The 282,436-nt window shown below is 44.8% G+C and overlaps 7 protein-coding genes across 8 annotated transcripts; 2 read left to right on the top strand and 5 right to left on the bottom strand.

Annotated features, from left to right (window-relative positions):
* Positions 1–45,979: 45,979 nt before the first annotated feature.
* Positions 45,980–100,984, bottom strand: SPPL2A (signal peptide peptidase like 2A). The gene is made up of 16 exons (XM_066592642.1): positions 100,702–100,984; positions 87,101–87,220; positions 80,673–80,855; positions 79,309–79,398; positions 78,012–78,145; positions 72,494–72,645; positions 69,826–69,922; positions 69,640–69,741; positions 69,352–69,433; positions 67,130–67,204; positions 65,927–65,983; positions 64,237–64,290; positions 62,584–62,683; positions 54,311–54,388; positions 53,800–53,960; positions 45,980–50,296 (listed from the first exon to the last, which is right to left on the bottom strand). The coding sequence occupies exons 1-16, from the start codon at positions 100,750–100,752 to the stop codon at positions 50,225–50,227; spliced, it is 1,608 nt and encodes a 535-aa protein (XP_066448739.1). The 5' UTR covers positions 100,753–100,984; the 3' UTR covers positions 45,980–50,224.
* An 8,201-nt stretch (positions 100,985–109,185) lies between these two features.
* Positions 109,186–128,986, bottom strand: LOC136612353 (CDC42 small effector protein 2-B). The gene is made up of 5 exons (XM_066592640.1): positions 128,940–128,986; positions 125,955–126,080; positions 119,212–119,310; positions 114,579–114,655; positions 109,186–111,363 (listed from the first exon to the last, which is right to left on the bottom strand). The coding sequence occupies exons 2-4, from the start codon at positions 126,009–126,011 to the stop codon at positions 114,584–114,586; spliced, it is 228 nt and encodes a 75-aa protein (XP_066448737.1). The 5' UTR covers positions 126,012–126,080; positions 128,940–128,986; the 3' UTR covers positions 109,186–111,363; positions 114,579–114,583.
* Positions 128,987–142,102: 13,116 nt separating this feature from the next.
* LOC136612352 (nicotinamide riboside kinase 2-like) lies at positions 142,103–151,322 on the top strand. Its single transcript, XM_066592639.1, has 8 exons — positions 142,103–142,315; positions 145,885–145,975; positions 146,547–146,592; positions 146,724–146,907; positions 147,754–147,825; positions 149,874–149,980; positions 150,060–150,139; positions 151,119–151,322. The coding sequence occupies exons 1-8, from the start codon at positions 142,275–142,277 to the stop codon at positions 151,122–151,124; spliced, it is 627 nt and encodes a 208-aa protein (XP_066448736.1). The 5' UTR covers positions 142,103–142,274; the 3' UTR covers positions 151,125–151,322.
* A 13,177-nt stretch (positions 151,323–164,499) lies between these two features.
* SQOR (sulfide quinone oxidoreductase) lies at positions 164,500–208,741 on the bottom strand. The gene is made up of 10 exons (XM_066592638.1): positions 208,645–208,741; positions 193,902–194,154; positions 193,438–193,608; positions 190,337–190,390; positions 179,987–180,181; positions 174,857–175,066; positions 173,366–173,549; positions 167,610–167,677; positions 167,239–167,417; positions 164,500–165,244 (listed from the first exon to the last, which is right to left on the bottom strand). The coding sequence occupies exons 2-10, from the start codon at positions 194,133–194,135 to the stop codon at positions 165,187–165,189; spliced, it is 1,353 nt and encodes a 450-aa protein (XP_066448735.1). The 5' UTR covers positions 194,136–194,154; positions 208,645–208,741; the 3' UTR covers positions 164,500–165,186.
* An 8,353-nt stretch (positions 208,742–217,094) lies between these two features.
* Positions 217,095–237,604, bottom strand: BLOC1S6 (biogenesis of lysosomal organelles complex 1 subunit 6). Of its 2 annotated transcripts, none has more exons than XM_066592637.1 (5): positions 237,396–237,604; positions 228,391–228,544; positions 227,146–227,233; positions 223,603–223,689; positions 217,095–218,266 (listed from the first exon to the last, which is right to left on the bottom strand). In XM_066592637.1, the coding sequence occupies exons 1-5, from the start codon at positions 237,409–237,411 to the stop codon at positions 218,147–218,149; spliced, it is 465 nt and encodes a 154-aa protein (XP_066448734.1). In that variant the 5' UTR covers positions 237,412–237,604; the 3' UTR covers positions 217,095–218,146. The 2 variants fall into 2 exon arrangements, with proteins under 2 accessions (XP_066448734.1, XP_066448733.1); XM_066592636.1 differs by having other exon boundaries at positions 237,400–237,598.
* A 277-nt stretch (positions 237,605–237,881) lies between these two features.
* Positions 237,882–259,592, top strand: SLC30A4 (solute carrier family 30 member 4). Its single transcript, XM_066592635.1, has 7 exons — positions 237,882–238,334; positions 243,994–244,140; positions 247,923–248,076; positions 248,711–248,906; positions 251,006–251,111; positions 254,023–254,157; positions 256,559–259,592. The coding sequence occupies exons 1-7, from the start codon at positions 237,971–237,973 to the stop codon at positions 256,705–256,707; spliced, it is 1,251 nt and encodes a 416-aa protein (XP_066448732.1). The 5' UTR covers positions 237,882–237,970; the 3' UTR covers positions 256,708–259,592.
* On the bottom strand, positions 259,579–281,744 carry AFG2B (AFG2 AAA ATPase homolog B). The gene is made up of 9 exons (XM_066592634.1): positions 281,632–281,744; positions 275,230–276,294; positions 270,812–270,997; positions 267,776–267,934; positions 263,174–263,383; positions 262,814–263,035; positions 260,864–260,998; positions 259,955–260,080; positions 259,579–259,795 (listed from the first exon to the last, which is right to left on the bottom strand). Exons 2-9 carry the CDS (start codon positions 276,292–276,294, stop codon positions 259,643–259,645), a joined length of 2,256 nt encoding a protein of 751 aa, XP_066448731.1. The 5' UTR covers positions 281,632–281,744; the 3' UTR covers positions 259,579–259,642.
* Positions 281,745–282,436: the final 692 nt, after the last annotated feature.

Genomic DNA, 282,436 nt, shown 5'->3' with positions numbered 1-282,436 from the left:
ATCAGGAGTTCGGCCTGTGCCCACACCCTGACTTGGGCCTCCGCGTCCTCGCCCGCATCCACGTCCTCTAGGCCTACCCCTACCCCTCAGCATGGTGTATTACCAGTAGTGCAGAAACAGAACGCTGTAATTAAATGTGCCGCTTATTGGCCTGTGGTTGGAGGCTGACTTCCCTTACGGAACGCACAGCAGATCCAGGAAACAATTTTGCGCAAGGCTGCTGTAACACTTAGCTGCGTATTAATTAGGACCACTACCCCCAGCAGATAGATACTGTAGGCAGCGTATAATATTATGTATACTGTTTCCCTCTGGCAAGATGACGGCGCTGATGTAACAGAGACAGCAGATCCAGGAAACAATTTTGCGCAAGCCTGCTGTAACGCTTAGCTGCGTATTAATTAGGTCTACTACCCCCAGCAGATAGATACTATAGGCAGCGTATAATATTATGTATACTGTTTCCCTCTGGCGGGATGACAGCGCTGATGTAACAGAGACAGCAGATCCAGGAAACAATTTTGCGCAAGCCTGCTGTAACGCTTAGCTGCGTATTAATTAGGACTACTACCCCCAGCAGACACGCAGTAAACTGAAGATGGTCACAGGCAGCCCAAATATAGTATTTTTCCCCAATTTTTTGGAAAAAGCCCACTGCCTATATAGCCTGAATATCTCTTTCCCTGCCTCACCAGTACTGGCCCTATACTCTGTACAATGACTGCAGACTGCGGACGCAATGCTCTGCACGGCCGATATACAAAAAAAAATTGTGCAACACTGCTAAAAGCAGCCTCAACAGTACTGCACACGGTCAGATGTGGCCCTAAGAAGGACCGTTGGGGTTCTTGAAGCCTAAAATCACTCCTAACGCTCTCCCTATAGCAGCTCCGGCACCAGCAGCAATTTCCCTGATCTCTGTCAGAATGCATCTGTGGCGAGCCGCGGGAGGGGCCGATTTATATACTCGGGTGACATCTGATCTCGCCAGCCACTCACTGCAGGGGGGTGGTATAGGGCTTGAACGTCGCAGGGGGAAGTTGTAATGCCTTCCCTGTCTTTCTATTGGCCAGAAAAGCACGCTAATGTCTCAGAGATGAAAGTGAAAGTAACTCGAACATCGCGTGGTGCTCGCCTCTAGTAACGAGCATCTCGAACACGCTAATACTCGAACGAGTATCAAGCTCGGACGAGTTCGTTCGCTCATCTCTAGTAAACATGCTATACAAATTTTTACTGAGGTATATATTTCCATCTGTTTACTTTATTCTGGAAGCACATTGGAAAAACCTTTAGTTTTTTTTAACCATTCAGGAGATGTACAAATGTAACATTAATTAACATTTTGAGAAACACTTTGTTTTCCTACACCAAGCAAAGGCTCATAGGTGTCAGAATGATAGATACCCCCATAAATGATCCCATTTAAAAAAATATATACATCTTAATGTACTCGCTGAAGAGGGTCAGGAGTATTTTGACCCCACAGTTTCTTTTCGGGAGCTAATGCAATATAGAGGAGAAAAAATACAAATTTCATTTTTTTTTCTATAGTGCACATAAAAATGAGGATTCATACCCCAAAATGGATACCCTGTTTGTCCTGTGTTCAGAAACATACCCGTTGTGGCCCTAATCTTCTGTCCGTATGCACAACAGGGCCCAAACCGAAAGGGGCAGCCGATAGCTTTCAGAACAGACATTTTCCTTGAAGGTGATTTAGGCCCCATTGCACACTTGTAGAGCCCTTGAGCGGCCAAAACGATACAGAACACCCTCCCCCCCCCCCCCCCACTGATGACCCCATTTTGGAAACAAGACCCCTTTAACAAATTCATCTAGGGGTGTACTGCGTATTTTTACCCCACAGTTTTTGAATGAATCTAAGCAAAGCAGAAGGAAAAAATTTCATTTTTTTGTCAATTGTGTCATTTTAAAAACAGGGGTTTTTTTGCACAGCACACATATGAATGATGGACTTGCACCCCAAAATGGATCCCCCTGTTTGTCCTGTGTTTAGAAACATACTCATTGTGGTTCTAATCTTATGTCCGTTTGCACAATGGGGCCGAAATCGAAAGGAGCATTAAACGTCAACGTTTCTATTCACTTTTACGTGATTGCCGTTGTCTATTGGATAACGTTGAACATGTGACTGCAGACCGCTCGCTGCGGCCCTCAATGACTGCTCCAGGCTCTCGGCTACCTTTAGGAGCAAGGAGATTTTAAATTTCCTGGGCCTTCCCCGGCTTCTGCACTTGTGTCCACCATTTTGCCGACGGGCGCATACGCTGAAGCTGGGGAAAGGTTCGTGGATAAGGATCCCGTCGGGGGACATCGCTGGAGGCGTTAGGTAAGTAATTTCCCACCCACTAATGGATCGGATCCGTGACGGTAGGTGAAACTTCAACTTTTTTTACTTTTATGTGATCGCCATTATCCATTGCATAACAGTGATCACATGACCAGGGACCGCGGTTCCCAGTGATATCTCCAGGCTCTCGGCTACGTTTGCTAGCCAGGATAAGGTAGATTTTTAATTACCCTGGCAATCTTTGTCATTTGTGCATGCATCCGCCATTCTGGCGACGGGTGCATGCGCAGAAGCCGGGGTAAGGCCCGTGGATAAATCCGGGGGCCTTAGGTACATAATTTCATCTCACCTCACAGATATGATTCGCGAGGGGAGATGAAACTTAAGTTTTTTTCTTACTTTACACGATCGCCATTATCCATTGGATAATGGCGATAATATGACCTGGGACCACATACAGCGGTTCTCAGTGACATCTCCCTGCTATTGGCTACTCATGCTAGCAGGGAGATTTTAAATCCCCTGGGCTTACAGGCTTTCTGCTCATGCGCCCGACATTTTACGTCTGGAATGCGTGTAGCAAAGTTAATCCGCAGCACTCCTTAAGGCATAAGTACAGGTGAGTAACCCTTCAGGTCTCTAATGCACGTCACTTAAAAGAGTCCGAGCCCATGACTGGTATGTACAGTCCACCAAACATAAAGAGAGTGACAGCACAACATTTATGTCTGGCGTGCATGCGCTGAAGACTTTGCAGGACCTGGAAGGACCAGAACACCGCTGGACATCATGGAGGATGGAGGTGAGTAGTTTTAACTCCCCTCATAGATCTAAAACTTTAGCTTTCACATTTTGTTTACTTTTATACGATCGCCGGTATCCATTGGATAACGGCGATCGCGTGACAGGGTGTTGTATATCGTAGCCCCCCCCCCCATGACAGCTTCATGTTCTCGGCTACCTCCAGCAGCCGATAGCAGGGAGCTGTCACGTACACAGCCCCCAGGTTTTAATCCCCAGGGAAAGTGTATTTTCACGGCCCTGGAAATTAGAGCCCAGCAAGCCAGGATGTAAAAACACTATAGGCTGGTCACTAAGGGGTTAATTATGTGGCAATGAGATCTTATCCTTACTTTAAAGGGGCACTCTGGTGATTTAAAGTGAGAGTTATGCGCTTCATACGGTGATAATGTTTAATTTTACAGTATAATGTTATAACTTGTTTTACAAATCGGTAGAGATATTACTTTTCCTGCAGTCCGTTCCCCGCTTAGTTCTCGGCTAGTCTCCATTAGTCCTGTATGCTCCATTTTTTTACTGGTCAGGCATGCTCAGTGCCTCCATATTCTGTAATGACGACAGTTTGTACAGTTGTGAATGTGCACTTGGCAGTAACTAGTAATGGGAATTGTGGGAAATGTAGTTTTTGCACTCCTGGCAGCCACTTCTGAAGCTAGCTGTTAAAAAGCGGTGGTACAGGTTGACAAAAAAAAAGTGCAGAAGTTGATTTATATAGACGTTTGGTAGTAAGTGGAAACAGTAGGGAAATTTTGCCCAGTCTCCGGAATATAACTTTACCCCCTACATCCAATCTGTGGCCCGAACATGTCAGCTGCAGCTCAAGAACATCGCAAGAATCCACCCTTTTCTCACCGTGGACATGCTAAAAACGCTCACTGTTGCCCTCATTCTCTCTTGCCTCAATTATTGCAACTCGCTGCTGATCGGCCTCCCTGCTCCAGGCTCTACCCCCTCCAATCCATCCTGAATGCGGCAGCCAGGCTCATCTTCTATCTGCCCTATATCAGTCACTGGCTGCCCGTCAAATACAGAATTCAGTTTAAACTTGCTACCTTTATCCATAAAGCTCTCCACAGCACAGCGCCACCCTACATTGCCTCCCTCATCTCAATCCACCACCCACTCTGCTAACGACATGAGACTGAGTGCCACTTTAATTCAAATCTCTCATTCCCGCCTCCAAGACTTCTCTAGAGTAGCACCAGTCCTCTGGAACGCACTACCCCAAACTATTCATGCAATCCCCTATTCAAAAAACTGTAGGCGTGCTCTAAAAACGCACCTCTTCAGGGAGGCATACCATATCCTCTAAACCAAACCCCTCTGTACTCCGCCTGATAACACGATCCCTGTCCTAGTGACTGCAACCCCTGCTAGCCGCCATCAACCGCCCTCCTGCAGTCACACAGATTCAACCACTATACAGCTTAATGTCTGACCGTTGTTTATGTGTATATCACCCCTCACTCTCCACCCCACCATAGTGTGCACATCTCCAGCCCCTTTACCTTCTGTATCACCCTATTACTTGTAGTATGTAAGCTCGTTGGAGCAGGACCCTCACCCCTATTGTTTCCCTCAACTGCTTACTACATGTAACCGTGGTTTTTGTATTTCTGTACTTTTGTCTTTCTGTATCCCCCTGTTTTTGTAAGCGTTGCGGAATATGTTTGGCGCTATATAAATAAAAATTATTATATTAAGTGTTTGTCCCGTTTCTACAATATAAAGACCCTAGTTGGACATTTAGTGCTCAGAATCGGGTACATAACATCAGACGTGGAACACGTGGATGTCGCAGGGATCTTATTGTCCTGTTGTGTGTTGAGGATTTGTATCCTGACAATCCAAGGAGGCCGATCCTCTCGGGTGTAGCTACCTGGAAATTCATGGTAGCCAATCATTTCTGGAACCCTTATTGAAAGAATCTCAGGATAGTGGGTAATAATAATAATATAATAATAATCTTTATTTGTATAGCGCCAACTTATTCCGCAGCGCTTTCAGGCATGGATAAATGCAAAACAATACAACAATTGCAAAATATACAATGTGAGGTACATTGGGTTAGACACAAATGGGTTGGGGTGGTACAGGAGGTGCAGGGGTTGGGGAACACAGGCAATCGGAAATTTTATGTACAGATCATTTATCAGAAGGCAAACAGGGTGGAGCACCATAGGGAGGGGTGAGGGACTAGGTCAGGAGATTTGGTATGCTTCCCTGAAGAGGTGCATTTTTAAGGCACGTCTGAAATTTCGTGCATCGGGAATTGTCCGGATGCCTTGGGGTAGAGCATTCCAGAGGATGGGTGCTGCTCTAGTGAAGTCCTGTAGGCGAGCATGGGAGGTTCGTATTACAGGGGTGTTTAGTCTGAGTGTGTTAGCCGATCGGAGTGAGCAAGCTGGGTGGTGTACTGATAGTAGGGAGGCAATGTATGGTGGCGCAGCGCCATGCAGAGCTTTGTGAGTGAGGTAGAGGAGTTTAAATTTAGTTCTGCAGTGGATGGGCAGCCAATGCAGCGACTGGCATAATGCAGAGGCGTCTGAATAACGACTGGATAGAAAAATGAGTCTAGCTGCTGCATTTAGTATGGATTGGAGTGGAGCGAGTCTAGTGCGGGGGAGGCCAATGAGTAGCGAGTTGCAGTAGTCAAGCCGGGAGTGGATGAGGGCAACCACGAGCGTCTTTAGCGTGTCCGTGGTTAGGAACGGACGTATTTTAGCAATATTTCTGAGGTGCATGTGGCATGTTTGGACCAGAGATTGGATATGGGGGGCAAAGGAGAGGTCAGAGTCCAGTGTGACCCCAAGGCATCGGGCATGCCGTCTGGGGGTTATGATGGTGCCAGACACTGGAATGGAGATGTTGAGGGGAGGTCGGTTAGAAGGTGGAAAGACAAGGAGGTCAGTTTTAGAGAGGTTTAGTTTGAGAAAAAGGGAGGACATAGTGTTAGAGACAGCGGACAGACAGTCGGTGATATTTTGGAGGAATGGTCCAGAGATCTCACTAGAGGAGGTGTATGGTTGGGTGTCATCAGCGTAGAGATGGTATTGGAGGCCAAATTTGTGGATGGTTTGTCCAATTGGGGCAGTATAGATAGAGAAAAGAAGGGGACCAAGGACCGAGCCCTGGGGTACCCCGACAGCGAGAGGAAGTGGAGCAGAGATAGAACCAGCAAAGGAAACACTGAATGAGCGGTCAGAGAGGTAGGAAGAGAACCAGGAGAGAGCAGTATCCTTTAGACCAATAGAGTGGAGCATAGTGAGAAGGAGATTATGGTCGACAGTGTCAAATGCAGCAGACAGGTCAAGGAGGATTAGTAGGGAGTAATCACCTCTCGACTTTGCAGTCATCAGGTCATTTGTTACTTTTGTAAGGGCAGTTTCGGTCGAGTGTAGAGAGCGGAAACCAGACTGGAGGGGGTCGAGGAGCGAGTTGTCAGAGAGAAAGCGAGTAAGGTGGGAGTACACCAGGCGTTCCAGTAATTTGGAGATAAAGGGGAGGTTTGAGACGGGTCGGTAGTTGGCAGCATTAGTCGGGTCCAGGGTTGGTTTTTTAAGCAGAGGGGATATAATGGAGTGTTTGAATGAGGATGGAAAAGTGCCATAGGTTAGGGAGAGGTTGCAGATTGTGGTGAGGTGAGTAATGAGAGCTGGGGAAAGGGAGCGGAGGAGGTGAGAGGGGAGAGGGTCGCTAGCGCAGGTGGTGGGGCGAGCAGCGGAAAGGAGCCTGGAGACTTCTTCCTCTGTCGTTGGTTCTAGCGTAGATAGTGAATAGGTGCTGGGTGCAGTGCTGATGAAACTGGGATCAGGACTAACCATGCAGCTTTCAGAGATTTCTTTTCGAATATGGTCGATTTTTTCTTTGAAATAGGCAGCTAGTTCTCCAGCAGTCAGGTCTGTCGCAGGGGCCTGTTCTTTGGGGCTGAGGAGGGAGTGAAAGGTCTCAAAGAGTTGTTTGGGGTTGTGGGATAGTGAGGAGACAAGGGAGGTGAAATAAACTTGTTTGGCATGGTGAAGGGCTAGGTTATACATTTTAAGCATGAATTTGAAGTGGAGGAAGTCTGTTGGCAGCTTTGACTTTCTCCACAGCCACTCGGCGCACCTAGAGCACCGCCAGATGAAGCGCGTATGGGACGTGAGCCAGGGTTGCCGTGGTCTGCGTTTGACGGCTCGCGTCACGGGCGGTGCCACTTCATCCAGGGCACGGCTGAGGGTGGTGTGGTAGTATTCGGCTGCCAGGTTAGGGCAGGGGAGGCGAGAAATAGGCGATAGGGAGGACTGAATAGTTTCGGCAAACTGTTTAGTGCGGACAGACTGGAGGTTCCTAGAGGTGCGATAGATAGGAGGGTCAGGAGAGATGCTAGGGTGCCTGATGGAGAAAGAGAGAAGGTTATGATCTGAGAGTGGAAGTGGGGAGTTAGTAAAGTGAGAAGCAGAGCAGAGACGGAGGAAAACTAAATCGAGAGTGTTACCATCTCTATGAGTGGGGGAGTCAGAGATTAGCGATAAGCCAAGGGAGGAGGTAAGTGTTAAAAGCCGGGAGGCAGATGAGGAGCTGGGGTCGTTAGTAGGGATGTTGAAATCACCAAGGATGAGGGTTGGGATTTCACAGGATAGGAAGTGGGGGAGCCAGGCAGCAAAGTGGTCTAGGAACAGGCGGGTAGGACCTGGGGGGCGGTAAATAACTGCGACACGCAGAGGCAGTGGGCGGAAGAGTCGCAGGGTGTGGACTTCGAAGGAGTGGAAGGTAAGCGAGGGAGCTGAGGGAATGACCTGGAAGGTACAGTTTGGGGAGAGGATGATGCCTACTCCTCTGCCGCGTCTGTCATCCGATCTGGGGGTGTGGGAGAACTGCAGGCCATCATAGGACAATGCAGCGGGGGAGGTAGAATCGGACTGCTGTATCCAGGTTTCCATGAGGGCGAGCAAGTTCAAGTGTTTACTGGTGAAAAGGTCATGGATAGTTGGGAGTTTGTTACACGCAGATTGGGAGTTCCATAGGGCGCATTTGAATGGGGCAGGGGGGGAGGCATTTTGGTAGAGAACAGTACGGGGTGGGCCTGGGTTGGGGGAGATGTCCCCTGCAGCTAGGAGTAGCAGGGTAGCAAGGGTGAGCACATGGCTAGGGGATTTGTGTGGGTGTCTGAGGTGTTTCTTTGCAGTATTGGGGGTTGAAGGCGTCTTAGGAAGTTGAACAGTGCATGGGAGCCATACATAGGTGAGGAGAGGAGGGAGTGGCTGATGTGGATGGAGTGTGTTGGGGCTGGGCGTTGAAAGAAAGTGTTAAGGCTTGGATAGTGAAGGAGATTAGTGCAAAGAGGAGAGTAGTTTCCTCCAGACTTTGGACAGTTGTGGATGTTACCTGTCTTCTGATCTATCGAACTGCGCTGTATAACTGCATCATTCGACAGCATAAAACACTTGGTGCTGGAGACATCTGGTGAGGCATGGAGGATAGAACTGACGTTAAAGTTCTGGCTACAGGACTTCAGCTGGGAGTGGCTTGTTACATTTCACTAGTCAACCAGCTGACCCACCTTTAGATGGCTAATGAACAAGATTGGGGGGGGGACTTTATTGCCCTCTTACAAAAACAAACTGTGTCCAGCAACACTAAGATGAGACAGGGAGAAAACTATTTGGGGGAGGTGATGAGGAAAATACATATAGTACAAATAGTCAATTCAATTTATATGAAGCAATGGGACAAACCATTGCGCACAGATTATGATGAATTTAAAGGTTTCACAGCAGATTCAGTGGAAGGAAGGCGGAGCAATCAAATTCAGATGGAGTGGAGCAATGGATGAGTGAAACATACCATTGCGCACAGATTATGACAAATTTAAAGGTTTCACAGCAGATTCAGTGGAAGGAAGGCGGAGCAATCAAATTCAGATGGAGTGGAGCAATGGATGAGTGAAACATACCTGTTGGTAAAAGAGAGAAGGTAGATGATTATTTGTAACTGCGCTGTATAACTGCATCATTCGACAGCATAAAACACTTGTTGCTGGACACTTAGTGCTGGAGACATCAGGTGAGGCAGCCTCTGGTGAGGCATGGAGGATAGAACTCAAACCACTGGTAAGAAATACAACCAGCTACTTGCAAGACACCACTGACTTACTTAAACTATCCTCTGCTGTATGGCGCCATCCTGGCCACCATGGAAGTGACATTTTTATATTCCAACATTTCACATAAGGCTGGACCAACCGCCTGTAGGTGTACCTTGCTTCTTATGGGATTGCTTCCGAATCTGTGCTACAAGTCACAAGATTTATCCTCAAGCACAACAATTTCTTTTTTGCCGAAGAGCTATATCTTCAACGCCAAACTGCAGCCGCTGATTGCCTGCTCTCCCTCTAGGCACAATAATAGGCAGACAGCTGTCAATTATTGGCAGTGGTGGGCAGGGCTAGCTGCAGCACATGGCTATCCAGGACTAGTCCTCTGTGTCTGGCTACTACTAATAAAATGCAAGTTTCTACCAAACTACTGCATAGATACACACAGCAGAGATATCACTGTAATCAGTGTGCCGGTCACTACCTTAAAGGACTGTGAAAAGATGGTGACCTCTTTAAACGAGTGTAATTATTAAAAATATATATTTCTACTTTATAAGTTGCTGTAGACAACTTGAACTTACAGTTACTTTTACAGCATACTGTAGTACTTCATTAAGGTTCTGACGTGGAAAATAGGAGAAAAAAATCCTGATTTTATGTGTTTAGAACCCAAAAAACTTCATAGGGAGCAGTCAAAAGTAATTTATTTTGTTACTGCCCCTCAGTAATACTTCTCAGCACCATTCAAAGGACTTTTTACATTTTTCCTGCCCAGGTCAAGCTTAGGCTGTATTTTAAAGGGGTTGTCTTGCGGCAGCAAGTGGGGTTATACACTTCTGTATGGCCATATTAATGCACTTTGTAATATACATCGTGCATTAATTATGAGCCATACAGAAGTTATTCACTTACCTGCTCCGTTGCTAGCGTTCCCATCGCCATGGATCCGTCTAATTCTGATGTCTTCTTGCTTTTTTAGACGCGCTTGCGCTGTGCTGTCTTCTTCCTGGTGAATGGGGCCGCTCGTGCCGGAGAACTGGTCCTCGTAGCTCCGCCCCATCATGTGTGCCGATTCCAGCCAATCAGGAGGCTGGAATCGGCAATGGACCGCACAGAGCCCGCGGTGCACCATGGGAGAAGACCCGCGGTGCATCGTGGGTGAAGATCCCGGCGGCCATCTTGGTGAAGGAAGAAGAAGGAGGAAGGAAGACGTCGCAGAGTGGGGATTCGGGTAAGTAATAAATTTTTTTTTTTAATACATCCTTTGGGGTTGTCCTGCGCCAAACGGGGGGCCTATGGGAAAAAAAAACCCGTTTCGGCGCGAGACAACCCCTTTAATCAATTCTTTGCCGTATGTTTAATGTTTTCTTCAGGAAAGCTCCTGAGGGACACTAAACATGTCCATAGAGCTCTATTAGACAGAGACCAACAAAGTCCTCCATCTGACTGGTATACAATAGTATACCACAAAAATAGTATGGAATAGCATAGTAGATGTAGACGAGACTGTCCTGTAAGAAAATGTATCCATTTAATGGAATAATTTATGTGTTACTGCATGATAACCATCACTGGCTTTCATTAAGCTGATCACTGGAGCGCACACTTCTCTGGGGAAGCACCAATGATGTAACTGTCCATATATGGAGAATTATATAGCTGGAGCTCTCCCGGGAAAGCGAAGTAAGTTGCACCTTCATGCTCACCCCTGTAGATACTCGGGTTCTTGTCCAGCTGGGGGGGTGGAGGGGTCTATATAGGTAATGTATCCCCCTGTATGCCAATGCAGTGTGATATGTTGCAGCTTTCCTTTAGAGTTATGTCTTGGGAGTTCTCCTAGCATATACCTGCAATGGAAGGCTCCAAACATGGTGTAAACATAGCCTTATTATAATGGAGGGTTACATAAGTGTTGATGATACGTAATACAGACAAAAATAACTTGAGCCATGGCTCTGTTCAATCTCCTCAATACAGGGGGGTGCAGTGAGCACATAGTGAGGAGGACAGGGGAATCATGACCCATGAACTCACTGCTAAGAACCTCACTGGTCATACTTTTGTCGCCTACCCTATAGATATGTGATAAGTTTATTCTGGTACAACCCATTTAATGACATCCTGACCACAAGTTTTGCCTTACCAGGCATGGGCCAGACGTTTTGAGTCAATATAATTTTTTTTTTTTTTTTTTAATTCCTGCTCTCCACATATAAAAATAATAATCTTATACTCGCCTCTCTTGGCTCCACTGCAGCTTTAGCACCACATCCTCAGGTCCTCGCTACGTTGTTCACAGGCTGCAGTCAGCCCGTTTACAGCACGTCACAGGCTGCTGCAAATTATCACAGACCACAGCACTAAAACCTTAAAAACCGTGAAAAACAAACAAAGCTATATCTGCTTTGCCTTCCTTTTAGTTCAGTTATGCTCAGTTTGGTCTCTTGTTTCTGGGTCTTAGCACCCTTTAAATTTTTGTCAGGAACAGAGTTTTAGATTGAGTTTTCATTGGGAATATCTTAAAGTTACTCGGGGACAGTGGTGTCTGGTGTTAGGATCAGTGAAGAGTAGCTTAGGGAAAGATTTAGTGGAAGCTACTGTTAGTTATTGTCAGGTTGCTATTTCTGTTTTCATCACCCATTTGACTACCATCATTATCTTACATTTGTGCTATCTTCCGATTACTGTCACCACCGAGTTCTTATCTATTGGCGAGTTCCTATTTTTGCATTACCTAGTAGTGTAGATACGTGCTTCATACATGTTCATTCTGGTAATTAGTTAATTAGGCCTGACTGTAGGTCCTGAGAGTATCTAACTAATAATACCCAGGAAAGGTAACTGCTATAGGTAAAGTCAAGTTCTGCTGTCTTACCGTATGTCCAGCTGGTGTTACACCGATATGTTTTCTTGTGCACTGGTGACCAAAACTGTACACGATATTCTATGTGCAGTCTAACCAGTGCTTTATAAAGTTGTAGTTGAGACAAAATTTGTCTACCTGTGTTGGCATTCTTCAACAGAAAGTTTGAGTCTATCCACCTGCCTAGGTTTGTCTTGTGAAATCTTTACAAGGTTTTGAAGAGGGCTTTGAAAATGGAAGGAAATCTTGGCAGTCTACAGAATTGTTTATACTCACCAAGTCTCTTGTGGAACCTAATGTCAATTCAATTAACCAGAGGATTAAGATCATCCATGAAGTTTCTTGATGTATATGAGGCATAGAAGAAGTTTCTAAGGAGGCACTGTCTAGTTCCTCAAATACCCTTGTGAATGTAGTCAGTTAAATATTAAACATCACCAGGTCATTGCGTTCTCAGAAAGGGGAGGCCAAAGCCGGGGCTTCACCAGACAGCAGAGAGATGATAAATGCAAGTTCAGCTCTATGAAACAAGAAAAGGTGCGCCTGCACTTCACAATGGGTGGTGCATTGATTTAGAAAACCTCTGCAGGTCCTCGAATTGCCATCATATTGTGGGAGTGTCTGCAAATGGAGTCCTGGACTATGGTGATTTGGTTGAGGAACTAGTGGAAATGGAGTTGCTGTAGCTGCAGGAGAAGATAATCTGTGATGTTTTGCAAGACCAGGAAAATCAGCTCTAAGGGCTTCTGCACACTGGCGAGGGCGATATTGGGCTGTGATTCAAAGCCCGCTATTGCCTCGCAATCCTGAAAACCCCTGGATGCGAGGCATTTTCACATGGAGATTGTGGTGTCCTCCCATTGTCTAAAATGGGGCCGTCGCTGCTGCTGCCAGCCCCATTGAAAACATGTGTAAGCTCCTGGATGCGACAGCCTCGCATCCCTACAGGGCTGAAGAAATCCTCCACCACAGCTGTCACAGCCGCATCAGGGGATCTCGGTGTCCTCCCATTGTTTTCAGTGGGGTCGGTACTGCTGACACCAGCCTATTGAAAACAATGGGCAATATTGCAAAAAGAAAGGAAATGCAATTTTTTTTCAAGCAGCATCGTAGGAGTTAAAACATCGCTAATGAGAATGAAACCATTAAGAATCATTGGTTTCATAATCATGCGTTTTCACTCACTCTCACATTGCAAGAAAATCGCCAGTGTGAAGGCCTCCTTACTGCATTAACTAACAAGAAAGTTCATTATCCGGTTTATAGACTTCTGGCAGCAGGGGCATGTGAAGGGAATCTATAAGTAAGCAAGCAGTCAACCCACTGGGTTGCTATGTTTTTGGAGTTGGGCTAAACCAGGGAGCGAAGTCTAAGTGATTGTGAGTACTTCACTCTAGAACCCTGCAAGGAAATATGGTTAATCGAATTGACATTAGGTTACACAAGAGATTTCCGACAAGGAATCCCTAGGTCACCACCACTAGAGTAGGTTCTGTTAGCAGTCACTGACGTGTAGATAGACAGGTGACACCAATGAAATAATTCAGAACAGAAGAACACCTTGCACTTCACCTAAAGGACCTTTTTGCTCAGACTCTGAGGGTTAAGGGAAGGACTTTTTTAAAGCTTGTGGTAACTAGGCATTGGCTGGAGTGCAGGCGCATTGGCATATGCTGGCTCTTTAGGAAGCCAGATGTCGGCGTGAGAGGTGGACCAGGCAGGAGAGCTGTGGCAGTGAGCCTGGAATCTAGCAAGTAACAGTACAGTAATAGCATTTACAATTACCGTATGTCAATGTACAAGTACCATAAATCTTGAAAGGTACAGAGGACAATGGCAGAATGAAGACTCAAAGTAAAGGCTCACCTACGTGCAAAGAAAATCTTTCATACCAAGGTTGATAGTTGTAGCGATAGTTTTGCATTAAGTACTAATGGGCAATTTGCGTTTAAATGAGCCACCACCAGCTGTTTGCAAATCCCAGCATGTGGTCTGGACTTTGCACTCAGCTGCATTGTCTTTGCATGGGCTGTCAGCTGAATACAATGTAATCAGTTTCTCCCCTGAACAACACAGCATGCAGTCCCTGCTATCTCTCTCCAGCTGAATGATGGATTTTATGCTCACCTAAAAATCATCATTCTTCAGCTGAAAAGTGAAAGATGGAAGCATTTACATGCAATAATTATCACTCAAAAGCCATCGTTTGAACGAATTTTGAGTGATAATCGTATGTAAATGGGGCTTTAGTTTTGCCTTCAAACACAATTTCCCCCAATAGTGGACACAGGATTACTGTGTGTGTATAAGGCTAAATTTACACTTCTGTATACTAGTGGTGCCTGAGATTATTGAGCACAACTCACATCAGACAGCACACAGACAAATGTCCATGTGCTCCTATGATAGGAGTAAAGAGGTCCAGCCGGGTCGGTAAGAAGAGTCCATCAGAGAAAAAAAAGAAACACAAAGAAAATGACATCATTTGTAGAGCAGAACAGAGTCCATGAGGAAAGCCTCACTTAAAACTTGGCACATTTTTCACACATGACCTTTCACAAGACTGTCTGCAGCCAAGCTTTCATCCATGGCTCAGATGAGGCAAGAATGAAGGGATATAAGTACTGTCTTCCTCTATCCTAAATTCTTCCAGGACACTAAATATTTTTTGTTCCTTTATTCTTCAAGGAATCCAGACTTCTCTCTAATTCTTATTCCTGCTACTAGATCAAAATGATTCTGCCACCATCTTTTTGCAGCCCAAACGGAGATTACCATAAGGTAGTGTCTGTCACACTGATCACGGTGATATGTCTGCTGTATATATCTGTGCAGTAGTTTTGGAGAAACTTCCATTTTATTAGTAGCAGACAGACACAGAACTAGTCCTGCATATTCATGAGCTGCAGGAAGGCCACACACATACACTCCCAATGATTAGCAGCTCTTTCTATACACAGTAATAGGCAGACAGTATTCATTCATTGACTGGAGTGCAGGTCAAGAAGCCAACGAGGGATTTTAAGCGGACTGAACAATCAACTTAAACAACTGCGAAAGACAAGCGAGCAATTTTTTTCACATTCACCCTGAACGATTATAACCTAAGGCCTCCTTCCCACGAGCGTGACGGGGTCCGCCGCGTAATATTACGCAGTGAAGCCCGTCACGGCGCCCCCCAGAGCCCCTATACTTACCTGCGGGAGATAGCGTGAAATCGCTTCCCCGCCCACCACCGCCGCGTCACCGCTCGTCACCGCCCACCACCGCCGCGTCACCGAGCGTGTCACGTGACGCGGCTGGCCGTGTCACGTGACGCGGCCGGCCGCGTCATTTGGCGTCAGATGACGCGCGGCGGTGGGCGGGAAAGCGTTTTTTCACGCTATCTCCCGCTGGTTACAGCGGGAGATAGCGTGAACGGACGGCTTCCATTGACTGCAATGGAAGCCGTCAGTGCGTACAGCCCGTCCTCACCCGCAGAAAATAGAGCATGCTGCGGGTGAGGACGGGAGAAATCGCGGTACGTAATTCCGCGCTGGAATTACGCATCGTGAGCATTGTGCTATTAGGTTCAATAGAACCTAATAGCTGCGGGCAACGCAGCGGATTTTCGCCGCGAATTACGCGGCGGAAATCCGTTCGTGGGAAGGAGGCCTAAATTCGTTCATGTGAACGGATTTTGAGCAATAATCGTTACATGTAAATGGGCCTTTATGTGGATCCACACAGTAGACGTATGACTGCAATCAGGTTTACTTTCAGTACCTTGTGCTGCCCTCAGAGAAGGGTGCAAAAAGATGGGGACAGAGTAAATTTAAAATTGTAGGGTTTCAATCTGAAAAAATGTTACAAGTAAGATTTTGAAAAAGGAAGAGATTAAATGAATAGTTATTAGTTGTATGTATCCCAAAGTGGTACTAATGAAAATCACTGGTGGTCCCTGCTTCGTTGATGCAAATCACGATTTTAATCCCACGAGCAGAGAATGGCTATGATTCTCCGCTTGTGGGCTGCGCTTTCCATAGTTAGCCTATGGATAGCTTTTCATAGTTTGATCCCCTGGCGATTTATCACCGTGTATCATGCTATAACTATCTCCCGTGGTCAGTCAGCCTAAGCATTTTTGCAAAAGCTTTTATTAGGCTATTCTGTCCACTTTTCTTACAAACCCCCTTTCTCGTTTCTTAGCCCTGCCATTGTAGATTTCCTAGCAAACCTGTGGCGTGGCTTGATAGATTGACTGTCAGATCAAGGTACGGTGTAATATTATGGTATAAGATCATTCTGCAGGTGCAATCAAACCATCGCAAGTTCATGTCCCCATGGGGATTAAAAAAATGTTTTAAAAAAAAGTGTATTCAGTATCCCTGCATTCATAAAAGCCCGATCTGTTGAAGTAGCGCATTATTTACCCTGAACGTGAACTTTTATGGTGAACAACAAAAAAAGAAACCTCCGAATTGTGCTTTTTTTAGTCACCTTATCTCCAAGAAAAAATGTAATAAAAAACTACCAGAAAGTCATTTGTACTCTAAAATGGTACCAATAGAAACTACAGCATGTCCCACAAAAAACACAACTATGTCAACAAAAAAATTAAAGTGTTATGGCTGTAAAAGATGGAGGCAGAATATTATCTTACTTTTTTCCAAAGATATTTTATTTTTTGAAAGTAGTACAAAAAAATAACTAGAAATTTTGCATCTTAGTAATTGTACCGACCCACAGAATAATGCAACTCGTCCCGCAAGAAACAAGCCTTCAAACAGCTACGTTGATGCATAAAAGAGTTATGATTTTTTTAAAAATGGGGAAGAAAAGCTAAAAATGCAAAAAAGAGTAATAAAGGGCATCCTTAGAGGGCTAATGTGTTTAAATGCTGATGTGTGCTACTTATCTGTAGCCTGTATGCTTTACTGGCTTCATATATAAAATTAATTTTATTACAATAATATTGCCATGGTTACAGAAATTTCCACAAGTATGCATAAGGCCGTGTTCATACGGCCGTAAGCATAAAAGGCTGCATGGGTCACGCAGCATTTTACAGCTTTGGAGCCGGTGGTTTTATGACCAAGGGTGTTTTAGGTCCTTATACCTGGAGCAGAGTATTATACTTTGAAATGCTGTATTCTTCTTTTTTCCCATTGCAAACAGCCAGAGGGAAGGAGAAAGGAGGTGAGCCGGCGAGGGGGAGGGAAAGTGAGCAATCGCACCCTCTGCATACCTTATAGTTATGCCCCTGCATAGTATGTTACTGCACAGGCTGTGGTCCTTTCCTGACAATTGTGAAGGAAACAATTTGTATAGATTGCTGTTCAGTGAACAGAGATTTCAAATGCTAACAATAAGAATAAAAAACACAAAAAATGGGACATAAGCAGACAATTTTTTTTAAATGGCCCTATAATTAATAATGCACAATGCACTAATACAAGAGGGCAGGTATAAACACCACATCCCTCAACATGCAGATAGCCAAACTGCTACATGGAGGAGCAATTGCACAGGCGGAGGTACTGAATAAGAATCCAACAGTGAAAAGTGTGCTTGAGCAATGTCTGTCCCCCAGAACTCAGCTCAGGAGGTGGATGTACACATTGATATGCACTGTGTAACTAGGTGGTGACATCCTGTGTATGTAATAACTCTTCAATTAATCATTTTTTAATGCATGTTAACCCCTTAGTGACCAAGCCTGTTTGTGCTTTAATGACCACATTTTGGAAATCTGACATGTGTCACTTTAACATAGAGTAACCCCGTAAAGGTTTTGCATATCCAGGTGATTCTGACAGTTTTTTCCCCACATGTTGTACTTCATTTAGGTGGTAAAAATAGACCCGTAGAATCTGTGGATATTTAACAAAAGTGCCAAAGTTGGAAAAATTATGAAACAATTGTCATTTTTTCACATTTTCAACTGTAATATGTCAAATATGTGCAAACATACTGTACACGTTTTTGATGATACATATTTTTCCATCTGTTTACTTTATTCTGGATGCCCATTTGAAAAACTTCAGTTTTTTTGTAACCATTTAGGACACATACAAATTTAATAATAGTTCAAATTTTGAGGAACATTTTATTTTTCTACACCGGCAGCGGATAGCAGGAAGCTGTCACACACACAGACCCCCAAGCTTCAGTCTACAGGATCGGCATGTTTTTATGGCCCTGTAGATTAAAGCCCAGACACCCAGGACATTAAAACACGTATGGGTGGTCCCTAAGGGGTTGATATAAAAATATAATAAATACAGTATAATTTTTTACTGGTAAAACAACCCCTTTAAGGGTAGCTTTACAGGAGTGTAATTCGCTGCATGCCGCCTGCGAGGTGGCACACAGCAAGTACGCAATGACATTGCATACTTGTGTAATGCCAAGCGCCATGCAGTATCTTGGCATGTATGTTCAGCTAATTTGCACCAAGATAGAACATGCTGTGATGCTTATTGAGCATGTATTTCGCACAATATGTGTAAGTGGCAACATGGGAGCCTATGGCGGAGGCAGCAGCGTTTGAGCAGAGGCAGCAGCGTGTGAGCGGTTGAGCGGAGGCAGCAGCGTGTGAGCGGTTGCAGCAGCGTGAGCGGTTGAGCGGAGGCAGCAGCGGTTGAGCGGTTGCAGCAGCGTGTGAGCGGTTGCAGCAGCGTGTGAGCGGTTGAGCGGAGGCGGCAGCGTGTGAGCGGAGTGTGAACAAGTCTATCTTCACTACTTCCACAAGTAAATTGTAGATCCCCATTAGGATAAGCTCCATGCCTGGCAATGCCAACCAGTGTGCTACTTGTGCAATGTATGCGGTCCTTGATCAGCCGATCGAGGGTGCATACTGTTGCGCAAGATGCGTGCACGTCGCACATTTAGAAGCCCAAATTCTGGATCTAAATCAGCAACTGGCAACACTGAGAGCCATTGACATCATGGAAAGGAGTTTGGTGCTCACTGAGCTGACACTCGCTGGGGTAGAGGTTGGGGCGGATGGTAGTACGGAAGAGCAGGGGGAGCAGGCAAGAAGCTGGGTGACAGATAGAAGGAGGTATAGAGGGAATAGATCCAGGGAGGCTGGTCCTGAACTGGCACAACCCAACATGTCTGCAACGTTGGCAGATGAGGGCGATGCCATTACAGAGCCAGCACCACTGCAGCACGACATGCCCTCTGAACGCCAGGGGGATGACTGCTCCAGTGAGACAGGGACGGGGAGTGCAGGGCAGGCTAGACAGGTCATAGTGGTGGGGGACTCAATTATTAGGGGGACAGAGAGGGCAATCTGCCATAAAGACCGGGATCGTCGAACAGTGTGTTGTCTTCCTGGCGCTCGAGTTCGACACATCGTGGATCGGATTGACAGATTACTGGGAGGGGCTGGTGAGGATCCAGCGGTCATGGTGCACGTTGGCACCAATGAACAAGTTAGAGGTCAATGGAGGGCCCTCAAAAATGATTTCAGGGACCTAGGGTCCAAGCTTAGGGCGCGGACCTCCAGGGTAGTTTTCTCGGAAATACTACCTGTACCTAAAGCCACACTAGAAAGGCAGCAGGATCTTAGGGAGGTAAACAAGTGGCTCCGGAGTTCGTGTAAGAAGGAGGGATTTGGGTTCCTGGAGAACTAGGCTGACTTTGCGGTCGGCTACAGGCTCTACCGTAGGGACGGGTTGCATCTTAATGGGGAAGGTGCAGCTGTGCTGGGGGATAAGATGGCTAAAAGGCTGGAGGAGTGTTTAAACTAGGGACTGGGGGGGAGGGTAAAATGAGAAATAGTGGGGTAGCCAGTGTAATTAGCGACCCGGGTCCAAGCAAAGGGAATGGGGGTCGAGCAGGGGGTGGGGTTAGCACAGTTAGAAATTAAAAGATCAGCCATTAGTACGAATAGCAACAAAACAAATTTAAAAAACAAAAAAAAACATAAATTGTATGACCACGAATGCAAGAAGTCTGATCGGTAAAGTGGGTGAGCTTGAAGCGAGAATGACTGATGAAAATTATGATATAGTCAGAATTACGGAAACATGGCTTGATGATAAGTGCGATTGGGCGGTGAATTTGCAGGGGTACAATCTCTTCAGAAGGGACCGAAGGAACCAGAAAGGGGGAGGGGTATGTCTGTACGTCAATTCGAACTTGAAGCCGAGGCTACGGGAGGATATAGGGGTAGGAGAAGAACAGGTGAAATCTCTGTGGGTAGAAATACAGGGAGGAAAAAATAACAAAATCCTGATAGGGGTCTTCTATAGACCACCAAAAGCAACAGAAGAAACTGATAGCTTACTATTAAGGCAGATAGAAGAGGTGTCAAACCGCAACGAAGTAATTATCATGGGGGACTTTAATTATCTAGATATAATATGGGAAAACGAAACCTGCAAATCTCACAGGGGTGATAAGTTCTTGAGAGTAATTAAAGACAATTACCTGAACCAACTGGTACAGGAACCAACAAGAGGGAGGGCCATTCTGGACCTAGTACTAACTAACAAACCGGAACGTATAAAGGGGGTGCAGGTTGAGGGCCACTTGGGGAACAGTGACCACAATATAATCAACTTCCAGTTGTCATTCAGTAAGAAGCCTTATCAGGGAGCGACAAAGAAACTAAACTTTAGTAAAGCAAAATTTGATCAGCTTAGAACTACTATCGGTAACATTAATTGGGACAACATCCTCAAAAATAACGGTACAGAGGACAAATGGGAAAAGTTTAAAAGGATCCTAATCACCTCATGTGAGCAGTTCATTCCCTTTAAAAATAAAAGAAACTCAACTAAAAGGAAACCAATGTGGCTCGACAAGACGGTAAGAGGGGCAATAAACGAAAAGAAGAAAGCGTTCAAACTACTAAAGCAACAAGGCAGCGAAGAAGCGCTAAAATCATACAGGGAAAAAAACAAAATATGCAAAGATAAGATCAAAACTGCCAAGGAGGAGGCGGAAAGACTGATCGCCAAAGAGAGCAAAAACAACCCGAAGCTATTTTTCAACTATATTAACAGCAAAAGGATTTGCAGGGAGAGCACTGGCCCTTTAAAAAATAATGCAGGAGAGATCATTGATGATGACGGAGGGAAAGCAAATCTACTAAACAGTTTCTTCTGCAGGGGAATAAAATGAACCCCTCACAAAATATCTCATACCTAACACAGGAGGAGGTGCGGAAGCGACTAAAGAAGACTAAAATTGATAAATCGCCAGCCCCAGATGGATTACACCCAAGGATACTAAGGGAATTAAAGGGGTTGTCCCGCGCCGAAACGGGTTTGGTTTTTTTTCAACCCCCCCCCTGTTCGGCGCGAGACAACCCCGATGCAGGGGTTAAAAAAGAACACCGGACAGCGCTTACCTGAATCCCCGCACTCCGGTGACTTCTTACTTACCCGGTGAAGATGGCCGCCGGCATCTTCTCCCTCCGTGGACCGCAGGGCTTCTGTGCGGTCCACTGCCGATTCCAGCCTCCTGATTGGCTGGAATCGGCACGTGACGGGGCGGAGCTACACGGAGCCCCATTGAGAAGATAAGAAGACCCGGACTGCGCAAGCGCGTCTAATTTGGCCATTAGACGGCGAAAATTAGACGGCAACCATGGAGACGAGGACGCTAGCAACGGAACAGGTAAGTGAATAACTTTTTATAACTTCTGTATGGCTCATAATTAATGCACAATGTACATTACAAAGTGCATTAATATGGCCATACAGAAGTGTATAACCCCACTTGCTGCCGCTGGACAACCCCTTTAAGTGAAGAGATAGCTAGGCCGCTATATCTAATATTTCTAGACACTATCAAGACCGGTGTAGTACCATTGGATTGGCGCATTGCCAACGTGGTTCCAATTTACAAAAAAGGAAGCAAAAGTGAGCCTGGTAACTACAGGCCAGTAAGTCTCACTTCAGTAACGGGAAAAATTTTAGAGGGGATTCTGAGAGACGCCATCGATGAGTACCTCAAGGAGAACAAGGGAATAACTCCTCACCAGCATGGATTCACGAAGGGTCGCTCATGTCAGACAAATCTGATCAGTTTCTACGATGAAGTAAGCTCTAAGCTGGACCAGGGAGAATCTATTGATCTCGTATATCTGGACTTCTCTAAAGCCTTTGACACCGTGCCACATAATAGGCTAATATACAAAATGATGCAGCTCGGACTGGGCGAAAACGTGTGTAAGGCCGCCTGCAGACGGGCGGGTCGGATCCGGCGGCGAGAATTCTTGCCGCGGGACCCGACCCCAGTGCCTGCAGGGAGGAGCGCGTACTCACCCGCGCCTGGCAGACCCGGCTCTTTCATGTGCCGGCTGCCGATCAGCCGGCGCATGCGCAGACCGGAGCCGGCGGCCGGGTGAGTGCGAGCCCCGTACAAAAATAGGACATGCCGCGGTTTGTTTGCCGCGCGACATTTCGCGCAGCCAAACCGCGGCCGTCTGCATAGGAGTGCGTATTGTAATGCACTCCTATGCAGGCTTTTAGTGGCGGAAATCCCGCGGATAATCCCGCCGCGGGATTTCCGCCCGTGTGCAGGCAGCCTAAGTGGGTAAAAAATTGGCTCAGAGATAGAAAGCAGAGGGTGGTAATAAATGGTTCGTACTCTGATTGGACCACAGTCGCTAGCGGGGTGCCACAGGGTTCAGTATTAGGCCCCACTCTGTTCAACATATTTATCAATGACCTGATAGAGGGGCTGCACAGCAAAATATCAATATTTGCAGATGACACAAAATTATACAATTTAATTAATGCAACGGAGGACAATGTGCGGCTACAAACGGACCTGGATAAGCTGGGGGCTTGGGCAGGAAAATGGCAAATGAAGTTCAATGTTGAAAAATGTAAGACTATGCACATGGGCAGGAGAAACGGATGTCACCAATATTCACTTAATGGGGTACCACTAGGGAAAAGTGATATGGAAAAGGATCTGGGGGTATTAGTGGATAGTAGACTAAACTGGAGTAACCAATGCCAGTCAGCTGCTGCAAAGGCAAATAAAGTCTTGGGGTGCATTAAAAGAGGTATAGGGGCGAAGGACGAGAACATTATCCTCCCACTATATAAGGCACTTGTCAGGCCTCACATGGAATACTGCGTACAATTCTGGTCACCGGTGCTCAGGAAAGATGTCACAGTGCTTGAGGGGATTCAAAGAAGGGCAACTAAACTAATACATGGAAAGAAGGGACTGGGATTATTCACCCTGGAAAAAAGACGGCTAAGGGGTGATCAAATAACCATGTATAAGTACATGAGGGGACAATACAAGGATCTCTCCCAAGATCTGTTTACACCCAGGACCGCGATGGTAACAAGAGGACATCCGCTACGATTAGAGGAAAGTAGGTTTCATCACCAACATAGAAGGGAGGTCTTTACTGTAAGAGCAGTTAGACTGTGGAACTCTCTGCCGGAGGAAGTGGTGATGGCAAAATCCATAGAGGGGTTTAAAAGGGGACTTGATGTCTTTCTGGAGAGGAAGGACATTATAAGATACAAGTCTTAGGTTAATTGTCAATCCGGGTATACAGGCAGGTAGGAACTATTAGGGGTTGATCCAGGGAACAGTCTGATTGCCATTAGTGAGTCGGAAAGGAAGTTTTTCCCCAGAGAGGCTAAATTGGCTTCTGCCCTTGGGGTTTTTTTTGCCTTCCTCTGGATCAACACAGGAGGATAGACAGGCTGGACTAGATGGACATTGTCTTCATTCAGCCTTACATACTATGTTACTATGGCAGATTGGTACAGCGTATTACGTGCACAAAACTGTTCGTGTGATGCAGCCCCAACTGTGATTGCTGTTTCTAAGCCACATGATCAGCACTATTCAAGTGTATGATTAGTTCCTTATTACTTCAGTACGTAGCATGAAGATACATTGACTGGCATTAGGCAGATCTCTTATTTAGTCATTTGCTGCTTGTATAGGGATACCATAACAAAGTGATTTTATGCCAATCCTGTGCTGATCTTCATACTATTTGGAGGTCTTAGATGCTGTAACTATGGCAATTCTTGAACATATGACCAAATGTTTGGGCACTTGTATAGGATAATAAGTTACTGAGGCCTAACCTGACATCATCTGCCATGTAGGTTCTAAACCAGAAAGAATGAATTAATAATACAATTCATTGCAATGGAATGTCATCTTCTTTGTAATTTTATATATATATACCCTGCGTTGCACGGTGATTTTATGGCTTGCAGTCCTGGAATATTCAAAGTGAGCCACAACAATGAGCCCCGCATCGCACTCTTATGGAATTCGTCCAAAATAAACAGCTGTTTCCCATAACAACCAATCACAGCGCAGCTTTTATTTTACTCCAGAAGTATAAGAAACAAATGCTGAACTGTGATAAGTTGCTGTTGGCAATAAAAATTACAGGGGAAGACGGTGAGTTTTCGATTTTTAATTACGCCAGTATTCGTCGCCTGGTGTTGAAGAATGCTCATGCAAAATTTCACTCAAATCGGACCAGAACTGCGGATTTGTATACGACACACACAAACATTGGGCGTTTTATATACATATAGCCCGGGTACCAGATACAGAACGCGCACAATACAAAACGGGACATTTTATGTAAGAAAAGAGGATATCAGAACGTACACATAAATACGTGGAAGCACATTAATGCTGATTAATGCTATTAGCCATATATTATACTGCTGAGGTAAAATAAAAGCTGTGCTGTGATTGGTTGCTCTGGGCAACAGCTTGTCAGGTTGTGCTGCTGGGATCTGTTGTTCTACAGAGTTCCAGGAGCACACCTTCACAGGTGTGGGATAATTGAGCTGGCTGGGGGTGGAGTTCCTCCTGCCAGCCAATCCCCACATATGTGCTGTATATCTATAAACCAGCCCCTCTGCAAAAGGAAGTTGGTATCCCTTCTCTTTAGGGTTTGTAGTCGTGCATGCCTGTATATGTATTATATGTGAACAGTATCTTGTACAGTGTCTGTGCAGGTGGCTAGACATCAGGCATGGACAGTCCTGTTCTGTGTTTGTTCTGTCTTGCATGCTAGCCCTGGTGTGTTGGAGTGTGAACTGTGTCCTGTCCTGCTGGATCATGTATCATTTCTAGGTTAGTGTGGCCCTTAGGTTCCAGCGCAGAGCCGCCTTTATCGAGGTGATTGCTTTGCTTGCAGGCAGGGTTCTGGTTCATGTTGTCTCGTTGGAGTAGGGACCACGAGACATGAGGACCCTTGAAGCTGGGCTTGCGGCTTAAGTGACTTGGCCAATTCACGAACTAATTCCTCATATTTATTACAGCAATTCCATCTGCTTATGCGTTCGGGGATGTTTGGTGACTGTGTTGGCCCTTTTTCAGTTCCATAGAGGAGTAGTTGGAGAGTGGTGTTCCTCTGTGCTGGGTGAATTGCTCTTTATCCAGATAAGTGCTGCGGTTTCCTTTTCAGTTGTATTTCTGTTTTCATTTTTGTATTGCTTTGCTCTGTCAGTTCATCTCTCCAGGGGCTCCTAAAGGGACAATCATGGCCCGGAAAGAAGACTGTGGGGCCGTCTTTATCGAGGCGATGACTCTGCTTTCAGGCAGGGACTGTTCACCTCCCCACTAGGTTAGGGCCAGGCTTCTTTCTCTCTGGAGTGTTTCTTCTGATCCTCATAATATGGTGTTCTACTACGGTATTTCCAGCAGTGTGTACATTATCCTACGTCGTGCTGTGCATGGGGCTCTTGTGCCACACGGGCTTTACATACTGGCTTACGTATTCCTGGTGTGGTGTGTTAATGACTGCAGTAAGTGTGAATGTTACCCTGCGCCCGTGCTGAGCGTGGTGCTCGTGTGCCGCACGGACGTGACACAACTTTTAATCCTCTTAGTGCTGAGGTAAAATAAAAGCTGTGCTGTGATTTGTTGCTATGGGCAACAGTTTTCAATCCTCGATTGCTTCATGTATTCTTGTCTGGGGACAGATCATTTCCTGAAACAGATATTGTCAGCGCTCAGTCTGACTCTTCTAGAGGGAATTACTTGTTGGAAATCACCAGAAATACTAAATCGAGTATGTCGAATCCATAGGTGAAAGCAAATTTGGGGGTTGTTGCATTAAAATTCAAGGAAAGGTAAAAATATGCAAATAAGGTTGCAGAGACAACAACATTTCAGATTTTTTTTAAGCCTATAACCTTCTCCGGGTCGAGATTATATTGTGTGCAAAATTTCATGTCAATCGGTCGTACGTTTGTGCGTGATGCTCCAACAAACAAACAGACATTGACAAATATATAGAAGATATATATATATTTGCTGAGAATTATTATAGTTAGACCTACTCTTCCATTCATCAGCACATTTCTGTGACTCATCTATATCAACCATTTACTCTGTTCCAGCTAAGTGAAAGGATGTGATCGCCAGAAAAGTAATTTCTTTTTTCCGGTATCAGACAACTAGTTGAGATGAGCCAATAGGAAAATCGGTGCAGTAATGCCTCCACGTGTTTATTTAGGATGTGCTCCAGTGCAAGTTCTGGCTTTCTGCTCTATGACCTTACTTTTCAAGGACAATGACATTTTGCAGGATGTAACATATATTAAAGTTGAAAGTGAGGAAACTCCACTTGATGGGACAAAGTATAATTAACACAATAGGGTGAAAAGAAAGTGTTGCTAGATGGCTCTTATTGTGTAACTTATTTTATTAACTAATCCACAGTAATTTCCTCAGTTGACATCATTGTGAATTTTATAACCACAGAACATTGAACTCCTAAATTAGATTCATTTACTTTCCATTATTCACAGAAGTGAATGGGAATTACAAAAACCGTTGCGTAAACAGCGTTGCTTGCTGTGCTACACTGTTTCTATGCATGTTTCAGTCACGTCTATAGTAGTTACAGAAACAGTGTAGAAAAAGCCATTTTGCCTGTTTCCGTATTCTCAGCCAATGGTAGCTATGGGATACAAATGGGTATTCTCATCTCAGCAATGATTGGCTTTGAATAAAATACCCTTTTATGTTTACCTATTAAACAATGTTTACTATGTCAAATTAACTTTATGATACTTTATGACTTAGGGTGATTTCACATCTGCGGCAGGGATTCCACATTCCTGCTCTGTTCGGGGAGCAAGAAAAGAAAATCCCCTGGCCGAATGGTTCCGCCTCTGGACGGAACCGAACAGCGGCGGGCAGTTTCCATTGATTATAATGGTGGCACCCGCTTTCCGCCCAGCTGCCTGGCTTTTTCTTCTAGTAAAACCGGCCTTAGTCTGGCACTTCTCATGCCTGACTGATTTATTTCATGCCATGGTTACACCTATCCTCTTCCTTTTGTTTTATAGCGTATGTAAGTTTATGCTAAAACATTTTAATTATACATCAAAATACAGGATTTAACCACTTTTCTAGGTATGTACACATGGTGGATGCCACATTTTAAACTGCAGCAGTAATCCGCATCTAAGCCACAGATCCACCTGTGAATGGGCAAAATCAATGTGCGGTATTTCTGATGCAATTCTGTAAAGGGGTTGTCCCGAGGCAAACATCAAAATTTTACATTACCCCATTCCCCCTGTCACCCCCCTGGCATAAAATAGCAATTTAAAGCGGTTTTTAAACCGCTTGCTACTCACCGATCTGACGAAATATGAAGTTATAAAAATCTTCTCCCTAAGATGGCCCCCGGTCCTTTCCCAGGGATGCACCGCGGTTTTCTCCCATGGTGCACCGCGGGTCTTCTTCCATGGTGCACCATGGGCTCTGTGCGGTCCATTGCCGATTCCAGCCTCCTGATTGGCTGGAATCGGCACACGTGACGGGGCGGAGCTACGATGACGACGCGGTGACCAGCTCTCCGGCATGAGCGGCCCCATTCACCAGGCAGAAGCACGGACTGCGCAAGCGCGTCTAAAAACGCCAGAGGACATCAGAATTAGACGGAGCCATGGCGACGGGGACGCTAGCAACGGAGCAGGTAAGTGAATAACTTCTGTATGGCTCATATTTAATGCACGATGTACATTACAAAGTGCATTAATATGGCCATACAGAAGTGCTGAACCCCACTTGCTGCCGCGAGACAACCCCTTTAAGGATTTGCACCTCTTGATGTGGATTTGCATGGAATTGCATCAGACATTCTACATGTAGATTTTACCCATTCACAGGGCCACATCTGTGTGTGGATCCGTGGCAGAAATCCGTGGCTTATGCTTGGCTTGTTTTTGAGAGCATCTCTTTTATGAGTACCAAGCCTATTTTGGTGCTACAACCTGAAGGAATTTTTTTATTATTGTGTCACCGCAGTCAAAGAGCCATAACGTTTTTATTTTGCCTTCAGTGTGGTCATATGTAGGTTTATCTTTTGTGGAACAAACTGTGTTTTTTAATGGCATCATTTTGGGGTATTTCCTTTTTTTGTTGAAGGAAAGGGGTAAAAATAGCAATTCCACAATCTTTTTTTTGCTTTCGGTTTTGCAGCAATCATTGACCTTTTAAACTAGCATCACAGTGGCTTAATGGGTTAAATAAACATCAATGTCAGTTTGTTCTGTGGATACCCTCACCAATCAAGTATTAACATTGTGCTCTTCTTTCTTAAAACGGTTATGGTGCATTTACATGTGCTTTTTTTTTTTCAAACATTGCATTTCTTCATCAACTTTGCATTCATATATAATCTTTGTGTCGATTTATGCAAAGTGTTTATACCCCAGTGATTGGAGGGGCTTTCAGCAGCAAGAACACCAGAAATCACTTCTGGCACGAGACCCTGAAATATGAGAGGTGGATGTCCAAACCTAAAGAAAGCTTGTAGACAACCTTCCACTTTGTTTCAATTAGATTCCTAAGATTACTGAAGTATATAATTACCAAGCAAAAAGAACATCTTTCATACCCAAGGCACACGATTTCCAGTCTAACCTGCTCAATACAAGAAAATACATTATCGTAAAGACAATAGTTTTATTTCAGCCTCAGGAATAAATCTAACAATCACCAGGATTGTACTTCAGAAAGTAAAAGTGTTTCCTTATTTCCCAGGAAAGATGTTGAAACACAATTGCAATAAACAATGGAATAAGAAATGTTTCAAGTTCCCATCAGAATCTCATTCGAACGAAACGTTATGTTATGATTGTAGGTATAAAAGAATCAAACGCTGAGTTATCAAATACTTTGGTGCTCATATTGTAGCTGGTCGGTGGACCCCAATATATTCATTTTGGCATTATTCAATGTAGGGTTCTTTATTAATTAAAGGGGTTGTCCCGCGCCGAAACGGGTTTTTTTTTTTCAACACCCCCCCCCCCCCCCCTGTTCGGCGCGAGACAACCCCGATGCAGGGACCTAAAGAAAAATCCGGTGACTTCTTACTTACCGGCTGAAGATGGCCGCCGGCATCTTCTCCCTCCGTGGACCGCAGGGCTTCTGTGCGGTTCATTGCCGATTCCCGCCTCCTGATTGGCTGGAATCGGCACGTGACGGGGCGGAGCTACACGGAGCCCCATTGAGAACAGAAGAAGACCCGGACTGCGCAAGCGCGGCTAATTTGGCCATTAGACGGCGAAAATTAGTCGGCTCCATGGGAACGAGGACGCTAGCAACGGAGCAGGTAAGTGAAAAACTTCTTATAACTTCTGTATGGCTCATAATTAATGCACAATGTACATTACAAAGTGCATTAATATGGCCATACAGAAGTGTATAGACCCACTTGCTGCCGCGGGACAACCCCTTTAATTAAATTATAGACCTAGGTTGGATTAGTGGTTCACTTTAATATTCCTAGCAATCTAGAGCTCTTTAGGAGATAAGGATATCCCTGGTGGTAAAAAAAAGGTTTAGAGGTTAATTATAATATTCTTAGTGTTCTGGAGTTGTTTATTGCAAACTCATCAGAAATAAACTACCTTGCAGGAACTCAAGATGATCTGTTAAAGGATAATGCCCGCGAACGGATTTTTGCCGTGTTCCCCGGCAGCAGAAAAATGCAGCTATTATGTTCTATTAAACCTAATAGCTTTTCTGCCTGTCAGTGCTCACATGCGTGATTCTGCCGTGGCTTTCTGCTGCGGGAAAAAAAATAGTGGCATGTTCTATTTCACCATGTTTTTCCGCAGCGGAGGTCTCCATTAATATAGTATTGATGGAGACCGCGGGAAAATGTGCGTTTTTCCGCGACCACCAGCGGAGACTTTTTTTTTTACCACCACGGTGCTCCTGTGGCTTAAATCCGTGGACGTATTCCGCTCCATCCATGGGCATGAGCCCTAAAGGGATACAGACTCCTGTGATTGATGAATAATACACCTTTTTAACTTTCGTTTGTGGATTGCACAGCGAACTGTGTTCACAGAATGATTTACAGCTTATTGCCTATTTTTAATGCAGTGACGCTGTAGATCTTGAGCATCCAATCTTTACTGTGGGCCTTGTCCCTTGTGTGCATGAATTACTCCAGACCTTCTGAATCTTTTGATGATACGTACTATAAGGCTGGGTTCACACAGGGCGGATTTGCCGCGGAATTTTGCAGCGGCAAGTCCGCCTGCGGCCGCTAATCTCTGGATTAGCCAGCCATGTGAACGAGATTTCTCAGACGGTCAATCCTCTGTGGTAAGTCAGGCTGCAACCGGGGCTGCGGCGGCCGTAGCCGCGGTTTCGGAATAGGCAGCATGTCCATTCTTTTTTTTTTCCGCTGCGGACGCGATCTCCTCTATGGGAGCGCCGGCCGCAGTGGAAGAGCGAGCGGCCGGGCCGCTTTAAAGCCGCCGCGGGTTTTTCCGCGGCGGTTCTCCCGGCGGAAATCTCACGGTTTTTGCTGCGGCCAAACCGCGGTATTTCCAGTGGGAATATGCCCCGTGTGAACCCAGCCTAAATAGTGGGATATTTAAAGTCCTCACAATTTAAGATTCAACATTTTTCTGAAATTGTTTCACAATTTTAGATGCACTTTTTCATTGATTGGTGAACCTCTGATCATCTTTGCTTCTGAGAGACTCTGCCTCTCTAACATGCTCTTTTAATATACAGTCATGTAACGTAGTAGAAAATTGACCATCCAACTGTTTTTTTATTAAGTATAGTTTACACAAGCTGCACTCACTTATTCCAAATATGGCAGGAGCTAATGGTGCAAAACCAAATGGAAGAAGGAATCCAGACCCTAATTCCACAGGCTATACATTGTAGCAGGGTGAGAGGAGAAGTCAGGGATGGGAGGTATGTGTTGCAGAGGTTGCTCAACCTGGTGAGGTAGGCCTCGCATCCTGTCTCCAGTACAGGTTTTCACCTGAGCTCCATCTAACAGGTGGATCTCAGGCACCTGTTAGATATAAAAGGAGTCAGTCTGCAGAGCAGGGGTGGTGTCTGTGAGCTTCAGACGTGCACTGTGGAAGACTAAAACAGGAGTTTGTCTTCCCAGGAGGCTGATGAGATACCTGTCCCTGCTACTACTGACTAGAGGAAGCTACTCACAAATCTACTAAGAGCTTGCTACCCAGGAGGCTCCACTTCAAGCTGGTAAAAGCTGCCTGAAACAGAACTACCACTGTGATACTGTTTATTGCTATGGATAAAAAGGACATTCAGATGTTCATACTACTTACTGCATTGAACTTGAAGGACTTTTGATTTCTTCCACTTTTACTGGGCTACCAGCTATTTATGTTATAACCTCTCGTGTGAATAAACAAACACGAACGGACTTTTGTTGTTTGCCTGGTGTTTAAACCCCCTGGACCGTCACAACATATATAGAAAAGATCCACGGCAGCATTATGATGCAGACATCATTAAAATAGTTGTATTCCTCCATCAGAAGTATGGTTGCGACGTTTCGACCTCTAACATTAGTAGGTCTTTGTTAAGCATGGTATCAGCCTTTGTCAAGCGTGCTTGACAAAGACCTACTAATGTTACAGGTCGAAACGTCGCAACCATACCAGGGAGGAATAGTACTGCCGTGGATCTTTCCTACAATTGTTTTTTATTGGTACCACTTACTTTTCCAGCTTTTTGTTAACCCTGTGTCAACTTTTGTGAGATGTGTTGCTGCCATCAATTACTAAATTAGTTAATTTTTTTAATGAAATGGAAAAATGTCTCACTTTCACCTTCTGATATCTATTCTGTGTTCTATTGTTAATAAAATATGGTTATATGAGATTTCCAAATCATTGCATTCTTTTTTCTTTACTTTTTACACAGCGCCCCACCTATTTTGGAATTGGGGTTATAATATTCTATTGCATGTAATGTCCAACATTTTGAAATAGTTACGAGGACACATTGTCAGTACACCCGCATGAATGTTAAATGTGGGTCTTTGTAAGTGGAGTTTGGGACATTACAGTCTCTTCCATGTTTCCTGAGACTGTAGTTATCTAGTTTCTTAGCATTTTTAATGCTCATCAAATTGCAAAGTCCAAGTAATGAAGCAAATAGTGTGTGCTGCATTTCAGAGATATAAATTGGGAATGCAAGAAGAATCATAAAAAGAAAACTCCCCTTTTGAACAAAAGTTCACTGTTAAATTTGCATACATGGCGAGTTTGTAAAAATGTTTGTCATTTATACTGATTCTAATCTGTGTTTACTTTGCTACCAGCACCCAATGTAAAAGTACAAATTTTGGTTCCTTCTTGGAATTTGCGTATGTTTCACTGATTAATTGTATCTACTATCCTCTTTTAATATTCTTTGTGGTCTTGGAGTAGCCTATCTGGTAACAACAAGTACACGTTAATGATGGTTTTTAAAGTGGCCTAGGACAGTTTATAGGTTAATGTTTAATATTCCTTGTGGTTGAGGAATGTCATGAGCTTAATGCAGCTTGTCCTATACACACCATCCCAGCACTTGACAAGGGTACGGCAGTAGGGAGTTAATCTATTTCTTCTTGCTTAATCTTGAGCTCACCTTCCACTCAGGTTGTAAATTGAGCATAGATTGCTCCCCAATACAGTTAACAAAACCAGATACTAAAGCTCATGCCGCCACCCACCAGGTTTGGGCCAATAGGTACTCAACAGACACATCTTAGATAGCTGTAGACCAACAGCTATTGCTCCAGATCCTCCATATAAACACACACACTCGCCTTGGCCAAGCATGCATGTATTCCCTATTTGGAGAGGGGAGTGAACACCTCTGACACCTCTTACAGCAGCTTACCTCCTGTGAGAACAAATGATTGGACTTAATGAAATCCAACATGCCTGATCTTTCTTTCCACCATCTGGGAAGAGTGAGAACACTCCCATATATATATTAGATGGTTGGCAGGTCTTACCAAAATTGGTGGGTTTGGTTGACATTAATTTAAAGAATATTGGCATCTTAAAAGCTATGGGCACATTAGAGCAATCAAAGAACACACTTATTAAGCTTTTAAGCCTTAATATAAAAAAGTAAATACAAAAACAGACAATTAAAATGGCATATAAAATAAAACAGACACATAAAGTCCTCACCACTTACAATAGGTAGGCGTTTTTCATATCTACACTATTCCCATTGTTGGCTCAGTCCCAGGAATCGAACAAAAAATGTAATGGAAGTGCCAGATTCAGCACCTGCTAGGCGGTAAACATACCTTATTGTCTATAATAGGGTCGACTGACTTTCATTCATTTCGTCTGGCATTTTCACAAACAAAATAGCACTATATGCTGCACTATGTTGTCCAGGATTTTTTCCAGGAGTTCTGACATGGATGTGAACAAAATCTTAGGGTATGGCCACATGGGGCGGTCTGATTTTTCCATGCACAATTCCCACACAGCAAATCTCAGGCGTTTATAATAGCAGCAAAGTGCATGATATAATTATGTCCTATGAAGAACGGTTAAAGGATCTGGGAATGTTCAGCTTGCAGAAGAGAAGGCTGAGAGGAGACTTAATAGCTGTCTACAAATATCTGAAGGGCGGTCACAGTGCTGAAAAGACCAGAAGCAATGGGATGAAACTAAAAGGGAGGAGGCACAAATTAGATATTAGAAAAAAAATTTCTGACAGTTAGGCCTCCTTCCCACGAACGGATTTCCGCCGCGTAATTCGCGGCGAAAATCCGCTGCGTTGCCCGCAGCTATTAGGTTCTATTGAACCTAATAGCACAATGCTCACGATGCGTAATTCCACCGCGGAATTACGCACCGCGATTTCTCCCGTCCTCACCCGCAGCATGCTCTATTTTCTGCGGGTGAGGACGGGCTGTACGCACTGACGGCTTCCATTGCAGTCAATGGAAGCCGTCTGTTCACGCTATCTCCCGCTGTAACCAGCGGGAGATAGCGTGAAAAAACGCTTTCCCGCCCACCGCCGCGCGTCATATGACGCCATATGACGCGGCCGGCCGCGTCACGTGACACGGCCGGCCGCGTCACGTGACACGCTCGGTGACGCGGTGGGCGGTGACGGGCGGTGACGCGGCGGCGGTGGGCGGGGAAGCGATTTCACGCTATCTCCCGCAGGTAAGTATAGGGGCTCTGGGGGGCGCCGTGACAGGCTTCACAGCGTAATATTACGCGGCGGAGCCCGTCACGCTCGTGGGAAGGAGGCCTAAGGGTGATCAATGAGTGGAACAGGTTACCACGGAAGGTGGTGAGTTCTCTCCTTCAATGGAAGTGTTCAAACAGAGGCTGGACAAATATCTGTCTGGGATGATTTAGTGAATCCTGCAATGAGCAGGGGGTTGGACCCGATGACCATGGAGGTCTGTTCCAACTCTACCATTCTATGACTCTATGATATTTAAACAAACCTCACCCAACACCCATGTGCTGTTCAAAACATTAGAACAAAATTTGTGTGGAAATTGACATGCATTGTGGATTTTAAATCTGCAACATGCCAATTCATGCTGTATTTTTTTTTTCACTGTAGATTTCACTTTTTGCAAGACACCCACAATAACTGCTGAAATCTCACTCATGCTTAGTCCGGCGCCCTGGTAGCAAAATAGTTTAGTGCGAAAATCCATATTCCGAAAGGTTCTTGTGCATGCATAATGCGCTGGTCAATTCGAGGTGTATACACAGTGGTTCATTGCACATAGAACGCAGTAGACAAAGCACTGCCCCGTGCTGCATAGAGCATCGGAGCTGTGAGATCTCACAGCTTTGCCTAAAACAGGGCTGACTACAGTACCACTAATATAGCAGTCATCATCAACATCCATACTGATAATAATGACTGTTCTATTAATTTAAAGCAGGGAGTTGTATATATGAGAACAGGTGTTTAAATACATTACAGGGTAAGAGTGCTCATGTTGTGGTGGGACAGAGCTGCTGTTTGTTATTAAAGGGGTTATAAATAGAGATGAGCGAGCATACTCGCTAAGGACAATTGCTCGATCGAGCATTGTCCTTAGCGAGTATCTCCCCGCTCGGGAGCAAAGGTTCGGCTGCTGACGCGGGTGACAGGTGAGTTGCAGCCATGAGCAGGGGGGAGAGAGGGAGAGAGAGATCTCCCCACTCTCCCCCGCCGCTCCCCGCAGCCGAATCTTTGCTCCCGAGCGGGCAGGTACTCGCTAAGGGCAATGCTCGATCGAGCAATGGCCCTTAGCGAGTATGCTCGCTCATCTCTAGTTATAAACATTTTTTAATGGTGGGGCATACTAATAAAAAAAGTATAGATATTTATTTTTGTTCTCCTCCTGGGAAGTAGTAGTGTCACTCCAGTGAATCTCCTGCTGTCAGCTCTGGCCAGAAGTCAGGTGATTGCTGCAGCCAATCGGCAGCAGCGGCAACCTTTTGTTCCAAACTCCTGACATCATTGCACTTCTGACCAGAGCTGATAGTGGGAGGTTTACTGAAGTAGCTCTGCTTCTTCACAGAGATAGAAAAGATGTTAAGTATCATTTTATTTTATTTTTTCTTAATTTATAGCATACCCAGTGTAGGCAGTTAAAGGGTGAAGTTGTGGATGGAGTATATTTCCCTCCCATGCTCCTAGTCTGGACAGGGTGGCAGTCCAGTCCACAACTTCACCCTGATTCTTAGGAAGCTCAGCTGTAGGCACTGACCATTACTGGGGCATAAAAGGCTGCAGGTCTTTGGGAGTCAGTGCCTGACAGCCTGAGGAAGCCTCTGAGCACCCTGCGTGGTGCAGCATTTTCATTTGTTATACAGCATGGACTTTGTGTTGCTGTTTGTGTGGCCTGGAGCATACATCAAAATAAAGACGAAAGTGAGTTTTTACTAAACTTTTGAGTCCAGTGTGTCGTTACTGCCCCCACTCCCTGGAGAACATTCTTACACCGGCCATGCAAAAATTGCTTTTTTTATACTGACAACACCTTTAATGACAATGCAGTTGTCACTGAGTGCATATCAGGCTATGCCTAGTTATACAATTCATTATATGTAACCTGGCCCTTTATACCTGGCTTCTAGCGGCAAGAACCTGATCGGAAAACTGGAGAATAAGTCTTTTTCAGCAGATTAAAAAAAAAAGAATAGACTACTGAAGTTTAATTCTTTATACTTTTTCTTCAGAAAGTATAACTACTGTAACAAAAAATTCGTGTTTGAACGAGTGACACCATCACCAGCTCGATCACTCTTGTGCAGCCTGTTTAGACAGGCGGATCATTGTTGACTCATTCAACGAGAATCGTTCCTTATCATTAAAGTGTTCCACATTAGTAAATGTGAAAGACTGAATGGGTGCTGTTTAAATGGAACAAGAAGTTGGCGTTATACAAGTAAAGATTATTATAATAAGTGAACAAGCCAACCATGATTTTTATGCCTGCAAAAAATAAACGAGCAAAAAGCAAATGCTTCTCGTTTGTCATTGGCTTGCATTTAGACTGAACAATTATAATTTTTCACTGGAAATGAGCCAAAAATGCAATACCTGATAAGGTGCAGAGCAGGCACCAATAGATGGGTGCGTCCCACAATATTGGCTGACTTCTGTGGTATCGTTCACATTGCAGATTTAGTTGCATGCAGTCGCTCCTCCCCAATCTGGGCTGGGTTGAGTGGGTGGCTGCATATAAGTCTGCAGTGGACAGTTTAGACCCTCTGATTTATAGTCTGGCTTGCTGCATATTGTTAGCTTCTACGGCCATTGTTGGTCTTATGGCGATTGTGCCTGCTTAGCGGCTATCGTGCCTGCTCTGCACCTTATCAGGTGTTGCATTTTTGGCTCTTTTCCAGTAAAATATGTTTTTGTGTTCCCCCTCACCTCTGTGATTTGAACAATTATCATTTACTCGTGCAAGGCTGATCTTTTTTTTAAACTATATCGTTCCGTCTAAAAGAATTGCTGGCATTTAGAACAAAGTGACATTTATGTATTGGCAGAGGGATGGTGTTAGCAAACAGTGCAGGGTACAAATAGCAAACTTCCCATGCATTACCTTTATGACTCATTATTGTATAATGTAAACAGAATTTGCTTGTGTTGAAAGGCATGTACAGATATGAAGTGTTCAGCACATATCAATGGGAAGAAAGAAAAGATTACACAAACTGGGATACTTCATTCTAGGCAAACGCTCTGATGGCATATTGATAGATAAAAAACTGAGGCATAATCATCATTGCACACAACAGTCTTGCAAGCTTAACAGGTGAGGAGTTGTTAATCCACATACCATAGCTGATCATTGGCAGGAACACACTTAATATAATAAAAACATATTAAGCACCATAGTAGAACATTGCAACATTGCTTGTTTCCTTTGCTGGGAATCAATCCTTCATGTAGCAAAGATAACATAGACTAGTCTAGTATACGAGCCCTGTCTGTAAGGTGCACTCCTGCAAGTCAAAGGTGAAGCTTTAGGCCCCCTTAAAAATGAATGGTGCTGAAGTTTCTAATAAACACAATGATTTGGGCAGGTGCACGAATATTCCTGAGCGCAAACACTACATTATATTGCTGACAAATAAAGAACATTCCTATAATAATCCACTGCTACTTCAAATTCTTCCACCATATTCAGCTATCTAATTTTGACCTATGTAATTTTACTATAGGTCAGGGCTGTCAAACTCATTTTCACCTAGAGCCACATCTGCATTATGGGTCAATACACCCATGTGAAAGGCTCATTCACATGGGTGTATTATGGACAGCTTAAACCCCACAGATTTTTTGTGAGATATTCAGATATGTTTTTCATGTGAATAAAAACAAAATCACAGCATGTCTTCGTTTGGGCCATATTATGGACTGAAATTATCCATTAAAGTCAATGGGATCATGTAAATCCGCATTAATATGCATGCTACATGCATATTTACTGCACATTTACACATGAAGGCAGGAGAAATCTATGGGATCTTCTTTAAGTTTTCTTTTTTGCGCACATGAAAAGCGCAGTGAATACCCATGCAAAATAGCACAATAAGGGCTTATTTACTTGAGCGTTTATAGGCCAGCGTTTTCTCGGTTGGCCGATATACACTTCCATTTGAGCAGTTTCCCACTTCCCTCCCCCTCAGCGGCTCTCTGCCTCTCTCCTCCCCTCCGTCTCTTTGCAATGGGAGTGGGCGGAGCAGGTGGAGCTAAACTCCCGCCCCCTCCCCGCCCCTTGCCTGCAGCCAGCAATGGGAGTGGGCAGGACAGAGCGTAGCTTAGCTCTGCCCCTGTCCCGCCCCCTTCCATTGCAAACGCCAGAGTGGAGGAGAGAAGCAGAGAGACAGTGAGGTGGAGAGAAGGGGGGGAACTGCTTAGATGGAAGCGTATATCAGGCGGCCGTGAAAACAGCAGCTGATATATACGCTTGTGTAAATAAGCTCTAAGGTCCAAAGATGCAGTGCACACACCTATGTGAATGACCCGGAGATGTAAGTACTCAACATGCTTATGAAGCTCTATGCAGCATGATGGGATTTTTCCTCTCCCACCATTGAGATTCCTACCTTGGAGGGTGACTAGGGTGCCTGGGTAGGGTTGTCAGAGCTGTGCCATCACCTGCGGGTTGCCGAGAGGGGTTTGAAGATGCATACCGGAATTCAGAATCAAAGATAGCAGCCGCCCTCACAGACCTCATGGCCAACATAAAATGACATGGCGGGCTGGATTTGGCCCATGGGCCTTGATCATTCAATGTAGGTTTAGTGCAGTTTTGCATTTGTCTTGTAGGCAATAAGAGAGACTGCATGCAAATCAAGACATATAAGTCATTTTTACATTTCTCTCCTGTTTTAGGATCCACATTTGATTTTATAAAGAACTTAGGGTAGGGAGGCATGTACTATATACAGCTGAAAGAGATAATCGTTATTTGTATAGGGCCAACTTATTCCGCAGCGCTTTCGAGGCACATGAGGAACACCAACAATATGAAAATGATAGAAATTACATTTTACATACAAGTTACATTTGGTATTCAATTATTTGGAAACAAAGGGGGTGGCAGTGATACAGAAGGTACAGAGGCAGGAGGTGGAGCAAGGGGCAACATAGCAATGTGATAACGTGATATACAGTTTTTTTTTAAAGAAAACAAACGGGGTGGGGGTAGTACAGGAGGTGTGGGGCAGGAAGTGTACATGATAGGCGAAAGTGGAAAGTCATAGGGAGGGGCAGGAGACATATTGTGGGGATGGGGGACTAGATTAGGAGGTTTGGTATGCTTCTATGTAGAGGTGCATCTTAAAATTGTGTCTGAAGTTCCGCACGTTAGAGATTATCCAGATGTTTTGGGGTAGAGTGTTCCAGAGGAACAATGCTGCTCTAGAGAGGTCCTGGAGGCGAGCATATGAGGTTCATATTAGAGGGATGTTTATAATCTGAGTGTGTTAGCAGAGCAGAGCGCACAGGCTGGGTGATGTGTGGCCAGAGAGCTTAGTGGGTAAGAGTGAGGAGTTTAAATTGAGTTATGTAGTGGATGGGCAGTCAGGAATAGTGCAGGGGTGTCTGAGAAGCGGTTGGATAAGATGGTTCTAGCTGCCGCATTTAGGAAGGCCAGTGAGCAACAAGCTGCAGTAGTTGAGTCGGGAATGGATTAGGGCGACAAGGAGTGTCTTTAGCGTGTCAGTGGTGAAGAAAGGATGAATTTTAGCAATATTCCTGAGGTGCAGGTGGCATGATCGGGCCAGAGATTGGATATGGGGGTAAAGGAGAGGTCAGAATCCAGTGTGACCCCGAGGCAGCGGGTATGCTGTCTGGGGGTTATAATGGTGCCAAATACTGATATGGAGATGTTGGGGGGAGGTTGGCTGATTGAGGGCGGAAAGACCAGGTCGTCCGTTTTTGAGAGGTTAAGTTTGAGAAAAAGGGAGGGCATGGTGTTAGAGACAGCAGACAGACAGTTGGTGATGTTTTAGAGGAATGGTGCTGGGATATCGCGGGAAGAGGTGTATAGCTAGGTGTCGTCAGCGTAGAGGTGATATTAGAGGCCAAATTTGCGGATGGTTTGTCCGACTGGGGCTGTGAAGAGAAGGGGGCCAAGTACCAACCCTTGGGGGACCGCAACAGCGAGGGGGAGTGAAGATTAGATAGTTAGCATAGGAGACACTGAAAGAGCGGTCAGAGAGGTAGGAGAAGAACCGGGAGAGAACAGTGTCCTTTAGGCGAATGGAGCGAAGCATAGCAAGGAGGAGGTCATGGTCGACACTGTCAAACACAGCAGAGAGGTCAAGAAGGATTAGTAGGGAGTAGTCACTGTTGATTTGGCTGTCATCAGGTCATTTGATACTTTTGTAAGGGTGGCTTTGATCGAATGAAAGGGGCGGAAGCCGACTGGAGGGGGTCGAGGAGAGAGTTATCAGAGAGAAAACGTGTAAGGCAGAAATAGAGACCAGGTGTTCAAGTAGTTTAGAGATGAAGGCTGAGGTCATGGGTTGGTAGTTGGCAGCGTCAGTTGGGTCAAAAATTGGTTTCTTAGCAGAGGTGATAAGATGGAGTGTTAGAATGAGGGGAAAATACCGGAAGTCAGGGAGAGGTTAAAGATGGTGGTGAAGTGGTTAATGACAGCTGGGGAAAGGGACCAGGGGAGGTTTGAGGGAAGAGGGTCGCTAGTGCAGGTGGTGGGGCGAGCAGTCTGGAGACTTCTTCCTCTGTCGTTGGTTCCTAGTGTAGATAGTGAATGAGTGGTGAATGAGTGGTGAATGCAGTGTTGAAGAGGCAGGAATTGGGGCTAGCCGTGTAGTGTTTGGAGATTTCTTTGCGGATGCTTTTCCTTTTTTTCTTTGAAGTGGGTAACTAGCTCACCAGCACTGAGATCCATCCTGAGGGCCTGTTCTTTGGGGCTGAGGAGGGAGTGGAAGGTGTCGAAGAGTCGTTTGGGTTTGTAGGATAGTGAGGAGACAAGGGAGGTGAAATAAACTTGTTTAGCATGGCGAAGAGCGAGGTTGTAGGCTTTGAGCATAAACTTGAAGTGGGTGAAGTCTGCGGGCTGTTTTGAATTGCGCCACAGACGTTCAGTACACCTAGAGCATCGCCAGATTAAGTGCGTTTAGGGCGTGAGCCAAGGTTATTGTGGTCTGCATTGGACAACTCAGGTCACGGGGGTGCGGCTTCATCCAGGGTGCGTCTAATAGTGGTGGAGTAGTGTTCGGCAGCCAGGTTGGGGCATGAGAGGAGAGAGATGGGGGACGGGGAAGACTGTAAGGTCTTGGTAAACTGCTGGGTGTGGATGGTCCGGAGGTTCCTTGAGTTGTGATAGGGTCTTGGCAGATACTAGGGTGCCTAATGGAGGAGAGGAGGTTGTGTTCAGAGATTGGGAGGGGGAACTAAGTGAAGTGGGAGGCAGTGCAGAGGAAAATTAGGTTGAGAGTGTTGCCATCTCTGTGAGTGGGGGAGTCAGAGTTGTGATAGGCCGAGGGAGGAGGTGAGCGTTAAAAGCTGGGAGGCAGATGGGGTTGATAATGGGAATGTTGAAGTCACCGAGGAGAAGGGTTGGGAGTTAGCAGGATAGGAAATGGGGGAGCCAGGTGGCAAAATGGCCCAGGAACAGGTGGGTGGGACCCAGGAGCCGGTAGATGACTGCAACGTGCAGGAACAGTGGATGGAATAGTCGTAGGTTATGGACTTCAAATGACAAGAAGGTGAGGGAGGGAGCTGGGGATGTGACCTGGAAGGTGCAATTTGCGAGAGGAGAACACCTACTCCCCCACCATGCCTGTCGTCAGATCTGGGAGTGTAGGAGAACTGCAGGCCATCAAAGGACAATGTAGTGGGGAAGGCAGAGTCGGACTGCTGTATACATGTCTCGGTAAGGGTGAGCAGCTTGAGACGCTTGGTAAAGAAGAGGTCGTGGATGGTTGGAAGTTAGCTGCACATGGATTGGGAAATCCAAATGAGAAGTGTGTGAGAGCTGTGCATAGCTGAGGAGAGCAGGGAGGGGCTGATGTGGATGGAGTGTGTTGGAGCTGGGCATTGAGAAAAAGTGAGGATAGTGGTGGAAGTTAATGTGCAGAGTGTGGGTGAATGTGGAGTTTACTTGTCCCCTGAGCTGTTAAACTGGGCTGTTTAACTGCATCATTCGACTGCATAAGACACTTGATCCCAGACACTTCATACAGGACATCCATGTGTTCCAATAAGGCTATCACAAAATGTATAGATCAAGCTACGAGACTACAGCTGGGAGTGGCTAGTTAATTACATTAACAGTTAACCAGCTTTGACCATCCTTGAAAGGCTTAAATCACATGAGCGCATAAACAGCAACGTTTTTACGTCTGAGTGATACACGCGACAATCTGAAGCATATGTTTCCACTGCATTCGTCCACACAGGTGAATATACGGCACGTTAATACATCGGACAGTCAAAATTGGATCATACGTGGCTGAAATATAGCCAGGCGTATATACGGTGGCTAAAAAGATAGTTCAGGGACTATCTTTTGCCCGATATATGGTGGTGGGCCCCTATAGACTCCTATGGAAGCTGAGGGGGGAAAAGGGAGGGGGGAGGCATTTTAGCAGCGTCCAATTTTGCGAAAAGCTTACAGGTGCCTCTATATAGACATTGGAAGGCATCCCGAGGATTTTTGCAGAGCGAGGGTTTTCCGGAGTGCAACATATTTTCTCGCTAAAAACGTTACTCACGGTCGTGTGAATGGGCGAGAAAAGGCTGGCCTTGATCGCGGAAAAACAGACGTTCATGCTATTTTACGGTGCAGCCGAGAGAACGCAAAAATGCATACGCTCAGGTGAAAGAGCCCTAAGGCTAGTAGACAGGATGGGAGAGGTTAGTTAATTGCTCTTTTGTGTAAATATATAAGCTAACAGCTGTTCTATACAGCCACTATTTTTGTAACCTTCTAACGACATATTTTTGTTGCTCTGGTAATAAGGATGTTCTGATTTGGAAACATTTTTGTTTTGTTGGAAGGGTTCTTCGATAATAAACGGATGACAATCTGTCTTGCTACAGGGATCCAAAGCGATGAGCTGTAATCTACAGGGAGATCCAAGCAACAAGTGTTCAACTTCCCTGTAGGATTAGAGATGATCGCTTTGCATCTCTCATCTTTACAGGGCCATCGAAATGAATGGGCGATCTGTGTAATGTGTACATTCAGGGTCCCACTGTGTAGCAGCTCTCGGACGTGGTTAATAGATGAAGATACTAAACCGGAACTTCTCCCAAATAGGGATTTAAAATGAGTTTTCAAAATAAGAACCACAACCTGAAAAGGGTTATTACAGTGTACTTCCATGGCCGAATACAGCTCAGCTTATCTTTGAATCTTATTTTATTGGAAAGTCATAAAAGTGTACCTATCCCATCATCCTTTGAGAGAGTTTGAATTGCTTCATTATAGTGATTTATACAAGAATTAAAAACACAGGTAAGATCCTAAAGAGAATGTCCTCAGACTATGCAACACTGTTTGAAGGGCAGTATAATGTGTGGATAAGGCTGCTCTACCATTATCCCAAAAATAATGCACTATTTCACGAATAGGAGCTGTCAAATAAATAAGGCATATTCATAATTCTATGCTACCAAAAGTAATTGGACACCCGAACATGACTCAAAAAGTGTTTATTTCCATATATTAATACTTAGTGGGGCCTCCTTTGGCCTAAACAACATTAGATACTTGCTGTGGCATAATTTCTACTAATGTCTGATATTCTGCAGCTGATATTATCCACCATTCATCCTGCAGTCTTCTGAGAAGTTCTCTTACAGAACATGCATCGGACTGTATACAGTGGCGCAAGGAGCATCATCATTGGACAATTGAGCAATGGAAGAACATTCTATGGAATGACTACTTACCTAGGTTGGGTGTAGAGGATGCCTCGGGAACACTTTTTGGCTGTATGTGTTATGCCAACAGTTAAGCGCGGCAGAGGCTCCGATATAGTCTGGGGGTGTTTAGCATGGCATTGCATTGGTCTATGAACACGGAGGTGTACCTTGAGATTCTAAACAATATTGTGCTGCTGACAATGTGGCAATCCTCTGGAAATGGTCGGCGATACTTCCAAAAAGACAGCACACCTTGTCACAAGTCCAACGCCTTTTAAGTTTGGTTTGCGAATATGAATGTTCCCAACCTGAGATCTACTGAACATTTTTGGGATGGACTGGAATGTTGAATAAAGACTAATTAAAGGGGTTGTCCCGCGCCGAAACAGGTTTTTTTTTTTTTCAACCCCCCCCCCCCCCGGTCGGCGCGAGACAACCCCAATGCAGGGACCTAAAGAAAGCTTACTGGAGCGCTTACCTGAATCCCCGCGCTCCGGTGACTTCTATACTTACCGGTGAAGATGGCCGCCGGGATCCTCTTCCTCCGTGGACCGCAGCTCTTCTGTGCGGTCCATTGCCGATTCCAGCCTCCTGATTGGCTGGAATCGGCACGTGACGGGGCGGAGCTACACGGAGCCGGCATTCTGCACGAGCGGCTCCATTGAAGAGAGCAGAAGACCCGGACTGCGCAAGCGCGGCTAATTTGGCCATCGGAGGGCGAAAATTAGTCGGCTCCATGGGAACGAGGACGCTAGCAACGGAGCAGGTAAGTAAAAAACTTTTTATAACTTCTGTATGGCTCATAATTAATGCACAATGTACATTACAAAGTGCATTAATATGGCCATACAGAAGTGTATAGACCCACTTGCTGCCGCGGGACAACCCCTTTAACAATGGCTAATATCATGTATCCTTAATGACACAGAAGACAACAGATAACCACAAACCTTTGTGATTGTGTCCCTTTATAAAGTCTATCTTTTGGAAGTGAACTAAGGGCAGACTTAATTTAGGCTTGTGTCATTCCACTTGTTTCTTTGTATTCTCATCATGAATGTCTTTAGCATTATCTGCAATAAGGCCACTTTCACACAGGTGCAACTTTCTACTATGGCAGGGCTGCTTTGTACAGTGTTTAGTGTGAGTTTTTCCTTGCGTTGTTACCGCACTTTTAGCGCGGTAACAACATAGGCAGAAAAAGAAAAAAAAAAAGCCACTAGCACCACCATTTTCACTTTCCCTCCTGGTGACATAGAATGCTGCGTTCAAAATGCAGTAAAACGCTCTACATCGCGTTCTAGAGCGTTTTTTTGACAGCGTTGAAATTGCTCCCCATTGATTACAATAGCCAATGCATAGCATTAAAAAAAACACCAAAAATAGAACAGACGCGTTGTTTCAAACCCTAATCTGCGAAGCCCCATTGAAATCAATGGAGGAGTTTTACAGCATTTAGCGCAGCGTTTGAAACACCAAAACGCTAAGTGCTGTGAAAAGCGGGCTGTGCGAAAGCAGCCTAATTCTTGGCTTTGTGAAAAAGTTGCCACATGATTTTATGACCGCATTCTTGACAAATTAAAATGTTAAAATTTTAACTGCGGCAATTCACAGTTCCGGGAGAACAATACATTTAGAGGACAACCTACTTTATAGAAGAGGGGTGGCAATTTCCTTAAAGGTTTAGTGAAGCGTGATAATTCTTTGAAGCAACCATTATAGATAGAGACAGAATAACCCATTTCTAAAGATACACAATTCACACAGTGGATTATCTAAATTATGTTTTTATTAAATCACAACGGTTTTAGTTCAAAAATATTCCAAATTTCAGTTTAGTTAACTTGGCTAGTTAGTACTCAAGTCAGAAACAGTTATAAAACACAAAAAACAATTGATTAGATTATCAAAATTATCTTTAAGTCATATCTGTACCAAAAGGTATAAAATGTAGACATGTTCTACAAAAGCTTCACTTCTCTTCGGAGCGTGTCGGAGTTTTGTATTTACACTATACTGTGCTAACATGTACATATATATATAACTACAGAGGAACCAAACAGGTTGAATGGCTTGTAGACAGATTGCAACGGTCATCTTTTGATGCTTGACATACTGTTCTATTTTGTACATCTGCAAATGAGATGGTTTGTTCGTGCTACAAGATGTATCCTAATTAAAATTCACAAAATCTGATGTACTTCAACGCTGCAGAACATGGAGGGATGAAAGCTTGCTGACTAATATATGCAAATGTCTAGTGCTTATGCCAAAAATGAAAACTGGGACATTACAATGAAAGGAAAAAAATATATGTATACACTGCAGAGGAGAAGAAAAGGTTTGACACCTGTTTCAAGTTATAACTAATCTATTTGCATGAAGCTCCTTTCGTTATCCTTCATGAATGTAAAACTAGATTTAGCTTTCAGAAAGCTTCAAACTTAAAGGGGTATTCCCAAAGGAGACTTTCCTTGCATATCCACAGGACATTGCATTAAAAGAGTAATAAATGCAGACCCACCTTCAGGGCCCACACCCACCTATGATTCTGGCCCCCAATGAACGAGGTAATTAGTACTTACAAAAACAGTGGAATGGGCAGCGTTATGCCATTTCCTTAACTCACAGAAGTTAATGGAAGCTATGAAACAGCATAGTACAGTAATCTGGAAGATGGGAGCTGCGGAAATAGTATAGCTTGCTGTGTTATGCTTTTTCCATAACTCCCATTGAAGTGCATGGGAGTTATGGAACAGCGTAATAAAGCCAGTTCTGCGGTTTCTATAAGTCCCGACCACCAGCTTTGGGGGCTGGAACCAGAAATAGGTATGGGTCCCAGAGGTGCAACCTGCATCTTTCAGATTTTCATGACATATCCTGTAAATATGCGATTAAAGGGGTTTTCAAGGCAGCGGTCACTGCATGTGCCGGATTCACCAGGGTCGGAGCGGAAGCCGCTGTACCGACCCCTGTGTAGTGGCCAGCGCAGCTCCTACTTACTTCAATGAGAGCTGTGCCTGCAATTACAAGCACCAGCCACTACAAAGGGGTCGGAGCAGCGGCTTCCACTCCAACCCCGGTATATGCCAGCCTGAGAGCAGACGCTGCTTGAAAAACCCCTTTAAAGTCTCAGATGGCAATGCCCCAAAGGAACTTCACTCAGTTGCTTTATAAAGGACTTTAATAAGCTATTTCAGCAAAGAAAAACAGCTACATGTTAGTGTCAGACTAGATAACAACTACTGTACAAAGGATTCTCTGTAGACTGTTAACTGCAAGGTTGGATAACCCAGATGAACAGGTGAGTTATCCGCTGCTGCAGGTCTTTGCTACTGGTGAAATGTTATACAGAACATGCATATTTCCGAATTTCTCTAACACCTAAGTAGTCAATTTGAATTCTCCACATTCAAGCATAGTGCATGGAGCAGGATTTAGTCAGCCAGTGACTGTAGCCCTTGTTGCGCATCCAGAAATTTTGGTCAAAAGTAATCCAAAACTGAGCTGTACTAGAATTGTATAACTAAAAATTAAAATATATTGGACTTTGATGGTCATGAACCATAATCCAAGTCAGTGAACAAAATGTGTTTCCCTACTTCACTAAGACAAGAGGTTTTGATGAGTTCTATATATTGGGCACAATGGAGTTTAGGGAAAAATGAAGATAATATGGAAGCCAGGCAGATCAGGTAAGCGGTCATGAATGATGCTCTTACATTGACAAACAAAAAATTAATTGCTGAAGTGATGTGCTCACAGGGTGCCCTTCTCCTGAGTCTTGTCCAACCCTGTTTAAGTGGTTGTGTGAAATACAACCATTTTCAGTAATGACCAGGACAAATATAGTTTACATAGGAGACCCATAGTAAACACAACAGCTGACGAAAGGTGAATAATCAGATTACCCTGAAGACGACATGATGCTCACTAAAGCTCTACACACCTGGATGAAGGATGACATTTTATCTTCAGTTATCAGTGCAAAGTTATTGGCCTGTAAGCAAACCGACATCTTAATAAGCATCTCTAGTCCTAAATCCTCCAGCCATGTTTCCCAATCCCATACAACCCCTTTAATATGGTTTCTTCCAAAAACACAGTCGCACATGTCCATTGGTTGGGTATGGCATTGCAGCTCGGCCTCAATCACTTTAACAGAGCTGTGCTGCTATACCACATGACCCATGGACAGGAGTAGGACCGTTTCTGGAAGAAAGCAGACATGTTTTTATAATCCTATACTACCCTTTTAACTAAGAGGAGTCACAACTAAAGGGTTTCCGCCAATCCTTCAATGCAGACATCTACGGACTGTTCCAGCCTTCATTACCATGGTCCCTTAGCTATAATGGGACCATGATCGCATACCTGTATACCTAGTACAATAGCCCCAAATAATATCTTGTAAACCAGTGACAGCATCCATAGGCCAACTGCCCTGGAGGTAGGTAGGTCTAATGAGATTTTGTCATAACTCACTTTCTCTATATATGTTGCCATTTATCAAAATAAAAAAAGAAGCGCTAACTTTGACAACTTTTTTGGAAATACCCCAGTGGGGTATAACGAATGTGACACTGAGGAGAGATTCCCTACTTGAGAGTCGCCATTAGCAGCTGAAAGGTGCCATGTCATGCTTCGAAAAATTAGCAAATAGTAAGCAGTTTTACCCCACTTTGGGGACAGCAGGTAACTGCCAGCAGGGGTGCAACCACCAACCTGAGAAGTGGTTTGAACAAAACTGATAGCTCAGCGAAGTATAGTAAACAAGATTCATTAAATACAACATTTCCAACTCATAATGGCAACATTAAAAGGGAGAGATCACATATAGCAGAATTTCAGATGCAGAATGTGAGTGGAAATTCCGCAGAAATGTAAAAATACAATGAAGGTGAATTGGGTTTTATCAAACCCCATACAATTACAGTGGAAAAAACCTGCAATGCAAGATAGTCATACTGCGGATTGGAAAATCCTCAGCATGCTCTATTTTTTGGGAAAATGCTGCAGATTTCACAGTGGAATTCATCGAATGCAATGCAATGAGCGAATTCTGTGGTGAAATTCAAGATTACTGCACAATGTGTGATCATACCCTAACGAGCCTTTCATCATACAAATGTAAAGGTGCTTAGTAATCTGTCAAGGCTAGGGTGCTGAACTATAGACTATAATACCAGCAAGAGTAATGTAAGAGCTGTAGACTTGATGAAAGGAAACTGATCATGGCACGACTACATACATAGAAGTAGATTATAGTGCAGAATTAGAGCATGTTGCTGTGTACAATAAAATGAGACAGGACTCACAATAGGTTTATTTCTTATGTAACCACATTTAATACATACTGCTGTTTAATGATACTACATCACTGATGTCCTGTAATTTGTGAAACATACAGTGCAGAAATCTGGACACGGCATGAGCTCTACCGCCAAGGTGCCCCTTCAGGTGGAGTCAGATATGGGGTAAACATTATGCCACGTATAAATCCACCCAGCATTGCGGCAAGGTTCATATACCGAGCGGGCACACGCCGTCTAGAGTCCTACAGGTAATGCACAACATGCAGCACAGATCACACTCGCTTGTGTCACAATATCTTTAAAAGGCAGCAGAATAAGACACCTAAGGATATATAAGATGTTACACTGAGTCAGTCCTGTCTAATTTTATGGCTTTTTTGATACTACCCAGGAGCCACGCTTTAAAGAACTACAGGTGCGACACTATAGTTGAAGAGGCAGAAATATAGTTTTCTTTCATAGTGCATAGATCTTATAAAAGACCTTTCCCAAGTCAAATAAGGCACAATCAAATGGAAAGAAAACATTGTACAGTATTATAATCTTCCTTCAGATTTATATATATATATAAAAAAAAAAAAATCTAGAAAACACTTTAGATTACAATTTGCAATGGGAAAATATGAAAAAAAATTCCTAAAACCAAGCAGAAACATTTGATCTCATTATAAAATATGACCGGACACAGTGTACAGGTTACATCATGGCGCTCCTTGTGCGTCGCCTCGTATAATGTTTTCTTCACTGACGGCGTTGTCCGTTTGCTCCATTATCTAGATTACGCAGAAGAAAAAGGAAATTATTGTTGTAAGGTGAATTCGTAAAACACAAAAACAGCAGGTTAAAAAAAGAGACCGTTACTCACTTGTAGCAGTCCGAGCACGATCCACTAATGTATCATCTGTGTACCTTATGTTCAAAAGGACACTTTTTATGCCATTTAACTACTAGGTACAGTTAACTAGCACCAATGTGTCCAGTACAACCAGAAACCCCTTATATTGTCTATTACCACAGTTAGGGCAAAGAGTGGGTTAATACTGAGCGTAAACTGTTTTGGTATAGTTATTCAACATTTTTTCCTATTTATTAATTTTGGAATTCTGTAGATTATTCACAGATGGATTTACCCTCTATGTAACGTGTACTAATTCTTTCTTCACATTGAAAGTTTAGATTTATGCTGCCATCCTGAAGCCAGAGAGCAGCAGTGCATTGTGGGAGCTTAGATGACAATTACACAGTAAATGAGGGCTAATGTCCATGGACAGATTTCTGCAGCGCTTCACGCGGCTATTAGGTTCTATTGAACCTAAGGCATCATGTCCATGGGGTAATTTGGGCCCACACGGATTCCCCGTGCAGAATCCCACAGCAGGTCCCTCGTCGCCCGCAGACATGAGGCCGCATCTTCTTTGTTCGGCCCAGCGGATGTGCTCGGCGTGCCGGCAGCATGCCGCTCCGTACACTTTTTCTTTTAACTCCTGCTTTCCTGTGGCGCAGCACAATAACAGCTGCGGGTGTGCCACGGGACTGGACGGATTCCATAGGTTTCAATGGAAGATACGGAAGCCGTCCATGCGGGAAAACCACACGAAATGGAGCATGCTGCGGGTGGTTTCCTGCGCGTGTGATCTGCGCGCCAGGGAAAAAGGACATCTGCAGGTATTTACCTCCGGGTGTCCAATGATTTCCCATGGGCGCGGATCAAGCGTGCGGGAGACCCGCAGGGTTTTATTAATTCTATTTTGCATGTGGACATTGGGCCTAATAGCTCAATGTTCACGCTACGGAATTCTGCAGAGTGAAAGAAGCACGGCATGTTCTAATTGCAGTGGAGAAACGTGCAGCCGGCTTGCATTGTAGTCAGTGGAAGCCGTCTGTCACAAGATACTTCCGCTGTGAGCAAAGCTGAAGTATCGCGCGATTATGTGACATCGCCCACTGCCCGAGCGTCATGCACTGTACTGCGCATGTGCGGTGGATCCGGAGAGGTGAGTAGGGGTCTTTGGAGTGCCGTGTCGTACTCCGCTGTGATATCCCGCTGGCGGAGTCCGACACGGCCATGGGCATGAGGCCTTAGGGCACATGTCAAATGAGTAGAATGGAAATACGTTGCTATCCGCTTATAAAAACCAGCAGAATATTAACACAAGCAGAGAAAATAACAGATAATCAAATATCAGACAAACACGTTATGTAGACTGAAAATACAATATGCCATAATCAATGCTAATAAATGTGTACACGTCTCTCCGTTATCCTCTTTAGATAATAGACTTCATAGAATAGATGAAACCTTCTATTAATAATGTATATCTAGACATATTTGAGATGTGTGGAAAAACTATAATGGATGTAAACCAGAATACGCATCATGATAAGTCAACAGAAAAATACGGTCTGTGAATCCTTTATACTGAATATCGGAGGAGTGTGCTGCCACCTGATGGTTTCAAGTCATAGGACTTCTATGTAGGAATCAATCTGAATGGAGATGTGTAACAGGAAAGAGCAGACTCTGTGAGAAGTGTCTGAGAAGACAAAATCATCAATAAGAGATAGGTGAGGGTCTGCTACTCTGGACTCCCACTGATCACTTGTTTGAAGTGGCCACGGTGCTCACCTCAGCATCACAGATGCTTCAGTGTATACCCAGCACAGCCCCACACATTGTATAGCAGATCGATCCCCTTCACTTGAAAAGGATTGATTTGCACTCGGGTCATGTGACCAATGAACTGGATATCATATGCCTGAGAAGAGGCCATGCTGCTCACAGGAGTGCTACTGCTTCATCAATCAACTGATTGGCGGAGGTCCACCCCTCATGATCTAATCTTGAGAACAAGAAAAAATGATGCCCAAAGGGGAGTCTTTTAAAGCTAGGTACCCATCCAACGTGGTCTTGGTGGCGGGCAGCAAAGTATAGTGACAGACAAGCTGATTCCAGCAGTCTGACTTATACTGATCAGTGCAGGAGTTTTGTAAAGCTGGATTCACACGGGTAAGTGGGATATCGGTCAAAGAAACTCTGACCAAGATTGTACTCCTAAACCTGCGATTTTTACCTGCTGTTGCCATACGTTTTGCAAGAAAAATGCATTGCATCTGTATACATGCGATTTTCATGAGCGTGAAAAAAAATGCCATACGAGTGCCATATGATTTACTTTGAAGATCCCATTAAAAATAATGGGTGATTTTTTTTTTTTTGCGAGAAACCGGCCAAATAGGACATTTTTATCTCTCGGACCATCAAGACTTATGTGAATATACAGGTTGAAATAAATAGCTACCTTTCACATACGAGTTTCATCCATATTGCTAGCAGACAGAATTTGAACATGAAAATTGCCCATGTGAATCCAGCCTAATACTTATTTGTAAGTTTGTTTCACTCAGTAGAGAGGAGTCCAATGTGTCTCATTAATATTCATCTAGTCACTGCTCCCCCTCCCTGTCAGCTATTGATTGACATATCTCTGTATTACTGTGCATACAGAGAGACCTGTTCATCAGCGTAGGGAGCAGCGAGTACATTAGTATTAATGAGCCTCATCAGACTCATCTCTACTGTATGCTGCCAAGCCAGAAACCTACTGATGGGGGGGCAAAACCCCTGAAACAGCTGTCTGTGTATGGTATTCTGGCTTACTTTTCAACTCCCAATCATTGTTTTAACGGCTTCTTTAAAGGGTGGTGCAGTCATTTGCAGAAATTAGGTGGCACTGCAGCGGTCTTGTTCCATCTCCCTTATTTGCAAATTTACAAACATATTACAAAACCTAGATTGGTGCAGGGTAATACCACATGATCACTCTAGACCAGTGGTTACCCGCCTTGTGATCTCCAACTGCTGTGAAACTACAATTCTCCATGCCCACAGACTGTCAGAGCATGTTGGCAGCTGCACCTTTGCAGGAACTGGAGTCATAAGTTGGAGACCACTGCTCTAGGTGAAACCTGCTAGTAGAGGGAACTTACAGATGGCCCACTTTAAAAAGATCTTGTAATGTGATAGATTGTCTTCTATTTACAATTATTGAAAAGCCAACTTCATATTTATCCTCTAAACACCTTAAAGACCATGATACATAGGGGTGTTTTTAAATACCTTTTTCACTAAAATGTTGTTTCTATTTTTTGTGGCAATGTGTGCAACAATCTAAAAATTAAAATGAGTACAAAGGGAACCCAGATTGCAGGAGCTTTAATCCTGTGCCAACATGAATAATGCACGACTAAGACCGCGCTGAACTTTAGTGGCCAATACCTCATAGCAGCCGCCATTCCAGAACTTTTTCATTTCCTTTCTTCTCCAGGCAACGACAGAACTGGCGAGAAGTGTACAAGGCACTAAATACAGCAGGGCTGGCTGGCCCATAGTGAGTACAATCAGGATAATTAAAGTCAAAATCATCCCCACAGCATAACCTAGAAGAGAACAGTAACATTAGCAGCAGGCAAATGCATCCAGCCTGGGGAGGCGCTCTAAATGATCGAAATACTGCATTCTGTATCGCAAGAAAGTAGCAAGTTGTTTCAGTTACTGCTTAAACAAATGCCAACCAAATTAATAAAACTATAACTATAATTACTATAATCTACCAAAAACCCATTATGTGTATCCACCCACAAATTACATTGGCTTACAAATCAGAAGTTCCCAATATAGCGGTCATATTGTACACTACATAGTTATAGTAGTAGATATAAGCCATATAACTATAGCAGCTATAAGGTCCTTCAAAGCAAAGCATTAGATATTTAAATATTACACGTACCTATAGTGCAGGATATGTAATATGTACTAGAAGAGGTAAATCGCACATCAAATCTTCTGCAATATGCTACTAGCAGTCCTAGAATGCAAACACAAAGCTGGGGTTTAATGACAGAGGACATCAGCCACATAACTGTACATCACATCCTTCAACAAACACTCAGTGACATGACAGCTCTGAAGGACGAGGAACAAATGTATTGTAGCCGCAGCCATTCCTACTTACTAGTGACCGCTTCCCAGCTGCTTTCCAGCAATTCAAAGACTATGTACACTTTTAAAACCATTTTATTTCCCCAATGCAGCTAAAAAAAATGAAGCAAATAGTCCTGACTAAATTTCCTACCGTCTTGTGTCCACAGCTCCTATGCAAGCCTGTGTGTCTTCATGGTAACAGACAAATTCTGTGTATACTGATCCGACCATCACACTGCATCAGTCAGACATGGATGATCCAACATCCAGAGTAATAAAAACTGTGAAGTTTTATCAGAACATGGTCCAGGAATGGGTAGAGGCTTACGCGTTTCAGAAGTGCAAGACGCCCTTCATCACTGTTTTTATTAGGGATCATTTGCATCGATGTTTACGAGTTCCGTTTTCCTATTCCGTTCTGGAGCAGGAAAATGGCATGCAGTGCCGGAAAGGAACGGTCATATGATGGAATGCCTCCCTGACCTATCATCTTATGGAATAAAGAATCTCTAAACTAACCACCTGCGTTATGGGCGCCTAATTAAGGTTTATCACAAGGAAACAGACAATGGACACAGAGGAGTTCTGCCTCCTCACAGAAGGAAGCACTCCAGGTTTCTTCCTGTTACCACTATATTAATCTCTTCACGTTTACCTAGAGGCGCAGCTTTTCTTTACACATTTTTGTATTTAACTTCCATTTGATAGTCAAGTATAGTAACATATGGAAAAGGGTGGGACTGTAGGTTTAGGAAACACACAGAGTTCAATTGTAGTCTGTCACCAAAAGGTAGACAGATCGGCTTTGGAACCGTGAAACAAAACTTTGGAAGACTTTTTTTTAATCAAGACAGTTTGCCAGAACATCCATCCATGGCAGCAGTATTCCCTAATGTCAGCGGCCTCTTTTAGCAGGATGATGCACCTGCCAGACTGCAAAAATGTTTTTTAAGGTGCACATATTATTTTAGCAATCAGTTTAACATGCTAGAAGGCAGATTCACAGGTTAAGCATTGCCATGCTACCGAAAATATCCAGACAGTCACATTTATCAGGGACGGATTCGGGAAAGAAACTTTAAATTGAACAATAACCCTTACTTTTTACCAGGACGTGGGCAGCATTAGTAGATGGTTTGGTATATGAATGGCACAACCTTCTGCTTCTCCTGTAAGGGCACTTATTGCTAAAACTTTTTTTTTACATAAATCAGAAGTGTTTGTAAAAAATAGATTATACCTACCCGATAATCGGGTTTCCAGGAGTCTCCACGACAGCACCAATTGAGATTGCCTCCTCCTGATAGGACAGGAACACACTGAGAGGTTAAAAGCTCCCCCCCCCCCTTTCCTCAGTGGATTCTAACGAATTGCCGGGGTAGGAGCTCAACTTAAATTTTTTCCCTTAACCGGGGTTTTTTGTTTTTTTTAAATAAAATTATATATAGGGGTTTTTTTTTATATCATATTATATAGTTTCTTTTCTACAATTTAGGGGGGGGGGGGGGGGGGAAGGTACAGGTGCTGTCGTGGAGACTCCTGGAAACCCGATTATCGGGTAGGTATAATCCATTTTTTCCCCAGTCGTCTCCACGACAGCACCAATTGAGGCGTACCAGCTAAAGTTTCCCTAGGGTGGGATTGCTGCCGAGAGGACTTTGCGGTCGAAGGCCATGTCCTCGTCCTGCTGCACTTTTACCCTATAGTGTTTAACGAACGTGTGGGGTTTCTTCCAGACTGCGGCTTTGCATATCTGCTCGACCGAAGCTGAGCTATGTTTGGCCCATGAGGATGCTACTGCCCTTGTAGAATGGGCTTTAAGAGCTAAAGGGATTTCCTTCCCGAGGGCCTTATAGGACTCTATGATGCCCAGGCGGATCCACCTGGCTATGGAGCTTTTCACTGCTTTGTTCCCTTTATTTGGGCCACTGAACTGGACGAACAAGTTGTCGTCCCGCCTCCAGTGGCTTGTCGCCTCTATGTAGCCTAGGACTGCTCTCCTAACGTCCAGGCAGCTTAGGGTTTTTTCTTCCTCGTTTTTAGGTTTACTAAAAAATGAGGGGATTATTATGTCTTGGGACCTATGAAAATGTGATACTACTTTTGGCATAAACGCCGGGTCCGTTTTAAATACTAATTTGGTGTCCGAGATTTTCAGGAACGGGTGGCGAATGGACAAGGCCTGCAGCTCGCTAACCCGTCTTGCGGAGGTGATGCCTACTAGGAAAATAGTCTTGATAGTAAGCATTTTTAATCGGTAGTGCTTCAATCGGCTCGAATGGTACCGTTGTCATGGCCCTTAGGGCCCAATTAAGGTTCCAGTCTGGAAAAAGATATATGGGCCTAGGCCGTAATCTAGTTGCTGCTGCTAGGAACCTGTTGACCCATCTGTTGTCTGCGAACTTTGTGTCACATATGGCGCTAAGGGCTGCGACCTGGACCTTCAGGGTGCTTAGAGAGAGGCCCATCTCTAGGCCCTCCTGCAAGAACTCTAAGATTAGAGGGATGTCCGGGATAGAATCCCCGCGATCCCTTCCCCGTCTTCATGAGGAAAACCTTCTCCAAACTTTCTGGTAGATAAGGTGGGTAGTCTTTTTTCTGCTGGACATTAACGTTTCTACTACTCTCTCTGAGAATCCCTTCTCTTTTAGTGAGGATTCCTCAAGAGCCATGCTGTTAAGTGGAGCTTGTCTAGGCTCGGATGGTTCAGTGGCCCCTGCGATAGAAGATCTGTCCAGGTAGGGAAGGTGACTGGGTCCTGGACGCTCAATGTTGCTAGAAGACCAAACCAGCTTCTTTTGGGCCAGAAGGGGGTCACCAGGATTAGTGTGCATACCTGGGTTCTGAAATGTTGTAAGACTCTGGGGATCAACGGTATAGGAGGAAAGGCGTACACCAGCCCCTCTCCCCAGTCTTGGCCTAGGGCGTCTACTGCTGTCGGACGATCTCCTGGCCGGAGGGAGAAGAAATTGCTTACTTTGACATTTTCCCTGGTTGCGAACAGGTCCAATTGTGGGGTCCCCCACTGGTTGATCAGGATTCTGAATGCTTTCAGGGAGAGAGACCATTCTCCTGGGTCTATTTGCCTCCTGCTGAGAAAGCCCGCTTTTTGGTTTAGCGTCCCCTTCAAATGGGTTGCCGTGATTGAGAGGATCCGGCCCTCTGCCCAGTGGAAAATTTTCTGTGTGATGTTTTGCAGGGCGGGAGATCTTGTGCCCCCTTGTCTGACAGTATCTTTATATGCTGGTCCCGTAGCGAGTTCCCTAACTGCTATAGGACCTGCCATACGGCCTGTAGTTCCCTGTAATTTGAGGACTGTTCTTTTGTCCTTTGAGGCCATGGGCCCTGAAAGAACTGGTTCCCCAGATGCGCTCCCCATCCCCAGGCACTTGCGTCCGTTGTGATGTGAGTGGCTGGGTTTTGCAGCCAATGAACCCCTCTCCGCAGGTTCTCTGGGGATGTCCACCAACGCAGGGATGTTTTCACCGCGCTTGGGATGTACCTTCTTGTCCCTAGAGAGGACTGCCTTTTGTCCCACGTGGATAGGACTGAGGCTTGCAGGGCTCTGGTGTGAGCCTGGGCCTATGCCACTCCTGGAATGCATGACGTCAAGCTTCCCAGGAGAGACATGGCTTCCCGAATTGTGCATAATCATCTCCGTAAAAAGGTTTTGACTAGCCGTCGGATTTTTTGTATTTTCTCCTCGGATAGGCAGGAGCATTGCGATTCTGAGTCGAGCGTTATACCCAGAAACGTTTTCTGTTTGTCGGGATCTAGGCTGGATTTTTCCCAGTTTATGATCCATCCTAAGGATTGGAGAAGTTCTAGCACTATCCTCAGGTGTTTCGTTAGGAGTTCTCTGGACTCTGCTATTATTAAAATATCGTCCAGGTAGGGTACTATTAGGACAGACTTCTTCCTCAGGTAGGCGGCTACCTCTGCCATAATTTTGGTGAAGATTCTGGGTACTGAGGAGATCCTGAAGGGCAGGCATCTGAATTGATGGTGCTCTATTCCTTTGCCCATATCCACTGCGAACCTTAGATATTTCTGGGACCCCTCGTGGATCGGTACATGGAAATAAGCATCCTTTAAATCGATGGATGCCATGTAGGCTCCTTTGGGAATCAACTTTATCGTTGAGGAGATGGACTCCATCTTGAATTTTCTGTATCTGATGCAGGTGTTCAGAGGTTTCAGGTTCACTATCATCCGCTGTTTCCCACAGGGTTTCCTTACTAGGAAGAGCCTGGAATAATGGCCCTGGGTTTCCTCGTTTTGCGGTACGGGGGATATTGCATTTAGTTGTTGCAGGTCCTGAACGCTTTGCCTTAGTAGGTGTAACTGTTGTTTGGAGCCTCCCGTGATAATGAATTTTCTTCTGGGGAGGGACACCAGCTCTATCCGGCATCCCTGCTGTAAGATCTTTAGGTTCCATGGGCCTTCGGAAATCGCGGCCCATTGATCCACAAAGCTCCCCAGCCTTGCCCCTACGGGGATGGCGTCAGGGTCTCTGCTTTGGCTCCCCCTGGTGGGGGTTAAAGAAGGTGTTCCTTCCTCTGCCCCCCTTGGGGTAACTCCAGCGGCCTGTCTTGCCCTTGCCTCGGTAGGCCTCTGGCTCTTGCACTGGGGCCCGGAAGAAGGTCTTCCCTCTCTGTGGCTTTTCTTCCAGGAATCCCTTCTTTTTGTCGGCCGCCTTCTCTAGAATCTTGTCAAGGTCCGGTCCGGTCAAAAACTGGCCGTAGAACGGGAGGGCGCATAGCTTATTTTTTGAGGCTAGGTCGCCTGACCACGATTTCAGCCATAACACTCTTCTGGCTGAGTTAGACCGGGCTGTAGCTTTCGCCGAGAGTTTGACAGTTTCGGCCGCGGCGTCCGCTAGGAAATTTGTTGCCATACGCAGGATCGGAAGGGAATTTAGGATCTGTTCCCTCTGCGTCTTATTGGTTAGGTGTAGCTGTTCTAGCCATACCCCCAGAGTTCGCGCCACACAAGTGGCTGCGATCCCTGGCCTAAGTATGTTTGCCGCTGCCTCCCATGATTTCTTTAGAAGGCCCTCAGCTTTGCGATCCATGGGAACTTTTAACTGTGCGGCATCCTCAAAGGGCAGGGTCGTTTTCCTGGCTACTTTGGCCACTGGGACGTCTACCTTAGGTACCTCCTCCCAGCTTGCGCAAACTTCCTCCTCGAATGGGTACCTTCTTTTTACCCCTCTAGTGGAGAAGGAGCTTGCGTCTAGTTTCCTCCACTCTTTCTGGATTATTTTGGTGATATTCTTGTGGACAGGGAAGGTATGCTTGCGCCTCTCCCCTAGTCCCCCAAATATCTCATCTTGTAGGGTATGTGGTTCTCTGGGCTCTTCCATTTTTAGTGTAGCCCTGACTGACTTAATCAATTCCGTTAAGTCGTCCTGATGGAATAAGTATTTTTTGTAGTCCTCCTCATCTGAGGACTCCTCGGCCGCCTATTCCTCTTGCTCCGACCCGATAGAACTCTCGGAGTCGGAAGGCTCGTCAGGAACATACGCCCTTTTCCGGCGTTTCGCTGGCGGCGCCAGCTGTGACGTTAGGGCTGATCTAACCTCTTCTTTCACCAGCTTCCTAATGTCCTCCCGATTCCTCTTTAACTAGCCTAGCTACGCATGCCTTGCATAGAGGCCTCTGGTACGTAGCTGGCAGTTTTATCCTGCATTCCACGCATTTTCTGAGTTTTGTTCTGGGGGGGGGGGGGGGATGTCTTTTTTATCCCCCTAACAAAGCATTTTTGCGGGTAAATATGCAATTTTTCCATACACAATACACTGGATATTTGCATTGTATTTTTTGCCGCACTGGCTACTTACGGCCGCTGAGGCTGAGGTTTCAGCTGTCTCTGGGGCTGGAGCACTCATTACTATACCGATGCTGCAGACACCCTGCGACCTGTAGTGCTGGTTTGTTCTGGCTTCTCTCAGGTTCCTATTTTTTTTAATTTTCGCGCTCCTGCGCTAAGCCCCGCCCCCTCTGCTCCTGAAGCAGACGCGATGACGTCAGGGAGGACGAGGGGGACTGAGGCTCCCGCTTTGTACCCCCCATGGGCCACCGCGGGAGGAACCTGGCCCAGGAGTTACCACCCCATGTGGCGTCCCGGGAGTCGTCTGGCTTGGAAGGGAGGACAGGCTGACCCACTGCCCTCCGATCCGCCTGTAAGTAATCCTGGCTGGCTTCTCCACCAGCTCCTCTCAGAGATCCTGCCTCCTGGCAGGACAGGAAGACACTGAGGAAAGGGGGGGGGGGGGAGCTTTTAACCTCTCAGTGTGTTCCTGTCCTATCAGGAGGAGGCAATCTCAATTGGTGCTGTCGTGGAGATGACTGGGGAAATATATATTATTTTATTAGGGCAGAGGCATCTTTGTCACCGTCCAGCAGCCCCTTCGCTGCCTACAGGATCTCTGTATATACACACACGTTTACTTTTTGCTACAAGTAAAGCCACTTTTCAATTCACTTCCAGCACTGATATGTCCTCTGAACCTTTGTTCCAGTCGTGGTGATATGAGCGTGCAGGCACTATGTATTTTCTGTGATGGTGATGTCACAGTCATCCATCATGTGTCCTTGCTCTATAAACTCTTTCCCCAAATTAGGGTATGTCGCAAGACATTCATGGAGATGGATGGGGAGCTACAGAAATGAAGCAATAATGTGGGATACACAAAACTGACCAGGGCAATCACGGAATACGTAGTTTACAGCTGAAACTACTGACATACCCGCGTCACAAAGAGGAGAAAAACTGCATGCTTGGAACACAGATGCTGGTAAATAGAGTTTTGCACTACTAATATGATTATATAATGGGATGATTTAGTGATTTCTGCACTGAGCAGGGGGTTGGACCAGATGACCCTGGAGGTCCCTTCCAACTCTACCAATCTATGATATACATCTACAATCACTGTGTATACTAGATATAAAATTTGGGGCTTTTATGAGAGGCTGGAAAACCCCTAAAAGGAAACCTTTCATCACATTTGAGCCCCATAAACTACATTATGGGACTGAAAGGTGAGGGAACGAGGAATTTGGGGAGCTGTGTTTCATATTCATTGGGTGTCCAGTTCCCCGTGAAGCAGGCACGCGCACATATCATGACTCTTCAGACAGCTCTGTGCGTGCGCTCCCTCATTGCCATGATCACGAGTCATGTATGTGTGAATGGAACAGCTCTGAAGAAACAAGTGCAGCATAGTCTTATCAAGAAAAATGCTCCAAAATATTTATATGCAGCTGGTTTCTTGCAACAATTTAAAGAGGGAACCTGTCACCACATTTTTACTACCAAAAATAGCAATACTTCTGTATTAAGCGTGAAACGGACAGGTTGGCAAACTGACTTTTTTTTTTTCTTTTTAATAGTCTAGTACCTTTCCATTTTCATGTAATCCCCATCCAGAGATTTCCCATTGGCATGCTAATTGGCAGATGACATCAGTATTGAGGTTTTTCAACATGCAACCACCCCCCCTCTGGGCTGCTCCCTCTGCATTTTGTACCTCCCCAGTTTTCTAGAGCTATTGCTTGATATCTCTCCACTGTGTGCGAGAGTGGCACAGAAACAACTGTGGATACCCGTATACTTCTCCTGTATATGGCTCATGTGCCGGTCAGCACAACGCCTCAGCTTCATAGCATGACGTCCGTGAAGTCGCACTACCCAGACTTGGTGTTCTCCAACATCTGCACAGTAGAACGATGAAGTCCTCCCAGGCCCACCGCTGCTCCTGCGCCACAGCTCAAGGGTTTGCACAGGAGATGAGTGCCATCAGTGAAGCTGTTGGGGAGCAGTTATCTGTGGATTACTCCAACCAGACCGACACACTGGACTCAAATATGCCTGATTTACATACCCGATGAGAAATATTCAGACGGTGCTTACCTGAAAACTGAAGAGTACTGGACTATAGAAAAAGTTTGTCAACATGTCCTTTATACAAATACAGCAGTATTGCTATTTGTATTAGTAAAATCATGGTGACAAGTTCCCTTTAACAATAATATTATGTAATAACGAAGCTAAAAAGGGACTTTGTTTACTTACCAGGTACAATTATATCTCCAAAGCCCAACAAGGAGAAAGGCATCACACATAACTTTACAGCAGAATACTCCAGCCTAGGCACCCTAATAACTACTGGTAACTGGAAGACAAGAAAATGACAGGCATACTTAAAGTGCAACATTACGGTTCGCGACAAAGATCTCCGCACAACAACATGCATTACAATTTGTTTTGCAATCAAAACTCTTGCTGGAAAAAAGCATAAATAAAAAAATCAGTATGGAGGGGGGAGGGCAGAATATTGTGCGTTAGTATCTCCTCTATACACAAACATGAAGAGAGCTGTCACTTCAGGTGATCCCGGCGGGGAGCGGCTGGCACAGTGCTGCCCCCATGACCTGGAGCTACTTGGACAGCATCTTCGAAGTAGGTTTATTCTGAAACGCCACAGTATTTCAATATAACACACGCGTGTGCACACTGTATGTACCAGTCCTGGGATCATGCTGCCTAAATTGTGTGCTACCAATGACCCACAGGAGATAGATGGTGGCTGCAATCATTTACTTGTTTGACAGTTCTATCTAATAAATAACAGTATTTTACATAAGGGAGAATGGCAAATCACAAAAAGGGTAGTCAAATTACAAACGCTTTAGAGCTCATTCACATGACTGATTTTGGCAGGTATTACATGCGGAATGCAAGTCCGCGTGGCACGCGGTGAATGCAGTCAATGAAAATACACGGATTTTCATTGATCCATTTACATCAGTGTGTAAACCCTGCGCGATAGATATCATTGTGTAACACATAGCGTGAGCCCTATTCTTTTCTATGGGCAGTGTATGCAACTCTGTCCACATGTAACACATTGTTTATGGGCAATGATACATATGCAACCCTGTTATGAAACAGAGCAGGGGAAAAAAAATACAAAAGTCACACTGCGCATGACAGCGAAGGGGAGATACGCCATCATGAGCAGTGCACTCGCTGCCATACACGGCGATGGCTGGCTCACGAGCCGTCACACAGACCGGTCATGTGAATGAGCCCTTAGTCAAGGCATAAAGGTATAAAACTGTGCAACACAAAGTCCATGCACAGTGGACATAATGTCAGTGAGCCTGTGCGTCCAGGACCCCACACTTCTAGAACACCAGGTAAGTTTTTATTTTCTTTTTCTATTTTCTGCTGTCTATATCTAAAGTAGGTGTGTTTTATAGCCCGAAAAATATAGTCATATTTATAAATGTATGCCCATACAAAGGAGACATTTCTGCTGTATGGATGGCTTTATCTCAAGGACAAAAATGTCAGTTTTGAACAATTACAGTTCTTAGTTATGTGAACACTATTTGCTAAAATTTGGTAAAATGCTTTGAACTGATTTGGTCCATGTGTGGATTTTACATACTTCTATCTTGAATGTTGTATACCTCTGTGGACTGGATTAAGATGCCTTGTATACTGACAGGGTACTTATAATTATAGGTGTACAATTAGGATCCTCTTTATATTCCATAAAAAAAGGAATGGTAACCAAAACCACTTAGTATGAGAGCAATGGATTTTATGAAAAGACCATGAAATAAACGCGCTAGACATAAGGTACACGGATATACAGTAATATCTTCGAGAGAGTACGCTAAAAGAATCCATGCAAGTTATCTGAAAGACAATCCTTACTTTCTCGTAGGTGGCTTGAGAGTCAGCAGGGACTTCCACATAGTTCTCACCATTCTAGGATCAAATCCAAGTCACAGACATTTAATATTCAAATGGATCAGCCATAGGCCAGACTACGTTATATTTAGCGTATTTGTATGTCACATCTAAACCTTACAATATAAAGGCAATTACAGGATTGGCCACAGGGCTCTTCACATCAAGCCTTTGGGGTTTATGTATTGCAACCAAATGGTATATATAGATTTGGATAGGAAAGGATTTTCTCCCTTGTAATCAAAAGGTTATATGTATAATACAGGTCAAATCAGAGCGTAAAGTGATGCCTTGCTAAACTTATTTCTGGCAGCGATCACTGTTCTGTAGTGTTCTATTGCTCCGAGCAGCAAATGCCTAAGCTATGGCAGTATCTGCTGGTGCAGGAAGTTTATGCACATGGTGATCTACATCCGTGTGGTATCTATTTCACTGGGCATGCAAATGGATCAAGCGTCTATTTACTCTGCAGAGGAGAGGAGGATTTTTAGGTCTACTTCCATAGAGGTTGTATTTCAGCATGTAATCATGCTATGCAGTCAAGTTAAATAACATGGATAAAAAACACCTATGAATAATCCAGGAATTTAAAAAATTACACCATTAATTGCCCGAAATGCGTACAACTTAAAGGGGGTATTCCTTGTAAAAAAAAAAATATATTGATGACCTATCCTTCTGGAAAGTTCATCAATAGTTGATCGGTCAGGGTCCACCACTTGGCATCCCGGTTGATCAGTTGACTTCTACATAGGATGCAATCTATCGGTCTTTAGTCTAACTATACTTAAGCTGTGATATATAGGTCTACTCTCCTCGTGAATAATTATGGACAGGGGTAGGGCAAGCAACCGTCAGGTGGGTCCTTTACTTCATTGAGTTATGTAGGCGTGCTCTCTTGCATGATCTAACGTTATGGAGTAATGCAACTGTATGCGTGGCTATACAGTTACCAGGGCAAGCATCCAACACCCCGTAAATATTGTGCATAGGTCCCATTAATTAGAATGGGAACTGTGAATGATGCTTGCTGGACGTTGTATGGTTGCCTTGGCAAGTGTACCTCCCAATGTACAATTGTACATCTGCCTGCCAGATATTATATTGAGCGGGAGAGTATGCCTGAACAAACCTTTTGAAATGGAGGATTTTCAACCAGTTATATTAGTAAACTACTTTTGAATAGAGATGAGCGAACGTGCTCGGCCACGCCCCTTTTTCGCCCGAATACCGCGATTTTCGAGTACTTCCGTACTCGGGCGAAAAAATTCGGGGGTCGCCGTGGCGGCGCGGGGGTTGCAGCGGGGAGTGGGGGGGAGAGGGAGAGAGAGAGGGCTCCCCCCTGTTCCCCGCTGCTACCCCCCACGCCGCCACGCCTCTCCCCGCCCCCCAGCGCACCCGAGTACTTTTCACCCGAGTAGTGAAGTACTCGAAAATCGCGGTATTCGGGCGAAAAAGGGGCGTGGCCGAGCACGTTCGCTCATCTCTACTTTTGAACCAATACTCAACAAGCTAAGGCCAAGCATTGCTCAAAAATTGAATAAGCCCCAGCAGTTAATGATAATTACTCTTCAAAAATAATAAACTAGCGTTTATGTACAGAATAAATTTTAAAATTCTATATAATATGCATTTCAGTATTCAAAGTACGTACCTTTTCTGGATTTCCTGATGGTCCAGCTGCCACCTCAATCATGATGCTCTGGCCATTCTGTAAATATCCATTACGGCAAAATTAAATATTAATCAGCTGAATAAATTACTTATATATAGGAATAGTTACCATTTCGTATTAATAATAATAATAATAATAATAATAATAATAATAATAATCTTTATTTGTATAGAGCCAACGTATTCTGCAGCTCTTTCAAAATACAGCGGAACATAGACGATACAACAATTACAAGCAGTATGTGATTATTAAGAAAAAAACCTCCACATGTTCAATTCTCATAGAAGGGATTTGTTATTTGTATAGCGCCAACTTATTCCGCAGCATTTTCAGGTAATTTATTTATTACTCCCCAGAGCAAACTGGGTACTCATTTTACCGACCTCGGAAGGATGGAAGGCTGAGTCAACTTTGAGCCGGCTACCTGAACCATGCAGGAATTGAACTCGCAACCTTCAGGTCGTGAGCAAGAGCTTAGGACTGCATACTGCTGCCGTAAACACTTTTGGTTTCCACCATTTGTCACCGATTTTTTTTATGTATATTAAAGTTACATTGATTTCAACGCAAGATCCAACATCATACATCTTAGAGGCACAGTTTTTGGTACATCTATCTCAGTGTCTCAGCTGTATCATAAGAAATAAAAGTTTCCGTACAAATATTAAAAAAGGTGTATTACAAAGTATCAGTGCATAAAGCACAAACACTTTACAGAGAAAGGGGTGCGACTAAGACTATAAAATGTGCCGAATTATTAAAGACGTGAAGCATTTCTAGTTGCAAATTATTAGTGTTAAATGGTGTTAATGGCGTAAGGAAGAGAAAGGTCTCTAATAGAGAGCAGCGAGCATACTCGTTAAGGGACAATGCTCGAGCGAGTATCGTCCTTTTCGAGTACCTGCCTGCTCGGCAGAAAAGATTCGGGGGGTGGCAGGGGAGATCTCTCCGTCTCTTTTTTCTCCCCCGGCTCACTCCCACAACCCACCACTCACCCCCGCCGGGACCTGACTCTTTTCTGACGAGCAGGCAGGTACTCGAGTATTGTCCCTTAACGAGTATGCTCGCTCATCTCTGGTCTCTAACCAACTACAAAATATATTGCGCAACTTGAAAAGCAAAAAAGAAAAAAGAATCCAACACGAACTGATTCTAGATGAAGTGAAATTCTCTCTTACATACCTTTGTGATGAACGGAGTTATAAAGACAAAAAATACATCATACAGAAGCAAGAGGCCTAGGAGAATGACACACGCCTGCAAGTCAGGTAAAAAGGGGCATAAGTGATATGGAACAAACCGCTCTTTAAAAATATATAAGTAATATTCAGAGACAGAAGTGCAGAAATCAATGCAATTCATATCCTCATAAACACAGTAGATGAGATTTATTAATACAATTATGCTAAATAGTGTTCAAACTACCCTCAACACAAGACCGTCATCCCTAGTGTTGGTAAAAGGAGACGAGCCCTCCTTCTAGTGCCCCTGCAAAACACCACACGCACATTGTGGTCTCAGGTGAAGTTTTGACCTGTTCACCATTATTTTGTCTTTAACCCCTTCATAAAACAGCCCCCCCCCCCATTTTTTACTCCCACCCTTAAAAAAAATCATAACTCCTTTATTTATCCATCAACGTCGCTGTATGAGGGCTTGTTTTTTGCTGGATGAGTTGTATTTTTCAATGGTGCTATTTAATGTACCATATAATGGACTGAAAAACTTTTTTTTTTTTATTATTTTCTGCAGTCATCTTGTGCGCGCAATAACTTTATTTTTCCGCTTACATAGTTCAGCAATGGCTCATTTTTTGCGGGACGTCCTGTAGTTTCTGATACTACTAATTCACAATACGTACGACTTTTTGATTGCTTTTTATTGCGTTTTTACTGGGAGCCAGGGTGACTGAAAAAGTGCATTTCTGGCGTTCTTTATTTATTTTTTTTCCGGACGACGTTCACCATGCGGGGTAAATAGTGTGCTACTTTGATAGATCGGAATTTTACGGACGCGGCGATACCAAATACATATTTTTATTTTATTATTTAGACTTAATTATAGATATGGCAAAAGGAGGGTGATTTAAACTTTTATTACAGTTTTTTTTTACAATTAAAAAAACTTTATTGCTCTTTTCTTCATTGGGGACTACACTATGCGATACTTTGATCGCTCCTGCAGTATGACGTAATGCTATTGCATTACGTCATACTGCATTCTCACAGGCAACCCATCAAGCCACCCCACGGGGATGGGTTGATAGGCAGTCTCTCAAGGCAGCCCTGGGGCCTTTCAGAAGGCTCCTGGCAGCCATGACACCTGCACGGCTTCCCCAATCTCACCGTGGGGGAACTGTGCGGGACCCCCGAACAGCGTTCGGGGGCTTTGAATGCCGCTGTCAGAATTGACAGCGGCATTTAAAGGGTTAATAGCCGCGATCGGCCGAACAGCCGATCGCGGCTATTGCCCGCGGTTGTCAGCTGTAGTAAACAGTTGACGCCCACGCTGTATGCAGAGAGGTCACCCCGCGACCTCTCTGCATACATACCCTGACATTCCAGGATGTAAATATAAGTCCTGGAGCGGGAAGGGGTACTAGTTACTGGATAATACTTAGAAATCACTTTAGAAATCACTGAATAAGGGCTAATGCCCACGGATGGATTTATGCCGCGTTTCCCACAACGTAAATCCGCAGCAGAATAATGCAGCTATTAGGTTCTATTGAACCTGTTGGCTCAGTCCTCACATGCAGGATTCTGCCGCGGATTTACGCCGCGAGAAAAAAAAAAAAATCACGATATGTTCTATTTTACGCGTTTTTCTGCGATCGCCAGCGGGGACTCTTGTTAACTCCACGGGATTCCCGCGGCGTAAAACCGCGGGCGTATCCCGCTCCATCCGTGGGCAGGAGGCCTAAAGGTTTTCAATATTTAATGAGAAAGTGCGCAAACATATAAAATAAAATATAACTTATTTAAATACTTTAAAAAGAACCCGTGCCCTAGGCACTATACACATATGGACATGCAATGAATAATAGCGTTATCCCCTGGATATTTACGACCCGTATCGTATCAACAATAATCTGAGGTGAGAGAGGGTACTCTATGCAGGTGGAAAAAACAGGCAGTGTAGCGTGACTTTGGGTACAAAAAGCCCCGTAGATAGATATCACACTGTAAATATACCCAGAGAATGGACCCAACGCATTTCAGCTGTACTAAGTCTCATCAGGCGTCTAGGCTTAGAAAAAAAGGGTTTGGTATTTAGTGAATATCGGACATATTATTTATGATGTTCATAGCAGGTAGACATGTATGGGTTTCTCGATGTCTCAAAGAGATTGCACTATCCCCATCATGTGACAAGAATAAAATGTAGTCAGGTACTCTTCTTACCTTAAAATTTGGCACTCTTAAAGTTTTGATAAAGTTAAGGCAGAAAGCAATTCCCAGAATATCCTGAAGTATCCAAATCCACCTAAACAAAATGGAATTTTAGTTTAATGGGAATAAAAGTAACAAGCATATGAAATCTGGACTGTAGCGTTACGATGCACACTATGTGCCCACTTCAAAACTCATGTTTATCTCCACTAACAGCTGAACCAACGGGACGTACAGGCTATTAATAGGGCAGGGAGAAATGTACCCCAGGCATCCAAAACATCGTTCATCACACAGTACCTGTCTTCATTCCGGAATACTGCCCAAGTCACAGACACCGCTACACAAAAGGCAGCCAGGAAGACGAGCCGCACTTCTGCACTCTTATGGAAGCAGGAAACTCTGTTGGAGGGAAATAAAGAAATGAATACATTTTACATGATGGAAGTAAGGCCTGGGTAACAATAAAACACCATGAAGCCGCACCTGCATCTTCCATACGGGATGTACTGGATCAGCGCAGAGAGACAGTTGAACATGCTCAAGGCAGATGCCAGGCAAAACACGCAAATGATAACATACACTAAAACAAAAGAGAAACTTGTGTCAATTCATACATAGGCTATTTAAAGTCTAATATACAATCATTAAAGGGCCAGTCCAGTGAACTTTTTTTCCATTCATTATATAACGAGTTCCCCGGTATTTTTGTCAGCCAGTATTACTGTGTTTTGTCATTTCTATCTGAAAATTCCTGGAGTCCTTTCTCTTCATCAGAGTCATGTGATCACATGGGAATAATTTCTTTCTGCTCTCAAGAAATCACTTTTTAGTCACTTCTTGTATGATAAACTGCATGGACTGTAGCACACAGGCACTTGACAGGGGGAATAGAAGCTCCTACAACAGCTACTGCTGATGATCAGAGGCTCCTGCCACACAGTTATGATGACAGTTCATCCTCTGTTCATCCTCTTTGACTGTATACTTATGGTCTTTAACTTATTTAGAAGGTAATGATCATTACAGTGTCCTCCCAGTAGGCAGAGAGGGTACAGGCTCTAGCTGCTCATATACGTGTTTTGCTGATGCATAATGAGATTGCTAACACAGCATAGAAGAAGAGAAAGCAAAGAAATCTAAAAATCAAGACGTGTCCAACATGTAGAAGAGTGCAGTATACAGAGGAGGTGTCCAGAGTGTTGTAGGGGACAGATAGTAAAATACTGTCTTCATTGGAGTAGCCCTTTAAAGATTTTTAAAGTAGAATGCTACTTTGTGATTGCAAAAAATCTAAAATTAATAGACCAGATGACAAGTTGCACGTCTCCTGATGACAGCTGCAATTCTATCCGTTTAGTTTTTGTAACATTCAACATTGTAGCTATTACAAGCAATAAGGCATTGCAGTACAGACGCCCTGCAATGCCTTATAATAGCGATCATAGCTGCTATGGATCAGGTCCCCTTCAAGGACATAAACAGTGTAAAAAAAACATAAGAAATCGTGTAAAAAAAAATAAATTAAAAAACACACCTTTTTTGCTGATTTTCCCCCATTTGTATAAAAAAAAATTAAAATTTAAGAACCACCCCACATATGTGTTATCATAGTGTTCGTAGTGACCTGTACTATAATTTGAGCACACTAAATTATCCCACGCAGCAAAAACTGTTAAAAAAAAAAAAAAAAAAAAAAAAAAGGAAAATGCTTATTTTTATTCATTTCATCTCCCAAAAAGCGCAATATAAGTAATCATAAAAGCCATATGCACCCCAAAATGGTACAAATAAAAACTACAGCTTGTGACCCAAAAAACAAGCCCTTACAGAGCTCCATTGATTGAAAATTTAAAAAGTTATGTAACTTTGAATGCAACAATGCAAAATTAATTATTTCAAAAAAAAAAAAAAAAAAAAAGAAAGGCCAGAAAAAAATCAAAAAAGGTTACAATACATTATATGCACTGAAAAATAGTAGCAATAAAAACTATAGTTCACCACGCAAAAAACAAGCTCTTATACACCCGTGTCGACAGAAAAATAAAAAGGTAATGGCTCTTGAAAAATGGAAATGAAAATCCCCCCCAAAAATTGTTGCATCCTCAAGCCCAAAATAGGCCATGTCCTTAAGGGGTTAATTTTCAATACCTATATATTCCAAGTATATACTTTCAGTAATGTCTACAGGGGTTTTCCATTACCATATTTTCTAATGAAAAAAAAAATCAGATGAAACTCTATGGAGAGTGATTTGAATATGTATGTGTCCACATTACATCTGTATCGCACCCACTTTCATAGTGGCTGTCTCACGTTCAATAGCCCAATTTTCTTCCTATATTAGTGACCGGTAGTACTGATACAACATTGGTAATGCATCTGCATTGTGGATCTGTATTATAGACGTACACCTATACAATTGTGTGTAACGGGCCTAATACCAGGTGGTCACTCTGTAATCCACTAAGTCACGCACTAAGGGCTAACTCACACAATCATATGAAAAAAGGCTGAATCACACCCAGAAAAAGGCAAGTATATGGTCATCCGCATAGGCTTCTGTAAGCATGTCTGTATTACACTTATATATCTGTATTTGGTGTATTGGATCCATTTTTTCTAAGGGCTAATTCAAAAGGCCATATGAAAAAAAGGCTGTATCGCATCCAGAAAAGGCAAGTATATGGTCATCAGCATAGACTTCTGTAAGCATGTCCGTATTACACTTATATATCTGTATTTGGTTATGGGATTTGTTTTGTCCCGCACATCTGTATTAAGGATTTAAATCCCTTTAAATCACACGGTTGTTCTTCACCCTACAATGAAAGCAATTATTTTGAGTCTCAATTGACGTCTGCGGCCAATCTCCATCCAACAATGCATGCTACGTTTTTATTTCTACATTTTTCGACTAAGGCCCCCTGTCCACGGGCGTGATTTCGCCGGCGGAGATCCACTACCGGATACCGCAACGCCCGTGGACAGGGGGCCTAAGAGTCTCTCCATGCAGTAAAACATTTATCTATCATGGGGCTAGTGTGCAGATGATATTGCGGTCGATGTAGACTAGGACCCCACATGGAAATACAAAATGGCAATATGAATAGGCCCTTACACAGAGAACAAGACTGAGCTAACTGATACTTACCCAACCACTTATAGAAGAAGTAGAGCAGAAGCAACATGACGCAACATATAACAACAAACAGGATCACTGTAAAGAGGGTGAACGTCACATTTTCATCTTTCTTCTTCCCTCCTTCATTTTCCCCTGCATTTTGGGATGGTCTTAAGTCTTCCCTGTAATAAGAAGGCAATACATATATATTTTTAATTATATTCCTGACTACATGGAACCATCGTCTATTAAATATCAACCATGGAATAGTTACTACCTATATGGTGGCCTGTGAGGCAGTCTTGTGGTAAGCCGGATGCACGATGGCATGGGTTTATGTAAAAGGTACATTAGCTATATTTCTGATATTATATGGAGGTGTATGAGGTTCTATAGAAGTATCCTGGCTGCATGGTTTTCATGAATTCATGTTGCGGTGTACTGGCTGTATACGGCAGTCTATGAAGTTTGAGCATACAGGTTGTATGGTGGTGCATGAAACCAAGTAGTGATATGTTGGATGTAGCGTACTAGATATACAAAACACACTGGACATTTAGTGGCATGCAGGACATATGGCAGTATGCAAAGATATATAGAGATACTTTGAGCCTACAGTGTTGTGAAAGGCCATCTAGAAATAGTATGAATATTCAGCTTGTCTTACCAAGAACTTTCCTATCTCTACCAATATGATTTATGTAACTGGACAAATATGATTTGTTTATGGAACTGGACAAATATTTGTAGGACTACTTATATCATTATCATCATCGGGTTTATTTTCTGTCTTTGTGCCGTCTGTGCATTCCATAAACAGCATGCGGATCCATTATTGCCTAAGAGGCTATACACAAGGACAGACCGTCCATTTGGGGGAAGGGAGGGAATCGCTGTATGTCCATGACATATGAGAACAGAACATGCAATATGCACTATCCAATGCAAGTTGTGCCAAAGATTCATAGGCGCAATTCCCATACGTAGTTGTCAGAATAAAGCCCAAGATGTAGAAAGAAAAAAAAAGAGAAAACCCTAGCAGTCACACTCCAGATGAGGTGAAAAAAAGGAGTAGGACTTTATTCACCTGTGCATAAACAGCAATTTATCAGCTGTCATATTGGAACCTTTCTCTTGTAATATGGATGCCTGCAGGGAAATTTCACTATAAAGGCAATGTTCCCTAACCAGTGTTTTGGGAGCCACATGCGATTTCCGGTCCCCTGCTGTATGGCTCGCCATAGGAGCCCAAAGTTATGCCCAAATATTTCTTGAATGATCTCCCAGCAGAACATACATATGTTGGCACTTCCATTGAAGGAGAACTCCCCACCTCCCGTGGTAACCTGTTCCACTCCCTGATCACCCCCCTCATTGTCAGAAAGTTTTTTCTAATATCTAATCTGTCTCTCCTCCCTTTCAGTTTCTTCCCATTGCTTCTGGTCTTTCCTTGTGCAAATGAGAATAGGGCTGATCCCTCTGCACTGTGACAGCCCTTCAGATATTTGTAGACCGCTATTAAGTCTCCTCTCAGCCTTCTTTTTGGCAAGCTAAACATTCCCAGATCCTTTAACCGTTCCTCATAGGACATGATTTGCAGACGGCTCACCATTTTGGTAACTCTTCTCTGAACTTGCTTCAGTTTGTCTATCTCTTTTTTTTAAGTGGGATGCCTAGAATAAGTGAATTCTTATAGAGGCACAGGGAAGCCCTCCCCCTCTCTAAGAGAACACCTTACTTTCTGACCCTACTACTATCCCGGTGAGAAACAGATTGTTTTTTTTTCTCATTAATAGCAAATTTCCACAAATTTAAGAATTGTGGGACATGGGTACATATTAGATTTTCATTCAAGACCCATAGACAGATTCATCACCATGGGCTTACCTTTTGCCTCAGATAGGAGACTGGCCATGTTACAGGCTGTAGCAGAGTTTCATCTTATGGCCCAATGTTCACATGCAAATTTGAGTTGCAGAAACCGCGCAGGGCACCCACGCGGACAATGCGCAGTTTAAGCTGCCCACAGGACACATGGGCATCCGCAGCTGAATTAGAGCATGCGGATTGGTTTTGTGGACCTTTTGGTCCTAAAAAAAATTTTTTAAAATCCCAGCATGCTCAATTTCACTGCGGTTCCTACACGGACAGTTTCCATTGAAGTCAATGGAAGCCGTCCGATCCAACCAGTGCTTCCACACACATCTGCAGTGAAGACCCGGACAGGTAAGCACTGTCCTCGGCAGCGGGCAGGGTCAGATTCCACTGCAGGCTTCTGCATGATAGATCTAACCCAACCGTAGCCACGAGGCCCTAGAGAGCCATAGAAGAGGACCCAGTAAACCACTTCTATCAAGGGGAATGCTTAACAAATGTTTTTGATACTAATGCCATACAGAAGATTTAAGACTTCTAGACCATCGATATCTGAATTTCTTCATTGAATAGGAGCGATTCATAATGGAGACCATCCAATCAGTAGCAGTAGTCTTAGTGTTAGGCCTGGCTCACACGGGAAGATTTGATGCGCGGGAGATCCGCAAATCAAGCCGCCCATAGGGATACATGGGCACTCGCATAGCAGCTTTTTAGCATGCGAATTTGATTTTTTTCCTGGCGTGCGGGTCACACGCGCAGGAAGAAATTGCAGCATGCTCCATTTACCTGCGGATCCCACAGGGACAGCTTCCATTGAAGCCAAATCTGTGCGTGCCCATGTAAGCCAGGCCTCAGACCCAGGAGACTACATGTTGACACTAGACCTTAAGGATACATGCCTCCATGTGCCAGTGGCAGATACTCACAGGAGGTTCTTGCGCATCACAATCAAGGAAGGCCAAAACACAATCATCATCATAGTTCCATACTTAAAGGATAGGTTGATCAAAGCAGTCTCCATTATCCCCCTACAGAAACTGGTGAAGTGGGTCATTTCAGTTTTAACTGCCCTCAGTTTGGTTCTCAACCTAGAAAGATCCACAAGAACTCTTTTGGTCGTTCTGTTTTACGTGCTGGGATTTCCCACCCTAGGGAATCTTGCTACATCTCCACATGCATGTGCTGCTTTGAGGACTTCCAAGAATGGCGGAATTTACTTATGCATTTCATGTAGCCAAATAGCAGCTCAAGTTTTGAATCCCACCCTTCATGAATTTCTTTTTCTGGTGTTGTTCTGTTATCTTGCCGTAAACACATTAGAGGGAAGAGACTTAAGGCCCCTTTACACGCAACGAATATCGCTCAAAATTTGTCTGAGCATTGTGTCCTTTTCGTTTAACTAAAATCTATAGTTCAAACTTAAAATCCATCATTCAACGCTGAAAGACTGAGCAAATGTATTGCATTCTAATGCATTTTGCTCATCTTTCAACAGACTGCAAAATGTTCTCCACGCGGCATGTTAACACTAGTCGGGAGGAAAATAATGCAATCTATCGGCAGCCACAAGGAGAATAAAAGAATGTTTCGGCAGCTGTTTACATAGCTGGGAGTGTATTTAAACACATGCTGGGCTCTGCAAACAGCTCCTGGAGGTCATTTTACATGCAAATGAAGATGAGAAAGTGTTAATGGCTATTAACACTTTATACAAATAGTTCACTAAATCTTTCAGTCGTTTGAAAGATTACCTTTGCGTGTTAACCCCTTAGTGACGGAGCTTTTTTGCTTTTTTCCATTTTTGTTTTTTCCTACTCCCTTTTAAAAAAATCGTACCTCCTTTATTTATCCATCGACGTCGCTGTATGTGGGCTTGTTTTTTGCGGGATGAGTTGTATTTTTCAATGGCACTATTTATTGTACCATATAATTTACAGAAAAACTTTTAAAAAATTCTTAGCGGAAGAAATGGAAAAAAAAACGACATTCCACCATCTTTCGGTGCGTCCTGTTTCTACAGCACACAAATTGCAACAAAAATGACCTGATATTTTTATTCTATGGCTCAGTACGATTACTACGATACCAAACTTATATAATATTTTTTTTGCTGTAGTACTTTTATTTTTTTTTAAAGATATTTAATTTTTTTCAATTATTTTCTGCGGTCATTTTGTGCGCGCAATACCTTTTTTATTTTTTCGTCGATGTAGTTGAGCAAGGGCTCATTTTTTGCGGGATGTCCTGAAGTTTCCGATAGTATCAATTTGGAATACATACGACTTTTTGATCACTTTTTATTGCGTTTTTTCTGGGAGACAGGGTAACTAAAAAAGCGTATTTCTGGCGTTCTTTATTTTTTTTTTTTCACACGACGTTCACCGTGCGGGAAAAAAAATGCACTACTTTGATAGATCAGACTTTTACGGACGCAGCGATACCAAATACATATTTTTATTTTATGATTTAGATTTTTTAATAATGGATATGGCAAAAGGGGGGTGATTTAAACTTTTATAACTTTTTTTTTTTTTTAACAATTAAAAAAACTTTACTGATCTTTTTTTTTACTTTACTTTGAAGTCCCCCTGGGGGACTTTAACATGCGATACTTTGATCGCTCCTACAGTATTACGTAATGCTATAGCATTACGTCATACTGCTTTTTTACAGGCAGTCTATGAAGCCACCCTGTGTGGATGGCTTGATAGGCAGTCTGCTAAGGCAGCCCTGGGGCCATTCATTAGGCCCCCGGCTGCCGTGACACCTGCACGGCTCCCCCGATCTCACCACGGGGGGGCCGTGCGGGACCCCCGAACAGCGTTCGGGGGATTTAAATGCCGCTGTCAGACTTGACAGCGGCATTTAAAGGGTTAGCGCAGCTATTGTCCGCGGGTGTCCGCTGTAATAAACAGCTGATGCCCGCGCTGTATGGAGGGAGATAACGGCACTACTTCCCTCCATACACGTCCTGCAACAGCAGGACGTAGTTTCCCGATGGGGCGGTCGTTAAGGGGTTAAACAGCCTTTAGAGTTTTTATTCAATTGTTTACACTTTGTGAAATAGTACTTTTACATGGGACGACTGCCGAGTGATTAAGTGGCCAACAGTTATCCCAACAATTATCACTCCAGTGCTTTTACACAGGAGCAATAATCGCTCACTGAATGGAGGTGAAACATGTCAGATTGCTTCAAGCCGCCTGCTTCCATTTAGAGTAAACAGGCATTTTAGATAAACAACTGCCTGTTCACACAGGCCGCACAGCTATTATGCACTATTTGTTTGAAGTTCATTGGCCGCTCACTTTCAACCAGCATAAAAATCGCGGGATTGCTGGCTTCTCGCTGAGTGTAAACGCTCCCCGCTCAGCACTACACATAGAATGTGAAACACTAAGTGAGAAGCCAGTGAGGATCCGCCTGTCTATACGCACTGCAAGAGGGCCAACAATCTAGCAGTGACATCAGCACTCATGCGGTCGTTTAGCAGACGGTCATCCTGTCTAAATGGGACATTACTTTTTCCAAAGGTGAAAGTGCAGTTTCATTAGAAAGAGCATGGCCAGTGTGCAAATATTATACAGAGAAGCATTTAACACAAGGGCATGCATTTCTGTCTTCCTATGTGCCATGGCATTTAAAAAGAATAATCTCTCTTATCACTTACAGCTCCGATACTCCACTCCAGTAGCCACCAAGTGCCACGGTGAACACAGAGATAAGGAATATGACCAACATACTGTAATCAAACAGTGGGGGTGATGGGGAGTACATTGCCACCTCAATATTCCTTCCAACATCCTAAAAAGTTAAAGAAAAAAAAAAACAACAACTTACTTTATACTATAATATAACAACATTCTTGTTTCAATTTTCATTACATGAGAACATGGAAAGACCTTAAAAAGGGGAAACGGTGCCATCCTACAAGCACCATAAACTAAGTTAGGCCACCTGCACACGGGCATGTTTGCATTATGAGATCCAGGGTGGGCGTCCGCCTCCGGGTTCCGCAGCAAATACCTTCCATAGCATGCTATAGCAAAGCGCTTTTTCCTGCACACAAGTGGAAATTGCGATTTTCCGCTTGCAGAGGAAAAAAAATGTAAACATCACAGCATGCTCTACTTTAGCGCGGTGTCCGCACGGACAGCTACTATTGAATTCAATGGAAACCGTCCAATCCGCAACCTGTCTGCAATTAAAATTGTGGACAGGTCGCGATTCCACGTCATCGCCTAGCAGCGGTGTAGGAAAATGTGTACTGCACGTCAGACGGTGAGCCGCCCGGTCCATATGCTGCACAGATAAAGAAGACGACAGGTACGTGGGGTCACCGGCTGGGCACAGGGTCGGATTCTTCTGCAGGACCTTGCATCCGGAATCTGACCCAGTTGGTGCAGCAACTGGCCTCATGGTGCTTATAGGACAGGGAACGTGCAATTCAGAGGTGTAACGTTTTAGATTTACCCAGTTTCCTATTCCCGCACGGTCACCCTTGGAAAGTCGACACTAAAAGCATGGCCCTTTTCTTCAGGCATTGAGCAGCCTGGTAAGCAGTTGATATGAAAGTTGTTTAGCAGTGCTTGACTCTCCCTAGCGGCGCTGTTGGCTGAAGCACAACAGCGCCGCTAGACTTAACAAGAAGAGCAGGCAAATAAAGAAGACAGGGGGAAAAAAAAGTTAAAAAGAACGAAAATTGAAGAACAACAGGAGGCGGCAACATTGTAGAAAGAAATTTGGAACAGACGCCCCTCGTCAAGAGCATTCTGTATTCTGGTGAACATGTATATTGTAGCTAATGGCATCACGTTCTAGTAAAGGCTGAAGTAGTACTCTATAGTCCTGAGGTCGAACTTAATACTCAACGATGGGGGAGTAGGGTTTCTCCAGAAAAGTGGAATACGTGTTCTAACTATTTAGTGAGCATGTTTTCTATGCCAGCATGTACAAGTAACACATACCTGCTCCATGTTAAGGATATCTCCATACTTCATATAAGCAATAGGTATCGTAAGACTTTCGTATCCACTTCTGTTGTCTTTTGGAGGAGGCTGTAATAAAAACAGTCTTGTATTAATAACGTTACACATGTCAAATTCTATTAATTCATAAGGCCTATATTAAAGGGTATGATCAGATGGATTCATATTTTGCAGTGTGGATTTCAGTGCAACTCCGCACTAAAAACTGCTTCAAAATCCATACTGTTTGTGCAGAATGACTTCTAAAAATGTGATAACTAGTAAAAGCGCAAATCACTCATTTACCTAAAATAACGTTTTTGTGCTAGAAAATCCCTCCAAAGGCCGCTAGGGGTTCAGCTTCCTTCTAATTTGCTATCCATTGACTGTTGTCAAGTGATCCCCTCTCTAGTAACAGAAATAACAAGACAGAACAGGAAATGGAGGAAGGGGGTGACTTATGCTGTTCATAGAAGTCCATTAGAAGGCAGAGCTCTACTGGAGGGAAACTCACACAGATGTGCCACTGCTAATTGTAACTGATTTACTGTATTACGTCTACTGAAATCACATCTACACTGCTCAGTACTTCTCTAGTGACCTCCCTGGTGTAGTTATTTCTTTGTGTGTTATATAGAGGAGAATCTGAAGTCTTCTCCATGTGCATCACATAGTAGACAGCAGACAGCATAACCCACCTGCTCAGAGACAACTGAAAAGCAGATCTACAACGTACAGAGGGAAAAAAATTGCCAAATACAAGTCATATAATGGCCAGAAAGAGTGTTATTCCTTGTGTACACCCAAGTCATGTTATTCTGAAGAGTCATCTGAAAAGTTAGGTACACTCTGATTTAACTTTTTATTTTAGTCCCAATAGGAAACTTGAACCACCATGCCATAAGGAAAGATGCTTGGTAGCAGCAGTCAGCACTGATCACGGCACCTAAACATTTAAACAGCCACGATTAAAGCTAGCAAGAGAAGTATGAAGCAGGGTCATTTAATTGGAAAAAAAAGCTAAAGTTTTAACAGTCCAGTGGAATTTCCCATTAAAAAGAACCCCACTCCTTTGGTAGATACTTGCATGACATTTCTGAAACATCTTTTGTCATAACTCTGCATTGTGCTGCTTGTTTGTTATTCCTCCTGAATATTTAGAAATAGTCAACTGGGTGTTACCAGTTAGGGGCGTGTCCCTACACATACCAACACCATCATCACTGATTGGACAGTATCAGACAAGTTCTAAGACAAGACGCTCCAGAATCCCTCATGGGGATTGTTCCACACACAGATATGCCAGGTGTAGTGACGAGTCCTCTTTAAAGCCATAAGCTCTGCATTATAATCCAGACACCTACCAGACCATCCTTACTTGCTACAAGCAACATTTTTGCATTTCTGTTTTGAGCGATCATAGCTTTGTCCAAAATGGAGCAATTTCCCACCATCACCACCACAGCTTTATCCTTCAGACCCATGGTGGGTACTTCAGACTCACTGCACAGCCAGACTGAACTTAGATTTTGTAGCTTGTGGTAAACCTAAAAGAAAAGAAAAAGGTTTAGACATGGTTAAAGAGGAATTGTCCACATATCCGGGCCCTCTCACCCCAACATTGGATAACCTACTGCCCCCTGCAGGAACAAAGACAAAGTGTGTTTAAAGTATTGTCCTCACAGACTTTCTCTAAGGAGATTCTGTAAAACTTCTATCCTCCCTCTCTGAATGTTTGTCCACAGGTGCGTGGCTCTAATAAACCCAATTAGCTAGCTTTATTGCTGGACTCTCTGACCTCCACATAGCACAGGGATCTCACAAGCTTTCCCCATCATGTCAAACCGTGTCATTGCTTTACATGCAACTCCTGGACTCTGTCGCCTCCATTCTTCAGAGAATAGGAATGGGAACTGCGAAGGCCTGGTCAACGGCTTTCATGCTCACACAAGTTGTCCATCTCCACTAGGCTTCCAGACAAGAATTATAAGCCTCAGTCCTGCTGCTACGGGACACCTGTGGTTTTACATGACCGCTATCCTCAGTGCTCCATGGTGTAAGTGAAGGGCACCTTGTCCCACATGCGGTGGGGATGTCAAAGACTCATCTATTTTAGGTCTCCTACCCACTTGCATTTTTTTTACGCGAATGTCAATGGGACTTTCTAATGTTAAAAATGTTTGTGCTTTGTGATTTTAGTGTGCTGCGCTTTTAACATTAGAAAGTCCCACTGACATTCACGTTAAAAAAACGCAAGGTGTGGGAGGCCTTAGCAGGTGTTTTATAAGGTATGTGCTACGCAGCGGACCTCAGCCATGGTCCTCCTCTCTGTATACCCCAGATTCATCTCCTCACTAAAGAGAGGCATCCTTTGATTTTTTTTCTTATCTAAGCAGCTCAGCAGGGTATTCCTGGGCACCGGTGGTCTCACTGCGCCCCATTTTGGCAGGGTATTCCTGGGCATGGGTGGTCTCACTGCGCCCCATTTTGACAGGGTATTCCTGGGCACCGGTGGTCTCACTGCGCCCCATTTTGGCAGGGTATTCCTGGGCACCGGTAGTCTCACTATGCCCTATTTTGGCAGGGTATTCCTGGGCACCAGTAGTCTCACTATGCCCTATTTTGGCAGGGTAGTCATGGGCACGAGTGGTCTGACTGCGCCCCATTTTGGCAGGGTATTCCTGGGTACCGGTCTCACTGTGCCCCATTTTGGCAGGGTATTCCTGGGCACCGGTAGTCTCACTATGCCCTATTTTGGCAGGGTATTCCTGGGCACCAGTAGTCTCACTATGCCCTATTTTGGCAGGGTATTCCTGGGCACGAGTGGTCTGACTGCGCCCCATTTTGGCAGGGTATTCCTGGGCACCGGTCTCACTGCGCCCCATTTTGGCAGGATATTTCTGGGCACCGGTGGTCTCACTGGGCCCCATTTTTGAAAATACAAGAGATTTGTCAGGATGTGCAGGATGGAGAAGCTGGTGGCTGCTAAATAAACCAATTTTAGAGTATTGCTCCGATATGGTGGGCACTTTTTGGTACATCTATATGCTTCATTATACTTCTTGGCTTAGAATTCAATACAAGTGGTTGAGCCATAAAAACTTGTGCTGTCACTTCTAGCTGAGGTTCTGCGTCCTACATGGCTATGTTAAACGTTAATAAAAAAAAAAACTTTCACTTTATTCATGTTGCATTTCAATGGTAAAAAAAATAGTTACAAGTTGGAGGTTTTATATTTGTATTGTATATTTCAAATGTTCACTGGCACCGGCTATCCACTGCATGCATGTATATATTGGCGTGTATGTATTTATGTTATATATCTATAGCTAGAAATGTGTGTGTTTTATATATCTATCACACACTTAATTATATATAAATGTCTATCACACACAATGAATGCATAATTATACATATGATAAATATGTGAGTGTATGGTAGATAGAGCTATCACACACACAATTATAATATATTACACATGCATGCAATGTGATACTGTAACCCTGGACCGCAAGTCACTCACCTGGATTTTCAAGTTCACTAAATTATTAGGTGATCAATGTTTTTATTATGAAACACTGTTAGCTGTACGCCGACAGAATAGGTCAATATTTATGTCCTGTGTGGTTCAGTATATGCAAAGCAAGGCAATGTCTGGGTTTGACAGTGTGTGGTCCCTATATGGCCCCGAGTCACCATCCAGTGTGTGGTCCCTATATGGCCCCGAGTCACCATCCAGTGTGTGGTCCCTATATGGCCCCGAGTCACCATCCAGTGTGTGGTCCCTATATGGCCCCGAGTCACCATCCAGTGTGTGGTCCCTATATGGCCCCGAGTCACCATCCAGTGTGTGGTCCCTATATGGCCCCGAGTCACCATCCAGTGTGTGGTCCCTATATGGCCCCGAGTCACCATCCAGTGTGTGGTCCCTATATGGCCCCGAGTCACCATCCAGTGTGTGGTCCCTATATGGCCCCGAGTCACCATCCAGTGTGTGGTCCCTATATGGCCCCGAGTCACCATCCAGTGTGTGGTCCCTATATGGCCCCGAGTCACCATCCAGTGTGTGGTCCCTATATGGCCCCGAGTCACCATCCAGTGTGTGGTCCCTATATGGCCCCGAGTCACCATCCAGTGTGTGGTCCCTATATGGCCCCGAGTCACCATCCAGTGTGTGGTCCCTATATGGCCCCGAGTCACCATCCAGTGTGTGGTCCCTATATGGCCCCGAGTCACCATCCAGTGTGTGGTCACTATATGGCCCCGAGTCACCATCCAGTGTGTGGTCACTATATGGCCCCGAGTCACCATCCAGTGTGTGGTCACTATATGGCCCCGAGTCACCATCTAGTGTGTGGTCACTATATGGCCCCGAGTCACCACCTAGTGTGTGGTCACTATATGGCCCCGAGTCACCACCTAGTGTGTGGTCACTATATGGCCCCGAGTCACCACCTAGTGTGTGGTCACTATATGGCCCCGAGTCACCACCTAGTGTGTGGTCACTATATGGCCCCGAGCCACCACCTAGTGTGTGGTCACTATATGGCCCCGAGCCACCACCTAGTGTGTGGTCACTATATGGCCCCGAGTCACCACCTAGTGTGTGGTCACTATATGGCCCCGAGTCACCACCTAGTGTGTGGTCACTATATGGCCCCGAGTCACCACCTAGTGTGTGGTCACTATATGGCCCCGAGTCACCACCTAGTGTGTGGTCACTATATGGCCCCGAGTCACCACCTAGTGTGTGGTCACTATATGGCCCCGAGTCACCACCTAGTGTGTGGTCACTATATGGCCCCGAGTCACCACCTAGTGTGTGGTCACTATATGGCCCCAAATTCACTGAGGCAGAGGGAACTAAATTATTAAGCCCTATTCACAGAGAGTCTCTAAAAACAATTTTTATTGTCAATATACTAAAAACATTGGGCCTTTGGACAAAGAAGCAGTGATTAAAGAAGGACAAGACAACACCAATAGTAATTGTGGTTGGGGTATTCTGACAACTGGTCTTGGATATCTGACACAGTTACTGTCTCTATAATGCTCAGATCAGAAAGTCCCCTCAGTGAACAAAAGAAGAAAGAAGTAGTAAGCTTCTATGTTCGGCCCAAGTTATACAATATTCGTTTTACTTGGAGCAGACTATGAAGAAGCGTAGGGAGATAGTCTTGAAAACTTATTTATTAAATGCAAGACTTATAACTTGTTAGCCTAAATGTGGATATTCTATTCTGATGTTTGAAGTCTTAGTGGACTCAAATGGCTGGGGGTCCACTGGTTCCTATATGATGGTTCACATATAATTCAGATTTAACCCCTTCCCGCTGCAGGGCGTAAGTTTACGTCCTGGCAGCCTGGTACTTCCCGCAACAGGGCGTAAACTTACGTCCTGGAGATAGCACGGGATCACATATGATCTCGTGCTATCCCGCAGAAGGAGCCGGCTGTCAGTCACAGCCGGCGTCCCGCTGCTACAGCGGGGGGGCATCGGAGTTGTGCCCCTGCTGTTAACCCCTTCCCTGCCGCGATCTAAGTAGATCGCGGCAGGGAAAGAGTTCACAGAGGGAGCGCGGCTCCCTCTGTGTCTCCGGCCGGAACTCGCGATGTCATCGCGAGAGCCTGGCCTGTCACCATGGCAACAGGACGCCAGACACTGGCGTCCTGTATTGCCTATGCCTAGGATCGCTGTATAAGCGATAAGGCATGGGAGAGCAGTAGCTCTGCCATGCCTTATAACAGCGATCATCAGGGCAGTGATTAAAGTCCCTCAGAGGGACTCAAATAGTGTAAAAAAAACAAAGATTAAAAAAATGAATTAAAAAAAATGTAAAAAAAAAAGAGTAAAAAAAAACCACATTTTTTTATGCTTTTTCTCAGATTAGCATAAAAAAAGGGTAAAAAAAAAAAATTAAAATCCCACATATTTGGTATTGTCGCGTCCGTAACGATGCGTACAATAAGTTGCACGTGCTTTTGACTGTGCACGGAAAAAAAAAAAAACCCCTAAAAAAAAAAACAATAAAAAACAATAAATAAATAAAAGCAATAAAAGTGATCAAAAAAGCCATATGTACCCCAAAATGGTACCAATAAAATCTACAGCTTGTCTCGCAAAAATAAGCCCTCATAGAGTGCCGTACATCAAAAAATAAGAAAGTTACAGGACTTTGAATGCAGCGCTTTAGAAAAAAAAAAAAAGATTTCCAAGAAAAAGGGTTTTTATTGCAGAAAAGTGGGAAAACCTAAAAAAAAGTAAGAATTTTGGTATCGTTGTAACCGTACCGACCCGCAGAAAAAATGGAATGTCTCATTTATGCTGCATGATTAACGCTGTAAAAAAAAAAATTTAAAAAATCTATGGCAGAATTGATGCGTTTTCTCTCCCTGCTATCAAAAAAAAAAAATAAAAAGTTTTACAATATAGTCTATGTACCGAAAAGTGGCACCGATAAAAACTACAGTTCGCCACGCAAAAAACAAGCCCTCATACGGCTGCGTCGACGGAAAAATAAAAAAGTTATGACTTTTGATATACGGAGAAGAAAATCCGCCAAAAATTGTTGCGTCCTTAAGCTCAAAATAGGCCATGTCATGAAGGGGTTAATAAAGCGTGATTTGTGTAGTTCTTCAAATTTAGTAAGATGTGATTTGTATAGTTCGATGCATTTCGGTTGGACCCACAACCTCTTCAGGAACTGGTTGGTCAAAGATACGAAAATATTATTAGATATTATTAGGGACTTGGTGATCTCCCTATGGAATTTCAGAGGCCAATTTATGGTTTGAGATGCAAATGACTTCCAATGAAAATAAACTACCAAGCACTGAGGTGGTTTGCTTGGTCAGTATAGATTCGGGACTTAAGTCCAAACAAGGGTAATGGAGATCTTAATCCAGGGGACCAGATGGTAATGTCCCCAGGAATGATCGTGTCCTTTGTTGGTAGTCTACTCCCATACTCTGAGTTTTTTGAGAGAGGGCAAAACCATTATACCCTAGCCTGGACTGTAATAAACATAATCATAGTCCTGATCTAAAACTGCTCCACAGAAAGCTAGCTAAATCCCTGGTCGTCGATAGTGACCAAATTACTAGTCTATCTGTAATAAGAGCAGTAACAAAGGCAGTGGACAATACTCACTCCACCATCAGGGCTGGAGGCCTTGCTGCTCTTTTCTTTGTTTTCTTAGCCTAATGGGGTCCACCCACTTTTTGCCTAGCTTTTGGCCAGAAGAAAAAACGCTGCATGTAGTGCTTTTTCTTCTGGTATTTTCCCCGCATCTGAAACGGAACCTCCAACCAGAGGTCCTGATGCAGATGTGAAACTGGCCTAAGCGCTAGATTTCTGTAAGTTGACACAGTTTAGCTTTCTGGGGAATGTACAACACACTCCCAGCTCAATATGTTGCTCATTGTATATACACTCTAGGTTGGTGCTATTTGGCTTTATGGGAAAACAGTAAGACACTATCTGGGCAAGATATAACACATGGGCAAGTAGTACGCACAACTGCTTTGGGACAAAGTACATCCTTTTATTTTATTGTGTACACTGGTAAAGCATCCAGTTTTACAATGCCATGAAATATGCTCCCTGAGATGAGGTTATCTAATCATAATCCACGTTGTGCAAGAAATATGATGTGTCAGTTCTGCTGAACCGTGCAGCGGAAACTCCTCAAAAGGAATCATTCCTACCATACCGTGTGGAAATAGAGGCGACATTTTCTGAGTAATGTGATTTCCCGGGATAGACAAACATACATGTAGTGCAATTACTCACAGCACCGGTGTAAGATGTTGGGAGTGTTGTCCATGAAGAATTGTACGTGATGCAATAATCTTTAGCAGAATTGGACACTCCATCGCCAACTGCATGCAGAATTCCTTGCGTTGCATGTGCCTGTAAGATAAATACAGCTTGGTTTGATATTAAGCAAATATACAGTAGATTTCCCTAATGTTCTCACGCTGGCAATGCAAATACAAATCCTGAGACTTTCGGTGAAGTATTTTCATAGCAAAACAAACAAAAGGGAGAAGCAGCAGCAGACTACTTACATTGCGTATGTAGTTATTAGTACAGGGGGAGAAGTGACATGTTTCCCATATGAAGTAAACAGGCAAGTGTACAGATCTAGGAAATGTATAGGGAAGATGTGAGGCCTAAGGTGCCGGACTAAGTGACTAAGCCCTTAGGATGCCTTCACGCTTTGCTGCAGAGTTTGGTGCAGATTTCACTCCTTCAATTTGCATTCAATTGGAAGGGACCCCCACACTTCGCCAGAATGAGGGGCCGTTAGAAACCCAACTATAGTGTTCAACTGACAATATAATTATTAACGAACTTACACAATAAAAGGTAGCAATGCAAGTTCCATACCTGGGACTATACCACCTGCTATAAAGGGTGTGATTTGTACAGCCGAGCTCTGTTATATATTGTATCATATAGTGTATATAAAACATTCATTACTTCACATATTGTATTATAAGGTTATTATGCTGCATGCAAATCCATTGCGAAAAAAAACACTGCAAAATTGAAGGGTATATGAATACAGCTCCGGGCTCATTCACACTGACAGTTCCATTGTTCAGCTCTGTGCTGGAGCCAAACAATGGCAATTGTGGACCTGGCACATGCCAAACCCAAATGAAGCTCATTGACTACAATACATTGGGTTTGGCACAACTCTGTATTCTAAGAGCATGCAGGGCTATTTTGTCCGTGATTTTTACAGAAATCAGTAATGGAGGCTCCAGACATCCTCTGACACCGATGTGAATGAGCGATAACCGTTGCGTCTAAAACGCGCGGCCATCATACAGTTTTCGTGCACTATTCGTTCAACAGTGATTTCTAGCAAGCTAGAAATCACCAGTGACTATTAGGGCTGCACACTGATTTTCTCATGGGCGGTGCTGATAGTATTCTTTCAGTTGGTATCCCGCTGGCAGTTCTCAGCTGGACACCAGCTGAAAGCTCCAAGAACAATGCAGCTGTTTGCATATACAAAACAGCTGCTTTGTTCTCGAAGTTCTCATAGCGGTATCCCGCTCCGCCTGCATTAACTCTTAAGTAGCTAATTAGCTACTTACAGTTATGCAAAGATGATCGCTCAAAACTGTCGTTTGATCAATTATCTTTCAGTGTAACTGAGCCTTTAGTTGTGTGTACAGACCATCACAGCAGCACAGAGTATTTTACACCTGCAGGCACCCATTTGTTGCCTCCCCCTATAAACCCCTGTATATTCCCCCTATAAACTATATCGCATGAAGTGAATAAAAATATCTATTTAAGGCCCCCGGCACACGGGCGGAAATTGCGCGGGGGGATTTCCCGCAGAATTTCCACCCGTGAAAGCTGCCATAGGATTGCGTTAGAAAACGCAATTCTATGCAGACGGAAGCGATTTGTCCATGCGGAATCTTGTGCGGAAAACAAATCGCGGCATGCTCTATTTCTGTGCGGGGCTCGCAGAGCCTCGCACAGAAATGTCACTCCCTGGTTGCTGGCTCCGCTCTGCGCCTGTGCTGGCTGGGTGGCAGCCGGCACATCACAGAGCTGGAGAGCAGGCGAGTGCCGCGCTGGTCCCTGCAGGGGCTCGGTTCGGGTCCCGTCTGCAGGCGGCCTAAAACCTGAGACACACAGTAGTCCAGTATAAGCCTATAGCAGCCTTTGAGCACCTTATAAGAAATCTGTACAAAATACCCCATCTTACCAGAAGCAACTGGAAACCTGAGCAAGACTCAATAGTAGTATTTATTTCCATATGCTAATACTTAGTGTGGCCTCCTTAGGCCCTAATGACATTGGATACTCTCCATAGTATGCCTCCTACTAACGTCTGATACGTATTTCCTTCCATTCATCCTGCAAACAATTAGCGTGTCCTTTCAAAGAAGGAATTCTGTTGATATCTCCTAACATGACATTCCAGTTTGTGCCAAAGATGTTCAGTCGGGTTCAGGTTGGGATTCTGTGTAGTCCAGTCCAATCGTGGAATATCCATAACCTCAAACCAACTTAAATAGGCACTAGATTTGTGACAAGGTGCGTTGTCTTGTTGGAAGCATTGCTGACCATTCCCAGAGTATTGCCAAGCATTTGCCAGCACTTTATTGTCTAGAATGCCAGGGTACAACTCCAGGTTCATGGTTTTCGCCAATACAACCAGCAGACTGAGACCATGCCATGTAAAACATCCCCAAACCATAACAGAACCTCCGCCGTACCGTACTAAACAGTTGGCACAACATACACCGGTAAGGTTTCCCAGGTATCCTTCACACCCAAGTACGTCCATCCGATTTACGTATGAAGTAGTGTGATTAGTCATTCTATAGAACGTTCTTTCATTGCTCAACTGTCCAACAACATCGATGCATTGGGCTTTATGATGGACAGTCCATATGCAGCGGCATAACCCATATATCCCGTTCACTGTGCCAACAGCGACTTGGTTTCCACTCGCTTACAGATTCTCAGTATGCTCCTAGATAGTGGATAGCTGTTTGTCTGGTTAACATTTTGGGTCGTCCAATTCTTGGTTTAGGCATGGTATGTCCCTCTCACCTCCACTTTGTGATCACGTAACTCACAGTTGACCTGGCAACCTGAATTTTAGTGGAACTTCACAAACCAATAGTCGGCTAATGTGACAACGAACAATGATTATATAATTGCATTATATCAGTTGCATTCCGACCTTTGCTCACTCCATGGATCAAGGTTCTCCACGCATTTCTGTCTTTCATGGCTTCTTTCAATTCCACGATTGACATGTTCGTGGTGGCCTTGATTGTATATAGCCATCTTTGTTGTCCTGATCTTCTCTTTCCACAGACTTTGCCAAGTATCAGTACTGTTTCCAGTGAGTCAGCGTGCATCACGTGGCCAAAAAAAAAAAAAAGTCGCTGTTTGACGATTTTGCCCTCTAGTGATATTTTCAGTTTGACGTGATCTAACACCATCTTGTTCGTTGTCATGGCGGTCCAAGGTATCTGTAGCATTCTCCTGCAGCACCATAGTTCAAATGCAGCAATTTTCCTTTTCTCTGTTTTTCTGAGCGTTCAACATACGTCATTATGGGAAAGATGATTGCATCGACCAGTCTGGTTTTTGTTGTAATGCTAAACATCTTGCTTCTCCAGATCTTTTCCATTCCTTGCATTGCATTCCTACCAAGTGTAATCCGTCTCTTGATCTCAGGTCCAGATTGCCCGCTGCAATCCATTTTGGATCCAAGGAAGAGGAAATCTTGGGCCGACTCGACTTCTTTGTTGTTAATTTTTATGTTTACTGTACCGTTGCCTACCGTGGTCATGACTTTCGTTTTCTTGCTGTTGAGATACAGTCACATGCGTTCACTTTCCTTTGGCACTCGTTGGATAAGGTATTCCAGGTCCCTTTCACTTTCTGTGAGCAGGGTGTTGTCATCTGCATATCAGAGGTTGTTGACATGTTACTACATGTAAACTCTAAAAATTCCTAGAATTAAGGCATGCTGAGCGAAACAAAGCAAAAGAAACTATGGCTAATACCTCTAAGGGTCTGCATCTTATGCCCCATTTAGATTGGACGAGCTGTCGGGCAAACAATGCCCAACACTCATCCCAGTGATGCTCGCTGCGGTGTTGTTATACATGAGCGAGTATCGCTAACAACACTGTCGGCATCTACAGTAAACAGACTTAAAGATGCCTTCCCATCTTCATGGGCAAGAGATCATATTCACTACTTAGGCATTAACCTTACACCAAACGTCGAAAAACTTATATTCCACCAATTTCCCCATACTTCTAAATAAGATTAGACAGGACCTAAATGCCTGAAACAAAGGTACTTTCTCATGGTTCGGTAGAGGAGCCATCATGAAAATAAATATACTCCCTAGAGTGTTATACTTGTTCCAGGCCCTACCCATCCAGGTTCTGAGACAATTCTTCCAACAATTACACTCTCTCATGATTACATTTATTTGGGCACATAAGCCATCCCGAGTAGCGAGGAACACCCCGTCCAAGCCAAAAAAGGAGGGGGTCATGGGGCTCCCGAACTTTTTGAGATACTAGCAGGCGGCACATTTAGTACGGATAGTAGATTGGCATAGACACGCCGACCTCAAGCTGTGGGTCGCTATAGAACAAACATTCGTACCAATGCCACTGGCAGCCCTCCAGTGGACAGAGGGTCAAGCATCAGCGGATTTTATGAAACACCCTACAATCAGCCCGACGCTGCGTACGGTTAACAAAGTAAGCACTAGGGCAGATATTTCCCCTAAGCCATCCCCCATTTTTCTAATCCTGGGCAATACGGCATTCCCACCGGGTAATGAGAACAGAGCTTTCCGTAACTGGACTTTAGGTGGTAGATTTCGAGCAGAACACTTTCTTCAAGAGGGCCAATTGCTATCAGTAGACATGCTAAGGGAACTGACCAAACCAAACCCGATCTCACTGTGGCAAATAATCCAACTAAGGCCCTTTCTCTTGTCACTTCTTAGACCCAGCACATTTGCAAGACCAAAAAAGCAATTTGAATCTATACGTGGTGGAGAGGGTCCTTCCAGGCATACCCTATCCAGAGTGTATAACATACTCAACACACAACCCGAAAACTCAGTGCCAGGATACATACAGAGATGGGAAGAAGATCTCGGGATCACATTGACTCCTGAGGAAAGGGAGAAAATATTCACTATCACACACTTCTCTTTCACATCCAGCAAAATACAGAAATCGGGATATAAGGTCCTTTCTAGATGGTACAGGGTGCCCTACCGTTTACACAAGATATTCCCCTCGGTCTCCTCCTCTGTGCTGGAGATGCGGAGCAGAATCTGGGGACCTTGCTGCACATTTTCCGGGAGTGTCCAGAGCTGACCAGTTTTTGGTCGAAGGTTTGGCGGATTGCTTCTAAGTTTACGCATCACCCATTACCAAAAACACCAGCTTTCTTGCTCCTGCATCTCGGTGATATTCCCTTATCTTCATACAAAAAAAATTTTAAAAAAATCAGCGGTGGGCTTCTTGGTGGGTACGGCGAGATCTTGCATCCCTAGACTTTGGAGACAAACGGCCCCACCCATGGTGGCTATGTGGCTTAAAACAGTTAGGCCACCTGCAGACAGGTGGAAATTCCGCGGAAGGATTTCCCGCGGAATTTCCGCCCCTGGAAGCTGCCCTGGAAGCGTTAACAAACGCAACCCTATGCAGACGGCTGCAATTTGGCCGCGCGACATCTCGGGCGGCAAACAAATCGCGGTGTGCTCCAATTCTGTGCGGGGCTCTGCAACGTCACTCACCGGCTGCCAGCCCCGCTCTGCACATGCGCCGGCTGCCCGGCAGCTGGCACATGAAAGGGCCAGGGCCGCAGGAGAGGTGAGTGCCCGCGCTGCTCTCTGCAGACGCTCGGGTCGGGTCCCGCTGCGAGAATTCTTGCAGCCGGATCCGACCCGGCCGTCTGCAGGCAGCCTTAACTGGATTATGGAGATGGAGGACCTTATAGCTTCATTGAGAGGTACACAGGAGAAGTTTTGGAGAACTTGGTACCATTGGATACTGTTCCAGGATTCGGAGGAATACAGATCCCTGCTCAATCCCTAAGGCTTGATTCCCCCCCCCCCCCTTCCTTTTTTTTTTTAACCTTCTATCTAGGTTTGTTTCCCTAGTGTGTCTCGTCTGTTAGGAAGAGGATTATATACTGCAAAGTTGGGACACCAGGTCCACAGTTGATTAAATGGGGGTGTTATTCTTTTCCCCATTTTGTAGTGTTATGCAGAAGGTAATATAGATTAAGCACAGGATACAAGAAAAGTTAGGACAGTTGTACGTTCAATTGAATGTTGTGGGTATCGTTGTGATATAAGAAAATCTTATCACTGTTATGTGGTTTTAGTCAATATTCTGTAAAATGCTAAATCCAGAAGATAACTCATTGGCTTATATGTGAAATGATGGTGATATATAAAGAATTTTTTAAAAAGTACATTGATTTTCATTGATCCATTCACAATTGCGAATATTCATTGTGTGTCATACGTGTACGAAAAAGAACACAGCATGTTCTATTTCGCTGCGTATTACGTGCAAGAAAGCCCATTGTTCTCTATGGGTGTGTATGGGCGGCGTTTTAATTTAAACAAATGAACCAGGAAGACCAGCATGACTGCGTCTGTGAAATACACGCAAACGCTTTATGCATACGGTCCTGTGAGCCTGACCCAAGACGGACTCGCTCTGACAAATTCAATGACCATGTATTAAATCAAGCAGTATGGCTACATTTGGAAAGAGCGGACATCTTCACTGGAAAATCCCTAGAAAATCAAATACCTCTTCAAGCATCTACATACAAAAGATGATAATAGCTATGAGATTCAGATGCCGAGTTCCCGTTGTTGGACACAACTCTCCCCGACCCTCACACTCATCACTAGCGTTGGGGGCGCACAACTGGCCGCTGATCTGGGAAATATTACCATTTCTTTAAAAGTGAAAACCAACGAATCCCCGACACTAAGGTTCCTTCCTGTGAATCGGATGCTGCGGTCCAGCAGGACGCGAACGTTTCCTGCAATCTTGATAGAAAAAAAATGGACGACACTTGAAAAAGCAATTTAAATAGAGGATTACGAGGGAAAGTAGCGCCAGTATATAATCTGGGGACTGATGACTCCTGACACCCGGACTTGTTAATTCTGACACTGCATTAATTACAACCCTCCCTCCCCCTCTGTCCTTCCATTAGTTTGTTGTCAAGAGAAAAGCTTCTTAGTGTAATACAGATGGTGCACTTGTAATAACCCCAAGTGATTAACCAGGGGATCTGCTAAGATACCTCCCTAATCGCTACAAGCCGGCACACGGGAGATACATAGATGACGTCCTGCAACTACTGCAGCACTTACAAATGATTGTAGTGTTATTTGCAGGTTTCCCACGGCTCCTGTAACCTTCTCAGCAGTCCGGCCGCTTATGTACTCAGCACTTTCCTGCCAGCAGGGAGCGCTCTAGTAGAGGGGCACTTTAGGGTGTGTTGACATGAAGCACAAACACAGGGGATTCTCTACAGCAAACCATCTACAGCATAAAGTTATGTTCACACAGTGGAATTTTAGCATGGAGCCCACACCACTTCTGCGTTCTGTAACTTACAATGGGCACCGGCGCCTATACAATGCAGATTATTTTTGCACATGGATTTCAAATTCGGATGTATGTTGGGAATTGGATATGAGGATTTGCCTACGGAATCGCGGGGTTCTGGGCACATCACGGTGCAATAGGCTGAAGGAGAAATACGCCAACACGTTGCACAGTGCTACACGCAGAATCCCCTGGTACAAGTCCCTTGGGGGTCCACAATCTAGCTTCTCATCAGACTTGGCGTCAGCAACTCTCTACGCCGGCTTCACATTGCCTTCTGTAAAACCTGCGCTGTTCCATCCAGATGGCACATGGACAGAAACCGGCGGCACCACAAAACTGCCTTCAGGCGAGTGGAATATTTCCGCAAGATGCACTGAAAGACGTGGAAAATTCTGCACCAAAAATCCTCATGTGAGCAGTGCGGCGGAATACCACAGCAACCTAAGGGCGCTTTCACACAGACGAGAAAATTGCGTGGGATGTGTGTTGTGAGACGCACAAATACTAACCCCAACATTTTGAATGGGGTCATATACGAGCTATTTTTTCGCTCATCATGGGACTGGCACAACGTTGCCATTGAAAACAATGGGAGAAGCTCCGTGATCCCCGGCCGCCGGAGGATTGCTTCTTCTCTGAAGTGATGTGAGGCGATTTTGGCACAAAAAAGCCTAGCATCCTCAGGGATATAACATGTTGGCTAGCGTGATATCAGCCATGAATCCCGCCCCCATATCGCGCCGCCCACCATGTGAAATCCCTGAAGATCCGAGGCATTTGCATGTCAAAACAGCCTTGAATCACTTCAGGAAAGAAGCAATCCTCCACGGCGGCTGAGGATCACGGAGCTTCTCCCATTGTTTTCAATGGCTACCCCTCTCAATCGCACTCGCGTGCACCTCACACACCGGCCCATGGAAAACAATGGCGCTGTGAGACCCTGCAGCTAGATAGAACGGTGCGATGTGGGAAAACATCACTCATGTGCACGACCCCCTCCAAATGAATGGGGTTCATATTGCTGTGAGATTTGTGCATCTCAAAACACACAAATCTCACGTGATTTTAGCGCCCGTGTGAAGGCGGCCCAAGGGAGAAGAGGAGATGAAGACCTCTTTAGTCTCCGTCTCACAAAGTTTCCATCCCTTTAAGTCTTGGACACCGGATGGTTTGCCGCCCATAAAAGTGTTTACACTTGGCAATCTGTGGCACTGCCATTTAAATGGCACATGTTGGTCCCCCGCTCCATTCATGTGGGGATCGCCGGGACCCCTGTTCTCAGGATAATGGGGCCTACAATATTCAGACCCGCACTGATCATAAAGTTACCCCCTAACCTATGGAAAGGGGATACATTTAGAGTCTAATACAAGTCCTTTTATATAAACCAAACCCAAGGCCCCCCCCCCAACCCCCTGACGGCAGATTCATATCAGCTCTTGCGTCTGTGCCACGCGCCCCCTTCCTCCTCACCCCTAAGGGACTGTGCCACGCGCCCCCTTCCTTCTTCTCCTAAGGGACTGTGCCATGCGCCCCCCTCCTCCTGAACCTATTGGGACTGTGCCACACACGCTCCTCCTCCTGACCCTCTAGGAACTGTGCCACGCACTCCCCTCCTCCTGACCCTCTAGGGACTGTGCCCCGCAGCCCCCTCCTCCTGACCCTCTAGGGGACTGTGCCACGCACCCCCCTCCTCCTGACCCTCTAGGGGACTGTGCCACGCACCCCCCTCCTCCTGACCCTCTAGGGGACTGTGCCACGCACCCCCCGCTCCTCCTCACCCGCCAGGGGACTGTGCCACGCACCCCCCCGCTCCTCCTCACCCGCCAGGGGACTGTGCCACGCACCCCCCCGCTCCTCCTCACCCGCCAGGGGACTGTGCCACGCACCCCCCCGCTCCTCCTCACCCGCCAGGGGACTGTGCCACGCACCCCCCCGCTCCTCCACACCCGCCAGGGGACTGTGCCACCGCACCCCCCTGCTCCTCCTCACCCGCCAGGGGACTGTGCCACCCCCCCCCCCGGCTCCTCCTCACCCGCCAGGGGACTGTGCCACCCCCCCCCCCCGCTCCTCCTCACCCGCCAAGGGACTGTGCCACGCACCCCCCCCCCCCGCTCCTCCTCACCCGCCAGGGGACTGTGCCACGCACCCCCCCCCTCCCGCTCCCCCTCACCCGCCAGGGGACTGTGCCACGCCCCCCCCCCCTCCCGCTCCTCCTCACCCACCAGGGGACTGTGCCACGCCCCCCCCCCCGCTCCTCCTCACCCACCAGGGGACTGTGCCACGCACCGCCCCCCCCCCCGCTCCTCCTCACCCACCAGGGGACTGTGCCACGCACCGCCCCCCCCGCTCCTCCTCACCCACCAGGGGACTGTGCCACGCACCGCCCCCCCCCCCCCGCTCCTCCTCACCCACCAGGGGACTGTGCCACGCACCGCCCCCCCCCCCCCCGCTCCTCCTCACCCACCAGGGGACTGTGCCACGCACCGCCCCCCCCGCTCCTCCTCACCCACCAGGGGACTGTGCCACGCACCGCCCCCCCCGCCCCTCCTCACCCACCAGGGGACTGTGCCACGCACCGCCCCCCCCGCTCCTCCTCACCCACCAGGGGACTGTGCCACGCACCGCCCCCCCTGCTCCTCCTCACCCACCAGGGGACTGTGCCACGCACCCCCCCCCCCCGCTCCTCCTCACCCACCAGGGGACTGTGCCACGCACCGCACCCCCCCGCTCCTCCTCACCCACCAGGGGACTGTGCCACGCACCGCCCCCCCCCCCGCTCCTCCTCACCCACCAGGGGACTGTGCCACGCACCGCCCCCCCCGCTCCTCCTCACCCACCAGGGGACTGTGCCACGCACCGCCCCCCCCCCGTTCCTCCTCACCCACCAGGGGACTGTGCCACGCACCGCCCCCCCCCCCCCGTTCCTCCTCACCCACCAGGGGACTGTGCCACGCACCGCCCCCCCCCCGCTCCTCCTCACCCACCAGGGGACTGTGCCACGCACCGCCCCCCCCCCGCTCCTCCTCACCCACCAGGGGACTGTGCCACGCACCGCCCCCCCCCCCCGCTCCTCCTCACCCACCAGGGGACTGTGCCACGCACCGCCCCCCCCCCCCGCTCCTCCTCACCCACCAGGGGACTGTGCCACGCACCGCCCCCCCCGCTCCTCCTCACCCGCCAGGGGACTGTGCCACGCACCGCCCCCCCCCCCGCTCCTCCTCACCCGCCAGGGGACTGTGCCACGCACCGCCCCCCCCCGCTCCTCCTCACCCGCCAGGGGACTGTGCCATGCACCGCCCCCCCCCCCGCTCCTCCTCACCCGCCAGGGGACTGTGCCACGCACCGCCCCCCCCCGCTCCTCCTCACCCGCCAGGGGACTGTGCCATGCACCGCCCCCCCCCCCGCTCCTCCTCACCCGCCAGGGGACTGTGCCACGCACCGCCCCCCCCCCCCCGCCAGGGGACTGTGCCACGCACCGCCCCCCCCCCCGCCAGGGGACTGTGCCACGCACCGCCCCCCCCCGCTCCTCCTCACCCACCAGGGGACTGTGCCACGCACCGCCCCCCCCGCTCCTCCTCACCCGCCAGGGGACTGTGCCACGCACCGCCCCCCCCCCCCGCTCCTCCTCACCCGCCAGGGGACTGTGCCATGCACCGCCCCCCCCCCCCGCTCCTCCTCACCCGCCAGGGGACTGTGCCATGCACCGCCCCCCCCCCCCGCTCCTCCTCACCCGCCAGGGGACTGTGCCACGCACCGCCCCCCCCCCCCCCGCCAGGGGACTGTGCCACGCACCGCCCCCCCCCCCCCCCGCCAGGGGACTGTGCCACGCACCGCCCCCCCCCCCCGCTCCTCCTCACCCACCAGGGGACTGTGCCACGCACCGCCCCCCCCCCGCTCCTCCTCACCCACCAGGGGACTGTGCCACGCACCGCCCCCCCCCGCTCCTCCTCACCCACCAGGGGACTGTGCCACGCACCGCCCCCCCGCTCCTCCTCACCCACCAGGGGACTGTGCCACGCACCGCCCCCCCCGCTCCTCCTCACCCACCAGGGGACTGTGCCACGCACCGCCCCCCCCGCTCCTCCTCACCCACCAGGGGACTGTGCCACGCACCGCCCCCCCCGCTCCTCCTCACCCACCAGGGGACTGTGCCACGCACCGCCCCCCCCGCTCCTCCTCACCCACCAGGGGACTGTGCCACGCACCGCCCCCCCGCTCCTCCTCACCCGCCAGGGGACTGTGCCACGCACCGCCCCCCCCCCGCTCCTCCTCACCCGCCAGGGGACTGTGCCACGCACCGCCCCCCCCCCGCTCCTCCTCACCCGCCAGGGGACTGTGCCACGCACCGCCCCCCCCCCCGCTCCTCCTCACCCGCCAGGGGACTGTGCCACGCACCGCCCCCCCCCCGCTCCTCCTCACCCGCCAGGGGACTGTGCCACGCACCGCCCCCCCCCCCCCCGCTCCTCCTCACCCGCCAGGGGACTGTGCCACGCACCGCCCCCCCCCCCCCGCTCCTCCTCACCCGCCAGGGGACTGTGCCACGCACCGCCCCCCCCCCCCGCTCCTCCTCACCCGCCAGGGGACTGTGCCACGCCCCCCCCCCCCCGCTCCTCCTCACCCGCCAGGGGACTGTGCCACGCACCGCCCCCCCCCCCCCCCGCCAGGGGACTGTGCCACGCACCGCCCCCCCCCCGCTCCTCCTCACCCGCCAGGGGACTGTGCCACGCACCGCCCCCCCCCCGCTCCTCCTCACCCGCCAGGGGACTGTGCCACGCACCGCCCCCCCCCCCCGCTCCTCCTCACCCGCCAGGGGACTGTGCCACGCACCGCCCCCCCCCCCGCTCCTCCTCACCCGCCAGGGGACTGTGCCACGCACCGCCCCCCCCCCCTCCTCACCCGCCAGGGGACTGTGCCACGCACCGCCCCCCCCCCCCTCCTCACCCGCCAGGGGACTGTGCCACGCACCGCCCCCCCCCCCCCCCCCCGCTCCTCCTCACCCGCCAGGGGACTGTGCCACGCACCGCCCCCCCCCCCCGCTCCTCCTCACCCGCCAGGGGACTGTGCCACGCGCCGCCCCCCCCCCCCCCCGCCAGGGGACTGTGCCACGCACCGCCCCCCCCCCCCGCTCCTCCTCACCCGCCAGGGGACTGTGCCACGCACCGCCCCCCCCCCGCTCCTCCTCACCCGCCAGGGGACTGTGCCACGCACCGCCCCCCCCCCCGCTCCTCCTCACCCGCCAGGGGACTGTGCCACGCACCGCCCCCCCCCCCCCCGCTCCTCCTCACCCGCCAGGGGACTGTGCCACGCACCGCCCCCCCCCCCCCCTCCTCACCCGCCAGGGGACTGTGCCACGCACCGCCCCCCCCCCCCCCTCCTCACCCGCCAGGGGACTGTGCCACGCACCGCCCCCCCCCCCCCCCCCCCCGCTCCTCCTCACCCGCCAGGGGACTGTGCCACGCACCGCCCCCCCCCCCCCCGCTCCTCCTCACCCGCCAGGGGACTGTGCCACGCGCCGCCCCCCCCCCCCCCCCCCGCTCCTCCTCACCCGCCAGGGGGACTGTGCCATGCACCCCCCGCTCCTCCTCACCCGCCAGGGGGACTGTGCCATGCACCCCCCGCTCCTCCTCACCCTCTAGGCACTGTGCCACGCACTCCCTGCACCTCCTCACCCGCCTGTGACTGCACCCCCCCACCCCCACCCTCACCCTCCAAAGGATACCCTTCCCCAGTTCTGGGTAAAGAGGAGTTCTTCTCAGTTGGGTCTTGTTGGTCGCTAGGAAGCACTTGGGGAACCAAAACAACAGTTTTGCTTTCAATTTAGCCTAATTTCTGAGGAGGAATAACTGCCTGGCATTGTATTCTACGGACTGACACGCAGCGGGGCCACGGCCGCTCTCCAGTGCCGCCGCTGCGGGGGCCACGGCCACTCTCCAGTCGCGCCGCTGCAGTCATCTTTGTGCCTGATAGTTTGGGTTTTTTTTAGTTTTTTCGGTAAAACAGGATTTTTTGCCCCATACAATTACCCAACGATTGCAGGTATTAATTACTTTACTACTAGCGACGTCGTTTGTAATCATCTGTCATCGTGGAAAGATCTTATTGTGGAACTACAAATTCCAGCACACCTCCCATAGGGGATGACACATGCCAGCAGGGATCCAGAACTCCCCCTCCTTCCTGCCACCCGGTAGTCCCAGCCCTCCTCTGCCGGTAAGTTACCTGCGGTAGGTACAGCAGTACTACGAGGCCCAGCAGAGCGGGCAGCATCATCTCAGCTGTCAGTCAGGACGGGCGGCCGGGATCATGTAGGCACAGCCGCACCACTAATGTGTCAGCAGGCAATGGCTTCTTTTCGGTCTTCACTTCCTGTGGCCGCTGTACACAAGCCTAGCGGAGGCCGGGCTGCTGCTCGCCGTGTGACTCCACTCTGCCCGGGGCAGGGACAGCTGTGACCGGAGGTGTCGGTTCTTTCCCCGGATCCTCCTACCGGGATTTGCATAGCAACAAGTGACGCGTCGCAGTGGACGCTGTGTGTTTTGTCTTCTGCGCATGCGTGCCTTTCCCCCATGAAATCCCCGTCTTTGTCAGCTGATTTCGATTATGACTTATAATTTCCGCCTGAGTGCTACACTTTGCATGCGAGTGTGATGTACGTTTTACCATTAAAATCTATTGGAATCATTATGCAATATTTTTATGCGCGGGAAAAATCACAAGTACGGAGATGTGAGGCGCTGCGGTTTATAAGCATATTGTGATCACATCCAGAATCCCAAGTTTACAACCTCAATATCAGCCCCAGGTTCTCAGACCGATATCGCGTTCGTCCATGGAAATGTACCCGCACGCCGATTGCGGCTGTTAACCCTGAAAAAGCTGCAATAGCTTTTGCAGGGTCCTGAACGCCCCCCTCTACCCACAATAAGATCATTTGGCTGTCATGGCCTTCTGAAGACCTGCAGCGCTGCCATGGCTGATTTCCAATCGAGCCATGTCTGGAGTGGCTGGATAGAATGGCTGTCGTATTACGGTATAATGTAATACTATGGTCAGGGGCGTAAGTAATGGCTCAGGGGCCCTGATGCAAAAGGTGAGCTGGGGCCCCACCTCTATCTCTATCTGTATCTGTACCCATACCTAAACCATGCTGCACAGAGACATAACTTGAAGCTTCTGGGCTCCAATGCAAAACTTGTAACAGGGCCCCCAACTATAATGCTTTATTCATAGTACTGGACTCCCTATATGGAGAAGAGAGGCCTTATGGGCCCCCTAAGGCTCCTGGGCCCGGGTGCAACCGCATCCCCTGCATCCTCTATAGTATATTACATTATACAGCAGGAGCCAACCATCCCAAGTTTAAGTCCCCAATAGGGACTTAAGAAAAAAAAAAAAGTATTAAAAGTTTTTTTAAAAAAAAGCATAATTATAATAAAAAATGTTGTGTCGCTGGGCCTTAAAAGTTTGATGTATCAAAGTAACGCCTTATTTATACCACACAGTGAACAATGTCTGGAAAAAAAAGAAATATCCAAAGCTAGAATTGCTCTTTTTTGATCCGCCCATCTCCAAGAAACAATTTAATAAAAAGCTATCAAATACTCAGGTTTACTCCAAAAGAGTACCAAAAGGACGTCCCGCAAAAAACGAGCCCTCACACAACTATGGCAGTAGTTATGGTGGTCACAAGATGGCAGCAGAAAATAATTTTATGTTTTTTAAAGTGGTACAGCAAAAATAAAAAAAAACCTCTATAAATTCAGTATCATCGTATTTATACTGACCCATAGAATAAAGTTATGTTATTTTTGCAATCGTATGTACACCATATAAATAAGACCCCCTCAAACATGGCAGAATTTGTTTTTTTTCCCATTTCACTTATGATTTTTGGAGAGTGAGGAGGAGAAAATTTTTTTTTTTTAAAAGGGCCGCGTCATTAAGGGTTTAAAATTAATTATTTTTAAAAAGAAGGTAGTAAAACAAAAATATTTTTTAAAAACTACCCCCCTGAAACACTAAATACACTTCAGGGGAATTTCCCCTTTCAATGGGCAACAGGCTTCTTGGGCTACCTGGGCATTCAATTAACAAATGACTATGCATCTCTGTATGGCCAAAACTACATCCCTCTCCTCCGTAAGATGAGAGTACTTCTGGAAAGCTGGAGTCGCCATCACATATCTTAAATAGGAAGAGTTAACACCTTAAAAATGACACTCCTTCCTAAACTACTATATTTCTTTCGAGCACTCCCGATCCGAGTACCCGGACCCTTACTAAAGACTCTCCAACAAATATCCCTCCGAATTGTGTGGAGTGGAACGATCCCACGAGTATCTCGATCCACCCTATATAGACACAGACGGAGAGGAGGTCTGGAAGTCCCAAACTATCTTAAATATTATCAGGCTGCTCAGGTGGCCCAAATGGCTCTTCTACACTCTTCTCATAACACCCCACTTTGGGTATCCTTAGAAGCCACAGAAATACATCCCCATACAATAGACTCCTTACTATGGACCCCTCCCAAACATAGACCCACAATCAATAACCCGATTGTTAACCACTCCCTCCACATATGGGACTCCATAAAATACTCAGGGAAATTGATGTCTCCTCATTTACCCCTTGCGCCTTTACTACGCAACTCTATGTTTCTACCAGGTAGGGAGTCGCCACAATCATTCGCGAACTGGACAAAGTCAGGTCTTACTAAGTTATATCAGTTATACACAATAAATGGACCAATTTCTTTCCCCACGCTGCAAGAAAGATACAACTTGCCATCTTCAGAAATTTTCCAATATTTGCAAATAAAACATTTTATATCCACCCTCCTCAAAAATACAAGCGCCCCACTAACCCTAACACCATTTGAAAGACACTGTTATAAAAATCCACATGCAAAAGGTCTTATATCACAGATCTACTCAGACCTAGTACATTCCTCCTTCCGAACACAACTCCCATACGTAACTCGCTGGGAAAGAGACCTTGGTAAAACCCTTCCAGAAGAAGACTGAACTCAGATATGGGATGCTACTAATCGCAGCGCCAGAAATATATTAATGGTGGAAACATCCTTTAAAGTCCTGCTCCGCTGGTATCTAACCCCAGACCGTGTAGCCCATGCAGTCCCCGGACGAACTCCCAATTGTTTTCACGGATCTTCAGCCTCAGGAGACATGCTTCACATCTGGTGGACCTGCCCTCGGGTCAAGAGACTCTGGATTAGAGTCTACTCTTTAATATATTCAGTCACAAACCACAATATCCGTAAAGATCCTTGGGAGGCTCTCCTAAATAAACGTGTAAACAACATCGCTTCTGATTCTAGAAAACTAATATCCTTTTTCTTCCTAGCCACGAAGCAAGTAATTGCTCACTCATGGCGCAAAGCCTCACTATATTTCACCGAAGTTAAACGTAGACTTGACTGGTACCTAACAAACGAAAAATTAACCTCCATCTTAGCTGACAAACACGAAAAATTTCTAAAAATATGGTCACCATGGCTGGACTATTCGTTCCCCTCACAAAACAACAGGTTTTTGACCTCCCTATAGGGAACAGAAGAAAGCATCAAATGAAAGTTACTCTATAGCAACTACACAAATCGAGGCCGTCTCCGGCGGCATCCACCCCATGGGAAACTCCCAAGCTGTCTCGGACACACACCCCTCCACCACCTCCCCTCTTCACCTATCCCCCATACACCTTCAACCCCTCCTATAAAACCAAGTTAGGCCCTGGCCAGGCCGATTATTTCATATGCTGTTTCTCTTATCTAACAGTTCAAAGTTAAGACTGAGCCGGGATACTACGGGAGAGCACCACGTTATAGGCTCTTTGGAACATATCCCCTCAGTCTACTTTATTTCTTTGTAGACTATGCTTATAGTACACCCACATGACACTACCATTTTTCAGTAAAATGTCTACCACTTTGTTGTAAAATTTGAAAATTTCAAATAAAATATAAGTGTTAAAAATATATATATAAAAAAAAACAACTATAAAAGTGTAATATTAGCCCATAAAATTAAGTTAACATGTCATTAAACTGCACCACAAATGCCACAAAAGAAAACGGCCCAAAAATTGGTGCAATTGCTATTTTATATCACCAGATTTAATTTTTTTACGGTTTTCAATAAATTGTATGATAGATTAAGTGGAACCATTAAAAAAAATACAACTCGTTATGCAAAACCAAGCCCGTATATGGCTATGTCAACTAAAAAAGTTATAGCTCCAAAAGGGAGAAGATTAAAAAAAAAAATAAAGAAAATGAAAGGGTTAAATACTGATCTGATTAGGGCTCACCCTTTGTGCCAGTTAGTGGCATGGAAATAAGAGCCTTGCCATAATTAGGAGTGACAGTGCCAGTCTATGACTGGATTGAAAGGACGCAGAAGCAGCTTGTTGGAACAGATGACTTTTGTCTTTGTCACAAAGATGTGCTGACAGCGTAAAATGTCATTTAATCGTGTCACCAGTGTAACATGTACTTAATTGGCACAGCGCTGCCCGAATGCTGCCATACAGCACCAAAAAGTGCAAATGGTGTTGCCATACAGCGTACAAATGGACTGTGCTGAGGCACAACTCAGACCAGGTTTAGAAGAAGCATCACTGAGGTCACCGTGTGCTACCTGCTAGGACTTCAGTAGTTTACACTTGTGTAATAACTCCATATCCCCCCCCCCCTCCGCATTTCATTCCCAAGAAAGGATTGCATCCCGAAAGGGAAAAATCAGAGCCACATGGAGGGAAGTACAGTACATGGATGGGTACAGCTAATCTGCAAATCCATCAGATCCTTTGTGTAAAGGACTGATCATGGACAGTCTGTCAACATTTAGATCAGGTTAGATTTTTTTTTTTCCCCGTCATAACCAGACGCTTAGGCTAGTTTCACTTTCACACAGATGTATATATACACCCACAATACGGACAGTCTGTGCTCGGGCGACGACACTCATCCATATTAAGGGAACATTCAACCAGTTTGACATCATAAAAGGTTGGGGCGGGGGTCACTTTGTCCTCTCTCTGATGAACCTGGCAAGCTTTGTGGTCATACATGTTTGGCATGGGATAGCCAATAGCTTCAGGTCCCTTATACATGGCCGGATCTATAGTCAGTGTTCCCCTTTGGTTCAAAGCTTTACTAAATCTACACCAAAAAAAAGAAGAAAAAAAAACTTACTTCATATTCAATCCTCTTACTCAGAATACAGAACTGTTATGTCAGTGTGTCATGCGCTATCCTCTTCCTGTTTTGTTCTTGAGAATTCACTGGCACACCTCCAGTTTAATATTACATTCTTCACATGACTAACACCTTCCATTGGTCACCTCGCTCGGTTAGTGCAGTCATTACCACAATCCAATGTTGGAGCAAATGCTCTATCTTTTTCTCTGACCACTTATAAAAGTCAGAAACAATTTGGACCTATGGCTTTTAGTAACTGGTGTAGTTCCCGAAGCACCAATGACTTGCCACAAATACAGTAACTACTAGTCAGCCCCTCACATTGGCCCAGAGACATGTAAGAATATTTATTTAGGTAATGTCTAAATGCAAGCAGTTGCAAACTAGAATAGTGATCTCAAGATCTTCAGTTGGAAGAAAATTATATTTGGTGCAGCGTAGTACACTCGAGTGAACTGTCTGTAGACTTTTTTTCTCAAAGTAGTGCAGCGGAGAACAAGGGAGGCAAAGGGGAGGATTTGAAGTTGTCCAGAAACCCCACGCAGGCCTGGATAAAAGGCAGGGCCATGTTTTTTTTTACCCTAGCCGCACAAACAAGCTCAGATTGAGCACATAGTAGACCCCTGCCTTTGCACTGCGAGTTCACGACAGCCGCTTCCCATGGCCTGGTTGCATCACCAATGGATGCACCGATTCCCTCTGCTGCCAAACCCTGCGTACTGTATTGAAGAGCACATGGTAAGATGACATCTTACCACTTGCACAACATGAATACATAGGTGGTCATTTATCTCTTATTTCTAGACTGTGTATTCTCATTCCGATCTGTTCAGCTGTCTTCAGACTGCGCTTCCACCCTTGGTCTCAATCTTGGGATTTGATCACACATGCTGAAAGTGGCACGGAGACATTATCTGCAAGTAGAAGTAATGAATACAACAGCGTTCACCATAGAAAAACCTTTAGAAAACAGAAGTTAGGGTGTGTTCACACATAGCAGAAATAGAGTTTCTGCATCAAAAACCCTGTCAAAAGCAGCTGCAGATTCACAGCCGATTTCAGCCTGCGCTTCGCTCCTCTCACCTCCCAATACTGCACACTGCAGTAACCAGACTGCAGTGCATATCGGCAACTGCTACTGAGTGCTGCAGCCATCGTTCATGTGATGCACTTCCGCTACATGTGAACATAAGCCAGGCTCACATGGTCGTATGCAGATTCCAGCTGTGAGCCCGGCCATGACCCTATGTACAGCTGCATAATTGTACTGCGCATGACAGTGTAGTCACGCAGGCGGTTCTACGCCTTCCTTTTGTTTATATTTCCCCATACCATCACTTAGCAGTTACACAAATGCCCATATGCAGTGTAGTTGCGTATGGGCTGCGGGTATATCCGTGACCATAGACAACACTGGGCTCTATGCCGTAGATATTTGCAGTAAAATAGAACATGCTGTGTTCTATTTTCCACACGTGGATTACAAAATTCCGACTTGCTAACGTGAGCGGAACTGTGTAAGACAATGCATTTGATTCATCTGCGTATTACCACGGATCAAATGCTCATGCAATCCACAATTCCTAGCCGGTCATGTGAGACTGGCCATCCCCTTACTTCATGTGCAAGAAAATGCACACATGGGGAGGAAGGACCATTGGAGACAAATGCTTCCTCTTGCCTTACACTAGACATAGCCTTTAGGCCTCGTGTCCACGGGATTAAAATCTGCAGCGTTTTTCCCGCACACGGATCCGCGTGCCCATAGGGATGCATTGGACACCCGCAGGTAGTTAAATACCTGCGGATGTCATTTTTCCCTTCAGGCGCGGATCCGCGTGGGGGGGGGGGGGGGGGGGGGAAACGTGACATGCTCCATTTTAGTGCGGGTCTCCCGCGGGGACGGCTCCTGCAGGCTTCTATTGAGGCCTATGGAAGCCGTCCGGATCCGCGGAACACCCGTACCAGAATTAAAACTCACCTGTCCGGACGCTGCGGATCTTCCCTCTGTCGCGGACGGATCTTCTTTCTTCGGCCCGGTGCATATGCGCGGCACGCTCCTGGCGTGCCGAGCACATCCGCCGGGCTGAAGAAAGAAGATCTGGCCGCAACGCAGAGAAGATCCGCAGTGTCCGGACAGGTGAGTTTATTATTTTTAGCCTCATGTCCGTGGGGCAGGAGGGACCCGCTGCGGGACTCTCCATGAAGAATCTGCGGCGGGCCCGATTTTCCCTGTGGACATGAGGCCTTAATGTGTGAAATGGAGACAACTTCAATCTGTTTCACAAGGTTTCTGTCCCGCTGAAGCTGTTTAGAAGGCTAAAAATGCAACGTGCCACACTTTTCTATTTTAAAAAAATTAAAAAAAAAAAAGCAGGAAAGGGAATGACATAGAATGGCTGCGATTGGCTCAGGACTGCAGCCTGAGCCAATTACAGCGTTCGCTTGCTGGAGGTGGGCTATTCAACCCACGTTACAAGGAAGAGAAAGCTCCTTTAGGCGCGCCGACATTCTTCCTTGTCGTCCTCAGCGCTAGAGAGCAGTGAGAGGGACAGCGCCTGCGAGGTATTTTTTTTCCTTTGTAGTGTAGGAAGGGATTATTTTCCGGGGAGAGTTTATATTTCAAGGCCCCCTTTGAAAATCAGAGTAGGTCTTATTTTCAGGGAAACTGTATAACTGATCGACTATACAAGCATGTCAAGCCTTGATTTACTCCACTTTCACATGGCCCGGAAAACACATCAAACATGCGTGCGAGTTTGATGTAAGGTTTCCAGTTGGAAACACTTGACTCCATCACTTCTGGAAGGTAGCTTTCAGATGCATCGGAGGGTTAGTATTTTTGACATTTCTATTTTATACTGACTGTATAGAGCCAACAGCACAAAGACACTGGGCCTACAAATTCTATATCCTTAGAGGGGTTTTCCAGGGAGAATACTTTTGATGATATATCCTTAGGATAGGTCATCAATAGTTGATCAGCTGAGGTCTGTCGCTCGGGACCCCGACTGATCAGCTGAGTGGGCGCATGCTATCAGCACCACAAATACACAGAGGTTGGAGCCGAAGCAGCGGAAGTCTCCAAGCTGATCTTTGTAGTGCCCAGCGCTTCTAACTGCAGGCACAGCTCCCATTGAAAATAAATACAAGTTGTGCCTGCAGTTACAAGTGCCGGCCACTACACAGAGGCCGGCGCAGAGATTTCCCCTGCTTCAGCTCAGACCTCTGTATTTGCAGCGCTGATGGCATGCGCCTGCGCAGCTGATCAGTTGGGTCCAAAGCGATGGACCCCAGCCGATCAACTATTGATCAGCTATCCTGATGATAGGTCATCAATAGTGCTCTCCCTGGAAAACCCCTTTAAGAATAAGGTTAGAAGTAACTGTATATTTTCAGATTGCAAAACAGATGAACTGTGACTGGTTTTGGACTGGAGTCATTTCCCCATTTTATATGAAGTCAATAGAACACAATAGACAAACTGAATAAAATAATTTTATTTGCATTAGCCATCAATCTAGACTCTCAATTAATGCACACATGGTGTACATATTAAAAAAACACTTAGTTTTAAATGGTGTTATCGGTTCACAACCCCTTACAACAAAGCATTACTTATTTCTACTTTGCTGCTGGTATCTAGTGCTGCGACCCAGCTGTGGTCATCATAACATTTGTTTTGACAGTGGCCATGAGAGACTGCAGAGTCATCTTCCCAAACTTCTGGCATAGTAGAACTCCGGATGCGAGCGCTGATGCCAGGAGAATGGGAGGAGACGCTGCAGCAGTCACCTGACACACGATGTCAAAACAAACGTCGGGACCACAGCAGAAGTGCAGCACTGGAGAGGCAAGTTCAACTCCTATTGTAATACAGAAAGTCTTCTTAAAAGGAAAGTTGTCATGTAACCAGACAACCCCTTTAAAAAGGAGATTAAAGAAAACCAAGTGAAACATGCTACAGGCTATAAAAATGCAGACATTCAGAGGGCAAGGTTCCAAAAAAAAAAAAAAAAAAAAAGAGCAACACAACCAAACTTAGCAAGTCAAAAGTAACAAGGCTACAGCTAATGAACATATTGTTCAAATTATCCTATTCTTTCAGTACCCTAGTGATTTGTGTGAATGTTTCTGTAAACAAAAAGAAGAATGTGTAAAAATGGAGGTGCAAGGGGGAAGTCATAAAACAATTACTCAACACAGTGCAAGGCACAACTCTCTTCGAGGATATGGACACTTTCTGATGCTTTGTTTGACCCATCATTTCTTTCCACAACCATGTTATGTCTAAGAATCCAGGCCGGTGGTCGATCAGATTAGTGACCGCACACATCCAGAAAGGAAATCCCAATCCCATTCTATACTAACCAAACAAATCTATATAAAATTTATGAAAAAAAAATTATCTCAAAATAATGGTTTTAATCACACATGAAAAAAATGTGTCTTAAATAAACATGATACCATAAACATAAGAACAGCAAACATCCACAACAAAAACACTAACAGCACAGTATTACACCGGATTAGGAAGCAGGATAAAAGACAAATGAACATAGGGTGAAATGGAGGGGCAATTACTAGAGCCATGCATAATCTTGTGTGCCAGAAGAGGTAAAAGCTAAAGAATTAAAAGGGGTTATCTGAGTTTTTAAAATCGATCACCTATCCTCAGGATAGACCATCGATATCGAATTAGTAGATCAGAGTCCAACTCTGAGGACCCCCTCTAATCAGCTGTTTGAAGGGACGATAGAAGTTGTGCGAATGCTGAAGCCGCTTCAAGTTTTACATCTCCCCGGCGAGCTGCTATTATTCAGCACGCTGTACTTGGTAGCAGCCATTCTGCATATTACACAGTTGTCTCAGTGAAATGAATGGGACAACACTGCAATACTCCGAAGATCTGCTACTTAAAGTGCAGCGTCCAAAACAGCAGCAGCTCAGACAGATGCAAATAAGGATGGAATAATATCTCTGCAGCACCACCTATTGGAAGGCAGCATTCCTGCAAGTCAGTGTTAGACTCTTTATACAAGCCTTGTAACCATGACTGGGAACTGAGAGCCAACCCAGAATCCATACACAGACAGCTGTTACGGGGTGTTTTCCCCACATCAGTGTGCAGTAGGTTTCTGGCTTGGCTGGTTAGAGGCATGTGATGTGGATCAGGAACGCTATCTTTTCTCCTTAGGGAGAACATCTAGAAGGTGAGTGAGGAGACTTATAAGGCCAGTCAGGCTCCTCTGGGTAATATGCAAATAAGGGAAAAGGGATATTACCCAGAAGAGCATGAATGGCCTTACAAGTCTCCCTAAGGAGAAAATATAGCGCGCCTGACCAGACAGAAACAGTGAAGAGCACCGCAGCTCTTTCAGACAGCTGATCAGTGGGGGTCTCAAGAGCCAGGTTTCCCCCACAAATCAGAGACTGATGGCCTGAGGATAGGGCAACCAACCAAAAAAACAAACCCACGATAACCTCTTTAAATAAACTTGGTAGGACACCACATTTTCAGTAGTATGTGGCACTTTCAGAAGCCTAAATGATTTCCAACAGTACTTGATAACATCCATCTCATCCACTTATTTTTCAGAGTAGCATTCAGTGAAGATTCTCTGTGCAACATGCAGAACACTCTTCTGGACAAATCGGTTCTGAAATATATCAAATGACATCGTGAATATGTTGTACAAATACATTTATTTGTGATACACAGATTCGCTTTTACTTATATGGCGTTATGTAATGCTCAGACACTGAAACTTAACGGAAGATGACATGCACAATATGAAGTCCTCTGTAACACACATTAACACATGTGGACATGGTGAAGATTTACACAGTAACAGAAGTAACTCAGTGGTCCATGGTCAGAGCGTAAAGGGCGTCTTTTTTTTTTTTTTTTTTAAACAGAGCAACGACAAGCATTCCAAGTCTTGGTAAAGAAGCCTCGTCAACTTTTTACTAAAATAACGAGCCCCTAATCTCTGTAAATTAGCAGAAAGGAACAAGGTTTTAAATTGCAACTTTATTCTAGCCTGAAAATGTCTAAACTCTTGGAGTCCCTCTAGCCAACATATACCGTGCTGTATTTAGTACTACACTCTCCCTTAGAGTATGTTCACATGCTGCAGATCCGCAGTGGATTTTCTATGGTGGCAAATCTACGTAGAATTTTGCTGCAGATTTCACAATTTACTTTGCAAAGAGCGTTTTCCACACTGAAAATCCACAGCCCAAGTTCATATGTGAAAGGTCTACCCCACAGGTCAATTTACACTTGTATTTTTTCAGCAGCGTATGGATGAGATTTAGTAAATCTGAACCACATTGCCGTTGCTAAAACTGCAGATGTTTCCATATGTGAAAATTAACTGCAAATCCATCCCGTGTGAACACAACATGGTCCAATAGCACTGAATTGCATCTAGAGAGGATATTTTTTTTTTTTTACACTAGGGACTAGTGCATTAAAAGAAACTGGGAGTGAGCATGTGCAGGGACGAGTGTCAGGCATAGTTTGCCCAACATTCGTCCAGTCTAAATGGGCCTTTAGTCTACCAGGGCAGTCTGAAATGAGTTTTGTGTTATCTAAACTGAAAAGGGATAGCCACAAGAAAAAAAAAAGTGCACACTGTGCACCAAATTCAAATAAAGTAGGTTGATTGTTAAACAGCTGATCAATGTTCAACAATCTAGTGTCCAGACAGACACATTCTAGTCTATGTTGGCCGTTACAGCGATCCAAACTGGCCATACATGTTCAATGACACTAGATGAGAGATCTTTCTGGGAATATTTTCAAGGACAGTGCATTCATGGATAAAAGATAGTCTACTCAAATAAAAGCTCTTTTGTTGGATTATCAAATATCTTAAAAAAAAAGATATAAGGGGGGGGGGGTGTCTGGAGGTATCCAGACTCTGGTCACAGGTATATAGTCTATTGCATACCCTGTTTCTCCTGAATAAGGCCTACCCCAAAATAAGCCCTAACATGATTTTTGAGGAGGCTTGAAATATAAGCCCTACCCTGAAAATAAGCCCTAGTTACAAGTTCATTTAAAAAAAAGTCAATAGGAATGCTTTAGGTGTGTAAAAATAGCTATAAAAGCACAATTGCTGCAGATCCAGATCCTTCCCGCTACTCTCTAGAGCCCTGGTGTGGTTTCCACAGGACTGTCTGCATTTTTACTGCTCAGAATATGCAGTAAAAATGCCAACAACAATAACGGTCTGAGCACTTGTGCGAGAGACCATAAGGGTTGGAAGTGTCGGGCTCTCACACACAGATCAGGTAGTCCTACTGTTGTCAAGATATCCCCTGAAAAGGAGCCCTAGCGCATCTTTTGGAGTGCAAATTAATATAAGACTGTCTTATTTTCAGGGAAACCAGGTAGATTTATAGGCCCATTCCAAAAGTCCCCAACGGTGTTCCTGCTGGGAGAACGCCCGCCTAGAGTTAAGCACCAAGTACACCAACCATCTGTATGGTGACCAGAATCCACATTGCAGCTAGATGGAAACAGCCCCACCTGTCCTTTAGGGAGGTACCGAGTTGGATTTCACAAATTGCTCTGTTTGAAAGGATACATGCCATACAGTCCGATACACTAAAAAGGTTTAGAGTGATGTGGGGGCCACGGATTGACCTGGTTGATAGTCCAGTATTCCGACAACCCGCTTTCGACCTAAAGCTATCCTGTTGTCTACATACTGATGAATATCTTTCCTCAAGTCTGCTGAGGTTGTACAGCGAGTGAGAAGCAGGATGACCTAATGTTAAAGTTGGATAAGTTTTACGGTTTTAGTTCGTAATTCAGGTTCAAATGGGCAAATTGTGTAGCTTCCGATAACCTATGAGAAAATTTATGACAAGATTATTATAACTATAAAAATGTTATTTACTTATTTGCCCCCTGTGTGGGGAAAGTGGTTGCATATGTATCAGACTTTGCTACTTTAATAAAAACCCTTTGAAACAAAAAAAAAAAAAAAGAAGAAACTTGGTTGGTCAACCTCTTTCCGGGCCATAGATGAATTACCTAAAAACTGAAAATGACCGTCATTACATTTCGCTTAAATTACCAATTTGGTTGAGGATATCTAGTTTCACCTAATGTGTATGGACACCTTTACTCTGAAATCAATTATTTAGAAAATCAAGAAATTAAGGTTTTATATAATAGCTGATAAACTAAAAGACTGCAGAAAGACTCTGAACAAATACTTTCACTGCGATACCCATAAGACTATTTTTTTTGTACCAAAGCCAAGACAAGAAATGACTGATGCTCCTCCTCCCTTTAACATCTACTACTGCATTTGGCTCATGATATTGCATTAAATTACTACTACTTGATGTTTTTAGTTAATAACCTCTTAGCTAGGGTTAACACAATGCATAAACATTACCCCTGTGCAACCAGCCTAAAAATCCATACCAAAGTACGCAATTAAAATGCAAAATGTGCTAAATGCGACTTTTATTCCTCATTTTGGCGCAGAGCTTATTGCACTTCTTGAATTAATAAGATCTAGGTCATCTCTGCAACAGATACGGTATTCTGCGGCTTTCATAATGTGCATCATGCTGTGCCCACAGACCACAGTTTCTTGTGGAATGCACATGGACATTCCACATCAAGTACATGATGTGCCAATCCACTCTTAAAGATTACAGCTGGGCATCAACTTCACTGATAAGTACAGCTCTGGATGGATTTCTGGACAGCTTTCAAGTAGTTTGTATCTTCACAAAATAAGTTACTATTACTGACCCAACATTAGGAGTCAGATTGTAGGCTATATTATATTTCAAATGTTTGCCATAAATGAATGAATGATAAATACTTTTGTGTCATACTTACAAATGCTAAAGTGCCACATCTGAAATTTCTTGAGCATAGCCGCCTTTTGATTTCATCTGATCCTGAAATGATCCAGCCTAAAGTAAAAACATTCTGAACATTACACGCCACGCCATAAGACAGTCTAGGTTTTCTTTGCCATCACGCAGATAGCTATAGAAGGAACGTCCATCACATGGATCTTGTGTTAAGTAATGCATTTCAATGAGGCTTTGCATATTACTGTATTTTCTACAGAATCTCAGTATTTTTTTTTTCTTCTAAAGAGCCACTCCCCCCCCCCCCCCCCCACATATACACAAGTCAACTTGTATTAACCTTAGTTATTCCTTTCTAAAGTTATTCCTTTATATTCACTGAAGTCTTTCTAGTCTGCATGATTCCTGTGTGTTGGACCCTACCACACAAGCTTTTTAGAGACGCAAACTCCTATCACAATTGTTGGTGTCCGATACGAGTTGCACCAAACCCACTTGAGCACACGGAAATGAGCAGCAGCTGACAAGGTCAGCTTCTGAAGGCTGGGTAAACATGACGGTGGAAGGATTGGAGTATCATACGTATGTTGACAAGACTTGGAAAATGACATAGCAGGGGGGAGAACCAGCCCCGCTGGAGGGCAGAGGAACTACAAAGTGGGAAGGAGAAAGAGGAATATGTATGCGTTATATGAATTAGTATAAATGAGGGCAGTTTGGCTAAATTCAGCGAGTGGAGGAGAGAAGGGCACGGCAATAGTGTTGGAAGAAAAGAAAAAAGAAAACCGGAAGGAACCATGAGAGTAGTATACTGTACATTCACACAAATGTATAAATATTTTTTGGAGTGATCGGACAACTCCTTTAATAGCATATGCTGTGGGAAGTGTTGAAGGAGCAATATTAGGGCATATTGCTTGGGTAGGCCACAACAATGCTACTGTCCAACATTCCCAACCATTCAAATGCAGGGAGTTACAACACATTTCCATTTCAGTGAAGGAGGTTGTGGCAAGTAGATCCAAGTGCTGCTGCATTGGAAAAATTGTGAAAGACCATTCATTCTGAGGGCCTCGTCCACACATTGTGCAAAGAATTGTATACCGGTCTATTCACTTATAGGGGTTGTTTAAGTTCTAATTTAAACTGGCTCTCACTGCGTTAAACCATCTTATACTCTCCTCTCCTGTCTCCCTGCTGTATCCAGCACCGCTGGCTCAGGGTGTCACCCATGACATGTTTGCAGGCTGCAGCAGCTCATTTATGGGCAGTTACAGGCTGGCTGCAGCAGGTTAAACAAAAAAACAGGCATGGAGGACTGAGCAGTGTTGTGGGAAAAGCAGGGAGCCCAGAGGGATGTGCAGGACGATTTATTCTTTTAAGCCATGGAGAGCCTGTTTACATTACAACTGTATAACTCAGACAAGTCCTGTAAAGGGGAATGTATGGTCATAGGAGTCAGTGACCTCCAGACACCAGCTTTTTATGTCCATGTGGTTGAAATAAGGCCTATTCCTGAACTGCTGGTCACAAAGCAGAACAGCAGCAAGGCAAGATGGATGCACCCATAACAGCTATGCTGTTTCTGTAACTCGCATTCACTCCATTAGAAGACATGGAAAAGTCGTAGGGTTGCCGCCTCGGCTATTTCCATAACACCTGGTGAGATGCTTGGGAAACAGCTTTGGGTTTCTGAGCACAGCCATAGAATGCAGAGATGGGAATATACCTTTAAATTGAGTATTTGGGGAGGTTGCAAGTGTGGGAAACCATATATAAAAATCATAGCCGGGAGCGCATTTTTAAATTTTTTTTTTTTAAGTTCACCTGCGTTTATATTTTTCCTGGTGTATGCAGTTAGGGGTGCACCCATCTTGCCTTAAGCCATGGCCGTGGCTCTGCGACCAGCAGTTAAGGCATAGGCTTTAGAACAGCCACAGCAACATAGTAAGTTGGAATTTGGAGTGAACCAACTCTTATGGAAGACTATAGTGGGCATGCTCTGTGACCTGTGCAGGACTGAGATGTCCACATCACCTACTGACTATGTTACCCTGGATTATAGGGGGGGGGGGGAGGGGGCTGTGTTTTTTTTTTTTTTAAAGAAACGTTTATTAGGTATTCTCACATAATACAATACAAATATGCAAAGGAAGAAACCTCAGAAATATTTGTGAATTACAATAATCAAAATTTTTGAACTCTTTCTGTCCTTTATAATTACATATATCCTTTTATTCCCCCCCCCCAAAACAAAAAAACAAAGCCCAAAATTCCGAACCTGGGGAATAACTACTAAAACCAAAAAAGTTTTTACCCACGACACGACTGTCATCACAGCAAGTATCCAGTATCCTTGCACATAGCGAGGAGATGGAGAGATCTCCAACATTTCCCCCTGGCCAAGATGTTAGTCAGATGCGCCTGATGCAGTATTAGGGCAGTCAACCCATCGGCCCCATATCTCAGCAAATTTGGCGGGGCAGCCTTGGCCATATATGTTAATTTATATAGAGGGATGAACCCATTTAATTCACGCTGCTAAGCAGCCCCAGTAGGTTTTTGGGGCTGTTTCTAGTTAAGAAATATAACTTTTTTTGGCATAAAAGAACAGCAATTTATAAAAAGTGCGTGTTACTGTTTCAACCGGAATGTCCTCCACAAGGCCAAAGAGACAAATTTTAGGATGAGCGGGGCCCTTAGGTGCATCTCTATAAACTCAAGGAGAACTCTCCAATAGGTCTGCAAAACATGTGCACGATAGTGCCGGCACTCATCAAGCATCTTGGCAGTCTGCATTGGGAATTAGGCCGATGGTACACAAGCAGGTGAGAGTATAGTAGATTCTGCGCAGGAACTTGACTTGGAATTAGCAGTCTCTTGCACTGATCAAGGGCAGCCCCAAACTGTCTAAAAGGCCGTCTTGGTGATCCAAGCCTAGGGCTGGTATGTCTAAGCCCCACTTTTCAAGAGCCCCATCTCAGTGAAGCAAGACTCCTTGTCAGTTGTCTATAGAAAACAGAAGTGCATCTTTGGAGTATTGGCCATCTGTGCCAGCTCCTCTAGTCGGGCACAGATGGCTAATACTCAGGCCTCCAAATTGGGCTCCGAGTGCATGACGGAGTTGGAGATATCTAAAGAGGGAGTTATTAGGAAAGCCCGATCGTATCTGTAGTTGTGAGAAGGTACCAAGAACACTATTCTTAACCACATCTGAGATTAGTTATCACATGACATCTCTTGCAAGTGCAAAGGTTAGGATTTCTCCACAGGAAAGCATGAGGGGACCATTTTGCTGTTTTGTCCTGTATCAAGTGCCATACCCCGCCCCTTAAGGGTCACCCATATAGGTATAGGCAGGGCATTTATGCGTGAAGTCAGGCCCTTTGGCAATAGTCCTCTTAAACTTTGTTCAGGACTTACTATTCTGTGCTTAAACCCCACCACTGGGTTATAGTCAGTAGAAGACAGCCACCACCCCGTGCATACAAGCTGACTAGCCAGGTAGTAGTGTTAGTGTGTGTGTGTGTGGGGGGGGGGGGGGGGGGGCAGTCCCCCTGCCTGCATGGGCAGAGAGTTTTTTTAATTTAATTCTTGGGGTGATCCTCGCCACAGTATACAGAAGCTGTATAGCTTCATTTTCATTAGGTTTATGTGACCTTCTAGCATCAGTGGGAGTGAAGCTCATCGGATTTCCATAACTCCTGCCCACTCCAAAAGTGGGGCAAGGTTACCCAAATGTATCAGAAATAGAGAGTACTGCCACCAAGGAGGATTCTGGGTCCTGCAAGAAAAAGAGTATCATCCACGTATAGTGCCATCCGTTCTTCATATGCTCTCAGTCGATGCTCGGATTTGGATCACTAGTGGTTCGATTGCACTCGCAAAAAAAAAAAAAAAACTACTTGGGAGAGAATACAGCATCTGCACTCATTTTATGAGGCTCGCTCCAAAATGAACCAAGTCATCACCTCCCACAGACATCTTCGCTCCACTAAATCAAAGGCCTTAACTCGGTCGATGAAGGTGGTTAGGGAAAAGTCATGTAACATTCATGGTCGCACTCTTGCCCGGTAGAATCCCGATTGGTCAGCGTGTAGGATATGGCTTGGGTGCTATTAATGCATATTGCTAGTATTTTTGCTAGGATTTTAATATTGCTGTATAGGACGGAGATAGGTCTGTATGAGCCGCAGGCCCCTGGGTCTTTTCCGGGTTTGGGAATTAAAACCATCAGGGCCTCACGCATGGTTGCTGGCCAGATCCTTTCCCGAAGGATATTATTATATAGCTCAAGGTGTTTCAGGGCTATGAATTCTGTGTTTCTTTTATACCACTTTATAGGGAGTCCGTCTGGGTAGGATTGGATAGCCTCTACTGCCTCCTCTAGCTCTAAGTTATGGATTATCGTTTTTAACTTTCATTATAACACTGTATGTAATAGAGATGACTGCTAAGGTAAGGAAATAGCTGTGAGTTTCTAAGCTTAGCTAACACCGAGATGAGACAACTCCTTTAACAAACATCACTGTGAAATAACAATAAAAGTGCAACAAAATACTCATTGTCTGAATATGAACCACAAATGTAGCAATCAGCCAAGAACTCAGTTGCCCTTGTTAGGCGCACTTACTGAATTCCTGTATTTTACTTACCATCGCAAAACCTGCATTGGAATCTCCAGATCCTACATGAGCCGTGTGTACAAAATGCATTGGTTCACCAATCATGCTTCTATCAATACGCCTGCGCCTCTGAGGGAAAAAAATTAAAAAAATAAATTTTTAAAAAAGTTATATCAAGGCAGTCATACAGATACAAACATCATTTAAAATTATGACCTTTCCGGGGGCGTGACTTACCTATGCAGGAGTAAGCCGCGCTTCTGCTGAGCTCCCGGCTCCCCCGTAACGCTGGGGAAGAGGAGAACCTCCAGCAAGCCCAGGACAGCGGGAGAGGACGAGCCGCCGATGATCCAGCGATACTTCGGGACACGCAGCGGCTCCCTCTCCCAAGATGGCGCCGGACCATGTGCGCTCACTCTCCACACCCCGCGGCAGCATGGAGCCCTGAGGATGAGTCCCCCGGCACGGACGGATCAGGGCGCCAAGGAAAAGATAAGTGCCCACACACACAAAGAGGACACTCACCGAGGGCAGATAGCATGGGTCTCTCCCCCAGCCTCCATGATCCCTATAAGGAGGACAATCAGCCAGAGTGGCACAGGAACCCTGAGACTGCAGCAGCCCATACAGTTAGCCCGCCATCTTACAGTGACTCCTAATCAGACAAGGAATGGGACAGGAAGGCACATTTAAGATCTCTCCTGACAAAAAAAAAAAAAAAAGCACGACTTTCAGCGTCTAGAAAGTACACAAAAAGAAGCGCTGTCCCTCATACAACAAGAACTTAAACACATGGGGAAATCGCATTAGCGCCATAGAGAAGATGGAAGACGAGGTTTTCACAACACTTGAGACTCATAGCCAAATCATAAACGCACAAGCCCAGCAAATGGCGGATAAGATGTCTCATCTTGACGACCTTGAAAAACGTCAGACGTAACAACCTGCGTCTGAAGGGTCTGTCAGAGGAAATTGCCCCCTCTCAGCTGGGGGACTGGGCCCTCAACTTTTTCAGCTCTTTACTACAACGTCCACCCGATCGACCAATAGAAATTGATCGTATCCACAGAACCCTTGGCCGGATGACCCAGAGAAACCATATATACTTCTTTAAGGACAAAGAAGCCATTTTGAAAAGCGCTAATGAGAGGAAGGACCCCCTCACCCACAACGGCACCCCTATAGCGATCTACCCAGGCGCACCCTTCAGCTCCGTCAGACTGCTCCTTGAACTTCTCCGAACCAACAAGATTCTTTACAGCTGGGGGTACCCCTTCCAACTCTCCGCCTCAAGGAACGGGAGGTCGGCGGTCTTCAGATCCCCTGCCAATCTTCCTAAATTTCTCGGCACCCTGGAACTACCGATGGTTACGATCTCAGACTGGGCACATACCCCTGCTCTGCCTATCACAGCGCCTAGAACACCCTGGCAGGAGGCCAGACCAAGACGTCCGAAGAACAGAAACCATCGCGCGCGCCACCATGAATAGCCCTATGGGGACACCATCTACCGTAGTGCGAACGGCACACCGCGCTGACTAACTCCGCGGCTTGATGTTATTGTTGGACTACACCAGTCTAGCCTTATTGTTCCATATGTTTTGCACGTGTCATTTTACTCTGGTATTCACACTACCACAAACACTGAGTTTTTCAGTACTTCACAAGATCGCCCTCAACCCCTTCCCTATAACACGCCATCGGTGGCGGTTAATTCGCCACACGTATAGCATCTTATTGAACGCAGGTCTTTTAAGTTTAGACAGCCTTAACTAGCATATCACCCTAGAAGGGGGGTGCCGCTTCGGCATCCTCGAGTCTCTCCCTCCTAACGGGTGGACGCCACCATGGTGCCATCCGATTCTGACCATAGGTCTGAAACCCACCTCACAAGATTGGGACACTGCTTCCCAATCAACTGAAATCTTATTTTCTGTCACCCTCTACTCCTGCTCTTTCTCCCCCCTTTCTTTTTTTTCCCTTCTCTCCCTTCCCTTTACTTAGCGTCTTGGTCGCCCTAGGGACACCTCCCTCCACCACCAAACAACCCCCATGACAGGCCTCTCGTTTTGCACATATAACGCCAGAGGCTTGAATAATCCCGCTAAGAGAGGCCAGATTCTGTCGCATATACACAAAAAAACGTATCCTAATTGCTTTCCTACAGGAAACACACTTCAAGATTGGCCATACACCTAAATGCACTAACAAATTCTACCCCGCGTGGTACCATAGCTCCCACCCTGAAAAAAAAAAAGAAGTGTGGTGTCTCGATAGCAATCCACAAAAACCTTCCCCACAGCGTATTGGCGTCAAAAGCAGATCCTGAAGGCAGATACCTATTCCTTAAGTTAGACTTAGGACACCATGTTGCGACGATGGCTAACATCCATTTTCCCAACACAGGGCAAGTCACCTTTGAGCTCAGCACTCTGGTGAAACTGGAACAATTCACAGAGGGGTCCGGCATCGTTCTCGGAGGGGACTTCAATGTGATGATTGAGCCTGGCCTGGACACGTCTTTGGGTAAGTCCGGGGTTCCCCTGGTGGCCTTGCGTAGATTGCGGAGACGCTTATTAGAACTGAGACTCATCGACCTTTGGGGGACACTCCATCTGAAGGTCAGGGACTATAGCCACCACTCCATTGCACACAATAGTTATGGGAGATTGGACTATTTGTTTATATCACATGGTTTCTTGGACCTATCTCCCAGAAGCTTAATAGGGGGCATCCTATGGTCGGACCACGCACCCGTCTACGGAGACCTCCTGGGGCAAGTCCACAGGAGCAGCTATAACACCTGGCGTCTTAATGACAATCTGTTGAGCGACACTTGCTGCCGGGAAGATATACGTAGAACCATTGAGACGTTTGTCGAGACCTACCAAGGCGACACCACCTCCCCACCCATACAGTGGGAAGCATTCAAAATGCGTACTATGGGGAATTTTCATATCCCACGGGGCGAGACTTAAAAAGGATAGAGTAGGCAAACTGAAAGACCTTATCACTTATTTAGAACGTGCAGAACAGGCCAACAAAACAAATGCCTCCCCATCCCTAAACGCAGAGATTGCTTCCCTCCGCCAACAGATTCTGGCCGTACTAGACCAGGCCCACTTGTGCATGAGGGACAGGCTAAGAGGTAGGTTCTACGAATATGGTAATAAATGTAGTAGGTGGCTAGCAAGGGCCCCAAACCCCCGCAGGTACCAGTCTTACACATTTGCACTTAATTCCCCAAGGAATGGGAGGGTACACGCAACCGAGGACTTACTTGATTGCTTTAGGCAGTATTATGAAGAGCTTTACAATATCACAGACTCTTCAGAAATGGCCCAAAGTAATGCCCCAGATAACGTAGAGTTCTACCTACGCGAATTTGCCCCTAAACCAGTCCCTTCGACGAATTCTGAGGCCCTAGGTCACGACCTCACGGAACAAGAGGTGTTGGAAGAGATACGAAACTTAAAAATAGGCAAAAGCACCGGCCCAGACGGCTTTATGCCTCGATTTTATAGAACATTCGGAGACCTCATAATACCAATACTTTGTAAGACCTTTAACGCCATCTCCGACAATTGTCCATTCCCACAAGCAGCTCTACAGGCCATTATCACAGTTATCCCAAAACAAGGAAGAGACCCCCTTTCCTAGGGGAACTACAGACCCATTTCCCTACTAAACGTGGACACCAAAGTCTTTGCAAGAACCCTAGCTACACGCCTTGGACCACTTGTTCCTAAACTTGTACATAGGGATCAGACTTGCTTTGTCCTTGGCCGAGAGGCAAGGGACAAGACCATTAGAACCCTTTCCCTGATGAGTAGGGCACGCAATGCGAAAAGCCCTTTATGCCTCCTATCGGTTGACTCCGAGAAAGCATTTGACCGCGTCAGCTGGAAATTCCTTGAGGCCACCCTACAAAAGATAGGTCTGGGAAGTAGGCTGAGAAGCTGGATAATGGCCCTATATAACAACAAGTCCACAGCCCAGATACGAGTAAATGGGAAACTTTCCTGCCCGATCAATATCAGGAACGGCACACGCCAGGGGTGCCTACTCTCCCCAACCCTGTATGTTCTAGTAATGGAGTCATTCGCCAACGCAATCAGATTGAACCCAGAAGTCCAAGGTTACAGAACGACCCAAGCTGAGCACAAAGTGGCCGCATTTGCGGACGATCTCCTGGTCTACATAACGAACCCCAACCGGGCCCTACCCGCTCTCTTGCGAGAATTTGACAAATATAGTAAAGTCAGCAACTTTAAAATTAAAATACGAAAATCCGAAATCTTAAATATAACGCTCCAGCCCGCGGAACAAGCCCAGCTTAAACCCTTATTCTCATTGTCGTGGAGCGAAGACTACATGAAATACTTAGGAATCAAGTTATCCTCAGACCCGGGTCAATTATACGACAAACTACCAGCCCATATACTTCTCCTTAGTGAAAGACACGGAAAAATGGCACCCGCTAACACTCTCCTGGTTCGGCAGAATAAATGCTATTAAGATGAACTTCCTCCCGAAGCTCCTGTATCTTTTTCAGACTCTACCAATACAGTTACCACGTAGCTTTTTCATTAAATTGCGAAAGATAGTGGCGCATTTCGTATGAGGGGGAACCAGAGCCCGCCTGAGCTACAAACTCCTCACTCAGGAAAAAAAAGAGAGAGTGGAGGGGTGGGTCTGCCCGATCTGTTGCTTTACTATATGGCTGCAATAGGCAGGACCGTCCTGGACCTTATGCACAGGGGACAAACCAAACTATGGATCAAATTAGAGCAGAGCTCTACTCCATTCCGGGCTCAAGGTCTTTTCTGGCTTAAAGGGGGTTTGGGTAGAAGGGGGATCAGGGTATCATCATTTCTGAGCTCACTTTTACAAATCTGGGATAACTTCGCGAGCAGAAGTGGGCTGGTCTCCATTCCGGGTCCCTGGACCTCTCTGATGGGAAACCCAGACTTCCCTCTAGGGGCCAGGGGACTGGCACTCCTGGACAGTTTGGGAGTTTATCTTCCAAGAATCCACGATCCCCTAGGGGAGGATGGAGTCAGACCCCTGGGCTTGCTTGTGGGGAAGCCGTGGTTCCAGTACCTACAGCCGTGCCACTATATCAGAGCGCAGGGCACAGTTTTAGAGCTGTCCATCCCTCCTACACCTTTGTGCAAAAACTATGTGCAAATTCCCGCAAGTCGAGAGGAGAAATCTCTGCGGTCTATGGCATGCTGGTGGCCGGGGAGGCCCGGGACTTAGAGGGAGGTTACCATAGAGCGTGGGAGAGGGAACTGGGACAGCCCCTATCTGATGAGGACTGGGCCAAAGGTGTCAACCTGACCCATAGAATGTCGGTCTCGGGCAGACATCACGAGTTGAACTACAAGCTCATTATGAGATGGTATCGCACCCCGGCGTCATTGGCCAAAATATATCCCGGTTCTTCGGCCACTTGTTGGAGATGCTCGGGAGAAATAGGATCGCTCACACACACATTTGGTGGTCCTGCCCTGGGATTAGGGGTCTGTGGTCAGAGATACTAGCCCTATATAATGTCTTGAAAAGAAGCTCATTAACTCTCTCCCCGGAGATGGCTCTCCTCTCGGTCCTGCCGGGCTCCATCGCTGCCAGTAAAAAGGACATCCTGAGATATTTTCTTCTAGCTATGAGAACAGTGATCCCTCGACTCTGGAAATCCCAGACTATGCTGACACGCCTGAACTGGACAGTGGCCCTAGATGACATTAGGTACATGGAAGAGCTGAGAGCCAAGGATGACGACAAATGGTCAAAGTATTACGCTGGGAGGTATTGATGACGTTTCGAAGTTTCACCAAGTTTGAACAGTGGCTCGAGCACGGGGTTCTGCCCATTTAATGGACGGTAGGTATCCCACTAGGGGCTCTTCTCTGAGACACTACTTCTCTTTCCCTTCCTTCTTCTCTATTCCTTTACTATCTCTCACTACTCTAGCCCATTTATGTCCTTCCCAGCTACTATCTTTCTTATTCTTTTTCACATCCCGCTTTTCTACATCCTATTTTTCTTTCCCTTAATACACCACACTCATTTTGAGTCGAGGATCATCTTGAATTGACCTGACTCATTAATTCTTCAAGATTTAACTTTACCATAAGTAACTTACACGGTTTAACAAACTGAAATAGGTTTTCTTCCCCCCCCCCCCCCCCGGTACTACTTAGCTGTTGAAGCTAAGCCCTGAAATCTAGAGACATTAAAAAACACATGGCATCGACCGATGAGACACTACTGCTTAAGGCATAGTCAGCCTTCTACACTGATCTCAGTGTGGTCTTAGATGTTTCCGTCGTAACTGCCACCCGTACTCTTTCCAATGAACACGTCAATCTGACTTCGGGGGTTTGTCAATCTATATGTCAATCTGTATGTTCTATGTAATACTTTGAATAAACATATTTTGACAGTAAAATTATGACCATTTCCTACCACCCATTCACTTTACTGCCATTTTATAGTACTTCGTACATTACCCCACTATATGACTAGCAAGAGGAGAGATAATCCATTTATGGTCTCAAGATCAACTCTTCCCGACACTTATTGAAAAGTTTGATGTGAATTTCCTAAGGACAATACTAGTGACAGGACAGGGTCACCAAGGACAGCAAAAGACATTAAAGCTCCATGGTTTACCTTCACCAGTTTACCCAACATTTTTCCTATCAGAAACTATTCATTGTTCTGACTATTGAATTCATATGAAGTAAAAGAAAAAGTTTCAAACCTACCGGCGGCTGTGGCTGCTCTCCAATGCAGCAACTGAAGCAGAACAGAAATTCAGTCATTGTTAGAAGAGGTTAATGGAAGCCGTTTGTTTTCCTTCCTGCCAGTGTCTGATGCTACGACCACAAAACCTATACGGAAGACACACTCCGGAAAGTAAGTGAAGACACTTGTCACCTTTTATACATAACACATACAAAGACTAGATGCCATCTTGCAAGAGTTAAAAAGTTTGCACAGCAAATATAAGTCTTATAATAGAGCTTTCTGGTGTTTTACTCTTCTATTTCTCAAATTAAGGGTATATGTAGGAGCTGCTTATATCATTCACGATTGTGTGAAAAGGTCTCTGAAAGATCTCAAGTTTGGAGTCCTCCCCCTCTCCTCAAGTAGTGGGCAGTTTTCTGGGGTTGTTTTGTATTGATGAATTGTATACAATAGGTTAAAAAGGCTCAATATTTGTCCTGTAGACTTAGGTACAGCCACAGCGGAAAAATCAGCCATACATACATGGAAAGTGTGCGTTACAGTAAACGTGGATTGCACCACTCGTATGAAGAGGTGATATCCACAGCCTAAAGTAGCATGCTACAGATTTAACTCCTTCATGACGCGGCCCCCCCTCATTTTCGTTTCATCCTCCCCCCTTTAAAAAAATCATAACTCCTTTATTTATCCATCAATGTCGCTGTATGAAGGCTTGTTTTTTGCAGGACGAGTTGTAGTTTTTAATGGTGCTGTTTAAAGTACCATATAATGTACTGAAAAACTTTTAAACAATTATAAGTGGAGTAGAATGAAAAAAAAAAACGACATTCCGCCATTTTTAAGTGAGCCTTGTTTCTACTGCGCACAAACTGCAACAAAAACGACATCATAACTTTATTTTATGGGTCAGTACGATTGCTACGATACCAAACTTGTATAGTTTTTTTTTTTTCAAAGACATTTAATTTTTTCAATTATTTTCTGCCGTCATCTTGTGCGCGCAATATCTTTTTTATTTTTTTGGCGACGGAGTTGAGCGAGGGCCCATTTTTTTGCGGGATGTTCTGTAGTTTGGGGGCGGAGGGGGGGGGGGGGGGGGGGAGCGCCCTGAACATTGTTCGGGGTATTTAAATGCCGCTGTCAGGATTGCCTGCAGCATTTAAAGGGTCAATAGCCGCGATCGGCGGGTGTCAGGCCACTCTCATACATGCTCATTTGACGGCGATGTTTTTAATGCAACAGTAATATGCAGTACAATGCTTCTATTGATTTCAATGGGACCTGCGCTCAAACAGCATTTTCTAGTGCCATCATTTTCAAGCGCTGTCTGCTCTACTTTGACATGTTTTTTGCGCTTTTTAATGCACCTCATAATTCATCATAATAATGGAGTGCGTTAAAAAGCGCTGTTATATGCAATAACCTGCATTTGAAAACGCTGATAAAAATCAAGGCAAAACGTTTTGCAGTAATCAAAATAATGTTTTGCAGATGCCGTGTGTGGAATGGGCCTTTTAAAAAATAAAATAAATAATGGGGTTACACAGGCAGGACATACATAGATGAATGCATCCAACAAACACCAATAATAACAATGTGCTGGAGTGTAGAAAACATCTAACTAGAGACTCAAAGAATCAAGAGAGTCACATCTAGATACTTTGTTTATCCTAGGTTGCATTCAAAAACACCAATATTTCAAACAACACGTTCATTTAATAGAAATAAAACCTCAGCTACCAGGGTGCTTTCTGAGGCCGCCAGGGCTGGCGGTCTGTTTATTTTGGATATCGCTCCTGGCCTGATTAGTGGCTGCTTTACATCTTGCCGACTCTTTTTTGCAACACCCTGGCTGCTTTTATTAGCAGTTTTGCCGCTGTCGGTTTAATTTTGCACTCAGCGGCTAGTCTTGTCTCTGCATTTAAATGCTGCCTCTTTCAAGTGTACATTTTATGTGCTGAGACATTACATTTTGGTGTTACTGGGTTTAGGTTGTTCACACCCCAGAAAAGCAAAACAGACAAAAAAAAAAAAAAACATATTGGGGATCTTTCAGACATTCAAAAGAGATTTTATGGCAGTTTTTGGCATAAAAGAGTCAAAGTGTTGCACAAGAGAGGATTTGCACAGAAGTTTGCAACCTTTTGTTTTTTGCGCCACTATCTTCCATAGCTCGTTGGGAGGGGGAATGACCCACCCCCAGACTGTCACATTTATGTATAAATTTATACTAAAATTTAGTATAAATTTATACTAAAAACTAGAGTAAAATTATACTAGATTGGATCACAGGATAGGGGGACAACTTAATATTCTGTGGTGACCCCACTGTGGAGCCCCCAACAATCTCAAGGATGGGGGTCCCGTGCCACCCATCCTTCTCACTGCACCCCGTGCAATGAGGAGACTGAATGAAGCGCAAGTCATGCAAGCGCACCTGCCCTCCATTCACTTTCAATGGGACTGAAGAGATACCTGAGCAGCAGCCCTATTGAAATTAATTGAACGCTGACTGCGAATGTTTGACCAACGCTCCATTCAGAGTGACATCACTGCAAGGGGTGAAGTGACCCCTGTAGCGACAGGAGAGCGGGAAATAGGGATCCTGTTCTGGAGATCAGCGGATGTCTCAGCTGCAAGACCCCCATCAATGAGCAAGTTACCCCTTATCCGCAGGATAAGAGATAACTTGAAATCCAGGTACAACCCCTTTAAAGGAAACCTTCATACAGTCACAGCTGATGTACAATAAAAAAACCCTAATCAGATAGGATTCATTGCAGTAACAAACAAACAATCACATGCACTAAACGCAATACATATCACACACTCATGTGATAAGGAAGATGCTTGATACAGTGCACATTAATATGGAAGATTTGGGGAATTACTAGGCCCCCACTGCACTGGAGGCCGTTGTATACAGGAGGCTAATATGAACCAGTCAATCAAATACAACCTCCCCATAATCTTAGTGCCGTCCATCCTTTCTGGATACTCACATAGGACTGCCAGCAGCTCATCAGCCTCACTGCACTGCCGGAGCTTCTGCAGCAATCTCCATAACCACGCCTCCTAGGGGGCGGAGCCAACATGAGTGTCCTCAGCCGGCTGCTGGCAGCTAATTACTAATAGCAGGTGCAGACCGTGTGCGGAATAATGTGCGGGTACACTGTCTGTAGCTTTACTATTGCAGTCAGTGCAGAGCAAATACTTACAACTGAATTGTGTCCAGTTATTGGGCTGATTGTTTTTATACAGTGGTAATTGGACCATACATTCTCAGCATATACACTCATGTATGGACAAATATAACACGACCAAACCACAGAAAAAAATTGTGCAGCTCGTCTTCTGCTGCTTCTTGTAATCATGTAAAAAAACGTAACAATTTGGAATACAATGTAAGGGCTTATTCACACGGGCATATTTTTTGTGAGCCAAAACCAGAAGCGGGTCCACAATATGGAAGAAATGCAAATCTTTCCATTATACTTTTTTTTTAATATTCCACACCTGGTTTTGGCTCACAAAATACTGAGGAAAAATACACCCGTGTGAATAAGCCTCCACACTGGGGTCACATGTTGTTGTGGTGAGTAGCACATCTTTTCAACATACTTACCATATAAGAAAAGCACACAGCTAACAACATTGCAAAACTGCCTCAATTCACAGGCCGGCGTACACAGGCGGATTTGGATTGCGGATTCCCCGATCGCCATCCCCGAAGAGGACGCGGACATTGAAAGGCATGCATTTTCGCTTTTTTCCCACCTGGATACGAATTGAGTATTATGCGAGCAGAAGAAAAATCGCAGCATGCTTTATTTTGCTGCGCAATCTGCAAAAAAATAGAACATGCTGTGATCAATTTCTCGTGCTCCTATGGGAGCTGGAAGAAGAGGGAAGTTAGCAGCATCCAATGCTGGGAAGACAGGTGCCTCTATTTAGGTATTAAAAGTCATTCTGAGTATTTATGCCAAGCGAGGGATTTCTAGGATGTGCCATTTTTTTCGCTAATACGTTGCAGATGGCCCTGTGAATGGACAAGAAAACTCTAGTTAAGCTCGGGACTTGATCGCTTCCTTTCTTCATTTTTTTCGTGATTTTACGGCGCCTGCGGGCGACTGTAAAATGCACACGCTTATGTGAATGATGCCTAAGAAATGCATTTCACACATGAAAGCAGCATGGCAAATAACAAAATTACAAACCTACAGCAATTGAGGGCTCACATCAGTGTTTTGTTTTCCATTCTTAGGGTGCCCACCCACTAGCGTTTTTTTTCACTGCGAAATTCGCAGCGTTTTTTTTTCTGCAGGGGGTCTATGGGACTTGTAATGTTAAAATCGCGATCGCGCGAAATCGCGATTTACGGCGAGATCGCGAATTTAGCTTTACAAGTCCCATAGCCCAAAGACCCCTGCAGAAAAAAAAAAAAAACACTGCGAATTTCGCAGTAAAAAAAACGCTACTGGGTAGTCACCCTAAGGGCGAGAATTAGCCCCGCCTTGTTCCGCCTCCTTTCATTGCAAATAGTGCAGAGGGGCGGAGAGGAGGCAGAGAGGGGGCGGGAGCTCAGTTCCTGCTCCTCACTCTTCCATCCTCCCCCCCCCCTGCACATGAGGACGACGTATATCGGCTCGGCGTGAAAACCAAGCCGATATACGTTCGTGGGAATGTACTCTTAAGGGCTTATTTAGACGACCGTATATCGGCTCGGTTTTCACGCCGAGCTGATATATGGTGTCCTTGTCTGCAGGGGAGGAGGATGGAAGAGCCAGGAGCAGGAACTGAGCCCCCGCCCCTTCCCCGCCCCTCGCTACTATTTGCAATGGGAGGGGAGAGGCTAAGCACTGGGACTTAGCTCCTCCCCATCTCGCCCCCTCCTTTTGCAAATAGTGGCAAGGGGCGGAGAGGGGGCGGGAGCTCAGTTCCTGCTCCTAGCTCTTCCATCCTCCCCCTCTGCAGACAAGGACACCGTATATTGGCTCGGCGTGAAAACCGAGCCGATATACGGTCGTCTAAATAAGCCCTAACTAATGCATTTTTTCAATTGTTATTTAATGGAAAAATGGATTTAAAATTGAATCAAATAAAAAACATAGTTTTCGTGTTTTTTTTATGGATCCAGTAGATGGCTCTATAAAAGAAAAAAACAGACCACTTCTGTCAATTTGTTTTCTTTGCATTCCGTTTGCATCACTTTGGATTCTTTTGCCTTTGTCTCTTTCCACATGCTTATTTAAAAAAGGATGCATTAGGCCTGTGTCACATGGGCATATATGTGCGCCACTTTGCACACACAATACACATTGAATTTAATGGGTTCGTTTACATGAGTGTATTTTGTCACGCGCATTTCATTTGCGCAAAAACTGCGCAGTATGCATATTTGCACAGGAAAATTGCAGATATTAAATTAATTTCATTAACCATTGCTATCATTGGGAGCGTGCTTGCATGTTTTTTTGCAGGCAAATATGCACAGTTTACGCACACAAAAAAATAGTAAAACATGTACAGGTATGTGCAAAAACATCATGTAAATACACAGTGCAAACGTGTGCTTAAATGTGCTTACGCCTATGTGACACCAGCTTTACGTTGGATTCACATGGCGTATGCCTTTTTTTTTCACCCGCCCGCGACGTAAACACATGCGAACGGGCGCACAAATCTAACATTTCTACGCCCGTCCAGATGGCATTGAGTCAGCACATATACACTAAGCCCATAATGCCCTTGGGTGGGAGGAGACAGTTTAACTCTGCTAAGCTATTCTCCCCATTCCCTCCACCTCGCCGGCTCTCTGCAAGAGGAGGAGGTGGAACGGGGCGGGGGCTAGTGTGCTAAGCTCCCACCCCTTCTCTGCCCCTTGTCGTAGCCAGCAATGGAAGGTGGTTGGAGGGGGCTGATCTTAGCTCCACCCTCGTCCTACCCCCTCCTATTGCAAACAGCCAGGAAGGCGTGGAAAGGAGCAGGGACGGAAGGGGGGTGGGGAGTTTAGCAGTCATGCTGCTGATCTCCCTCCCACCTTCCTTCTCTTGCAACTGTTATAGGCTCCCATAGAAGTCTATGCAGCCTCCACCGGCGTAAAAGTGTCCAGCCGAAATGCACTTAGCTGGCCGGGTGCTTTTATGCCGCGGAAATACTCCCATGTGCACTGATGCATTGTAAACCAATTCATTTGAGAGGCAGCGTATATTGACCGGGCGTAAAAACCTAACGAAAATACACCCATGTGAATCCAGCCTGGGGCTGCATTCCCACGAATGTATATCGGCTTGGTTTTCATGCTGAGCCGATATACGTCGTCCTCATGTGCAGGGGGAGGGGGAGGATGGAAGAGCAAGGAGCAGGAACTGAGCTCCCGCCCCCTCTCTGCCTCCTCTCCACCCCTCTGCACTATTTGCAATGAAAGGAGGCAGGACGGGGCGGGGCTAAATTCCAAGAATTAGCCCCATCCCCATTCCGCCTCTCCCCATTGCAAATAGTGCAGAGCGGTGGAGAGGAGGCAGAAGGGGGCGGGAGCTCAGTTCCTGCTCCTGGCTCTTCCATCCTCCCCCCCCCCCCCCGCACACGAGGACAATGTATATCGGCTCGGCGTGAAAACTGAGCCGATATACGCTCGTGGGAATGCAGCCTTAGGGCGAGCACCCACTGGCGTTTGCGTTCTCCGCGGGGAAAAAACGCAGCGTTTTCTCCGCGCGTTTTTCGCGGCGTTTTTTGCGGCGTTTTCGCGGCGTTTTCCGTTAATTTCCATTGACATTCATGGGTGCATTAGGAGAAAAATAGGGACACATATGCAACTGACAGTTCCTATGTTAAAAACGCAAACGCAACGCAAAAAAAACGCCAGTGGACAGGAACACATGTTATCTCTATGCCTGTGCAGGAAAAACGCAAAACGCAAAACGCAGGTAAAAAAACGCCAGTGGGTGCTCGCCCTTAAACAGACAACAAAAATAGAATAATTAATAGTTAATTCTACGTGCCGGTATTCTAGGGCAGGACCAATCTTCCTATGTGGAGCAGAGTTTGAACAGCCGTAGGAAAAAGGGAAACCCTGTTCATACGCAACTATGTTCTGTAGTGGAAAGCGTACTTGTGCATACGGCCATCTGAAACCACCCATATTTCGATATTTAAACCAGCTCCAGTAGAGGATGCAAGTTCTACAATTGTGTTTTTCATTATCTCTGGTCAAGTAAGCTGTGGAGTTTAGTGTCTTCTGTCTGATCAGTTTACTGTTCTGTATCAAGTTCTGTGTCAGTTTGCCCCCTTGTCTTCCCTGTCTGTGTATTGGGTCTATTCCATTTGGTACACTTCTGTAGGTCTCTCAATTTAGGACTTTTCCAGGGAAGCTCCAGGTTCCTGTCAGAGGGTTGGCCTTTTCAAGGTGGGTGATCCACTTTTTAGGCAATTTCAGTGATTTTTAGGTTGTGGATAGGCCCTGAACACTCCTCGTTCTTTTCCTTGGTGTGTTTCTTGTCTCCCTGTCCCAATTAGTCCTTGTGATTTCTGTTTGGTCCCTATTAGACGTGAGAACTATAATGTAAAAAAAATGGAATGGTCTCGTGTGTTAACTTTCCAGTTTTTAGCAGAAAAAAAGCGCTGCAGCCTGTACTATTTTTTCCATTAAACTGGGCATAACTAGGGCTACTTTAACACGGCCGAGAAGAAACGCACAAATATCGCATGAACATGAACCCTTTTCTTTTGAATGTGGTCATATACACAATCAATTTTTTCCCCACATCACAGCGCGGTGCTGGAAAAAAAATCGCAGCATGACCTATCTTTGGGCATTCCCTCAGAACGTCTTGCCCATTGTTTTCAATGAGGCTGGAAAACACATCACAGATCTTGCGAGGTGCACACGAGTGCGATGCGAGATTTCACATCGAAAACAATGGTAAACACTTGACGAACCTCCGGTGTGGTTGAAAGCTGTGCCAGAGGATTGCTACTGTACTGAATTAATCGGAGGCATTTTAAGCACAAAAACGCCTTGCATTCTCAGGGACATCGCACAAGCATGATATAGGCCTGAGTTTTATGTCCTCATATTGCACTTGCCTGTGTGAAATTAGCCTAAGACTTCTTTCCCACAAACGCTGGCTCCAGTTTGTCTATGTCTTTTTTAAAGTGTGGTGCCCAGAACTGGACACAGTATTCCAGATGAAGTCTGACTCAGGCTTCTTTCACACGAGTGCATATCGTGTGAAAGAATATGCGCTGTGATCTGATGCATTAGATTTCAATGCATCAGATCACATGGGCGTATTTGCGAGACGTAAAAATGCCTGGCCGGCCAATATAGCGCTGGGCGTTTTTACATCGGGCTCAAAACATAGTTCTGGAACTATGTTTGGGCCGGAATACGTCGGCCGCTGCCATGGGCTCCTATGGGAGCCCATGGCAGCGGCCATAGGTGGGAGGAAGTTTAGCAGCGTGGCTGCTAAACTCCCTCCCTCTATTTTCCTCCCCTTCCCCGTGCAGGCTTACCTGTCTTCCTCCCCGCTCATTCGGTGCAATGGGATGGGGTGGAGCTTAGCGCCGATCTGCTCCACCTCCTCCCATTGATGGCTATAGACAAGGGGCAGGACATGGGTGGAGCTAAGTGCCCGACCTCTCCTGCCCCTTGTCCATAGCCATCAATGGGAGAAGCGGAGTTGACCAGCACTTATCTCCGCCCCCCCTGTCCTGCCCCCTCCCATTGTACAGACCGAGCGCGGAGGAAGACAGGTAAGCCTGCACGGGGAAGGGGAGGAAAATAGAGGGAGGGAGTTTAGCCAGCCGATATGCGCTCGTGTGGAAAAAGACTAAGGAAGAGTAGAGGGGGATAATTACCTCACGTGATCTAGACTCTATGCTTCTCTCAATGCATCTTTGCCTTTGTGTTTGCCTTTTTGGCTGCTGCATCATGACTCATGTTCAGTCTATGATCTATTAGTATTAGTTACTTTAGTATTTAGGACCCAAAGAATGGTCGTACCAAATTTCATGTTTGTACGACACCAGTTAGAGAATTAGACTAGGCACAGTACGTAGGGGTGCACTTACTTTTGCAATTAGCATTGAATAATCAAGTTGTGACCCCTTTACTTTACTATTAAGGACCTAAAGTATGGTCATGCAAATTTTCATGCTTGTACGACACTGGAAAGTTAGAGAATTAGATTAGATACATTACATAGGGATGCCAATACTTGTGCAATTAGCATTGAATTTTCGAGTTGTGACTCCTTTACTTTTCCTATTTAGGACCTAAGGAATGCTCCTGCCGATTTTCATGTTTGCACGACAGCGGGAAGTTAGAGAATAAGTGGCGAATAAGGAAGAAGTAGGAAGAAGGAAGACGTCGCAGAGCGGGGATTCGGGTAAGTAATATAAATTTTTTTTTTAACACATCCATTGGGGTTGTCCTGCGCTGAACGGGGGGCCTATGGAAAAAAAACAACAACCCGTTTCAGCGCGAGACAACCCCTTTAAGGCACGAAATAGACTGGTCATGAAAAGGTTAAAATACAATTTGTCTTGGTAAACTCTACTCCGTAAATGAAGCCTAAGTGTGACTACCCACTAGCGGTTTTTTTTACTGCGAAATTCGCAGCGGTTTTTTTTCTGCAGGGGTCTTTGGGCTATGGGACATGTAAAGCTAAAATCGCAATTTTGCGCGATCGCGATTTTAACATTACAAGTCCCATAGACCCCTGCAGGAAAAAAAACCGCTGCGAATTTCGCTGTGAAAAAAAACCGCTAGTGGGTAGTCACCCTTAGGCCGCTCTCACACTCACTAGTTTTTATCGCGATTAGTGCGGCTTCCCGAATGCAGGCATTGATTTCAGCTCGCGGCTGGCAAATCACAGCAAGCGATAGGCTGGCAGTGGAGATCCGTCTGCCGGCTCCTGCTCCCGGGCGGCGGCTCCCACAGCGAAGATCTGCCGCGGGATATCGCAAAGCCCGTGGACAGGCAGCCTAAAGGTGAACTTCTATTTGTAATAGCAATTCATTTCTGTACCACTAGATGTCATCAATCAGCAGTATGAATTTACTTGACCTTCCACGTAAGGAGAACTGATACATAATATATATGGATATATTACACATGTAGTGAGTTGCCAAATGTGGTACAGGCATAAAGCCAAAATGCAATATGAATTTGTGCTGCAGGGAATACCAGTATAAAGGGGAAATGGTTACAAATTATATATGATATATATATACATATATATATATATATATATATATATATATATATATATAGATTTATAAACTATATATTTATGTGACATCTCTCTGAGCTACACTGAGGGAAATTGTTAAAGAGACTCTGTCCCCATCTTTTTGCACCCCTGCCTGAGGGCAGCACAAGGTAGTGACAGTCACACTGATTACTGTGATATATCTGCTGTGTGGATCTGTGCAGCAGTTTTTGAGAAACTTGCCTTTTATCAGTTGTGCCCTATGCACAGAGGACTACTTAAAGCCCTGGATGTGCATGAGCTGCAGGCTAGCTACAACCCCCATAGTCCAGCCATTGATTAACAGCTGTCTGACTATTAGGGCTCCTTTCCACTGGCAAGGTAATCGCACGTTTTCAGTGCGATGCGAAAGTGCGAGCTCTCGGAAGAAAGTCCCACACATGTTGTTCTATGACAACCTTTCCACTAGCGATGTTTAGGCCTCGTTCACACGGGCGACAAAGTCGCGCGATTTTGTAGCATTGCTACAATGCTACAAATCGCATGTATGAGAAGCCCATGCTTTCCCATGAGCTACTTCACACATGCGATGTTTTGTAGCAAAAACCTCACGGGTCTTGCTATATGCACGCGACTCATGAGGTTTTGTAGCTCATGTTTCACTATGGAGCCTTCCTCCCTATTGCATCGCGAGTAGAGTAGAGCTTTTCCGAGTACGCTCGCTCATCTCTAGTTAACACCCATTAAAAAGTATTAGACATTAGAAACTGTATGGAGCAGACTCAAAGCAAGTGAATCCTTCGGTGGGTTTCTGAGCCAAAAGTGGGTCCCCAGCTGACCCCTACCCCTCCCCACACACATAAGTGACACCTGGCACAATACAGTCACTGCACTACATACAGGTAGGCTAGCTGAGATGCTACACTAAGGCCTAATGTCCACTTGCACGCACGGATTTCACGAATGAATCCCGCAGCGGTATCCGTGCATGTCCACGGACATGGAGAGGAAAAGACAGTTTCTTGCCTCTCCGGATTCAGCACGGGTCTCCTTCCTGCCACACAGAACGTCTTTCTTCAGCACGGCAGATGCCAACGCGCCGGACGCATGCGCAGTGCTAGCTTTTTGTTTTTTAACCTCTTGCTTTCCCGCGGATCCGAGGCACGTACACAGTGACAGCTACGGGTGTGCTGCGGTTCGGACGACTTTCATTGACTTCAATGGAAGCCGCCCCTGCGGGATCTGCAGGAAAATAGAGAATGCTGTGAATCACATCTGCATGCTTTTTACTGTCCTGCAGACGCTAATACATCCCTATGGGCGGCTTGCTTTGCGGTGCCCCTGCGTGGGTTCTGCAAATGTAATCCGTCCGTTGACATTGGGCCTAAGGCCTCATGTCCACTAGGAAATTCGGGCCAGCGCAGATTCTCTATGCAGAATCCCACAGCGGGTCCCTCCTTTCCCGCGGACATGAGGCCTGAAAATTGATTTTTCTTACCTGTCCGGACGCAGAGGATCTTCCCTCCGTCGCGGACGGATCTTCTCTCCTCGGCCCGGCGTATGTGCTCGGCACGCCGGAAGCATGCCGCGCGCATGCGCCGTGCACTCTTTTTTTTAAACTCCTGCTCTCCCGCATTCCTGCGCCGGAGAGCAGAAATTCTGCTGCGGGTGTGCCGCGGATACAGACTGCTTCCATAGGCTTCTATAGAAGCCTGCGGGAGCCGTCCGTGCGGGAGACCCATAGAAAATGTAGCATGCTGCGGGTGATTTCCGCGCGGCAGGGAAAAAAGACATACGCAGGTGTTTTCTTACCTGCGGGTGTCTAATGCATCCCTATGGCCGCAGAAAACGCATGCGGGACACCCGCACGGATTTTGTAATTATAACTGTCCAGTGGACATGAGGCCTAACAGTTTGAAACACACTTTTTAATGGTCTCTTTAGATGCAATTTTTGTGCCTTTTTTTACAGAAATGTTTGAAGTTCTATCGAGAAGCCTATGGAGAAAAATAACAGAAAAAGGCCTACTTACAGCATGTTGTGTTTTACCACTGATCCCCAAAAAGCTACAAAATGGCACAAAGCAAAAAACTTTAACAGTAAACATTCCCATATTTACACCATAGCCACAATTTTAAAAATCGCCATTGAGAACATTGCCAAAAGCTGAGTGTGAACAGCCTAAGTCCTTCACCCAAGACTATATTTTTGCATTTTTAAATGCTTGTAAAGACATGCCATGCATTACAAGCATTTTTACTGGCATTTTTACTGACATTTTTGGCGTTTCAACCCTTTCCACTGTCTGACGTCTGAAGACGTTATGATTTAAGGCTGTACAGCTCCGATGTTGGAAGACGTCGGTCGGGGTTCTCTTACTGTATGTTGCCAGCCTCTCTGCTGTCGGAGTCTATCCAACGTGTCACCTCATACAGTACCGGCTTTAGCCAGCATATAGCGCCGTTGTATAATGGCAGAAAAAGAGTAAGCCCCCTAGGAAAACCAGGATACAAATTGGATTGGAAAGGGTTAATATATTTTAAGGCTGATTTTCCAGCCAACGTGCGATGTCCCTGTGGATGCGGGGCGTTTTTGTGTTAAAGACACTTCTCATCACTTCAGGAAAGCAGCCGCAGCAGACTATCGCGGAGTGTTTCCCTTTGCTTTCAATGGGAAATCTTGCATCGCACTTGTGTACACCTTGCATGCCGTACGCTGCTTTTCCAGTCCCATTGAAAACAATGGGCGATGTGTTCCGAGGGAACGCCAAAAGATAGGAGATGCTGTGATTTTTTTTCCTGCAATGCAATACGATACGGGAAAAGAATCGCTCATGTGTATGACCCCATTCAAAAGAATAGGGTTCATATTCATGCAAGATTTGTGTGTCTCGCAACGCACAAATCTCGTGTGATTCTCTCAGCCATGTAAAAACGGACTAAGATTTAAAATCTGCAGTTTTTTTTATTCACTTTTCAACTCCTATAGTGGAACCTGTGGGAAAAAAGCCAGAGACAAACATCAAATTCAGAGGATGCTGTGTTTTTAAAAAAATAAGCCACTAAGGGCAAAAACACCACCAAACACTAATAACCAAAACACTTTTGTTTTTTTTTATTTCCCCATAGACTTCAAAGTAACAGCTGATCGAAGCATTACAAAAAAAAAGCCTTAAAAGCCTGGGGTTCTCCAGGTTAAACCCTTTTTTAAATCTGTCATCCCCATGGCAAGACATAATAAAGCAGCTTGTACTCAACTCTCCCAGTTCCTCACATCTCCCCCACTGGCAAGAACATGGGCATTGTCACTGGATTCGTTACTAAAGACAACCCGGCTCCACTCCTTAAGGGCTAATGCCCACGAACAGATTTGTACCGTGGTTCCCGCAGTAAATCCACGGCAGAATTCCTGCGGGCGTATCCTAACAGTCCAGTTTCATCATTCATGACACCACTGCAAGCAGGGAAGATGGTGGGTGGGTCAAGGGCAGTACACATAATGGGCACCATGAGACCATTATCCATTATCCACAGCATAGGGAATAACTTTATGATCAACGGGGATTGCACTGCTGCGACACCCACCAATCCTGAGAACAGGGGTCCCATGTCCCCCTCTTCTGGTCACTGCAGGGTCATGTCTCCAACCCGCAGTGACGTCAAATAGAATGGAGAGCAGGTTGTGCCTGAGCAGCTACCGCTCCATTCCTTCCAATGGGGCTGATGAAAATTGCCGAGCACATGTACTCAGCTATCTCTGGCTGTCCCATTAAAGCGAATGCATTGGCACTGCGCCTGCATGACCGCTGCTCTATTCAATCTCCTCCCCACTACAGTACAGTATGCCCACAGTCAGGAGGGCTGGGGCACAGGATCCTCGTTCTCAGCCATGAGACACCCACTTATCATAAACGTATTCCCAATCCTGTGGGTATAGCCCCTTTTAATATCACATATATTTAACCCATCGAACTCTATGGATTGAAAAATGTTAGCTATATGAAAAAAAAACTTTAACTGTAAATAAAACCATTTTAATGTATTGGCCACATTTCTTCAATGGAAGGAAAACTAAACTGATACAGATGCATAATACACACAGGAGAATAAGCGCTACACCGCTGAGTTGTGTTTTATAGGGGCATTTTTGTTGCAAGAATAGCGCTCTAGACTGCTCTGCGGATGTAAAAAACCATAGGAATCATGTGTCGAAATCTTGCCCCCACCAATGTTAATAAACAAATTAGAAGACAACAGCTGTATGCAGAAGATAGCGGTCGCGCTTGTCTTCTGCATACAGTGTGAGCCTTCATTTACACACTTATGCAAAGTGAACGCTCAAAACTGTCAGGCCTCATGTCCACGGGGAAAATCAGATCCGCTGCAGATTCTACATGGAGAATCTGCAGCGGGTCCCTCCTGCCCCGCGGACATGAGCGCTGAAAATAGGAATAAATCAGAATTAACTTACCTCTCGCCCGCTCCGGATACTTCCTTCGCTGTGGCGTCATCTTCTCTCGTCGCGGCCGGATCTTCTTTCTTCGGCTCGGCGGATGTGCATGATGACGTCGGTGACGTGCCCCGCGCATGCGCCGGGCCGAAGCAAAATGATCCGGCCGCGACTGAGAGAAGATGGCGCCGCGGCGAAGAGAAGAACCGGAGCGTGTGAGTAAAATCTGATTTTTGTCTCCCGCGGATCCGGACGGCTTCCATAGGCTTCAATAGAAGCCCGCTCGAGACCCGCACGAAAATGGAGCATGGTCCAGATTTTTTCATGCTCCATTTTTTTAAAAATCACTTTTATTGACGATCCGCGGGTATTTATCTACCCGCGGGTGGTCAATGCATCCCTATGGGGTGCGGATCCGCGGGCGGGAGAAGAGTTAAAATCCGCTGTGGATTTTAATTCTTATTTTGCCCGTGGACATGAGCCCTCAATCAAACTGCTGTGTGAGTGAATTGTGAGTGATCGATCATCTTGCCGTGTAAATACACACGATTATCGCTCAAAAGAGGTCTTTTGAGAGACTTTTGAGCAATAATCAATGGGCCTTTACAAATTGCATTGTTTTCGTATGCCAATCGCATGGCATATGAGTGCCATAAAATGTTTTTAAAGATCCCATAGGCAACAGTACATACAGCGATTTTTCAATTGTGCAGCATTACTGCGAACGAAAAATCGTATATCGAATAAACACATTGAAATCGTTGCATTCCTAACACGTGCGAGTTCCATCCAGACCACTATCTGACGGAACTCATCCATGTGAGTGCACCCAGGGGGACGTTACATTCATATTGTACTCTCTATATATTTTTCAATATAAGGGCGCCCACCCACTGGCGTTTTTTTTCCCTGCGAAATTCGCAGCATTTTTTTCTCTGCAGGGGTCTATGGGACTTGTAATATTAAAATCGCGATCGCGCAAAATCGCGATTTTGCGCGATCGCGATTTTAACATTACAAGTCCCATAGACCCCTACAGAAAAATAAAATGCTGCGAATTTCGCAGGGGAAAAAAACGCCAGTGGGTGGGCGCCCTAAAGTTGTTGTTTTTTTCAAACAATTTAAGAAAGCTCCACTGTAGTTTCTTTCAAGAACAAATCAATATTATTTGGGTCCTTTTGTTGCGGAGCCCATAAGTCGCTGCCGGTTTGCTCATCCGGTAAAGTGAACAGAAGACACGCTTCAGCACGAGCAGCGCAGCACCGAGAAGGGACTGTCTGCCTTCAGTCTGCCGTTCCTGACAATGTAGCACGCTGCCCGCCGCCATCACATCCCGAGCAGCCACATAGAACGACGCCCCGTTACTGCCCCGTCCGGCAATAGCCGAGCATCGCCACCAGCGCCGCAGTGACAGGCAGGGTGACGTCACGTAGCTCCTCCCTCATCCCCTAAGTGACCAATAGCAGCACAGAAGCACCTGACGCACTCCTGCATCAGCGCCGGCTCGCTCTTTCTCCCCCAGCCCTTCTGTGTGACCGGACGAGCACCGCGCTGCTGTATTCACCATGGAGGCCTCTATAAGTAGTTGACGTTGACCTTCTCCTTCTGCTCTGTGCGTTTCTCTAGGGTTTTACCTTCCATCTTCTATATTTTTATTCTCGCGTGTGGCTTTTGATGAACAGAGACAACATGCAACTCATCGTGGGCATTGGCGGGTGAGTCACTGCGCATGCGCGAAAGGCACCACGCTCTGCTGCTTCATAATAGTGTGTGTTGGCGGACTACAAAGCCCAGCAGTGCAGTGATTGCCGAAAATAGGAAGATCTCCTTGTGCAGGGCAGGATGTAACAGTCTGGAGCAATAATGAATATGATGAGTTGTCACCTTTTAGTTCTGCATTGTGACTTTCACTCCACATGTGCCTTTTTTGTCGTATTGCTTGTGATTGCATCACATGGGGAAGATTAGAGATGTTTAACATGATGTGCGGAATATTTTTGTGATATGCACTGTAAAATACAGCTTAATCTGATGCTGCAGATTTTGGCGCAGAAATTTCGGAATTTTTAGTTGCATGTTGCATCTATTTCTGAATAGTTTGGCAGCAAACAAGAACTTTTGGATCCGTCAAGGAATATGTGAAATTACAAATCAGAGTATTTTCCAATGTTCCCGTTTGTATATAAACCCATGTAGTATAAATAGATATACAAAGCCCCATCTCATAATATTGCTGGCTTTTCTCTTCCCTCCATGTTTTGCATTGCTGACTTTGTCTTCCCTCCATATGTTTGCTGCTTTATCCACACATCCAGTAATCTGTGTGCCCGCTGGGGGGGGGCAGCCTTGGCACACCCTCACCATGGTGCCTCTTCCCGCCTTTCTCTGGACTTGTATGGATTTGTTGCATAGGAATAATTTCTAGTTCCTGTTTAGTAACTTTCCATCGGATAAGCTGCAGCGTTCTGGATCACTTCCACAATGCAGCCTTTACAAGGGCAGAACGATGTATCAGACATTGTATCAAATACGCCTGGCGACGTGTTGACTCTGTAACCAGGTTGCAGTGAGTCATTGTAGGAGGACAATAGCTGCAGAGGTCCTCAATGTCATGCCAGCCTGCCCTTCATGGGCATTGGCCGTGCCATTCTAGCACCTCTGTGGTCGGTGTGCCCTTACTGGGAATCTTTAAAATACCTGATGGTAAATTCTGAAACTGCCTTGCTTGTATCTGATTGTGGCGCTCGTTAATCATCGTCGCCAGGTTCCTTCTTCCGTATTTACAGTAATCATAATACTTGCTAGACCAAGTTATGTGGGAAGATCCCTGTATTGAATTATGACTTCATCCTAGTTTCAAGGCTAAAAATGTTTTTATTTTTTATTTTTTTTTTCCATCCTTCACTTTTGTCTATAAATTGTCGATCTCTAGATTTTTATATTTCTTTGTAAAAGTCACATAAGTACTACTGAGGTGTACGGTCTTGGAAATAGAGCATACTGTGGTTCCCCGCCTCCGTGAGCGAAAAATTGCAGTTGATTTCTGCTTGACAAAGACTCATTCTTTAGAGTCGAAACGTCGCCATCTTGTGTGTTGAGGAGGCATTACTATCTGTGTATTCTCATGAATGCATAAAATACAACCGCACCAAACCTGCTGCCTGACGTCTTTCTTACTATATGATTTCTGCTTGTTGGCAGGAAAACCTGCTTTTCCATAGCATGCTATGACAGGTGTTTGTTGCGGAATCTGGAGGTGAACGCCCGCTCCAGGTTCTGCAATGCAAATCTGTGTGTGTGCAGGCGGCTTATGGTAGCTTTAAAATGTCATGATTTTATTTATTTTTTTTAAGCATAAAGGACCATGCCCAGATGGCTGTAAGTTATTAGGTAATAGACTATGTGTTTTTTGTTGTTTTTTAAAAAAAAAAAATTTCTGTCTGTGGCAGGGTTTTTTTTGTTTTCTTTTTTTGTTTTCAAAATGCAGCATGCACCAGGGTTGGCATTTTTATTTATTTATTTTTAATGTATTTTGTCATAGACTTCTTCTCTATAGCCGGCTACAAGGACCTTATTTGTATTGCGGAATTTGGAGCAGGTGTCCGCCTCCAGGTTCCGCAGCAAATGCCTTCCATAGCATGCTCAACTGCGATTTTCCGCTCGCGGAGGAAAAAATCGCAGCATGCTCTATTTTTGAGTGGATTCCGTGCGGACAACTTCCATTGAAGTCAATAGGAGCCGTCCGACCTGCGGCCCTTCCACAATTGACATTGCAGAAAGGTTGCGGGTTCTGTGCCATCACTAGGCAATGACGCGGGAAAAGCAAGAGTTTAAAAAAAAAAAAAAAAAAAGGTGCTGCACATGCCCAACAGCTCGCCAGGCCGCCTGCACATGGCTAAAAAAAAATGCTAGGTACGCGGGGGTCACCGGTTGGGCACAGGGTCAGATTTCGGTGAGGGATCCCGCACCTAGAATCCGTCCCGCTCGTGTGCAGCCGGCCTAAGACAGAAAATGCCTGAAATAAAATGCCAGCACAACATTTTATTGAATATGGAGTCGGCCATTTTTTAAATTTTTTTTTTTTTCCCTCTCTGGACGTTAATAAATTAATATGATGTCTTTGTTATTATAGACAGGGGTTTCCTTTCATCAATAATTAAATCTAATATACAGTATAAAATAAATCTCTTCTAAATAATAAAGTCTTGTTACGTCTGCCACAACTGGCCTTTTTTGATCACAATAGAGCCCTACGTTTAGAATGACCACTCCTCGACGTGTATTCTGCCCATGTGAACAAACTCTGAGGGCCGCCTCATTAAGGGCTCATGTCCACGGGGAAAAGAAGAATTAAAATCCGCAGCGGATTTTTAACTCTTCTCCCGCGCGCGGATCCGCACCCCATAGGGATGCATTGACCACCCGCGGGGTAGATAAATACCCGCGGATCGTCAATAAAAGTGATTTAAAAAAAAATGGAGCATGAAAAAATCCGGACCATGCTCCATTTTCATGCGGGTCTCCCGCGGGGACGGCTCCCGCGGGCTTCTATTGAAGCCTATGGAAGCCGTCCGGATCCGCGGGACACAAAAATCACATTTTACTTACCCGCTCCGGTTTTTCTCTTCGGCGCCGCGCCATCCTCTCTCAGCCGCGGCCGGATCATTTTGCTTCGGCCCGGCGCATGCGCGGGGCACGTCACCGACGTCATCATGCACATCCGCCGAGCCGAAGAATGAAGATCCGGCCGCGACGAGAGAAGATGACGCCGCCGCGAAGAGAAGAAACGGAGCGGATCGGAGGTAAGTTTATTCTCATTTATTTGTATTTTCAGCGCTCATGTCCGCGGGGCAAGAGGGACCCGCTGCAGATTCTACATGTAGAATCCGTAGCGGGCCCGATTTTCCCCGTGGACATGAGGCCTAAGGCTGAATGAACGGAGCAGTGTTTGCTTAAAATTTGCATTCTCTTGTGCGTCATTAACAACTGAGAGCTGTTTTTCCAGGTCTTGTGTTCTCTTCCATGGATACAGCGGATGCAAATATGTACATGATATCCATTCCCCGTCTATAAACGCTCTGCAAATAAACAGGCGCAGCAGCCTCTGTAGTCTTGTTTCCTGAAATCGGAGATACACAACGTATTACAATCTGTTAGCATGTCCTGTGCTCTATTAAAAAGCACTTTATTTACCTGGTCTCGCTGTAACCTTGAAGAGCTCAGAATACATTGTAAATGACCCACTATATAGCGCATCTCGGCTAAATATTTCTTCTTGTTCTAGCATTACCAATGGTGGGAAGACCACTCTGACCAACAGCTTGATAAAAGCTCTACCCAACTGCTGTGTTGTACATCAAGATGACTTCTTTAAGGTAGGCGATGGGACTTATTCGACTGTGTTCTGTTTATGCAGATATAGAAGAAACATATACTTATTATACAGTCTGATCTCTTCATAGGGAAATTACACTTTGGATGGTTTCACACCAACCATGCCTCAGCCAGATATTGGCCATAGCTCAATAGGGAGTTGGGAAATGTACTACAAACAGTGTAATTTGGGTCTATGGGGTTCGGTCCCCCCCAAATTCAGCATGCTCTAGGTGTGGGGGAAAGGGGGCGTTTTGTCGTTGTCCCCCGCCCCCGGAACGTTTCCTATAGATCTCCTAAGGGAAAATAAAACCCTGTTAAAAAAAAAAAAAATGTGTGGCCAAAAAAAAGTTTGTTTAAAGAAAACTTATTTGATTGTCACCCCATAGTTAGCATTGGCCAAACATGGAATTGTTTCCATTTAGTAGTTGTATCTGGCACTTCAGTGTTCTGCTATAGGCACGTTGTAGGATTGACCATCAATGTCTACATGTTATGTCAATCTGCTGTATGTTACGGTTTTCTATAGACAATGCTTTTTGTATATTTTTCTTTTCTTGATCACTGTTTCAGCCTCAGGACCAGATCCAGTTTGAAGATGGCTTTAAGCAGTATGATGGTAAGAAGGTGCCGCTGCTTTACTCCCCTTATAACTGGTGGAGGTGGAGTGATGCTATTAGCAAATACATGAAAACCTGAGTTATTTTCAAATGTAGCAATCTAACAATTTTGTGTCTCGCCCCTTTCTAGTGATAAGTGCATTGGATATTGAAGCCATGATTGAAACCATTCGAGCCTGGAAAAAGGATCCTGTGAAGTTTGAGCGATCTCATGGTGTTAATAACAGTCTGGATAGTGAGCCCTCCAAAGCAATCAAGGAGCAGGAGACGTGTCATATTCTGATTGTGGAAGGATTCCTTCTGTACACTTATGAGTAAGTACTGTTCATATTTGGTAAAGGATGCCGATTCCCATGTGCTAAAGACAGAGAAATATCATATATAAACCCCGCTAACTGGGCACAGACCATGAGATCCTGGTGATTAGTGCTTCTGCATATGGTAAAGTATCTTGCAGATCCTTTATACTGCACCCAAAGACCCTACAGGCCATGTTAATACACATGTCTCCATGCGGCACCATATTCTATCCTAGAAATGATTCTGTATGTTGTATTCACTCTATACTGCTGTATAGTAACGCATCTCGGTGAGAATACCTCCATATGGGAGCATACACAGTGGCTTTTGATGGATTCCATTTGAATACATGAGGAAAAGCCTCTGTGTGTTTGTATACACTTTAGAGACATATGTAGGTACTGCACTGTATAGTCTCTCTATAGAAGGCTATGGCATTGTATTGTGTATCTCTGCAGACCCATAATATTGTGGTCTCTGTGAGCCCAAAAGCCATGGGTCTTGGCTGATGAGAGGCGAGTACAGAAGGCCGCAGAACTTGGTCAACCCTGTATTCTGAAGATGTTTGTTCCGCACAGCCCTTTTACATTTTATTATTTGGACCCTCTGCCTATTCCAAAATTCGGGTAATATTATATGCTACACACTAGCGAAGTATGTTAAATGGGACGGAGGACTCAACTTTTGCAATGTGATAAAAGCTATATATATATATATATATATATATATATATTGTAGTTGTCCCAAAATGGGTTGCAAAACCTTTAATTTTAGAATATACTTACTCTTTTTATAACCTAAATTTTCCATCCAGCGTTTGTAGAAATTTTTGTTTTAACTTCTATGTTTTTACATTGCAGACCACTGATTGAGTTGTTTACACACCGTTATTTTATTTCGATACCCTATGACGAATGCAAGAGGAGAAGGAGGTATGAAATGCACTTGTTTTTACGTGTTTGCTCATGAATCACTTGTGGTGTTCCGTGATGGAAGCTTATATTTCCCTTTTAGCTTGCTTCATATCGGAATTCCTTACTTGGACTCGTAGCAGAGCTTTTTATGTCTCTCCAGTAGTAATTAGTTATCCATCAGGTCGGGTGTCAGAATGTCATGTGTTGTCTTCCATCTATTAATGACTGCGGATTACTGCTCCCTGTTTGTGGGATGGATAATCTAATTGTGGATAGAGCTTGGTGATAAGTCGTTTGTCCATTTATGTTAGGAATAGTCTACATTTAAAACTGCAGGTATAGAAATGTAATTTTAACTGTAAGTTAGTGTTAATGGACAGATTAGTGCATTGTCACTCCTATTTTATTGGCAAGCTGTAGTAACGGAACTCTGATTTGTAATTCTGGCATTCAGAGAGTTAATGGCCGGAATCGGCACTGTACTATATCAAAGGAGACAGCTGCTCGTGGACGGCAGGGTGAGGCTCTATGCTGTCAGCATTCTGGCAGCACAGCAATGCAGCCCAAGCTCTGAATACATGGCTGCTACTGGCGACTAAGTTCATACGCTTATGTACTGCCAACGGGGGCTTATGTGACAGAAGTGATCATTCAATTACTTACTATAAAAATAGCCATGTATTAGGTGGAGTTCTCCTTTATTTAATATCTGACACCTTTTTTCTTCCTCCTGTATAACGTGCCTCTACTGTACTGCTGTATACTACTAGTTTACATCGTCTCTGGCACTGTGATATAAAGTCTTGCTTAGTCATTCCTTAGGATAGCTTAGAACAATGTGACTGGATGACCATTCCTGTCTAGAGGCCCTGCGTACCAGAAGAGTATAGAACACAGCTGTTGTCTTATCACCCAAGAAACAGCCTAAATAGTTTCTGAATTCAGAGATGTAATCGGCTACAGTATTTGTGTCACTGCTGATAATGTTTGGCTAGAAACTTTTATGAATTCTTATGATTGTCCTGAACGACTTGAGATTTGGGAATTCTTTTAAAAAAAGTTTATTTGGAGAACTTTTGTCTTCTGATAAATTTCTATTTTGAATTCATGTGATCTAGAACTTCTATTATTGCATTGCTACTTTGCTCATTTACTTGAATACTGTCTTGAACAATCGTTCTCCTTATCTTATTTCAATGTGTTCCAAATCTCCGTTACTTAAATATATTTTTTATAAGAAATATATATATAATTTATTTAATTTTTTTTCTTAAGTTATCTGTAGCTTTTTTTTTTTTTTTTTTTTTTTTTATAACTTGTGCTACCTTTCCACATGGCACTTTGGCTGCCTTACCAAATGCTACTATAAGATTAGAATTTACTATCTGTTGAATGGTATTGCTCATAGTTGGACAGTGTCACTTGTAAAACCTACTTCGATTTATATGAAGTCTACTGTTTATGCACCTTGCAGATTCTACGAATATATACATAATGCATGCAGTCATGGTGCTAGTAGACCATAAAGCCGGATTCCAATACTTGGTCATGGGATGGCCTCTCTCTCTCTGCCCATCACATCACCACAAGTGGCTCGCCGTTGGGCTGATCTTAATAACTACAACAGCCCCCTTCTCGTCTGCGGCATAGCAAGGAAGGCTGGCTTAGTAATTAAAATGAACCGAACAGGCAGCACCCCCGTGATAACATGATGGGCACAGAGAGAGGGGTCATGCCATATGACCTGGTGTTGGGACCAGGCTTGGAGTGGAGGCACAGTGTAAGTATTTAGCCCCCTTGGAGCTTCAAGTGTTTAGTGAGCCTGTGTCATTGCTGGATACCATATAAGTATTTTTTCTTTAACTGGAGGTATGCTTTCCGTTAATATATAATTCTAGCACAGTAATTATATGAATTCAGATCATCCTTGGATTTAGTTGAATAGATATATTCAGTCATGCTAATTTCTTTAGCCATTCAAGCTAGGGCATGGGGTATAAGCTCTTCTAGCTTCTTGTTTAAATTCTGTAGCCCTTCCTGATTTTCTAATGTTTCATTCATAACAGCTCCAGAAATTACACAGTTCCAGATCCACCGGGACTTTTTGATGGCCATGTCTGGCCAATGTACGTGAAGCACAAATATATCATGGAGGAAATGAATGTAATTGTGGGTAAGTGTTCATTCTACGTGTGAGGATCAAATGAATACTAATAGTGACATGACAAAAACGTTTTTCTTTCTCTTTATAGAACAAGTTGATGGGACAAATACAAGAGAAGAATTGTTTAACCGAGTGTATGGAGATGTGCTAAATATAATAAACCACAAGGTACCCGCCCTACAATCTGTCTCCAAGATGAAGTAATGATGTTGTAGTCCCCGTGTGCCTGCAGAAAACCTGTCCTGGTCATGTGATGACACAGGGGCGCAACTTGTTCCAATGGAGCTGATGGCTGTAAGGTATACGGAGTACCTGTATGGTCTTTACGTGACCAGGGCAGAGTTTAATATTCACTGAAAACCGAGATCTTGACAACTGCCAGAAATGATGGGAGGTATAAATAATGATAATGAACTTAATAGAAAATCAAAATTTAATTTAATTTGGGTGCCTTTTTGAGACTCATTAGTGTTAGGATATGTGTTTTGAGGGTTCTAGTTCAGTTAAAGGGGCTGCAGTCAGTGCAGAGAGTAGAAACCTATCCTAGGACTGGAGAATTTGCATGCAGCCCGAAGAAGAAGGGGATCGGGGCAGAGCCTTTCACGTCTTCTGAACATTACAGTGTTAGGTCTGCCCTGCCCATGGTCCTGTGCCCCTCACTTTACCCCTACTCCATCTGCCATTCCATATACTATTCGCAGACAGCAACTTGTAAGAATATAGTTACAAATGAAGACAGTACATTAAAGAATGCAGTGAAAGCCCTGCAAGACAAAAATGCTATGTGCTTTGAGAAGATTGCCCACTTATACAAGATTTTCAGTCCCATCATATCTACTGTGTATATTGGCCATCTTCTTTCAGAGCACCAATCCACTGGAAGACCGTCTTTCGATGCAATTTAGATGGTGGTCTCAAAGGGGTTTCTGTGTGTTGGTGATGGTAGTAAGAGTGTCTCTTTCATGAGAAAGTTACTGGTGGGAGTTGGTACAGTTAAAGAAAGTGAATACTTGTGGGATAAACATGTAGTCATATCTCAAACTTTATTAGCAAATATGGGCTTCCTCTGATACAAAAAAAAAAAAACTATTCAACTGCATTAATTTCTGAATATTCAAACCCCTGGTATTTTCTTCTTGCCTTTCAGAATTAAATGACAAAACACTTACCTGAGTGGACAGAACACCTGGAGATGCCTTTTGGATTATAATTTATACACCTGTGTTGCACTTGCTTCATCTGGAGTCTTTATTTTGTATTTTTATTAGCAGCAAGTTTTTATCATCAATTTTGTAATTTTATAAATTGACCTTAAAGCACTCCACTCAAATAAACGCCTTCTTCCATACCAGCATTGTGTCGTGTCTTGTAACTGTGTACAGGAACCAGGATGTGGGGCTGCGATGCTTCACAATGTAGATGTAGTTTCTAAAAGCTTTTTAGATTTAAATCCCTGTTTTTCCAAGTAAAAGCTGATGTAACGATGGCAAATGGCTTATTTGTTTTGTGCTACAATTGAAGGTGGTGTTTGCATTGTTTTTGACAACTTTTTTTTCAAAGAACAATTAACTGTAAAAGAAAACCGCACAAAAGTTTTTTTTAAACGTTTGTGTGCTGGAGTATATGCCTGCTATGAGGACAGTGGCAGGTGGGGAGTCTGACTGGGGTAGGCACCTGTCAAACTGTAACACAGATGTCCCAAGGCGAAATTAGGGAGGGCAGTAACCTCTCGTGGAGCAGGATAGTTGGAAGGGGAGTTGTGGGTTGTGTTTTTGTTTTATTTTAGTTCTCTGTTCCCCCTAACATAAAAAAAAAATCTCAAACCCCTTTTAAAATGTTTTAAATATAGTAGTATAATAGAAGTACAGATAGTCCCCGACTTGCGAACATTCGACTTGCGAATTTCGCTAGATACGAACTATCTGTTTTGCACAGTATGATGTAATGCTATGACATTACATCATACTGTGCAGGGACCGGGCAGGCTTCTATCAAGCCTGATAGAAGCCTGTCCGGTCACATCGCGGTTGCTGGGCAGCCGGGGGCCTTCTGAAAGGCCCTAGGGCTGTCTATGCAGAGCGCCTAGCAAGCCGTGCGCTTGATGGGCACTCTGCATAGACAGCCCTGGGGCCTTTCAGGAGGTCCCCGGCTGCCTAGCAACCACACAGCGTCCCGCGATCTCATCGTGGGACGCTGTACGGGCCCCCTGAACGTCGGGTGCCGGCTGTTTCTTACAGCGGGGGCACCCGGCGGCAGCAGTTCCGACGAGCCGCACCGCTCGTCAGAACTGTTAACACTTTAAATACCGCTGTCAGAGCAGTATTTAAAGTGTTAACAGTTCTGACAAGCGGCGCTGCTCGTCGGAACTGCTGCCGCCGGGTGTCCGCTGTAAGAACAGCCTGCACCCGACGTTGTATGGAGCGGGATCCACCCGCGATCCCGCTCCATACTACTACTTGTTCGACTTGCGAACAAAACGGACTTGCGAACGGGCTCCCGGAACGGAACCCGTTCAAGTCGGGGAGTATCTGTAGTGATAATAGGGTACCTTAGCTTAAACTAGGGCCATCAAGTGTGGTCTTGTAAGACCACTAACCCTATTCCTGGAGGCAGGAATTCCATGTTTGCAAATGCACATCTTGCTTAAAATGCCCCTGAGAAAACACCCTCTGTGATTGTGGCCAGAAGGCAACCAACTTTTGTTCCTAGGAAAGTGCTGCTAAATGTATTGCTTTAACGTGTGCCTCAAATACAAACGCATATTAATGTGGCTTTTTTTAAGCATATTTATTGCTACAAAGTGAATGTGGACTTTCTTAACGGAAACCTGATAAGTTGAACATGCTGCTTTTGTCTGCAGTCGGCATGTTATCAATTAGGAGGACCTGAGCCGATTGGTATGCGGAATCGTTTCCCATAATACTGTATGACTTGTAATTTATTTAAATCCCTGCTCATTATAAGTATAATGGGTGATCCTAGTTATGCTTGCAGAAACATAGATGTCAATCATTGAGTCCTTCTACCTATAGGGTCATAACCACAGAATGAGCAGGAATTTGAATAGCTACAAATTTTATACTGATTTCCCCCCCTCCCCCTCCCCCCCCCCCCCCCCAACACCCAAGACTAAACTTATATACTTTTATTGCAGTAAAAAATTATTACACTTCAAAGTAGTTCCAGAGATTGTCACTGCATTGCACATGGTTGTTACTCTTTATACAATAGCATTAGTTTAATTTTACACTAAATATAGGTAGTGACAAAAGCTGGAACAAAGTTTGCAATATTTTCTTATATGTAGTCTCAAAATAGCTTTCAAAAATGGGTCAAAAAGTGAACCTAGAAATTACAGGCCAGAAAGTCTTGCTTCTATTGTGGGTAAAATATTTGAAGGGTTTCTAAGAGATGTTTATCCTGAAGTACCTCAAGGAAAATAGTCATAACTCCATATCAGCATGGGTTTATGAGAGACTGCTCCTGTCAAACCAACCTGTTCCACTTCTACGAGGAGGTAAGTTCTAAATTGGACCGGGGAGAGTCACTGGATCCTGTATATCTGGACTTTTCCAAAGCATTTAACACTGTGCCGCATATGAGAATGCTTGGTCTGGGTGATCATGTGGGTAAGTAACTGGCTCAGTGATAGAAAGCAAAGGGTAGTTATAGTACATACTCAGATTGGGTCACATTACTAGTTGGGGACAAGGGGTCTGTTTTGGATCTCATTCTTTTTTATAAACTTATTAATGACCTGGCAGAGGGATTGCACAGTAAAATATCAATATTTTGCAGATGACACAAAACTATGTAAAATTACCACGGGGAGAAAGTGGTTGCAAGAGGCTCTGCATACGTTGGAGGCTTGGGTAGAAAGTGACAAATGAGGTCTAACATTGATAAATGTAAGGTTATGCACATAGGCAAAGGAAATACATGTCACCATTACACACTAAATGGGTAACACTGACATGGAAAAGGACTTGGGGGATTTTAGTTAACTGAAAGCTTAACTGGACAACCAGTGTCAGGCAGCTGCTGCCAAGGCAAATAGGATCATTGGGTGCATCAAAAGAGGTCTAGGAGCACATGACGAGAACATTGTTCTTCCTCTTTACAAGTCACTGGTCAGACCACATATGGAATATTGTGTACAGTTTTAGGTCCTTCTTGAGAACCGGTGCCTATCAGAGCTTGAGTGGGTAAGAAAAGCGGACAACTAAAGTAATAAATGGAACGGGCGGACTACAATACCCAGAGAGGTTATCAAACTTGGGGTTTAGTTTAGAAAAAATAGACATCTGAGAGGTGACCTAATGACTATATAAATATATCAGGACAATACAGAGATCTCTCCCATTACCTATTTATACCCAGGACTGTGACTGACTGTAACAAAGGGGCATCCTCTACTCTAGAGGAAAGGTTTCTACACCGACATAGAGGGGGGTTCTTTATGGCAAGAGCAGTGAGTCTATGCAACTCTACCTGAGGACATGTTGATGGTGAATTCGATAAAAGTTTAAGAGGGGCCTGGACACCTTTTCTTGAGCGATGATACAATATTACACGTTATAGTCACTAATTACTTCAGAAGTTTTGTTGATCCAGAGATTATTCCGATTGCCAGACGTGGAGTCAGGAAAAAAATTTTTTTTATCCTTTAACGAGGAAAATTGGTTTCTACCTAATTGGGGTTTTTGCCCTCCTGTCTATCAAAATACCTTGAGTACCAAATGCACAATTTGTGCTCTTATGTTCTATATTACGGAGCATGCTCTCTGCTGCTATAACTTATTCGTCTTCTAAGTTTTACTGTGTAAAACTCCTCATATATGCCTTGGCTTTATTTCTGTTCATGTAGCACACTACTTCTCACCTTTCCTTATAGAATATTCTTATCTAAAGTCTACACTGCTGTCTAGTGTTGGCGCAGAATGGAAAGGGTCACAGACCCACGTACACTATATATAAAAAATCTTGCTGTGTCACCATAGCCTAAGGCTCTTCTGACATCTGTGTTGGAGGCTTTATTCTGAGCTTCTGTTACAGATTCCGACATACACTACGTTGACAAAAGTATTGAGATACACACCAATTCTGTGCTGTCAAGCGTAGGAGACATGCAAATCGGAGTGAGCATTGGGTATAAATAAGAGTATCACACAGGCATACCCTAGTACAGAAATCATGAAAATGCCATAAGGTGTAGAGTTAATAGACTTCCACCATGGTATGCTGGTGGCATTTTCCCAAGCACTCAATTAGTACAAGCTAATGCAGTGCTTCTGGACCTGCCAAAGTCCACTGTTGGCAATTTTATTCGGAAGCGGAAAATTGCTTGTGTGTGTAGGGCAGCAACATCTGTGGAGACTCCGTAAACTGACAACAAAGCCTTGTGCCAAAACACTTGCTCAGAAGGTCTCTCAGCCAATTGAAACATCCATTTACAGCAAAACCATCCATAGAGAACTGAATGGGAAGCGTTACCATGCATGAGCAGCTGCACACAATCCCAACATCAAGGCAATGAATACATAGAGGCGCCTGCAATCGTGCTTGGAGCATCATTCTTGGACTGTAAATGAGTGGAAGCAGTATTGTGGACTGCTAAATCACTGTACACCATCTTCCATTAGCTTGAGGAAGGCCATTACGGCCGTAACGTTGCTGTCTTTTGTAATGGTGCAATAAAAAGTCTTCGTATTTTCTACATCCGCTTATGCTGCCAGTCACTGCTTTTGTGGTCAGTCAGTAGGGACTGTCAGCTGTTGATGTCAGTCATAGGTTGAATTACTTTTTTCTGCTCCTATGACTAATATTCCTAACACAGATGTAAACCGAACCAAACACATGTATGTGCGAAAAAAGAAGAAGAATCTGAGAGGAGTCTGAGCTGTTGCTGTTGTAAAAAGGAAATAAACACAAGAACCAACAAGGAAGCATAATCTAAAATACATTGGGGGGAAAATAAGGTGCAATATCAGAAAATGTTATTTTACTGAAAGAATACTGGATGCTCCCAGCTGAAGTAGTTGGAAATTCTACAGCAGCAGAGTTTAAACATGTCTGGGATAAACCTAGATCTATCCTAAGACAAAAATTAAAAAAAGGATATAATATAAGGATCAACATTTAACATCTGCAAAACTTAAAAAAAAATCTGTTTCACCTGTTAAAAAAATGTTTCTAAAAACCACATTGCAAATGTAAAGAAATTCATGAGAAACCATGTGGTGTTGCTGTGTAGCACCACTCACTAATATCCTACTGTACACAGTTGCGGTCACTGGCGTAACTATAGGGGATGCTGTTGCACCTGGGCCCAGGAGCCTTAGGGGGCCCATAAGGCCTCTCTTCTCCATATAGAGAGCCCAGTACTATGAATAAAGCATTATAATTGGGGGCCCTGTTACAGGTTTTGCATTGGCGCCCAGGAGCTTCAAGTTACGCCTCTGGTTGTGGAACTTTGGTGCAGAAAAACCTTGTATCAAATGTGCATTTTATTGATGACATATCCCAATAAGCCTTGGGACTCCTACTACATACATATCTTTGAGGACAAGAGGTCAGTCCATCTCTTCCAGTGAATCAAAATTTAAATGCGAGAAATTCACTTTATTGATTATAAATAAAATAAAAAAAATCAATATTGACAGCAATATAGGTTTATTTATAATTATCAATAAAGTGAAGTTTTTAAGTTTGATTCACTGGAAGAGCTGGACTGACTTCTTTCCTCTAGATGCTATGGTTTTTCTAGAAGGGTCTGGTCAGCCTTGGCCCATGCTGTATTGCTGTATTCTTGAAGTGTGGGGTAGGGTGGTGAGCGGTTTTTGTTTTTTCTTCCACTTTATGTTCCATCTATACCTTTGACCCGGAACTGAATCCTATGTTTTTAGTAGCACTTTTATGATACTTACATCTCTGGCCCAGAGGTTAGCTCTCTGTTATCCAGAATACCTGTGTCTATAGCCTACACCTGTCTTCTAAACCTCAATATGGGAAAAAAACAACAACAAAAAAAATTCCTAATCTTTCCCTATCTCTGAAACAGTTAACACTTAACACACTTTTCCAAGTTTCACAAGTCCACAGCCTTTGAAATTGCTCTTTCTTTCAAACCGCACATGCAAGTGTTGGCCACCTCCTGCAAAAATATTTCTTGAATCTGCCCTTTCCTCAACTTTAACTCCTTAGTGACCAAGCCTGTTTGCGCCTTAATGACCAGGCCAAATTTTGCAAATCTGACATGTGTCACTTTAACATGGAAAAACACCAGAAAGGTTTTGCATATCCAAGCGATTCTGACATTGTTTTTTCGCCACATGTACTTCATTTAGGCGGAAAAAATAGACCGATAGAATTTGTGTTTATTTATTAAAAGGGCCAAAATTGGGAAAATTTTGAAAAAAATCGCCGTTTTTTCACATTTACAACTGCAATATCTTAAATATGTGCAAACATAATATAGAAATTTTTGCTAAGATATATATTTCCACCCGTTTACGTTATTTTGGGCGCACATTGGAAAAACTTGAATTTTTTAAAACCATTTAGGAGACGTACAAATTTAACATTACTTTTCAGCATTTTGAGGAACAGTTTGTTTTCCTACACCAAGCCAAGATTGGAAAGGCTCATGAGTGTCAGAATAATAGATACCCCCACAAATGACCCCATTTTAAAACCTACACCCCCCCCTTAGTGTATTCACTGAGGGGTGTCATGAGTATTTTGACCCCACAGTTTTTTTTTAGGAATTAATTCAATTTAGAGGAGAAAAAGTAAAATTTCATATTTTTGCAAGTCTGTCATTTTAAAGACATATTTTTTTCCTATAGTTTACATGAAAATTAGGATTTACACCCCAAAATGGATACCCCTGTTTCTCCCGTGTTCAGAAATATACCCATTGTGGCCCTAATGTTATATCTGAGTCCACAACGGGGCCCAAAATGAAAGGAGTAGTCAGTGTCTCTCAAAAGAGAAACTTTGCTTGAAGTCCTTTTAGGCCCCATAGCACACATGTCGAGTTCTTGAGCGCCCAAAACCATAGAAAACTCCCACAAATGACCCCATTTTGAAAACTAGATCCCTTAACGAATTTATCTAGGGGTGTACTATATATTTTGACCCCACAGTTTTTGAATGAATTCAAGCCAAGCAAAAAGGAAAAAATTGTGATTTTCGTTTTTTTGGCAATTCTGTCATTTTAAAAACAGCTTTTTTTGTACAGCACACATATGAAGGAAGACTTGCACCCAAAAATGGATACCCCTGTTTGTCCTGTGTTCAGAGACATACCCATTGTGGCCCTAATCTTATGTCTGGATGCACAACAGGGCCCAAAATTAAAGGAGTAGTCAGTGGCTTTCAGAACATAAATTTTGCTTGAAGTCCTTTTAGGCCCCATTGCCCACTTGTAGAGTTCTTGAGCGCTCAAAACCATATAGAACCCCCACAAATGCCCTCATTTTGAAAACTAGACTCCTTAACGAATTTATCTAGGGGTGTACTGCGTATTTTGACCCCACAGTTTTTTAATGAATTCAAGCAAAGCAAAAGGAAAAAAATAGGATTTTCGGTTTTTTGGCAATTCTGTCATTTTAAAAACAGCTTTTTTTGTACAGCACACATATAAAGGAAGACTTGCACCCCAAAATGGATACCCCTGTTTGTACTGTTTTCAGAAACATACCCATTGTGGCCCTAATATTATGTCCGCATGCACAATGGGGCCCAAAATGAAAGGAGTAATTGGTGGCTTTCAGAACATAGATTTTGCTTGAAGTGCTTTTAGGCCCCATTGCCCACTTGTAGAGTTCTTGAGCGGCCAAAACCAGAGAACCCCCACAAATGACCCCAATTTGAAAACTAGACCCCTAAACGAATTTATCTAGGGGCATACTGTGTATTTTAACCCTACAATTTTTGAATAGATCAAAGCAAAGCAGTAAGAAAAAATTACAATTTTCATTTTTTTGGCTATTGCGTCAATTTAAAAACAGGTTTTTTTTTGTACAGAACATGTATAAATGAAGACTTTTACCCCAAAATGAATACCCCTGTTTGTCCTGTGTTCAGAAACATACCCATTGTGGCCCTAATAGACTTACAGGACACATGGCTAGGCCTACAATGAAAGGAATACCCGTTGGATTTCAGGGTACAACTGAATAAATTCCAGGCCCCATTGCCCACTTATAGAGCCATTGAGCGGCCAAAACTATAAAGAATCCCATCAAATGACCCCATTTTGAAAACTTGACCCCTAACAAATTCATCTAGGGGTGTACTGCGTATTTTGACCCCACAGTATTTGAATGAATCTAAGCAAAGCAGAAGGAAAAAGTTACAATTTAAAATTTTTTTGTCAATTTTGTCAATTTAAAAACAGTTTTTTTGTACAGGGTACATAGGAATGAAGACATTCACCCCCAAATGGATACCCCCGTTTGTCCCGTGTTCAGAAACATACCCATTGTGACCCTTATTTACTTACCGGACCCATGGCAAGGCCTATAAAGGAGGGAACACCCGTTGGATTTCAGGGCACAACTGAATCAATTCCAGGCCCCATTGCTTATTTGTACGAAATAAAAATTGACTCCCTAAAAAATATCCCCCCCCCCCCCTCTTTTCGGCGTTCGCAAATCTTAGATAAAAGTAATAATGTGAACTCTGTAGTATTTCCGAAGATGGGTAATTACGGAGGCTGGTTGAAATGGGCACATGGGGCAATAAAACCAGTATCCCCCTCCTCTCATGCTTTTTGGGGGTCATTTCTTGACCTCAGTTTCGGGTATGGGGTGTAAAAAGTGGCGTTCTGTGAGTCTCCGTAAGCTTGCTGAGGTGCGGCAGTCTCACACAGAAAACGCTCAACAAGGTGCTCCTGGAACTGCATGAAGGCAAGCGTTCCCGGGGCTTCTTGTAAAATACGTATTACTGGTAGCGGTCTGAATAACGCCGGGCTCACGCAGCCGTAGGCGGAATCCGCTTGCGGAGGCCCGCAGCGGATCCCAGCTGTGAGCCTGGCTGTGACCCTGCGTATGGCCGCGTAATGTACTGTGCATAACTGCCTACTCACACAGGCGGTCATGCGCAGTACATTTTTTTTTTGTTTGTATTTCCCACACCGTTGCTTAGCGATGACACGGGTACCGCAGCCAGTATACAAGGTAGTTGCGTATGGGCTGCGGGTATATCGAGCATGGAGCACAATAGGCTCTATGTTGCAGATATCAGCAGTAAAATAGAAACTGCTGCGTTCTCTTTTCTGCGAGTAGATTACGCAGTTCCGACCCGCTAATATAAGCGGAATTGTGTAATCCAATGCGATTGATCTGCGTAATACCGCAGATCAGACGCATGCGGAATCCGTAATTCCTATCCGGTCATGTGAGACCGACCTAAGGTAGATCGCTACCTTTTTATCACGTGATCGGGGACCGCTCAACGAGGCCACCCGTCACTGCTCCAGGCTCTCGGTGACCGTTGGTCGCCGGGAGCAAGGAGATTTTACGCTTCCTGGGCTCCCCGACTCCTGTGCATGTGTCTGGTGTTTTGCCGGCGGTCGCATGCGCAGAATCCGGGAAAGTTCACGGAGGAAGATTGCATCGGTGAGGGGAGATGAAACTAACTTTTTTAAAAACTTTTACGTGATCGCCATTATCCATTGGATAACGGCGACCACGTGATCAGGAACCGCTAACCACGGCCCCCTGTGAAATCTCCAGGCACTTGGCTAAGTTTTGTAGCCAAGAGCAGGGAAATTTTAAGTTATCCTGGCAATCCACGGCTTTTGCGCATGAGTCTACCGCTTTGGCGACGGCCGCATGCGCAGAAGCTGTGGTAAGGTCCGCGGATAAATCCGGGGGCCTTAGGTACGTAATTTCATCCTCCCTCACCGATATGATCCGTGAGGGGAGATGAAATGTAAGCGTTTTAAACTTTTTTTTTAACTTTTTAAAAAAACTTTACACTTTTTTTTACTTTAAATGATCACTGCTATCCATTGGATAACAGTGATCATCTTTGCAGTGACATCCCTCTGCTCCTGGCTACACATGGCAGCCAGGAGCAGAGGGATTTTAAATTTCCCGGGTCCTGAGCCTCTCTGTGCACGCGCCCGATGTCAATCATCGGGCGCGCATGCGCAGAAGGGGACTCAGGTCCTGGAAGACCGGGACACCGCTGAGGACCAGGGGTGAGTATTTTCACCTCCCCTCATGGATCCGATCCATGAGGAGAGGTGAAATTAACCTTATTTTTACTTTTTTTAAACCTTTTCGCGATCGCCGCTATCCACTGGATAGCAGCGATCGCGGGCCTGGGGACCGCTCGCCGCGGTCCCCAGGGACATCCCCTGGTTCCCGGCTACCTTCAGGAGCCGGAAACCAGGAGATTTTAAACTCCCCGGGGTTCCCAGTCTTCTGCGCATGCGCGTGACGTCATTCGTCTGGCGCGCATGCGCAGAAGAGCCGCGCCGGGGCCCGGAGGACCCATTCCTCGTGGTGGACATCGGGGAAGCCGGGTGAGTACTTTCAGCTGCCCTGATGGATCTGATCCATCAGGGCAGCTGAATCTTTAACTTTTTTACAACTTTTATTTACTTTATTGCGATTGCAATGCTGGGGGGGGGGGGGGTGTCACCGCAGCCCGGGATGACCGCTCCATGCTGTCGGCTACCTGCGGGCACCGACAGCATGGAGCTGTCACGTCCATAGCCCACAGGGCTTTATTCTCTGTAGGACGCATGTTTTTACGTCCTCAGAGAATAAAGCCCACTTGGGCAGGACGTAAAAAGACTATGGCCCGGTCGTTAAGGGGTTAAGTCAACAAAAATAGTAGTGCTTGTCCTCATCAACTACTGCCTAGAGTATTGCAATATCCTTCTCTGAGGCCAGCTATCTAACAATCTTGCACTCCTCCAATCAACCCTCAACTCGACTGCCAGATTAATCTACCTCACCTTCTTTCACCTCTGTTTTTCCCATGTGCCCATTCTTTCAGTCTAACCACTGGCAAGCAAAGTGAGGTCAGAATATTAACCTTTTGCAATCCCGAGTCACACCTCCTGATATTAAGACTTCTCTGCATAGCTCGGAGGTCAGACACATTTTTCCAACAGTATGCTGGACAGCGCTCAGATATAGGAAGCTGTTCTGCATATGTGTGCTAGAGTATACAGCGCTGTCCTGTATACTGTAAAATACTCAGAACAGCCTCCCACATCGGAGTGCTGTCCAGCATACTGTTAGAAAAAATGTGTCTGACCTCGTCCGACATCAAAGCCATGCAGATAAATTTTAATGTCAAGCGAGAGCCGACACTTGATTGTCAGGATTGATTTTATTAGCAATTTTTAGAAAATTATCAATCATGACAGTTTATCTTTATGCGTTTCTGTTGATTGATTCTAAGGAATCCACAATGCACTTCCCCACCCAAAACAAATAAGAGTTGGGGAATGTGAGGGTGGCAGGAAAATTGGATTGCAAAGGGTTAACATTGGCTCACGGGGCTTCCAAAACCTGTCATCCTCCATAGATCTGACCTATTCTCCTATCACCTCCTCCCAGAAGTAATTTCAGAGTTCCCCCCTCCTTGAAAGCCAACCTGAAAATCCACCTCTTCAGGACAATCTAGAATAACCTTAAGGTTACTATGCTACCGTATGAACAGCTTCTATCTTTCCTCAGTGTCCCTCTGTCCCTCATTTACAGCTGTAACAAACTTTAAATTGATTTTTAATGGCTTTTGCTGTGTTAAGTGTCAATTAAAGGTTTGTTGAAACTGTAATTTGTGTTTGTTTGTTCTTAGTCTCATGGACGTGGACCCATAGGCCGCCTGCAGACGGGCGGAAATTCCGCAGCAGGATTCCCCGCAGAATTTCCGCCCCTGGACGCCTGCATAGGATTGCATTACAGCATGCAATCCTATGCAGACAGCCGCGGTTTGTCTGCGCGAAATCCCGCGCAGCAAACAAACCGCGGCATGCTCTAATTCTGTGCGGGGCTCCCACACAGAAACGTCACTCACCGGCCGCTGGCTCCGCTCTGCGCATGCGCCGGCACATGAAAGAGCCTGAGAGGGTTGAGCCCGCGGTGCTCTCTGCAGGCGCTCGGGTCGGGTCCCGCTGCGAGAGTTCTCGCAGCCGGATCCGACCTGTTGTCTGCAGGCGGCCTTATTCATATGTATAATGCCACAGCGCTTTAAAATAAGTATAAATATCATCAACTGGCAGGGACTCTCATGTGACAATACAGGATCTGAACATGCACCTTTACCATGTGCATAACCTGTCTGCATGCCCTATTAGCGCAAATGGGCGTCATTAATTAGGTTATTTGCTTTGGACCCCACTCTGAGCCAAAGTGGGAAGCCAATCAGGCAGAACTAGTATTTGCGTGGACATTGATTCTTTTGTGGCCAGTATGTGCTGATACATCTACCCTCCAGTGGCTGCTATAGAAGAGATGAATGGCCAGCTGTGGCTTCCCTAAGCAGTAATGGCTAAATGCTAGGCATAGGCGTACTGCCAGGGATCGCAATTGCGCGGGCCCCAGAGGTCACCTTCTGCCATATACAAATGCACATTCAGTGCTAGTCGCACACTGCATGAAACACGCACCCAGCAGTGTGGCCAGCCTGAGAGAAAGCCGAAGCAGGGGAGGAAAAGGAAGAGGGAGGTAGACGCACGGCACACAGTGGAGCAGGATAATGATGTCATCATCCTGCTGCTCCTGCGGACACAGTGTATGACGGTCGCATCTGCATGCCCTGCTGCCCTCCTCACACAGAGAAGTGGTCCGTGTGTGTCTCTATGTGTGTTCCCTTCACAATGTCTTATTATAAAGCTGAACCTGCTTTCATAGGACAATCTCTGATGAAAATTGTAGCTTTAAAGCTACATGCACATGAGCACAAAACTCATGCAAATATGAACTACATTCTTTTGAATGGAGTCATACACGAGTGATGTAGCAATGTTAAAAATTGTTGCATGTCCTATTTTTTCGCGTTCCTGAGAACACATCACCCATTGTTTTTAATGGGACCTTAAAGACATTGCATAGCACTCACATGCCGTGCAATGTACATGTGAGTGCGATGCAATGTTTCCCATTGAACTCAATGGAAGACAGGTGCGATCCTCTATCACACATGAAATGTGCGCGTGAGGATCGAAATTTCACAGACATGATGTGGGGCATTTTTGCATGAAAAAGACCTTGCATCCTCGGGTAAAATACACATTGATAAGCGCGATACCAGCCCGTTTTCTTGGTCCGATATCACGCTCTCCCATGCAAATGTAGCCTTAAGGTGCTATTACACAAGCAGTTTCTCCCTTGAAAGATGCAAGAGGAGCAATGCCGATTGCAGCCGGGACTTGGACTTGTCAGTTCAATCACTATGAGGAGTCCAGACATGGCTACAATCAGCATTTCTTCTCCTGCACAATGCAAGGGAGAAGCGCTGCTGTGTAATAGCAGCCTTACTAAATGCAGACACATTAAAATGCGCTAGCTTTTATTAAAACTTCACAGTGAAATACATAGGCAATACCACATTCATCTTTCATTGATGTAATAGAATACACAAATGGCTCATACTTTGTTAAATATGATGTTATGAAATGATAAAATAATGAAGGTAATCATAATGAAACTGGTGTCAAAAATCTCAAATGAATCCCCCTACATAATCTACAAAGGTAAATGGTTTCCCGTGTTTGATGGTGACATATGTAATATTACATATCACTAGCTAGAACTTGTTGGGAGTGTAGTTGGCAGCCTTAAATGCCCGGGTGATGTCAGGTCAGATTTTAGAAAAATGCCTGACTGGTGACTGGTCATTTCCAAAGAGAACCTTAAGTGACCCCTTTATTTTTGTAATAGGTTTATAAATGCTTATTATAGAATTTAGTAAGTGATTTGCAACACTAATCTTGATAGATTCTATTTATTGAAAAAAATAATTCTGGCATAATTATGTATTTTACCTGAAGAAAATACAACTTGTAATGTCAAAAGAAAATAACAATCAGCACAATGGATACGAATTCTGAAGTTCTGCATGGTTGAAGCAATGAAACGATCTTCCTGGGCAGGACATTGTTTTTTTCTATTATTTCTCATCCTGAATATGGCAATGTGAGCTGGTGCTGTTAGTGCAGTATATGTGTGCTTTGTAACGCCTTCTTATTTAAAGCCAAGGTGCAATATTTTCCTGATGGGAGCTGGTCCGCCCCAATATCCCCTGTACAACATAAAAGTAATAAAAATTAGAAGTGACGACATTTGGGAATATTTCACAAATGCTGAAGCTGTATTAGACCTATTCAAAAGTAAATAAAAGTTAGATAGGGTGGTGGCTCCCCTCCTCACCCCATCACTTCTGTGCTCCCATGGTAGTGAGGACGGCTTCACACGGGCAAGAAAATTGCACATTTCTTTTGAATGGGGTCATTCCGATAAGCGATGTTTTCCTGCATGGCACCGTGATGCCATGCAGGAAACAAATCGCTGCATGTTCTATCTTGTGCATGCAGCGCCATTGTTTTCAATGGGACCAGTGGCAGCGTCACACTATGTGCTAGGTGCATGCAATGTGAGGTTTCCCATTGAAAACAATGGGAGAAACTCCGTTGTGACTGACGGGTGCGGTTTCCTTCGTCCCCAAAGTCATGGAAGGCTGTTTTCACATGAAAACATCTTGCATTCTTGGGGAATTCACATGGGTGGCAAGCACCATATGGGAACGGGAGTCACAGCCCCATATTGTGCTCGCTCGTGTGAGGTTAGCCTAAAGGGCCTAAAAAGCCCCAAAAGTTTCAATAAAGTGTATGTCTGACAGGAAAAAAAGGTTTGTTGTAATTTTTTTTCTTTTTATAATGTTTTATTATAAAATTAGAAAAGAAACAGCTATACATAATAGTATACCTCCACCACAATGGCCTATACTATAAAATTAACAATTATTTTTGTACAGTAGATGCCTATTAAAAGAAAACCTAAAAAATATAAAATTATTAGGACCGCAGTATTTTTCTAATCACTTCCCACCCCCACAGATTAATAAAAGTTACTGCTAAGCCAATCACAGACTTCAGCATTGATTCTGCCAAACTGCTGAAGTCTGATTGGCTGACCTGTCACGTGCACAATGAATGGCATGTGACCCCATGCAGCTTACTCTCGGTTCAGAGCAGCAGGGACCAGGGCTCCAGTGTGGCACAGGGAGCTACTGAAGAAGGGAAGTATGGCTTTTTTCCTTCTTTGGCAACATTCCATGACTGTAAAAAATATTTTTTTGCATCCCAGAAAATCACCTTAAAGGCGTTAAAGCATATGATTGAACACAATTTTTTATACATTACATTAAGGCATCAAATTTGACTTTTTTGGTTCTCATCTTGAATTAAAATATCAGAACTGAAAATTATCTATAAAGGGCCATTTACACGGGTCCATGGGGCACATGACGAGAACATTGTTCTTCCTCTTTACAAGTCACTGGTCAGACCACACATGGAATATGGTGGACAGTTTTGGGCACTGGTGCTCAGGAAGGACATCAGAGTCTGCGCAGGTTCAAAGATAGGCAACTAAAGTAATAAATGGTATGGACGGACTACAAAACTCAGAGAGGTTATCAAAATTGGGGTCAATTAGTTTCGAAAAAAGACAGCTGAAGGCAACCTAATAACTATGTATAAATATATCAGGGGACAATACAGAGATCTCTCCCATGATCTATTTATACCCAGGACTGTGACTGTAACAACGGGACATCCTCTACATCTAGAGGAAAGAAGGTTTCTACACAGAGATAGAAGGGGGTTCTTTACTGTAAGAGCAGTGAGACTATGGAACTCTCTGCCTGAGGACGTGGTGATGGCAAATTCAATGGTAAGAGGGGCCTGGGTGCCTTTCTTGAGCATTACAATATAACATGTTATAGTCACTAATTACTTCAGAAGGTTTGTTGATACTGGAGTTATTCCGATTGCGAGAATTGAAGTCAGGAAGTCATTTTTTCCACTTAAATGAGGAAAATTGTCTTCTATCTCCATTGAGTTTTTTTGCCTGTCTGCCTGCATTCAACACTTGGAAGGAAAGGATGGGGAGGTTGGTGGGGAAGGGGGGGGGGGGGTTAATAGGGTGAACTAGATGGACGTATATCTCTTTTTTCAGCCTAAAATACTAAGTTGCTAAGTTAGATAACCCCTTTAAACATAACCAATCACTTACTTGAGGAGCATATTCCAGTACAGGAATGGCATCATATCAGCCTTCATATGGTACATAGTTCTTCTTTCTTTACCCTGGTCAATAGGAAAAGTTTCTAGAGGCTGGGCATTGTAGTCAAATTCTGCCAAGATCACTTTTCGGTAGCCAGTTACCAGTGGACATGAAGTGTATCCATCATACTGAAAGCAATGGAAACATTACTCATTTTGGTTAAAGTCTTTAAATGTTCTACGTGAAATAAAAAGCAACATGACACTACTAATATTAAACAATGAAGTTCTATTAAAGTTGTTACTGGAAGATTTTATCATCAGTCTTGTTTCATGCAAGACGTAGCATTCTTTAAGACAATTGGATGAAATCCTACAAACCTTGGTTGATGGATTTTTGCCATTTATGACCAAAGAAATGGTTTTATCCAAGACTGCTGACTGGGCAGCTGGAAAAAAAAAATAAGTTCATTAGACAATCAAACACATTATCTTCAGAAGTCACAGGGATTTATGTCTGAGCTTCTGGTCTACTGCAGCATTTCAGTAGGTCTTAATGAGTTTTAAAGTATGTCTGTGATCTAAAGCTACAACTTATTATGTCTTGTGTAGTAAAGAAAAATGTCACTTTGTGGGAAAAAATAAATGAATATAGCATTTCTCTGTGTGGATATGCAAATAAGGGAGATGGAATAAATCCTCTACAGTGCAACCTATTGAAAGGCAGCATTCCTTCAAGCCAAAGTCAGACTTTTTATACAAGCCTTGTTACAATGACCAGGAATTAAAAGCAAAGCCAGACTCTATGTACAGACAGCTGCTTTAGGGTTTTTGCCCTTCAGTGTACAGTAGGAGTCTGGCTTTGCTAGTGAGAGGCCTGGGACAGGGGTCAGAAACGCTCTTTTCTCCTTAGGAAGAGCAACTATGCTATAAACTAAGTGAGGAGACTCAAGTGGCCATGCACGCTTCTCTGGGTAATATGCATACGTGAACAAGCCCTTATGTTCAGATAGCTTTCTCTCCCAATGGGCATCCCATTAATAAACATTATATTAGGGATTTGCAGTTCATGCTAACACTAACATAGGCAGCCTGTGTGATCTGTACTTTGTACGGGGAAAATACCTTGTGGAAAACAAGATGAAGAGGAAGCAATTTAAAAAAATTCTAAATAGAGAAAGAAAAAAAAAAAAAGAAGAAGAACAGTAGGACTTAACCACTTTTTCTCCTGAGAAAGAACCTCTCTGCTGGGGCATTTAGAGGCCAACAGAGGTCAACATTCAATATCCTTATATGACCTTCACAAGTACGCAGCAGTAAATACATACACCCCTCTTAACAGAGAACAGACAGAGATGCTGGGCTTTTAATCAGGAACAGCTAGCTCCGTGCACAAATGTGACCTTAACAAAGCACGTAGGCTTCTGTCTGTACACTGCATACATGGTAACACTAGTGATAATAGGCTGATCAAATGCAATATAACTTAATGTTTGAAGTGTACCAACAAAGCAATCAATTCAATATTCAAAAGTTATTAATAAGATGTCCCCCACGTCTGCACTTTTTGTACGCTAAAAAGGTACAAAAAAGTACAAGTATAGAAAGAGATGGCTTATCAGTCAAGCGATACATACATGTGGAGAGCAGATAAGCAGTACTACTCTGGAAGTGATAGCATAGAACAGCTGTTTCGGAACTGAACAACCAAAGAATCAAGCCTGACCTTACCCTTGTCTTGGGAGAAATTATAGAATATGTTTGGAAAGCAGTAAAGACAAGTCTTAATCAATTTAAATTGTGATTATTGCATAATATCAAACACAAAGCAAAAAAACAGAGGAGTCAAAATAGTAATTAGTTGCATAACACAGTAAAGCTTCAGTTCACATGATGATTATAATGAATTGCTCTGTAAGCAAACAGCACAAGGACATTTTTCTCGGACAAGGTCAGTTTATATTTGACTGAAAATACTGAAGAATTAAACTCCAGCTAATTTCTAAAAATATATATAAAAGTACAGGAAAAAAACAAAACAAAAAACAAACACGCCTGTTTCCTATTAGAAACCACACCTAGCCACGGTTTATGTGTGGCATTGTAGCTCAATTCCATTATGGCCTCTTTCACACAGGTGATGCGCTTTTACATTGACTGCATCGCGGTTGAAAATTACATGAATGGGAAAAGGCCGCGATCATATTGCGGCTAAAGTAAGCGCTTTCTTGTCCATTCACACAGCCGTGTGTGGCGTATTAGTGAAAAAAATTGCCGCAGCCCGGAACAGACACCTGTCATGTTTTCGCACTGTTGGTTGCTGCTAAACTCTCTCCCTCTCACTTTTTAAAATCGGTTCTACTGCAGCATTTCAGTAGTAGTAGTCTATGGGAGCCACCAGCGTATTTTGATCAAAAGATAGTGTGTCCCCCCAGGCTTGTTGTCCGGCTGCCGGGGGCGCGGGTGCCTGGCTGGTGTGGTGCACACCTGTAAGTGCATCTGCAGTGCAGGAGCTCTCTTTTATTATTTTCTGTTGGGAGTTGGCTGTCTCCCTCTCTCCGCCCCTGGGCGGAGGCTTTTGTTTAAAGATCAGGCCGAGACTGACAATCACTGCCAGTTATTGGTTTCCCTCAGTGTGCTAGCTAGTCTGCCTCTGTTGGTCTCCTACTTCTGTCATCTTGTCTGCTATACTTTGCTATTATCTGCCAGGTTTTTCCACCTGCCTCAGTTCTGCTTAGTTTTGTTTGTGTTGGTTATTTACATCTGCCTTTTCTGTCAGTATTCTACCCTTTCCATCCAGGTACGCCAGCGCCCCTTTTTCGGTCCCTATTGAGAGTAGGGATCGCTGCCCAGATGCCCGCCTGGCGTTAGCCAGGAGTGGAGGCAAGTAGGCAGGGGGGGTAGTGGGTGAGATCTAGGGCACCTGGGCTGGCGTATTAAGGGTAGTATACTGTAATAGATAGGGCAAGACCTATCTTTTCCGTCCGCGTATAAAATCGCCCAATGTATTCGGTCGCGTATGTCCTATTTTTGCCAGCTCAACATTTTGCACACTGCTAAAAATCGGCCATCTGAACGAATACATGGAAACTAATGCTTCAGATGGTCTCGATTTTTTTTTATCACAGCTTATTTAGCAGTGTAAAACTGCTTGTGTGAATAAGGCCTAAAGCAAATGCGGCTGAGACTGAATACCAAACATAACTGTTAGATAGATGCGGTACTGTTTTTAGAAGGAAGCAGCCACGGTGATATGATTGCCCTTTCAGCAAGGAGAGAATGATAAACTAAAACCCCAATGAAAAATGCAAACTATCAGTAACTACCACACATACAGGTTGTCCACAGAAATCTCTATTGGGGGCAAAAGCGATCTTTCTAGAGGGTGTATGTGAGGAGCATCTTGTTCCAGCATTAAAATAGCTGAGGGGAATCAATTTAAGACAAGTTAGGATTACATTGCATTTATTCATTGGTGGTAATTACAAAATGCCAGAAATGAATTAATGCAATCAGTGAAGTAAAAAGGAAAGCTCTGTTTTGCCGCAGATAGGCATTTCTGTTAATAAAACGCCATGCTCCTTGGCCACCACATTCTCCAGACTTTCTTCTTCTGAGGGCATCTTACGGCCTTCAGAGGTACTCAGCAGCATCTTGTGAGGTTTGCGAACTGGAGAGACAAATATGAGTGTCCTGTGAAATGGTGACTTCAAAAAAGCTACATGACATCCATCCTGCCATGCTCAACCACGTACATCTATGTATAGCAATAGACTGCGGTCATTTTAAAGATTTTCTGAGGGATAATAAAGCTCACTTTTTTGTTCTGAGTTCTGTGCATTTCTTTATACTTTACAGTCCCCCAAAAATTTGTTAGACCCCTCTCACACATGCATTCAGAAAATGCCGCTCAAAATCATAGCATTTGTAATCGCAATTTTGAGCGCCATTTTTGAACGCATGACACAGCATTTGACAGCACTTTTTAATGTACCCCATCATTGTGATGGGTGAGGAGGTCTGTTAAAAAGTGCTAAAACACACCAATCGCGGTAAAAAGCTATATGTGTGAGAGTGGCCTTAGGCACTGTGCAAAACCGCAGTCAAAGACGCATGTCAATACAGCTGAAAATGCAGTAAACGCTGCGTTGAAAACACAGCGCTTTTACAAGCGCTTGTATGAGAATGGCCTAAGGCCAGTCTCACGCACGGCGTTGGTAAAACATAGCGATTTTTATTGGTGTTTTCTATTCATTCTGATGGGTGATGAGGTGCGTTAAACAGCGCAAAAACGTGCCAATATAGAAGACACAGTACTAGAAAATCATGGCGTTCGAGCACAAGTCTGCAAGGCTCCATTGAAATCAGTGGAAACGTTGTACCACGATTAGTGCGCTGCTCAAAACGCCGCAATAATCGTGGTAAAAAGCGCTTGTGTGAGAGTGGCCCTAAGCTAATTTCTCTTAAATAGATTCCCTCTCTTAGCACCGGAACAAGCCTGCCTTAGGCTTCTTTCAAATGAGCGCATATCGGCCAGCCGATATGCGCTACGTTTGGGGAGAAAAACTGGTGAACGGGCGCACAAATCAAACGTTTGTGCACCCGTTAATATGGCCTGGTGAGGCCGGCGCTAATGCGCCAAGCTCACCAGGCCATCGCCCGTTTCCCCTCCCTCCTCATCATAGGCTCACCTCTCTTCCTCTCCACTCGTTCTGTGCAATGACAGGAGGCGGAGCTAAGCACAGGTCCGTCCGCCTCCTCCCACCTATGGCCGCTGCCATGGGCTCCCATAGGAACCCATGCAGCGGACGACTTATACCAGCCCAAAAGATAGCTCCAGGACTATCTTTTGAGCCCGATGTAAAAACGGCCGGCGCTATATTGGCTTGGCTGGGCGTTTTTACGTCTCAGAAATACGCCAATGTGATCTGATGCATTGGAATACAATGCATCAGATCACGGGGCATATCGGCCGGCCATGAAATCGCCGGCCGATATGCACTCATGTGAAGGTAGCCTCACACACATACTCTTGTGCAATGCTAGAAAAATCTTTTGCCCTTGATAGATAATTCTGTGGACACCCTGTATAGCGAGAAAAATGAGCCTCAGTACAAAGAAAAAGTCTGTTTTAAGAGGCCCAGAAAATGTACGACCTGTAAATGTGAGCAGCAAAGAAGATACTGTTTTTTGTGCAGAGTATATGGAAAGATCTCAATGCAATAATGTGGGTCAGAAACACTATCTTTTCTCCTTAGGGAGAGCACCTAGACTGTGAGGAGACTTAAAGGTCATTTACGCTCCTCTGGGTAATATGCAAATAAGGGAGATGAAACAATACCTCCACAGCGCCACCTATTGAAAGGCAGCAATACATATAGTCAACGTTCGTAGAAAAAAAAAAAAAGGGATATAAAATAGGTCAGCACTTCCCAATAGAACTATACAGGTGCACGTTAAACCACGGCTGCAACATACAATAGAGTATTAATTATAGGTATGTACACCTCTGCTAGTAAATATATTATGAGTGCTGTTGCCGTTTTTTAGTTCTGCTTCTATAGTTAATGTTCAAATCTTTATACAAGCCTTGCAACAATGACCAGGAATTGAAAGCAAAGTCAGAGCCCATGCACATACAGCTGTTTCAGGGTTTTTGCCCTTCATGAGTATGTAGTAGGATTCTGACTTTGCTGTATTGTTTCATCTCCCTTATTTTCATATTACCCAGAGGAGCGTAAATTGCCCTTTAAGTCTCCTTACTCACCATCTAGGTGCTCTGCCTAAGGAGAAAAGATAGAGTTTCTGACCCCTATCCCAGGCCTCTCCCAAGCAAAGTCAGAATCCTACTGCACACAGATGAAAGGCAAACACCCTGAAACAGCTGTTTGTGCATGGGCTCCGACTTTGCTTTCAATCTCTGGTCATTGTTGCAAGGCTTGTATAAAGAGTCTAACATTGACTTTAGGTATTGCTGCCTTCCAATAGGTGGCGCTGTGGAAGTATTGTTTCAAAGCAATAATGGCATAGCAAATAATTTAAGATCCAAAAGATGGATAGCTGACAGAGAACAGTATGACCTTAAATATTATAAATGACACAAAGTTATACTCATATAATGTATTACATTTTCTTACCTACAGCAGCTGCTGTTTTTGATGTTGGAAGATTTGTACAGTCTCCAATGCCAAAAACATTGGGATACTTTTTATGCTGTAGGGTCTCCTTGTCTACGTCCACCCAGCCAGCGGCGTCAGCCACAGCACTGTTTACAAGCACATCTGGTGGTCCCATTGGAGGGGTCACATGAAGCATTTCATACTGTAACAATACAAGTCAACCACTTTCTGTTTCATGCATTAAACATAACATAAATATTTTTCTTCCAAAAAGCAAAAAGTTATTAGCACCAATGTAAGTAATGAAAATTGGATTCAAGGCATGATCATCAGTAATTACATGCACAAATAGTGGAGTAACAGAAATGAGCATAATCAGGCAAATTTTAAGGAAATTATTGTAACAAGGGAATCTCCCCTAATTCATCTTCGGATATGTCATGAAGACATGTTACAACAGAACGGATGGAAGCCCTTGAATTCGCAACCCACAGCAGTTCCCAGACAGTGCAGTCTAATGGTCCTTTAACACAGGCCAATTATCGGGCCTGAGCGTTCGTCCAAATGCTCATTTACCCGACAGTCAGGATGTGCAAAGAGGACCAATGATCAGTCGACAAACTCGTTCCGATTGATTGGCTTGTTTACGCGAGCCTAAAAATGCTTGTTGATCAGTCGTTACATCTCCCCATGTAAACAAGGAGATGTACAGCAGGCCTATAGGGGCAAACAATGACATTAGCGATTGTTAGTCCCTATTAGCCAATTCCTGGCCTCTATAATAGATAATCAAACAACTGATCGACATGCATGTTGATCGACGCTCATTATGTTGGGTTGAAGCTTTTCTAAAAAAAGGACCTTTAGGGTGGATTCAGACGAATGTATATCGGCTCGGTTTTCACGCCGTGCCGATATACGGTGTCCTCATCTGCAGGGGGGGGGGGGGGAATGGAAGAGCCAGGATCAGGAACTGAGCTCCCGCCCCCTCTCTGCTTCCTCTCCACTATTTGCAATGAAAGGAGGCGGGGCGGGGCGAAGTTCCGAGAATTAGCTCCACCCCCATCCCGCCTCTCCCCATTGCAAATAGTGCAGAGGGGCGGAGAGGAGGCAGAGAGGGGGCGGGAGCTCAGTGCACTGCTCCTGGCTCTTCCATCCTCCCCCCCTGCAGAGAGAGACGATGTATATCGGCTCGGCGTGAAAACCCAGCCGATATACGTTCGTGTGAATCCAGCCTTAAGCTGCAGTTTCTATATACAGGGATATGTAGAAACTGCAGAAGACAAATGGTGCTACATTTTTAATTCAACCCTATTCCAAAAATGATTGTCAGCCCAAAATACATGTACTGTTGGAGATGTAAAATCTCTGAAATGTACAATCAGCATCAAAAGATTGCAGAGTGTAACGGCTGGTCATGTAATTATTGTCATTTTCAACATTTTATTGATAATTACTACTCCCTAAATCCTAGATGTCCTGAGGGTTTTCTAACACCATTCAGTTTACCTGGTACACTTTGGTTTCTCCTGGGTTATCAAGGTTTTCAAACACGGCTTCCTGTTTGTCCGCCCGCACTTCAATAAGGCTGTGCTTAAAGTTGACCTGAATATCTCGCTCCTTAATAATCTGTAGCAAGGCATCTGCATATTTCTTAACTCCAAAGATGACTCCTAGAGATGTGTTAAAGATGAAGTTGGCATCAGATCGTTTTCCTGTCTATTTGGGTAAAAGAAGAAACTATTAAGAAACTATTTGATGAAGACTTCAATCACATGACCATTCTGTGACAGTTCCTAGTTTGGTGCCAGACACATCCATAAGAATGCATCTGTGGTCATAATAAATGTGGACTACGTTCCTTTAGAGATAACGGAAAACAATAATCTTCAGTATTCACTAACAAATGATACCATATCAACAGTTACAATAATTGCAATACCATGTATGTGACATATCTAGTAACGTGTACAATATGCAACACTTAATATGTTGACTACACCAGGAATAAATTGATGGTGTGAATGAGAAGGCATTTATCAGATGCCAACAATATTAATGCAGTGGGCAAGCTGTTCTGCATTTTAGAGACGTACATGTAGGAAATTTGAGCAGTCTCAAAAGTCTGTGCAATTGAGAAGGTATTTAGACCAACAAGAGGAGTGGAGACCACAGGAAAAAAATTGCACCTCTTTTTGTTTGGGGGAGGGGGGGGGGGGGAATCCATCACAATATCTCTTGTCATGTCTCATCTACCTGACTCTATTCATTGACATGTATAACCTGTACTGTATCTGTAAGTGCTTGCCTTCTTTAGTTTGTCCCTCCTGGTTCTCTGTACCCCCCTGTGTTGCATAACCCCTCCCTTTCCTCCTGCTAGGGAGTTTCCTGTCTATAGCCTATGTCTTAGGTCTCTACTCTGTGCTCTGGCTAACCATCACTCTTTTTACCTACTGCTGAATGTGCATTCTACAAGATACCTGAATAAACCCTGGAATCTTCTCTCATGCCTCTGCAGTCGAGTTGGATGCTGTCTGACAACATATACCTACTGTGAGTACTGGTTCATAACTACAAGAGCAGTTACTTCAGCCGATACGCTTACAGCCATGTTATTGAGTCAGAATATCTCTGATCTCTGCACTTTTCTTTCATCTGGCAGGTCACATGACCAGCATTCTGATAACACTTTAGAGTAGATTTATGAGAACTGACTAAAAGAAAAACGGTCTTTGATGCTTATAACAACCAATAACAGAGCAGCTTTCATTTATGAGGACCTAAAGCCGCACTGTGATTGGTTGCTATGGGCAAGAAAGACAAGTTTACAGCAGTTGTCATAAATCTGCCCAATTAACTGCAGGGCACGGACTGTTGTCAGAGTACTGATCATGTGACCTGGAGGCCAGAAGAAAAGTGCAGAATACGCAGCCAGGAGGGAACAAGCTATAGAACTGTAGAGGTCAGTGAAACTATGATAGATTTACTCAAAATAACAAACAAACAAAAAACAACACACAAAACAGGAGCGCTTCTTTAGAATTATACTGGATTTCTATAATTTGGGAATTGCCATCCTGGTAGTCTGAACTAGCAACATAACTTCAACTATCAGTATTGATTTAGGGCAGTGATGGCAAACCTTTTAGAGACCGAGTACCCAAACTGCAACCTAAAACCCACTTATTTATTGCAAAGTGCCAGCACATCAGGGGGCGGGGCTTATCACGACGTATGATTTTACCCCCGTCGTTCTAAAAAGGACAGGGCCGCTTAAAAAAAGACGGGGTGCAGATTTTGACTGCTTTTTGGATGCGGAAATACTGCAGAATGTCCTCAGCGGGAATTTCTGTGGAAAATTCTGCAGCATTCCCGCATCCAAAAAGCAGTCAAAATCTGCACGCTGTCTATTTTGAAACAGCCCTGCCCATTTCCGCCACATGTAAACATTCTCCAGCGGTAATAGTGACACCCCCCCAGCAGCCCCAGCGGTAATAGTGACCCCCACATCACAGCGGCCCCAGCAGTAATAGTGACCCCCACATCACAGCGGCCCCAGCGGTAATAGTGACCCCCACATCACAGCGGCCCCAGCGGTAATAGTGACCCCCACGTCACAGCGGCCCCAGCGGTAATAGTGACCCCCACGTCACAGCGGCCCCAGCGGTAATAGTGACCCCCACGTCACAGCGGCCCCAGCGGTAATAGTGACCCCCACGTCACAGCGGCCCCAGCGGTAATAGTGACCCCCACGTCACAGCGGCCCCAGCGGTAATAGTGACCCCCACATCACAGCGGCCCCAGCGGTAATAGTGACCCCCACATCACAGCGGCCCCAGCGGTAATAGTGACCCCCACCCCCCAGCGATAATAGTGACACCCCCCCAGCAGCCCCAGGGTTAATAGTGCCCCCCACCCCACAGTGGCCCCAGCGGTAATAGTGACCCCCGCCCCACAGCGGCCCCAGCGGTAATAGTGACCCCCGCCCCACAGCGGCCCCAGCGGTAATAGTGACCCCCGCCCCACAGCGGCCCCAGCGGTAATAGTGACCCCCGCCCCACAGCGATAATAGTGACCCCCACCACACAGCAGCCCCAGCGGTAATAGTGACCCCCACCCCCCAGCAGTAATAGTGACACCCCCCCCAGCACCCCCAGCGATAATAGTGACCCCCACCCAGCAGTAATAGTGACCCCCACCCCCCAGCAATAATAGTGACCCCCACATCACAGTGTCCCCAGCGGTAATAGTGACCCCACAGCGGCCCCAGCAGTGATAGTGACCCCCACCCCACAGCAGCTCCAGCGGTGATAGTGACCCGCACCCCACAGCGGCCCCAGCGGTAATAGTGGCCCCCACCCCCCAGCGATAATAGTGACACCCCCTAGCGGCCCCCCAGTGCAATAGTGACACCCCCTAGCGGCCCCCCAGTGCAGTAGTGACACCCCCCAGCGGCCGCCCAGTGCAGTAGTGACACCCCCCAGTGCAGAAGTGACACCCCCCCAGCGGCCCCCAGTACAGTAGTACAATAGTGACACCCCACAGTGGCCCTCCAAGTGCAGTAGTGACACCCCACAGTGCCCCTCCCGAGACCCACATACTTACCTTCTCCTCCTCCTCCTCCTGGAAGCTCAGCTCCTCTTCTGGTCAGCGATGGTCCCGGCATGCATATTAACTTTTTCTTCCCCACTTCTGCCTCAATAGGTAATTCCCAGCAACCTGATTGGTTGTTTGGTGAATCAGCCAACCCAAACAACCAATCAGGTTGCTGGGAATTGCTGATTGCTGCAGAAGTGGGGAAGAAAGTGTTAATATGCTCCCGGAACACACTCTGACACACACGCTGCTGGACGCCTCCCCCCTCCCGGCGGAACCAAGTAGTAGGAGACGTCGGGGCAGGGGGGAGAGGGATTCCAGCTGCACGCTGAAGTCAGTGTGTGCCGGGATCAGCGCGGCTAGCAGTGCCGTTTGTGAATGCTGGCAGGGGAGCCGCGGCCCCTGCTGGTATTCACAAGTGGTGAGCGGCCGATGGGGCGCGTGCCAGTAGGGAGCGCTCTGCGTGCCGCCTCTGGCACGCGTGCCATAGGTTTGCCACCACTGATTTAAGGTATCTAAGACTCTTTATTTTTTGTACCACATTTTAACTATGGGTCATGTGACCTTCGGTATGGTTTTTGAGAGGACGATTTCCTTTTACCAAGAGGCCACGATTAAGGCCCAATGTCTACTTGCACGCATGGATTCCACAACTGAATCCCAGCGAAAACCTGTGCATGCCCAAGGACATGGGGAGAAAAAAAGGTTTTCTTACTTCTCTGGCTCCAGCGCGGATCTCCTCTGTGCTGGACGGATCTTCTTTCTTCAGGACGGCAAATGCATCCGGACGCATGCACAGTGCAATTTTTTCTTTTAATGTCCTGCTTTCCCGCGGATCCGCGGCATAGCCACAATGACATCTGCGGTTGTGCCACGGATAGGACGGCTTCCATTGACTTCAATGGAAGCCGTCCTGCGGGATCCGCAGACAAAATGGAGCATGCTGCGATTTCTTCCGGCGCATGCAATCCGCATGCCGAGAAAAAAAAAAATATATATATAATCACATCTGCATGCTTTAAATTGCCCTGCAGATGCTAATGCATCCCTATGGTCTTCCAGAGCTGCGGATCTTTTGCGTGTGAGACATGCACAGATTTTATAATTAAAATCTGCCTGTAAGGCCCAATGTCTATGGCCGGATTTAATTTACGGTACCCGCGCAGGAGATCAAGCCGCCCATAGGGATGCATTAGGGTCTGAAGGACAGTAAAAAGCATGTGGATGTGATTTTTTTCCTGGCGTGCGGATGGCACACACAGGACGAAATCCCAGCATTCCCCTTTTTTTCTGTGGATTCCGCACAGATGGCTTCCATTGAAGTCAATGGAAGATGTCTGATCCGTGGACCACCAGCAGCTGTCACTGTGGACGGGCTGCGGATCCGCGGGAAATTGTAAACAAAAAACACTGCACGTGCGGTGCGGGTCTGCGCGGCGCGCCCGGACGCATCCGCCGTGCTGAAAAAAAGAAGATCCGGACGCGACGGAGGAGACCCGCGCTGGATCCGGAGAGGTAAGAAACTGTGTTTTCCTGTCCATGTGCGCAGGCACACACGGATACTACTGCGGGATTTAGCAGTGGAATCCGTGTGTGCAAGTGGACACTGGGCCTTAGGCTTTCAGCCAAAATGTGCAAGCCATGCTGGCTGCACTCTGTTTTGGAGGTGTATCATACACCCAATAAAGAATGTAATTATTAATTCTACTGCATCCACTAATAGAATTTGTGAATGTAAATCTTGCTTACAGCGTTCTGATAACATACTTTATACTGAATTCACATGTGCATGGTGAAATCCATTTTTCTATTCTGACACAGAAGCAGAAAACAGGAATTCAGGCTGTGATAGCTCAGTTACATGACACCAATGATGCTGAACAGACCCCACTTACTTATTAGGACTTATATGGTTCCATCATTTTAGCGGGGAGAGGAAACAAAACACAAAATAGCGCTACTTGCTGTACTATTTTTACGGCAAATATGACAAAGTCTATGGTGGCGCCCCAAGAGGACATAAAATGAGTGTGGTGAGCTTACTTTTCTGAGATACTCTTCTGCTAAATACATGATTTTCTGTGGAGCACCCGCACATTTCACTGGTGTGTTAGGGAAAGTGAATATGGCGTTCCCCTTCTTAAAATCCTGCAGAGCTTTCCAGGTTTTCTCTACAGTTTTTACAGAGTAGTTGGAACCAATTTTCGGATAGTTAAATCCTTCTGGAAGTCCTTTCACCTGTATAAACAAAACAGATGGCAAAATTCAGTACAAAAGCAAAAATCTAAAATAGACTAAGGCCTCCTTCCCACGAGCGTGACGGGCTCCGCAGCGTAATATTCCGCTGTGAAGCCCGTCACGGCGCCCCCCAGAGCCCCTATACTTACCTGCGGGAGATAGCGTGAAATCGCTTCCCCGCCCACCGCCGCGCGTCACCGCCCTCGCGTCACCAGCCGTGTCACGTGACGCGGCCGGACCGCGTCATTTGGCGTCATATGATGCGCGGCGGTGGGCGGGAAAGCGTTTTTTCACGCTATCTCCCGCTGGTTACAGCGGGAGATAGCGTGAACGGACGGCTTCCATTGACTGCAATGGAAGCCGTCAGTGCGTACAGCCCGTCCTCACCCGCAGAAAATAGAGCATGCTGCGGGTGAGGACGGGAGAAATCGCGGTGCGTAATTCCGCGCTGGAATTACGCATCGTGAGCATTGTGCTATTAGGTTCAATAGAACCTAATAGCTGCGGGCAACGCAGCGGATTTTCGCCGCGAATTACGCGGCGGAAATCCGTTCGTGGGAAGGAGGCCTAAAAAAAAAACAAAAAACGATTTACATGACAATTTTCTAAACAAGTAATGCATTTAAATAACACACAAACAACTGTCTACCAGCCACAGATGTAAAGATAGATGAGCATGTATATAGCTAAATTGGATTCATACTGCATGTATATTTTGGCTTCCCCATACACACAGTGGTAAATGTCATTGATAAACACATTGTCCTGCCCCCTCGAACATGTATGTATAGGAAAAAGGCCAATGTTGAGCGCATATAATATGCTCTAAACATCCTACCATCATATCTCATTGTAAACGTAGGTCAACTCACAGTAGTAACAGTGATATTATTTAGCTAATATAAGAGTATAGGAATACTACTGGTTACAATATAGCACCATTCTGTAAGCACTGTGCACTGTTTCATAGGAACAATAAGATGCTGTTCAATGACATTCATTTTTATAATTTTGACAGAGTATGTACTATTATTTACTTCCCGAAGAAAACGGAAGGCAATCCTGATACAAGTTTTGTCCGGGGGCCTCTAGTAACCCTATTACGGTTCTACAAGTGCGCTCAGCTATATTACAGCCATATATTTCTTAACAAGTTTACAACAAAATCAACATCCAGCAGTAACATTTACATAATTAAATGACAGATTGAAAAAACTGCATGGATTACAAATCCAATGTATAAATTGGCAGTTTGTTTATGGTTATATTATATAGATTGCTCTAAATCTCTTGAAAATGTTATCACTAACAATCTTTGGAATTGTATATATAGGGTTTGTTTTTTTAAGCAATCAGTGATTGTTCTCAGTGAGAGAAACCAAGTAATCTTGTGGATATGATAGCTTTTAATGGCAAACAAAAATACACGATGTAATATTAGCGATCTTTCAGGTGGTTATTGTCGACCCTTCATTAGGCTAATGAAACTGGTTTGGATGGGGCACAATTATAACACAAATTCATTTGTAAGAATGTTGCCATCCAATAGGTGGTGCTGTAGGGCTAGTGTTTCCATCTCTATGTTTGGACTTTAAAAAGGGAGATGATATACATCATAAAATTGGCACATTACTTAGCTTAGTGGACTGATTCAATATTCATCTCTTTTCTCAGGTTGTATAGTGTTATTTTAAGCCTTGAGTGTGAGACAGTCTCAAAATTTGTGTGTGTGAATATTTAGGGCTCCTCCCCACGGACGGATTTCTATTGAACCTAATAGCTCAATGCTCACAGTGCGGAATTCCACCGCGGAATTCCGCACCGTGAAATCACCTGACATCAACCGCGGCATGTTCTTTTTACCGCGGGTGTACGCGCGGACGGCTTCCATTGCAGTCAATGGAAGCCGTCCGTCACGCTATCTTCCGCCGGCGCGTCATAGGACGCGGTGGGCGTGTCATGTGACGTGGCCGGCGTGTCACATGACGCTGCGGCGCGTCACGCCGAAGCGTCATGTGGGAGAGAGGATGCCAGATCGGATAGCACAGTGGAAGATAGCGTGAAACCGCTTCCCCGCCGACTGCCAGCCGCGTCATATGAAGCGGCCGGCGCGTCATGTGACGCTGTGGGCGTGTCATGACGCGGCCGGCGTGTCACGTCACGCGCTCTATTGCGCATGCGCGCCGAAGTGTCATGCGGGACGGAGGACGCCAGATCTGGAGGTAAGTATTGGGGTCTCTGGGGGGCACCGTGACAAGCTCCGCCGCGGAGCCCGTCACAGCCGTGGGAAGCCGGCCTTAGTTAGATCAAGAGGGGTGTCATCTCTACATTTGTGTTATAATTGTGGCCCATCCAAACCAGTTTCACTAGTCTGATGAAGGGTCGATAATAACCACCCGAAAGCTCACTATAACATCATGTATTTTTGTTAGCCATTAAAAGGTATCATATCTACAAGATTACTTGGTTTCTCTTGCTGGGAACAATCACACATTGCTCTACTGGCTAACACCGTACCAAACCTTTTTTTTTTGTTTTAAGCAATCACGCACACCAACTATGGTGATTAATAATATGCAGTACTGTAGGATACAAAAACATGATGTGTAACAGTAAACAGTACCACCTAGTGGGCACATAAAGTAAAGACTACACAAGAAAGACAGTTCCACATGGCAATTCTGTGATATAGGCCGCCTGCAGACGAGCGGAAATCCCGCCGCGGGATTTCCCGCGGGATTTCCGCCGCTGAAAGTTTGCATAGGAGTGCATTAAAATACGCACTCCTATGCAGACGGCCGCGGTTTGGCCGCGCGAAATCTCGCGCAGCAAACAAACCGCGGCATGTTCTAATTTTCTGCGGGGCACGCACTCACCCGGCCGCCGGCTGCGGTCTGCGCATGCGCCGGCTGCGCGGCAGCCGGCACATGAAAGAGCCGGGGCCGCCAGGCGCGGGTGAGTACGCGCTCGTCCCTGCAGGCGCTCGGGTCGGATCGCGCGGCGAGAATTCTCGCTGCCGGATCCGACCTGCTCGTCTGCAGGCGGCCATAGACTGTCAAAAAACAAACAAACAAAAAAATCAAGCACCTTGAAGCAGTTGTCATTTTGCTGCAAAACTCGGCATGCAGTTACATCTCAGGCAGATATGACAAAAGATTAGAGTTGTGGCATGATTAGATGACCGGTCTTGTCACCTCAGGCCTTAACAGAGGTTCCTCTCTTGACTTATAAAAAGGCTTTCAAAAGGCTACTTGCATGTAGCGGACCTCTTGTTCCGCTTGTGTAGTGCTTGTTGACAACTAGTCATGCCTCTAGGATGCAATGGCAGAGATTTTGCTTTATTGACAGAGTTTGAGAGGGGCGCATTATTGCAATGCAAGAAGCTGGATGGTTGCATTGACAAATTGCCCGCCATTTGGGCCGTTCTGACCACACTGTTAGGAGGTGTTGGGACCAGTGGATGAGCAAGGACACGCACACAAGACAACCAGGCTGAGGACGCCCTCAACAGACCACCAATAGAGGGGATCCAACAAGCATGAACAGCTCCAACTGTTTCGTTGATTGCCATCTAGAGACAGGTGACACCATCGTTCCAGTTCCCTCCACCTGTCTGAACCATTTTTTAGGTGCTTGGCTAAAGGACAATTGGTCTAATGGCAGCTATTGTGTGTACTGGCTATGACAAACACCAATTGTTGTCTCCGTTTGCAGTGGTGTTGTGAATAATAACACTGGACTGCTACAGAGTAGAACACGGACGATGGCCGTGTTCGTGTCTGCAGACCTAGGGGTGAACACCTAAATTCTGCCCTTGCTGTGGAGCGGCCCACTGCCCCCACTGCTGGTGTGATAGTCTGGGGGTCCATCGCATATGACAATCAGTCACACCTAGTAGTGATACAAGGGATGACGACAGCTCAGCGATATGTTCAGGACATCCTACAGCCACAAATGTTCCTCTCATGGCAGGAGGCTTCCAAGAGGCATCTTCCAGCAGGATAATGCTCAGCCGCACACATAAGCGGGTCACAGGAATGTCTCCACAAAATGATCACACTTCCAAGACCTGCACAATCGCCAGATTTATCACCAATAGCACATGTATGGGACTATCTAGGATACCCATTTTGACATCCTACAAGTTTCTACAATCTAGAGGTTTAGTTACAGCAAATGTGGACTGATTATGCCACAGAATACTATACAGCCTTCATGCTCGCCCGTATCACATTTTGTATCCAAGCTAGAGGTGGTACAACTGGATACTAGAGCCTCCATGCCCACCCGTATCACATCTTGTAACCAAGCTAGAGCCGATACAACAGGGTACTAGAGCCTCCATGCCTGACCATATTACATCTTGTATCCAAGCTAAAGGTGGTACAACAGGGTACTAGAGCCTCCATACCTGCCTGTATCACATCTTGTAACCAAGCTAGAGGCGATACAACAGGGTACTAGAGCCTCCATGCCCGACCATATTACATCTTGTATCCAAGCTAGAGGTGGTACAACAGGGTACTAGAGCCTCCATACCTGCCTGTATCACATCTTGTATCCAAGCCAGAGGTGGTACCAAGAGGGTACTAGAGCCTCCATCAAGTGTTCAGTTTTCCACAATAAATAATCCTTTTGCTCTGGTATTGTAATCACTTACTCAGTTACAATCATACAAAGTTTCATTCAATTCCGACAACTCCTTCTAGGAAATGGATATTTTTTCACAATGAGTGTACTTACATAATATGCAGCGGCAAAATCATTACATGACGCTGTCCAGAGGCCTCCACTTACATCCGTCTGAATATTTAATAAAATAGTCCCTGTGTATACTAATGGAATACAATATGCTGCTGGGATGATGATTTAGATGCTTCCCCATATCAATTGTTTCCTCCTGCTCAAAGGAAACCATTTCAAAATTTTTCTAGCAGGTACCTTCTGTATATGCAGTTCCCTATTCTAGTTTTCCAGAAACATGCACCACTGATATAGTCACTGCTCCTCAGATACTGACAAATGTGGTGCCAGACGTGCTTCAGATACGAGTTTTACTTTTTAATGACATTTGAACTAGCCTCAACACTACAGAAAACTACGGTCTGCGCATTTTACAGTGGATATTCAGTGTCTACTCCGCAATGAAAATTTATAACAAAGTACAGTGCAATGCATGTTAGTGGGATTTAGAAAACTCCATTTACATTCTGCAGAAGTAAACTGAGCATATTTGAAAGCATGCTGCAAATTTATACTGCTAGAAGTGAAATTGATATCTGTATGCAAATATTAGTTCATGTGGATTAAAGGCCCTTTTACACGCAACGATTATCGCTAAAATGGCTGTAAGACTAAAGGAACTGATGACATTTTTGCATAAAATTACATGTGCAGATATAACTTTAAATCCTCTCCATTTCCTTCATTAGCTTAAGTAAACTCAGCAGGAGTTGTTTGCTTAACTAGGCGTGTGTTTATGTGAGTATGGGCGCCTGCACACGAGCAGAAATTCCGCGGCGGGATTTCCGCCGCTGCAAGCCTGCATAGGCTTGCGTTAACAAACGCAATCCTATGCAGACGGCCGCAGTTTGGCCGCGCAAAATCTCGCGCAACAAACAAACCGCGGCATGTCCCACTTCTGTCGCAGGGCCCCGCACAGAAACGTCCCTCACCCGCCGCTGGCTCCAGTCTGCACATGCACCGGCCGCCCGGCAAGCCGGCACATCAAACAGCCGGAGCCGCGGGCAAGTATGCGCCGCTCTCTGCAGGCACTTGGGTCGGGTCCCAAGGGGAGAATCCTCGCCGCCGGATCCTCGCCGCCCGTCTGCAGGCAGCCTTAGTCACAGAAGGGGAAATCTAAAAACATAAAAACAATCACAGAAAATGGCCATATACTTATTGACTAAGAAGGGCAGATAGCTGCATCCTCTCATCATGCAGGTAGCAGACTACCAAATGAGGGAGCTAATTACACCTGTGAGGGACACCGATGAAACAGCCACTCACACAGCCTCTTAATATAGAGGGGGGTAGCTGCTTAGTGTATACTCCCACACTGAAAACGGCCATATACTTACTGACACAGGAGGGCAAACATATGCACCACCTCACCATGCAGGCAGCCATACTGACAAATGAGGGAGCCAGTTACACATGTGTGTCAGTAAGTATCATATATACTCAAGTATAAGACTAGTTTTTCAGTACATTTTTTTATGCTGAAAAAGCCCCTCTTGGCTTATACTCGAGTGAGGTAAAAAAAAACAACAAAAAAAACCTGCAATACTTACCTCCCAGCCTGCGTCTGTGTCCCCGGCACGATTGTCTCCCCGGTGGTGCGGCAAGCTGCTTGAGAATTCTCCCCACTGTTATCTCCCTGCTCAGCTTTGAATTTCCCCCTGTCAGCACTGTGTAGGTAAGTGCTGCTATTGGATCGAGTGCCAGCCAATCACAGCCGGCGCTCGATCATTCACAGCCAATCCGTGGATGACATCACTGAATGGCTGTGATTGGTTTATCGAGCGCCGGCTGTGATTGGCTGGTGCTCGATCCAATCAAAGCACTTACCTACATAGCGCTGACGGCAGGGGAATTCAAAGCCGAGCGGGGAGAATTCTCAATCAGCTTGCTGCCCCGCCAGGGAGACCTTCGCGCCGGGGACACAGATGCTGGCTGGGAGGGGAGTATTGCATTTTTTCTTTACCTAGTATATACTCGAGTATAGCTAGGCTTATAATTGAGTCAATAAGTTTTACCAGTTTTTTGTGGCAAAACTTATTGGCTCGGCTTATACTCGGGTCGGCTAATACTCAAGTATATACGGTATATAGCAGTTTTCAGTGATTGTTTGTTTTTATATTTCGCCTTCTGTGACATATTTATATTAGTGTAAGGACTCACTACAAGCAAGGAGCCTTGACGCTGCGTGGGAGGTCATATATTTTGGCCAAAATCCAACGAATGCCTTGCATTTATTATCTATCATTCACATGCATTGTGGCTTTAAAATGCCAGGGGGAGCCCAGGGTGGCAGTACCAATGTGGTTCACTTTTTGATGTGCAGGGCAACCTGCTGAACTATTATGGTGTCATTAATAGGTTGCTGGTCTGCATGGTGCACTACATATATCAGAAGGTCTGCCACTTTGTATCCACTCTGTGTGGGAGTATACACCAAGCAGCTACCCCCCTCTATATTAAGAGGCTGTGTGAGTGGCTGTTCCATTGGTGTCCCTTACAGGTGTAAATTAGCTCCCCCATTTGGTAGTCTGCTACCTGCATGATGAGAGGATGCAGCTATCTGCCCTCCTTAGTCAGGCCATTTTCTGTGATTGTTTTTGTGTTTATGCGAGGGATTATCTGGCCAGCAGATTCCATTATCTTTTCCCTGCAGAGTAAACAATGTGCTCATTGTGTATGCAAGGCTAACAAAAACCATCCTGCAGCTGCTTAAAAGACTGGACGAATTCCATTCAAATGGAACATCTTTTGAGTGGCCGAACGATTGTTTTTATGCCGGCTAAAAACTAATAAACAAATAGTGTGCACGATACCCGCCTTTACATGTAACGATTATTGTTCACTTTCGGCCGTTTGAATGAATTTTAAGCCATAATCATTGCATGCAAAAGATCCTTTACTGCAGATTTTTAAAGTGTTATGGCTTGTTCACATCACATTCTGGCCTTTAAAGGTGACTGAATTCTGATTACTAGAGGAGAAAGGAGGAGGGGGGGGGTGTTACCAGTGTAGGCACACCATCTTAAACAATGTAGCCTTAGGCTTCCTCCCTGGCTCCCGATCCCAACCCCAAATCCCTTTCCCCTCAGTTCTGCACATGAATTCTCTTGTCTATAAGCTGTACTGATTGCAGCCATTTTATGTCCTTTTTGGAAATCCCCTTTAAATAAACATATTTTAAAAATCTAAATTAGAAACAGATTAGTTAGAAATGGATACAAGCAAATACAATGAATCCATTAAAAATGGTCTGTTCATATAAAGCTTCTGGTTCCTTGCAAAAATAAAGTCAGTTTTTAAAACCGTAAAAAACAGAACATTTCGACAGCATGCAAAAAGTGAGCCCAGTTCAAGACAGCTTAAATAGGAGTCTGATTATACTGCAGTGTAGGAAATTTCCATATACTAGACTGTGTGTTAACTCTGGTGCCTATTTGCTCTGATAATAGATAAGATCCTGATACAGTCACAAGGCATGGATGAGGACTGAATCCTCATTAATGTACCAAGAAGTACTTGATAGCCTTTATCTTCATTTACTGTTTACTGTGGAAAACATATTATCACAAAACATATAATGAGTCAGACTTTTTGACTATTATATTCATATGCACAGTGATAGAAGTCTGTAGTGGTTCTGATATTACCTATACCAGCATTATTATCAGTGTCCAGGCACAGAAGTTTACCTTACGAACGTGCAGTAGAACCTATCCCTAAATTAGTGTTAAAGAGCTACGCTGTTGATTTTTTAATTCATTCATTAGGAGCTGGTGTTACCTTGGTTAGTTATTCCTGTCTATCTGAAAGTCCAGGACTCTTTTTCCTCAGATGGTCATGTGATCTCAGTTCTGATAAACTCAGTTCTGTTTGGAGTTACCGTATATACTCGAGTATTAGCCGACCCGAGTATAAGCCGAGATATTAAAAACTGGGAAAACTTATTGACTAGAGTATAAGCCAAGCTATACTCGAGTATACACTAGGTAAAAAAAACCCCTCCATACTCACCTCCCAGCCGGTGTCTGTGTCTGTGTGACAAGCTGCTCAAATTCTCCACGCTGTTATCCCCCGCAATCCTCTCTGCTCGGCTCTGTCAGTGCTGTGTAAGTAAGCGCTGTGATTGGATTGAGCGCCAGCCAATCACAGCTGGCGCTCGATCCAATCACAGCGCTTACTTACACAGCACTGACGGCAGGGGATTTGAAAGCCAAGCAGGGAGATGACAGCAGGGAGAATTCTAAAGCAGCTTGATTGGCTGTGAATGATCGAGCAATGGTTGTGATTGGATGACCCTTGATCTAATCACAGCTCTTACTTACACGGCGCTGACGGCGGGGGATTACAGACCCGAGCAAAGAGGAAGGCGGGGGATGACAGCGGAGAGAATTCAAGCAGCCTGCTGCACCGCTGCCGGAGACACAGATGCCGTTTGGGAGGTGAGTATGGAGAATTTTTTTTAAGCCTTCCCTGACTCGAATATAAGGAGAGGGGGGCTTTTTCAGCACCAAAAAATGTGCTGAAAAACTAGTCTTATACTCGAGTATATACAGTATGTATTAATTTCCTAGTCAAATATTCTTGCAGTTACATTAATCCTACCACAGAAACTACCTAGAGGGGGACACAGACACTCTCATCACAGTAAGGGGTAGCCACACTGTCTTTTGCACCATCAGTTTCACATATGGGTTCTGGAAGAGTGTGTTGGCCTGCTGCGGGTCTCTGAACTTAAACCTGGACCATCAGAAGTGTGTACAATGCTCAGAGTTTGGGCCCAGAGACCCGCTGTCAGGCCGGGACACACTTCCAAAGTCTGCACGTAAAACTGATGGTGCAAAAAAACTGTGTGCTTAGCCCCTTACTGATGATGACCACACAGCTCCTGTAACACAATTATAATGGAGGAGCTCACAGCTCATCCTCCTGACTATATAGTTGTGGCCTGTAGCTTATTGAGGTGAATATAGAAGGTAATGATAATTTAACTATACCCCCAACAGGCAAAATGGTATACAGTTAATGCTATGCTGATGCATCGTGAAATTCATTTCAACCTGAAAGTAAAAGATCTCAGCCTCAGGATGGTTCTTGATAAGCAATGGACAGGGTGCTGCACTGCAGGGAAGTGGTTGCAAATATACAGAGGAGACCTACAGAGTATGACAGGCAATTAGGAAGGGCAGGGGGCGGAGGTGGAGGCAGGGGTGGAAAAATGCATTTTCACCGGAGTGACCCTCTAGTAAACCTACCCTAGTGTGTTAACATAATTTTTGCATTTCTTAGTCTCAGTGTGCAGTATTAGTCAATACCATTTATTGTATACCTATGCAGCAAAAGTAATAGTACAGTACATCTTGGTTTATTTGTCTACATCATTTACATTCATATACAGCAAATATAACACTTTACCTTTTCAAACTGCAATTTGAGACCAAGAGCAATGATCAAGTATTTGTAGCCTATCTGAAAAGAAGGAAATCAGATGAAATAGTTAAACAGAGAATGCCAACTATGAAACATAAATCAACTGATATTAGTATTTATCCCAGCATTCTGACTGGCCTAAGTGTTATGCATCGACGCATTGAGGATGGACCCAGCTAGACTTTAGCCTTTGGAATAGGGTTCATTGGTGTTCGTTCCTCTCTGGTGGCGGCTCATCTCCCCTAAGAATGATGGATCGGGCATAATGAAAGCCAACTTGTCCAACCCTGCTCTACCTTCGATATCTGACAAACCCATACACATGGGATGGATGTCTGCTGGAAAAATTGGTAGGTTTGGTTGATATTTATCTGACGTGTATAGCCATCTTTAGCTGAATCTACCCAAGGACTGCAGTTAAATATCTCATGTTTATGGCCAGTTTTAGAGGTTATAGCTTGATATCCTTTGGACTGATTTAGTCCTATGCCAAGTGTGCCAGAATGTCAAAGATCTGTATTCCCAAACCCTCCTGTCTCTGATTTGAAATTGTCTTTTAATATAGTAACTTTCACATTTTGTGTCGGACCTGACCTACAAAAATGCTTAGCCACAGGTAAAGGTGTCTTTAATTGTATGGAGATGTAGGATTGCGTCCTTGCTTCACATTTCTATCCTGTTTTTCCAACATACATATCCCCAGTAAGACGTTTAGGGCACAGGGTCAGGTACACAACACTGGATGCAGAACATGTGAATATCCAGGAACATTATAGTCCCCCTCTGCGTTGGGGATCCATATCTGGTCTATGATGATTATATGAAAAACAGGTTTTACAGCTCCTTTATTGCATGGATAAGTTCCTTTTTGTGTAACAGAGGGCAAGAAACTCCTTATCAAAAGGTTTTTTTTTTTAATTTGGAGATTGCCTGTAATATAGCAGGGAAGGATCTGGGAATAGGATTTTCAGACAGTCATCTTTGTGCAGGATATAATGTTGATTTCTTGCAGTTTTCCTTAATACGTCTAGCTGTGGATTGTAGGTCCCAACTAGAGGTATACAATTGTTTTCTTATTTTTCTTTGTAAAGGAGGAAGTAGACTTTAAATATTTTTTTCCAAAAAAAAAACTAAAGAAAAGTGATTATAAGCATTTTGTAATAGGTTTTATCAAACTATTCTGTAAATTTCTTGTAGCTCCTATTCCGCTATGCAGCTAGGAGAAGACATTGCTGAGAAATACGTCTTGAGCTAACTAACTACATAGCTGAACAGGCAGCCACCGTCTGCGCTGTGCCTGCACGGTTCTTTCTATTGCTGATACAGCAGATTCCATAGAATAGAATAAAATGTCTGCCTTTTGTTCTATTACATTTCCATATAGATTTCCCCATGTCATCTTCTCCTCTCCTGACATCTCTTTTATATAACGCTCCTGCCCCTGTCCCCAAGAGCTGTGGTGAGAAGAGGCCATACTGTGTTAGGCCGGCTGTCCACGGGCGTTGCGATATATCGCCGTAGATTTCCACCACGGGAGCCGCCGCAGGGGAGCATTATGTCACTGCGATTTTCCACGATGAACCTATCATTATGATAAATCGTAAATTATTACGATTTTTATACGCAATTGGAAAATCAACGCGATTTTCCGCTCGTGTACATTAGGCTGCGCTTTTCCATAGTAATCCTATAGAAAGCGTTCATTGCGTTACCCGCGTGCGGATTATCGCAGCGGGTAACGCAGTGAAATATCACCCGTGGACAGGAGGACTAAAGGAGCCTTTAAATGGGACAACTGTTGGGTACATAAGTGCCTGACAATTGTCCCAATGAATATCATTCCTGTGCTTTCAGTCATTCAGTGAAGGGAGATGGAGTGTGCCAGAGATCTCTTCTAGCCACCTGCCTTCATTCACTGCAAAGAGGCAGCCGCTGATAGATTGGAGTGACGCCTGTTTGCACTGAACTAGAAGTCGTTCACTAGTTGCTTCCTTTCAGTGAGTTCAAACAAAACAACTACTGAGCGATTTCTCACCCGTCACTGGCTGTGTGTACACGGGACAGCTATTGCTGATTAATTGCTGTTTCCAATGATTATTTGGGCAATAATGGCCCCATACAAAAAGCTACATTTACACATGGTTTCTCTTCACAGTGCGCTTGTTCCCTGCCAAACCCTATAAATTGTCAGGCTCTCAGTGCATCGGGTTATGACACACTGTACATACTGTGACATAATATATTTCACAACCTGATGCACCGAGACCTTGACCGTGGATGGGGTCTGGTGGGAAATGGGCATGCTGTAAAGAGAAACTGTGTAATGATAACAAAGGTTTGGTACCTGAAGAAGAACCCTGCTCGCTAAAACATCATGTATTTTTGTTAACCGTTAAAAGGTATCACATCTACAAGATTACTTGGTTTCTCTTGCTGGGAACAATCACAAGAAGCGGTATGTAACAGTAGGTCTTCGTTTCTTCACAGCGTTAGGGGACAGAGGTATGAGTGCTATATAAAAGATGTCAGGAAAGGACACTATGTAAGCTGGAAAATGGAAATTACACTTACCGGTAATTGGATTTTTTGGAGTCAATGACAGCACCCTCTAATTCACACCCTGCCAGCATAAACTAAAAACTACAGTATATTTATATTGATATTTGGAAATGATAATACTTATGATGCTATATACAGCTCCTCTTGAACTTTTTTCGAAATCCTACTGAAGGAGGAAGTGGGTGATCCCTCTTTATTTCCTCTACATTTCCTGTCCAGCTGGAAGGTGGGTCCTTGGCGGGTTTTTCTTATACAGTTATATTGCCAATAACCGTTTACCTTGTCTGTGCTTTGACAGAATTTGCTCGTAATATTTGTTCTAGAGTTGTATCAACTCCAACAGCCACACTATTCTCACAGTTTGTATGATGCAATGACTGATTATATTGATAAAACTATGCTAAAGGAAATTACTGTTTAGCCACTTGGTTTGATATTGGTTCTTTCTCCCCAGTATTAGTAGAATTCATTTGTAGATGATGCAATTACATCATGTTTCGTTAAAGCTTCATTCACAATATATTTACCTCTTTTCCATCATCAATATGAATACAATTTTTGTCAGGATCAAAACCTTTCACTTCCGATTTGATCCATTTGACACCAGATGGAATTAAGCTTGAAGTAGATCTTACAGAGCTTGTCAGCTGCTTAGCACCACCGCCAACAAGAGTCCACAGGGGCTGGTAGTAGTGAACCTGAACAAGGTGAAATTATGAATTATCACATGTGCATTCATGTTATCATGTACATCTTTCCGCTCCCTGTAAAGTGAAACTGAATACAGCTACAGTTTCAAGTGGGTTGTCTCCAAACTACCCTGGTTGTCACCCAACTTTCCAAGAAGCAAACATCTATGAAATAGATGAATATTTCCAAATTCTAATACACATTACAGTAATTATATTGCTAATAACGATCACCCAATTTTGCAAAAAAAAAAAAAGTCTAAAAGGAAAAATAAAGTTAAGTTAGAAAAGATTCACAGTACCTCACTTGGCTCGATGACAGCAACTTTTCCAGCTCCAACTTTTCTCTTCATACGAGCACTCATGGTGATCCCACCAGCACCTCCTCCAACAACAACTACATCATAGTACTCCTTAGCGGCACATCTGGTGGTCATGTGCAGGCTACGGCACGAGCTGCTGTGCACCCCTGCTCTGAGTAAGTTGGTGCACTGATGGACATGGGCACCAGATTGCACCACGCCAAAGAAAGCCATCTCTGCGTAAGATAATTAGCTGCAAATAAAGATATTATAGTCATTAATGTGAACAGACATCAAAGACAAAATTCTACATTATGAGGATCCGTAAACATTGACTGTATATATTACAATCTGTTTTGAGCAATGGGTAAATATTAGTGGGTTTACGATCTAATAAAAGTTCAAAGGGTTTCCAAAAATACTTCCTAGATCAGTGATGGGCAACCTTTTGAGCTCGGTGTGACAAAATTCGCCAAAAAACCGAGCATAACTCGAGTGGTGTGTCACTTCGAGAAAAAAAACACATTAATTTGCGATATTTAGAGTTTAAATAACAAAAAAGTATAATTGTAATATATAACTGTATTTAGTAAACCTAAAACACCCATAGCACAGGCCCTCGCCTCTCGCAGCCTCCCCCTCACTTATCTTAGTAATGATGAGCCCCCAGCAGTGACAGCGCCCCCCCCACTGCGGCTGCCAGCAGTGACAGCGCCCCCCAGCGGTGACAGCGGCCCCCCCCAGCAGCCCCCCAGCAGTCACAGTAGACCCCCCCAGCAGCGACAGTGGCCCCCACCCCTCGAGACCCACGTACTCACCCCATCTACATCCTGGAAGCTCTGCTCCTCCACTGGCCTCCGTGCCGCTAGCAGAGATGATCTCCGGCGCACACTGACTCCTGACACACCGGACTCCTCTTCTCCGGACGCTCTCGCGGAACCAAGTGGTAAGAAATGTGGGGGAAGGAGTATCCCAGCTGCACACTGACATCACAGTGTGCGCCGGGATCAGCTCTGCTACAGGTAGTAGCTCTGGTTAGTGAATACCAGCAGGGGAGCCGCGGCCCGTTAGTATTCACCAACGGGGTGAACGGCCGACAGCGGCCGCGTGTCATCGACTATGGCCACGCGTGTCAGTGCTGACACGTGTGTCATAGGTTTGCTATCACGATCCTCGATAATATGGTTATGATTTACATGAGGTGTTGTATGTTAAATATATCCAGAAATACATTGCACATAGAAAATATTACACCTAAAAGTATACGCAACTTGGGTCACTTTCACATTTGCATTTTGTTTGGAATTCCATTTGGTTTCTATATGAAAATTCCATTTTCCTACTCTATTATGGGAGCAGGAAAAAGTAATCCCATCCAGAATGGATCTATCCTATGATAGAATAAAACTGTGCCACACAGAACTCATTGACTATAATATAGGCCGTTCAACTTCCATGCTGCCTTCCAGCATTTTCTGGACGTAATAGCTCAGGATTCTATGCCGAGGCTTCCAATGGAGCTTCTTATGTAGATGTTAATGTGGCCTAAATGTATTCACTCCTACGTCCGCATAAGCTCATCATTAACTAAGTAAATTGGAAGATATAGTGTTATACAAGGGAGGCTTCACACATTTTGAGGTTCTTTTTGGGGGATTGTGGCCACCACAGTACTCCACCATGTGAAGACAACATAAGAGTATGCCATAAAACTTCTGCAGGTTTTTTTTTTTTTTTTTAACTTTATGTAAAAACTATTATCACACATTTCCTAGTATATCTTCTGGAGGGAAGAGTAATGCACAATTTTGCTAGTGGTAGTATTGTTTCCCGGCCCACTACTACCCCTACATATGAATCCAGTAAAGTCTACAGACATCACATGCCATTAAGCAATTTACAGGCAATAGGCACTCATTTACACAAGGTGTGGTTCCTGAGACCATGAGGTCACACTGTTCTCTCTCGGTAAAGGGGCATTTCACCTGTACTTACTCATCTCCAGTCAGTAATCATTACCTTTATCATCACATTTAGGAGACATCTAAAATACTACATTGTCTAAAAAAACAGGACACTCATTTATTGTATGTGGAATCATATATTGGTTCACCCTCAACACAGAACCCATTTCCTGCTTTCCCAATTTTTCTTATTACAGCTACTTTCTACCTGCAGAAAGCAAGTAGTCATTTAGGTCTAAGCTACAGTAGATGGGCAATTCCAGTAGAGTCACTATTTTAGTACAGTTATTAAAGGGGTTTTCCAGGACTAAAGTATTGATGACCTATCCTCAGTATAGGTCATCAATATCTGATCAGTGAGGGTCCATATCTATGACTGGCATGTAAAGACATCCAAGAAGAAAAAAAAATAAAACGCAACCCATCTGTGTGAAGTCTAGGACTGTGCTTGCATCCAAGTTTCTCCAACTCCGACTAGTATAGTGCTGCTTCATTTTTCATTTCTATAAGGTGCTGAATGGTCATGATATATCCATAGGATCCCAACTCCAGGCTTATATACTATATAAGGTCTCAATCACATGTGTGTATTTCAATATACAATGTGGTGTGTAATACAGAACTCTGTTGTGCACTGTATTGCAGGTTTCCATACTGGGTGATCAATTTTGGGCCAATGGCCTCTCTAAAAGCACAGAAATAGTGAATCTAGAGTAAAACCTGATCAGACATATGGCATCTGATAGAGCATGCTGGGATTTTCTATATACGGACTGTGCATAAATAAATAAGTGCATACCACAGTAAGCATACCCAAGTGAAAACCGCTACGTCTGTGGTCAGGTGTGTGCATAAGCCTGCAGCAGAAACATACTGGACTCTCACAACCTTGAGAACATCTTTCAGGGACCACACTTTACTACAGATCATGCAAGGCTACAATCACATGTAGAGGATTATCGGCTGTGGATTTTGGTCCACATCCACATCAAAATCTGTGTCAAGATCTGCATGTAAATGCACATCTAAGCCTCATGCCCACGGCCGTGACAGACTCCGTCAGCGGAAAACCGCAACGGAGTCCATCACAGCGCCCCCCAAAGACCCCATGATCACCTCCGGAACTGGGTGCGAGTCCCACATGACGCGGCGGCATTGTCATATGACATGGCCGGCGGTGGGCGGGGAAGCGTATTCACGCAATACTTTTGCTGTGCTACAGCAGAAGTATAGCGTGACGGCCGGCTTCCATTGACTACAATGGAAGCCGGCTGCGCGTATTCCCGCTGCAAATAGAACAAGCTGCGGGTTATTTCACGTTGCAGAATTCCGAAGCAAAAATTGACATGCTGTGGATTTAAAATACAGGTGATTTTAGGGCTCTTGCACACCTGCGTTTTTCTTGCGCGTTTTTTTCCCCATGCGATATCACTGTGTTTTTTTAACGTGAATGTCAATGGGACTTGTCAATTGCGCCTCTTTCACCAGACACCCAGCGGCCTCTAGTGAGCACCGCACCGCTGGTCAGTTGCAAAATTGGCCAATGACGCTGCACTCAATAGAGGCTGCCAAGGGCCTGGAATATTAGAGGTAAAAAATTATACGTTGTGATAGGCCATGCCCCTGCCCACACCCCCTTTTTTTGGTAGGGTTGGCACACAGTAAAAAAAAATAAAAAATTCCCAGGGGTGCCCTAAAATTGAAAGGCTTGGGAAACACTAGTCTATAACGCACCTTAAGTATAAGGTACTATCAATGTTAGGCCTGGCTCACATAAGAATACTCTGCAAACGTGCAGGCTGGCAGATATACATATGTGACATGCAGCCATACGCAATGACATGGCATACTGGCTGCCTGCTGCCCATAACCATGTACTACCTTGGTGTGTATGAATGCGTAATACGCGCCAAGATAGAACATGCTGTGATTTATTTTGCACAAGTCATGTGAGCGGCTACATGGCTGACTATGGCAAGCTGGTATAGCGTATTATGCATGCAAGACCCCTGCGCAGAATAAGAGAAGTTTACTTTGCAAGTCATTGAGTCATTCATACACAGGATGTTCATACAAGTCCCAAGTACTTGACTTATATGTTGTACCATTCTTTTCACCATTGCTTATGACGACACTACTGTAAGCTGTGCTTTCCTGCACGTTCACATCCATAAAAAAAAAAAAAGAGAGAGAGGTCATGTGATTCACATAAACACTATTACTTGTAATGAACAGTGCTCGGATTATTACAGCACCTTTATGAGAACGGCCATCACACAATATAGCAGCTACATTCATCGGCGGGCCACATTTATTAATATGTTAAAGTGGAACAAAGAGAAATTGCACAAAATCTTGGCACACATTTAGATTTTCTCATAACAAACGTAAAACTTTTTTTGGCCTCACAGAGAGTTTAAAATGCATCCATTAATAAATTCAGTTCAAATCTTGCAAACTAACCAGCTCCATTGTGACTGGTGTAGAATAGAGTACTTTTAGGCCTCATGTCCACGGGCAGATCGTATTCCGCATGCAGGAGCCCGTAGCGGAATCTGAACCCTGCCCGCAGCCGAGAAGCCTGCGTACCTGTCCGGGTCTTCTATTTTTTGTACTACAGATGTGTTCGGAAGTGCTGGTCGTCACACATGTGCTGTACAGCTTTTTTTCCCCTTTCTTTAAATCCCTGCTTTCCTGTGTAATCCACAGCCCATTGCGGATGGGCCGCGGATCGAGTGGCTTCTATTAAATTCAATGGAATTCGTCCGCACGGAATCCACCCTAAGGGCTCATGTCCACGGGGAAAAGAAGAATTAAAATCCGCAGCGGATTTTAACTCTTCTCCCGCGCGCGGATCCGCACCCCATAGGGATGCAGTGACCACCCGCGGGTAGATAAATACCCGCGGATCGTCAATAAAAGTGATTTTAAAAAAAATGGAGCATGAAGAAATCCGGACCATGCTCCATTTTCATGCGGGTCTCCCGCGGGGACGGCTCCCGCGGGCTTCTATTGAAGCCTATGGAAGCCGTCCGGATCCGCGGGACACAAAAATCACATTTTACTTACCCGCTCCGGTTTTTCTCTTCGGCGCCGCGCCATCCTCTCTCAGCCGCGGCCGGATCATTTTGCTTCGGCCCGGCGCATGCGCGGGGCACGTCACCGACGTCATCGTGCACATCCGCCGAGCCGAAGAATGAAGATCCGGCCGCGACGAGAGAAGATGGCGCCGCCGCGAAGAGAAGAAACGGAGCGGATCGGAGGTAAGTTTATTCTCATTTATTTGTATTTTCAGCGCTCATGTCCGCGGGGCAGGAGGGACCCGCTGCAGATTCTACATGTAGAATCCGTAGCGGGCCCGATTTTCCCCGTGGACATGAGGCCTAAAATGGAGCATGCTGCAATTTGTTTTCCACATGTGGAATCCGAAAAACAAATCCGCATGTTTTAATTGAGGTGCGGACGCCCATGCTTCCCTTATGGGTGGCTTGAATTTTCGATGTTCCGTGTGGGTACCTACGTGCGGATTCCGCAAATCAAATCCGCCCGTGGACATGAAGCCTTAGTAAATGTGGGCCACTTTGTTTGAAGGACCCTTTACAACACAGATATAAGTTGCTATGTAAGGGCTCACTCACAGGGGCGTATGTTGCCCGCGTACTGTGTGCATATTTTTCATGCATGTAATACGCGGTACTAAAAGCCCATTGATTTCTATTGGGCCACAACCACCTATGTTTTTTTCACATATGTGAAAGTAAAAATGCACTATGTCCTATTTTTATATGTATTGTAATACGCACCAATATAGGCTACGGAGATTTAACATACACATGTACAGGGTAGGTTTGCTTTAGTCATGCAACTGTTCAACTTGTAATTAGAGATGAGCGAGCACGCTCGTTTAAGGCTGCTACTTATCGAGTAACTGTGTACTCGCCGAAGCAGCATGTGCGGGGGTGGCGGGGGGAAAGCTCGAGAGATCTCTCTCTCTCCCCCCCCCCCCCTCCCTGCTGGCCCCCGGCCAGTGCTTCTGCACACATCTGCAGTGAAGAAAATGAAGACTCGCTGCGGGCTCCGGCATACCATACGGAATTCGATCCACCCGTGGACAGTGATGGCAGCCCGACACCTTATAATCCTTAGATTAAGCTAAAGGTGGGAAAACTGCCTTGTTCGCTGGAATGGAGCAATGCTGTAGTTCCATGTATAGCAAACGGATGGTTGCACACTATGCAAGGAAAAAGCTGAAGCAACTTCAGTCCCTTCATTCTTGGGAGCGGTATGGGGTCCCAAATCTGGCAATATGCTGTAAAACTACAAGATGGGAACACTCGATAGCCTGCGAGCCTACAGGGTGCACATTTGTATATCCTGCTTCATATGTCAACATTAATGGATTTTTTTGCAAACCTACAGTAAATCATGGGATAATTACACAGCATGTAATCACGCCACTGCAATAATGCCACTGCAATAATGCACAATACTGCAGTGCGATCTACTGTGACCATGAAAATGTGAATCGAATCCAAAATTGTGGATTAAAAAAGCGACGTGGAATGTAGAACTTAAGCTAAATTCACACGGGCGTGCGCGATATTGGGCCAAGAAACCCGGCCCGATCTTGCGCTTTTCACCAGCGGATGCGAGGCATTTTTCATTCAAAAACATCTGGCATCACTTCTCTGAAATTCTGTTCTCCTGAGGCTTGGTTCATGCGCGTCAGAGTATCGGCAAGTGTTTCCCGTTGATGTCAATGGGAAACATCATATCGCATGGAATGCAATGTGTTTGACTGTTCCATTGAAAAAAAATGGGCAAATGTATTTCAAGAGGCGCAAAAAAACCCCACAGTAATCGCAGCACCCATTGTTGTCAATGAGGCCAGCGGTAGCATCGCGCCACGTGCTAGGTGTTCATGATGCGAGGTCTCCCACTGAAAACAATGAGAGAAACTATGCAATCCTCCGCCGTGGCTGACAGCAGTAGCGGAGGATTCTCTTCTTCCCCGAAGCGATGCGAGGCTGTTTTGACATGAAAACAGCTCGCATCCTCGGGGAATTCACATGGTGGGGAGCGGGATATGGGGGTCGGATTCACGGCCCCATATCGCGCTTGCCTGTGTGAAGTTAGCCTCATGGGTATGACTCCAATGGAGTTCATATTTGGCACGTCTCACAAAGCCCAAAACCCGTGTGAGATTCATGCTAGTGTAGCCTAAAGGTAAGGCCCCGTGGCAGTTTGTTGATTGCAGCACGAAAAGTGCAGCACATCCAAAGTGTTGTAGCTAAATATGGACGTACAAGAAGCTGAAGCCGACTCACAATGACTCAACGTTTTTCCTCAAGTACTCGTCATAAAACAGTGCATAAAATTCGGCGTTTCGCCAGAATTAGAGGAAGGATCTGGGGTCTGCAGAGTTCGCTTCTTAGAGAACATAGTAGACATGATATCTGCATCCTGTGGAAAACCTGTCAGCCAGTGTAGCTGCGACATCTGCCATAATTACCAAATAGTTTTATCTCCCATGTTTCCCTATGGAGCCTCCTTTTTATCGCATTGCAACAAACCCGCGTTACGATTTTAACATTAGAAAGTCCTATTGACATTTGTGATACAAAATTGCGCGTTTTTATCGTGCAATCTTATCATGGGTGTCAGCAATGCAATGCAAGACTTTTCTAAAAAGAAAAAAAGCATAGCTGACGCAAAAAAAAAAAATCGCGGGAACAAAGACGCAATTTTGGCTCGAGAAAAATCGCAATTGCTCATATGAAACTAGCCTTACTCAGGTTCACTGAAAAATGAGCGCTTGAATGTAATTAGACACAGAAATAAATGTCAGCCCAAAAATATTTAGGCCTGCAACTAAAATGGCCAATGCGTCCATTAGTATGTCTGTACGACTAAATGTGCATGATGAGTCTACTCAGGCAAAAGATGAGCGCTGGCCTGGTGCAGGTTCCAGCCAAAATGGTCATGATGCTCTAAAATACATCTAAGGGCTCCTGCACACTGGCGAGAGCGATATCAGGATGTGATTGATGCCCCAATAACGCTCTCGCAATCCTTCTGAAGCCCTGGATGCAAGGCATTTTTGTTGGAATACAGCCTCCCATCCCAGCAGGACTGTCACACGCAGGAGATAGTGATCTTCTCCCATTGATTTCAATGGGGCCAGTTGCAGCACCGCCAGCCCCATTTAAATCAATAGATGCGGTGAACTCTGTGCTTCCAATGTATAAACTGACTTATATGGCCAGGGGATGTCCTGAGAAGTTTGACAAAGTTTAGGGGGGGGCTGGGTGAACTGTCCGGCAACAGCAGCAGAGATGCCTGTCTAGATATTGGGAATGGATATGGTGAGGGATACCCACTTGAACTGATCTACTATTTAGGCTAATTCTTTTTTCTTTAAGAGTCGCGCAGGGTTGTTGTTTAAAGGGGAAGGGTTAAAGTTTTGGGGAGGGGCAGGTGTTCTATTTTTTGTCCCTTTTTTTTGTTTGTTTTGTCTTGTTTTTCTTTTTTTCCTGGTGTTTTGGGGCTCTGAGGCTAGGAGCCCTCCCTGGTTTGGGTTTGTTCCATTATAGGTAGATGATAAATAAATGTGAAAATGAACAGCCAAGTATTATGTTTTATGAAAAATGCACACGAATATGAGACACTCAGTGTTTTCACTTTTGTCATCTTTTTTTTTTCAGTTCTCATGTACTGTGATGTATTAGCAAGGTGTGCATTCTTTATGATGTCTGCTGTTTCTCTATATTTGCCTATTTTGACTAAATAAACGTTCCTTTAAAAAAAAAAAAGAAATCAATAGATGATCGCCATCCTCTGTCACTGCTGTGACAGCAGGGGCAGGAGAATCCTTGCAGGGGGATTTTCAGGGGTGGGGGTGCTTGAAATGTAAGCCCTACCCCGAAAATAGTCCATAACTGTAGAAAAAAAATAATAATAATAAATCACCTTTAGAAGTGCTATCATCTCCGGTGTGTCTTCTAGCAGGTCCCTGGCACTCTTCTACTGCTTCTCTTCTGGCCGGGATTGTAAAACCCCTGCCTCCTGAAAGTGCTGCCTCTGATTGGCTCAGCTGTCATGCAATGAATGGCTGAGCGCTGCCTCTGATTGGTCACAGCACTCAGCCAATCAGAGGCAGTGCTTTTAGGAGGTGGAGATTTTTCAATCCCCAGCCAGAAGAGAAGCAGAAGAAGAGTGCCAGGGACCTGCTGTGAGATGCATCGGAGATGATAGCGCTTCTAAAGGTGATGTATTATTATTTTTTAATTTTTTTTTCTACAGTTACAGCTAATGTTAAAAATGCAATGCACCAAAAACGCAAGTTGCATTGCGTTGCGTTTTTAACATTAGAAAGTCCCATTGACATTCGCGTTAACAAAAAACGCAAACGCAAGTGTGGCAGCCCTTATGGACTATTTTCGGGGTAGGGCTTATATTTCAAGCCCCCCCAAACCCACCCAAAAGTCATCCCCGAGGTGAGTCCCCTGCCACTGCTGTCACAGCAGTGGTAGAGGATTGCAATCATCTCCCATTGATTTAAATGGGGCCGCCGGTCCCATTGGAAACAATGAGCAAGATCGCAAAAACAATGGACATGCTGCGATTTTGTTTCAACGCTGCATCAAAACTGTTAAAACATTGCACATGTGAATGGAGTCACTGGAAGCCATTGGCTTCATAATTTTGCCATTTCTCACAGCGCTGGGAAATCATGCGATTTCATCACCAGTGTGAAGGTGCCCTAATAGGATCATGGGCAGGATCATCAATACATACAACTCTGTTTAGTGCAAGGACCCTTATTACCTGGTTCAAGTGAAGCTTGACATTTGATTGTTTGAAGACTATGTGAGGGAATCAGCCAGCCATACATATGAGATTGTTGTCAGCTTTCTAACTTGCTGACTATGCAGGCAAAAATAATCAAATGTGGAGCTTTAGGGCCCATTCACACAAGGGACCTAATCATGCAAAAATTATGTGCACACAAGAAAAGAAAAACCTGGGTTCTGTGGCTCCTCTGGTTGTCATAGGACCCCCACAGAGCTGTTTGGATCTGACAGCAGAAACAAGCTCATTAGGGTGAAAAAGACATTCATCCTTTATTATGAGATCATTAAAAAAAAACAAAAGTTTGCTAGCACCTGTTTACTAATGATAAACTGCTTCCAATGCTTGAAGTGCTTTTGATCTGGTAGTACTGATGTCACGTCGATGGGTCATATGCCGTACAGCAGGGGTCCCCAACTCCAGTCCTCAGGGACCACCAACAGGTCATGTTTTCAGGATATCCTATGGTAAGAACACCTGTGGCAATGTGTGAGGCACTGACAATAATTACATCACCTGTGCAACACTGAGGAAATCCTGAAAACCTGACCTGTTGGCGGTCCCCCAGGACTGGAGTTGGGGAACACTGCCGTACAGCCTCCTCAGCACTGCCTTGTCAAGAAAATGTCAGCAGTGATGTACTGCTTCAGAGTGGTGTTTTCTGCATGCGCAGACGCGGCACATTAAATAGCTGGCTCTACGTATGCAAGTAGAAAAGGATTTGCCCTGTTTTCTGACAGCAGGGAACGAAAACCAGGCATGCACAGAAAATGTCAGGACACACACAGACATGCCTCAGTGTTTGAGTGTTAGGTTGAGAATAAATAGTGCACAGTACAGAGTCAGGTAAGGCCGGGCTCACACGAACGGGTGAGATTCCGTACGCGGATTTCCACAGCAGAAGATGGTCTTTCGTGGAAAATAATTGGGAATAATCACAGATGCGTGAGGTTTTCCATGCAGACGTACGCGTATGCACAGCATATCATCCGCGCGAAAGATCTCTCTCTCCCCTCCAGCCGGCATTCCAGCTTTTTTACCTATTCTCTGCTCAAGCTGCAAGTGTTTCTGACACTCATACGCAATGTTAATTGCGTATGGGCTGTGGATCGCTCGCATCCACAGACATCTATTGAGGACATCCATGTTAAAATAGAGCATGCTGCGATTTTTCTTCCGTTCGCAGAATCCACAATTCGTATCTGTGAGTGTGAAAGAAGATTAGAAAATATATGCCTTTCAATGCCTGCATTTTACTGTGTATCTTCCACGCAGACAGTGATTGCGAATCCGCAATTCAAATCCGTTCTTGTGTAGCCCTGGTCTAACAGCCAGACAGCTTTTTTCACCTTACAGAGAATATGATGAATATGGTTAGGATGCAGGAAAGTGACTTCTGATTTATTTAATTGGAAAACCCCTTTAATACTGTTCGCCTGCATGTTTTGTGGAATAGTGGATATGGCTGTTTTATAGCTAATAATTAGGGTGCCGTATGTTACTTTTTATTTATTGTATTTCTGTATTGCTCAACTTAGAATGAGAAGTGCCCAGGTCCCTAATTGCCCTGCTTGCTAGCTACTAAGACTTATGACGTATTTCCACAGCCTATTTCTTCTCACGAGTTCCCTTCAACAGTGCTATGAATGGAACGCACATGGAAATAATTAGCCATTATTTTCTACGCTTTTATACACATGGGCGATTTTTCTATCAGACTGAGATAGAAAAATTGTAGCATGTTCTGTTTTTTGGGTGATATCCCCCATTATTTTCTATAGGAGCATGTTGACAGGGGTAGAGAAAGAAAAGAAAAAAAACACATTGCACTTCCATGTAGATGTGAATGCAATGTAATTTAAGAACAAAAATTCATATTGAAACGTGATTTTCGCATTAATAAACAATGTGTGAGTAGATATGAGATGCATTCTTCTTACAAAACACATAGGCTGCCTGCAGACGGGCGGAAATTTCGCGGCGGGATTGTTCCGCGGAATTTCCGCCCCTGGAAGCTGTCATAGGATTGCGTTAAAAACGCAATCCTATACAGACGTCCGTGATTTGGCCGCGCGAAATCCCAGCAGCAAACAAATCGCGGCATGCTCTATTTCTGTGCTGCTCTCGCAGAGCCCCGCACAGAAACGTCACTCACCGGCCGCCGGCTCCGCTCTGCACATGCGCCGGCGGCCCAGCAGCGGGCACATAAAAGAGCAGGGGCCGCGGGAGCAGGTGAGTGTCACGCTGCTCTCTGCAGGCGCTCGGGTCGGGTCCCGCTGCGAGAATTCTCGCAGCCGGATCCGACCCGGACGTCTGCAGGCGGCCTAAGTGGGTAAAATAGCATGTTTACAAGCATGATATCAGTCCAAGTTTCTTGAATCAATATCTCACTTGACCGTGTAAATATCGCCTTAGAGGAAACACGTCCAGTAATGCAGATGAAAGTTATAGACTGGCCACGGCTAGCAACAGTGAAAGATGTAGCATGGGGAAGGAGGGGAAGCCCAAACTGAACTTTTGCACCAAGGCCCATGAACCTTCAGCTACGCCCCTGATATTCGCTGTTGTAAGGAAGTACAAGTACTACCATCACATCATGCTGTGAATCAGTATGATCTTGGCTGAAAGCGTCATAAGGAAGTATATTGTAAGAGGACTCATTGCAACATTGTGATATTGCAAAAACCGCTACAGATTGTCAGACTGTTACATTAATTGTAATACTTTTATAGTATGAGTAATGATTTAGTAAGGATTGGGGAACGTGCCAAGTTAAAGCAGCAGCATGAAGATTTAGAGCTCCTACCTACTTGTGGTTTTTTTAACGCTGCGATATCTCATCCTTTAAAAAAAAAGTCGCAAGTGGGTAGGAGCTCTAAGGAAAAGCTTCTTTAAAATAAAAAAAATCTGTACTGCGCATGTCCGACGGCGAGCTGTGCGGACCATCTGCAGTATAGATGAAGCAAACGGAAAGCAGGTGTGCTGGCAGCGCTGGATTCCGCTGTGGGATTCTGCATGCGAAATCCGACCAGCCCGTGTGCATGCAGCCTTACTTTTATTGGGGGTAAAAATGATTTTTTTTTTAATTTGCATATTTGCGCTATAATAAAGTATGGGAATGGGTTCCTTATTTTGTTTTGGACATTTTCATATGTAATTTGTATAGTTTTGGATTGCAGGGCACACATGGCTAAGTTTTGGTTGGTGTCAGCAGTGGGTCATTTTCTTTTTTAGAGATATATATATATATTTTTTTTTTTACATTTTTTTTTCCTGTAACTTTGTTACTTATCTTTGTAACTATTTTTTTAACACCTATGTCCCTAACGATGTCATATAAGACCTATTCACATGCTCTTTTTCTTCCCCTAATTTCACACTTTTCCACTGTAGCTGGGGCATCCATAGGAGCCCCAGTTACAGGAAAAAACCTCCTCTGCAGTCACAATAGTCACTAACAGAGCTGATCAGGGTCTACTAGGACTCTGCAGCTCTGCTGTGACAGAGGGCTCCCGGAGGTCACATGATTGACAGGTCGCATAGCGAAACTAACACTTCAACTTTCACTTTTTAGTACATAGTGCTCATTGAGCATTATGTAGCCTCGAAAAAATGCTGGTACCTTCTTTTCTGGGTCCGTGGCTGTGTCTGACAGCCAAGGACCTGACCAGGTCCTGCTTGATTGTAGGAGCTGATGCTTTAATCCCGCACCATGTTTTTGATATCGGCTGGGATTAAAGCCCAGAACCGAGCGTCATAACTTTACGGTGTTTGGTCCTGAAAAGGTTAAGATTATTAGAATGAGTTAATCCTTGTTCCAATAAAAAAAAAACTAAAAGGTAGGGTTTATTGTATGGTGACCTAATTTGATGTTGTATCTTATACACACCTTATAGTGTATGCATTAATGTACGCTATCCATTTGACTCGTATATTACCGTACTTACTTTTCCTGTTGATTGTAAAAATTCATAAAATGAAGAATTTAATGAAAAAGAAGAATACATGAGTGGAAACACAAGAGGATGCAGATGTGTGTAGTATATGGCGTTAGAAGGGTAGGTTGTGACATTAGTGGGAGTCAGGCTAGGCTCACACTCGTGTACAGGAAAAAACGCTTTTCCATAGCATGCTATGGGCGGTATTTGCTGCAGAATCCGGAGCCAGATGCCCGCTTCAGATTCCGCAATGCAAATCCATCCATGTGCAGCCGGCCTTACTTATATAGCACATGCATATTGCATCACCTGATACTGGGTTCCGTCCCTATTGGGGCTCGCAATCTATATTCACATATCTTTATGTTTTTGGAATGTTGGAGGAAGCTGGAGCACCGGGAGGAAATCCATGCAGACACGAAGAGAACATACAACTCTGTGCAGATATTGTCCTTGGTGGGATTTGAACTCAGGACCCCAGCGCAAAGTGCAGCAACTCCACTACTTATGAAATGATTGGGAAGACAAAGAATTTTGCTGGCATTAAAGTCAATCTGCTCCTTTTTTGGCCCCATTATAGAATTCTCATAATTATAGTCTAATAATTCTACCAGAGACACCCCGTACTGCCACCTCCTATATTCTGGCACATTATTTGACAGATCTGGGCTGACATCAAAGCAAAATAGGATTGTTCTTGACTTTTCTAAATACCGGTATCTCATCAATAACTAATTATTGCTACAAAAAAACACTGTAAGCAGTTAAAAACTTACCATGTAATGTGGAACTACAAATACCAGCAATACAATCACTAATGGCTTGCAAGTTCCATCACTTATATTTAAATAGCATGCAGGTACTTTCAGTTCTGCACATGGTTAGTGACAAGTACTGGCATGGATCAGCACTGTACTACACAGATGCACTGGTCTATAGACAGAGCTCATGAACAATGCATATACTGGAGTGAAGCCAGCACAGACTTACCTTGGCACACACAGCCAGACAGTGCAAGCAGGGGGCACAGGCTCTGAGCAGGCTGGGGCTCTGCCCACTACTCGTACCTTCCTGGTTTTAGCTCCGCCCACTGCCCGAGCTGATTGGCTGCTTTACTGGGCGGGAAGAGGAGCTGTTCGTTAGAGAAGTGTGGGGCATGTGGAGGGCGCCCGAGTTCCATGTGTGGAGGGCAGCCCTCCCAGTGCTGTGCCCTCACCTGCCTGCACTCCTGAGCAGGGCTGCCAGCATGAACATTGTATATTCCTAGACAACTTATCCAAAAATCAGGGAAAGACAATATTTCTTACAGACACGTCAGAAAACCAAACCTGATTCTGTGTCTGCAGAGAAGGTTCTGAGAGGAGCTCAGTGTTCAGTGTGAGCTGTAAATGCACACTAATTACAGACATAATAACTCGCCCAAGAACCCCCAAAACACTCAGACATGGCGAATATCTTTCTCAGACACTGGAAAAAAGTGCCTTATTTTTACGGACTGTCCAGGAACTTCTGGGCGGTTGGCAACCCTGCTGTGAGGTTCCTGGGCTCATCAGTGTCATTTACTTCATGGCACCAGGCTGCAGTGCTGGCCCTAATGTGACAAGGCGACCAGACTGATTTAGGCAGGACAGTCCCACTTTGGGATCCTGTATCCCACTTTCTGCCGGGACCCCAGCGGGAGAGCCATTTGTCCCATTTTTGTCCTGCTTTTGGGACGTCGGGTCACCATTATAGTGATTACCGGTCGGGGTGCTGCAGCTCCCGGGCTGGTAATCACTCTGCAGCACTGCGGGCCAGATGCACACGCTGACGGCAATGTGTGCATCCGGGATCTTCGTCACCTCACCTTTCCTCTTTGTTAATGCAAGAGAGGGAAGGAGGCGCTGCTATGTGCGCACACACTGACGCCGACAGCAGTGCTGTGAAGGCCAGGCCTATTGTGGGGGGGGGGGGGGGGGGGGCTATTATTACTGGGGCTACTGTGGGGCTAACTATTATTGGGGGTTTTTTTCCAAACATCTTTTTTTATTTTAAATTTTTGCAAATATTTGCCACTACCATTCAATAAAAAAGAAAGAAATAATCCTAATAAAATAATACAGAAACGAATCATCTTGGAAAAATACAATGATATATCAAGCATATTGAGCTCACTATTATTGTTGAGGCTACTGTGGGGGGTCATTATTATTGCTGGGGCTACTGTGGGGGGGGGGGGCATTTTTACTACTGGAGCTACTGTGGGGGTCACTATTATTGCTGGGACTACTGTGCGAGGGTCACTATTATTGTTGGGGCTACTGTGTGGGGGGGGGGGCACTATTATTGCTGGGGCTACTGTGTGGGGTCACTGTTACTGGGGCTACTGTGGGGGCTCACGGTAACTACTAGGACTACTGTGGAAGGTCACTATTATTACTGGGGCTGGTATAGGGGGAGTGATAATACTATTGGGGATACTGTGGGGGTTATTATTATTGCTGGGGCTGGTATAGGGGGACGCTAATTCTACTGGGCTACTGTGGGGGTCACTATTATTGCCGGGGCTGGTATAGGGGAGCACTATTAGTAGTGAGGCCACTCTGCACGTGGCGGCATATCTCAGGCTGACTTAGCAGATGTTTACAAGTGTCGGAAATGCTGCGGAATGTCCGCAGTGGAAATTTCCGCAGCAAATTACGCATCTAAAAAAACAGTTTTGGGCCTCATGTCCACGGGCCTGCATGGTTTCCCTGTGCAGAATCCTGAAGCGGATTCCCCTTGGTCCGGACACTGCGGGGCTCTCCTCTGTCGTGGCCGGATCTTCTTTCTTCCGTCCGTGCCGCGGATCCAGATTGCTATCATTGGCTTCAATGGGTTAAAAACCCTTTCTGCCTTCTCCTCGGGGGTCCTCGATGAGGATCAGTGCAGGAGTGTATCTGCACCCGATGTGTCTGATGATCGGGTGCAGATGCACTCCTGCACTGCAGTGTTGGGCCTGTCCCGACATCGGAGCTGTGGAGGGAAATGATGATGTCGGGGCAGGCCCAACATTGGATTGGAAAGGGTGTATTTTCTCCATTGACACTGGGCCAAAATCTGTGCCATTGGTGCAGATTTTGCCTGGAAATCAGTTGCATATCCACAGCGGATTTCATACTTTGCAGAGCTCCCCTCACCTCCTCCGTAAGGCTTCCCGCTGTCAGCGTTCCCTAGCTTCCGATTCCCAGCAGCATGGTCAGGTGGGGCACCGCTGGTCAGGTGAGGCCACTCCAGGCTGCTGGGAAACGGAAGCTGGGGAGCGCTGACAGCGGGAAGCCAAAGGAGGAGATGAGGGGGAGCGCTGCATGGTATGACATCAGCTGCAGATACGTGGCTGATTACAGGTTAAAATCCGCACCAATGGTATGTATTTTGACTGTTTTTTGGATGCAGAAATGCTGTGGAATTTGCTCTGTCTTTTTCTGAACCGGCCCCGTACTTTTCATAACGACGGAGGTAAAATCATATATAGTGATAAGCCCCGCCTCCTGCCCACACCCCTTTGTCTCGCTTTAACCCTAGGAAAATCTGGTCGCCTTAGTATTGTCAGAGCTTCCCCATGAACAGTGTCAGAATGCCCCCATAAATCTGCTCCCTGTTCTATAGTGAGGGGCACTCAACTAGTTTTTGTGAAGGTGCCACCAGGCGAAGATCCCCCGCAAACCCAGGTAATGACGGTTAAAACAAGGCAAGTAATTATAATTATAAATTATGGCAGGATTATGGTGATAGCAAATAGATATGATTTTTCTTGCACTATGGAACTCTGAGCTCCCCATATTCTCAGAGCCATCACTTTTATATTTTCCTATCAACAGAGCCATGTGAGGGCTTGATTTTTGCGGAATTAATTGGTTTTCATTTATACTATTTTGGGTTACATACGGGTTTTGAATGCTTGTTACCCAGGATACTAGTTCTACACATTGATAGTGATTACAGTGCAGTTACCCCCAGTGATCACAGGTGACGTCTGATTGGTGAAATCCGTTTTTGCTTCATTTCTCTAGTTGAACTTAGTTTATGGCCCCCTGCACATGGGCGGAAATTCCGCGGCGGGATTTCCCGCAGAATTTCCGCCTGTGGACGCTGCCATAGGATTGCATTAGAAACCGCGATTTGTCAGCGTGAAATCACACGTGGAAAACAAATGGCGGTATGTTCTATTTCTGTGCAGGTCTCGCAGAGGCCCACACAGAAATGTCACTCCCGTGCCGCCGGCTCCACTCTGTGCATGCGCCGGCTGGACGGCAGATCAGAGAGCCGGAGCCGCAGGAGCTGGCTAGACCCGCACTGAGAATTCTCGCAGCGGGATCCGACGCGGCCGTCTGCTAGCAGCCTATGGTGTCCATAGTGGGTGACAGGTTCCCTTTAATCTAACCTGTAAATATATAACTTTACACATGCTCTATTACATGGTGGGGTTAGTGTATATAGTTCAGACAAACCTCTAGTTTTGTGGTAATCCGTCTGAAAGCAATCGGCTGAACTTAAAACCAATGAAACTTGAGGCAATTATTTCCGTAGGAATCAATGTAAATCCAGTACCACGTTTTTGGCAGCGTTAAACGCCCTAGCTACACTACCTGAGAGAAAAACAAATCAATAATAACCTTGCAGATGCCGTCGGTGTCCTGGGGAGGCCGGTCTTCGGACTTCCGTGCAGACTGCTGGGCACATGTCAAACCGGCAGAGCATCTTGCTAGTGACGGGGATTGAAATTCCCCGCCTCCAGCAAGAGTGACAGCCCGCTCAGCCAATCACAGACAGCGCTGGGTGCTCCAATTTCATGGATGAAGGGCTGTTATTGGAGCTATCCAAGAATGACTGTGATTGGATAGCGAGGTCACATGGGCCGGCACCTACCGGTAAAACTAGAAGCGGGCAGCGAAAGTGGAGGTGAAATTTTGCGTTGAAGAATCGACGAAACTGGAAACTGGCGAAAGAAGAGGTATGACTGTGTATAGGGGAAGTGAGGTAAGTGCAACTCACCTCTCACCCGAGCGGGCAGGTACTCGCTAAGGGCAATGCTCGATCGAGTAATTGTCCTTAGCGAGTATGCTCGCTCATCTCTAGTCCGGTCCTATCTTTTCACGCAGCAGGGAATTTCAGTCGATCATGTCCTATCTTTTTAAGTGCAATTTTTTTGCGTGGCTAAAATTCTTTTGTCTGAATGTTTCCACAGGAAACCGTTGGTTCTCATAGCCGCGTTTTTTTGCGCATGTAAGTTAGCTGCGCAAATTCACTCGGGTGAATGAGGCCTTACTTGGTAAATTCTTTACCTTAGGGATTCTTCACACGTCGTTGCACATGAACAGGTTTTGTTATTTTTCTTCTCGGGCCGTTCAAACGCTGCACCATAGTGCAGAAGTTTGAAAGAAACAGCAGGAAGATAGGTCCTAACGTTTCTTGGGAAAGATAGGGCAAGTTCTATTTTTTCTCGACCATGCTATTAATGGGTGGGAATCCCGCTAGTGAAAACGGAACCATTAAAATGAATGGTTTTGTTTTGTCCCGTTATACAGCTGTGATTATGGGCGCATAACGGGACAAAAACACGCCCGTCTGTTTAAGCCCTTATTTTAATTTCAGTTATCTATGGTTCAGCACGTTAAACTTTATTGTTAAGCCTTAAAAATGTAAATAAAATTTTTTAAAACAAACAAAAAAAAAAGACATTGGCCGGAGGCATCAATGAGCGAGCGGTCCCCGGTCACATGATAAAAAGGCAGCGATCCACCTTAGGCCGGTCTCACATGACCAGATAGGAATTGTGGATTCCGCATGCGTTTGGTCTGCAGTAATATGCGGATCAATCAAATGCACTTGATTACACAATTCCGCTCACATTAGCGGGTCGGAATTATGTAATCCACTTGTAGCAAACAAAACGCAGTATATGTTCTATTTCATGGCGGAGCCCATTGTGCTCTATCGTTGCAAATATACTTGCAACCCATATGCAATTACATTGTGTACAGGCTGCGGGTACTCGCGTCATCACTAAGCAACGGCACGGGAAATATAAACAAACAAAAGCTGCACTGCGCATGACCGCCTGTGTGAGTAGGCAGTTATCTGCAGTACATTACGCGGCCGTACCCAGGGCACAGCCAGGCTCACAGCTGGGATCTGCTGTAGGCCTCCGTAAGCGGATTCCACATACGGCCGCGTGAGCCCGGCGTTATTCATACCGCTACCTGTAATACGTCATTTACAAGAAGCCCCTGGGAACGCTCGCCTTCCTGCAGTTCCAGGAGCAGCTTGTTGAGCGCCTTCTGTGTGAGACCGTCACGCCTCAGAAAGATTATGAAGCCTCACAGAGCGCCACTTTTTACAACCCATACCCGCTACTGAGGTCACGAGATACCTCCCCAAAAAAGTGTCGGGTTCGCAGCAAGCATGGGAGGAGAAGGGATACCTGGTATCATTGCCCTATGTGCCCATCCCAACCAGAACTCTGTAATTACCTCTGAAGGGGGAAGAATTATTTTTAAGGAGCCAATTTTTTTCTGTGTTAGCGTGCAATGGGGCATGGAATGGATTCAGTTGTGCTCTGAAATCCAATAGGCATTCCCCCCTATTACAGGCCTAGTCATGTGTCCTATAAGTAGATTGGGGCTACAATGGGGGTATTGCTATAAACTGAGGTGCTTCTCCTCAGTTTTCCCTGCTTGAAACAAAGGAAACGGTCATAAAAGTCACATTTAAATTAAATTTTATTTATTTTTCACATGCTTTATAATAATTTTTGCAGAAAAACTGCGTGGCCAGAATGTTTAGTACACACTTAGATAAATAGATTTCAAAATGGGGTCACTTGTGGGGGGCGTTCTATCGTTTTGGCAGCTTGATGTTTCTGCAAGTGTGCAATGGGGCCTGGAATTTATTGAGTTGTGCCCTGAAAGCCAATGGGTATTCCCTTCATTACAAGCCTAGCCATGTGTCCAGTACGTAGATTGTGGCTACAATGGGTATGGTTCTGAACACAGGACAAACAGGGGGATCCATTTTGGGGTGCATGTCTTATGTATGCTGTACAAAAAAAATGTTTTTAAAATGACACAATTGCCAAAAAAATTAAAATCATAAATTTTTCCTTCTGCTTTACTAAGATTCATAGAAAAACTGTGGGGTAAAAATAGGGAGTACACCCCTAGCTGAATTCGTTAAGTGGTCTATCTTTCATAATGGGGTCATTTGTGGGGATTCTCTGTTATTTCACTGAGATCGCCCTGCTCTCAGCTATCTTTGACAGCAGGGAGATTTTAAATTTCCCAGGACCTCCAGGCTTCTGCGCATGCGCCCGAGATTTTCCCGTCTGCTGCATGTGCGTGCAGAAGGTGGTGACAGGTCCTTACAGGACTAGATCGCTGTGGGACATCGTGGAGGCCAGAGGTGAGTAGTTTTATCTCTCCTCGCGGATCCGATCCATGAGGGGAGATGAAACTATAACTTTAGTTCACTTTTTTTTTTCAATTTTATGCGATCGCCATTATCTACTGGATAACTGCGATCACGTGACCGGAAGTAGCTCACCGGGGTCCTCCATGACAGCTCTGTTATCAGCTACCTCTGGCAGCTGATAGCAGGGAGCTGTCACAAGCACAGACCCCGGGGCTTTACTCTACAGGGCCGGTGTGTTTTTAGGTGAGACAGGTGAGCATGCTTTATTTTAACCCTTGCCCAGCCAGTAAAAATGTTTAATTTGAAACCACATAACTCCTTTTACACACATTGATATCATTCAGATTCTAGCTGGATCGTGGCAATGTGAATGATAATCATTCAGTGTATATACTGCCAGCGACTGAATGATGAACAATAATTTGCTTATGGTTCAGAGTTGAGTTTCAGAAGGCATAAAAAACAACGAACTATGAACGACTGCCTGTTTATTGTAAATGGAGGCAGTTGTACAATAGTGTAACGAAAGACCCTTAGTCTAATCAAACTATTTTTCTTTGAATGTCCTCAGAAAGCTTTTTCATCCACTGGCCCACTGAACAGGTATGGCCAATGTGAAGGACTGTAAACAGCCAATATGGACTAAAATGTGTAAGGCTGCATTTGTAAAACGCTTGTTCACCAGACGATTCGTACTTCAACGGTTGTTCAATGAACTAACTTCTGTGGAATGTGTACGGCCACCTCAAGCGTTCTGCAGACAGTTGTATACCTGCATGGTTAGACTATGAATTGTGCTTTTCCTGGGAAGCTATGAAATCTGTCACAAGGTTTATGCTGCCCTATTTGAGGACACAGTAGTAATTCTCCAGTTTTCTTAAGATTAGCCCTGGAAGGTGTAGCCCAGAGTTCTGGTATTTATGAGTAGCAGGCTAACCACTCCCTCTTGCCGCTCATTGACAAGCTTTCTTCCTATATTGTGCATAGGAAGCAAACTGTCAAACGGTGGAGGGTCAGCTGCAATGCACGAACATCACAAACTATGGAGAGGACTACACCCTTTGCACTCACTGCACGGAATTACGTGAGCCATCATTGGAATCAGCGTGCCTGGCAGTAGTTTATGTTACCCTGAGATAGGGCAGCACAAGCCTGTTGACAGATTCCCTTTAACATTTATGCTTTTGCCATTAGAAAGGGGAGATCCAGGTTTCAGCTCTCCCATGTAGCAACCCATCGTTGTATGTGTTTTGCATGAGTGAGTATATTCACATACATTTAGTAAGAAATGTACCATTTATTTCATTTCAGAGACGCAAACCAGAAACCAGCTCCTCTGCAGTCGCTCCCACCCAAGGACTGGCTGGAAACCATAGCTGATGCATAGGAAAATGGAAAAAGTCAAGCGTTGGTTTAAAAGCTTTATTAAATGATCCAGACAGACATGGAGGACAATAGGGTCTATGATCAAGGGTAAGATGCTTGCCTGAAACATGTAAGACGGCACATGTGCCTTGTTCCTCCATGTTTGTGTGTCTGGATCATCTAATAAAGACTGAAAGCTTTTACCCCAACGCTGGACTGTCTCCATTTTCCGGCGCATCAATTATTTCATTTCAGTACATCCTCTTGTTACTATTAAATAACTAAGACTTCTGTAAGGCTCTTTTCACATCACACTCTTCTCTCCAACACCAGGTCCATCTTGAGTTTCCATCCTCACTGCAGGAAACTGCATAGGGACATAAACCAGGGTGAAACCGTCAAAAAAACAGCAAGTCACAGACAATTTGCACAGTTTTTTGGCTGCACAACCTCTGTAGTCCTAACCTTAGTCCCATCTGTCTCAGAAGTAATTTTCTATGCAGGTTCTGTCCACCTTGGATACAGACAGAACTTGCGTGAGAATATCAGCCGTGTGAATAAGGCGTAAAAAGTCAGAAACCCACAAGAACTCTATATTTTACATAAACATTCAAAACATGCAGAAAAAAATGGAATATGCCAAATGATGATGTTACCATAAAGCAACATTTATTTTAGGCTCAGTATTCAGATACTAAAATGGATTGTTCTCTATCCACCTGACAGATACAGATGGGCTATATTGAGTCTAATTAGAAAATAAGGAGAACAGCACTCCAATGTGTAGACCCTCAGGCTAGGGGACTGATCCCAGATCTGGCGCTGTTGTGGTTAAGCCATCTTAAAAAAGGAGCCAGTGCGGCTCAGAAACGCGTCGCCAATAGACGTTTTTCTATAGCAAACCAGAGTCTATTTTCCTCACGACAGGAGCGCCGGATATTCTCCTTCCTTCACTTCTTCTGCTAATTATTGAACTAGACTAGAAAGAACAGGTAACTGCTAAAGTGCAAGTGGTTGCATCCAGGTTACAGTCTTAGAAAAATTGTGCCACCTACTGTTCAAGCAGAGAAATACAAGTTCCAGTTAGCAACGACATATGGCATTTGGGTTGGTCAGGGTGCTGGACCCAAAACATATATGAACATTTATGTGTTCTTGATATCACCAGAGATATTAGACGTCTGGACGATTTAACCTAGACCCATCAATGCTAAAACCAAACAAGCCATCTGTATCAAGTGGGACATTTGTATTTCTTTAGATGATTGTACCTTGGCACAACTGCACTTTTGTATAAAGCTGCCATAGAAAACATGAAAAGCAGATATCCGATTAGTATATGGCTTAGAAAAGACATATGTACTTTCACATGCAGAGAAGTCTTGTGGAGCTTGTACCTGAAGAGCTTACCACTATAGAAGGAGCTTTTCTGCCAAAAATGTCATCATACAAATGTGGTCCTACAATGGAGCAAATTCTGTCTAGGAAGTGCAAAATGATGCATGAAAAAAAAAATTACATTGTAAAAGAAATAACAAAAAAACACCTATATACTGATTGTATATTCTTCATCTTTACATACAACATAACAGAGCAAAGAGGGCGAGAACAGTTTTAATTCTTCTTAAGGGCCAGAGGGGTCTCCTTAAATTGTACGAGATGCGGATTAACGGGTGCAGATAGCTATATGCTATACATTTCATGTCCTTTTTGCTGGTTGCGCAGTTAACTGCTTCTCTCTTTCCAGCTCCCGCTCTCTCTGCTGTTCTTGTTTTAGATTTTCCTCCTGTTTTTTCTGCTGGAGCTTCAACGCTCGCTTCTGTAATAAAGTGCAACTATCATCAGTGACATCACCCTGTATCAGACACTATTAGAGGGATGTCCCAAGCATGAAACAACCCCTTATCAGCTAGAAGACAGTGCGGCTGTTTAACACCTTAAAAGGATTTTCCCATGACTTAAAGGGGTTGTCCCGCGCCGAAACGGGGTTTTTTTTTTTTTCAACCCCCCCCCCGTTCGGCGCGAGACAACCCCGATGCAGGGACTTAAAAAAAAACCGCACAGCGCTTACCTGAATCCCCGCGCTCCGGTGACTTCTTACTTACCGGTTGAAGATGGCCGCCAGGATCTTCTCCCTCGGTGGACCGCAGGGCTTCTGTGCGGTCCATTGCCGATTCCAGCCTCCTGATTGGCTGGAATCGGCACGTGACGGGGCGGAGCTACACGGAGCCGGCATTTTGCACGAGCGGCCCCATTGAGAAAAGAAGAAGACCCGGACTGCGCAAGCGCGGCTAATTTGGCCAGTAGACGCTGAAAAGTAGTCGGCTCCATGGAAACGAGGACGCCAGCAACGGAGCAGGTAAGTGAAAAACTTCTTATAACTTCTGTATGGCTCATAATTAATGCACAATGTACATTACAAAGTGCATTAATATGGCCATACAGAAGTGTATAGACCCACTTGCTGCCGCGGGACAACCCCTTTAAAATTGCTTCACAACCACTCTGTCCTTCCTGGTTGTTGCTGACCGGGTCATGTGACTGCTGCAGCCAATCACTGACTATAGAAGATCACAGCTGTGCCCAGTGATTGGTTGCAGCAGTCACAGGTCCTGGTCTGCAGTAACCAGGAAAAACGAGAGTGGTTGTGAGGCAAATTTTAAGCTGTGAGAAAACCCCTTTAATAGCGCGGACATTTTTTGTTTTTTCAGGTTTTTTTTCTCCTTCCAACGTAGCTGCCTGAAGGCTAGTTTTTTTGCAGGACACATTGTATTTTTCAGTTGTATTTATTATGTATCACATAACTTTCTTAAAAAGAATTAAGTTCCTAGATGGCGTAAAATGAAAGAAAAATGCAATTGTGCCATCTTTGGGTAGGATCTTGTTTTTATGGTGTACACACTGTGGCAGAAATGGCATAACTTTATTCTGGTGGTCAGTACGAATATGAGAATAGCTAATGTTTTTGCTGTACTTTTAAAGAATACAATGTCTAAAAAGATGACATTCACTGTGCAATATAAATAATGCATTATATTGATAGATCAGAATTTTACTGACATGGCAATATCAAATATGTCTTGCGTTTTTTAAAATTAGAAATACAGGAAGGGTGAAGGGGGGGGGGTTAAACTTTAAACATCCTATATTTTTTACAATAATACATTTTTTTTTCACTTAAATCTTTATTTTAGTCCACCGAGGGGACTTGAACTTGTGAGCATTTGATCGCTTATACCATATACAATTTAGTATTGTATTTCTGTAGGCAGAAGTACATGGCAGTGGGCACCTTCAAAAGCCCCCCACTGCCATGACACCCAGACGGCAACCTGCAATCTCATCGTTTGGGGGCATGTGGGAGACCTCCAATTGGACCATTTAAAAGGTGCTATTAGAATTTAGTGGCTGTTGTGGCCTAGTGTCAGCTGTCAGGAACAGGAGACACCAGCAGTATATGGAGCAGGCTCGGCTTCGGAGTCCGCGTCAGATTAACCCTGCACACATAGGTTGTACATGTATGTCCTATAGCATGAAGGAGTTGAGCTGGGCTCCATACTGTCTGACTTAAGCCTTCCATGTATTTGAATAGTCGCCACATTAATACTACATTTTAAAGGAGGTTTCTGCAAAATGGCTTATGACAAAACAATTAGACGTGTCTAAAAAGTCTTATTGTCAGGCAGTCGCATAGCAGGGGCCCTCACTCTTGTCTGATGCCCCAAATCTCCAGGCACTGGAGAACCACAGCACTCTTTCTTCATTCAAATAAAGAGAACCTTTATTCACCGGACATGACAGTAATGTATCGACTCTACTAAATCTTTTTTCCTCAGAAGAGTTGAAAAGGTCACTGTCAGGTCCAGTGAATAAAGGACTTGGGGGTTTTAGTTAACTGTAAGCTTTACTGGAGCAATCAGCGTCAGGCAGCTGCTGCCAAGGCATATAGGATCATGGGGGCATCAAAAAGGTCTAGGGGTACATGACGAGAACATTGTTCTTACTCTTTACAAGTCACTGGTCAGACCACACATGGAATATTGTGTACAGCTTTGAGCACCTGTACTCAAGAAGGACATATCAGAGCTTGAGCGGGTACAAAGATGGGCAACTAAAGTAATAAATGGAATAGACAATACTCAGAGAGCTTATCATAATTGCGATTATTTATTTTAGAAAAAAAGATGGCTGAAGGGCGACTCAATAACTATGTATAAATATATCGGGACAATACAGAGATCTCTCCTATGATCTGTTTATACCTAGGACTGTTACTTTAACAAAGGGGCGTTCTCTATGTCTAGAGGAAAGAAGGTTTCTACACCAACACAGAAAGAGGTTCTTTACTGTAAGAGCAGTGAAACTATGGAACCGTCTACCTGAGGCTAACTTCACGCGGTCAAGCGCGATATCGGGCCATGAATCACAGCCCAATATTTAACTCCCCAACATGCGATTTTTGCCCTGGATGCAAACCAATCATAACCATTCATCGAGTGCTGGCTGTGATTGGCTAGGGGTAGGGTTTATATTTCAGCCCCTCCCCCCCCCCCCCAAAAAAAATGCTCGAATGTGGTGCTACAAAGTCGCAGTATCACCGTGAGAAGCCACAGCGATATCGCTGTGAGTTTCTCATAACGATGCCATGTCACTCTTGTGAACGAGGCCTTAATAGGCTGAACTGGACAGAGGTCTTTCTTTGGCCTTATATATTATGTTATATACTTGAAATACGAAAAAGTGCTGTGGTTTTCCTGTGATTATGGGACTTTGATGCCAGAGTCAAACAAATAGTTTATGATTTTAGATTTTTTTTTTGCAGTGTTCACGATTTTCGTTTACTAAATTTCCAGGTACCAATTTTCTTACATAGGTATTTGCACTCCGCACAAATAAACTAAGGATTAGCAGTAGACCTCATTCACACAGCAGTAGGGCTTATTTCCATAAGTGTATATCGGTCGGCGTTTTCACGGCCGGCCGATATACACTTCCATCTAAGCAGTCCCTCCTTCCCTCCCCCTCACCGGCTCTCCGCCTCTCTCCTCCACTCCTGCATTTGCAATGGGAGGGGAGGGGTGGAGCTAAGCTTTTTAGCTCTGCCCCATCCCGCCTACTCCCATTGCAAATGGCTCAGAGGGGAGGAGAGAAGCAGAGAGCCCATAAGTGGGAGGGACAGCTTATACGGATGTCTGAATAAGCCCGTATTCTGTATCAGTATTTCTGAGCCATAACCAGAAATGGAATCTATGGAGAGAAAGTATAATGAAAGTTTGCACCTCTTCCATATTTCGCATATACTCCTGGTTTTAGCTTATAAATACTGCATACTGAATGTGGCCTTAGGCTAGGTATTTCATGAGCATTTCTTCCCAAAACACAAGCAGAGCAACACTGATTGAAGTCTGCACCTGGACCTGTCAATTGAATCAATACGACTAGTCCAGGTGCCGGCCACAATCAGCGGAGCTCCACCTGCATTTTGCAACGGAGAGGCAATGTGTGTAATAGCAGCCTTAGGACTCCTTCACACAGGCATATTTGCGCATACAAAAATTGCGTGTGCAATACGCAGAGACTAGAACCAATTGATTTCAATAGGCTCATTCACACCTGGGCCTCATTAGGCTAAATAGCCATTTAAATCGGTGTGGTAGTGTCATGTGGTCAAGACACACAGTACAGTGCGCAGACATGCATGCAAATCTACCTCGTTCATAGCGCAAATACGTTGCACTGAAGCGTGCACAATTGTGCATACACTTGTGTGAAGGAGCCCTTAGGGTAGGTTCACACGATGGAAATCCATGTGAATTCCACCTCTAAGATCAACGTCAAAATCTGCATCTTTTTGACGCGGTTTCTCATGTGGATTCGCATATGGAATTTGCTCTTTCAATAGGCAAAATCCGCAAGCAGAAACAGGATGTGGGAAAAAAAAAAAAGCGCCTTTCCATCCACATCAATAAGTGACATGTTAGCATGAGGAAAGCCACATAGGCCGAAACGTCGCTACTCTTTGTAATGGGGGAATAAAGAAGTTTTTTGTAACTTTGCACATCCACTTATGCTGCCGGTCATCATTTTATAAGTGACATGTCGCATGACACTGATTTTAGAGACGCAATTCACATGCAATTTTTCCACAGTGAATTCCACCATGTAAACAGACACTTATATGCTGATCTCCTTTGCATAAAGGAGATCCACAAATTATAGCAGCTGTACTAGTATTTAGGCCGCTTTCATACGGTTGCAATTTTTTTGCGATGCGACAGTGATACAAATCGCATGTATGTGAAGCTCATGCTTTCTAATGGGTTTCTTCACATTAGCGATGTTTTGTAGCCCATTTTTTCCTATGGACCCTTCCTTCCTGTTGCATCGCATGAAAACGTGGTTTTCGTGCGGTGTGATACAACTTTTGCAGTAGGAAATCCTACTGTAAAAGCCCTAAAATAAGGCCCATCTGCATTAAAAAAAAACCCACAATGCATAACCTAACAGGCGCTGTCGGCTCCACCTCGCGTCTCCTATGCACAGACTTGCTCGGCGTTTTCAGTTAGTGCTTCCTGGTTTGGAGGTTCAAAATCCCCGCCTCCAGGAAGCGATGGCTCTGATTGGTTCTTGAGCGCCGCGGCTCAGCCAATCACTGCAGCGCTCGATGAACTAATCACAGCCATTGCATTGAGTACTGGCTTTGAATGTCTGAGCCACGGCACTCTAGAACCAATCGGAGCCAGCACTTCGTGGAGGTGGGGTTTTTGAACCACTGACCCGGAAGTGCTGAGGGAAAACTACAAGCAAGTGTGCCGGGGACCTGCAAGGAGACGTGTAGCGGACCGGACAGCGGCTGTTAGGTGAAGTATTGTGTTTTTCTTTATGCAGCCAGGGCTTATTTTCGGGGTAGGGTTTATACTTCAAGACCCATCGGAAATCCCAGCAAAAGAGCGCTACAAAGTCACCCGACTTTGTAGTGACACAAAATCTCTATATTGTTGCGAGAAAATGCTGCAATATCGCACAGAACATAGATCGGATATTGATGCGATTTTCTCGCGGCGATATCGCTGTCGCCCCTGTGAAAGAGGCCTTATGGTAACACTAATTGATTTGGTCAGTGTTAGGAGCAACATTTAACAATGCAATACCTACCTTTAATTTGGAGCTCTTTTCATGCAGCAAAATCATGTCCTTCCTTATGTTCACTAATTTGTTGTGGTAATATTTGGCTTCTGAAAACTATAAAAAAAATGTAAACAGAAAGATTTATTCAGGCAAATTGTTAGTAAACGTAAGACAGTTTCCACACGCCTCAGAAAATTGCACGAGATGTGTGTGTTGCGAGACACACAAATGTCCTATTGAAGGGAATGGGACTCAGTCTGCAGTACCAACACAGGCCACTGCGCAATGCACGGAGCTGTTTGTTTCCTGCAGCAAAAGAGATAGAAGTGAAACTCCTCCTTTAAACTCTAAATATAGCACGACAATGAATAACCTCAATTTCCATTCTAAAATAAATCTATATATATATAAAGCTGAAAGCCCTCACTGACTCACTCACTGACTGACCAAAAGTTCTCCAACTTCCCGATGTCGTAGAAACATGAATTTTGGCACGAGCATAGATTATCTCCAAAATAGGAAAAGTAATTGGGTCCTAACTCGATTATTCAATTCTAGCGCAAAAGAATTGGCGTCAAAATTTAACGTACATAATCTAAATCTCTCACTTCCCAATGTCATAGAAACTTAAAACTTGGCACGGGCATTGATTATGTCATAAATAGGAAAAGTTAATGGATCCCAACTCGATTATTCAATTCTATGCGCAAAAGAATTAGCGTCCAAATTTTACATACGGAATCTAATTCTTTCACTTCCCGGTGTCATAGAAACTCGAAATTTGGCACTAGCATTGATTATGTCATAAATAGGAAAAGCTAATGGGTCCCAACTCCATTATTCAATTCTATGCGCAAAAGAATTAGTGTCCAAATTTTACTTACGGAATGTAATTTTCTCACATAGAAACTTAAAATTTGGCACGGGCATTGATTATGTCATAAATAGGAAAAGCTAATGGGTCCTAACTCGATTATTCAATTCTATGCGCAAAAGAATTAGCGTCAAAATTTTACGTACGGAATGTATTTTTCTCACTTTCCAGTGTCATAGAAACGTGAAATTTGGCACGAGCATTGATTATGTCATAAATAGGAAAAGCTAATGGGTCCCAACTCGATTATTCAATTCTATGCGCAAAAGAATTAGCGCCCAAATTTTACGTACGGAATGTAATTTTCTCACTTTCCGGTGTCATAGAAACGTGAAATTTGGCACGCGCATTGATTATGTCATAAATAGGAAAAGCTAATTGGTCTTAATTCAAATATTCAATTCTAGCGCAAAAGAATTAGCGTCCAAATTTTACGTACGGAATGTAATTTTCTCACTTTCCGGTGTCATAGAAATGTGAAATTTGGCACGAGCATTGATTATGTCATAAATAGGAAAAGCTAATTGGTCTTAATTCAAATATTCAATTCTAGCGCAAAAGAATTAGCGTCCAAATTTTACGTACGGAATGTAATTTTCTCACTTTCCGGTGTCATAGAAACGTGAAATTTGGCACGCGCATTGATTATGTCATAAATAGGAAAAGCTAATTGGTCTTAATTCAAATATTCAATTCTAGCGCAAAAGAATTAGCGTCCAAATTTTACGTACGGAATGTAATTTTCTCACTTTCCGGTGTCATAGAAATGTGAAATTTGGCACGAGCATTGATTATGTCATAAATAGGAAAAGCTAATGGGTCCCACCTCGATTGTTCAATTCTAAGCGCAAAAGAATTAGCGTCCACATTTTACGTATGGAATCTAATTCTCTCACTCCCTGATGTCATTTTATATAAAGGAAACGTCGCATGGTTACCTCCCGTGGTGTTTCCTGGGTAACACAGAGAACTACGCAAAATGGTGAACATATGTTTTTCCGGTATCTCTAAAGTAACCATGACTTCATAAGATTTTCGTGTGAACACCAGATAAACACCAGTACCAAATTAACTCGGGCGAAGCCGGGTATATCAGCTAGTACTGTATATACTCGAGTATAAGCCTAGTTTTTCAGCACTTTTTATGTGCTGAAAAAGCCCCCCTCGGCTTATACTCGAGTCAGGGAAGGCTGAAAAACAAAAAACCCTCCATACTCACCTCCCAGCCAGTGTCTGTGTCTCCAGCGGCGGTGCGGCAGGCTGCTTGAATTCTCTCCGCTGTCATCCCCCGGCGTCAGCGCTGTGTAAGTAGGAGCCATGATTAGATCAAACGCCGGCCAATCACAGCCGGTGCTCAATCATTCACAGCCAATCCAGCTGCTTTAGAATTCTCCCTGCTCAGCTTTCAAATCCCCTGCCGTCAGTGCTGTGTAAGTAAGCGCTGTGATTGGATGGAGCTCCAGTTGTGATTGGCTGGCGCTCAATCTAATCACAGCACTTACTTACACAGCACTGACAGAGCCGAGCAGAGAGGACGGCGGGAGATGACAGCAGGGAGGATTCAAGCAGCTTGTCGCACAGACGCAGACGCCGGCTGGGAGGTGAGTAGGGAGGGTTTTTTTTACCTAGTATATACTCGAGTATAGCTCGGCTTATACTCGAGTCAATAAGTTTTCCCAGTTTTTTGTCCTCAGACCTGTGATGTCATATTCATAGGTCTGAGTGCAGCTCAGTGCCATTTATACAATGTACAGTGCTGTGTCTGGCATGAGTTGAAGTGACAGTGGTGGTTATGAGAGCCCCACTAATACTACCAAACAGCTGATCAGTGGTGGTCCCGAGGAGCAGATCCCCATCACTCTGAGGGTGGTTTCACACAAGCGAGAAAATTGCACAAGAAAAAGTGTGATATCAAGTTGTGAATCACGGCCCGATATTGCTGTAGCCAACATGAGATTTCCGCGCAGATACGAAGTGTTTTTAGCTCAAAACTGTCTGCCATTACTTTGGGTAAGTAGCAATTGCGGAGTTTCTCCCATTGTTTTCAATGAGGAAACCTGAATCGCACGGCATGCACCTAGCATGCAGGAAAGAAAATTGCTTTTGTGTATGACACCAGTCAAAAGAATGGGGCAAAGTCGTGTGAGATTTGTGCGTCTCGCAATTCACAAATGTCGCATAATTTTCTTGACCATACGAAAACGGCCTGATGTTGATGACCTATCACGAGTTCTGTTAGTCTTGAAATAAAACATTAAATGTGAACTCTCCCAGTTAGGCCCCATACACACTGGCGGGTTGGATTCCACATGCGGAATCTGGCCCTGGCAGTATCGGCATCTGCGCGTACCGGCTTTCAATTTCTTCTTCCTGAACTGCGGATGGTACATTTTTTTCCCCTAAAGCTCCTGCTTTTCCAGCGGAATCCATGGCCTGACCGCAATGTCAATTGCGGACAGGACACGGGTCGGATGGCTCTTCCATTGACTTCAATGGAAGCTGTCCGTGCGGAATCCGCAGGAAAATGGGAGCACTGGCATGTTGTGGGCAGTATTTGCTGCGGAATCTGGAGGCGGTCACCCGCTCCGGATTCTGCAATTCAAATCCGCCCGTGTGCAGGCGGCCTGAAGAGTAGAAGGACACCTCTGCTAAGCTTTTACCTAAAGACATTTCATGTGCGCTTATGTGAAACTTACCAGAACGTTGATATCAAGGATTGAATTACACTCTCTAAATTTGGAAATTTCTTGCTCAAGTGTGTCCAATAATACAACTTGATTTTGCCTGCAACAAAAGATAGAGGCCAATATTGGTACTTTCCTGTGCAAACACAAAGTCTCACAGTCTACATTTACTTAGTATTTAGTAATTTTAATAACAGAAATGAAATTATACACCAATTTCTGAACGTCACATTTATTTTCTGTGATCTCACCGTGATCAATAATCCTGTTCATCTGTAGAAAGTTCTATGGCCCATCTGATGGCAAACACTGCCAAAACCTTCTGCTGGCGGTCTGTGTGCAGAAACTCTCCCTCCAGCTGCTTATTAGGGCTCTTCCACACTGGCGATAGATTTTCTTGCGATGCGAGAGTGAATGAAAACGCGTGATTATGAAACCAATGATTTTCAATGGTTTCATTTCTCACTTGCGATGTGTTCCTTCAAGCCTCGCTGCGATACAAAAAAACCCCCAAAAACTGTTATTGGCTATTGTATTTAATGGGGCTGGAGCCCCAATCAAATCAATGGGAGAAGATCGTGAAACAGCCTTGGAATCCCCCATAGCGAGGAGAGGGGTGGTGGAGGTTGGGGGAGGGGGGTAAGGAGCTACATGGGATCTCCTACATATCTCCCAATATTTTGAGAGATAGGGGGCGGAGCTAGAGGGCTTTCCCAGGGCATAATAGGAGACGCGGGACTAGAAAAGAATAACTATAAGAAACCCTCTAGCCCTACCCCTTTGCCCCAGCTTTTGGGGTATGTCCTGGGAAAGTCCTGTAGCTCGCCCCAATCTCTCCAAATATGGGGAGGTATATAGGATCCCCTGTAGCCCCGGCCCCATTGAAAACAATGGGCAATATTGCAGATTTTTTGTATTGCAGCGAGTCTTGAGTGAACCCATTGCAAATGAGAATTAAACCATTGAAAATCATTGGTTTCATAATCACGCGTTTTCATTCACTCTCGCATCCCTAGAAAAACCTATCACAAATGGGTAAGAGCCCTTTGTGTAATTGGCAACAAAGGTGCACATGACACGAAAAGCAACGAACAGCTATTTTATAGGAAGACTCCTACAGCTGTCATGCACTCTCTAGAGGTGGTAAGTAGCAGTAGTTGTAGTGACGATTATGGCTGCAAACTGCTACAGTCAACGCTGAACTAATCTGCAGTTGTATCTCCTCAAGAACACTAAATCAGACATCCTCATACATACGTGAGTTCCTGTAAGGCAACCTTTGAGTTTTGAAGATTGGGCAAGTAGTGGGAGATGAGCCCCTCACTCAGCTGTTCCACGGTGCTCGAGTCCAGAGAAGGCAGATCATCTGGTAATCCTTCATCAACGGCCTCAATACTTTCTCCTGCAACAACTTACAGAAATTGAGAAAGAACACATTAAGTGTAGGGTTCAATGCTGTGGGAATCGCATGGGTTCAAAGCCTCACCCACTTGTGGCAGCCAGCAGGTGGGATATTTTTGTTGGTAAAAAAAGCAGTATGAATGGTAATATCTTACGGCCATTGGTGGCCATTCATGGACGGGTCTCCAGCCACATGTGGTTCACCTAGCAACCAGAACATTAAAGGGGTTTTCCAGGCTAAGGTTATAGGCTCATTTACACACAACGATTATCAATGATGTATTTTGAGCGATAATCGTTGCGTGTAAATGCTAAAAGGATCCTAATCACCTCATGTGAGCAGTTCATTCCTTTAAAAATAAAAGAAACTCAACGAAACCAATGTGGCTCGACAAGACGGTAAGAGGGGCAATAAATGAAAAAAAGAAAGCGTTCAAACTACTAAAGCAACAAGGCAGCGAAGAAGCGCTAAAATCATACAGGGAAAAAAACAAAATATGCAAAGATAAGATCAAAACTGCCAAGGAGGAAGCAGAAAGACTGATCGCCAAAGAGAGCAAAAACAACCCGAAGCTATTTTTCAACTATATTAACAGCAAAAGGATTTGCAGGGAGAGCACTGGCCCTTTAAAAAATAATACAGGCGAGATCATTGATGATGACGGAGGGAAAGCAAATCTACTAAACAGTTTCTTCTCAAGTGTATTCACAAACGAAAAGGAAATGCCACACGAGATGCAGGGGAATAAAATGAACCCATCACAAAATATCTCATACCTAACGCAGGAGGAGGTGCGGAAGTGACTAAAGAAGACTAAAATTGATAAATCGCCGGGCCCAGATGGATTACACCCAAGGATACTAAGGGAACTAAGTGACGAGATAGCTAGGCCGCTATATCTAATATTTCTAGACACTATCAAGAGCGGTGTAGTACCATTGGATTGGCGCATTGCCAACGTGGTTCCAATTTACAAAAAAGGGAGCAAAAGTGAGCCTGGTAACTACAGGCCAGTAAGTCTCACTTCAGTAACGGGAAAAATTTTCGACGGGATTCTGAGAGACGCCATCGATGAGCACCTCAAGGAGAACAAGGGAATAACTCCTCACCAGCATGGATTCATGAAGGGTTGCTCATGTCAGACAAATCTGATCAGTTTCTACGATGAAGTAAGCTCTAAGCTGGACCTGGGAGGATCTATTGATCTCGTATATCTGGACTTCTCTAAAGCCTTTGACACCGTGCCACATAATAGGCTAGTATACAAAATGAGGCAGCTCGGACTGGGCGAAAACGTGTGTAAGTGGGTAAAAAATTGGCTCAATGATAGAAAGCAGAGGGTGGTAATAAATGGCTCATACTCTGATTGGACCACAGTCGCTAGCGGGGTGCCACAGGGTTCAGTACTAGGCCCCACTCTGTTCAACATATTTATCAATGACCTGATAGAGGGGCTGCACAGCAAAATATAAATATGTGCAGATGACACAAAATTATACAATATAATTAATGCAACGGAGGACAATGTGCGGCTACAAACGGACCTGGATAAGCTGGGGGGTTGGGCAGGAAAATGGCAAATGAAGTTCAATGTTGAAAAATGTAAGACTATGCACATGGGCAGGAGAAACGGATGTCACCAATATTCACTTAATGGGGTACCGCTAGGAAAAAGTGATATGGAAAAGGATCTGGGGGTATTAGTGGATAGTAGACTAAACTGGAGTAACCAATGCCAGTCAGCTGCTGCAAAGACAAATAAAGTCTTGGCGTGCATTAAAAGAGGTATAGGGGCGAAGGATGAGAACATTATCCTTCCATTATATAAGGCACTTGTCAGACCTCACACAGAATACTGCATACAACTCTGGTCACCGGTGCTCAGGAAAGATGTCACAGTGCTTGAGGGGATTCAAAGAAGGGCAACTAAACTAATACATGGAATGACGGGACTGGAATACCCAGAGAGGCTATCAAAATTGGGACTATTTACTCTAGAAAAAAGACGGCTAAGGGGTGATCAAATAACTATGTATAAATACATGAGGGGACAATACAAGGATCTCTCCCATGATCTGTTTACACCCAGGACCGTGACGGTAACAAGAGGACATCCGCTACGATTAGAGGAAAGTAGGTTTCATCACCAACATAGAAGGGGATTCTTTACTGTAAGAGCAGTTAGACTGTGGAACTCTCTGCCGGAGGACGTGGTGATGGCAAAATCCATAGAGGAGTTTAAAAGGGGACTGGATGTCTTTCTACAAAGGAAGGACATTATAGGATATAAATCTTAGGTTAATTGTCGATCCGGGTATACAGGCAGGTAGGAACTATTAGGGGTTGATCCAGGGAACAGTCTGATTGCCATTAGGGAGTCGGGAAGGAATTTTTTCCCCAAAGGGGCTATCTGGCTTCTGCCCTTGGGGTTTTTTGCCTTCCTCTGGATCAACACAGGAGGATAGACAGGCTGGACTAGATGGACAATTGTCTTCATTCAGCCTTACATACTATGTTACTATGTTACCATCGTTAGCTTTTTGACCGAACGATGATTTTTAGTTCAGCATAAAAAACGTTGTTTGGCTGGCCAGCTGATAGCAGGGACCGTAGGCTGGGATTCTCCGCCGGAGCGCTGATAACATTGTTTTCAGCTGCTGTCCCGCGGCAGAACAATGGAGCTGTATGCAGAAACAGTCCACCTGCTTTGATCTGCATACAGCTAAGGGAGCTTCATTTAAATGCAAATAAAGCTAATAAGCTACTAATAGGTATTAGTGTAATGTAATAAATCAGGGTTGAATCTCGCAACCAGCAGCACACGCTCTGCTGCACAATCAACCCATAAATAATAGATCAGCACACAAAGCTTCCATGAAAAAAAACAAACAAAAAAAAACTTTTCTATATTTTATTCATAACAATTAAAAAAATGTTACAGTACAATAGAGATGAGTCTCCAATGTGCAGCAAAAAGGCGGAAGGAAAGCTTACAACATCAAGTTCATAGAATTAAATATATGCTCAAAAAGTACATGTATGCAAAATTATATAATCAACAAACATTTAATCATATAAAATTACACATCAAGCATACAAAGCATTAAATCAATGCATATAAGCAGCAGTACATAATGTGCAAAGCCCACCTTACCACCTGCACCCCGACAAGTGTTTCGCCGCAAGCTTCCTCAGGGGTACCTCACTGGTACTGCAAGCTCACTTCCATTAATGTCAAAGAAACAGAGCCTGCAGCATCATTCTGAGCTCCTGCACTACATACAGAGTGATGTGTTTCCACTACATAGCAGCTTTGTTCACCAGCACAGTGGCTTCACTGCTGGGGGTCACAACACGACTAATCTGCTATTGATGACCTGAGCGTAGCTACACGGCGTGCAGGGGTCGCAGTTACTACAGGGCCCTAGAGCCTTAGGGGGCCCAAAAGCCCCCCTGTTACATACCAAGACTCAAATATTATAAACAGAACTATGTAAGGGGCCCTGTTACACATTTTGTATAGGGGCCCAAGAGCTTCTAGTTATGCCTCTGACTTGAAGATAAGTCTTCAATAGTTTAAAAGCAAGCACTCTGAGACGTGGATGATCCTGCGACATCACCCATAAGACGACTGAAATCTTGTGCATGCGCCATGAGATCGTAGACCAGCACGAGCCAAATCTCCACAGGACAATCAAAATCTTGCACGTGCGTTGGTCTGCAATCTCCTGGCACATGTGGATGATGCTGCATGCGAAGGAGGGCAGGCTTAGGAAGCCAACTCCACAGCAGAGACAGTCCTGCCTGCTCATCGGACCGGTGGATCGTGAGTATTTTACAGCATGGGAAGTTTTCCAAAGCTACTTTTCAAGGTATACTGCCTTCATTAGTTATAAACACAAAAGACTAGGAAACAGTTAAACTTCAGTGTGATGTTGCTGTAGGTGATTTTACATGCTGGGAACTGCTGACGGATTCCCTTTAAACCTGGAAAACCCCTTTAATTACATGGTTCACTTTGAAAGCACCCCATGTACTAATAATACAGATCACAACTCTCTCATTAGTGGAAATGATTTTCAAAAATTCTGTTATGTAGCACAGAGAGAAGTGGTTTATTACTTGGAACTACGATGAACAGCAGTACTTAAAAGGGCATTATCAGGGTCATTTAAGGAACAATAAACTATTTGGTTTCATATTAAAGAACCAAATTTAAAAAAAAACAACTTCTCCTTAAAGTGATGTTCCGCTCAGAAAAATAAAGATACCAATTCCAAAATGTAGCATCATTGGCACTTTAGATGAACAAGCAGGGCTGCAGGGAAGGTCAAACTCCTCTATACTTTCCTATCAGCTTTCACCTGGGGGCAGCAGTGTAGTGTAGACAGCTGGAGGGGACGGTAAAGGTCTTCTCCAGGCATACTCCCTTCTAATTGGACACAGAGTGGGAAGAGACACAACTGCATCTTGGATGGGACAATTGCTGAGACAACTACCCGATGGGTCCCAGTCATTAGAATAGACCGTCATGATACTCTCTGGGCATTGCATGGCGGTCTCAGGGACTGTACTACGCAGTGACCGCTGCACATTTCTCTCCTCGCCTAATGTCAGATCGGATGGGAATGGCGCCTACAATGCTATTAGGGCTCTGTTCACACCACATTTGATGTGTATGTGTAGTCTACACCCAGGGAAAGCTAGTTCTGTCAGGGCTCTCTGAGGACGCAGCAGAAATTCTATTTTGCCAATATATTGAACGATCACTGCATGGCGTGATCAGTAACACGCAACGGTGCATCATGATCTACTCTCAGATGATGTGCTGACCCCTCCTCTCTGCAGCAGGAGGCAATATCAGGCAGTTTTTGGTAAATGTGGTGACTGGAATGACTGACCGTGAGCAGATGGGCCGTGGGAGTGGTTTCCTGGCATGGCCTGGGACCATTGGGCATCATACCACAAGCCTTGAATGGATTGCGCGCCGACCACCTGTACCCCTATCTCAGGAAGTCTTCCCCGACCACAGTGCCATCTTACAAGAGCTCCACACCACTGAGCTTGGATCACTTGGGAGCTTTTGGAGGAACATGACAATGAATTCTGCAGCGGGCATGGGTCGGGTTGAGTATGGAGGAGGTTTGTCAACTTGTGAAATCTATTCTGTAAAGTCTGAAAGCTGTGATCACCCAAAAAGGTGGACCTACCTGTTTTAGGGTAGATGTTCTAATGCAATGATTGTCCGGTAACTGGACAACATTCCATCAATAGTAGTAAAATAACAAACCGATCAGTACTTACCCCTGATGCCAGGAGAGACGAATGGGGAGGCTGCACCAGGACCGCCGCAGTGGAGGGGTAAGTACTGATCAGTTTGTTATTTTAATACAGTGAGTGCTACTAAAAGCGAGGGTGCATTAAAAGCGGTATAGGGGCGAAGGACGAGGACATTATTCTCCCACTATATAAGGCACTGGTCAGGTCCCCCATGGAATACTGTGTACAGTTCTGGACACAGATGCTCAGGAAAGATTTTGCAGTGCTTGAAGGGGTTCAAAGAAGGGCAACTAAATTAATAAACGGAATGAGGGAACTAGAATACCAAGAGAGGCTATCAAAACTGGGATTATTCGCCTCCCCTGCTGCACTGTCTTACAATGGCCTGCAGTTGTCCCATACCACAAGACAGGACGACAGGCGTGGTGGTGGAGTAGGTGGTCTTCTCTCCCCAAATTGTACCTAGGAGGTCATCCCCCCCTGTACCCTCACTCACTTTTCCATCATTTGAGGTACATACGCTACAGCTTTTCCGCCCGCTGTCCATGCGAGTCTCCAAATTGCTCTTCTCTGCTCGCCCCACCACCTGCGATAGCGACCCTCTCCCCTCACACCTCCTCCGATCCTCTCCCAGATGGTTATCTCCCTCCTCACCACTATATTCAACCTCTCTCTGACCTCTGGCATCTTTCGCTCTTCTTTCAAAACACGCCATCATATCCCCACTGCTAAAGAAGCCGACTCTGGACGCGACTGATGCTGCCAACTACCGACCCATCTCTAACCTCCCCTTCATCTCCAAATTACTAGAACGCCTAGTTTACTCCTGCTTTTCAAGCTATCTATCAGAGAACTCTCTCCTCAACCCCCTACAGTCTGGCTTCCGACCCCAACACTCGACAGAAACTGCCCTCACAAGGGTATCCAACAACCTACTGACAGCCAAATCGAGGGGCGATTACTCCCCACTGATTTTTCTCGACCTCTCCGCAGCATTTGACACTGTTGACCACAAACTCCTCCTCAGTATGCTTCGCTCCATTGGCCTAAAGGACACTGCCCTCTCCTGGTTCTCCTCCTACCTATCTGACCGCTCTTTCAGCGTTTCCTTTACTGGCTCTAACTCTCCTCCTTTTCCCCTTGCTGTTGGAGTACCCCAGGGCTCGGTCCTCGGCCCCCTCCTTTTCTCTATCTACACAGCCCCTATTGGACAAACCATTAGGAGATTTGGCCTCCAATACCACCTGTATGCTGACGACACCCAGCTTATATACCTCTTCCCATGACATCTCTGCACCTTTCCTCCAAAACATCACCGACTGTCTGTCTGCTGTCTCTAACACTATGTACTCTCTCTACCTAAAACTAAACCTCTCTAAAACTGACCTGCTAGTATTTCCACCCTCCACTAACCGACCTCATCCTGACATCTCCATCTGTGTGTGGCACCACCATAACTCCCAGACTGCATGCCCGCTGCCTTGGGGTCATAATCGACTCCAATCTCTCATTTAGCCACTACATCCAATCTCTTGCCCGAACATGTCAGCTGTACCTCAAGAACATTGCAAGAATCTGCTCTTTTCTCACCGTGAACACACTAAAAACGCTTATTGTTGCCCTCATCCACTCCCGACTCGATTATTGCAACTCGTTGCTGATCGGCCTCCCCTGCACCAGACTCTACCCTCTACAATCCATCCTGAATGCGGCAGCCATGTTCATCTTCCTGTCCAGCCGCTACTCGGACGCCTCTGTCCTGTGCCGGTCACTGCACTGGCTGCCCATTAAATACAGAATTCAATTTAAACTCACTACCTTCATCCACAAAGCCCACCACAGTGCAGCGCCCCCCTATATTGCCTCCCTCATCTCAATCCATCACCCAGCCCGGGCTCTCCGCTCTGCTAACGAAACTAGACTGCGCACCCCTCTAACTCGAACTTCTCATTCCCACCTCCAAGACTTCTTCAGAGCAGCACCGGTACCAAAGCCTACCTGGGCAATCCAGGACTCGAAAAATCTCAGGCGTGCTCTAAAAACGCACCTCTTCAGGGAGGCATACCGCATTCCCTAAACAAACCCCTCTGTACTTCGCCTGATAACATGCTCCCTGACCTACTGACTGCAATCCCCGCTAGCCATCATAAACCGCCCCTGCAGTCATACCGATTCTGCCGTCACATGGCTAAATGTCTGACCATTGTCTATGTGTATAGCATCCCTCACTCTCCACCTCGCCATACCGCGCACATCTCCAGCCCCTTTACCTTCTGTATCACCCCATTACTTGTAGTATGTAAGCTCCTTGGAGCAGGACCCTCACCCGTATTGTTTCCACCAACTGATTACTATGTAACCGTGGTTCTGTAATTTTTGTACTTTTGTCCTTCTGTATTCCCCCCTGTCTATGTAGGCGCTGTGGAATATGTTGGCGCTATACAAATAAAGATTATTATTCACCCTAGAAAAAAAAAACAGCTAAGGGGTGACCAAATAACTATGTATAACTACATGAGGGGACAATACAAGGATCTCTCCCAGGATCTATTTATACCCAGGACCGCGACGGTAACAAGAGGGCATCCGCTATGTCTAGAGGAAAGAAGGTTTCATCTCCAACACAGAAGAGGGTTCTTTACTGTAAGAGCAGTGAGACTGTGGAACTCTCTGCCTGAGGACGTGGTGATGGCAAAATCCATAGAGGAGTTTAACAGGGGACTAGACGTCTTTCTAGAGTGCTAGGATATTACAGGATATAGACATTAAATAACCAGCGGGGTTGTTGTCAGGTGAGGACTTTCAAAACGTTGCTCCAGGGATTATTCTGACTGCCATTATGGAGTTCAGAAGGAATATTTTCCCCAAAATTGGCTAAATAGGCTTTTGCCTTATTGGCTTTTTTTTTGCCTTCCTCTGGATCAACAAGGGGGAGGGGGTGAAAAAAGGCTGAACTAGATGGACAGTGTCTTCCTTCAGCCACGCATACTATGTTACTAGCTGGAGAACCTCTTTAATAGACCAACTGTTCCCAGGGTCACTACAGCAGTGAAATAGGAAAACTCTTCCAATGTCAAAGGAGCGATTATGTTAGAGGACACAGTGCAGTGTTTTATGAACTTGTCTCCCATGTGACCAGACCAGAGGATATCATTATAATGTGCCGACCCACATGACAGCATTGGCAGCCGACTTATAATAATGATCTATGTGACATCTGTATAACTGGCAATACTCAAGGCAATCATCTCCAACCATTGGCTCTCCAGCTGTTGTAAAACTACACATCCCATCAGGCTGTGACAAGCTACAGATAGCAGGGCATGATGGGAATTGTAGTTCTGCAACAACTGAAGTGACAGTTTGGGAATAACCAGCCTAAAGTTTCTGTAGTAATCAATCTCTTGATACTTGGGGACGATCAGATCACTAATTCTTCGTCCTGCAGGAGCCATTATATAAGATAGAAGTATCGGCTGTACTGTATATAATTGATACATTGTATATTAATCTCCATAGCATGATCTGTGCAGATATGGGATGCACACTGGGCAGCAGCAGGTATGTCATCACTACACACCTACCTGCAGCAGCATTGTGCCCTGGGGAGGATGTGCTGCTATCTACCACCAGACCATCACTCTGCCCTCCTTCCTCCATGAAGTCCAACTCTTGCTTCTCCGGTGAGAACACATACAGCTGCTTACAGTCTGAGCCCGCCTGTCACACGTGACGCACGGGACTAGAAACCCGGAAGCAGCTCGTTTACTTTCATCTACGATTATTTTTGTTCATTGAAAGCTGCTTTTAATAAAGTTTCAACGAAAAAAAAATCGCTCTCATTAAAGAATAAAAAAAAAACTGTACATAACGCCCGCCCACCACTAGAGGTCTCCAGTGCAGAAAAATGACAGCTGCACGAGCGCGTCAGTCACAGACGCGCGCACACGAAAGAAAAATACTCATCGGTGCGCATGCCCGCGAATCACATGACATGCAGCATCCATATGATCCCCACCTAGGAGGGCGTGGCTTCCTAACAGTCATGTGATGCGTTGTTTGTAGCCGAAACCCGGAAGTGGCAGTGTCAGGCACGTCGGGGAGCGAGAGGGACGGGTCTCCTCTGGCTGGGAGTAGAGCTGCATCCCGGCTGCTATGTGGCGGCCGCACACCTGGTGGAGCGCGGTGCGGCTGAAGCTCCGCAGAGGGGACCACCCTCCCTACCTGAGCGATGACGCCGGCTTTGACTACCCGGATGAGGTGGCGGCGGAGGACGAGCTTCCCCGCTTCAATAAGCTGCGAGTGCTGGTGGCGGATGACCCCCCGGCTATAAATGGCGGTCCGCTGACCGTGTCCTCCGACGATGACTCCCTGCTGGAGAGAGACCCTCCGCAGCCCCGGGCCGACCCGTGCGAGGGTTGCCGGCAGGAGCGGGAGAAGCGGCGGCAGAGCCTGGTGAAGAGGAGGCTGGGGCTGGCGGCCGCGCTCTACCTGCTCTTCATGGTGGCCGAGCTGGTCGGTGAGTGCTGAGCGGCCGGCGCGGGGCAAAGTACAGCACGGGGCTGCAGGCGGCAGGGGGCGCTCGCGACGGCATTGTGCTGGGCCATTCATGCGGTACAGAGTAGTTCTACCCCACATATAGCTGACACCCTGTGACCCGGCACCGGAGTGCTGATCCCCTGTATCACAGCCTTACCTCTGCCTACAGGGGGCCGCCTGTCCCTGCACAGTGGGGGCTCACAGGGGTATTACCTGCCCATTCACAGGGGGTAGTATTCATTGATTGCACTGGTGTCGTTGACATGAGGACATTTATTCGTCGGCTGTGCGATGGTGTGACGGAATGTGTGATATGACCTGTATATTACATACCGCAATAGACCTCTGAAGTGCATGGGCGGGCTCACTATGAATTATTATATGGTCGGATTAGGGATCACCCCCACCTGGAGATCTCAGGGGCCTCTGGGTGTAGGGTGGGAGAATTGGGCAGCACTCAGAGGGTGTTCTGAAGCCAGCGCCCGACACAGTATAGTGGTACAATAAACCGTACGACCGCCCCCCTAGTTTTAGCCTTATCGGCTCAGTTTATGGGGTGGCAGTTGGTGACCCGCTGAGTCCAGGGGTGTAAGTCTTATACTTGCCTCCTCCGTCGCCCCCCTGATGTGAGCGCTGATAGCGGCTGCACGCAGGAAGCCGCTCCTTCTAATTTTATAACGGGGAACTACTTAGCAGCGGTGGCTTCCAGCGTTCACACCAGGGGAATGACTGGGGAGGTGAGCATAACACTTAGCCCCGGCTCACACGGATGGGTCAGATTTCCGCAGCGGAGGATCTGCAATCCTTCATGGACAATAATTGCAAAAGATGGCGGATGCGTGCGGTTTTCTGCACAGATGTACGAGTGCGCACAGTGTGTCATCCGCGTGGAAGAAAGATCTCTCTCCCCTCCAGACGGCATTCTGGCTTCTCTATTTTCCTATTAAGTTGCGATAGTTTCCGCCGCTCATACGCAATATTAACTGTGTGGGGGCTGTGGATCACTCGTATCCATAGGCATCTATTGAGGCCATCCTCGCAGAATCTGAGCTTAAATAGAGCATGCTGCGATTTTTTTCTCCACTATCGGGCTATACAATTTGTACTTGCTAGTGTGATGGAAAATTTGAAAATGCATGCTTTTTAGTTCCCGTGTTTTACCGCGGACCTTCTGTGCAGGTGGGGATCACTGATTCTGTAATTAAAATCCGCTCGTGCGAGATCCCCCGACATCCCCAGACTCAGCGGGTCACCTGCTTCCAGACCGTAGGCTTAGCTGATAGGGATAAATGTAGGTGACCGTCTGTTTAGAGATGAGAGGTAATTGTAAATTGCTGAGTGATCCCTGCCGTGATTGTGCAGTCATGATGTAGAATAAGAGGGTTGGGGCCAACATACTTCGGAGCGAGCATCGCTGGAGCATGGAGGCGGAGCAGTCAGGGATCAGTCCGGCCTCCATTCACGGTAAGCAGGCAGTTGTTCCTAGATAACCAAGTGCTTACATGGAATGATCCATCATTCAGTTTTCTGCATGTAGAAACTGAACAATGAATGAGAAGCGAATAAATTCTCGTCCATCATTCAGTCGGTGCAGCACTTAAGGCCCATTTACACGGATGGATGATCGTTAAAAAGCGATCGTTTTAGAGATAATCATTGCGTCTTAATGTGCAGCCATCGTGCACTTTTCGTGTAATGCTAGCTGATCGGTAAATTCAGGCCAACCTAAAAATCGTCCTTCAGCCTTATCAGCAGTTCTCCACGGGGAGTGCTGATAGCATTGTTTGCCAATGGAGAACAAAGCAGCTGAACACAGATAATAGCCTCAGCTAAGGCTTTATTTGCACACTTTATTGCTCTGAAGTAGCTGAGTAGCTACTTAAAACTTTATGCAAAATGATCGCTCAGAGCTGTCACTCAAACCGTCATTTGCGCGATCTTTGAGTGATCATCAGGCTGTGTAAATGGGTCTTTACTGAGCGGTAATCCTTCAGACTCTCGCTGGACCGTGGGTACCCTACCGATGATCGGCCCGTGTGATGGGACCCTCACCCAGAGTCACCAGGAGATAAATGTGTAAATCTAGGAAGGGCAACGATGCACATCAGCAGTGTCTTCTAGCATGTAGACTGGTTACACATTAACTCTGTTTGCTAAGCGATACCTGACCTGCATGTGGTTAACCCTTAAAGCCCTTTTACTCGGGATGATTGTTGGACATGTCTGCACCCGGCTGTCGTCCCAGCGATCATCTCTCCGGTGCTTTTACACAGGAGCGATCATCGCTTAGTGAACGGAGGTGGTGTGGGCGGGGATCATTCCCACCGCCATTCACAGATGAACGACTGTTTATACGGCCGATCATTGTGTGGTTTTTACGTCCGCACGATACGAAGGAATTGTTTGTTGCGCAGATCCTGCAGGTATTTACACGGAAGAATTACCGCTTCGATACCTGCGATCCAGCGAGAATCTGAACGATCACACTGTGCAACAAATTTTTAAAACATTTTCGTAACAGAAAGTAATTAATATGTTTCTGTAAAATGAAGACCTGCTGATTCCACTGGTAACGCTGAATAATAGCAGCACGTCTCATTTTCAAGTTATTTAACCCCTCAGTGGCCAAGCAATTTTTTTTTTTCGTTTTAAAAAATCGTAACTCCTTTATCCATCGACATCGCTGTATGAGGCTTCTTTTTTGTCAGACGAGCTGTATTTTTCAATGGTGCTATTTAATGTACCATATATGTACTGAAAAACTTTTTAAAAAGTTCTAAGTGGAGTAAAATGAGAAAAAAACGAAATTCCACCATCTTCGGTGCGTCTTGTTTCTACTGCAACAAAAATGACCTGATAACTTTACTCTATGGGTCAGTACGATTACTATAATAACATACCTATATAGTTTTTTGTTTTTTTTGCTGTACTATGTTTATTTTTTTTCAAAGACCTTTAATTTAAAAAGAATTATTTTCTGCCGCCATCTTCTGCGCGCAATAACTTTTTTTATTTTTCCATCCACATAGTTGTGCGAGGGCTCATTTCTTGCGGGACGTCCTGTAGTTTGCGTTAGTACCCTTTTGGAACATATATGACTTCTTGATCACTGTACATTGCAATTTTTCTTGGAGACAGAATGACCAAACAAGCACATTTCGGGCGTTCATTTTTTTTTTTTTTTTTCAGACAGCGTTCACTATGCGGGGTAAATAATGTGTTACTTTAATAAATTGGACTTCTATGGATGCAGCGTTGCCAAACATGTATTTTTCTTTTATGATTTTGATTCTTTTATTTTGTCTTACAAGTGACCTGTAAAAACACAGTTCATTAATTACAACCTACTGGTGGATGATCCACAGCATTTCCACAACGTGAAAGCATACCCTGTATGTTACATAAACCTACCCTTATAGTGTTCAGTCAGCATGCGATGTGTAACGGCGATTGTGAAATAGTTGTGCAATCACTTTCATTATTCTTTATATTAAGCAAGGTTAATGGCGAGCCGACTGGATTACTTGTACAGGCAGATTTCCAGAAATAAAGTACAACGGCAATTAGATTATATTATTTCCCATAATTGGAAAACCTTACGTGGCAGAAAAAAATGGATATCAAATTTGAATTCAGCGCACTAAAGTTACTATGAGCCACCTATCTGTTTATCGGTTACAAAAATTGTGTTGCACAGTGTACTCCTTCGGTGTAGATGGTCCTATGTCGTACCACAAAGCCTGACAGTACTTTTTAAGGCTGAGTGGGTGTAACAATCCTCCTATCCGCCCACTTCTCACGGCCTCCTGGGATCTGCATAGAACGCCAAAAAATATGTGAGAGAGGAAGGAAATTAAGTATAATTTGGGATCCTCCCTTTGAAAATATAGCGTATGCTCTCATCAAACAGGTTGTGCCGGATGGCAGCACCTTAAAGGGGTTTACTGGGACTTTTACAATGATGGCGTCTCCTCAGGTTTGGTCATAATTGGTCTGCCACTAATAATACCCACTGATCAGCTGATCGCCAGGCCGCAGTCAGTACAGATAGAGCTGGAAGCAGACAGCACTGTCACAGTTTGGTGCAACAGGCAGAACTCCCATTGAAGTCAATGGTAGCTGTACCAGTGTATAGGAGATAACTTTAGATTTTGGGATAAACTCTTTAATGCCTGGAATAGAGGGGTCACAGCTACTTTTTGATGTTTTTAAAACCATAATTACAGCAAAGTTCCACCCAAGACTGATAATCACAGGGTCCCTACTGTATAACACTAGTTGGCTTTTAAACCCTTAGTGATTGCCAGTCTGCTTTTCTTTCTGCACAATGATTACTAGGGGGTTTCATGCCGATGCATACTCTTTTTACAGCACTGCTTTGTAAGCCCGTATGGTGAGGGTTGGACTGTCTAATAACAGGTGGGCTCCGCTGGGGTGGAATGGGAGGTAGCTGCAGTCCGAGCTGCTCAACCACTTAGATGCTATGATGATCATTTATCTCCTGTCGCGCATTGTGTGCACACCCTGTGATCAATGTGATTGGGGAGTGCTGATGGGTTGCCATGGCAGAGATATGGCAATATATTGTATGAGGGTGTATGCAAGTCCTGTAGTGAAACAAGGAAAACAAAAACATATAGTTTAAAGGACATCTGTCAGCATCCCTGTCATTAGTAAACCAGTAGTAGGACAGGGGGTGAGCTGCACACCCTTCCCATGCTATTCACACTTTGAGGAACTCCAAAATCAACTTTTGATATTGGAGTGTCTTATGCCAATTAGTCTGGAGGAGCTGATGGAAGGTTCATCAAATGAGCGGTCCTGATTTTATGTATTACCCGATCCTCAACCCCTCCTTCTTGGCTCTCGATTGGCCGCTAGCATCATATTTGAGCTATCAATCAAACCAGGGAGAGGGGTTGAGGATAGAGATGAGCGAGCATACTCGTTAGGGCGATTTACTCGAGAGAGCATCGCCTTTTTTGAGTACCAAAGATTCAGGGGGGGGGGGGGGGGGTTGTGGAGGGGATCGGGAGGGAGAGAGATCTCTCTCACTCTCCACTCTGCTCTCCTCCGCCGCCCTCCCAATCTTCAGGGACGAGCCAGCAGGTACTTGAAAAAGGCGATGCTCTCTCGAGTATATCGCCTTACCGAGTATGCTCGCTCATTTCTAGTTGAGGATCAAATAATGCAGAAAGTGCAGGATCACTCAAGTAATAAACCGCCCGTTGGTTCGCTCTAGCTTCATTTACGTACCGTACCCCGATATCTAAAGCTGAGTTCATGGCTCCTGAGAGAGTATGTGTAGCTTGACCCCCATGTTGGTGTCCTTGCTACTAGTTCAGTAGGTGCAGGGACACGGCGGCTGTCCTTTTTAATAAAAATATTTTATCTAAGGCGCTATCCGCTTCCCCAGGTGGTAACCAATCAGTGGTGATTCCAGCGATTAGACCCCCTGTCAATGGGAGAGATGCTCGGAGAAAGAGGGGTGGTCTTTGGTGGAAAAGGTAACTTTTAATGGTACTTAGAAAGCATTACAGGACTTATTTTACAAGTTCTTCCGTGCTGTATAAGACGCCTGCCTTGTAAAATCTTATTAAAGAATTCAGTGTATTAACTTTTTAATCCTTTTCTAATAGGTGGTTATATTGCCAACAGCCTTGCGATCATGACGGATGCACTCCACATGCTTACTGATCTCAGCAGTATTATTTTGACCTTGCTTGCACTTTGGCTGTCTGCAAAGTCTCCAAACAAGCGCTTTACCTTTGGATTCCATCGCTTAGGTATGTTTAACTTACACGACCTAATGAAGTAGAATGTGTCGGGTTCATAGCTACAATAAATGTTACATGTCCCCTGATGGCTGTACTGCTTCTAATGCTTAACCCCCTAGTGACGGCCAATACGCCTTTTTACTGACCTCATTAATAGGCTTTTAATTTGCACATACAATTTTTTTTTAAGGCTGTGGCTTGACTGACAGCCAGACTCCGGCTTTAACAACTGGTAGCAGAGAAACATCAGATCCAGTGTAACCCCAGATCCATGTCACAATCAATAACAACTGCAGCATATAAGCAGATTACAGAGGGAGGGGCCCTTTCTATCAGCCCCCCACAGCGTGATCACAAGGTACCAATGGGTTCCTATGGCAGCTGGAAGCCTGATAAAAGTCTCCATGTAACTCAACCCATTACACCCAACTTCTGGGGAAGTGTAATAGGCTGCAGTGATAGGCTTAGTAGAATGCATTACATAAGTAATGCAGTGCACTATCATTGCAAGTTAACTACTGCAGTTTCAAGTTACCTTGAGGGACTAAAAAATGATGTCAAAAGTTTTTAAAAAAGTTTAAAGCAAAAAAAAAAAATCCAGTTAACGAAAAAAAAAATTATGCATTTTTTTCCCTACAAAATCCCTTTGCTATTTTATCATTTTGAAAGGAAAATGTTTAAAAAGGAACTCTTAATGGGTATTGTGGCTTATTTACACGAGCGTATATTGGCCGGCTGTGAAAACAGTTCCCACGCACACACACCCCATCTTCCTTCCCTCTCACACACCGTCTTTCTGTCTCTCTCCTCCCCTCTGAGCGGTTTGCAATGTGAGTGGGCGGGACAGAGCCCCTCCTATTGCAAATGCCAGATTGGAGGAGACAGGCATAGAGCCGCTGAGGGGGAGGGAAGGGGAGAACTGCTTAGATGGAAGTGTGAAAAACCGACCGATTGTACGCTCGTGTAAATAAGCCCGTGGGGTGCATTCCCACGAACGTATATCGGCTCGGTTTTCACACCGAGCCGATATATGTCGTTTTCATCTGCAGGGGGGGAGGGGGGGACGATGGAAGAGCCAGGAGCAGGAACTGAGCTCCCGCCCCCTCTCTGCCTGCTCTCCGCCCCTCTGCACTATTTGCAATGGGGAGAGGCGGGGGGGGCTAATTTCCGGCACTTAGCCCCACCCCCATCCTGCCTCCTTTCATTGCAAATAGTGGAGAGGGGGCGGGAGCTCAGTTCCTGCTCCTGGCTCTTCCATTCCCCCCCCCCCCCCCCTCCATCCCCCTGCAGATGAGGACGACGTATATAGGCTCGGTGTGAAAACCGAGCCGATATACGTTCATATGAATGCAGCACTACTGTGTTTTTTTATCACCCAGACAGTGAAAATATTTTGTTATTTATCTATTTATCGCACAGGATGAACACTGTAAAAATAGTTTAAAAAAAACAAAACGCCACAATGGCTTTTCTTTTTAATTCGTCTTCCAAATAACGCAATAAAAAGCAATCAAAAGTCACACGTACCCCAAACTGGTACCAATAAAAACTACCACTCTTCTTGCATTAAACAAGTTCTCAAAATAGCTCAGTTGCTGGAAAAATAAAAATGTTATCGATCTTAGAATACGGTGATGCCGATTCAATTGTTTTTCTTTATTAAAAAAAGTGTTTTTATTGTGCAAAACTAGTAAAAATCTATATAAACTTAGTATCACAAAAAGGGTGTTTCCTGTGTCATTAAGTGATGACCCATCTTCTGGAAATGTCATAATCTTATGATTAGTGGGGGTCCAAGAGGTCAGACCCCCATTGAAGCTGAAAATAAAGAGGACATGGCACACCATTCCCATCTTAAGATTTCCCTGCACGGTGGCCAGGAGTGCCACTCTTTCAATTTAAAGGGCCTCGTTAGTAGCACTTGAATGTGTTGTTTTTTTTTTGGTGTATAACATTTATGGCCCATGTGATTACACTTAGGACCCCTCTCCGGTCAAAAATCGCACCTGTGCATCCATTTCATGGTATTGCGGATACGCCCCACTCACTTGTATGAGGCAGAGCTGCAGTACAAGACACGCATAGATGCCTTACTGCAATTTTGCCTAAAATGGAATGTTTTGTATTTGAAAAAAAAAAAAAAAAAAGAACAATTCAGGTTTGTGGTTAATAGTTTAGGCCATGTAGAGCCTGATGCACACCGCTCCTCTTGAAAATAAAAGTTCAGCCTGTGCAGAGGCCATACATGGCACTAACCCCAAAGTCTACATGCACATAGCTTCACAAAATCCACAAAACCGAGGAGACCAACATTTTGAGATGTCGTAAATCTTTGCATGATGGAGTTGACAAATGTCCTGATCAGCCGCAGGGGATGGTTAGATGTGTGACTGGTCACATTCTCATTCCTTTAATGGAGTTTAATAAAATGACTCCACCCTAAGGTCTGTGATATACCACCGGCTGCGAGTGGTCTGCCGCCGCCCTAAATGTGACAATCCTCTTTTTTTGTATCATAGCCCTTGTGATCGTTAGCTACATTTGTTAGTCCTTGCATAGTGTTTTCCTGTTAAATGAGGAAGCTGTCTGTAGCAGAAAATCTACTTGTAAGCAGAAAAATAGACACATCTGACAATTACAAATCTTATAATATTTAAGACTGAAGTATACAAAAATGGCCGTCAACACAAAGTCTAGCATGATACATTCACATTTTTGATTGGTAAGTGGGGTGATAATCCCTGGGGTCACTGGGAGGCTGTACAGGGGCAGAGATGATAGTAATTGGCTAAGATCTCTCTTCCTTATACTGTATCAATGCAGCTCACCCCTCTTGTAGACACACAATATTGAGCCTGATATTATTTGAAAGCTAAGACTCTGGAATTTACTATTCTATCAAGATCAGGCGTTTAAAATCCTAATGCATTCCAAAGGTCCCTTGTTAGAGCGATTTCTCCACTTATGCCTCATGTCCACTGGCGGAACTGCGGAATCTGGAACAGGCGTTCTGCCCCGGATTCCGCTGCAATAGCCCTCCATAGCATGCTATGGAAAAATGATTTTTCATGAACACACATGAAACCAATTGCGTTTTCCGCTTGCGGATGAAAAAACGCAGCATTTTCCATTGCACTAAAATTCCCGCAGACGGCTTCCATTGAAGTCAACGGAAGCCGTTCGATCTGCGGGAAAGCAGAAGTTTAAAAAAAAAAACCAAAGCTGTACTGCGTCGGCACTTCTGCAGTACTGAGAAAAGACATGTACAGGTGCGCATAGTCCACGTGCGGATTCCGTGCGGGATTCCTAATGCGCAATCCGTGCGTGTTCGTGGAAATGAGGCCTAAGTAGGGTCCATGTTTAGTTGCCCCGGTTACTGATTCTTATTGTAGCTGGTTCAGTCTATTGCACTTTATAATGTACTCTGCCAACTCTTCTCATTTCATCGACCACCAAGACTATTTCTGTCCTTTTTCTGGCAACATTCACTGAAATGTAGCCTGTAATGCATCCGTTGTTTTGTAATTCTACAGCTTACCTAAAATATGGCAGTCACTAGCAGTAGTCCTATTTACTGCCGCTGCCTTGTGATTCAGTCAGCAGATTGCCCATTTCCTACAGTCGCCGGTATCTGCTGATACACGGAAGCTGCAGGCGGTCCAGGAGCCGGACACAAGTGCCCCCGCAGAACAGGCTTTATCCCATGGAAATGGAAACCATTCGATTTGGCTGATGTGTTGTGCAGCTGTCTCTGTTGGCAGTCTCCTCATTGTCTTCTATTGTCCTTGCAGAGGTTCTGTCGGCCATCATCAGTGTATTACTGGTGTATGTTCTCACTGGGTTTTTGCTGTACGAAGCAGTTCAGAGAACAATTCACATGGACTACAACATTAATGGAGACGTGATGCTGATCACAGCAGCTGTTGGTGTTGCGGTGAACCTCATGTAAGCTAAATGTTCAACCAGTAATAATTAGGGGGTTTTCCCATTTTTATAGCAATGAGAGGATGTGTGTAGTAATCTAATATACGTGTCCATATAAATTCAGTAGAGATCAACTAAACGATCAGGTCAATAAGCAGCCGAATCCCGATGATCTGAGCTGATCGGACATATCTGAAGACCAGTAAAGCACATGAAAGTTTAGTTTTTACATCTTTTTTAAAAATTTTCCGCAAATTAGTGAGATGAGTTTCCTTCTGCAAATTACAGTACCCGCCAATAACTTGCCCATACATGCGTATAGGAGCTTTCACAAGCATCGGTGATCAGCTGAACAACCTCTTGTTCCTGCCCAGTGATCACACAAGAAAACGGGTTTGTCATTTGATCGCATCTTTTACGTGGACAAAAAAAATTTGCGTTTGTTGGCCGCACATCTGCCGTGTAAGAAGGGCGAAAACGAATGATTGCTCCCATTTAATTGCCCAGTGAGAATGAAAGCGGATCTGCGCTAGTTTTTACTCTTCCCCTCTATTAATGGTGTAGACCCCGTTATCTGTTGTAAAGAAATATCTAGGTCTAGTATAAGTTTTAGTTTTTTTTCAGCTTTTCTAACCTTTTCCTTTCATCTCTACAGAATGGGATTTTTGTTGAATCAGGCTGGACATCCTCATTCACACTCACATGGTGGTCCTACAAGCCCACCCCACAGCACTCACGGCCATGGCCACAGTCACGGTAGCCTGGCGGTACGAGCTGCGTTTGTCCACGCACTTGGAGACCTCGCGCAAAGTGTTGGTGTGCTCATAGCTGCATATATCATTCGATTTAAGGTAAACGTCCAATTTGCAAATTAAAAATGTATACAGCCAAACCGGGGAAAGCGCCAAATTGTATTGTTTCGCAATGTAAGCAGGATGATGCCTCATCCAAGGTTGATGGATTAACTCTTCACCATGCATCACTAGTCAGATCTGTTTCAGGATTATCTGTTGCACCACAATTAATGTGAGGCCGCTGAGCGCTTTGTTCCTGGTGGCAGAAAAATGTGCAGATTAACCCCTTCCTGACGGCTGCAAAGAATGTTTATGCTGTACAGAATTACATTTTTTTTGCACATATACATTTGACCAGTGCCTTGACAATCTAAGGTGATGCCCCTTTGAAAGGTGACTGTTGATTTGATTATAATCTTTATATAGCGCCAACATATTCCGCAGCGCTTATACAGATCACATATCTTTGGTTGCCATTAGCTTGTTCTATTGGCCCATTTACAGATGTTGGGAATGACTGCAATCTGAAAGGTAGTTGCTGCATGTGAACTGTACCTTTACTTCTGATGGTTGGGCTCGCACTGATCAGGTTTTTTTTTCCCCTCCAGCTCTGAAAATTTTTTGGGTAAACCTCCAACTATGGTCTACACCAAAAAAAATACAATCCTCTAAGCCCATCTATTCTGTCTGCAGTACAGGGATACGTTGGTTGTGAGCATCACACATTTGGTAAAAACTCCCCAATGTGGATCTTCCACCACTAAAATAGTATGTTTGTTTCAGCAAATGAAGGCTGTTGTCCAGGATTAGTAAAACATGGTTGCTGTCTTTTGAAATTGATAGGCTTGGGCTACAATACCATGTAATATAGTATGTTAGAATGAATGAAGACAATGTCCATCTAGTTCAGGATGTTTCAACCCTTCTAGTTGATCCAGAGGAAGGCAAAAAAAACCAAAAGGCAGAAGCCAATTAGGGGGAAAATTCCTTCCCGACTCCATAATGGCAGTCAGAGCAGCTATGTCCTCCTAGTTTACACTTGTAGCCACTGTCAGTTCTAACAGCATTTAAATCCTCCAATCGAAGTTTGGGCGTCTCAGAGAGCTCCCCCTGCTATGCTTTCATGAAGTGATGTTTGGTTACCATGGCAGCGTAGGGCCTTCTAAAGGCCCCCCCAATGCTACCATGGCTGATTGCTTATCAAACCATGCTTCTGGTGTGGCTTGTTAGAATGCCTGTCAGATTGTGGTATGCTGGAATACTATGGTATTACATTATACTCCATGAGCGATCGCAAGTTCAAGTCGCCTGTGAGGACTAAAAAGAATTTTCAAAATTAAAAAAAAAAGTATTACTTTTTTCTAATAATGAAATTAAAAAAAACAACTTTTCTTTGGTCACCCCATCTCTAAAAAAAAAATGTAATAATAAGTCTATTGTACTCCAAAATGGTACCACTAGAACTACAGAATGTCCTACAAAAAATTTACCTTCACATAAGTGTTGATTGAAAAAGTTATGGCTACAGAAAATAATTTTATTTTGTTGTAGTACAGGAAAAGAATATATAAATTTGGCATCGACCTAATCGCACAGCATAAAGTTATGTCATGTTGTTGCAGTATGTACACTGTAATAAGACCTGGCCAAAGATTGAGAAATTGCGGGGCAGGAGGGCGGGGTGGGTGTTAACTTTGTTTAGAAAGTTTGTAAAGCTCTTCATTACATTAAAAAGTATGATGAATAAATAAGAGTTATGGTTATTTATAAGTGGGGAGGAATAACTGAAAATGAAGTGGTGGAAGAGCAGCGTCCCTAAGGGGTTAAGGGAATGTTCGTCCTCTGTCTTGTACCGCAGTTCAAATGGCCAGCAGGGAAACAGATGCAAACCTAGTCTAATACATCTGTAATCACTTGTCCTGCCTTCCTTGTGGCCCACTAAGAATATTAGTGAATGCAGGAAGGTAGGCGCGTCCTTGCTGTCCTCAGAAGGTTTATTTCAGCCTGTGTTTGCATGCAGGTTGTGCTTTCATTACTAGATGGCGCATTGTTTTGATTGCACCTATTAGAATGATGATGCAGAAAGGAAGGTGATCTGTGCTCAGACCTTTCTTAGAAATGATGGAAAACATGTAATCTTCCCATTTATATTTCAGCCGGAATATAAAATTGCAGACCCGATCTGTACCTACATATTTTCTATACTCGTCCTTTTCACGACTGTGCGACTCGTAAGGGACACTGTACTTATTATACTTGAAGGTGAGTAGAAATGTTACTTTACATTTTGTATATATTTAGGCCATGTTTAGATATGGTGGAACTGCCGAGGAGTTAGGCCTCATGTCCACGGGGAAAGTTGGGCCCGCTGTGGATTCTTCATGCAGAATCCCGCAGCGGGTCCCTCCTTTCTCGCAGACATGAGGATAAAAAGTAAGCATTACTTACCTGTCCGGACGCTGCGGATCTGCCAGATCTTCTTTCTTTGGCCTGGCGGATGTGCTCGGCACGCCGGCAGCGTGCTGCGCGCATGTGCCGTGCACTCCATCTTTATTTTTTTTAACTCCTGCTCTCCCGCTCTCCTGCTCCGGAGAGCAGGAATTCAGCTGCGGGTGTGCTGCAGATCCGGACGGCTTCAATAGAAGCCTGCGGGAGACCCGCACTAAAATGGAGCATGCTGCGGGTGTTTTCCCGCACACGCAATCTGCGCCTCAAGGGAAAAAATGACATCCGCAGGTATTTAATTACCTGCGGGTGTCCAATGCATCCCTATGGGGCGCGGATCACGCGTGGACACGAAGCCTTAGGGTGGATTCTGCACAAAAATCTGTAACAATTAAAAGCAAAATAATTCATCCACATGTAACCGAAAAATTCAGCGCAGAAATCTGAGCATGCTAGAAACTTTGAAATCCACACCAAGCTCATGTTGTACAGAATTGTTGTGGATTTTCACCACATTGCAATACATAGGCTTATTCTGTGACAAATCTGCTTTGGACTTTGCAGGAAAAGTGAGCTACGTGTGGACTTAGGCCTCATGTCCACGTTGCGTGTGGATTCCACACCGAATTCGCCCGTGCCCGGCGACCCTGCATACCTGCCCGTCTAGTTTCTTCTGTACTGCAGATATGCCGACCGTCACACCTGCACACATACACAGTACAGATATATATTTTTTTTATTTGTTCTTCCCACAAAATCCATGGCCTGCCCACAATATCAACAACAGACAGGCTGCGGGTCGGACTGCTTTCATTGACTTCAATGGAAGTTGTCCATGCGGGAACAGCAGTAAAATGGAGCATGCTGCGTTTTTGTGTTTGTTTTGTTTTTTTGTTTTTTTTCATCCGTGAGTGGAAACCGCAATTGTTTTCCACTCGTGTGCATGAAGAATCATTTTTCCATGTGGAGGGTTATTGCTGCGGAATCCGGAGGCGGACGTCCGCTCTGGATTCCGCAGTGAAAATCCACCCGTGTGCATGCGGCCTTACCTTCAGGAATCTCTTTATTTTTATGGTGGGAAGAAATGATGCTTATTTGATTGCTTGCACGCTGGGACTCGACCTCGGTGGTATTTTTAGAGTGACACAATTACGTGATGATGTCTCCTGTAGTTTACTGTCATGTAGTGTAGATGATGGGCTGTGATAGAATTTGACTGAGATTCTTAGATGAGGAACAGCAGGATGTCTAATTCTTTGGCTGAGGGAATTTTTGTCCCTATCCGCCCATTGTGCTGGTAATTAAATGGTCACGGATGACAAAATGTCAGCAATGCTGGGAATGATTTTTCATGTCTAAGACCTTTTCCAGTGTAATAAGCACAGTTCATGGAATTTCTTCAGCTGCATTTTCTCCTCTATCTGATTAAACCTTTCCTGTCAGCCATACGGCTATATATCCTAATTTGTATGCCTCGTGCAGTTAGGACATACATAGACGTCCACAGTAAATGATGTGTATGGAGTGGGCTTGAGAGCCCGTCTCTGGATGGCGGACAACAAAACAGTTCAAGCTAATCGCGCTTGTCAGACGATTCTCTCTGCTAGTGGTCTGTTGAGACATCCTGACACCGATGGCCTTGTGTTCATGCCTTCAGACATCCTCCTAACAGTATGGACAGAACGGCCCAGGTGACGGGTAATTCCTCAATAGGACTATCCACCATCTCTCATTCCAATAATGCGCCCCCTCTCAAACTTTAACTAGGCAAAATCTCTTCAGTTGCCTCGTAGAGGCGTCTAGTGGTCAACAAGTTCTACACAAGCGGAAGAAATCAGTACACACAAGGAGCCTCTGAGAGCCTTCTATAGGCCAAGGGTGGAACCACTTTTAGGGTCTCGGGTGGCAAGACTGTCCATCTAATCACACCACAACTCTCATCATTTGTGTAGCTGCATGTCAAGCTTCGCAGCAAAACTCCTCCTAGGGGAGATAGATAGAGATAGATAGATCTAATTTTTTTTTTTTTTTTTAATAATTACAAAAATGTATTAGGCTTTGACCTGTGCATGTCCTGGCACCCATTTTGGTGACGTCTTGAGAACTTTGATATGGGAACATAGGGCTTCTCTTGTTGCTCTAGCGGTGCACCTAGATAGGACAAGATGTGACCAATTGGATACTGAACACGAATTGTACTTCGGTATTTAAACTGACGTAAAAAGCACTGTAACAACGTAGGCAAACCAAGCTGAAGACTGCACCAATTTCAGTTTCCCTCCCAGTGGCATAGAACGCTGTATTCTAAAACATGTCTTCTACTGCGTTTTCAAAACATTCCCCATTCACGTCAATGGGCGACACATTGTGTTTCAAAATGTTGGAGCAGCCAAAAATATAATAGCCAGTGCTCAGAAAACAAGGTGTTAAAAACGCTGCGCTTTAGTGCTCGTCTGAGAAGCCCCATTGAAAAGAATGCATCTTAGTACAATGTTTAATCAGCGCTTTGCAAACACATAATAAACACCTGTATTAAACCGCCAGTGTAAGAGTGGCCTAAAGTCAAACCTTCCCCATCCACTAATGGCACTCTAATAAATGAGGGATAGTGGGTATGAGTGATGGAGCCAGGAATCCTGCACAAGCAGCTAACAGTCTGTCTGTATTGGATAGAGTATTGTGCTTATGGAAAAAAGTGAATGATGTTGACTTGAATACTTTCTTCCAGGCGTTCCGAAACACCTAAATGTGGATCAAATCAAAGATGACTTGATGAAAATAGATGATGTATATTCAGTAGAAGACCTTAACATCTGGTCGCTGACTACCGGAAAGTCCACTGCCATAATTCGTTTACAACTGAGTAAGTACATTTTCAAGCACGTTGCTCAGCTCAGATAATCATGGAGTATATAGTAAAGTGCATTCTGTTACTGCGAAGCAGGAAACTACATCTTCACATCCCCAATGTGGATCTTCCACCACTAAAATAGTATGCTTGTTTCAGCAAATGAAGGCTGTTGTCCAGGATTAGGAAAACATGGTTGCTGTCTTTTGAAATTGATAGGATTGGGCTACAATACCATGCAACCTAGTATGTTAGGATGAATGAAGACAAAGTCCATCTAGTTTAGCCTGTTTCCACACACACACACCCTTCCTTGGTGATCCAGAGGAAGGCAAAAATAAAACAAAACATAAAGGCAGATGACAATTTTAGCTCATTTAGAGGAAAAAATTCCTTCCCACCTCCAAAATGGCAATCAGAATAATCCCTGGATCAACTTTTGAGTTCTACTTAACTCCAAGACCCGGATCAACAACCCTGCTGGTCGCTTAATGTCTATATCCTGTAGTATCATATTGCTCTACAAAAATGTCTAGTCCCCTCTAAAACTCCTCTATGGATTTTGCCATCACCAATGTCCTCAGGCAGAGAGTTCCAGTCTCACTGCTCTTACAGTAAAGAACCCCCTTCTATGTTGGTGATGAAACCTGCTTTCTTCTAGACGTAGAGGATGCCCTCGTGGTACCGTCGCAGTCCTGGGTATAAACAGATCATGGGAGAGATCCTTGTATTGTCCCCTCATGTATTTGTACATAGTTATTTGGTCGCCTGTTATCCGTCTTTTTTTTCCAGGGTAAATAATCCTGACCCATCATTCCATTTTATTAATTTAGTTGCCCTTCTTTGGACCTTCAAGCACTGCAACATCTTTCCTGAGCACCGGTGTCCAGAACTGTGCGCAGTATTCCATGTGGGGCCTGACAAGTGCCTTATATAGAGGGAGGATAATGTTCTCGTCCCTCGCCCCTATACCTCTTTTAATGCACCCCAAGACTTTATTTGCCTTTGCAGCAGCTAATTGGCATTGACTACTTCAATTAAGTCTACAGTCCACTAGTACCCCCAAGTCCTTTTCCATATCACTTTCCCCTAGCAGTACCCCATTTAGTGTATATTGGTGACATCCTTTTCTCCTGCCCATGTGCATAACCTTACATTTATCAACATTGAACTTCATTTGCCATTTTTCTACCCAAGCCCACAGCTTATCTAGGTCCGTTTGTAGCCACATATTTTCCTCCTTTGTATTAATTATCTTGTATAATGTCGTATCTTCTGCAAATACTGATATTTTATTAATGATCTGATGGAGGGACTTCACAGTAAATATATTGAACAGAATGGGGCCCAATATTGAACCCTGTGGCCCCCCACTAGCAACGGTGGCCCACTCAGAGTATGAACCATTTATTACCACCCTCTGCTTCCTATCTCTGAGCCAGTTCCTTACCCAGATACACACGTATTCGCCCAGACCGAGCGGTCTCATTTTATATATCAGCCTATTATGCATCACTGTGTCCAATGCTTTAGAGAAATCCAGATATACGAGATCAATAGACTCTCCAAGGTCCAGCCTAGCACTTACTTCATCGTAGAAGCTGATCAAACATGATCGACCCCCCCCCCCCCCCTCCCCCCCTCCCACACACACTCATTAACCCATGCTGATGAGGGATTATACTGTTGTTTTCCTTGAGATATTCCAGGATGGCATCTTTCAGAAACACCTTGAATATTTTTCCAGTTATGGAAGTAAGACTTACTGGCCTGTAGTTACAAGGTTCTCTTTTAGACCCCTTTTTGTTTATTGGGACCACACTGGCAATGCGCCTATCTAGTAATACAACCCCGGTCTCAGTGGTGCCCCTAAATATAAGAAATAGCGGTCTATGTATCACTTTACTTAGTTCCCTTAGAACCCTTGGGTGTATTCCATCTGGGTCCTGGCGATTTTATGTTTTTGGTTTTTTTTGTTTGTTTAAAAATTCTTATTAACCGGCTCTGCACTTCCTCCTGTGTTAGGCATGCAATACTTAGTGGGGTGTTTGTTTTATTCCCCTGCATCTCGTGTGACATTTCTTTTTCATTTGTGAATACACTTGAGAAAAAGCTATTTAATAGATTTGCCCCCACCCCCCACGGCGAACCGTCTGAACCATCCTCAGTACAGTGAAGCCGGAAGAAGAGCAGTCTGCACACACAGGTGCGCAGAGTCACCCATCGCAGTCACTTGACAGAATCCATGTGTGCTGTGTGTATTGGACCTTATTTGGGTATTTTTTCATAGAAACTTTTAATATGTGAAATTCAGAGCTATTAGTATCTAACTGTAGTAGTAGGATATCAATGCCTTAATGGCTGCGCTGAACAGGGACACTTCTTCATTTTCTGTGTCTTCCATCTCTCCATTTAGGTCCGGGGTCCTCATCAAAGTGGGAGGAAGTGCAAAGCAAAGCCAGCCAGATCCTGCTAAATACATATGGAATGTACAAGTGTTTTATACAGATGCAGAGCTACAGACAAGAAGAGAACACAACATGTGCCAAGTGTTGCAGTGCCTAAGTCCTGTGGATTGCTGCCTTCCACCCACCCTCCAGAATACAGCAATATTTCTGACCTTGGAACTTCTCTGAAGACGTGATGGTGTATGTTGCAGTACACATTGTCAGCAGAAGCACACTTTTTCTATTGGACCCTGTGATTCCTAGAATCTGTCCGTAGAAGGGAGGAACGCTCCATTGTGGACTAACAGACCAATTTTAAAGTGCTGTTTACAGATCTAAGCAATTTTGCACATACCTCAGACCTAGGGTGAAAAAAAATACGAAGCCCTGCGCTGAGGACACAAAGTACACTTTTATGGTAATCACATCCAGTCACTAGTTTTATTGATACTCTAGTTTAACTTTATTTAATAGAATATGATTGGTTAAACTGACGTAGCAGCATATAGAGATTAGTACATGGGACAAATCAATCCACTCAGTCTCTGCCTACCCCAACTTCATGTGCCTCTTAAAGGAGGGCAGATAAAGCGAAGAGCTTGTATACAACTTCATTCCAGAGCATGCACTTCACAAATGATCACGCAGTATAGATTTATCTACTCTCTATAGCCTCAGGAGGAGAATGTCGAACTCTTTACGGGACCTTTTAGTCCTAGTTTTTCTGCTAGTAACTGGTGCAACACTCCCTACCTTACTGGGACCAGTGGTGTAGATTCGCTCCACTGAGAACCAGTTCAACACCATTAAATGAAACTGCTGTCTTATCAGTGTTGAACTTTGCACTTCTCCACGGCTGTCCATATACTGACCGCGATACCTAGGATATATAATGGGCCTTGCAGAGGTCACCCTAAGAATTGCTGCACCCCTACAGTTTAACTAAAGCAAATCGGGCCAGTGTTACACCTGCAGACTTCTTTATTAGGAAAGCACATACACTCCAGATAGCTTGTTGTGCAAAATGTAACCAAGGGTATTTCTTGTACCAAGTTGGAAGCTTATCATTTTACCTGGCCACTAAGTGGCGCTGTTCTGAGTTAATGAATATTTCATTTTATCCTTCTAGAGCAAGTAACCGAACTGCTCACGCTCTTATAAGTACGGGAAAATATGCTGCAAACTAAAGTGACCATACGATAACTTATTTCCATTTCTCTCACCAAGCTTGTACACCATAAATTAAATACAAATGCATCTAGCTCATGCCCAGTGACCACCATGTATTTTACCAGGCTGAATATGGACAGTGTTATACCGGATGGAGGGACTGGATTTTTTTTTTTTCATGTGTGCGTGTGGAACAAAGGTTCTTTCTAGTATCTTCAATAGTGGGTAAGTTTATAGACCAATTGATCCTGTTGATTTTACACACTGGATGTACAAGGGGGGGAGACAAACTGATGCCAACATGAGAGGAAATAAGTATTTTATCCAAGGTATTTGGGAGGATAGTATTAAAGGCCTGTCAGCTCTTCGGACACATCTGTTTTAGTAAATACCTGTATTCGCCACTACATTTTAGAGAATTTTTCTTGGTATTGTGCCGTTTTTCCTCCTAACAATTTCTGAAGTGATAATTGGGTGTTGCTATATGCCGATGTGTCCCTGCACAGAGTTATACCTCCTGTCCACGAGCGATATTCCATTGCGTTATCCGCAGAGATAATCTGCATACTAACGCAATGAACGCTTTCCATAGGATATTTATGGAAAGCGCAGCCAGATGTACATGAGCGGAAAATTGCATGCCGCGATTTACCCATCATTAATGATGGGTAAATCGTGGTGACTTTAGTGTTATCCTGCGGCGGAAATCCGCTGTGGGAAACACTACGCCTGTGGACAGCCGGCCTACGGCTGAGTGTCCATGGGTGGGACAGAATATCACAAGCGATATTCCGCAGTAACAGCGTGGGGGGAGCACTAATGTCACTATGATTTTCTGTTAGTTTTTCGGCGATGAGCCTATCTTTCCTCTTATGTACATTGGGCTGCGCTTTTCCTAGTTATCCTATGGAAAGCGTGTCATGCGTGCGATTTATAGCCCCGGATCACGCTATGACAAATCGCCCATGGACAGCCAATCTAACACTGTCTAATCAGTAATAGTGCCAGACTGCCCTCTGACAGTGAGAATGGTAACACTCAGATGTCAATTAATTCATAAAATATTCAAGAGGAATGGCACAACACGGGTTTCAGAAAACATGCCCCAGAATTGCCGTTTCATTTGTTTTAGTATATCCTTGAAAGCCCAGGAGGAATGACCAGCCCTCTTTAAAGGCGTTCTCTGGGACTTTTACTATTGATGGGACAACCACTTGGGATCCCTACCATTTGGTTGATCACCAGGCCCACTGTCTGTGCAGACAGCGATGTCAACATTGCAACAACCCAGTCTGGTACTACAGGCACATCTCCCATTAAATTCAGTGGGAGCTGTGCCTGCAGTCCCAAACCAGACCGCTGCAATACAAACAATGCTATCTGCTTCCAGCATTCACAGTGGGCCTGAAGATCAGTTGATTGACAGTGATCAGCAAGTGTCTGCTCGGGATCTCAATCTATACGGATATAGATCATCAGTATTAAGTCTGGAAACCCATTTTACATTATGTATAATAATACAGAGGGCTGCACTTCTCTTATTAAATGTGGTGTCCTATCATCCTCTTCTTTGGAATACAAATCCCTATATGCACTGAACATGTGTATGAAGTCATTGGTGATGCAGATAAAACAGGAGAGTGATTGTAAGACTGATTGTAATTTGTTTCTGTTTAATAGATTGTATTAGTAATTGCTGATAAATGTTCTTCCTCTTGCCACAGATTTACTATGTAATAATTCTGAAGTTTGTACGGGAAAGTTACTGACCTTATTTCTGTAACAATGGTAAGAAAGGTACAGAAGCTGCACAATAAAGTATGTTAAAATATTTATTACATGACATTTGTGGAGATGACCTTGACCGCTGCCGTGTAGATGGCCTACAGGATGCCTGTATGGCCACGCAGCTTTTTAAAGGCGTGGAGGTCCTGGATGTTCAGGGATGGGGTGTGCGATGCTAAAGCTTGTTGGAAGTGTTCTTGATTCACACATGTAGCCTGTAATCCACTGGCATGCATCGCGGCTAGGGCCACCTGTAGTGCGGAAGAAAAAAAGTTCACATCAGTTTTATAAACACAACTTGATATTCCTTTGTACGTCTGTATAGGACATTGCAACACACAAACAGATTAAAAGTACCATATTGCCAAATGACACAATAATGGATATATCCTCTAAAACTGCAATCTCACCTCTTTACAAAGACTTTGTAGGTCAGCTCCAGAGTAGAATTGGGTAGCGGCTGCCACGCTTTCCAGAGACACATCGTTGGCGAGGGGCATACTGTTTGTACATATTTTTAATATGGATAAACGGGCCTGTAACAAATGAGAAGATTACATATAAATAAAGTTTGGAAATGTTACGGCACAGTACAACCTAAAAGTTATTTATGCCTAGACTTTCTGACGACAACAAATAAATAATTGCACTAAAATAGAGTGCACTGAATAGCTTTTCAGAATGGTGCTGTCGTAGACTGCAGCCAGAGAATGTTTTTCTTAATTTGTACATAACGAGACTTTTGAGCAATTTTCAAAAATAGCTACAGTTTCCTAGAAACTTCTGCAGCTGAAAAAGTCTGTCCCATGAATGTGAATGGGGGTTCTCTGCTGCAATTATATGGATTTCTGCAAACCATTTCAAATGAATGAAACAGTTGTAGAAATTTTTGCAAAACATCTGCCACGAGTACAACCTTACTGCGCTGCTGTGCCTCAGATTTCATAATGAATGAATAAATTAATAAATCATGAGCTGTTCCTTCAGATGCTGTATTATCGACCTTCTCCCTCTATAAAATGGGCACTCAGACTAGTACGGAACTACAGGGATTGTGTGTGCTTCTATACAATCCCCTGTATTCTTGCTTTGTTCCAGTGTAGGAGTAAGACCTTACCCTCAAGAAGCCTAGCAGCCACTTGTCGTCATTTTACAGCTGTACATTGGCAGACAATGAAATGAACTCGAATTGTCGCTGAAGTGCTTCTATTTTAGTACGTAGCAGTTGAAAGATCTTTAGGGTAAGATCACATAGGCTATAAGTGCGGACTTTCCACAGCGGCAGAATCTATACCTAATGTTCTGCTTCAGTCTATTACCTTCTCATCAGGTGGGGGTATGTAAAGGAGTTTGTCTAGTCGCCCTGGCCGCAATAATGCGTCGTCCAAGACATCCGGTCTGTTTGTTGCTGCAACAATCATCACTGATTTATTCATAACTTCCTTAAACTCCAGCTGAAATGTAGAGGGACAAGAGAAGAAGGAACTGTGACATAGTAATTAAAGGGGTTGTCTTTTCCCAGTAACAGCGCCACTCGTATCCAGTTCATAAAAGAGGCCGAGCTGTAATACTAGATGTATTCCATGGACAACAGTAACACTGTTTCTGGTAAAAAAAAAAAACATCCAGTGTCAAACAAATATCGTGATCTGAGCCACTGACCTCAGAGTGGTGCAAACTTCCCAATTAGACTAGTGTTCAGCTTTTTGTGTGATGAGAGCCATTGACTCAGTGAGGACATGGCTGTAGTGGTATGGAGCCTGTCCTGCATGCGGAAGTACCTAACGGAATCTGAACTAGATGGAAATATGTCTTTTGGCCTTACATACTATGTATCCTCTTTAAGACCCACACAGTAGTGTTTTGGTTTTTTTTTTCTCAGTACTGCCACTAATGTAATAACTAGCAAAAGTGTAAATCACTGTACCTAAAATTGTATTTTTGTGCTGAAAAATCAGTCTAAAGTGCTGGCAAGTAGAGGTCTCACTTCTAATTTGCTAGCCCCTGCCTGTTGGCAAGTATTACCCCTTTTCTAGTAACATATATGAAGACTGAAATGTGATTTCAGGGTTCTTCCTCAGCTAAAACGAAATAGATCCGCAGAGGCACGCATATATAAAACACACACTTACGACAAGGCACATACATGGATATGATTAATTTGCCCGGTGACCCCCTAACACTAATTCAGAGACCATAAAACCCTCACATCTTTATCTATGGACTATTTAAGTATGTATTTATTTCTCTACTCATCCTGTTCTGGTATTCTTTTAAGTGCAAATTAATCGTGTGTGTGTGCGTGCTAGTTATATAATCTCACACACGCCTCTTTGGATCTATTTCCTTATGCCTGAGGAAGAACCCTGAGAGGTTTGAACGCTACTATAACATCATGTAATCTACAAGATTACTTGGTTTCTTTTGCTGGGAGCAATCACATTTTGCTCTACTGACTAATGCTGTACCAAACTTTTTTTCATTATATCAAGACTGGTAACTAAGTGAAGAAGGGTGATGACTCATGCTACCCATAAAAGTCTATAAGGGAAAGAAGCAGTGCCACACAGACATGTTTGAATTAAATGTGAGTTATTTATTCACATCTTCACTGCTCAGTACATCTCTAGTGTCAACCATGATGTTTATGCCTCCGTTAGAAAGGAAGTAGGCTTGTGCCGTTTTCTATATACAGTGCATAGAGAAAAACTACCACTAGTTCAGAGAGACCTGAGAATTACAACTGTAGCCTGCACAGGGAAAAAATGCGGAATATGTTCTATAAGGGCAAGAAATAATGTTATTCCTCATGTACTCACACACCCAGCAGCTTATTCTTAAAAGTTATGAGTTTGCTTTAATGGGCCTGTTTTAGAAGCTGGTTATACAGGAAACTGTGGTCACAATTTTTTACATGTGGTCTCTTTACATTTATTTTTTTTTTTTTGTCCAATGAAGTAAAAACTAAAATAAGCAGCACACAAAAGCCACAAGAACACAGTGAGTCCTAGTAATTGAGCAGCTTAGTATCTGAACGGTTCTACTCAAAAACATTTATGGCTGCTGCAGTAAGGTATTGCAACAAAAAAGGAAATGGTGAACTTGGTATTATTTCTAATGTCAATGCAAGCTGCAGTGATGTGTAAAGAAAGCCAATTCATGTTAAAATACAGCATATATCAAGACACACTCAACTGTCAGACACCCTGACAACATGTCCTTCCTACCCTACCCTACCCCACCCTTTCCCAGAATGTTCGTTAACTGACCTCTTCATTGTGGCAGAGCTCATGATCCCCCTCCAGAAGTTGTTGTCTGCCTCTGCGTTCAGCAACCTTAAGCCCAACACCATCAAGTTCATTTAGCAGAACAGAAAGAATTCTCTCTTGGACACCAGAACCTGTTCTACTTTCAGATCGACAACCCACAATGGCATCAATCTCATCCAGAAACACAATGGCTGGAGTGCTAGCTCGTGCTTGCTGGAAAAGCTGTGGAGGTAAAGAAAACCATGCTTCAACCCAAAGGAACCAGCTTGGAAAGTCTGCAAACATCTGTCAATATGATTACGTAAAGGAAGAGAGAGGCAAATCTGCTTCAGCCACTTAGTCAATATTCTACGTTCTTACCTGTGCTAATGTCTTCTCGGAGTCTCCCACGTACGGTGAGAAAAGATCCGCTCCACTAATGGAAAAAAAGGAGCAATGGCAGCTGGTAGCCACCGCTTTCACCAGTGTGGTTTTAGCACATCCTGGAGGTCCATATAGAAGAACTCCCTTGGGCAGGGTTAATCCCATTCTCATGAAAGCATCAGAATACTTTATGGGCCATTCAATGCTCTAAAAATAAAGACTGACATGTAAACATATACTTATCGCTTTGACGTTCTGAAACTATAATGTATTACGTGTCTAGATGGATGCACAGAATGTAGTAATAAAATACCAATATTTATTTCACTTGGGTAGAAATGATGAACCTTTTCTTTCCTGCTGTGTAACAGAAGAAAACATTCAGCTAAAATAGCCCATATCCCTGCTAGTCTGCACAATATTTTACCGGTTTGGAGCAGTAGTCTTGGCTACAGAGCTGCTTTCCCTCCTGTAATCACAAACAAGAACCTAATTGTTGGGCTTATTCAGAAAAACGTGTCCAATTTTGTTCAGTGAAAAAACATCAATTTTAATCCCCATGTACGTCCATATTGCATTAGTGTGCATTGCATGGGTCCAATTTCTACATGTCATGTGGTCTTAAATTGAAATATTCATCTCACATCCAAATTGCCTTCACACGGGCCCAAATGAATTTGTGCAATGCTCCAAAATGGCAACCTTCCCCCCATGCACTGTGTTGATTGTGTCTCGAAAAAGGCGTATTAGCTCGAGTCCAAATGGAGCTCTGATGTGTGCAAATCCTTTTCCTAAGCTCCTGTATAGCCTTTCCAACATATACTTCCAGACAGGAGCACACTGCCACATATACTACCACCCTGCTACTAGTTAATAATTTGTTTGATGGCATACATCTTATCGTGTAAGGGGTTTCGAAAAGTTGTTGCATCCATTACGACAGAGCAAAAGGAGCAATTGCCACACAGGTGACGGCCCATGGCGGATGCTCGTGAATTACAACCAGACCGTGTCGATGACCAGCTAAAATAGCTGTGAACTAGCATATCCTTGAGGTTACGTCCATGTTGAAAGGCAATGTTAGGATGTTATAACCTCTGAGATATTGGGATCAGACAACAAAATTGGCCAGCAGTTTTAAAAAATCCTGTATACCTGCTCCACATAGCCATCATAAGTGCCAATACATCGTATCACATTGTCCTTTGCTTTGTCTTCTGCCCTTGTAGTTGGATTCAGAAGGATTTTACAACACCTTTGGCTCTATATGTCATGTAGGAAATTCGAAGGGTATCATCATCTCTTGAATTTTTGGTAAAGCATATCACATTCAGTTTCAAAAGATATAAATTACGAATAGTTTCTTTTGGCCTGCAGGTATTGATCCATTGGTATACCCCACTGGAGTGCAGGCGAGGGCCAGCTGTTCCAATGCAACAAGTTGTTTGTAGCAGTTTGTTTGCACTCTGATTGCATCCAACCCGATTCTTAAATCCAGGAATTGGATACAAGATTCATGATATTCATATGTAAATTTCATAATTATTGTATTTTTATTGAGAGAGGCCTCAAAAATGGCTGAAGGATGGACCCTCACTCTGCTAAAATACCAATACATCATCAATGTATCGCCCCCAAAACAATACCCGACTACAAAATTCCTCCAAATCCTCAGTGAACACCACAGTGGACTCCCACCACCCCAAAATAAAGATTGGCATAAGTCAGGGCACAAATCATGCCCATGGCAGTTCCCCGCAACTGAAAGAGAGGGTTATCAAAAATATAATAATTGAGATTCAAAATAAAGGAAAGTAGCTTTAAAATAAAGTTATGTGCTTGGAAATTAATTTTACATGTTTGGAGGAAGTAGTCGACAGCCTTGAGTCCTAAATTATGGCAGATATTACTACAGAGGCTTTCAATGTCGATACTTACTAATATAATCCTCTCTGAAATAATATCATGAATCCTTCTTTTCGTATCCTGGAGGTGGGATGGAAGATTTGTAACAAAAGACCCCAATACCTTAACTATGTATATACAGGCATTAGATGTCAAATTGTCATTGCCCGACACAACCGGGCAGCCAAGAATCGGATGCGCCTTTTTATGCAGCTTTTGAAGAGCATAAAATGTTGCAATCGTTGGAACAGAGTTAAAAATTAATTTTAACATGTCATTAGATAATTCCATATCCTTAGCTTCCTGCAAGAGTTGATGTAACTCCTCTACAAACTCCACTGTTGGATCACAAGAGGGAACTTTGTACATAATTTTGTAATCTTTCTGCCATAATTTGGCAGTCTAATATGTCCATCACAACAATATTGCCCCCCCCCCCCCCGCTCCCTTGTCAGATGGCTTTATGATGACATCCTCATTGGATTGCAACTCTTTGGGGGCAGATGTTTCCTGCCTGGAAAGGTTAGCATTTATTTTATTTTTCCTTGGCTTAATTAGCATGATCTCATTAGAAACCATTCTAGTAAAAGCCTCAATGCTGCCAAATTGTGACATAGCGGGATGGGAGGTGGTTTGACTTCGGGCGCAGATCAGTAGAGGGGGCTTTGATGTTTATCACCCCCATTTCATTCTCCTCCATCATATAGTATCTCCAGGGTTTCAGAATCTGAGTAAGCACTTTCATTTTAGGCCAACTTTTGTTTCATTTTATGATGTTTATGTAATGCCAATTTTCTAGAGCACAAATGGACATCTTTAATCGATTTGAAATGTGAGAAAGGGTGGGGTGTTTTGGCTTGGGAACTACGCAGCCCCCAATACAAATAACTCTGAGGCCACCTCAGTCTAATATATCGATACCCTCAAGATGTACCCTGCAATCTACGCTATCCTCTTACCAAATGCCCTCTCTGTACAATTTCATATCGTGGATCTTACTGGGGCCCCTTTGCAAGCCCCAGATACACTCAGTGCTAAACTCCTCACACTCTTACTGCCCCTATTTTTAGGGCAAACCCCAGTGCAAATACAAAAACGAGAAACTGGCTTGTTCTGAAAAATAGTGGAATCAAATGGTGAATTACAATTCTGTATTATATCCTTCCTAAAGCTTACTGATGCACAGATCTTGGTGTTTAAAGAAAGGATCATCATTTACACCGCCCCCCTTTCACATTTTGAATGGATTAAAGATGTCCATTTGTACTAAAGAAAATTGGTAGTGTATAAACACCATAAAATGAAACGAAAGTTGGCCTAACATGAAAGTGCTTACGCCGATTCTGAAACCCTAGAGATACTATACGATGGAGAATGAAACAGGGGTGATAAACATCAAAGCACCCTTTACTGGTCTACGCCCGAAGTCAACCCCCTCCCCTCATTTGTCACAACTTGGCAGCATTGAGGCTTTTACTAGAATGGTTTCTAATGAGATCATGCTAATTAAGTCAAGGAAAAATAAAATAAATGCTAACCTTTCCAGGCAGGAAACATCTGCCCTCTAAGAGTTACAATCTAATGAGGATGTCATCATAAAGCCATCTGAGAAGGGGACAATATTGTCGTGATGGACAAATTGGACTATCAAATTATGACAGAAAGATTACTTAGGGACAAAATTATGGACAGAGTTCTCTCTTGTGATCCAACAGTGGAGTTTGTAGAGGAGTTACATCAATTCTTGCAGGAAGCTAAGGATATGGAATTATTATCAAATGAGGAGTTACAGTTTATTTTTAATCCAGTTTTAACTATCGCAACATTTTATGCACTTCCAAAGCTGCATAAAAAGGCGCATCCGATTCTTGGCTGCCCGATTGTGTCGGGCAATGACAATTTGACATCTAATGCCTGTATATACATAGATAAGGTATTGGGGTCTTTTGTTACAAATCTTCCATCCCACCTCCAGGATACGAAAAGAAGGATTCATGATATTGTTATTTCAGAGAGGATTATATTAGCAAGTGTTGACATTGAAAGCCTCTGTAGTATCTGCCATGATTTAGGACTCAAGGCTGTCAACTACTTCCTCCAAACACGTAGAATTAATTTCCAAGCACATAATAGTTTTATTTTAAAGCTACTTTCCTTTATTTTGAATCTCAATTATTTTACTTTTGATAACACTCTCCTTTAGTTGCAGGGATCTGCCATGGACACGATTTGTGCCCCGACTTATGCCAGTCCTTTTTTGGGGTGGTGAGAGACCACTGTGGTGTTCACTGAGGATATGGAGGAATTCTGTAGTTGGGTCTGACTTTCCTTTGGGATCTTTAAGAAAAAAAAATTTGCATCGCACTCACATGCTTTACAATTTTTACCGCTGAAATCTCGTGGAAGCACTTGTTTGACGCATGTGAAAATCGCAAATACATAGATGCAAGGTGATGAGTTTTTTAAGCAAAAAACACATCGTGCTCACATCCAGTTTACAAGCGCAATGCAGGTCCGAGTTTCTCGGACTGACATTGCGCTCACTAGTGTGAATGCAGCCTTGAAATGTTTATGTTGAGAGATGTGTTATCCGTTATTGATTTGACTGAAAGATTCAAATAAAAAAAAAAAGTGGTTTTAAAATGTAGAAATACATTTTTCAAGCAGGAAGACAGTCAGAGATGATTTTTCTACCTGTTTTAATAAACGTTTAATATCTTCTAATCCACCAATTTGGTCCCAGTACACTTGCTTAAACTCCACCTGTCCAATAGCACTACGTGCAGCAGTAGGTTGTATCTTTTTGAAAGCTTCATAAAAGTGTTCTCTTCTTACTTGGTTTACTTGACAGTCCTAAAATAGAGCAATTATTAATGCAGAATTATTTCTATATACTCTCTTGGGGTCACATTTGACTTTGCTCATTATATTCAATTACCTGCACCTCAAAAATATCTCCAGAATGTGCCTTTTCTTATTGTCAAATATGCTTAGCATTGCCCTGATTCATTCCTAGCTTGATTACTGCAACTCTCTACTGATGAATCTTCCCTTCAGTAAACTCTCCCCTCTGTAAGTCATCCTGAATGCAGTAGCCAGGCTTATCTTTGTGTCCAATCGCTAAACTGATGCCTCCACCTTGTGCCGCTCACTGCGCTGGTTGCCCATCCAATGCAGAATACAACTCAAACTCATTACTGTCGTACATAAAGCTCTCCACAGTGATGCACCACCTTATTTCTCCTCCCTCAACTGTCTACCACCCTACCTGCGCTCTCCATTCTGCTAATGACCTTACACTTAGTTCCTCTTTAATCTGAACCTCCCACTTCCAAGATTTTTCCCAAGCTACACCCTGAGGGCGCCCACCCACTGGCGATTTTTTTTTCTTTGCGTTTTGCGTTTTTTCTCAAGAGCAATTAGAATTGAATGTACTCCTGTCCACTGGCGGTTTTTGTTGCGTTGCGTTTTTTAACATAGGAACTGTCAGTTGCATATGTGTCCTTATTTTTCTCCTAATGCACCCATGAAAGTCAATGGAAATTAATGGAAAAGCCGCGAAAACGCGGCAAAAAACGCGCGGAAAACGCGGGAAAAACGCCGCGAAAACGCAGCGTTTTTCACGCACGAAAATCGCAAACGCCAGTGGGTGGGCGCCCTGAAGCTGCTCTGGAATGCACTACCTGAACAATCACGTTAATCCCCGACGCCCACAGTTTTAAGCGTGCCCTAAAAAGAGGTATATTCTTAAAAAGGCCTACCACATTCTCTAATCTAATTCTTTTTTTATTTACCCCGCTTCTATATTCGCCCTCAAAAGCTGATTCCATCATCCAACAATATTCCCCACACCTATATATATATATGCAGATAGTGGCTGGTGACTGGCTTATGCAGCTCTATGTATATTAGGGCTCGTTCACACGGGCGTGTGTGTGCGCAACACTGCGAGTCTCCCACAGCGTTGTACGCATTATTGCCCATACGCTCTGCCGGCAGAGATCGCATATGGGCTGAAATTGGCACTGTGCATGCTCGGGAATCTGACGTCACAAACATGCGCAGTGTGATATACTTTTTTTCCAATTTTGAATGCATGCCCATGAACAGCATTTCATACACAGCCCATTTAAGGACAGTGTATGATACGCGCAGAAATAGAGTATGCAGCGATTTATTTCTGCGCATCGATATGCAGTGCCCACACGCAGGTGTGAATGAAAGAATGAAAGTCCACTGACTTTCACTGCCTCCACTTACTGCGTGTGTGTTACGCATGGGAAATATGTGTTTGTGATACACAGTGGCAATATGCCCGTGTAAATGAGCCCTTACCCTGACTATTTAGAAGATGGCAGGACCGTTGTACAGAACAAGCACTGCTACCTCTTGTGTCGCCATTATTTCTTCATAGTCAATAGTTTCTTGTGAGCAGGACCCTCACCCCTATTGTTCAAATCATCTGTATGTTATGCCCTATTTTGGCTATGTTCTCCCTGATTTGTGAAGTCTTACAGAATACATTAGCGCTACATAAAGATTATTATATAGAGAGAACTTGACAATTAGACACCCCCATTATACCCATCACATAGCTATAACATCTACGGCAGACAGCACGTTTCCGGCACTGGGGGTGTAAGTTACTTATTGTAGATTGCTGAAGTGGCGACAGTTATTCTGTTCTAACTATTAAAAAAAACTATGCAAATCTACCATCGCTGTAATCGTACTGATCCGCATAATAAAGTGAACATACCACTTTTACGGCACTGTAAGCGCCATAAATCCAAGGCCCAAAAAATAGCACAATTCTGTTTTTTCCCCTTTTCAGCAAAAGTTCAATGAAAAAAATCATAACCTTGCTTCTAATTATGGTGGGATCTTCACGTGTGGCTTGTTTTGTAGCTAAGGGGCACACTTACCATGAGAAAAAAAAAGGTTCCTAAAAAATAACAGCTACCCGTTTCAGTTGTCTAATCAGAGATAGAAATAATCGAGATTGCAATTTCCTAGTATGACCAACAAAATTACTTGAATTTGCATTAGTTTTTAGAAATGCTTCCCTTTCATGCAGTCCACACTGACGTACCCGACTGACCCAACACCCATGCCAAGAAAATAATCACCGTTTTGTGCCAATAGCTCTTATGCAAACCCATATGTCTCCTGCAATCATATTCTATTCCATCCACTTGCTACCTTTTACTAGTATGCATTTGGTACAAGAGAATACATACGGAAGAGAGGATGACCAGAGCATGAGATTTGTAGTCTGCAATCATGGTGGCCTATATCTGCATCTCCATCCAGAGACCTGTGCATCTATGCCAAACTTCTGGCTTCAGCACGTGCGCATGGCATCACCAAGGCTATGGGGAGGCGAACGGACGTTATTACACATGCGCCAATGCACAGTGTTTCCAGCATGAGATGGAGACATCAATTATCAGTGTGGAGGGGGAGAGAGGCCGGACAACTTAGGATAACGAACTGCCTAACGAATGGTCCAATCCTGTTTTAAAATCCTGCATGGGAAACACTAAAAGAAGGATTTTCGCTATTGAAAGCACAGAATAAAATAAAAAAGCTACAGTCACTTCCACCTGTGCTTCCATTGAGTTCCTAGGCTAAATATATCTGACAGGCTTCCTTTAACAATGCAGAAGTTCAGTCTAGTGGGTCCTATGTACTAAACTTCCCCTTTAAAGAATTCATGCACTTTTTTACCTGGTGCGCCCGGAGTACCACTTGCATGGCAGCATCTCTGCAGAGGGCAGTGAGATCAGCTCCTACATAACCCACCGTCATATCTGCCAAAGCATTTATATTCACATCACTGTGTATGGGAATATTTGATGTAAGTACTTCCAGGATGGCTCTTCTCTGGCTTATTGTAGGAGTCCCGATAATGATCTGGATTGAACAAAAGCAGGCACATTATATTACACTGCAGTCCCATGTATAGAATGTATAATATAGCTACGGGGGTCCATACAAGTTACATTACTTTTAGGGTCTTTAGACCATTTCTCTTGGTTGTGAAGTGGGGCAATATTTTGGAAAATATGGAAACAAACTTATCACCTTGCAAGAACTACAGTCAATCACTTCATTAATGGAATAAGGGTCCCAAGCAGGCGATCCAATTTTATCTGCAGGTTTTATGCCCTGACAGGACGTATTGACAAGAGTTACAGTTAGGGCCAGAAATATTTGGACAGTAACACAATTTTCGCGAGTTGGGCTCTGCATGCCACCGCATTGGATTTGAAATGAAGCCTCTACAACAGAATTCAAGTGCAGATTGTAACGTTTAATTTAAAGGGTTGAGCAAAAATATTTGATAGAAAATGTAGAAATTGTACACATTTCTTTACAAACACTCCACATTTAAGGAGCTCAAAAGTAATTGGACAAATAAACATAACCCAAACAAAATATTTTTTGGTTCAATATTTTGTTGCGAATCCTTTGGAGGCAATCACTGCCTTAAGTCTGGAACCCATGGACATCACCAAACGCTGGGTTTCCTCCTTCTTAATGCTTTGCCAGGCCTTTACAGCCGCAGCCTTCAGGTCTTGCTTGTTTGTGGGTCTTTCCGTCTGAAGTCTGGATTTGAGCAAGTGAAATGTATGCTCAATTGGGTTAAGATCTGGTGATTGACTTGGCCATTGCAGAATGTTCCACTTTTTTGCACTCATGAACTCCTGGGTAGCTTTGGCTGTACGCTTGGGGTCATTGTCCATCTGTACTGTGAAGCGCCGTCCGATCAACTTTGCAGCATTTGGCTGAATCTGGGCTGAAAGTATATCCCGGTACACTTCAGAATTCATCCGGCTACTCTTGTCTGCTGTTATGTCATCAATAAACACAAGTGACCCAGTGCCATTGAAAGCCATGCATGCCCATGCCATCATGTTGCCTCCACCATGTTTTACAGAGGATGTGGTGTGCCTTGGATCATGTGCCGTTCCCTTTCTTCTCCAAACTTTTTTCTTCCCATCATTCTGGTACAGGTTGATCTTTGTCTCATCTGTCCATAGAATACTTTTCCAGAACTGGGCTGGCTTCTTGAGGTGTTGTTCGGCAAATTTAACTCTGGCCTATCTATTTTTGGAATTGATGAATGGTTTGCATCTAGATGTGAACCCTTTGTATTTACTTTCATGGAGTCTTCTCTTTACTGTTGACTTAGAGACAGATACACCTACTTCCCTGAGAGTGTTCTGGACTTCAGTTGATGTTGTGAACGGGTTCTTCTTCACCAAAGAAAGTATGCGGCGATCATCCACCACCGTTGTCTTCCGTGGACGCCCAGGCCTTTTTGAGTTCCCAAGCTCACCAGTGAATTCCTTTTTTCTCAGAATGTACCCGACTGTTGATTTTGCTACTCCAAGCATGTCTGCTATCTCTCTGATGGATTTTTTCTTTTTTTTCAGCCTCAGGATGTTCTGCTTCACCTCAATTGAGAGTTCCTTTGACCGCATGTTGTCTGGTCACAGCAACAGCTTCCAAATCCAAAACCACACACCTGGAATCAACCCCAGACCTTTTAACTACTTAATTGATTACAGGTTAACGAGGGAGACGCCTTCTGAGTTAATTGCAGCCCTTAGAGTCCATTGTCCAATTACTTTTGGTCCCTTGAAAAAGAGGAGGCTATGCATTACAGAGCTATGATTCCTAAACCCTTTCTCCGATTTGGATGTGGAAACTCTCATATTGCAGCTGGGAGTGTGCACTTTCAGCCCATATTATATATATATAATTGTATTTCTGAACATGTTTTTGTAAACAGCTAAAATAACAAAACTTGTGTCACTGTCCAAATATTTCTGGCCCTAACTGTATTAGCAAACAGACCCTTTAGGTTGGATTTGCGCACTCCGTTATGGTGCAATTTTTAATCCAAACGCAAGCATGGACATAGCAGAGAGTAGTAGTATAAGTCTTTGCCTTATATACACTTTACCTTCCCTTAGCATCAACGATTCTTGGCTAGGAAAAATTACATAAAATCTGAATGTGTGAATCCAGCTTAAAGGGAACCTATCCTCAAGTTTGAGCCCCATAAACTCCATTATGGGGCACGAGTGTGAGGGATCGGGGTTTCACACCAGTATCCCCATGAAGTAGCTGCGCATACAGTGTGACTCTTCTCAGCCATCTGTGCACTCTCCTCTTGATCTCTATGGCAAACCGTTTTCTCACAGGCAGCGGAAAAAGAGTAACTCTGTGCGCGTGCTACGACTGCACGGGGGCACGGCACAGGAACGGGACAACTGCCGAGTGTGAAACACCCCTCCTCAGGCTGTCCGGTCCTTCATGTCTGAGCCCTACAATCTAGTTTATAGGACTCAAATGTGATGACAGATTTCCTTTAAAGAGAAGCTATCATTGTTAACTGTATAAATCTGCAGCAAAACGACACTATTTTATTTCGGGTAGAGGCTTGGCTCCGTGCAGCTGTACCCTAACGATCCTTAATAAGAGTGGATAATCTGCCACACTAATGAGTGGTGCCCGACGGTTATCGTGTTGGCCTGAGCTTGTTCCCTTTGTCTAGATGGGCAGATTATCTGCTGAATGAGATCAAACAATTGTTACTACGATTGCTCATCCCCATCACTGCTGGACACATCCCTGTTTACACGTGGAGATATGCATCAACCAGAGAGCATGGTAATCTCTCATAAACGGGTCAATCAGCCAAAGAACGAGGGTTCGCTCACCAGCTGATCGTTTGCACTGTTATAGAGCCCGACGATCAGAGAAACGAAAATAGTAAGAGTTTGTAAGGCTGATAAAAAAGGCAAGCCTGTTCAGATTGACCCAATATACTGCAATGTTGATCCAGAGGAAAGCAGAAACAACCCACGAAGTCGAAGCCAATTTTAAGGGGAAAAAATGTCATCCCGACTCCAAATCTCGTAATCAGGATAAATCTCTGGAACAACCACCATTGTGAATTAATAAGGCAGCACTAAGTGTTTGTAATACAGACCGGCACCATACTTTTTTAGTACAGGGCGAGTCCAGAAACTTGCTTCCCAGCGACAGACAGCCTTTCATATCCACAATACATGTCTTAGGTCTTGGAGGAGGGAAGGACGGGATTTGTTGAGATGATTTAAAACGTTAATTAAAAATTTCTAATTATAATTGTTATGAATGACAAAAGAAAAAAAACTTATATTACATACTTAGGCTACACACCGTAAGACTGGCCTAAACAAGGAAAGCATTAAGTTACAGACCTGCCATGAGTGCCAAATTCTGCATCATATCATGCTTTCCTCTTAATAAAGTTGACTAAAACTTCGACACCATGCCTTCTTTTTAAAAACTACACCCACTTTCTAGATGTGGAGTGCGATTAGAAAAGTTACACATTTTTATGCAAATTTGGCACACGGCAAGATTTGTGACTTCTGTAGGGCAGTTTATGCCAAAAACTGTTAGTGAATATGGGCCATTGTGTTCAACTAAAAGGTTTTCTATGATCTGCATTCAGTCTATGCTCACTGTGTTATTGTTGGCGTCAGAACCCGGGTACCCCGACCAGTCAGCAATGCCTGACATGGCACCACTGTCGTCCATTCGCCTGTGTCTAGTACTGCAGCTATATTAGTAGACCCCGGTGTATAGACAAGGGCCGAAATTTTATATGGTGGGACTTGATCCTGTTTTTGTCTCTACTAGAGATGAGCGAGTATACTCGCTAAGGCACATTATTCGAGCGATTCGGGGGCCGGCGCGGGTGACAGGTTAGTTGCGGCGGGGAGAAGAGAGGGAGAGAGAGATCTCCCCTCCGTTCCTCCCCGCTCTCCCCCGCCCCCTGAATCTTTAGATTCGAGCGGGGAGATACTCGGCTAAGGCACTACTCGCTGGAGTAATGTGCCTTAGTGAGTATACTCGCTCATCTCTAGTCTCTAGATATTGTTTCCTTGACAAAGCTGTATTATAAGGGTGTGAATGAAGCTCCAGGTGTGTAAATGGGAAGACTCCAGCTTGCACCGGGCTGTTTCTTCAGCCTGCAAAGTCAAGCCTTCACCTGATCAAAACAGACTGGTTAGGAGAACCTAATCCATATGGAAAAAAAATTAGAATTGGCAATAAGGAAAACACGTACGAGAAATACTTACCTCTCTATCAAACCTTCCGGGTCGCCTGAGTGCTGAGTCTATGACATCTGCCTGGTTTGTAGCAGCAATAATAACCATCTTGTTGTCACTCTGAATCCCATCCATGAGTGTCAAAAGTTGGGCAACTATTCGGTTTTCAGGTGCATTATTGGAAGACCCTCGTTTAGGACACAAAGAATCAATCTCATCAATAAAGAGGATACAAGGACCACCACGAGAAACATTTCGGGCATTTTCAAAGATCTTTCTTAAATTTTCCTCAGCTTCTCCGGGTCTGGATCCATGAATAACAGGCACACTCAGACTAATAAGATAGGCTCCTACTTGTCTTGCAACAGCTTTCACCAGCAGTGTTTTACCAACTCCAGGTGGTCCGACTAAAAGCAGACCTTTGGGACAAGCAAGGCCTAATTTAGCTATGGTCTCCGGGTAAAGGAAGGGTAAACTAAGAATCTCTTTTAAGGATGTACATACATCATCCATTCCAGCAATCTGACATTGCGAGTTATTGTCCGCTGCGCTCTTGTACCTCTCTACTGTCACTGTCTCTCTAATCTGCACACTAGTTTTTGCGGTTATTAATCCGGCTCCTTCGGTCTCTGGGTCCATGTCTAAAATTTCCACATTGACAACAGGTGAGTCTTCAGGAATGGTCACCACATATTTAGGCAAGACATACACATTTCTTAATAAGTCTCTGACAACCTCATGGAGCGTTGCTCCAGATACAGCTATTTTATCTTCCACATTCTTTAATACAATTTTCACGTTCACTTTTTTCAACTTGACAGAATTTAGTCTTTTAAGGTGATTAAGAGAAACAGAATCCTTATATTCTATCACGGATTTAGGTGATGTGGAACACATGAGATCAACTTGGAGGAAGCCATCAGACAGATCTCTTCTTGGCCAAGCCGTACACAGGCAGCTGCCAGTAGGTAAAGAGATTTGTAGTGGGAATCCAATCTGAAGTCCTAGGTCAGACATTGCTTTAGGTCCTATCCTGCATCTTTGTGTTCCACGGTCTTCATGGTTCACAGGCAATAACCTAAGTACTGGCTCCATCTGTGAGAAAATACTAAAATTACTTACAAAAGAATAAACATTTTTTACATACAACACAAAGTTCAGGGTGGCCACAATCAAAGTATCCCTATTCAGAGAGGCTTAGAGAGATATTTACTTACTGGGCATAATGGATACAAAACTTGGTAATAATACTTTCCAGGACACGTGGAAGCGATCCATGTGGAAGAAATAATAATTCAGCACTGTTAATGTGCTATTTCTAGACAGTTGCACATGCACTGCTTGTCCCTTGCAGATTCTCCACAGACCTCTCAATGACAGCTGAGGCAACGTCTTCTTTTTATTGCTGAGAGATTGGATTCCGTCCTCTTTCAGGTGAGATTCCCAAACTTCCTGTTTCTTCAAATGTCACCTCCATTCATCTCAGTGCACTTGGTGTCACTGGGACTCTTTGCATTTGAAAAACATTTGCGAAAATTTTCTTAGCACTCTTAATGGATCGCCTCCGGGTGCCCTCGCTCTTGATGGATCACTTTGGCATGTCCTCGCTCTTGATGGATCACTTTGGCATGTCCTCGCTCTTGATGGATCACTTTGGCTTGTCCTCGCTCTTAATGGATCACTTTGGCATGTCCGCCCTCTTGATGGATCACTTTGGCATGTCCGCCCTCTTGATGGATCACTTTGGCATGTCCTCCCTCTTGATGGATCACTTTGGCATGTCCTCCCTCTTGATGGATCACTTTGGCATGTCCTCCCTCTTGATGGATCACTTTGGCATGTCCTCCCTCTTGATGGATCACTTTGGCATGTCCTGCCTCTTGATGGATCACGTTGGCATGTCCTCCCTCTTGATGGATCACTTTGGCATGTCCTGCCTCTTGATGGATCACTTTGGCATGTCCTCCCTCTTGATGGATCACTTTGGCATGTCCTGCCTCTTGATGGATCACGTTGGCATGTCCTCCCTCTTGATGGATCACGTTGGCATGTCCTCCCTCTTGATGGATCACGTTGGCATGTCCTCCCTCTTGATGGATCACTTCGGCATGTCCTCCCTCTTGATGGATCACTTCGGCATGTCCTCCCTCTTGATGGATCACTTCGGCATGTCCTCCCTCTTGATGGATCACTTCGGCATGTCCTCCCTCTTGATGGATCACTTCGGCATGTCCTCCCTCTTGATGGATCACTTCGGCATGTCCTCCCTCTTGATGGATCACTTCGGCATGTCCTCCCTCTTGATGGATCACTTCGGCATGTCCTCCCTCTTGATGGATCACTTCGGCATGTCCTCCCTCTTGATGGATCACTTCGGCATGTCCTCCCTCTTGATGGATCACTTCGGCATGTCCTCCCTCTTGATGGATCACTTCGGCATGTCCTCCCTCTTGATGGATCACTTCGGCATGTCCTCGCTCTTGATGGATCACTTCGGCATGTCCTCGCTCTTGATGGATCACTTCGGCATGTCCTCGCTCTTGATGGATCACTTCGGCATGTCCTCGCTCTTGATGGATCACTTCGGCATGTCCTCGCTCTTGATGGATCACTTCGGCATGTCCTCGCTCTTGATGGATCACTTCGGCATGTCCTCGCTCTTGATGGATCACTTCGGCATGTCCTCGCTCTTGATGGATCACTTCGGCATGTCCTCGCTCTTGATGGATCACTTCGGCATGTCCTCGCTCTTGATGGATCACTTCGGCATGTCCTCGCTCTTGATGGATCACTTCGGCATGTCCTCGCTCTTGATGGATCACTTCGGCATGTCCTCGCTCTTGATGGATCACTTCGGCATGTCCTCGCTCTTGATGGATCACTTCGGCATGTCCTCGCTCTTGATGGATCACTTCGGCATGTCCTCGCTCTTGATGGATCACTTCGGCATGTCCTCGCTCTTGATGGATCACTTCGGCATGTCCTCGCTCTTGATGGATCACTTCGGCATGTCCTCGCTCTTGATGGTTTACTTCGGCATGTCCTCGCTCTTGATGGATCACTTCGGCATGTCCTGAATAGTATTACTACCAAGTTTGGTTCACTTATGCCCAGTAGATGTCTCTTTAGAGAGCTAGGGATACTTTAATTATGATTCCCCTATATTACCCTATATAAGCCCCTGAAGATATCTTCTCTAAAGCTCAGTTCACGATGTGTTGCTTTAGGGCTCAGTCACACGGGCGCATCGGCACCCGTACACCGGCGCCGATGCGCCCCTGTGACTGAGCCGTTACTGCAGAAAGAAGACGGCCGTACCTGAAGACGGACGTCTCTCTGCAGCGCTGATGAAGGAACACATGACCGGCAATGAAGCCAGTCACATGTTCTTTCCTTCGGCGCTGCAGAGAGACGTCCGTCTTCAGGTACGGCCGTCTGCTACCTGCAGTAACATGGGCGCCGATGCCCCCGTGTGACTGAGCCCTCAGTCTTTTCTATTCACCATTATAAAAAGGGTTCTCAGCTTTGGAAATCCCAGCTTGTTAGAAGGGTCACTTAACAATAAGCTGATCGCAAACAGTCAGCCTGACCGGGTTCATCAGTGATAAGCTGTAATGCTGTCTTCACACGTGGGAAAATGCTGTGGAACATCCGCTGACGGAATCGCTATGAAAATTCCGCAGCTTTTACAGTACAAGCCAGGTGGAGATTTCTAAAATCTTTCACATGGTGCAGAAGTTTTCCACAACAAACCAGCAGTGATTGATAAAAATGTTCATATACTAAATCTGCAGCCTGTATACACTGGAGAATTCACCACTTGAAATACAACGGGTTGAACAGATCTCAACAAATCTTGACAGATCTCGACAAAAACCACGGCCATTGACTTCAATGGAAGCTGTCCGTGCCGAGCACGCACGAAAATGGAGCATGCTAAGATTTTTCCTTAGCAAGCGGAAAATCGCAGTAGCTGTCCGGTCGTATGAGCAGACATGCAGATGCTCCATTGGTTTGAATTGGTGAAGAATGCTACGGATCCTCTGCACGAAAGACGATCACGTATTCCACAATTCGAACCCGGCCAGTCTTGTGCAGGCAGCCTAATACAACTATGTCAGTTGAAAAAAGTTAAAGTTATGGCCCTAGAATAAAGGTAATGGGGGAAAAAAGTGTCCTCAAGGGTGAAAATAGCTGTGTCATTTAGGCCTCTTCCACAGGGGCGATGCAATGTCGCCGCAAGAAAATCACTGTGATATTGCTGCGTTTTATCACAGTGATATCGCTATTTTGTGTCGCTACAAAGTCACACATGGTACTACAAAGTCGCACGACTTTAGTACCACGTGCAAGTATTTTCAGGGGTAGGGTTTTAAATATAAGCCCTAGTTGCACAAAAAAAACCTGAATACATCACCCTTCAGGCGCTGTCAGCTCCCTGGGTGTCTCCCTTGAAGTTCTGGCAGACTTGCTTGAAGTCTTCTGTCAGTGCTTCCTGGAGTGGAGGTTCAAATTCCCTGCCTCCAGGAAGCGCTGGCTGCGATTGGTACATCGAGCGCTGGCTCTGATTGGCTGAGACCCGACGCTCGAGAACCAATCACAGCCAGCGCTTCCTGAAAGAAGTGAATTTGAACCCCTGACGAAGATGCTCTGAGAGAAAACTACAAGCATCAGGAAACTGTAGAGAAAACGCGGCGAAGTGAACATCAGCTGTTAGGTGATGTCATTTTTTTTTAGGGCTTTTATAGTAGGATTTCCTGCTGTACAAGTCGCATCGCATAAAAACCACGTTTTCGTGTGATGCGATGCAACACATAGCAGGCTCCATAGGGAAACATCAGCTACAAAACATCGCAAGTTAATATTCTTTATGTTTTTCACAAAACTTTTTTTTCCACTAAGGCTGCCTGTCCACGGGCGTTTTTGCATTGCATTCCCCGCGGCGATAATCCGGCCGCGGGGAACGCAATGCACACTTTCCATAGCGTTGCTATGGAAAGCGGAGCCCCTCCCCCTCCCTGTCCAAGAGCGGAGAATCATAGCAATTCTCCATTCGTGGGCAGCAAATTGCAGCATGCTGCGAATTGCCGCAATTCTCTGCGGTCAGCCTATCTGTCAGATAGGCTCACCGTGGAGATCCGTCTGCTTACTCCTGCTCCTGGGCGGCAGCTCCCATGGCCAATATACGGCGTCTCTCTCTGCAGGGAGCGAAGCTGGAAGAGCCGGGAGCTCCCGCTCCCTCTCCCTCTCCACCCCTCTGCACTATTTGCAATGAGAGGAGGTGGGACAGGGGCGGGGCTAAGTGCCTGGAATAAGCTCCGCCCCTATCCCGCCTCTCCTCATTGCAAATAGTGCAGAGGAGCAGAGAGGGGGCGGGAGCTCAGAGCACTGCTCCCGGCTCTTCCAGCCTCCTCCCCCTGCAGAGAGGGACCCAGCCGATATACGGTCGTCTGAATGCACCCTCAATTTTAGGGCTCTTTCACATGTGTATTTTTTTATCAGTATTTTGTGAGCCAAAACCAGGAGTGGGGACAAAGTATAATGGAAAGATTTGCTTGTTTTCCGTATTTTGAACCCGCTGCAGATTTTGATGAAAAATATGCCCGTGTGAATAAGGCCTCACACAGAGGACCGGAACTTGCAATCCTTTGATCGCTCGTACCATTTACTGGAATGCAGGACAAGCCACAGGCCCATCTCAACAGGTAGAAATACATGGCAGTCCTGGGGCCCTTCTGTTGGTCCCCGGCTGCCATGACACCTGAACGGCACCTCAAGATCTCATCGCGGGGGGGGGTTGGGCTGTTCGGGAACCTTGTTTGTCAAAAGGGGCATTCAATGGGTTAACAGCCACAATCTGCATGATTGCTGATCGTGGCTCTAGCAGCTAGGTGTCAGCCATCAAAGATGTACTGACTGTGTATAGCGTGGGCTCGGCTCCCGATCCATACAGAACCCTGCGCACCCAGGATGTACATATACGTCCTGGAGAGCTAAGGGGTTAACGGGGACTCAAAATTTACAGGTATGGAATAAAAGAAAAGAAAAATCAATCCTTCAGCAGCTTCCTGCATTTTACTATAAAGAGTTTTTTTTAGTCTGCAACCCCTTTAACAGAACATAAGACTATATGGGGGCATGTCCAATACTTCTCTGAGTTATCCTTATACAGGGGGAGCTACTGTCTAAATAGCCCAAAGCAACCAATCACAGCTCAGCTTTCACTTCTTATACTGCTGAGCTAAAATGAAAGCAATGCTGTTATTGGTTGCCATGGAAGCTGTCATATGTGTGGCGCCACCCTGTATAATCAGAAGGACGCGGTAATGACATCTACTGAAGAGCTCTCCCACCAATACGGCCCCAAGTGCAGTACAAGCACACAGCAGACAGACATCTGTACGAGGAGGAGCCTCCATGCTGATCACTAACCTCACCGCGGTGCAGCCAGGGCAGAGGAACCGAGAATCATACAACTAGCATTAGCATAACGCTACATAGTACAGTACAGAGCGACACTATGTGTGCGACAGGGGCTCCACATGCCCACAACTTCCGGCGAGTCACCGCTATGCAGGCTGGGAGTTGTAGTCTTTTTTAGTCTTTTACAAATTCTGCTCTGTTAGGATATTTGCTGACTGCGTGCCTCCATAGACTGTGCCTGCCGGGCACTGGAAGGGATTTGTGTATTCATTACAATCAATCAGTATTAGGTTTGTTTTCGTGACCAAAACCCAATCGACATTGTACAATCTGACCACGAGGTGGCAGCATCGCTCACCTATTTCATAAGAATCGTGCCCAGCGGAGGACAGTAAACTAGACCGACTGTAGCTTGTGAGGCAATAGATGTTGATCCGTCACCTACAGTATAAAATAAAGGCCAGAATGGGAAAAAACAGGGCTGTCAATCAGTCACATTTGGCATAGTTTAAATGAGCATTTTTCAAGGCAGATTTTTATGTGTTTTTTTTTTTGTTTGTACCGTTTTTGTGGTGATTATTTCATTGACAGAAAAGGAGAAAAACACAACGTAAAAAATGCATATAGAAATGCACACCGTATTTTTTTCCATGCAGCACTATAATTCTTGTTTTCCATAGAAAATGTTCCATGTGCATGTACCGCTCTAGGCGCTGTAGCCTAGAGATAATACAAAGGAGAGAAAAATGGAAAAACACCCGCTCGCCAACCAGAGGACGGAAATACAGACACGCCTGACCACGCGCAGCAAAGA

This window comes from Eleutherodactylus coqui, chromosome 2 (genome assembly GCF_035609145.1).
Source record: "Eleutherodactylus coqui strain aEleCoq1 chromosome 2, aEleCoq1.hap1, whole genome shotgun sequence".
Classification (NCBI taxonomy): Eukaryota; Metazoa; Chordata; class Amphibia; order Anura; family Eleutherodactylidae; genus Eleutherodactylus; species Eleutherodactylus coqui.
The sequence above is the reverse complement of the archived record's forward strand: the minus strand, read 5'-3'. Positions and strand labels throughout refer to the sequence as shown.

Coding starts and splice junctions, on each gene's coding strand:
- SPPL2A (XM_066592642.1), bottom strand. CDS start 100,752: ATGATGCTGCCCGCTCTGCTGGGCCTCGTAGTACTGCTGTACCTACCG. Junction 78,146..79,308: donor ATATCCTTAACATGGAGCAG/GTATGTGTTACT, acceptor TTAACTTTTTAG/GATGTTGGAAGGAATATTGA. Junction 67,205..69,351: donor TAAGAGTGCCAAATTTTAAG/GTAAGAAGAGTA, acceptor CCTGACTTGCAG/GCGTGTGTCATTCTCCTAGG.
- LOC136612353 (XM_066592640.1), bottom strand. CDS start 126,011: ATGACTGAATTTCTGTTCTGCTTCAGTTGCTGCATTGGAGAGCAGCCA. Junction 119,311..125,954: donor GAGAGCAGCCACAGCCGCCG/GTAGGTTTGAAA, acceptor TTTTTCCCTCAG/AGGCGCAGGCGTATTGATAG. Junction 114,656..119,211: donor CCAATGCAGGTTTTGCGATG/GTAAGTAAAATA, acceptor TTTTTACTTTAG/GCTGGATCATTTCAGGATCA.
- LOC136612352 (XM_066592639.1), top strand. CDS start 142,275: ATGAACAGAGACAACATGCAACTCATCGTGGGCATTGGCGG. Junction 142,316..145,884: donor CTCATCGTGGGCATTGGCGG/GTGAGTCACTGC, acceptor TTCTTGTTCTAG/CATTACCAATGGTGGGAAGA. Junction 147,826..149,873: donor GAATGCAAGAGGAGAAGGAG/GTATGAAATGCA, acceptor CATTCATAACAG/CTCCAGAAATTACACAGTTC.
- SQOR (XM_066592638.1), bottom strand. CDS start 194,135: ATGGCTTTCTTTGGCGTGGTGCAATCTGGTGCCCATGTCCATCAGTGC. Junction 193,609..193,901: donor CTGTCATCGAGCCAAGTGAG/GTACTGTGAATC, acceptor CACCTTGTTCAG/GTTCACTACTACCAGCCCCT. Junction 190,391..193,437: donor ATATTGATGATGGAAAAGAG/GTAAATATATTG, acceptor CCTTCTTTTCAG/ATAGGCTACAAATACTTGAT.
- BLOC1S6 (XM_066592636.1), bottom strand. CDS start 237,475: ATGGAGGAAGGAGGGCAGAGTGATGGTCTGGTGGTAGATAGCAGCACA. Junction 228,545..237,399: donor AGGGCACAATGCTGCTGCAG/GTAGGTGTGTAG, acceptor AATTTCTGTAAG/TTGTTGCAGGAGAAAGTATT. Junction 223,690..227,145: donor TCCTTGATATCAACGTTCTG/GTAAGTTTCACA, acceptor TTTTTTTTATAG/TTTTCAGAAGCCAAATATTA.
- SLC30A4 (XM_066592635.1), top strand. CDS start 237,971: ATGTGGCGGCCGCACACCTGGTGGAGCGCGGTGCGGCTGAAGCTCCGC. Junction 238,335..243,993: donor CATGGTGGCCGAGCTGGTCG/GTGAGTGCTGAG, acceptor CTTTTCTAATAG/GTGGTTATATTGCCAACAGC. Junction 248,907..251,005: donor CATATATCATTCGATTTAAG/GTAAACGTCCAA, acceptor TTTATATTTCAG/CCGGAATATAAAATTGCAGA.
- AFG2B (XM_066592634.1), bottom strand. CDS start 276,294: ATGGAGCCAGTACTTAGGTTATTGCCTGTGAACCATGAAGACCGTGGA. Junction 267,935..270,811: donor TGGTACTCCGGGCGCACCAG/GTAAAAAAGTGC, acceptor GCTCTATTTTAG/GACTGTCAAGTAAACCAAGT. Junction 263,036..263,173: donor CCGAGAAGACATTAGCACAG/GTAAGAACGTAG, acceptor TTACCTCCACAG/CTTTTCCAGCAAGCACGAGC.